Source organism: Colletotrichum truncatum (genome assembly GCF_014235925.2).
Source record: "Colletotrichum truncatum strain CMES1059 chromosome Unknown Contig_0017, whole genome shotgun sequence".
NCBI lineage: Eukaryota > Fungi > Ascomycota > Sordariomycetes > Glomerellales > Glomerellaceae > Colletotrichum > Colletotrichum truncatum.
This window is the reverse complement of record NW_027222414.1, coordinates 1-207,511: the sequence shown is the minus strand read 5'-3', so window position 1 is coordinate 207,511 and position 207,511 is coordinate 1. Positions and strand designations below refer to the sequence as shown.

The window sequence follows — 207,511 nt, the reverse complement described above, 5'->3', positions numbered from 1 at the left end:
GAGTTGCCTTTTGACCTCTGTTCGTCAAACGCAGAAGCTCTCCGTCTTCTAATGGTGGCCCCTAGGACAAACACGGAGCATTTCGTCTATCCCGAGCAGGAAGATCACTTCAGTTTCATTAAGCGGCGTCTTGCAAAGTTCATCATCGCTTGTATCGCTGAAGCAGTGGATGGAGAAACTGTGTATATAGATTTCGAAATTGAGGTGCTGCCTGATGTGGACTTCGCCAAAAGGTATGAAGGTTTAGACGTTGATTGGTAATTTTAATAGATTTTTTATACGGTTCTTTTGACGTATGGACTGCTGTAGCTATAAGCCAGTGCGGAGGAAGGACCAGCCAGGGACCAACCAGGTTTATTTTGGACAATCATGTACAGCCATACCATGAAGTAAATGGAACAGAACATGTGCAACTGTTGTCAATCAGCACTCCATAGGAGTATATTTCCTGCTATCAGAATGCTACTGTACCTCTTTTGGCTTAGGCCGCCAGAGAAAATATATATCTGCGAATATAGACGCGTTTTCAGAAATCGGTATGAGCCGGTGGTCCCTATGAAAAGAGAAGCTGGAACTCGGTTTCGGAGGAATCCAAACTCAGTACGTAACGGTCCAAACGCCCATGCCAGCTCTTGTAATTTCTAGCTAATGCATCTAGGTGCCAAGGCCATGGAAACCAGTGGCTCCTTGATGCTATCGCGGGTGGTGTAGGTGTGACGTTGACAGATGGTCTTCTGATTGGCTGTAGTTGGGCGAAGCTGGGCAGTCGGTGTCGGAGGAATCAAAGTCAATGCTCCGGACGAATGGTCAAAGCGTGATCCGACTCCATTCCGACGCCCATTTCTGCTCTGCAGGCGGTGAGCAACTGGTCCAGCTCAAACGGCTCACATGGTTCCGTATCCACTCTCATGTGGAGACGAACTTGATTGAAACTTCTGGGAAAAGGCGCATTCCAAGACCCAAGCAGGCTTTCTTGGGCGGTCCTGGCGGATGAGTGTCCTCGCTGTGGAACCTTAACCTGCCCGTGTGCGAGCCCCTGTCGTACAGCGCGGTTCCGCCGCCAATTATTAGCAGCAGCCGAAACAAGCTGAGTTGGTACATGGTACATCGACATTGGTGGGCCGCTTGAGTGAGTCTAACACTGCCTTACCCAGACCAGGATTCCATGTGGAGTTTGGATCTCAACCTCCCCGCCACCCAGTCCGGCACCTCACCCACCCAACTGAAAGTCACGCTCTGTTCTCTGCACAACGGAGCTGCCTGCGCCATCCCGGTATGATGTGTACTCTAGCCTGTAGTTGATTGGATTATGTAGCAGTGGTACAGTACGTTCAGCTTCACTGTGGATCTAGTATGTGAGGGGGATAGGCGACAGTTTCTCCGTAGTGTGAACGTCAAACCAGCTAATTTCATACAGCCTTGGCGAATTGCCCTGTCTCGGGGTTGGGCGGCCACGCCTGCAAGCCTCCACTTGCACTATCTCGTGTTTTCGTATACGTAATTAACAAATTGTGCATATCCGCTCTGACAAATCTAGCCAATCATACATGCCTTCAAGCGTGAGCCTGTCTCGGAATAACATACTGCCGATGCCCGCCAGTACCCACTACCCAGCCCCAATAATCTCAACTTCATCTTGTATATCACCTGTTGTATTCGCTCTCCATCCTCACCTCTGTCTAATCTCAACCCCATCTACATCAGCGTCTCGGCTCGCCTCCCTTCCACCCTTTGTCTTGCGCACGCGCCCGCTCATGTCAGACAGATCTGTGTCCAGCGTCCTTTTTGTTCATCTGCTCCTGGCTGCTTGTCCGACTCCTTGCGCGAGTAGGACTGGAATCCCGTCGGAACTCATCCGAACGTCGCCTTCGGGCTAATGTTTGGGTCTGTAACCCGTCGCCCTAGTCATTCTACTGCTCGTTCAAGAGCCTTCAATGCATCTCGAGTAGGGTCAGGATCACGCCGGCACTCGTCTTGTCTATGACCAGCCTGCGACGGACTCTCATCAAAAGGGAGGAAGGGACGACATGATCACGGTAAGTATTAACCCTTCTGGTGCCTGTCTACTACGTTCTCTACGTATACATCCAGGGTTTTGAATAAAAGCGAATACAACATGTCGTCCGACGAGGAGATTTTCCTCAGATGCAAAGAGGTCTTCGTGGTGCGTGAAGATACTACAGGTAGACGACAGCCCGAGTTCATTGACGAGCCCTTCAGATTTTTCGGCAAGTATAAGTCGTCAGGATCGGTCGTCTTTCGTCTTAGCCTCTCCATCACCGACAGCGCCTCGAACGAAACCGTTATTTATCTACAAATTACACCCAACCGTATCGAATCACTGAGATCTATTATCTGCGACACGAACAATCCAAGCAAGGCGCCTTACATTGAAACTATTAATGAAAAACTAAACTGCAATGCAATCCGCCTTCAGTTCCAGCTGCGGGGCGACATGCATGCCCAAGTCATCGTGCCGACGGATTTCAACCTCGATAAGTTCCCCGACAGCCCAACGCGGCGTGTCTTTAGCACTGCCACCTCACTCGCGGCCGTTTCAATGTTTTCCGTGTACGTTCCGCACAACGTTTTGTCGTCAAAGCAGTTGGGAAATCTCGTCCAGGCTATTCCGCAGTTCGCGAGTCTGTCGACAGCCCAACAGCACGAGTATAATCGCATGGTGGATTTGCGCGGGTTATATAATGGCAAGGGTGGCAAAGAGTTTACACCCGAGGACCAACGGACACCAGCCACGATCGAGTCGCAGGATGACACTATTCCCTTTAACACTCAACGTTACCCAGATTTACCCCCGGCATATGAAGAATGCCTGAGTGAGGGACAGCAGTCTAGGGCCAGGTCAGACGTCGCAGCCATCTCTGCCGATAGTCCCGTCGGCGACCGTGCCCTGTCGGATTACGGAGGCACCGAACGGAATGCTTCTAAACACGTGCTCCATCGCGGGAGCGAAGACAGCGACCTACCCTTACCTAAAAGAAACGCCCAACTCTCAGAAAACATGTTGCGATCCCGTCTTGCAAGTCTTGCCCGCCATCAAAGCACGTTGGAGTTGCGGTTTGAGCGCCAGTGCCAAGAATTCAGAAAGCTACAAGAGGGTTTCAAGGAACTTCAGAGGCAGAACAAAAAGCTCGAGGGACAGGGTGATGACGTGGAAGAATACTGCTGTGTCTTGGAGAAGCGCCAGGTCGAGAATGGGGAGGCCATCGAGTCTGTAGCCATCCATGCTGACGAGCTGGCTGGAGAGTTCGAGGAGCTCGGGAAGCAATTGCTTGACGTTTGTGACGAGGTGAAGGACTGGGCGGAGAATAACATGCCAGACATGATGGAAAAGCACGCGGAGAAATGGCTTGAGGAGAACATGGCGGAAAAGTATATGGAGAAATGGTTTGAGGAGAACATGGGCGAAAAGTTCATGGAGAAATGGCTTCAGGAGAACATGGCGGAAAAGTACATGGAGAAATGGTTTGAGAAGAACATGGCGAAAATCATGAAACGTCACATCGATGACCAAGTTGCGGCTAAAATAGCTGAAATGAAGACGAAGATGCGCGAAGCCCTTTTAAACTAGGGACTGCTGCTGCTTGAAAGATTATGTGCAAAGAATCCAGACCCATTACTCGGAAACAGAATTGGAACAGGATGAGTTGTGGGTATATACACTGATAATAGCTCGTCTCTGCTATAATATGGCCATACCAGACGACTGTTTTTATTGCTGTGCTTCATTTGCTGACGTGGCTGGAAGTTCAGTAAACAGGTCGAAAGAGCATGAATACATACTGGACGACTCTCCTTGTCTTACTTCCACGCCTCCATATCCTGTGCACAGCTTTACCAGAATGGATATGTCACCAAGCAACATTCGAAATACAAGCCGCAGCTTTGCTGCTCCAGCATAAGGCAAACCATGTACTCGCGGCTTAGGTGTCGGGCGAATGCAGGGACATCACAGGTGTAAGGACTTGACTGCTACCGATTTTGGAGCTCACAACTACCGTGATGGCTCCAACCTCCAAACTACCGTGCCGCGCCTCGGTCGTGTGACGACTTTCCCCCAGCGACCGAGTTCTAAGCAGTCCATCTGGAAATTGAGAGAATTGTGAATCTGATTTCTTCGATTGCCCTGATAATAACAAGATAGAGCATTTGGACAATTACCGTAATATGAGAAACCTATCTACTGGGTCTGATTCTCTTTCTTCGATTACCATCATACCGTGCCTCATATTTATTTATCTCGAATGCATCATTGTACGCCTTCATGTGAGACCAATCTCCAGAAACCTGCCAACTTGAAAGCCTGGGGCGCAGATATTGGTGTATAGAATCGTTCAAAACGTTTTCCTTATCCGAAGGGGCAACAATACATTTCGATTTGATGTAGTCTTTGAAAAACCTTACCAAGGGTTGATCGCCTCCCTCTTTCACTAGCCATTGATCAGCGGCAGCGATCGTGCGTCTCAAGACAGAGAGGGGATCCTGAACCGGCAAGCCTTGTATGAGGCGGTCAAATTCCCCAAGTAGACGAAAAGGAGCGCCCTGGCCATGGAGCAGAGCCCCCGTGTACCAATGCCAAATATATATTTCGATCAGACCGTAAACTAACCGATAGCCCGGTATGGGTTCCTCCCGGAGCGCGTCAAGGGAATCTTGAAGAGCATTATTCGATTCGAGAAACTTCTTCAAACTCTTGGTGGCTTCTCCTCCGAGGTCTCCGGGATACAACCACATGAGGAACACTACCATGGGAGGCAGCTCAAGCACAGGTCTCTCCGGCTGGTTTTGGTATTGATTTTGGTGTTGTGTACGCTTATTGTAGAGAAATTCGAGGCTATGTTGATCTTCTGGTGTCAGGCGCATTTTAAGGTCGACTGGGATATCGTCGAGCTGTGCTTTTTGTTAGCCATATTTTGTCAACTAAGCGCAGAATCATCAAACAAACCAGTGTTAACTGGGGAGAGGCATGAGTGATATAATGATAGTATTTGTTGAGCTTGTAATAATACTCGTTATCTCCAATCTCCTCATTGTAGAAGGCTCTAGTACGAGATAGAACTCGGCCGATCTCATCAGCCTTGAAGAAGTCGATATCGCTTCGCGGCGAAACGCCCACAATAGATACCAAGTAGGCGCGATTCTGTTGATAGGTATAACTTGGATCAATCTTCCCTTGAGTATTGGAGAAAAAATGACTTATTAAGCTGTACAGTAGTGAAGCTTTCTGTGTTTCGTCCGCATTTTCCTTGATGGTGGTTTTTGTTCGGCAATCAAGCCAATATGTCAGTGCGTCTGTGCAGAAGTCTTTGATTCGGATTTCGTCAACTAGTTCTTTGCAGTTCTCGGTGACAACACAGCACAAAAAGACTATCGACTTGACAACTTTTAATCGATCTTCTGTATTAGCCTTGCGAAGTTAGAAACTAAAAGAATCAAAAAGATAGATGATAGCTACTCACAAGGTTCCAAATATGGAGTACTGACAGCCAAGCACTGCTTGCGTTCGCCCCGGCGAAAGTCGTATAAGAGGACATCGTAATGAAGAGTCAATAACCTCCGATGAAGTTCGACCTGAAAGTGATCAAACTGAGAAATGTAGAAAATATTCGTTTGACTAACTTGCGTCGTATTTATGTACCAGTTCTTTCAGCCCCACTGCGTAATGCAATACAAGGCATGCAATCTCGAAAGGGTCTGAAAGAGTTTTCCCAAGTCTGTATATCGATTGGTTGGGAAGTGCGCGCCCCTGACCGGGGAGCCCAACTTGCTGAAGTGATTTTGCCCTTGCACACTGGCCTCAGCACCTTGCACGATGGCGTTCATCGTAACTCCCAGGTTAGGCCATCCCCGACGAGCGTGGCCTTGATGTCTCAGTGGATCTCTGGTGTGTCGCGTTTGTTTTCCCTACGACCGCACGTCAAGGGATCCCAGTTGGCACGCCGAAAGGCCAACAGATACTCCACTTGTGGACCGCGGAACCATCGGCAACAGTCAACTTGCATCGGAGAAGATTCCCAACAGAGCTGCATATTGCTTGGCTGTAGGTGCAGACGCAGAGGAATAATCCAGCAGTGTGAAATGTGAATAGGCCACCGTCCTCATGGGAGGATCCTGCGTTAGCTGGAACGTTTGGAGACCAAGCGTGAGTCGACGGGTTTGCCGCGATTGGGTAGCTTCGGATTCCACCCTTCCTCTCGGCCCAACCCATTTCAATAATTTTCTGAACCGCATCCAACAAGGTTGAGTCGAAATGCACGGGATAGCTTCCTCAGATCACCCGGGTTTGTCACAACTGATTAATCAAGTGTAAGGAATCTTTTCATCACGCGCCCTAAAGGTAGCAGCAAACACCACTCGGGACCCTATGGTTGAAGTTGCGGGCAAAAATAGACCTGGTCATAAGGCGCTCGTAACAGCCAGAATTGGCTGATACCTGGCTCCTTCGTAAGGTAATCCTTGTAACGCTCCAATCGATCGGGTGGCACCAAAGGCCCATAGTTGCCATTCTCAACGAATTTGAGAGTCTTCGTGACCAACTTTGCGCCTGACCACTTGCTCCGTTTAGCTGCTTTGTGCTAACCAGATACCTAAACATATTTTGAAAGCCTGAATTTACCTTTGACTGGTAAGGGCAAAGCCGGCTTCTAGTCAACTTGTATTACTTCAGGTGCCAACTGTATAAAGACCATTTTTGGCATGTATAACACCTCTGAGACGGCTTTGGTTGTGAATATCGCAACCTTTTCAACTAATAGATAGCTTCCAAAAATGGAAAGCAAGATGATTATACCATCCCATGGTAGAAGTTCCATGCCAGCTCACCAGATTCAACAAATGCTAACACTAGCCATAGACATCGTCATGTTTTTCCGTTTAAGGAGGTTATATCCAACGTTTACTGTCGCGTCTGCGGTCTCCGGGTGCGCTGCCATAGTAATGCTGCTCGGCAAGTCACCAGCCATTCCGTCAGTTTTACATAGTTTGTCGACATGCCTATTGGTTAGCTCAGCAATCACCGCGGCATTCACCGCGACGACGACAATTATGCTCTCACTCAAGTTACAAGAAAACGACAGGCCTACTCGAACGTGCTTAGCAGTAGCGTGGACCCCGATCTTCTTTTTTGACTGTATGATAATACAACTAGTACTGGCTCTCGCGCTTTGGTTTGCAGCGGGACATTCTTGGCAATACGCTATTGGTCTTGGAGTCTTATCTGGATCTACATTCTCAGCAACACTGTTTATTGCGATATTGACAGGGAAAACCATTAATGGGGGCTCTTATGGAAGCCCTATTGACGAAAGGGGGCCCGAGAAGTGAGCAAGTCTGTACGTGAGAGATTGAAGATGCGTTTGAATTGGAAACCATGTGGGGCCAATCTGTACTCCGTTGCATATCTTAGCAACATGTTCCAAGTTCCAAGATATCTAGGCTTCGGGCCCAATGGCTGAGAAGATGGGCTGTCTGTCTCCCACTGAAAATGGCATCCTATGTGAAAACTACAAGCTGACTGCAGATGAAATCGTAAGAACAGCGGCTGTTCACGTTTAACAACACGGTAGGTAGGCCGCCACGAAACAAGTGCGCTTCACCGCTGACGAAAGTCGTGAATCCCAACGAAAGTGTTGGTCGATTTGGCAGCTTCCCATGCGCTGTATTACATGTATATTGGTAGCGTGAAACTCCTCCAATTTATGTACCCTCTCACCTTCTTCATTGCGGCGGAAAAGAATTTGGTTGGCGGAGAATGGCCTTGCAGAGTCAAAGGCTGCCTCGTCTGTGGCCACTCATGCCGCGCACTTCACAGGGATCTTTCCAACCAGGCTGCGAATCAAAGTGCGAGAAGGAGCGAGACACTCTAGCAGGTAAACAGAATACGCAGCGCCGGGTCTATTACATGGCTAGCAGAGAGCAGGCTTTGCTATCTTTTGGGGCTGTGCATCGCAGCTCAACTATAAAGTTCGATGACCCCGTTGGAAATGTCAATTCATTTCTTGTCCTTAATCACTCACTTGAACTCGTATTTCTCCTGATTAAATAAATCTTTTCTCGGCACTATGTCAGAGCGCTTACCACTACTCAGCCAAATTGGCAACCCCCCGAATCCGTTGGTCACTATCGTTTCAATATTTGGTTGCAAAACTTGGCGCAACGTTGGAAATGTTGCGAAGCCCACCATTTTCTGTAGTAAGTTAAGCCTACTTAAGGTTGTCCGGTTCCTAACTCTCGCATCTTAACAGGCCGGCTCAACTTTCTCATCATAATGATACCTATTGGCATTATTAGTGGGCTGTGTAACTGGGGCCCAACGGTCATCTTCATCACCAACTTCCTGGCAATTGTTCCCCTTGCCGTAATGATGTCGTTTGCGACCGAACAAGTTTCGCAGGTGGTGGGGGCAACAACTGCGGCGTTGCTTAATGCAACTTTTGGCAACGCCGTTGAGTTGGTTGTCAGCGCCTTCGCACTCATCAATGGCCATATTGATATCGTTCAGTGGTCCATGCTTGGCTCGATACTCTCCAACTTGTTACTTGTTCCAGGTGCAAGCTTCTTGTGCGGCAATATCGCCAAGATGCGCGTTGCTTCGAACAATGGGGTACAACAAACGTTTAACCCGGAACTTGTGCAAACAGCCTCTTTACTAATGGTTATTTCGGCGGCTATGTTTTTGATCGTTTCTACTGTAAGGACTCTCCGATGCGTGTGTAGGCTCATCATATTAACCCATGCTATGCGGCAGTTCTCTTTAGGTTTTGAGACGGCCGAGCCTGTAGAGAAGTTGCACGACATACTAGTCCTATCTCGCACAATCGCTATTCTCTCTCTAGCTTTGTATATTGCAGTCATTTATTTCCAGCATGTCACCCATCACAATCTTTTCAAAGGAGTTGATGAAGAACATGGAGAAGCCGAACTTGGCGCTGTGGGTGCGACTTTGGTGCTCCTTGTCATTACCGTTTTGGTTACAATCAACGCGCATTACCTCGTTGATAGCATTGATAGCTTCATTACCACAAACGGTATAAGCAAGGGATTCGTCGGAGTTATTCTCATCCCAATCATCGGAAACGCGGTAGAGCATTGGGCAGCGTTGGACGCAGCCGTGAAGGACAACATGGATCTTTCTTTAGCCATTACCACCGGTTCCAGCATTCAGATGGCTTTTCTTATTACGCCACTTCTAGTTCTGTTCGGATGGGTTCTAGGTCAACCTATGAGTCTGGACTTCGGACTGTTCGGAGGCGTCAATCTAGTATGCTCTGTACTGGTTCTTGCATACACAATGCAAGATGGAAAGTCCAATTATCTTGAAGGCGTCGGTCTGATTGTATGGTACATCGTCTTGGCCACAGCCTATTGGTTCTTCAGATAGGTCATGCTCGCGTGATCCTGGGCCCAGCGCAAAGGCAAATCGATCACAAAGTCTTGGACGGCTTCAACAGACGCCAGGTGAGGGAGAGAGTTGAGCGCAGGCAATGGGAACGGAAGGCTGGTTTATGTTGAGAAAGGGGCTTCAGTAATTTAAGCAAACCATGTTTTAATACAATACCTCCACAACTGTTATTGTAGCTGTCTTTCCGCAACTAACAGAATATCCCATGGTGTCATAATGCTGATCCACCGTCTTCCAGAAGTCTTACAGAGTGACCTTTGAGGTCATCGTGTCGAAGTTGCTTGATTATTCTCCCCATTGCGTTCTGGGCTTTTGATATTGGAGAGCATTCCGTCTGAGGTACCACTCTCCAACGATTTCTCGGAGAACATTTTCTCGTATCGCATTAGCTGCGTATTCCCATCGCGGAGAGTTTCGTAGGCACGGTTTCCTATCTACGGCTCGGTTTTAGACTGCAGCAGTCTCGTCTGGGGCGGAGTGGGTTGCGTTGTTGGAGCCTGACTTCGGTCAGTTGACGCGGAACAGGGCGCGAGGTTCGGTGATGGGCGAGAGATGGCGAGATTGGAAACACACCGGCGACGGAGGGCCTATTGTCGCTGGGTGCAGCAACCGGCCGCTTGCCAGCATGTTGGTATGTGGGTGATTCGATTCGAGGTTCGCTGGCAGTAACGGGCACCGAAGCACGATGTAGACCTGGCGGTTCAGCCAGGCAGGCAGTTTTCTACAAGCGCAAACCCATGGCAGCCTCTTGGTTTGGAGAACTATCAGGGGCTAGGGGCAGTGTGTTGTGGGCCATTCTGCCTCTAAATTCAGCTTGACGGGAAATAATTAATTTACCCCAAGTCAACGAATGAGATTAAAATCGTCGAAGAGGGACAGCACTCTAAGAAAACGACAGCAACATGCAACAAGAGCGTCAGAATTTTCCGGAGAAGTATTCCAGGCCATGATCCACTGTGGCAATATGGAGGACTGCACAAAATTGGACGATAGTTATCCGTCACTTTTGCTACAACTAAAGGGAACACGAGTGATACTTTCAATGCCTTCGCGCCGTTATATGGATAGTGTAAATTTGACCGGCACATGAGACAAGTTAAAAATACACAAAACGACCGAAAAATACACAAAACGACCGGGACTCTGCAGCATCAGTTAAGCACTCAAAGTGATTGGCGCGTGGGAAGGAACAAGCCAGGTAGCAGCGACGTAATCGCAACAATTTCACGCTCACTGAAAAGGTGGAGGTGACTCGTGAGGGGTTTCGTGATTTGTAATTTAATCTGGATTCGTCTGTAAATCAGTCCCAGATCAGGTAGGTAAGTTACGGCCTCCTGCAAATTTTCCATGGGTGGCCCCCAATATGTTGGCCGTATCCGCCCTAGAGAGTGCTGATTCAAGCGGCCGGTTGATACCAACCGTCAACAGGGCATCTCTGAGCTTCCCTAAGCACCGCTTAATATGTGTCAGGTCCTGTCGACGCCTGTTGGCTTTGCGAACAGGTGGCCCGTGGAGTTCCCATGCAGGTTATGGATAGGTCCAATGGCAACAGTGACAACAGTGGCAACAGTGAATCTGTCGGCGCCGAACCGGCCGGACAGCGATGACGAGCGAACCATCTTCCATGGTCCGGGTCGAGGAGAATAGACCCAAAAGCTGCTTTGCAATGTAGAAGAAATAGTTGATGCCGAAAGCTGGTGGGTATGATTACGGCTGACTGCTAAGCGTCCAATACCGTGTTGTAAGCTTGGCGAGTACGAACCATTGCTGAGCACATGTAATCAGTTTAGTTGCCTTCGACGCCAGGCAAAATAAGTTGTGCGTCTGTGTGATGAAGCATTCACCTGTAATGCAAAATACTGTAACAGTTTTGTCCTACTCGCTGCTTTCTCGTCCTTCGCCTCTGCCCCGTGACCGTCGTGCCAGAATTCGCTGACTGCGTCGAGGTTGCTCACTTGGCCTTCTTCGACGTGCCCGCCGTTCTGCCGGGCTCGGCGTGTCTGGTAATTCCTGTCCTGACTCGTCATCAGATGATTCTCCTGGCCCCTTCTGTGCCTGTGTGTTCAGGGGCTCCTCTCCAAGACGTCCCCGTCTCTTTTCAAAGGGGAGGCATGGAGATCGATCGACACCCTCATGTGCTTCCAGTCGGTATCCAGGTGAAGTCTTTGGCGCGTCTCGTTCGTCCTCTGGAATCGATCGTAGAGTTGTCTCAAAATCTTCTTCCATGTCTTCAAATAGCTTGGCGGCGCTCGTCCTGCCCACGCAACCGCCGTTCACCCGGTAAACCCAGTGTCATGAGACTGAAGGCCAGATACTGGCCCACGGTGCACAAGTGAAAATGACTAGGATGGGCCAACACTTCGAACTGGGATGGAAACTACTAGTTAGTGACTTGTGCATATGTCTTGGCACGGTTCGTGCTGAGCAGCATTTGCCCGCCGGATCGTTCGATGTGTTTTACAGTCCCCGGCCATCCACGTACCGTCTTTCGCCAGGCCTGCAGGCCTGCATGCCACCAACATCGCGCGAAATGGTGACCAAATACACGCACAGTGGGGGTAGCCTTGGGCTCCTCTGTACTCTGAAGTACCCCTACGCCCTCAGCACCGGTTGGCATGCGTGACACCGAGATGGAGCTAGTAACAAACTGCCAAAAGCGCACAGACGACACGCTATAGGCCCTCATTGACATCAGGGTGTAGTTAGGAAGGCCATTTTTTACAGGGCAGACCAAGCAAGGTGTGGATTACCCACCCCCTACGCAACGCCATGTCATTGAATCCACCAACGACACGGGGGTTTTGGCGTTGCCCCGCAATTGGACGGCTGCCCACGAAATAAGTAGTTAGAGAGCTCCTGGCGGGCACATCCATTTGACGATATCCCGTCAAAAACACCCATGTCTGGACAGACTCAGGCATGGCTCAGGCGGCCACTCTGTACCAAGTTCGGGGTGGTACACGGGCGATATTGCTAAGAACACGATGTTAGGTAGGCTCACGGCGCAGTTAACACACCGCCAATTTGCTTTCTCTTCTGCCGATCAATAGGTTGCTCGCGGTACAGTGCTTCAGCGGACGGAGGTTCTCTTCACCCCGTCCAGCCAACCCAATATGCAGACTGCCAAAAGCCTTGTGCATGGTCCTGGAAGTCAGGGATTGGCATCCCAGGCACCTGTTAATTTTCTGCCTTGCCTTTGAGAAGCGGCGCAGTTGTGAGCCTCTCAGTCCGCCGTAGCATCGCCTCATCACCGCACGACTGTCGCAGACAAAGCCATCGCCTCGCGATCGGACAAATCCAAGTATATCAACACATTCATTCCTCCTTTCTTCCAGAGTCCTTCACACCTAAAACTTGAGTCGACTGTGTATATTCTCTCGCTCATTTCGCCATCAAACTATCGCCACACATCTCCTGCCTTAATTACTGAAGATACGATTCGAAGCACACGATGAAACCGTGTTTAGTCGCACTAGCGCTATTATTGGTTGTCTTCGTCCTTGGTAGGCCAGTTGCACCGAATGCCTCGTTGTGGGCACGTAAAGGCGCCGGCGGAGGAGGAGGAAGAGGAGGAGGAGGAGGAGGAGGAAGAGGAGGAGGAGGAAGAGGTATGTCGAGTGGGCTCTAGTAAAGAGAAAATTATTCCTATTGCGAACTTGACAACTCCATGGGAAGTGGTCTTTCAGTGTGGAATAAGATTGTGACTGCAGTAATGTGATCAGGCTCTCTAACGATCAGGGTTGAAAAGTGAAGCGGCATTTTGCGGGTTGGCTAATAGGTACACATCGTGCAGATCTCTGTACAACAGGCGGCCAGCGCAAGGTGCTTCACATCTCATAGTTGTGCAGCTGGTGGTTCTTGGCCATGTGTTGTAGTCATGAGTGAGTTGCCTATTGGGGCTAGGGAGGTGCAGGCGACCGAACACGCCGAGCAGACATGAGCCATCTTTTCAGGCCGCGAATGAAAACAGTCGAATAACAATAGTAGGGCTACCGAGGAATAGACCCAGTCATGGGCTGCAGACTTGGAGGCCTCGAAGGATCTTAATTGCACTTTCATTGAGAAACAGGGCTGCAATGTAGGCGGCCGGACGGGGTGGAGAACAATGTTTCCTACACATAGTAACTATCTATTTGGAATCGTGGAAGATTATGGCAGGATGATGTTTCTCACCGCCTTAAGTATACAAAACATGGAGCCAAGGGGACAGTCATGTCCCCGACTCCCACAGTGTCGTCCGTTGTGCCCTTCTCCATATCAGAACCACAACTTGTCTTCCGTTCCCGAGCAGGTTCGTGTCAGAAGATGCTGGGCCCCATGTATTGTGAATATGATCACTCCTGTGGAGCCAGTGTGTGCTCTGCCAGTTGAGTTTCCCATGCCCCAAAACGAGTTGCCCTCTAGGTACGGTCATGGGTCATGGGTGCCTGGCGACAGAGCTTGAATTTAACGATAAGGTCAAGGATCTTCCTCTTTCTTGTTTCAACCAGTGAATTTCTTCAAGCAAAGTGGATGGCGGCATGAGAACACATGGGCCCAACAGCGGTGAAAGTTGTCCTTCGTGTGGCTGGTGTGTTGCCCTGGAAAGGATGAGAGAACCATACTTCTAGGCTTGAACTCCGGTGTGACCGAGGCTGGCGGCTACCATTTGAACGTCTGGGTGCAAGAGTGGAAGCGAAATAACGGTAGAGTGGATCTATATTCGTTGTGCCAATCGCGGGAGGCCTGAAGCTCATCTGTACACTCGGCGGCAAGAATTTAAGATACCTGGGTATGAGGGTGTTAACATATCAATTGTAAGGGCGTATGCACCATGCAGCTGGACATTCCCGTCTCTCAGAGATGGACATGAGACGCATTTAAAAGGCAGAAATGAGGGCAGCCTTTGTCCTACATGGTAAAAAAATCCCTGTCCGTGATCCAAGCCATCGCCTGCGTCACGGCGATGCAAGGTTGCTTAAATGACCCGCCCACCTTCCTTCTCGTCAGCGGTGAAGCCTTACTAGCCCGGATGGGGGTGCCGCTGTTGATCGCACATCCAGGCCATACTGAAAGGTGAGCAGACCATCTTTAAACAAGCGTCCTGCTGTCAATGTAGACTCTCATAATCTCCTCCGTAGTGCCACACAACCTAGTAGAAACCGGTCACGATGTTGACAAAAGTCCCCTTATTCTCCTGGGTTTGCCCTGTAAGCTTGTTCATCTCGAGTTTTTGGCAATTTCTAACTTGCTGCTTTACAGCATTGCAACAACACAACCTTTCTGAAACCCCGATATATATCTAAAAGTAACGATAACCATGCGGCATTCATTGGCGATAGTTGCACCAAGTGCGAGGCATTTTATTCGCCTTGCACGAGCATGCTTCGATACGAAGGGCCTCTCTCTACCCCGAATGGTCTTTCTTTAGCTACGCCTGAAGAAAAAGAAATGATATTTGAAATGCAATGTCCAGTCGATGTTATTACAATGTACAAGGCCACCCGAACTTGTAGAATCAAAACTCCAATCATACGCCTGTTCAACGAGTTTATTTTTTCATGTCTTCGGTTTACGTTTCAAGAGCTTTGGTGGAATGTTGTTAAGATTGGGTATATTGTATTTCAAAACCTGAGTTTGAATGCACAGGAATTAAATCCTCTATGGTTAAGATTATCATGACAGTGTTTGTTAGATCTAGGAATGTACATTTGTTTGGCAAGAAAATGAGTAGTCCCTCGGGTATTGTAGGCCGTGTCCAAACTTGGTTTCCTTGTGTTAAACGCTACATCTTCCGATGAGGATCGCATTGTCGTCATAGACCGAGGTAGATCAAACGGTAGAACACCCTCTGTAGCTTTAGCATTAAAGACAATTATCTAGAAATGAATCGCCGTCGCTTCCAAAGCTGCCAAACAACGCAGCTGCTGACTCGACAATCTTGGGAATGACGCCTGGACGGTCAAGCATTACATCGACGTGCGTAATCAGCCTCTACTGGCGTCTCAACTATGATGAAGGCGCGGATTTTTAGCAGCGTGGCATTGAAACCTTCCATGTAGAACTTTGTGGCAGGTCCCATGTATTTGAGAGGCAGGATGTCATCTTTTTTCACAAGCAGAGTGTAGGCTCGACGTTGCTCGAGTAGTAGGTGTCGACTTTTTTGTTCGCCTTGGTAAGGAGGCTCTGTCCTTGACTAGTTGAACGACAAGCTCAAGACATTCCTCTCCTTCGAACTGATCACAGCCGGCCTCGAGGATGCGAGTCACTCTTTGTAGCTCGGTAGTATACTCCAGTCCCCACGCCCGTGCCGGCATGTCTTGTCCGACGATCACGGCGTTAGTAACGAGTCCCCAGGTGATGACAACTATATCGTCGAAGCCGAGTTCTTCTCTCAACAAGCCGGTGACATTTGGTTGGTTGAAAGAAAAGCCAACAGATTCATATTGAATGCCAACAGGGCGCGAGTATCATGACATCATCTGCCTAGCAACAGCAGCGATTGCGGCTCTGAAAGGTATCAGGTGGTCCTCAAAATTGTTTCCGGGGTATGTCTGGTTTTTCCTGTAAGTGAAATGTGAGTCTTCGCCGTTTTCCGTGGGGCCGCCGCCGGGGAAGTACTTTGTAACAGTTGCCCAGTTCGTCGCCTTGGAACCTCGTGACATATGCCGCAACAAGTTCACTGGTAAGCTCCGCATCTTCGCCTTATGTGTTTTGGATGTGAGCCCTCCGAATTTCTACACCAGATACTCCTCTCGTGCGATGCTGGCAAAAGTCTTGGTCCCGCAGTGTTGCAAGACCTTAGGTCTCTGGCCGATGTGAGAAGCCACGGGCTTGAAATCCAACACCTCTATGTTCATTTCTCCTCAATAGTCACGCACCGAATGGGATCCTCGACACGACAGATGCTTTTACCGAGACTTTGGCAGAAGCCCTAGATTATTGGCCAAGAGAGATCTTCCAACGCTGACTATTGTCAGTATCCCTTAAGTATAAACCAAATGATGCGGAACAAAGGGTTTCGAGTTCAACAGTGTTTTATTCAAAACTAAAAATAGACTACCCGGACGACTGCTTACCAGGCTTTGAAATGCACACGTGTTATCACGCAACACCAAAGAGCGGCGCCATTCGATGCACCCTGTTCCACGAATACTGCTTGCCCAACTTCTAAGAGGCACTGTGAAGAGATTTTTGGGGCTTGAATACAGGCCAAATGATCTTAAGAATGGTATGTCTCCTACTAGACTAGACGCCCTCGTCCAGAATGACATACCAGCCGGCTTGGTAGTGTGTTGCTTGCCGTGACGAGTGAACGTAACAAACATTGCAGCTAGCCACCAAACCGAAAAAAAAAGAGAAAAAAAAAAAAAACGTCTGCAGCATCAAAACAAGGTAGCAGCTTAAATGACTGGCCGCTGATGTTAGGTCATAGTCACAGTCTTAGTTTGTACAATCCCGCTTCGGGGCAGGATGGCCGTTTCAGACGAGCTATCGCCCTTATAGGGTTCAGCAGCGATTTCCACCAACATGCCCGGCGCCAAATTATTCATCGATAAGCCATTCTTGTCCGTGTCATGAATAGTGACGCCGACGCCCGCCGCCTGCCTCGTCCCTCGCCCGTATGTGCTTTCGCCTAGGAATTTTGGCGCAATATGGCGAATGAACTTCTTGAGCGTCGGAAAGGCTGCACAGATGACGAGGAGGTTGGCTTCAATAATTCTGTGATACCATGTAAGCGAAGAATGAAAAGAAAACGATAGAGAAGGTGCAGCAGTGCTCACATCCAGACGCCCTGGAGGACAAGCAAGGGAGGGCTTCAGATTCGCCGAAAGTAGGGGATTTGGTAGTGTCCATCTTGATGATGCTAATGGTATGCTATTGATAGCAGTTCGTGAATGTAATGGGGGCAAGCTTGTGTGGAGATTTTGTCAAAAACGAAGATCTGAAAAAACCGTGGAGGACAAAAGTTTGAGATTGTTGTGGGAGCAAGAAAAAGACATTTGCAAAGTGTAGTTGAGTTGAGGCGGGAAGGAGCTCGAAGGTCGGTAAAAGTGGGCCGAGGTGAGAAAGTGTCTGTAGGCAGGTGCGGTCGATGGAAGAGCTTGTCGGTACAGAGAAAGGAAAGTAGTAAACGAGGCTAGTCAAAGATGCCTGCGACTGACATCCTTGAGTGGTGGGAGGCGCGTACCCTAAGGTACGAAATGCAGGAAAAGTGCTTTCGTCATAGGCGCCTGACACCAGCAGCGCAGTATTTCGTGCCGCTATATCTATGTCTTGGGGTTCACTACCTTTCTTGCCGGAGCGAAGAGCGATAGTCTCGTACCAAGCGGGGTACGTCTAACTTGAGGGTAGAAGGCCTGCCATCGTCAATCCCACCTAAGCGGAAGGGCTTGAATTGGCGTGCCAAAGCTTCGAGAAAATGTATTACCAAAGTGCCTCGTTGAATGAAGGAGGGTGTTGAATAAGTATCGAGGAAGGATGTATACCGTGGTTCCATATCACCGCGCGAGGGTGAGATTAGGAGTCGTATTCGGGGCATTTGCCATCCAGGACGCAAGCAGAATGTATCTTAAGGATAATCGTGAGAGGGTGCAGGAGTTGCGCTTTTAATATCTAAAGGGTCGACAGCCTCGTCCACTGTAGGTTTGGCAGCCTTGTCATTGACGACAGTCAAGAAGCTAGGTGCCTTGATTTTGTCCTCCACCTGCGGCACAATATTTTACGGGGAAACTTCATGATCGGAAGAAGTAATGGTGTTGGCTATTGTAGACGCGAAAAGCGAGTTGACGATCGTTAAGCTGGCAACTGCCAAGATGGGGTAAGCCTTCACGCGGCCGCGATAGCAGTGCGTTTGCTGTCTGGAAAGCTTGAGCGGCCAGACGTGCGACAGCTATCGCAGTTGTAGCGACCTCCGTTCGATCCCCAGCTTATCACGAAGGGTTTGGCATGCTTGAGACCAGATAACTTTCGTATGACCATTGTGTCACAAAAGTTCCCCGGTGACTGGAACCAGAAGGAAAAGTGGTACGGCACCGAATATCGCCATGAAAAGATTACCGACGAGTTCATGGCGGAGATCAAGAAGGCGGCTTCAGGCCCTGCTTCAGCACGTCCAACCGAACTCCATCTCCCTCACAAGAACAATTTCATTCCCACAAAGCTTGAGGTTGAGAAGAAGGAGGTCAAGGAGCCGGCACTGTCACCGTGCCTCGTCCGAAATGACAGCCTCGCTCGGACATGGTTCAAGAAGGATGACACGTTCTGGGTGCCCAAAGCCAACCTTATCATCAGCTGCCGGAACCCAAATATCTACTCGACTGCGGAGAATGCTGTCAAGGCCTGGCTATTCACTGAACTCATTACAGATGTTCTCGAGACTGACTTCTATGATGCGGAGCTTGCTGGCCTACAGTATAGTGTCACGCTCGATGCTCGTGGACTATTCCTAGCTCTCAGTGGATACAACGACAAGTTGGCGGTCCTCCTGGAGCAGGTTCTGATGACGATGCGAGATCTCCAGATTAAAGATGAAAGGTTCGAAATTATCAAAGAGAGCCTCAACCGGGGATATAATAACTGGGAGTTGAAGCAACCGCATAGCCAGGTCTCCTATAATACGACTTGGCTCAACTCTGAGCACTACTACGTCGTAGAGGAGTCTCTGGCTGAGTTGCCTAACATTACTGCCGAGGATGTTCGCCAGTTCAAGAAGCAGATGCTTTCACAGATGCACATCGAGACATACTTGCATGGAAACCTCCACAAGGAGAATGCTCTGAAGATGACCGATATGATTGAGACGATTATGAAGCCCCGCGTTCTGCCGCGACCTCAGTGGCCCACTATTCGGTCCTTAGTTATCCCCCCCGGGTCGAATTATGTCTATAAGAAGACGTTGAAGGACCCCGCAAACGTAAATCATTGTGTTGAGGTATGCCTCTATGTTGGTGACAAGGTTGACCGTCTTGTTCGCGCCAAGACCAAGTTGTTCGACCAGATGTCTGATGAGCCAGCTTTCGATCAACTTCGAACCAAGGAGCAGCTCGGATACGTTTTTTTCAGCGGAGTGAGAAGCTTTACCACCATATACGGCTTCAACTTCATCATCCAGAGTGAGCGCACGTACTTGGAGTCGAGAATCGAAGCCTTCCTCAACTTGTTCTCGAATAACTTAGATTCGATGTCAGAGTCTGAATTTAAGGGCCATAAGCGTAGCTTGATCAACGAACTCCTCGAGAAGTTCGAGAACCTAGACGAGGAGAGCGAAAGTCATTGGCATCAGATCGTCAGCGGATATTATGACTTTGAGCAAGGTAAGCAGATGCATATTTAATCCCTTGTAGTAGCATGCTGCCAATTCGCTCTATAGGGCAAAAGGACGCGGAGCACATTAGGGCGCTCACGAAAGCGGACATGATGGAGTTCTTCCAGCGATATATCAAGCCAGGCTCGGCGACACGAGCGAAACTTTCGGTGCATCTGCTTGCGAAAGCAGGCAAGTCGGTCGAGACGGATGCCGAGGTCAATGGAGTTGAGGGGGAGACCAACGCAACCGGCTCGGGGCCCATTCCCACCACGGATGTGCGCAGCTTCAGAGTGAGACTGCAGCCAACACAAGGTGCCCTGCCAATCAAGGATTTGAGCAAATATGAAGTTACGGGCTCCAAATATCATAAACCCCTACGTTCATTAAGGAGGCTTTATGCAAGGAATGCCGAGTCTTAGGCAGTCGATTAGGTGTCAGCTATGCTTTTATTAGCATCAGATGTTATCTCGTCTTTCCATGAAGGAGTGAGCTTTGCCTGGAAGTGAAGGCATTTCTCAAGGAGCTGTCACCCTCGGAGGAGCCGCCAACTTGGAACATCTTGCGCTTCAAGGCAGAGACAGGAATGAGCCGCAAGTTGTGGATGCCTCGACCCTGCTTACTAGAAAAACAATACCCACCAAGGGCAATTATGGACTGCTCATTGTGCGTGATGCACTTGGCTGGCAGCAGACGAGACGATGGTGCGAGAATGGTCATCTGCGCGGCGAATTGGAACTCGGAAATGGGAGGAGCCGCAGACAGCAGTGGTGGATGAAGTAACCTTGGGCGAGAGAGGCTCCTGGGAGTTGTTGAATATGTGCTGTTGTGGAGTGGTGTGTGTGTACACGTGTGTTATGTTATGGTATAGATGGATTACCATCCCTTAGAGTGGTAATCTCCAAAGCCAGTGCCCTTGGAGAAGTACTGCGGAGCGACCGGAGCATCTTCTGTATTATTCATGCAGATCTCTTCGGGGTACTGCTTCAGGTTGGCGACGTCGTGGGAGGTGTGACGTCGCCTGAGAACGGCGTTGGCTGTTGAGGACTTCTGTTGGCGCTCCCAGAGAAGCTTACGTCGGAGAGACTGAGTCAGCTCAGTTGCAAGCATATTACGTCGGGTGGTCCGGGGAGAGAGAGCAGCCTGGAGGTGGCTATGGCTCGCTGTCGTCATGATCGGCTGAGCCGGGACTTGGGAGCCCGGTGCGAGCTCATGAAGCTAGTGATCTTGTATGAGGCTCTGGCTGCTCTAGTGGTTGGTAGGAGGCCTTTCGAGGCGTGGGGAAGCCTGGGTTGCTCTAGATCGCAGGGGAGAGGCTAGGCGATAGGTTTGTGTCGTTGTCCTCGCTATGTCTCTTCTGTTCGGTGGTGGGGGCTGCCGTCTTTAAGGGTGAGGCCGTCTCGAACTGTCTCATGCGGCTGCGCCCGACCTCGTTAGCAACCTGCTGCTGTTCTCGTCTCACGGGGCAAATTCGATCCCAGTCTGAGTGAGGGCCAGAGCAGACTGTGCGCTTTGCCGGGCCTCCTGCCCCTTGGATGGGGCAAGTATTATTGCCCTCATAGGTTCAAATCTTTCGCAATTAAACCATCAGGAATTTGGCATAGTCCGTCTCGTACAATCCTGTGAGCTCTCTTGAGGCGGTCTGCCGCCACGAGTACGGTGCGCAGGGTCTTCCCATCTCCTCTCGGGATGCAGACTTCAGCTACAGCATCACTGTTCTCAGTACGTAATTGCTGTATGAGGGCTCCTTCTTCCGTCTTGTCAGACCTTTTGAGGCCGTGTACCACTTTCTCGGTTTACAGCTTTCCGCTTTGTCATGAAATGCCTCTGAGACCCAGAAGGGTCCTCCTCTGCCTTTCTCTTCTCTCGCTCGCCGGCCATTATTGAGAGCCAATCCCCGCTCGAGATCCCACGACTAACCCTGAGCCTAGAGCCCGGCTTCCGCTCGGATCAAACTACACTACATAGGTATGGGGCGTAGGAAGGTGTTAAGAGTGACTTGATTCTAAAAAGATTGTATGGGTACATAACGCAACTAAATCTATTTCCGGTTTGCTTTGTACACCACCGACTCGGTGTGTTTGGTGAGCTCTAACCAGTTCTTGACAGTTCCTGAGTTCTTGTCTGGCGTCACCAAAGAACCTCATACAAATGAGTGGCTGCATGGAGACCGAAAGACACTAGCTTCTTGTTTAAGCGGCCTGAAATAGCCCGTTTTCTAAATTTTTGCTTATCTCCTTGAACCATGACGCGCATTTTTCCAATGCGACCTGCGGATCGTCGACCATTAATAGGAAGTTTTGCACTTCCGCGGCAGATGCCACTCCTGGAGTAATTTTTTGTGCAAAGCTTGCGGCGGCAAGCCTGTCTTCTTCCCTGTAATTTCCTTTTTCTGTAGCGTCAGGCTTGCCGTAGATGGATAGGAAGAGTTGCTCTGCGCATGATTCGTCTATAAGCTCGAACTGTAACTTCATGTCGACCCGCCCTGGTCTGAGGAGTGCCTCATCGAGCTTGTCGCGATGGTTCGTCGTCATGATGAGAATACGATTTTCTTGAGCAGCGGCACCATCTATGATGTTGAGAAGCCCACTGAGCGTAAGACCTCCTAGGTTTTCACTATTGTTCACTTTACGCTCCTGCGTGACTCCTGACGCATCGATGTCTTCTAGCAGAACGATGCAATCTTTTGGAAGTATTTCGAAAAGCGTTGTAAGAGATTCGTCATCGATCTTAGTAGAACCAGAATTGATGCAATAGATCGGAAGGCAAAAGTGGTTGCTCAATGCTACGCTCAAAGATGTCTTGCCTGTTCCTGGGGGCCCAGAAAATAGATATCCTCTGCGATTGGGAATGCCTCTTTCTTGTCGCCACTTAGCTTGATCGGGGTCCAGAAACCATCCCATATCGCTCAGAAGACTTTTCTTCATTCCCGATTTAATAGCAATGGTTGAAAGATCGCGTTCAGGTTTGGCACGCTTTTTCCAATTGGGGGTGTTTCCTGAAAGGTCGGTTGTATATATCCACGCTTTCGTAGTCTTGTCGAAGTAATCTTCTTTGATTTGTCGTATGAGCTTGTCGAGAGGCTCTGCATCTCGGCCTAAAACATACAACGTGATTGTCTCGATTCGTGCTCCGGGACGTTGGCGGTTGATATTTCGATGAATCCAGAAAGGCCAATTCTCATGCCAGAATAGCGTAGAACCAGCTCTTGGCGTGTAAATCAAACCACTGTTGTGTGACCTTTCGGCGCCATTTGAGGGTGTAAGAAGTCTCAGGAAAACCATCCAGTGTTGGTCATCCCAGCCGACAAGTTGATGCCTTTCCTGGGAGAGCCCACGATGATTGCTGGTCCATATAAGCAGGTCCCGGTAGAAGGAGTCATCATTGTTGAACTCTCGGGAACAGGTCGACTGTTCCCAGAACCAGCGTCGAAGTGGCGCCAAAGAAATCCCATTGAAGATAGAAGGTAATAAAATTAATGGACTTAAATTGTAAAAGTAATCCAAGCTACGTTGGACTGTTACAACAAAGTCTTCCATGAATAAGTGCTGTTGGCTTAGGTCTAGTCAATCCGTAGTGTTCGAAGACGCCTCCTTCCGCTCCTGACTCCTTGGCCTAGGTATTTATACTTTACTGATGCTGAGCCTGCCATAGTCCGACGGCCTTTTTCTCGATTGTAACACACCACTGATACTTTCAGGGGACACCCAAGCCTTTGCAGGCAGGCTCCAATCACATCGAAATTTGACGTAATATACGCGCCAAGAGCGCCTTGCTACTGCCTGCCTTACCTGATTCAGTTCTTTCTCCGGTATTCTCACGGTTGGGTCTTCCCGTTAGGTTGTGTATTGAATTTTGAGGCTGCTTGACAGGCTTTTAGCCGTTAGTGCCTGCTCGCCGGCTGCCTTGTCAGCTAGTTGACCTGCATTTGCGGACTCCAGTTGCAGGGTTAAAACGAGTGCAGTTTCATTCAGGTATAGTGGAAGCGAGAGCGAGGCTCACGCCCCTCCTCAAGACACAACCGGTACTAGAGTCTGGCTAGTGCTATGCCAATTGTCGTCGTTATCTCTATCGACGTGTATCCTCACAGAGTTCAGTCACAGTCGCATTCGATGAGCGAGCTACCTTTCAGCTACGTGGTTTACGCCTTATCTGATGATGAGGTTCAATGATGGCGGTTCTTATGTACCACCTCCGACCCATCCCAGTGGCACCGGGTTCACACAAGCTCTCGATTCATTAATCTAATCGTCTGAAGGGCTACCCCGCGATTTGTGGCTGATTCCTCTGCGTGTTTAGCGTGTGGCTTTGTGGCTTGGATGCCAGGCCTGGCGGAAAATCCATATGGCACATTGATCAAGCCACGACGCAATCGCCCCCGTGATGTCAGGCCAGGTTAACGATGCCATAATCCCTAAATCACCCAATGCCACATGTGGATCCACCGATTTAAAGAGATGTTTGCTAAGGTCCTTACTCGAAAGCACCATAGGTTGTTCGTCTATAGGCATTTCGAGAACTATTTGGCGATGTGCTCAATTGATGGTTCAGAGTCTGTCGCGGTTTAGAGCGAAACATAGGTGTCTCTCGAGCCTTGCGACTTACCGAATTTCTCGGATGGTTTTGCTTGAAGGCGGCTCCCGATTGTCTTCCTCGAGATTGAAACAGTCGATTGACTTAATTAATTGTGTCAAATATATCGGCCAGACTTTCGTGGCATTCTCAAGTCTTTTGTACCCTATTCAGCGGTGCGTTTGTGCCTGCGTTTCACTGGGGTTCAGCGGGTGAGATGCACCAACGGCTTAACTGAGCGACGATCTGCTGCGCAAGAAGATACACCTCCACTGAAATGTTCCATCAGCCAAGCTGAGTTGGACGGCAAATTTAGACAATGTCAGGGTAGGGAGCAACCCGATGTTGTCGTGTGAAAAGACCCGTCTCCCTCTCAAATTAGCGCAGCTTCCAGCCCCCCTCAGCTTTCCCTACCAAGCACATCCCGGGAATCGGCGACCCTCCCTTTATCCATCTTTCAACTGCTTCCTGACAGGGCTGCCCCCGCTTCCGCCCACGTCGATTCCAGCATTAGTGCTCTGCCGCCCTGCCACTAGTTTCATCGGATCTATCAATGTGTGTGGCACCCCAGAATCTTGCTAGGCGCACTCCCGCCACCCAGAAATTGGGAGGAGGAGTGTATGCATCATCCATCCCTCGCCGCACAATTAGGTACTTACGGTCTACTTCGCATCCAAATAACTGTCGGTGTGTTGGCTCCCGTGAAAACCGCCCGCCGACGGCCACATAGACAGCATCATCGTGTGTATGCCATCCAATATTTTCTTTTCCCTTGATTCGATCATGCACACGTTCCGAAACGTGAGTGGCTGGCATCCAACATCAGGCCATCTACAAGGAACCATGACCATGACTCGACATTCCTGGTCGAAGGTTTCTACGCAGGTGCAGCTCGCAATCCCACCAACCCTTCGGAGCTGACATCAACATCGTCTCAAGCTTATGGTGGGACTGCCAACAGGAGCAGAATGGTCTGCATATGCCCCCGCCCTACGAGTGTCATCCCGAGTTCCCATCGGAAAAGGAGGTGGCTGCTTGTCAATTGGTGACGCCTTCCAAGGACGGCATAGTGAATGGAGAGATTACCCACCCACGGGAACACCACGGCTTCTACATCGCAGAGATGCGTTCTTCCATCCAATTGCTTGTGACCCGGAGTCACTAACCAAAAGAAGGACGGTTCTAGCCCTCGTTTTCTATCGGTTGAATGTGAAGGCCTAACCAGGTTCACGCATGCAGTGGTCGGCTACGGGATGCCCAAATCTCGCCCGAGAAACCTCCGTCTCCGGCCCATGGCGGGACTGCCGAGGGTCCGTCTGCGCCCACCAAGATACAGCTGGCCCTTGAATCCCTGAAGTAGCCTGTAAGATTCCGCCGATTCATCGTTGCATACACAGCTTCTTTTCCGTGAGTTAGAAAAGAACGACTAATAAGGTTAGCGCCAGAAAATGTCACACCAGGTGCTTCTTCACAGCAAGCAGTATTGCCCGCCGTCAACCCCTTGATGCAGCCTCTACGAGCTGGGGCCCTGCGAATCTCACGCCTGCGCGGTTTTCATTTGTGATATCGCCAGTATGGTCGATTGCGCCAGCAAATGGAACTCGCATGAGATCCCAAATGCCAGTCAGCAGAAACAGTAGCCAATGCGCATTTGCAGTTCAGCCATTGACCCGAGAACGGAGGCATACAGTCCTTGATTCTCTCGATCACCCACTTATTCATCCATACTCTAATGGAATCGTCTTGACATGGCCTCGGCCTGGCGATCGGGGACAGCAGCTGCCCGACCAAGTCTTCCCTTAGCCCACCCGTAACTGAAATATCGACGAAAACCCCACTGCTTGAATGAGACGTAAGCCCAATCACCGCAAACATGGCTCTCTTTGGCAGACACAGAGAAATCCTCTTTGACAAATATGGAGAAGCACTCTTTTACTTTTTTGCTACCCTTTGTGTCCTGTTGAACTCTCTACCCTTGGTGTTGAGCTTCTTTATTGTTAGCGCTTTGTCAATGCAGGCAACATTAACGCTATCTGAGCAATGCCAAAAAATCTTATTACAGTATTATCCTCTGGTTCTAGACTCTGCTGCCCATGGCGCTATATTGACGGGACTACGGCAGGAAGAAGAAGGCGTGGAGGCACGTGCTATTCGAAAATCCGATTCATTATCTGCTATAACAAAAAACCTTTTGCTGAAGGTTATGCCTATTTGGTTTACAGCTACTGCAATCTTCAAGCAACTTTGTCGTTCCCTTATCGTAGCTATTCTACTCAGCTCCTTTGTTCTGCTCTTGATCGGTGGCAATTGGATGATTTTCCTGTATCAACCTTCTGTCGAGGCTCAGGATGCGAAATCAGCGAGAGATGATTCTTTGTATGTCAAATGTTCTCACAATTTATCGGTGTCTGCAAACTAAATAAACGAACACAGAGAAGCGTTTGGAGCGAACCGAAATGATTATAATGGACTTCCAGTGTCTGAAGATTTCAGGAAGAAAATGCAAGAAATCCGCACCACGGTGCTTGACCTTTACGACACTCGGAAGGAACCCGTTATCAAAGAACACCTGCAAATAATCAAGGATGACGTGGAAAAACTACTTTGCGAATTGGAACAAGACAAGTATTCAATCAAACTATCCTTTCAGAAGCAGTTACTGACAAACCCAATAGCGGATTAGAGTCAAGCACGATTCAACAAAACAACTGGACAGACTTAAACAACATATACCCAAGAATGCTTTCCAACCACAATGAGTATATAAGATCATTTCTAAGGAAGATAACCATCCACAATTGGATATTGTTGGTTCAGATGGTTTTGATGATGGGGTTGTTTTATTTCCTGAGAGGCCAGCATGTGACAACGGTCCAGTTGTGTGGACGGCTTGCTCATCAAGTTTCCTCACTTGATGATGGATTGGAGAAAATAGTTCAAAGCTATCCCAAATCCATGAGAATTATAAAGGTCATGAAGAGGATCAAAGGAGTTCGGTGGCACTTGAAAAGAGCTGTTCAGACCGTGTTTCGCCAACTGTTACATGAAGAGAAAGATGAGAGAGTAAGTTGAACAGTATCAAGTGTTCAAAACCTAGGGCTGACGAAATGAAGCTTGTCGCAACTGAAGGGCGCAGCCTCGATTATGGAACAATCATGGGATCGGCGGCCACTCCCTCCGGTACGATCGGTCGAGCGACCGTGGGGGAGGAGCCATCAATACAACCCCCGGGGGAGTCGGAACAAGGAACTCCTTCCCCAGGGAAACCGATTCCAGAACTTCTTGACAAACTTCTACGGCACCTGTCCCCCTCTGCATTCCGCCGTCTTGGGGACAAATTATTTCACCCCAGGTGTAGGACACGTTGATTTCAAAAAGATAGGCGACAGATTGATTTCTCTGTCTTATCGATCACTCTCTCCCTTCCTTTGATGGCAATCGTGGGAGGGTATCTCAAGTCGCATGGGGTGGAGTATTATTGGCAGCCAGATTCACTTACGCGCTCTTAAGAGACAGAACGAGGCTAAATTTCATGAGAGGTATGCACAGCCGGCAACGGAGAATCAAATGTGACGAAACTCGACCAGCTTGTGAGAGGGCTTCTACATGCATTGCAGAATTTAGCTTACGATATAGGCCGTGATACGCGAAAAGGCGAATTTTCTGTGGTTACATGGCAGTCGGGATACCGCGAGAACCCACGCATTCTGTCGCGGGTCCCGGATCAGACTGAGGAGCTACCAAGCCTTCAACTATTCGAAAGCACTACCTATCCCCGGGCAGTTCACCTCATAATATCGGCGGACTTTCGCTAGGACGTGATTAAACACTACGTGGCATCTCCGGCAAAGGAACCACCACTCCATATGAAAGTGCTCTGACTTCAGACAAGGGTAGCGAAGGAGACTTCAAAGCCGAAAACAACGCCTTTGTCTTTACACCAGAACAGTTGAATAAGCTGTTCAACCCCAAAAGTCTTTCAATCTACTGTGCTTTAGAAGTGTTAGCTGGTATTGGGCAGGGTTTTCGCAGTGACGGAAAGTCGGGGTTGAGCTTGGACGAGGTGCATCCCGACGGCTACGTTTCTTTCAGCGACGTCGCCGTCGGCCTTTACCAGACAGTGGGCTTGCCTCACGCACCTAACGATTACAGTAATGAAAGACAATTCATCAAACTGAACCGCAAGAAGAGGACCGCGATAACAAGGTTATACAATCAGGAAAAGACTGTCGAGATTTTCATCCACAATATTCTGGTCGGAGACGTTATCCATCCTGAGCCTGGTGGAGAGTCCGAGATTATCAAGACGCGGAATGTTCATGACATTCTTAAGGCAATTCAAAACGGCGAAGACCCCAAGAAGCTAGGCCCATTCATCGGGGTTCTGCGAGGTTCCGCATCGGCATAAATGCGTATACACGGACAACAACCAATATATTCACATATCGAACAATGCGACGCCTTAACGCCAAAAGTCTAGATCTTCATCAAGTCTCACAGCCTTACATTCTAGTCAGTAATGTTCAAGATCCTTCCAGCCCAGTCCAACCTTCCTGAATAATGGCAGCCAGCGCTTCAGCGCCTTGTTCTATGTCCCCCAAGCCATTCGACAGCTTTGCCTTAACTTCGTTAACCTCAGCATATGAAAGTGCAGCCACGAACGGATCGATCCCAGAGAGGATGCAGTGTAAACATGTCGTTAAGCTGAAATAATCTCTATTCAAGTCGTTCTTGTAGTCTGGGTGGGAGTTGTTGATAGCCGATCCGAAGTCGAAAATTATCGGAACTCGATGTCTCCACTGTGGTGGCGGGCATTGTAGCGGCAAGTGTCGCGGTTCCTTGTCGAGATCACGAAGATTGAGACAGTGATGACGATGAAGACCGATAGAGGAAGCTCGAGACAGAACTATACCAGCTAATAACTTCCGTGGAAGGGCTGGGCGCCAATCCGATGGAGAGGGACGTCTGGCTTTATGCTTCCAAGTTGTTGGCTCTCACGGCGAGCGTCACAGGAATGAATAGAGGTAAGGATATCCAGAAAAGCGCAAATGACACCAAAAAGGCAGTACGGTTGGCTTCCATGTCAACCCCAAGTAGATATGATTGAAATGTTTATTCCAGTTTTGGACTCAATGTCTATCTTCTCTCGCTCCTAATCGAAGTCCTTGCCAGTCATTTGTGAGTCAACAAACTCAACATTTTGGGCCATCCGTTCGGAGTTGTCGTGGATTGGGGTCACTGTTTCGACTGCCACAGTCGGTGCAGAGGCCAGGCCATGCCATTACATCGTGCTTAGGCTTCGGCCCTTTGCAGCTTTTGCCAATATTCGGACACCAATTGATGTTGTGAAAGCCGTGGTGGCCGCATTCGAATGCTTTGTCGATTTGAGTGCACATTCTTGAGAGGTTGTTTCTTATAAACACAGGTATTTTTTCCTTCTGTCTTTTGACAGGTTTCTTTCTACATTCTATGTTAGCATGTCTTGTTTGTTGTCCATCTTTACTGCTATTATTAGGCGTACCAAATATATTGGGTGCCTGGGCAACCTCAATTTGTTGTTTGCGGCGTTCGACTTGGAACCAAGTTGGGATTACCCTCTTAATCACAGCTCATTGACTTCACAGCAATCCATCCCTTCGTCGACCTGCAGCATGGTGGCATCGCATCTGCTGAAGCACCCATCCGCCCCAATAGGTTATCACGACGAAGTCAGGGACGCTCTGGTTCGGACGACGCACGGATTCGCGTTGCATCAGCGACTTGGGGGCGTTCGCGAGTAAAAGCCCCACCAGGCGGTGGCTTGCGGGTTCTGGAAGGCACATAACATAACCTAGTCACACTCAGGTCTCGCCCACACCCCCAAACGACAGATCACAAACAGCGCGCAAAGAAATCCTGGGCTTGGAGGCTGGTTCAGCGCAGGAAAAACCCCTGCATTAGATGCTTGCCCTGTTTAACGAAGGCTGGTCTCCTGCTCCTAGCGCACGAAAAGCAACTTCACCCCTATCGCGATCCGCGGGGGTTATCTAATGCACCAACAGGGCTGGCATTTAGCAACAAGACGCTGCAAGTAAGTGGGTGCTTAAATCGTTGGAATAAACTTGGGGGGGCCACTGTTGAGAAGCTTGTACCTGAAGGGCTAGCGACCCCGACAACCCATGATAGAAAATCTGGTCATTCCGATAGATGGCGTTCCCATTCATCATGAGTGGTAATATGCTGAAAATCCCAGAAAAAAGACTAACATAGATTGCGATTGATAGCATCGAGCATCAGGTGGGGACTACCCTCTTAACCCCAACTCAACTGACTTCATAGCAAATCATCCCTCCAGACTGTGAGCTGGACATATTTGCTTATTCTTCGTCGACCTGCAGCATGGTGGCATCGCATCTGCTGAAGCTCCCATCCGCCCGAATGGGTTATCACGACGAAGTCAGTGACGCTCTGGTTCGGATGACGCACGGATACAGGCTGCACCAGGCACGTGGGGGCGTTCGTAAATAAAGGCGCCACCAGGCGGTTGCTCGCGGGTTCAGCGCAGGAAGAACCCCTGCATTAGATGCTTGCCCTGTTCGACGAAGGCTGGTCTTCTGCTCCTGGCGCACGAAAAGCAACTTCACCCCTATCGCGATCCGCGGGGGCTATCTAATGCACCGACAGGGCTGGCTTTTAGCAACAAGACGCTGCAAGTACGCCAAGCGCACGCCTCTGTTCGATCGAGTGTCTGCCCAGCATGCAGGTTAACGGAAATGAATTGCGATCTGGCAGCAGGGTTGTCTCTCCGCGGGTTTCCGGGGAAGCAAGTCCCTTCGCCGCCGAGAGACCACGTATTTGACGAGTCGCGCACTGTGATCTGTTGTCGCTCTCGCCGACGAAGCACCTAACTGGCTTGCGTCATCTGCAACCCCAAATTTCGACTCGATTACATCACACTATGGCTGCCGTTGCGGAGAGCATTAGATAGGGTTGATGTAATATATGGTGTTTGCTTATCCTTATTTTCCTATGTTGGTGATGCTATGAGTTTGGAAGGGAAGGCCGCAAATATGGCAAAAAATCTAATGCCTTTGAAAGAGCAGGTTTTGACCGGTCAGAAAAAGATGTGGCTAGTTTCCAAGGATGTGAGGATTTAGCATTCAATTGGTTACGTCCTGAAGGGTTAGCGAAACTTGCGCCGCACCGACAAACCAATTACCTTGACCTGGGTTGAATTCCAGCTCGGTTACGGTCGCTCTTCGCTTGCAGCTCCATCGAGAGCGGGGCTCGGCTAATGGTCGATGCGTACAAATGTTTATCCGTATCACTCCACTCCGTATGGGGTGAGCAGATCTCACGTGACGCTTGCGTGAAGGTGCAATGAGGGATCATGCGCCCGCCAATTTGTCCGTGAAATGGTCTGCCAAATTGTCTGTCACTTTGACTGTCATTTTGACACATAAGTTTTCCCCTTTCTGTTACCTTGCGCATCGTTTTCTCTCCACCTTTCGCGCAATGACTAAATCCGCACCTGGCGACCAAACTTTCTCCCCTGAAGATTATTGGTCACTGTTTGCCCATCGTTTACCCGTCGTTTTGCCAGTGATTAACGTTCAACTGGCTGCTCAACAGTGCTAACAAGCATAGCTGCCAACATAAGGACGGTTGGGTTTCACGTGAAGTTGATTTGAGGCGAACATGCTGATTCTGAATTTTGTCTAGCTCTGCTTGCATTCAGGATCTGCGTCATCTTGGTTCATGTTAGCCTTGTTGGTAAAGCTGCGTAAGTTACTGAGGTCGCGCTTGCTTGAGCGTTGGGTCAGTTATCATGTTGTGGACATGGGCTTCTTGTGCGCGGAAACTGTAGCATTTGAGGATGGATCATGTCCTGAAAAGTGATGGGTGAGTGGAAATGGGAAAGTTACCAAGAAAACATAGAATGCAGATTGACGAGCAAAGCCTAAATCCCATACTGCAGCGCCTATAGGGAGTTGTTCATCCTGGTCTCCTCCAACCCATTGACGCCGACATGCTGGTTTCTAGTCTCCCAATGGCCCACCTAAAACACGCAACGATGATCGCAAGAGTTCGCAAGAGCACCTTTTAGTATGATACTAAACTCGACAAGGCAATCCCATGATCGGACATGCTCGCAACATGCGGGTCCGCGTAACACGATTGCACCCGCCATAGCAGAGTCGCACTGCACCTTGCCAATTGAGAGACCACTGCCTCGCTGTACTCCACACGGTGCCTGTTATCACGTCTTCCGGCAAAGCACCCCGGCTCTACGTCTATTCGAGTCAGTACATGCCCCCTGGCAAGGGCTGATGAGTAGGGATAGGTTTGATGAGAACCTCAGCGATGACAAAGGCACCAGGTAACGCGGGCTAATTGATTGTCCCGATCACATCCAATCTTGACCTGAGAAGTTTCAAGCCAATCAAATTGGTGCTCATCGGCCACGCCTCCTCACATCCTCTTGGCGTCTGTCAGGTCCTAGCCACACCAGATATGGAGACTGATCTCTTGCGAATGGACACTTTGCAGATGTCGTTCCCAAACACATCGTGCGCGCACCATATCCTGTCAACAAACAGATTGCTTTTGCGGATGACTTCAGATTCAGCGAAATATCAATTGATTCTCAGCGAGTTCCAAAAAGTTTTGTCTGCAAAGCGACAAGTCAACAAAGCGCCAGACGGCCTTGGTGATAACCAACCGGTGATTAGCCTGGACGACAAAGTCTCGAAGGCTCTCCGCGCCAAGGGGTTCAACCTTTGGCTCGCAGGTGTCCTTGCTTCTACGAACCCTGACGTAGGGAAGGCCCTTAATGACCTAGAAGTCGATGTACTAGAAAGACTTGTAATCGAGCTGTCTAGCATCACACCTGATGAATCGTTTCAAAAAGTTGTAGATCACACTTTTAAAACTTCGAGACGTGCGTCTAGACGAATATGTGAGTTCATCACTTCTTGATTTTGCCATTAACTAACTTTCAAGCTTGGTTATCTAGCATTGGCATTCGCCCCGATGAACACTTGCAGCCACATCGACGACTCAAACGTCAAAGGATCACAGCCCCGACAACCTACTCATCTGACCACAATAGCGACGATCTTATGAGTGACGAAGATGGCTCTCGAGCCTTTGCACATCAGGGCACCATTCTAGGAGACGATACATTGACTAATTCCAACGGAGACTACGGTTCGGCGATCATTGGTAACGATCAACTACACCAGTGGCACGTATATACATGGCCGAACGCGAAAAATCTTCCGTACGTCTTCCCCGATTACCTGTGTCGCAATATCATCAGGCAGGACAACAAGGCCGCTGTGAGCTTAAAATTCGGCCCCCCGGATCAGTGCCATATTACAGTCGATATCCAGTCAAGTGCAATCCAGCATGTTGCTATGCGCCTCTTTGAAATCCATATTGAGGATATCGACGAGCAACGTATTGTATTCATCAATGAAGGTCAGACTATGGTGCTGGGAGGCCCGTTTATTCTTAGGGGAGTAGGAAATCTGTTTGCAAATGATGTGATGGGCAATATGAGTGTTAACGCTCTAATGGGAAGTATAATCGGTGGCGGGTTTCAAAGAAGCCCAAAACGCAACGAGGAGATCAACAGAGGTGTCTCGCGATCAGAATGCGTGACTTTTGAAGTGGTGGAGTTCGGCAATGCCAACCATCATAGTCGCCTTGACGTCATCGTGGATGTAGAGACGCTGAGTGCGATTCGAGACATGCTCTGGTCACCTGTAAGATAATACTAGCAGTCTCATGCTTTCCTCAATTGACCGCCAGTCAAGTAAACATGCCATCCATCCTTCAACTTCAATTGTCCGCTTCCTCTCATCTCCTTCCATTCTTCGTCTTTAGACACCTTGTAGTATGCCTTAGAATCCTTCCAGTATAGCTTTTCTTGGCCCTTGTAGACGCCTGCCATTATATCAGTGGCGATCTGCCATGCTGTATCGTCAAGGGGTTCGCTTGGGTCCTGAAGAACTGTCAGTGGGAACGCGTGCAATTGGGATAAGGGATGCTTACTGTGGACATGACGTTTGAATTCAAGACTCAACAGTGTCGTATAGTGGCCGGCCATCAGCGTGTCATTGTTAGAAAAGTAAAAGTGGTGGCTGTAGACAAGACACCCACGCGTGGCAGCAACGGCGATGTCTCGTTTGAGCCCAATATGTCCAAAGTCTAGGGGAGTTGCCCCGCGTCACTGACTGTGAGGGTGGTACTGACAGCCGAACACGTGGCGGCGTCTGTCATGTTTCTGAGAGGTGTGGAGGCCTCTAGCAAATCATTTTGCTCGCACAGACAGGCTGCCGCGGACAAACCAAAGCCCCGCTCTGGGTCCACGGGCATGTTTACGACTCTGTTCGTGTCCTAAGCGAATCCTTCCCTGTCTTCGGCGCATTCGGCGCTACCAAGGTCTGCTCACATATCATTCATCTATCCGTGCTGCTTTGCCCCGGACATGTACCATATCTGGTGTGCAGATAATCCTAGCACTCATTTATCCGTGCCAACTTGCCCCGGACACATTTGAGGACAACGCCAGCATTCATCTGTCCGTGCTGCGTTGCCCCGGACATACACCATATCTAGTGTGCAGATTAATCCTAGCACTCATTTATCCGTGCCAACTTGCCCCGGACACATTTGAGGATAACGCTAGCATTCATCTATCCATGCACTACTTTGTGGTACTGGGCTTAGTTTGTAGGCACCATCCATTCCTGTCTCTGAATAATTGGTGCCTGTATTCCAGCTTAGGTCTGAGGACACATCCCGCAGATGAGGGTCCGAGCAGATGATCGTAGCTGATTGTGCGTCGGTTATGCACTTATCCGCGTAACTGACGGTGTTTCGTTTCAAACTAAGCACCAAGCGACCCGCCCTAGCTATGTAGGCGTTTTCTTCGTCCGACAGTCGACGTTGGCAATGTCAGCAAACTGTATCGCAATTTTCGTTTGCTCACAGACAGTCTATGTAGCCAAGATCACAGAAGGATCGGTAGCTGAAATGGACTCATTGACAAGGTCTTGGGACGCTTCCATAGCCGTAGTTAGGTTCATGTGGCTGTAGGCAGCAAGCACTATCACTCAATTTGACATGGAAACTCACTCGGTTATCCAGATGTCTATCTTCCCCTGATGATCCTTGACGGTTCTTCTGTTCTTCCCTTCTGGTCACCCTGACTTGCAAGGTGAACACCATGGCTGACATGGTCGCATAATGGGCCTGTCCGGAGGCTGTCTTCCCTTGAGATGCTAGCCAACCTCCGGACATCAGCGGTCAGCAATCCCAACTAGAACAACTTCATGGGCGATGCTGCCAGTCTTTGTTTGTTCTGGACTCCTACGTCCAGGCTGCATGTCCAAATTTACAACTGTACGAAGGCCCCGGATGTGAAGCTTTGCTCCGGTTGGGACGCGAAGCTGGTTGCTGCATAAGCCCTTCATAAGTTCAGTCAATCCGCAACAACTCAGGTCATTGGTACTGCCGAGAAGAGCATGTTGAGGTGCACTAGGTCCCAAGAAGTCATCATGAGAGGCTGGCCCGCGATAACGGGTCTCTTCGACAAGGGCTCAAAGAATTGTATGGGAAAGAACACCGCCATCTGATCCGACTTGATATCCCCGTCTTTTCGGCCTTGATGTCACGCCTTGCTTGGATATTGATGCATACGCCTTGCTTGGATATTGATGCATGCGCCAGACGTCTTGCATTGCCACAGCCCAGTCGACCAAGACGGTGGCCGCAATATGTGCCTCTGAGATCAATCTATATTTATTTAGAGTCTGTTACCCAAAACAGAGTACGATTAACTCGTGGATTGCCAGTAGAATTCTTAAAGAAATTCTGTTCCAACACAATATTGATTTAAAGATTCCTCAAGTGGTCACTGAGAGCTCTTCTGCACTGGAAGACAGCTTCAACTTACCTAGACCACAAGTTTTCAATTAAAACACGTCTTTGTGTAGTTAATCCCAGAACCTCGTTCCTGATGGCCGCATAACTGGCCACCTGCAATAGCGCATGAGAACCATGAAGATGATCAACTTGAGAATGCCCGCGGACGCAACAATCCGGGCGTCCAACAGCCGAGAAACCTTCCTGGCGATGCCATTGTGACCCCTTTTCGGCCAACTCCACGGCTGAGCACGTCAACTTCAGACCTCCTCTGCCTCTAACTGCATGCATAAGGCGATGAACGCACGAACGACTGGGGTAGGAACTTCTGCCCTCCTGGAAGGTGGACTACTTGATGCATATGCCCCTGACGTGTTCAAGGCTTGCCAATGATGAACAGAAAGCTGCAGTTGTGGGCGTCGATATGGGTAAGAAAGACAAGTTGGTGTGTATCAGCTGGGCGTGAAGCCGTTTACATGGAGAGCTAACCTGCGATGACGGTCACTCTGTACGTAGAGAGCAAGGATATGTCAATACATGTGAACGAACGCCGCCATCTGATCCGACTTGAAGTGACGACGCCTTGCTCGGGATGTTGATGCATGTGCCAGAGGTCCTGCATTGTCATGGCCGAATGGGCCGTGACAATGGCCGCAATATGTTCCTCTCTGGTCTTCAACGACCCAGCTCGACTTGATAGATTATGAAGGGAGTCTGCTGAATTTCAAGTGAGAAGGAAATACTATATATATGGGTTTTTTTCGTCGTCTTTCAGCTGACATGGAGGTCTTGAGATCATACTCAGCGCAAATCGTCTTTCTCTAAAATCAGATTCCGTTCCAAAAGAAATATCAGTGACTTGTCGTTACAAAGCTCCGAATCAATCAGCATCATGCCGGATAGCTCAAGCCACCCAGCAACTTCTGACGGGGCGGATACATCCAATGACCCGTACAAGCGAGACATGCCCAAGCAAGAATATGACGCCATGTGTATGGGCAGTATAACAGTACGGTGTCTCTTTTGCTGTGGTCGTCCTTTATTGACTTGTCTGTAGTCTACGAACCCACCATCCGCAGAAAATGCGCCAGAAAAATGATCCCACACAATTCTCATGATACTCGAAATAGTTCGGAAGCGGTACGGTTGCTCAACTGGTATGAAGGAGGCCTTAAGAAATTGAAAGAATCTGAACGCAAATTGGCCTTAGTCATCCCGTCTTGTTACATTAATCTCATTGAATAAACGTATACAACAACTTTTACAGGAAACAAGACCGGTGCGTGGCTGGTCTCTTTGAACTTGCCGGATAAATAGATTATTGATTGATCATTCCTATATGCGGTTTTAGCCACCACTTTAAGAAGCAATCATGCATAATTAGCGGGGTATCGCAGATAACCCAGGTAGGTTTAGTGAAGATATCAGGAGAGTGGTTCGGGTAGGGTATAGTATTATCCGATCATTGACCATGGCCCACTTCTTCTGCCAATGCGGTCTTTTACACCCATAACACAGCAATGACTTCTTACTTCGCCTGATATCTCGAGCTTGTACTATCTCCATCAGCCATTACATTTCTCTCCTCTACCGCGCTGCGAGCTGTCCTCTTCGGCACTGCCTGCCGACCACCTTCATCCGGCATGCCCGCCCTTGGGCTCCCCGAGAAGTCGACCCCTCAGCGATGCTCAGAGCGTTTGCGAACCGAAGTAATCTCGATGGGTCATCATGCCATACGGTGCACCGCACACACATGATGTCGTATACTCCAGTACTGGCTTGCAGAACCGAGCCGCTCGCGTTTGTTGGAAACTTGTGCGGGAGGACAACATAATGGAAGTGGACGGGGCCCCACAACTATACAAGTACATGGATAGGGAAGAGCACGTGGAGCTGGTGCGGGATATCCTTAGTTTCAAGGACATCAATGAAATCGACTCTGTCCTCTTAAACAACGACAACTCAGGTCCCTATACGGATAGTGCCGATAGTTCGGACCCCGACGATTCGGGCTTGCCAAGAGGTACCATCTCCCATCGCATCAGGAAGTTAATACAGCGGGCTGGCTGGTACGTGCCCCGAGATACTAGCCAGAACAAACCTTTCTTGCTCTTCCTTGAGTCTGGGATACAGTGGTTTCCAGAAAAACAGATGGCCATAATAGTATTACTTGAGGTGAAAGACAAAGCGGAGACAGTTATCGAAATTCTTGCCCGGAATGAACAAGTCATGCATAGAATCACTCTCTACGTCGGGTGTATCTTCATAATTTATGGACCCTATGGGTGGCGTTCACAGAGTGACGAGGTCTCATTTCTCTTGTTATACTATGACATTATAAGAAGGACAACGGCAGAGGCAAACCCTTCTACTAGAGAGCTATAATGGAGATCAAAGAGATTTATAGTACACATCTCATTCTCATGTGCTTGTACTCCAACGACTCGCAATCGCGTTTGTAGGGATCATTGTGTGGAACACAAAGCCGAGAAGAGTGTTGGAACGGTTCGGTTCCGATCAGCATGATGTCGGAAGATGGCATCATGTCTGAGTGCCCTCGCCAGGGCGGCGAACCCATCTGATCAGGATAGACCATGCCTGTCGACGTGGCCAGCTCGTACTGCTCAAAAGATGGCATCCACCAGCATGCCTTGGATTGCTGCTCATGGTAGCTTCCAGGAACGATGTTGACGCCGGTGTTGATGCCCGCCTGGGGTGCATGAGAGCCAACCTGGTGGTTGTGATTTGAAGGAAGTGCGCCGCTGCAAGCTGGCTGTACGAACTGTGAGGTTGTGTTCTCTCTGTTCGCTTCCCAATGCCTTGTCACCATGGGTTGCTGCTCATGGATAGAAGTGGCTTGGCTTGTGCCGTTGGGCGAAAGGTTGCCAGAAAACGAAGCATTCACTTGATATGCCTCAACAGGATCCGGTTCGCCTCCAAATCCGTCGTCAATGGTTTGGGATGGAGGGTGACTATAACAGATGTCACTTGAGGACAAGCAAGTTCCAGTTACTAGGTTGTCCATTATTTGTTGGTCACTGAGTTGCACAGCGGAAGAGGAAGTTGCTGGTTTCGATCCTGTGGTTGGTAACGGCGCTTGCTGATCGTGTTGATTCAGGAACGGTAGGTGCAACAAACGCGTCCTGGAGCCCCCCGCAGCAGCACCTTCCTCCCCCCCATCGATGTTCATCGGGGTTAATCGTGAGAATCGAAGCCATCCGTGGAAGTCGGCTTTGGTAAAGTTTTCCACCTGAAAGACTTCGTTGACTTCATCGAAAGTGTCTTTACCATGCTGAAGAAATATACGAGCCCATATGACAAAGGGCAAATAGAAAGGAAGAGAGGCGTGAAGCTCATGCACAGGCGCGTCGAGCTCAGTGTCAGACGTTATTATTGACTTGATTTTCGCAAGCAAGTCAGCGGGATCAGCTCTTGACAATTTATCGTAGTTTGATACGCTCATCTTAGCTAAAAGGCTTATTAGCGACCGAAGGCAACACGTGTACGTTGAAGGGGTTTTACCATGGAGAAATAACTCAAATGCTCGGTGTTTATTATTTGGATACAGGTGCTCATATAGGTGGCCCATTTGCTTTGTAATCCTCGCCGGCACTTGGCGGTATTTCTGCAGTGTTTGGGGTTCGATCGTCTGAGAAAAGTAGACCTGTCGCATGACATTGTTGACATGCTCCGTTGTGGCACCACGTTTGAGCGCAACGCAGCACTCCCCCACGAATACCAGTGTTCTAAACTCAGAAAAGGTATTAAGTTGCTCGTTGTTATCATCCCTATCTCGCGTTGCTGTACCTACGGGACTTCGAAATAGGTGCGACCGCAGTGATGGCCGAGGCTCATAATATTCCGCTTGAAAACTAGTCGACATGATGTCGCTGAAGGCATTCCGTATGCCCTCTGCGTCCATCAGACCCGTGCGCTTCCTTATCTTCTGCCATTCTTGTTCGTCTCGGGGAAGTTCACCCAGAAACTTTTGGACTTGTGTACATGGCTTTCTTGCGGTCGGCGGCGGGATCGGTATGGGCGCAGCGTAGTTTGCTACTGTCACTACTTCGATATTGATCGATGATGGAGACCCGCTAATCGGAGGAGACGTTAGTGCGAGACCAGTACGACGGGAGACACCGTGTCGTGAGCGGGACGAGTTCGGGGAGAGCGGTTGCAGTTCGGTACAATAGGAACTGCGATTGCTTGGCTGATTTGGACGTGATGCGGTAGCCGCTTGCAATGCGCAGGACAGGCCTTTGATACGTGCCTCTAATTGTTCTATGCGTGTAATACACCACTTGTTGGTGCAAGGCTCCGGTTGATACAGGTTCATGGTGACGGAGTGGTGTGGGAAGTTGAGTTTGTGCCAGAATCACATCCCGCACGTCTATGAAGCGGTGTGTAAACAGAGAGCGGGAATCCGCCCATGGCATGGAGTCTCGCGCCTCGTCGCACCCCTGCTCTCGAGACCTTGCCCGCTCAAATTCCTTCTGGAAATGCAGGGAGTGTGGTTCGCCTCATTCGTTTTCGTTGGGTAGAAGGCCTTAGGTGAAATTGACTAAGCTATTTTCAGTGAGCGGATTTTCCGCTCCCTGAAAGTAGTCTAGCACTTGGTGCGGGTGAATGGTTGGCATACTAGTAGAGTGGACACAACGCTTAGACATTTATGGAGAGCGGATTTTCCGCTCTCCACAAATGGAATAGCCGCCTGGCATAGGACTGCAACTCCGAGGTGTGGTGAGAAACGTGCCGAATTGATTTCACCCTGCGGACAAGCAGCCAGCAGTGTGAAACAAATAATCTTTCACTGTGACCAGCGCGCCATCCGCGTTGCGCGATGACTTGCCGCTCTATGGATGACGCTTTCAAGTACCATCGGGCAACGAACGGCGTCGCAAAAGTTCTCATTCTCGCTGTGGCCTGGTACCTCGTCTGTCTTTTCGGGCCTAGCTCTAGCGTACATGTCCTGGCCGATATGTCTCACAGGTTTGGATCGCCCAGATGCGCATGCGTCTCTCGTCGGTGGACTCATCTTTTAAATTCGCCTACGAGGTTGCACCATGCATATACTTCGGGTCACCAATAAACATCCAGCTTGCAAGCTGCGAGGAGTTAAGCGTTGTATTAACTAGAGACACATGACAGCGGTATGATCTCTCTGCCGGTTCATAAATAGGCGAACCTCTACAACCGGGACGCTTTCACTGCAATTGAATTACAGTCATCGGCGTTTCTTCAGTGACTCGATGTGCAATTATACCCATCAAGAATTCCGCTGCACTCATAAGCGGTACATAGTGTCTAAGTGGTGTATCACCTATATCAAAACCCAACAAAGATGCCAACCATGCGTCACACATTTTGACTATCGCGGGAAGGAGGATTGCAGTGAATGCAAAACGCAACCGTCGGTTCCATGGGAGCACATGATCAGACGGTGAGTAACCCTTGAAGAATATCTGTGCCTGCCGGAGACTAACGAGAAATGCAGTTAAAACCCAGGGGGATTGTGGACATAGAGAGACTCAAATGTTGCGACTTTGTGAGAGGGATAACGCGGTGGGGTAGCGGAAGAGGTTATCGGCACCAACCTCTATTCCCCCTATAGTGTCTTCTTTAATTATAACCAACCGTACTGTGGGCTCGCTGCCAACTGAAGCTTTCTTCCAATAGCAGAGCGCCTAGGTATTGGTCGTTTAAAATTGCAACGGACATGGCCATTGTCAGTCTCCTGCCAAGAGACACGGTCACCTGCAGACTTTCGCAGCCACTATGTCGCCCCCCTGTGCTTATGAGGTACCTACCCTGATCTACATAGTAGGCAGCACAATTAGTGTCAGTCAGTCGGGCGAAGGTGCGCTTCGTCTAAATTAAGACGCAAGAACCCTCAGGAAGGCTCGTTCAGCGTCACCAGGTTGTGTTGGATGGGCTGCGCCAAGTGTTGAGGCCATCCCTGTTTTGTGGTTCAGTGAAATCCAAAGTCGATGTGACCTCAGAGAGCTTCCTAGGGATGCGGCACCCCAAATATCGTCGTAAGCTTGAGAATTATCGCATGCAGGACCCTATGCCCCTATGCCAACTCTCGATCGCTAATCTAAATCGGCGAAAATTACTGACGATCGGAAAACTCTGTCGGATTGAATTGAAGACATCACCTCCACTGGGTGTTTCCTTCGTTTATTCAGCTGTTTCAGCAGGGGAAAGGGTAGCCAACCTGGTCCTCTGTCAATTTATTCCATCATTCAGATCGATAGAATGACAACGCTCTTTTCTTCTTCAACTATTAGCAATCGAAGCAGCGCCTCAACTTTGGAGAAACCTCGGGGTGTAGGGTCTAAGACTAATGTCTGCTTCACCGGTGTGGATACATGTCGGTGTTTTGGTCGCTTCTCTATTGCTCTACGGGGGAGTGATACCTCTGGTTCATGATGACAATGTCTTTCAGCCCAAGACGTAACTCGCCAGGGATGCGATATGCAAACAGTATGTTTGACGACCTTATCCCAAAAGAAGCCGATTTTAGCTGTGATCGTAATTAGGAATACTTCGCAAAGCTCAAGGTAGGAGCGACTTACAGACTGATTGTACCCATATTGACTAGATGCAAGCAGTCGACCTCCAAGTACCCTAAAATGTGCGAATGGTGCCGACGGAACTACGCCTGTGGGCATCATTTTACTGGCGCTTAGGAGTGGTGTTACCGATACAGCCAAACCCAGAAACGTTGCAAGGTTGTGGTCACGCAAGTGGATTACGACTCATCGGCGTGCAAGACCTGTGTGAAGAAAGGAGTTAAGACCGAGGTTCCTTGGGAACACATGATCGATCGAACCAAATTTGATCCTAACAAAGACGAATAAATTCAAACTTTCGATACTAGATCACTTTCCAATTGCGCAAACACTGCTATATGTCCCCGCACGCCTGCTGAAACAGGCTTCGTTTGCCCCTGAGCCATTATAAAGTGCTTTTCACCAGCCGTACCTCGAATCTGAACCGGTCTGCTATATCATCCTCTGTTGAACTTCAGAGGCTATGCACAATGCTTTAAGTCGTGACTACGTTGGACTGCCGCGTGAGAACGAAGCTATCACTCTGACTTCGACAGGACGAAGATCCTCAGAATTTTCCTTAATAGCATACAGTTGCATAAATCGAATGAGTTCGGGCTGCTTGGAACGTCTGAGAAGACAGGACTAGCAGCTGTGGCCTGACCTAGTCGAAGGCTGTACGTTGCGTTCACGCCCCAACCGCACGCAATCTGCCCCTTTTCCCTGCCAAGGTAATCCAATCATTCTGGGGTTGCCGCACCAACTGAACCGTCAGAAAAGTAAGAACATCGTTCCGTCATTTGGCACAGGCAGCCAACCGCTCCGAAATCGCTAGTCGACTGGATTCCGATGCGACTCAAAGCGGAAGGGTTTCCTGCTGCAGCTCAACCTTGCAGAATTACCTGCAGGCATACCTCCTCACATGACTCTGGTGGATGCCCCTGGGAGCTAATCCGAACGCATGTGGGTAGAGTGTCCCGTGTCCGCCATGATAAAGCGAAAGCATTACGTGGCCATTTGATGTATCAACGGACAAAACTTCCTTTAGTGAAGCTAAACCCTATATTCCTGGTTCTGTGCAGACTGTCAAGGATGCAGGACGGGTTGGAGTAGAAGTGGTTGGAAATTGCCGCCGTAAAGGGAGTGTCGTAGAAATGGAAGACGCGACACATGTCTCTGGACACTTCGGGTCGACCGCGAGTGAGCCTACACAGGGTGTTTCCATCCAGTAACCTGGGGTTTAAAACTTCGAAGCACTGGATTATTGTTTGATTCAAACACACATAAGAGTTGCCCTTTTTCGACCACCAAAGACGATGCGCATTTGGGCTTGTCTGGCAGATTGGCCCACAACATATGGCCGCTTCCCCTGGCGATGCTCGTATTCAGGAAGCGACGATATGCCTGTGCCGAGTGAAAAAGCAGAGACGACTGACTCGCCTTGAAATATGCAGCTCGTCTAGTGTGAACAACACCAACACCCACGCGGGGCCCGATTGGCGTCTTGAAGTCCTAACTTTCCACCACGAGGCTCGCCACCTCCCCGTTCTGGATAGACAGAGGCAATATGAGCCGATTCACTTTGTCGGGGGCACCCAGTGAGGATGGTTCAGAATAACATGCACATCAGTGAGGGAGAAACCATAATGTAGCCCCTTTTCCGATAACCCCTGCCCAAAGCTTGCGAGACACAAGGCAACGTACCAGTGTCCTCCCAGTTTCCCCTCCCTGGAGGCGACGCGCCGAGAGCCATCCCTATCCGATGTCCAGCCGGAACGGTCGGAGAACCAACAGAGGACGCGAGCGGTTTCGGTGTTACGCAAGGCTAACTAACTGCGAGTGCAGAATCCATCTGCCCGCTAGCACACTTGAGGTGGGGTTTGTGGTGTGAAAATTTTCAACCCCTTTTTCCTGGCATGGAGATGAAGTACGACGACTTTAGATCATAAGACTAAATGTATCCAGGAACCCTTGGCTACACCGAACATGCCACAATGTCTCTTTGGTTATCTTGCCGCGGGGGACAGTGAAAACCCAGCGCACCAAGTGAGGACGACCGGTTCTGTGGCTCCTACGTTTCCTCCACTGAGCGATTAATCATGCCTACAGCCGATTGAAGCCATCCCCTGGCCGCAACTGCAGGGTCAAACATCAGGGGAAGGTAAGCTGTAGCTGGCTGTACTGAATCAACCACGGGCAGACTTCTATAGCTACGGAGCACTTACGTCAAGGTAATGTTACGGGCGAACGACCACATACCCCGCATCCTAGTGAGGTAATTACGCTGGGCCACTGTTGGATTGCTGCTCTGGTTCACTCAGTCTCATTCCTTAGCTTCAGCGTGGTAGGTATTTTCATTGCCGATTACACGTCCACAGCAGCTCGTTCGTGACTGCTATGAACTACAAATCGTAGTAGACCTAAGCATGTTCCATGTGTTCACAAGCCTTATGTTCTCAACCTAACGGTGATGAACGCAGCGCAGAATGATCACATGATGCAATTCGGCTGCAGAATGGTTGCTGTTAGGTGGCGTAACGATGCAGGCCCACTTCCATCTCCCTCTGCGTTGGTTCCTCGGACAGAAGTTCTCAAGGATACGCTGGTCATATGAAATAACACAACTTCGGAGAGCCTTCAATGAGCGGGATCAGTGAAAATTTGAGAGCGACACGAGGTTTAAAACCCTGCGGGTAGACTAATCATCTGGAGTGGCCGGCCGGTATTCTTCCACCTCTGACGCCCAATTGCGCTGCTTGTCAATACGCCCACATTAAAGTCGTTTCCCGTAACCGTCGAGGGCGTCATGGCTCAGAACGGGCATTTGACCACGGGAGAGGGCCATGAACCGTGTATCCTAGATAACGTATTTTACCATTCGTGTGTCATTTGCACCATACTGAAGCCCCCGTAGAAAACACAGGTGGAAGCCTACAAAGATTTACAGGACATGTTCCACCACATCATAACGGTTCTAGCTCTACAAGGGCGCCTTGTCGAGGAACCTTTGTCACTAATGGGGAGGATTTTGGATTATGGAACTGCGACAGGCATCTGGGCAATCAACGCTGCCGAGTGAGTGATGCACTATACTTGCGAGCCTGAGATGACCAAAGCTGAGCTTTTTCAATAGTGCGAAATTTGGCAGTGGTGGCGAGGTTGTCGGCGTTGATGAGGCTAATGTGCAACCAGAATTGTATGCCTTTGAGGTAACGTGGCGCATTTTGTGGCTAACGCTCACTGGTCTATAGCATACCCGTGAATAGCAAATTCCTGATTCAAGGCCAGTAGCCATGGGAACAAGAGAGACTGTTTGATTTAATTCACACACGGATAATATTTGATGACTTGGGAGATTGGCCAGCGTTTTATAAGCTATCGTACGAGAACCTGGCCTCAGGCGGCGGGTACCAGCAAGAGGCGTTAGACTTGAAGCCTCACAGCGACAGCGACGACAAGCCGTTGCCAAACTTGGCCAGCTGGGCTGACAAGTGGTATGAAACCACCTCTACAGACGGCAAGACGCACTTGGATATTCTGAATACCACCGACCATCTGAAACAAGCAGGTTTTGTGGGTGTCAACTTAGGGTGCCGACAAAGAGAAATAGGGCGATTGGCTTGGAACTGCCCTTCGGTATACATTCAAGAGACGGTGTTTTGCGCCACCACCTCACAACCAGCAGTGGCCTCTTGTTGACGACGAAATGCTGGATGGGATCAAAGAGGAAACTATTCCCACAAACAATACTGCGTACTACAATCTGTAAGTTAATCCCCCCCGTGATCGCTAGCTAGCGTTACAAGTTCTTATGTTCGGCATAGTTATGTCTGGACCGCGCGGAAGCCGAGCGATGCTACGCCCGACCTAGTGCTCACCAGTTGCAAGTAGCAGTAGGGGCGAAGTAAGAAAGGGCTGTAATGTCCGGTTGACGAAGGGTATAAAATGGCCTCTCCGATCAACGAGATTGGGAAGATCAAATGAAAATGCAACAGCTACCTGTGTTGCACGTGCGCCAGGTGCCAGGGATGTTTGGAATCCTGTGCATCTACTGATGAAGAGGGGTACCCACTGTTGGAACCAAAATTCGCTGGTGCAGGAGGGTCGACCTCTGGTGTGCGAACGACTCCAAGCACTGCCACTTGTCCTCTTGCAGTGGAAATCTCAGGTCATGGTGAACGCCGAAATTACAGACACTGCCCTTGGCCCAACAAAGAGAGCTTATGCAGCCAGGCTTGGTTGGCCTTCTCACCTCCCCAAAAGCCCCGTCGCACTTGCGCGATTTCCACCCTCTTCGGAAGGCCATCGGGTGTTCAACCAGGTTGGATTGTGGAAAATAAAAGCAAAATGCGTCGGCGTTGTGTCTAGACTGGTCGCCGTATTTGGTCAGCGCATCTCTCAGCCAAAATTGGCGATGGTGACTGTGCGCGTAGATAGTTTGTACTGTAGGCTACAAGATTCATGACGCTATGCGCCAGAGGTGCGGCTGGCGTCTTCTCGGCTAATTCTTGATCTGAAGAGCATTTCCAGGTGGGGCAGCCAACGGCTATTATCCCCAAAGTCACCGGTACGTACCTGGTGGTGCTGCATCGGTTGTGTTCATCCGATGAGCGGCCCCCTGGTCAAAGATGTACGGAGAAGGGGGAGGGTGTGCTCATAAGAAGCGTGCACCTTTGTGGGCCACCTGCAGAAGTCTGATCTGCCAAGACAAACAAGGTGTGACCCCCATGTCCGAATTTGAAGGTAATCTGGACCACCCCAGACCGCTTTGACCTCTTAATTTGGGCCAATCACGTCACGCTTCATCGACGACACATCTTTCCAACAGCAGACATTCACCAATTCGGACATTAAGCTGGATAAGACAGAGCTATTGTGGCAGGTAAAACCCACATTACGCCCGCTTGCCGCGCCAATGGTGGCCAGGAAGCGACTGCAAAACGTTGGGGCTAATCACTTGCTCCTGCCATCCTTTCCGACCATCATGTCTATTGTTAGGAGCCACACACGTTGAGCCTGTCGTTTGACGTGAACCAATCGCGGAATGTCCGGGATCCCCTACTTCGGCTGTATGAGGGACTTGACCAGCTGAAGATGTGGAATGCCACAGCTAAACGAGGCGTAAGCACCCCATTCAACAAGACAGATATGGAAGCCGAGAGTAGCCAGAAAATCCGGGTTTTACCAAAAGAATATTTCGCCAGTTGACCATCAGTCCCGGAAGGAAAGCGAACATATATGTTCTCTGGTTTCCCGTTGCGTCAAAATAGCAACACCGTCAGCTCATCTCATTGAAATTGTTGTCCTAAGGTCTCCGACAGAACACTTGCAGCCAATCGCTTCTGCACTATGGACAAGTACCCCTGCATCAACAGACAAAAGCATGGTGTGGATTGCCCTGAGTGGCACTACATTTTTGGAGCCAGATGCGTAGATTGTGTGACGGTGAGCAGCCCCTGGAGGAGGAAAGACTCTCGTTAACCCTAGGTAGGATAACCGGTGAACTCAGCTAAGGTTACGTGTTGGACGCCAAGAGGGAAAGCAATATTATTGGACATACGATGGGAATTATGGGTCCGACAGATGTTGAAATTTGGTAGCCTTATGAAACATCATAATTAAACAAGCTTGCGATGGTTATGCGCTGTGAAACTTGAAGCATAAGGGCCTCGTGATTTACGGGTGCATAGGTAGCCTGCGGTTGCCTGGCCAAGGCGAACCAGAAAATTGCCTTAGCCACCCCAGTTCCGGGGCACAAAAGGCACACCGACACGCTGTTTTCAGATTCTCTGGTTGTTCCGTACCTCTGCCTCTTCATCGGAATCTTCAAAAGGTGAGCTTGCAACGCCCAGGTTCGAACCGCTATCCAAAAAGAAACGGGAGAACTCGCAACTGACAGCTCATAATGACGCATTTCTTCTGTTGAGCTCCAAAATGATACCTGATCAAGCGGAGCAATCGCCTGCAGCGCTGGCGCCGCTAGGGTGAGTTGAGGTGGCAGCCCTGACAGAGCGCAGTAAGTTTTCTGGCAATTGCACAGAGTTAACACATGCCCAGCCGGGGAAACAATTCAACAAAATCTACCTCCCGATTGCAATCAACGACATTGACCACAGACCCACGAACAACTTCGAGACGAGACACTCTGACAACCCACCCAGCTCCGCCTCCGCGGACTTCATACTCTTTAACAAGTTGCCTGGGGTCAGTTGGCTACGTTCGACCATTCGCTCGCGCCTAGGATGCTTGGAGATACTGCCTGCTTCCTCTTCTCGCCCGCCGCAGCCCGCATGAACCCCTCATTCGTCGCCATTCGGGACTCCCCCGAGATTTCTGACCGATTCCATACCCATGTGCAGCGGCCCACGCTTTGTTCTGCCGTCGCAACATATTCCAGTTCGGGAACGAAGACGTTCCGAGACGACTCAAATCCACCGGTTAGGTTCTAGTAAATCTCTCTTGTGTCTGTGTTCCCATAGCACGAGATGATGGGGGCATGTGGTCGGACATGGCCGTCAGGGATGTGAAGGGGGAGGGGGCGTGGGCGTGACGAGCATGGGGGCAGTTGCAGCACGGATTGACCTCGAATATGCTTATGCCTCTCTACGAGAAGGACAAAAACATTGTGTCGTGATGGCCATATAGCCCACAGTAACCATCTGGTAACTGTGGGTCCACTTTTATCACCACACATTGCTTTTTCAGTCGCGAAATCGCGGGGGCGAATTGTCAGAAACATGTGTTCTGTTGATCGGTTCATTACGGTTTCCGTCTGGCGCCGTCAGAGTGTATGGAACCCCCCTGCGTAATATCTTGTCGACTTGTACTGACGAATACCCCGACGGTGGATACGCCGGTTGGTTTCTTTTGAAAATTGCAAATGTCTTATCTCAGCCAAGCCTCATGAGCCATCATGGGCTTCGAAGAGTTGTGTGACCCACACCAGCTTTTGCTCAAGCTGTGTGCCTGCATCTCGGCTGCAACTGCTTCTCCGCCTCTCTTGCATTTCATCCTTGTCAATCCTTACATATATGTCAGTAAAAGGTTCTCTTCCTGACTCTGAATTTACCTGTTTCACCAAATTTCCTCTCGCCAACTTTCGCCAAGGACAAACAATCTCCCTGCGAATTCAATTCAATCCCAAAGTCATGGACTCTCTACGATTTTCGTTGAAGGATTGTGTATTCAGAAGCCTTTTTTTTACAATTCAGTACCGGAACATCCTATTAAAACTTGAAATCATCAGACACTCTGACTTAGACCTTGAGACTCGCATGTAGGTTAGACTTCCAGATGAACGAATTGAAAATATTGACGATCGCTAGCGTCAGAAATGAAGAATGTGTCAAGGCGATCGAGAGATTATTGTACGATATGGAGGCGACGAAGATACGTTACCTATGGCTCCTGTACTTGTACTACATTTGGGCCTCTCTATTTCAGTTCTTCCGTATTCGCATTGGTCCACAGTTTCCCGATCACCATACCCGCCACCCCAAAGGCCTTGTCACTGGTGCTCAACATGTTAATCAACCTCATGGCAGGCATGACATAAGAATGCGAGTAAAATCTGTCTTCATTTTAGCTAGTACTAACAAGCGGCAGCCGAATCCAGTGCAAGTGTAATCCTCCCCGTTGCCGCTGCCGCCGAATCCGGAAGTTAGTGAGGTATAGAACAGGCACGAATGGCGGAGGTCGGCACATGTCTGAATATTAATCAAGTTAGGATATTTTGGACGGCCGAAGATCAATCATGCCAGCAGATAGTACTAGACACTTGTCGTCATTCTGTCAATCGAATTCAGAAGAAATTGCTGCAATTCTTCCGGCTTAAGTGCAACGAAGGTCCGTTCAATGGGAGGTTAATGTGACGTGGTGTTGTAGTGGCCCAATGTAGCTGCTCTGGCCACTCGCGACACTGCCTTCAACTGACTGACAACAGCTGACTGGGGCTGGACGACAGCTCTGGTACATCTCCACAGCGCAGCCACCGACCCACCTATGCACCGATTCATCAGTGTTCCTCCATCTCCAGCCTCTCAAACCCGTCGGAACACCAAGCGGCGTTTCGCAGCGATTGTCAACTGCTAGTCTCACCCAAGTGCTCGCTAGTAGCGACAACGTCCGACATAACTTTTCTCAAATGCATTGCTGTTAATAGAAACTTGAGCCGGACCGTTAATCTTGTGACCACTTCAGCAATTGATTCCTGGCGAACGTGATTGTTCGCACCGCTACATTACTTCTCGACGGGATTGAGATCGGCTGTTACTCATAGGCGTGTACACGAACCGCAGACAAAAAAAGGGTAACTATTCATCTGCCAGAAATTGAGATTCTCCTCCTATCTCCATCGCTGCAGCTGACAGAAAGCTTTCTCAGTATCGACGCGGATGGGATTCCCGCAGACCCTTGAACCCAGCACTTGCCGACCGAAGCCAACCGACGTACATTCGACCTGACCTCACGACACGCGATGATATTGCTGTTGCCCTTGCGTCGACACCATTTTGACACCGAAAACTCCGAGACATTCGATCGAACCTCCGAGCATTGCTGAAGCAAATGAATCAGAAGTCTTCAGTCTATGTCGACGTGGCCATCCTCAAATAAGATCGAGCCGCGAATGGCTTTACGGTTGCGATCCGGACGGTCGAGAACAAGAATGGGACATCGTACCCGAGAACAACATGCAGATGACAAAAGCAGTCGCGGACTGATTGATACACACCCCGAGCTCGCTTCATACCTAAAGCGACAAGAAAGATATGAAAACGGGATTGCCTTGAAATGAAGCAGTTTTCAAGTGGCATCTTTCCTCTGTTTCGTGGACGCCAAAAGAGACCGCAATGGTGCTTTGGGAAAATGAAATTTTACTCTGAATGGAACTCAGGTCAAGAACTTTTAAATTTCTGCGAACAACTGTGTCTGAGAAAGTGGATGTCATGTCTGCCTGGCTTGTTGAGCGCCAGCCTCCCGTGCTACAACAAGAGGCAGCATTGCGTTCCTAAGTCCACCTTGGCAGATGGAAATCGCGGTAGCTACTCCTCTCCCCTCACTTTGCAACCATTGTCCTTCTCGTCGTTCTCTCCAGTGGCCCCTATATCCTCATCGGGGGCAGTAGCGCAGAGAATGTTGCCTAATCTCATGGCGGCTTTCGTTTTTGGTCGTTCGGACGCAGAATCATTACCGTCATCGCGAACCTTTCTCTTGTTGGATGATTTTTTGCTTGCATCCTCCTGGTCGTTCTCTTTCACAGATCGCTTTCTCTTTCGATCAATCGCAGCCCCTCCCATACCACTGCTTTCTTGCTGCTTGGTTCCGACAGTTTGATGTGATGAATGGCCCGTTGGTGTTTTGCGTGGCCGGAGCACGCGATCACTCATGGGTGTTGACGGACATTTCCTGGCCCTGTTATGGTTAGTAGATTCCAAGTAGTCCTGAAAAGGGGCTTTTACATGATGGAACGCTTTCTACAGCGAAGTAAAAGGGTGGGTGAGGGTTGTGGGCGATGGTAATCAGGAATGAGTACGGCAAAAGGGATGGTTGCGTAAATGGATAGTGAAGAACGGTGGGTGCTGCGGCTGTCTTATACTTTGATACGCTCTTGCAAATCACCCCCTTAGAAGTACCCCAGCCACCAGATGAACCAATTGGGGTTAGGGGTCTTTGGGCAGTGGAGGTGGACTGATTGGCATCAAAAAATTCTTTCGCTGTTGGCGATGATCAAGCCCCTGACCTCACCACGATGCCGGTACCGATCAAGCCGCCTGTTGGCATAATCGAGTACAACATTCAATATGTTCACTGCGGTCAGTATACCCAGGCCATTGTTACTCGAAGTGACTATCAAACATACTACAAAGCCCAGGCTTTAAGAGCTCATAACCGAGCTTTCACAAGTCTCTGAGAGTACCGGCGAGTTCCGAGCTAGTTCCTGAATACTGACTTGGTGTAAAGAGATATATTTACGATGTGAATAAGCTTAAACTTAACAAAACTTACACACGTTAATATTCATAGTGTATTTATTTACCTATCGAATGAGGCTTAAGGAATTTCGTCCTTTTTGGCCGTGTTGCGAGAAGCTACTGTCGCTCTAGGCTTTGACCGTTTCGGCGATGCTACTTGTAGCTACACATGTTGGCTTCACCCTGGCAGACAGTGCTTCCGAAAAAGACATGCTTGTAATGATATATGGTTGAATATTTCCAATATTTGGGCTTGAATTCCAATGATTTCCCAGTTCATCTGCGTTGCAGTATTTTACTGTCCTTGGTCGCTGGTTTAGAAGACTAAACTCACACCTCAATATCACCTGTGAGGTTTAAATAGCGTAATATGCCTTTTAGCAAGTCTCGGGGAAAAGTTTCGAGCTCGCGGAACGTGTAAGACAACATCCAGTTGGGGGAATACACATGAAAGGCTTCATCTCGGAGCCCCGCACTACCGTGATGTGTCAGCGTATCAGATGATGCGTGCCCCTGTCTGGTAAGTGCCTGAATTCTTTGCATAAGGAGCTATCCGGAGACGCTTTAAACGTGCCATACGGCTTCTGCTCGTCTGTAACTCGGTTTCCATTGCGATTGCTTAGTCCTTGGGAAGAATTGAGACTCGCGACTTTGAGTGCTGTCACAAAGCGCTTCGCCGTGTAGAAAATCCATCTTGCTTTGGTAGTCCATCCACGGTCTTGGCCCACGTGCTGGCTTGTGGTACCAGGATCCTGCGCCATCTCTATATCTGGAAGCTCTCCATCTTGTGTTGTGATGGTCTGTAACCACACTTGGATTATCTTCCTGGCGCCGTTGCTACTCCGTATGCATTTAAGCAACGTAGCCTCAAGAGACACAACCTTGTGGAGTGCCCGGTTCAGTAATGTTACGTCAAGCCCTGGCTTCAATCGGACGAGCAGAGCGAGGCATATGATGCGAGCACAACTCCAAGCGAACTTGTTATTGGTCAATTGCCACGTTGACCTACGGCGGACTTGCTGCGTCTCGTCTCTCTCAGGACTTTGTTCGACACTACTACGAGTCAGTACAAGCAGGTTAGTCGTTAGAAAGCCATCGTACACTGCGTTGTCTCTCTTCCCCTTGTTTTCCTGCGCCGCCTTTGCTCTAAATGGAATGGCGTAACACCATGCCATGGCTGTAGCCATACAAACGAATAACGACAAAAGCGACTTTGGCAGAACTAGAGCCAGAGTTACTGCCGTTGACGGTAGCTTAACGGCACACACTTTCACAACAGTCGTTAGAGAATCAGCCTTCGTAATCAGTCGTCTCTCTCTTTGCTCTTTGTTAGACAGAGTATTAAACGCAAAGTCATCGAAAAGCGGTTGGATAAAGTTGACAAGATACTCCTGGGCATCGTCTATCGCCTGCAGCAGCACCGGTTTGGCCGTGACTGAGTATTCGCCTAGTGGCCAGGTGTCAAGCCATTGGTCCACCAAGAAGGGCATTACATTGAGGAAAACAAGGAGTATGGTCGCAAAGATGCCAAATATGAACATCCAAGGCGTCTGCTTAGTAAAATTGACTGTCTGAGTCATTTTCAGTATAGAGATAACGATGTCATTACTTGACGCAAAGGCAGAGTATGAGATGACTGAAACTCATGGCAAGACGGTTTATTTAAGCAGATTATGCCCAACCGTCAGGAATGAAATGAAGACAACCGAATGGCGGTTTTCCGAGTCGCCAGGTCTGGACCTCTCAGTGATGATTAGGAGGGTGTACGCCACAGCAGTATTGATTAGAATGACATGATGCCATGTTGTGCCATGTTGTTACACTAATGCAGCCAACAACGGTGATGGACACATGATGGTGGGGGCGTCCATAGTAGCGGATGCTTTGCCATTTTCAAAATCATGGAAACAAGTTTGGGCCGTGATGGCAGCTGCACTTGTTGGCGTATCAGGTGAACGGTTGGGAAAGTTCTTGGCGACCGTGAGCTAACTCTATATGCTGGGGGAGCATTCACAGACCTGTTCGCTTCCGTCGGCAGGCGCACTTTACCCGCTGTAGGCTGGAAGCAGGGTCTTTCCGGCCGATGTTGAGGTGCAGGCGCCAGCGCTGGATTGTGAACGGGATTGCGGACTGCATCTGATTCGAGGCAACGGTCGGCTTAGCCATCGTCGGGCGGTAGATGTTGGGATGAGGGCCATGTTTACTGCCGTTGTCTGATTCGCATGAATCGCATCGCGGCCAATCACAGCTCAGAAGCTACGCAGGGCAGCGCTGAAAGAAAAAGAAAATTATACGTTGTAGCAGCGCGGTGATTAATGGTCAGCGGCTTTTTCAGAAGCCAACGTTGCGGACGAATACGACTCCGCAATGTAGTGTGCAAGTAACTCGGAGAATTAGGATTCGTGACGCATCCATACCCCTCCACCTCTAGCTGCGGAGTGGACCTAGTCAATCCGTGGGCGTCCTGAATCACTGAGGAACCATCAACATCTGCATAGCCAGATGCTGGGTGAAGGGGCAGGCGCTAGCTGAGTTGTATAAGGGATGAACCGGCTCTCGTCAAGTCAGAGTCTGGATTGCCATGGGTGTCAGCGAGATTGCCTTGGATGGAACACGATGAGGGGAACAGAGTGAGGTGGGGGCGGGGTAGCAAACTGGACCACAACATCCCTGCCGCTAGAATCATGGCAGCATGTAATTACAGTGAGCAAAACATGGGGATCAGGCCGAGGGTTGGGGCATCTTGTCATAGGGCCCTCTTCAGTGGGCCTGTCGCTGCCCTTTGGCGGGCTGGACTCGGTCCCGTGGGTGCCCTGCTGCCTTGTCTTTCTCTCAAGGACGTTCGCAGCAATGCCCAAATGGTGGCAGTGACAACCGCTGGACGGGTTCGTCGTCTCGTGTAGGAAGCCCACAACTATGAAAGCAAAATATGGTGCTGCCGGGGCCTGGGCGCACAAGTCTGCCGCTACAAGCACTTGGTTATGGCTTGCTGTGAGGCAAGCGACGGTTGTCACCTGCTAGAGCTATCAGCCCGCCCTCTGCAAATATATCTGGGAGGGAGGATTCTGTCTGCTAGAACTACTGGTAATAAGGACATATGGGGAGGCCATGAGGTCACGATAGCAAATGACTTCAATTCGAATAACTGTCTAATAGTTGGAGAAGCAATTTAATCATCCGGGTGTCTCACTCTCTAACCTACGAATCCGAACTACTAAGGTCTACTCCTACGCGATGCCGTCCGTGATGTCTGTGTTGTCATCGCTAGCTCCGTTAATCTTACCAACGATGACCCAATCCGTCATATACATATCTTTTGCTGCCTCGGCGAACATCTTTTTGCTCTTGTCATAGACCAGCCCCATTTTTGAAGCTGCCAGACGATAGCCGAGCCACAAGCATTTGTTCGAACGCACCTTTGCCTTCTCAGGCTCGTCACACGCGCTTTGAGTCCCAAACCAGTCTTTGGGATAGTACTCGCTAACCCACAGCAACCCTCGCTGGTCAAGATCCTCGGGAAGTAGTGTATGATTCCGTGGGAAGTCATCCGACTCAATCTCGTTGAATGATTTGGTTCCTTCGGCGAGCTTGTTCAACCAATCAGCCAACAACATCCAAGGAATGTCGTTCACCAGATAGCCCATAGTTCGAGGAAACCGTGACATGTATAGGAGAAATACGAGTGTGACATGGATGTAGGGCATGGTAGAGAGATTGTCAGGACACTTTAGAACGATTTCGTGAGTCCGCTTTGCTAGACTGAGGGTGGTGAGAAACCTGTCTCCGGCCTTGGTCTTGGTACCGTTATCCTTGCCATTGTTCTTGATAGCTTGAACAAGTATGTTCGACTCGCTTCCAAATTCAAGGAGAGTGCAACATAAAATGATGGCAGTTAGATGCCCTTTTTCCTCCCAATTCGCCGTTCGGATGTGCCGATCGAGGCCGTCTAGAAATTTGCTAGCAAAACTAGCGTGCGAAAAACGAGACTTTTCCGAGAAGAGAGCCTCACAGGCGCGAACAAACTGAGAATCGACAGAGCAATGAAGAGAGGAGACTCTATCAAAAGATCCAGCCAGCCCATGTAACTCCTCCCAGACAGATATGTGAGGTTGGGGTACGCAAAGTGACTTCGCAGTATAGAAAGTGCGCCGCAGGCAGTCGCCAGCTTCGAGAAGCGCGAGATAATAGTAGAAGCGGCCAGTCGTAGGCGACTGACGGCAAGCCTCTAGGTGCCATTTTCGGCTTTCAGACCGCCAGTCTTCAGCAAGATGAAGGGAAGGGTCCGTGAATTCCCATCTTCGAAGGTTAGACGCCTTTAGAAACATGTATGGAAAAGGGCACACTTACAGAAAGCGTGCCAAATTCCCTAAGTACTCGTTCTAGTCTTCTTTGAACAATTCTGTTATTTCAGGCTTGTGTATTGCTTCCATCTCTTCGTACGCTGTGCGGAGATATTTAGACAACACGTCGCGTGACGCTAGTAGATAGTTCCGTAGGTGTTCAACAAAATTGTTGATTCCATTGAGCCACATCCTCGATGGTATGTCGTAGTTGGCTAGCATTTGGTGAACTAGCGATTCTGCTGACAGATGCTCTGACGACCTCAGGAAGGAAAAGCAAGAACGAAGGAATTCGACGTGTCGTTTTGCTAAATCTTCCCATTCCTCCTTTTTGAGCACTTTATTCGCCGTAGACTCGGTGCATCTCTCCTCTTTCGTGCAAATCTCTCTGTAAAGTTCTGGAAGGCGTTCCTCAGTTATCGAGTCAATAGATTGACTTACGTCCTCTCGAGGTCTTCTGTAATAGGCCAAGTTAGCTATTTCCTTAAAAAGAGAGACAAGACTTATACTGGAGCTGCGTTGTTTCCATTTGGAGATCAGGGTTACTGGCTCTGTCTTAATTGTCGTATGAATCCAAATGGAGGGACAGTCGCTAATAAGCACCGCAATCGTCGATGTTTATAGAAGGAGACGAGTGATATGTGCTGCAGGGACCTCGCATTACTCGCTTAGGTTATAAGGAAAAGCGTTGTTGCCTGCAAGCGTCCTCCCTTCATTTTGGCACAAGCGACGGGCGTTACAAGCAATGGCCTGCGCAGTTTCTTCTCCGCCGGGCGACGAGGGTGGGGGGGGGGTATGAGTATGGCGACCCGTAAGCCCCTGCAACTAAGCAAGGGAGGCCTTTTGCACGAATCTTGTCGCGGTCCGGTCTGGACCAGCCCCCCTGGTCGTCTTGGGCTCGAATTGCAGGGTTTTGCATACTCTCCAGATCGCACGATGGCGGATGTTGCACTATTGATAGGGGCCGATTGCTTGGACTGAGGCGAATCACATTGGAACAGTGGGCGGCACGAGGCATTCGTTGTTGCTCCGTAATTGGCCACCGTTCTGTTCCCGTATCCCTCCTGGAGGCGACAAGCCGTCCAACTCCGGTCCTGCCTTTGTCTCATTAGAGGGCCCAGCTTGCTCAGGAAGCAACAAAAGGCGATGGCGGTAGATGTGGCAGCCATAACGGCTCTAATGGATGGCCAGATGAAGATTACAGAGCGACGTATGGGACTGGCTACTGGCAGACGAAACTGATTTGCACCTGTCACCTAGGCAGCCTGCAATCATAGTAGTCAAAGTGTCTAGACATAGCTTAATGATTTTGTAAATAATCTCGACACTTATCCTGATACCTCACTCTCCAGCTAACGATTCAAAGCTTCTAAGGTCTGCTGCCATGTGTATGTCATCCCATAGCGTTCATGTTACGATTGCTGACACTGGGGTTCCTATCAAAGTTGATCCAGCCCATGATATCTGTCTTCGGTGCCTTATCGTAAAGAAGGACTGTTTTGTCTCAAATGAGCAATGAGACCCGTTCCGGGTACTATTCTCGATTACACTATCCTCTCACAGGACCCAGAGCGCCACTAGGTATCCAATAGAAGAGGTAAGCAATAATAACGTAGAGAAGGAGCAACACGAGGCCTTCCAGATAGTTTGATTTCCCGTCCTGTATAGTGTACGTAATCAGGAGGGTAGATAATCCATATACGATCGCTATTGGGGCATTGAGGTCAAGTGTCATGGGCTGGCTAAGGACAGGCGCGAGGAGCACCAGCAAGGGCATGACGCACAATCCAATTTGGATGCTGGATCCGGTAGCGGTGTCCATGGCAAGTCCCATCTTGTTTTTGATCGCCATAACTACTGCTGTGCCGTGCTCTGCTGCATTCCCAACAATTGGAAGGAGAATCAGACCGACAAATGGCTTGTTGAGGCGAGCGCTCTCACCAAGATTGTCAATGTCTTTGATGATATACTCGGCGCAAACGGTGACCAAAATGGCGGTAATGGAGAGGATGGCGCCGGCAGCAACAGGGCCCAATTTGGCCGGCTCATCTTTGTCAGCCTGCGGAGTTTCCGATTCGAAGAGATTGGGATGGGTGCGGAGCTGGAAAAGTATAAACGCAACGTAGATTATTAGGAGACATATAGCGATGACCCGAGACAACTGTAATAGGGCCAGCTCCCTCTTCGCAGGCTCAATATCAACAAGTGCCCAGCGGAGCTGTCCTGTAGTGTTAGCCAAGGAGCCTGTTTCCTGTGCACAAGCCAGTGAACGCTCACCATGGTAGGTAAATTGAACATTAGTGCTGAGAGTGCCAACAAAGTGCAAGTGGTTTGGGCGGCAGCCTGGGTGAAACTCTGCTCAATCCCCCTACCCGTGGCCCTATCCCGCATGTTGAAAATGCCACCAAAGAAGAAGGACATGCCCGTTACAAGGAGATTGTTGGAGATGATTGAGCCGACCATGGAACAAGTTACAAGATCGACCTGGCCATTTATCAAGGAGACAATGCCGATGATCAGTTCGGGGGCGTTGCCGCAGGTAGCGTTAAGTAACCCCCCGATGGTATCGCCTTTTGTCTTTGAGATTTCTTCGGTCGCAAACGACATGACGGCGGAGAGAGGAATAATAGCGAAGAAGTTGATAAAAAAAACGGCGCTTGGATTCCAATTTAACAGCCCGGCAATAATACCAACAGGCACCATTGGAAGAAGCAGGTTGGTCCAATCTGTTGAGAGTTAGCAATCTGAGCACGGCAGCGGTACGAATTGATTCGGCACACAACTTACTGCATCGAAGAGTGATATTGACAACATGCCAAGCATTCGAAAGCATCATGCTGGATACCGAAACAGACCTTGGATCAGCTAGGGGGTCTTGAGCCATGGTGCTGCCGTTGCCACAATTTTCAGTCTGCGGGAGGAGAGGGGAGGCCTCAATACCGGTTTGTTCGATCGGCATCTTGTTAGCTTTAAAGAGGACGATAACGTGTTTTGGTTTGAGAATGCAAGGTTAAGAATCATAGGAACTAATCATGGATGCAAAAAGTAAACAGAAGTATCGGCGGACAGGCCAAGCTTTATATTGTTGTATGTGTCGGGCACTGCCTGCGCAGCCTCACTGTAGCCATTCAGTGAATCTAACCAGCTGCCAAGGGCTGAAACCCCCAGTCCTGCACCAGACCAACCGTCATGCCCTCAACAGCCTTGTGGCTATGCGTCGCCCATACCCTATCGACTCGCATGCTCATCACTCTGGGCTAGATCAATCATGAATCCTTGTACTTGTCGGCCGTCGGACAGGGTCGTAGAGACCTCAATGCTGGTGTGCGGATAGGCAGGCTAGCTTGCGATGACTGGTGTTGTTCGAGCTGGTTGGCGACCCTACCTGTGGCCACATAGTCATCGCCAAGTTCCACCCCCTGTGCAGTAGCGCACAGAGTGACCGCCTGCAAGCGACCGCCTGCAGTACATCTTAACAAAAAAGGCCCCCGACTTCCTTGCAGCCCGCCCCTTGCTAACTGCCGTCGACGTTTCTCGCGAGATCGTCATCGAGCTCCCGCAGAGCCTTGCGAGCGTCGTGCTAGTTGCCGACCTGCCGGAATTGGATACCGATCTGGCGTAAAGGAGCGTCCATTCTATCAAGCTTCTTGGTCATGGAATGCCCAAAGCCTTCGGCGTGAGACGTTCTTCACCACCTAGCACGCCATGGAGGCTGGTAGTCGGTAAAGCTGATCCCTACACGCTGGAAGAAACTCGCCATACCTAGCCCTCTGGTTTAGGAGCTGTGGTTTAGAAGGTGTGTAATGGGAGGCATACGATAGTTTTGGTGGTGATAATGCGTGGAATCCTGTCGCGCTTGATGGCCCAGTTGATTGTCGTTATAGGGCAAGCCATCATACACAGGACTGCTTGCTATTGAAGAGTCGGCGTCGCCAAGGCCAGGAAATTGTCCTGGTTGCGTGACAGTGTAGCTCGCAAGACTTGCAGGAGCGATCGCGAAATTGGATATATCGTCTTCGTCGTTGACGCGGTCGTGGTACGCGCTGTGCAGATGGGGCAGATCGCCATATTCGGGACATGTCCCACTCGATAGGAGGTTCATAGTGCGGTGCTGTTTGGCGGGGTATGACGAAGGCGCGGTCCTGGACTTCGAAACACGGCTGAGGTTGCTGGCTCTTCTACCTTTGCCGCGGCCCTTTATGCCTTTGTTGCTGTTCTTGTAAAGGTTGGCAAAGTGCTCGTACATCTCGCGGTCTTCGTCGGAAAGGCTGTCGATATTGGATAGGGATATAATCCAGTCGGTAAGCTCTATCAGAGTCTTCTCGTGGTATTTGTTCTGATGGTTCTGTGGGTGTGTTAGAGAAGCCTAGCGATGAATTGAAGACCCGAACCTTTAGATTCCCCCTTTGGGTGAACCTCTTGTTGCACTTGTCTAGCTTGTAGATAAACGGCTGCGCGTTGGTGTGAGTAGCCTGGTGCGCTTGGAGGTTACCGCGCTGCGGAAACCCCTTGCTACACTTTTCGCATCGGAATGGCTTGTCCCCCGCATGGCGGCGCATGTGAGTCTGATGGTCAGCTAGAGCCTGTCAAGATCTCCCTAGTGATGCTTACCTTTAGATTGCCGGGTTGCGAGAACGTGCGTCCACATTCAGGCCATTTGCATGCCTGTGATACCTAAGATTTACATTTCAGAGGGAAACAGAAGGGAAGGACTTACATATGGCTTGCCTCCCGTGTGGGCGCGCTTGTGGGTATCTAGGTGGGTGCTCTGGTAGAAAGTCTTGCCACAAGCTTCGACGTCACAAATATATTTCTTCCGCTTTCGTGCTATGGCTGGCTCATGGTGGCATCGCATCTGCTGAAGCTCCCATCCGCCCGAATTGGTCATCACGACGAAGTCAGGACGCTCTGGTTAGGATGACGCACGGATTCTCGTTACATCAGCCACGTGGGGGCGTTGCTGGAAGGCACAGAACCGGATGACACTCAGGTCTCGCCCGCACCATAAAACGACAGATCGCAACCAGCGCGGAAAGAAATGCTGGGCTGGATGCTGGTTCATTGTGCAGATATTTCTCCGGCACCGTGCAGACGTCGATACACGAGGCGGAGCATATGGCAATGCTCTTCAGGCTGCATGCTCAAGAGGCCACTACCATATCGCGAAGACTCTCCTCAACGCAGGCGCGGATGTTAACAGAGCAGGCGGCTTCTATTATAACGCTCTCAATAGCGCGTGTTTCATAGGCAGTGAAGAGACTGTGAGGCTGCTTCTTCAGCATGGTGCGCTAGTAAACGCACAGGATGATAGATATGGGAACGCGCTCCAGGCAGCTTCTTCAAGAGGGCAGCATGGTATTATAAAAATTCTCTTGCAACATGGCGCAAATGCTAACGCAAAAGGCGGTCATTATGGCAACGCCCTTCGAGCTGCAATCTCGGAAGGCCACACAGCAATCGTGTGGACGCTCCTTAGACATGGAGCAGATGTCAACGCAAAAGGCGGTCATTGTGGTAACGCTCTTCAGACCGCATCCTCAAAAGGTCTTGTAATGATCGTATGGATGCTGCTCCACTATGGCGCAGACGTCAACACACGAGGCGGGTATTATGGCAACGCTCTTCAGGCTGCAAGCTCAGAAGGCCACGCAACAATGGTGTGGACGCTTCTTCGCTTTGGAGCGAAAGTCAACGAGCCACGCGGTCATTATGGCAACGCTCTTCAAGCCGCATCTTCGAAAGGTCTTGTGATGATCGTACGGATGCTTCTCCACGACGGTGCGGACGTTAACATACGAGGCGGTCCTTATGGTAACTCCCTTCGAGCCGCAATTTCGGAACGGCACACAGCAGTTGCATGGATCCTTCGCCTCAATGGCGCAGCTGTCAACGCTTAATGCTGACCATTCCTCGGCGGTAACTGAGGCTGTCACATAATTGTTCTCTGTAGAAGATAGACATTATGCAACCTCTTGAACCTCTCCTCTCGGTGTGCTAGGTTAAATGCTGCGCGATACAACCAAAAAGCGTAATTTTGATCCTCTGTAGCTGCTTTGAACTTTTGTTTGCCCCTCCAGCGCCATTGGAGCAGATCAGTCATAACGCCTCACCGGTAATGTTAGACAGAGTGTGACGACGGCAAGGTCGGCCAGAATGTTGTTAGTCCATAGGCCGTCGCTAGAATCTGCATGTCGATGTTGGCTTTGACGTCCGTTGGTGGCTCCATTCAACTGGCTCGGTTTGATAGTGGTTTCAGGAGCAATGTAGGCACGATGGAACAGTGAGGTCGCTAATGGGAGCGAGATGCTTCGTCAGCCCAGCCGCATTCGGGTAAAGCCACAATCGCGGGGTAGATGCACGCCACCCCTACTACTAAACTTTGCTGGAATTGTCACGAAGGTCGAGTAACGTATTGCTGAAAAGTGACTGCGACCATGCTAAAAGGCCATTTGAATTAAGAGGCCGCTATTGCAATGGCTTTTGTATCTAAAAAAAACCACAAAGTAGGACTATAAGAATGCGAAAGTGATAAAAGTGTTCGCAAATCATACAAAAGGAAATTAATCACTGTTGGTGAGATCTATGAATACGCTGGCCTTCGTGCCTGTAGAGTCGGGGCCCTGCCCTTTTATGCTTTCTGATGCCCGCCGTTTGTATGTTTCCCTTGCTTCTATGTGCAAACTTCGAACAACCAATATCCTTGGGTAAGTGAAGTCACCAGCAACAGGAAAGGGTTCCTCAATCCGCACCCAGCCGTGAAATGGCAGAACGGGATATGTTTCGACAGGACCAGTAAGCTCGAAGAAAGGCAAGCTTGTCATCGACTTGTAAAACTGAAGTAGGTCGTCTGAAGTGAGAGGTTGAGCCGGGCCAACCACCGTGATCTCAATATCATCCACTTTCGGAAAGCTCGTGAGGCTCATTAGCGTTAGAGTCTGGTGCGGAGGTTCGGGTTTCATTTCGATCCGCAGTTCGATGACTTTCAGATTCGGTAAGTTCATTCGTTCGAAACTGACCAGCTGTTCATTACAGAGGTGGAGACTTAGGTGTTCCACAATAGCGGCGCATGCCATATTCTCGCAGACTGGAACTTCGCTGTCCGACCGTCGATGCAAAGCTTACTGAATTTTGGGTAGCCCACCACGAAATCCAACAGACTGGACGGCCATGCCGACCCACGCCAGTAGATTTCAAGGGAGACAAGGTGTTCTGGGTAAGCGATCCAGGTGGATTCAGGAGTTTGACTAGAAACCTCAGAGTGAACCTCAAAGTAAAAATGTGTTAATTTAGAACACTTTTTGAGAGTCGCTTGAAAGACCTTGAGGGGACACTGAGATGATTCGAGGATTATCGCGACGTGCGTCCAACTGCCGGCGTCGGGGTGGTCCAGCAGCGGACCTGGGTCCGTGCCCTTGAACACGATGATGTTGACATCCTTCAAGCAGCGTTCATGTGATCGATTCCGTAACCTCCAAAGGCTTATTTAGATTAAGAGAAGCTTGAACTAGATGTTCATCAGCGATAACCTTTAAAGGCTGCAGCTTATCAAGAGATGTGAAGTCAAAAAACATGGCGTTGAAACAAAAGGCAGCAGTGGCCGTAAATTTACGGAGTTGATGAAGCTACCGCACAAGGGCTACCCGAATTTTATAGACCAAGGCTTCATTCGCAGCGAGAATCACGAGCCATGCGAGCCGACAAAACAGAAGCCCGGAAGGCCATCCGCGATTCAAGGAACATATGGCGAATCGCTCCAAGACTACAGCTTGTTAGCAGGACCTAGTTTAGCAACCCACTTGACTTATGCGCTGTGTGGATGAGCTGTGCCCTCAAGTCCTCAATATGTTGTCCATTGTGCTCAGCTTGCCAGTGGAGCGCAGTGGAGCGCTGGTGTCGCTTTTCTTCTCCTCACGCAAAATTAACCCTGCTAGACGACAAGGGTACCCTAAGAGTCATCAACGTCTAGCACCAACAGATCAAAGCCAAACTAGTCGATCGTGGAGGAACGACAGAGGACTTAACGCATCGGACAGGAGTCTGAAAAGGGAAGGCTGCATGAACAGCCTCGCCATGCGCCTAACCCTACTGGCGTTATAACAAGGGGGTTTGAAATGTTCTCCGGAAAGAATGATCCTTGTTCTCATGCGCTCCTTAACACCCCTCTTGTGACCTTGCAGACCGGAAAATCCTTCACCAACCGAAGGTAACGGTGTTCGCCGATTGCCAAGCTGATGACGAGAGCATAGATAGCAGCCGACAGATGAGATCTTGTTTGAGCGGGGCAGCTTGGAATTACCGGGTATGCCGCGATTGGACAGCCGCGGCGAGAAGCACCTAGTTGATGGTCTTGAGCTGGAGCGATCTCACCCTACTAAATACACGCCATATCCTTTAACAGCCAAGCTGGCGCCTGGCAAGAGCGTTTTGAGGGTTAGTGCTGCCCTCTCTCGAGCTCTAAACCGAGGCTGGTCGTTGCTCGAAGATGCCTGCCGCGAGCTGACATCCCGCCACTCGTCTTCCAAATCGTTTCTGACCGATGTGGTGTGCAGTTTTCCAAGCACCCTTGGCTGTAATTTCAACTGACGCAAGGAACCGGAGATCGGACCGCTTGGTCCAGTCAAGTCATCGTTCACGAGCATATCGGACCGGCCTAACCCAAAACAAACCTGGTAAAAGGTGGAGCAGTCAATAAATCTGTGCGATTTTGATGGGAAGCAGCGATGAAAATAGACTAGTAGCGCGCTTGGAAAGCCAGCGTGGTGGTTCTTTTGTGATTGGTATTTGCTCTTGTCAATAATTACCGGGCAGTGTGCTCCTTTCAAGTCATAGATAGTACGGCTATGATTAGCAACCGCTCACTTTCCCTGCGTCCTTCAAATCAAGTTCCCAACTCACTTTGAACTTCAACTCCCACAACATGGCCGAAAATAACGAGTCATCTACTTTTACTAATAAGGAGATGGCAGACCTTCTAGGGAAATCTGCGGACATTTCTAAGTTCGCAGGTGACGTATCTGTGACTGTGACAGATTCCCAATTTGAGATATTCCGTAAGACCGCTGCGCTATTCGATGAGGAGCTCTCACTAACACGCACCAGGATTCATGAACTACTTGTCAGAGGAGCAAGTGAAGAGTTTGAAGGAAAAGTACCCTGGGAAGGATGGCGAGTACTCTATACCGTTAGACAGCTCTTGGCGTTAGAGTCATCATGGTAGAGAGAGTTGAAGGTTGCACTTAGTGCCGCTTGAAATGAGAATTACTGGGACTATGGGCTTTTGGTGCACTATGCCTTTATTACCTTAGCTTACCCCGATGAGCATTATGGGTATAAGGGAGACCAGGAAGCTGTTAATTGTGACTTGACACTGTCAGCATTGCCTAATTCTAACGGCCTCTTGCTATGACTGCCACATAAAACCTCCCGTGCCGCCTTTTTCAATCAAATTGACGGCGCCCACGGTACTAGTGGAACTCAGGTCACTGATTTCTCATTTCCTAGATAAGAACTTTTGAAAACTATGGGACGAAAAGGTGGCCGTTCTGTTCTGTCTGGCTTGTTGAACCGCCAGCCGCCCGTGCTACAACGATAGGCAACGTTACGTCCCTTCGCATAACCTGGCTACTCCCCGTCTTTCCCTTTGTCACCATTGTCCTTCATGTCATTCTCTGAGGCGGTCTCTGCCGTTGCATCGGTGGCATTGTTGCAGACAATGCTGTCTCCTTTCCCATCAAGCCGTGTTTTCTTTACTGATCGTCTGTAATCGTTGGAGGAGCTGCCAGCTTCTCCATTGCATGGTTTACCATCGTCCGAGGACTGCTTCCTCTTGGTAGCGATACCCTTTGCTACAAATTGGTCTCCATCTCCATCTTGTGGCTTTCTTTTTCGTGAGGACCTACGTAAAGTCCCTGTATTTATCCCTCCCTTCTGATTTTCTCTTTTTCGGGCCGGAGCTGGTTTACGCGGTGGGTTGCCTCCTGTGCTTGCCATCGCTGTTTGGCGAATCCTAGGGCCGCTATTGGTCGTGATGGTTGTTGACGAAGGTGGTTTACTCCTGTATTATGGTGAGTATGTTCTCAATATTCTTGATAAAAGAGCATTTACATGATAAGACGCTTTCTGCGGCGATGCAATAGCAGTCGGGAGGTGTTGACAGTAGCAATTAGAGATGAAGATGGGTAGCGAGGATGATCGAAAAACCAGCTGGTGAAGGACGGAAGTTGCAAAAGGAACTCGTTTTATACTTGTTATTCTCCTGCGAATCACTTTCTCAAAGTACCCCACAGCCATCATGTATCAGTTTCAGGCTGCACTTGTAATAAGTGATTGGTCCCTGCCATGCATCTGAGGTATGCGTTGCTCCTTATCAGTAAAACCGCGACGCGCGCGCTTCATGCAGCTAGCGCAGAAAGAAAACATGGACTTAAGGTAGCATCGTCAATGCGGCGCACAGCTCATGAGCCAGGTGGTACAAAGTAATTGCTTTTATTATGCTCTGTCTCTAATATTCTATGTATAACTCTGGATAACTAGATCTTTCAGTTACATATTCCACCGTCCTGCACCGATATACATGCCCGTCGGAATTCTTGATAAGGACATCACCCTTGATTTTAAGGGAAAAGAGGCCTTTCCTCGAGTTTAATCGAAATAGGTCGTCTGAAGCGAGGGGTTGAGCCGGGCCGTCAACCGTGATCTCAACTTCGTCTAGTTGTGGAAAGCTTTCAAGGCGTTTAAGATTTAGACTTTGATGCTCGATTGTGGGATCTATGCGAATTCGGAGCAGGAGCATTTTCAGATTCAGGAACTCCTTTAGACCGGGATTTTCAAGCCCGTTGTTGTTGAGGACGAGTCCGAGATACTCCACTGTGGAGATGCATGCCATAGCCTGGAAGTTTTCTAGTGGATGGTCGATTGAAAGGCAGGAGAATCTCGGATAGCATAGCACGAAATTCGACAGACTTGATGGAAATAGGGACGAAGTCCAGCGGATTTCGAGAACCTCAAGAGCTTTGGGATGCTTGATGTCTATGGACTGAAAAAGTCCCAGCTCGCCAGTAACCTCAAAATGAAACTCTTTTAAGCTGGAACACTTTTCCAGAGTAAGTTGGAAATCTTCGAGGGGAGACTGGGGCGATTCGAGGATGAGCACGACGCGCTCCCAACTGCCCGCGTTGTGGTGATTCAGAAGAGGACGTAGGTTCGCGCCCTTGAACGCGACGATGTCAACATTGCGCAGGGGAAATTGAAATAAATCATCTCCGAAATCGTCATCCGTGATCCAAACTTGAAGTGATTTGACATTCTCATAGCTAGATTTGGTTTGGTTTCCTGGGGCCCTCAAGGCTTTGAAAGACACGAAGTCTGGAAGAAAGGCGGCATGACATAGCATGGCGCTAATAGAAAAAGAAAGGCGACGAGTGTTGCAATTTCAACCAACCAGCCGATGAAGTCACGGCTCCCCAGCGACTAAATACTCCCAGATCTGGGCTTTATTCGCAATTTTTGCTGCGGAGGCCCGGAAGGCTATCCGCGATTCAAGGATCCCATGGCGAATCGCTCGCCCGGTCAACCCTGTAGTCAAATTTGGCCCCAAGTCATGAGCCCCGTATTCTAGTTCCCCGTTGTATACCTAGTCACTGCGATGCTGGACGAGCGTGGTCCTCTTGTATGAAGAGATGTGGTTCTGACAGGCATCGCTTGAATGGAGGACTCCACAGAACGAAGCTAGGCAATCGCGGGGCAACTGCAAACGCCTCCGGTGTTGTTAGGAGACTTACATGATTGGTTAATCTTGAGGCACGTACCACTATCAGTGCGTTTTTGGTTTACACGCCATTCTGCGAAAGCATGGTGGGGTATACTTAAGGGTACATTGAGCCCAGGACAATCCACAATATACATGCGTTTGGTGTCCATAGCGGGCAATCTGAGCAGCACGCAAGGACATGCAACCCTTGCCAGAGATGCCACTTAAGGGTCTGGGGCCGACATCAGACGATTTGGGCCTCGGGCTGGGCCAGCACGAATACTGACAACTATATGCGAAGGCATCTGTGGGCATCCTAGGCATTTTGCAGAGCTTACAAGTCCCTATTTCTCCGTTGGTCTGTGGCTGGCATTGAGCGACGTTTCCCTGTCAGTGACCGGCCCTTTCCTTGACTCAGTCCAACGCGCCATCTCAGCGGCTTATTCTGCCGATTTGGAGAACCTGGGTAGGAGTGCGTATGACCGCTCCGCTTTCACAATCAGAACGTAGCTCGAAATTATCCTTGGTTTAAACCACGCGTCGTGGGTTTCTCCCTAGAAAATACAAAAGTGGCTATTACTTAATATTGAGATCAAACACGCAGATATTCTCTACAGCCTTCACCCTCATTCACCCGCCCTACCTAGCGCTGGTCTTTATAATGTATGCCGCCATCATCAAGAAGTTCACCTGCGTCATGTTAGTAACTGTTCTATAAAGTTAACTTCCCCTTATGGTACCTTCAGTCGGGGACGGAGTTTGCTCATTCTGATCTGAAGTCTGACAAGCCCCCCTGGAACCGATGTTGAGACCATCGTCTGATACGGTATCGAAAGATTGTTCTCTGTCCTCGATCACAGTAAAGGGACTAGCCTTAACTCCGTCGCCCTTTTGGTGAGTTTGGAGTCCGTTTTCAACATCTTCAAGCCTCTGTATCAGAGCTTGGAGTTTCTGCTCTAGCAGTTGGTGATCTTGTTTTAGCTGGTGAACGTCTTTCGTCACGAAAAATTCGAGAGCAAGCCACAAAGTACAACACGTCAATGACAACACCATCGCCACCACCGCGGTTGAGTTACGGGCTATCACGCGAGCACAACGACCGCGCCCAAACAAACATCAACACCACAGCCACCGATAGGTTATGGGTCGCCTATCACCCCCGACAAAGTTTGCAACGTCCCGCGACAACAACGACGACGAGCCCGACAGAACGGTATCACCTCCTGCATAGAGAAAGCACCAGACACCAGGCATGCTACGATCGATGCCACAAAATACTACAGTTTACAGACAGATTGGTCCCCTGTCGCCCCCTCTGCGAAGAAGGATTGTCGCCCCTTCAACGTATGATAATGTCTGCGGAATCTGTGTACGAGCTCTCATACTCAGTAATCGGACGAGTCGAAGCGGTTGGAGCATTGTGTTTTGCGGATCGAGTCCGACTCCAGGCGGTGGAAGGACGTGGTGGTCGAAAGATGGAAACATAGAGCCACATAGGAACCCAGCATGAGGCAACAAAAAGATTTACAGAGTCAACTCAGATATAGCACATACGAGTCTGAGAGGATGCGGACAAGACAAAGAGACGAAGCTGAGCGCTGGGGGGAGACTATAGGTATACAGAACCAGACATGGTGCCTAGCGCCAACAGAACCGAAGTAGGAGGACGCGAAAGAAGGATTCTAGAAGGCAACACAAAGCGAGAGAGCACGCAGGAGGACAACAATCTTTAACAGAGGGCATAAACACACAAGAATAGATAGCATAGTGGGGAGCTTGGGGACAGCTGGTCCTGATCCAACAACAGGGCGAAGTGGGGCGTCGCGGTTCATCGTCGACGCTTCGGCTGTCTGCCAAACCCCGCTTCCCGGGCATAGCTGCTGGCATAAGAGCGGCTTCATAACCGAGTAGGAATAAATCAATCAATCAATCATTAGAGCTATTACGGCAACCTGTTAGTCTGTTAGAGATTATTGTCTTCCTCTGCTAGAGATATTTAAGCCACGGGTCACTATCTGATACTTGCATACTAATGATTCTCATTTGTTTACGTTATTTTTATATAGGCGGGAATTCCGCTAAAACATGAATTTGTTATTCTGGATACTTGGTGAAAGATATGTGTCATGTCACGCAGCCAATTTGCCCACCAATGTATCCAGAAGAGTCTGTTTAGAAGTAGATGGGTTGATTGTGTAACCGTCTATTCGGTAATTACCGATTTAAAGGTTTTCACGCATGAAATGACAACCCCATTAGTTTTGTATGGGAAATAATAGCCTAGTGCATGGGTTGAACGCATGCACCCGACTATTGTTTCCTATATAAAACTAACGGGGTAGGCACCTTATTCATGTTGTCATGTAAACCGGCGATCTCCGAAGTAGTGGTCTCCGATTCTATGGTTATATAATTGCCCAGTTTAGCAGCAGGGGCAGGAGAAATAGATTCAGCCTTCCCTCGAATGTTTTTAGGTTCCAGGCGCACCGATGTCACCGGAGGCAGCGTGATCGGGTGCCGGCGGTTCGCGTAGTGATCAGATCCGTACCAAGGCTTCATTAAACTCAGTTGATGTGAATGGTGGAGAGCTTTGAAATAAGTGCACACGCTACGCATGTCAAGTTTTGCGTTGCTTTTGTTCGTTTTGAAAAGCGAGGACGTTACGGATATATCAATTGAAGACGGACAAGATGAAGGGGGCGTTGTTCCATCGCTGGTACTTATGTACCGATAGTCGCGCCTTCGTGTCCACCTATCCCTGAATCATTAGGGCGAGCGGTCACAGATTTACCAAACCGTCGCTATGTGCCGTGGCAGAATGAATTCAACTCTGTCACCCTACTCCGCGCCCTACTAATTAAAAAAGGCGAGCGAATCGGGTTATCAAATGATGAGCATTATGTTATTATTGGAGAAAATTGGATTTAAAACTGTACTTGTTGCCAACTAACCTTGATCGACATTACACTCAGTCCGGGGTGGTTGACTTCTCTTTCAACTCGCCTCACTGGCAGTACGCTCCAACCTATGCCTGCTTCGCGTTCAATTGATTTATTCTGCTTACTCTAGCTCCAAAGCTCACTTTTTGTCGAGTCTTATTTCATTTCAAGGTTCGAAAGCGTAATTGAGAAAGACATGAGTAAAAGTGCTTTTGATCTCTGTTGTCCCTGCGCTCCTGGCTTCTATTTATCCTCTACAATATCCTAGCATACTTTACTTTACTTCTCTTTCGACCCCTTCTCGTTCCGAGTGTCATACATGTTGCCATCCTCGGGTGTATAAGGAGGCGGAGCGACGGAAGACCCCTTCGACTGATGAACCTGTGACCACATCTCACAGAGTTTGCAACAAAAGAGGAGACATACATCATACTTTGAGATCCTCGGTTAGGGGAAACACCGATCTTTTTTGGACTAGGTCCTTCAGGTCCCTCGCCGTTGCGCAATTTTTTACTTCTTCATGTGAAACTCTCACCCCAATGCCAAATGTGAAGGCATTATATAGTGTAGATTTCGTTGCGTCTGAAACCATTTATCTCCGTTTATTAGCGTATGTGATATGTTTGTTAATAAACCATAGGCAGGATTCTAAGAAGAGATCAGTATTACCCCAATACGGAGAATAGATATCTGCTATTTATAATTAGTTCCGCCCTGCCTCGTTCGATACTCATAGAAAAGCCACGTTGCCGACCTCTGCCCGCAGACTGGACTGGCCAGATGTAAAGCCTTCGTACCACCCTGATCGATACTACGCTTGTTTCGCCGTATAGTCGCAGGTTGTCCAGTACCATGGTCCTCTGAGAGGGGTGTCCATGACATCCAACCATCCAACCATCCAACCATCCAACCATCCAACCATCCAACCATCCAACCATCCAACCATCCAACCATCCAACCATCCAACCATCCAACCATCCAACCCCACAAAGCTGACTGGTGGCCAACCGAGTGACAAAAAGAAGGGCACAGTTTTTGGCCTACCTTTACCTTTTCGGCCACGCTCAGATAGAAAGATATTAGTAAACTAAAGTCACTTACATAATTTGTCTCTCTTTGTTTACCTACAATCATCCAGCCACATTTGTGTCGTCCTATGCGTGTATGTTGATGATCCTTCATGTATTAAGAGGCTCCCCATCCCCCATTTAGCCTTGGATTAAAACTCCTGGGAAAACCTGATCCATCCGCCAATGCCATTGCTGGACTGTATCAGAGCACTGCCTCTTGAGGCCTTATACGAATACCGCCATGGCTCAAGAGCACGGGCGGCTCTTAAGACACTTGCGTTACTCTTATGCATAGTTTTCCCTTTCTCAGTTGTCTATGCTGAAATTTTCATTTTCAGATTTATTTACTTTATTCTTACTCTCTGGAAACGCCGCTATGGAGAACGTGGTGCAGCCTCTCCGCTTCATGACGGGATTCTTTTCTCTTTACATATCGTTATAACCGTCATTGTACTTCGAATTACGTTTCGTATACTCTCATTTATTTTGGAGCTTCTAAGGAGTTCTCTCGACAATCGATGAATGACAGATTTTTGACCATGTAAGTCTTTTCTCAAGCTGCTGTTACGCTTCTAATCACCCTTTCATTATGAATAACTGAGCATACGCTGATGGCACTAGTCCTCTACGATCAAGGGATCAATCCAGAGAGCTTTAGTGATGGTGTTACCATCTAATTGGGTGCTGGCCGCTATGTGCAGAACAGGGGATAATGATGAGTGGGTTGCCCCAACTCTAGGCGTGACAGATCGTATGATTGGGTTTTGGTCAAGTTCTGGTATGTTAGGAACTTAGTTTGACAAATACACGGTGTACTTCGTGGTAAAAATCCTAGATTAAGCGTGGCCTGGATACGGCAGCAAGAAGGAATGGGTCAAAATTCCAGTTTTCATTCTACACCTAAGCCCTTCCACCCTTCTGAACGGTCCTTTACAGCCTCATTTACATCAGCCCTGATCTATGGCCAGTCCAATCCGATCTGTTCAAGAATGTACACACGCCACACAGCGCGCACACATTAGTTGTCCTCCTTGAATCTGGCAAATACTAAGCGAACATGCTCATTTGATTTTCATATTCGGTGGCTTAGCTATGATCGCACTTTGTGCAATAAAAGAAGATTGTTGAGCCTTCATCGGCGCTGCGGAGCTGGAGCTCAGGAGCGCTTACAAGAATGACAGGAGCATCGTGATCAACCCCGACGTTTTGCAGTCGCTCCCTGGTCAACATTAGCGCGGCAAGCGGACATCATGTGGGCTTGACCTGCCACGACAGCTGTGTCTTATCCCGCTCACGTCCGCATCGGTAAATGTCCGCCGTTGGGAAGATGCGTCGTTGCTCAACGACAACATGATTGGCCCACAATTTGAGGTCAATGCGGTCTGGGGTGGTCCAGATTACCTTCCAACTTGGACAAGGGGGCCTCACCTTGTTTGTCTTGGCCGATCACACTTCTGCAGGGGCCCACATAAGAGCACTCTTGCAGGGGGCCACTCATCGGATGATGAACACAGACATTGCAGCACCACCCACCAGGTACGTGCCGGTGACTTTGGGGCCGGCCGTTGGTCGTTCCCCCCATAAACCCTCTTCAGATCAGGAATTGGCTGACGAGTCCCCAGCCGCACCCCCTGACGCTTGGCGCAGCAAATTTCTTCCCATCCAGTGCAGCTGTCCAGGCGCACAGGTCACCATCGCCATTTTTTGCCGGCGAATTGCGAGTAACCAAACACAGCGCCTGGAGGCTGGATGACAGTCTCGACGCAACGCCAACGCATTTGGCTTCTGTTATCCACAAGCCAAAAAAAAAAAAAAAAAAAACGGTCTGACCTTTTGATGACCTTCCATATGGAGTGGAAAGCGCACCAGTGAGACAGGGCCTTTGGGGTGTGAGAAGGCCAACCAAGCCTGCATGAGCTCTTCTTGTTGGGCCAAGGGCAGCGACTGAAAATTCGGTCTTCACATGGACCTATGGTTCCTAGCAAGTAGCAGGGCTTAGAGCCGTTCGCATACCAAATGACACACCACCTGCACCAGTAAAACGCCCTGTAGACCTCTGCAGGGTGCAATTTTGGTTCCAACAGTGGGTATCGCCCTCTTAATCAGTAATGCACAAGATTCCAACCGTCCATGGCACCTGGCGCACGTGTGACACAGGCCGCTGTTATGTTTTCATTTGGTTGTGTGCATCTTGTTGATCGGAGATACCGTTTTGAACCCTTGCCCATTCTAACGTCACGGCCCTTGCCTTGTTGGCCTCTGCTGCTATTTGCAACTGGTGAACGCTGTGTCTGGCGCAATGTTGTTCGGTTTCTGTGCGGTCCAGACATAACTGCGCCCAACGTCATAACTTGTGCTGGGCGGAGGAGGCTGGCTAAGACCAGTGATGGCGGCCGTCAGCCCACGTGACGGGCCGGCAAGGCCTGCCACCTACATTACTTGATAGGCGTCGCTAGTTCTGGTCATGACCGATGAGGCGCCGCGGAGTGGGATACATGCCGGCCAGGGCCCCCCTGTGAACCAGCCTATTCCTTTCAGTCTAGCCAGACGGTTTAGCACGGTGTTAATTAAACCGAATGATGACTAAGGGAGGCACTGGCCAATGCCTCCCTTAGTCATCATTTGCTATCCTTAATTAGGAAGGTGTCAAAGCATTTTTGCCTCCCCGCGTAACATCACGCTACGTATAAGCATTAGCCACTTTGTTAGGTTTTTTATCACACAGATCGGTCATCCAAAGTAGACAGTTTAAAGAGGCTTATTCGCATTTCTCTGATATGCAAAAATCGGTTAGAATGAGTAATGCGCCCCGATATATGCAATGGTCATAGCCCCAATCCACAATTCTGACACTTTGACGCAGCCTTAAGCCACAGTCCGTCCTGCACCCCCGTGTCCCCATCCAAAGGCATCAACAGTCGAGCAAATTCATTATGGAGACACGTGCAACAGGCGATACGATACTTGTCAAATTGGCAGATGTTAAAAACGCGTCTTTCGAGGTGAAATTATTTTTTGCGAATCTGGAATGTCAAAGCGAAGCCCGCAAAGCTAGACTCCAGCAGCTTCTCAGACGCGACGTAACTTTCCCCACTTCTGGGTTGCCTCCTGATGATAATTCGCAACTTGAATTACTGGTTGAACTGGCCACCACTGTACTGGATGCTATTCACAAGAGGCTTATCATTCTCTCTAATGAGACACCCCTGTGGGTACCAACCCTATTCCCCGAGTTTGTGAAAGTGACTGCCGCGCTCGAGGCGGTAATTAAACGATCGGCCGTATCTTCGGATGAAGATGAGCGTGCCATCTGTGAGGGCCCCGTCGAAAAGCCGTCAGGAGACTCGACTGAGATAGAGGGATTGGCCTTGGAAGAAGGTTTCAAGCGGGTACCTGCCTTACTCAATAGTGATGGTCCTGATTCACCACATACCCAAAACCTGCCGCTGCCGCCAACCGCAGAAATACAGCAATTAGCCGAGGCTAATAACCGTCAGAGGTCTCATCAAAGAAAATATGGAGCTTCAAAGATACTTCCAAACGACCCCTCCAAAAACGACCGACCAGACCAAGCTGTTAGAACTGCAGCTAGACCGGTTGATGTTGAAAAGCTTGAGTCGTTAACAACTCGGACATTTCCGGTATTCCCTGAACTTACCGGGCCCATTCATGCTCAGCTGGGTCGTTTGGTCACGTTCAGCAAAACACACTGGCCGGAGAGGGATCTTGACCAGTTCCTACCAAACAAGAAAATGCAACGCTGGGTGTTGGATGAGATCTTGAGACAGGGCCTCGGGAGTGATTACGCTCTAGACGTTTCTCCTGTCAACTCTACCAATTTGCGGCGCAAAGGCATCGTTGTGCCCTACCACGTCAATAGTGAAAATCAGCTTTCCGAGGTTGAGGAGAGAAAGGATCACTTCGTCATTGCTATTGTGGATCTGGAGAAGAAAGCATTCACGGCTTGGGGGATGTCTAAGGAAATGTTCCACAAATCGAAATCTGAATATGAGGGCTTCTTGGGCTCTCTGTCTGGTCAGTCGAATAACGTAAGAAACCCGAAAATATCTGTCGAACTTTCGGCTAAGTTTACCAGCTTGAAGATTATAGTGGCAATTGCTGTCTGCTTCGATGTGTAGAGGCCGTCCGATCCTACTTTAAGATTGGCTCAATTATACAAGACCATCTTCAACTGCGACTTTTCTTCCTCAAAGAGCTTGTGGAATCCTGGATTAATACTAATAACCAGGGCGCTTCTCAGCGTCTAGAATCAAAAAACCTCGATTTCGCGAAAAACCCGTCAGAGGCGTCAGTTGACTCAGTAATGGCAGACGGATATGTTCCCAATAATCCGTTAAATCCCGTCCAGCCGGTTGATCGTACGCCCTCCGCAAGCGACTCGTTAACAACGGGCAAGGGTGATATGAACGAGGCTAACTCGCCGTGTCACAGTATGACCTTGTCATGCTTTCCATGCCGGCCTCCGAATGCCCCTCGAAGGGCGTCGAAGAGACCCGCCACAAATGAACTGTTTCAGCGGCCGATAAAAGCACACAAACAAGACGTAAACCCTGAAGGTCTTGCAAACCAGCTCCTAGATGAGAAGGCTTATTTAAAATTCATGGGCCACGTGTCGACTTACAGTCGCATCTTTGGTTCAAAGAACGAGGCGGAAAACCTCGTAAATGGCTTTAAAATCACCAGGTGTGATGATTCACTGGAGAGTCGCGCTGCCGAGGTGGCTCAGTACATCAAAGTCGGTTCCGATCTGGATGGAAATGCCCACTTCTATATGTGGCTTTCTCGGGTCGCTCTTATTATATCCGTTCGGAAACTGGATGAAGCAGTGGCGGCGTTAGGTTATCAAACCCTGCCAGCAAACTACATGGACGATTTAGAGAGGTTATTGGGGTGCTTTGGTTCAACTATCGCTAAAGGCACTCTTAAAAACAAGCTTGGAAAGTCCCGACTTTGGATAAAAACTCTTGGGGAATTCCAAGGCCTTTTGGCTTTCGTTAACATATTCGCTCCATACGAGAAACTCAGTCAAGATGATGCCAAACAAGTGGCTTGTTGTCTCCGAAGAAAAAAAATGATGGCCAGCTACCTACATACACAAGGCCAGCAGCTTTTTGACTGCATTGTTAACGGTAGAGAATATCGGCCAACAGATGCCGGCGTCCCGAGACCCCAGCTCCAACTCGTAACGCAAATCACGGTTCCGGATACGGCTTTGTCGATTACGTATGCGATGGAGGGGAATATAGACGGCCTTCAAGAGCTGTTCGGAAAAGGTCTTGCGACACCATACGATGTGAGCATTTCACGAAGGTACAGTTTGATTAGAGTATGTCCCGCTTTCGTCCCCCTACTCAAGCCTGGAAAGCCGCTTACAGCATTTTCAGTGGGCGCTATACGGGGGGATGCACCAATATGAGACTGTTCGGTTCTTGATAAATGCGAAGGCGCCTGTAGATGAAGAGTAAGTGCGAAGACGACATTAGCAACAGATAATGCGATTAATAACCCATATACGTCTAGATCGTACAAGCATGTATGGGACTTTTCATTTCGCAAAAAATGTACCGACGAGGAGTTCACTCATTTGAGCTGCATCAGAACATATTCGGATCGGGACTGGATCGAAGACCAAAAGTTCCCACTGATTCACAAGATAATATTTGGCTTAGATTCAAAGTCACTCATGGCCGAGCTTTTGGAAAATCCGGAGGCCGTCGAGCTGAAGGACAACGAGGGGCGCACCGCTCTCGACTGGGCCACGGCCCGGGCCCAGCTGGATGATATGCGGCTCCTGATCCAATTTGGCTCTAGTTTGAACACGATGGATATCAAAGGCCGCACTACAGTTCAACATGCAGTCGATAGCCACAGCGACATGGCCCTCGAAATGGTCCTGAAGGCCGGCGCAAACCCGAACCCTCCCGATAGCATGTACCGCAGCAGTCCGCTGACGTCGGCTAGCTTTGGCGGTCTGGAGAACATGGCCCGTTTGCTCCTTGAATTCGGTGCCAAGGTCGGCAGCTGTAACCCGGAAGGTCGGACGGCGCTGCACACGGTAGCCAAGTCCCAACATTTGGGGTGTGCGGTAGTCTTGCTACGCCACGGCGCCAAGTTGGATGACTGTTCGAGCATAGGGCATACACCACTAGCAACGTCAATCATCCACAATAAGCACAACATCCTGAGACTTTTCGTCGAGGAATGCAAAAAGTACAGCTGCTTCCAGGGTCCTCCGCTGCTACCTATAATAGCCAAATATGCGGACGAGGAAACCATATCGATCCTTGCGTCATCTGAACCGTTTCTAAAACTTCTCAGCCTGAGTTGCAACGAATTTAAGCGAGAGATCTTATGGGCAAGAGAGACATAAGACGTCAAGTGAATGGTCCTCAGGTTCAATCTTTTGTCAATCGAAAGGGTACAAGTTCCTCTAGGAAATAGATCAAGTATTTATCAAGTAATAGTCGAATGACAAAGCATTAATAGGTTCCATCTTCTAAAATCACACCTATACAACCTCCTATGCATGCGGCGCAGATGGTAGGGCCAGACCGAGGTGAAAGACTGGTTGATTAACGTCCTCTTTGCGATAACTATGAGGTATGAATTAGCGTTAATCCAATGGTATCTTGTGTTAATCGAATCAACACACCTCATGACGGCAACTGCCCCCGGGGAAAAAGTCATCGGGAGGGGATTTTCGATTTCATAACCAATCCAGCGTTTCATAAAGCATCTTAGAATGAGACCGTGTGCCACCTATTGTATTTATTTTTAGCCCTGGTAAAGAAGACCGGACGAAGAGAGAACAGGCATGTAAATAGATCCTCAAAGGTTGGGGGACATACAATTAGAACATCGGCGGCCTTCCCACCATGCATGCAAGGACTTTGAAGGTCTCGAATCTGCGTGATGATTCTGTCCACTCGTTCGGTTACCTCCTGATTCGACCTATAGATGAAGATAGATTTGTTAGCGGCTGCACGCCAGGTCGACAAGTGATGATATACTCTCCGCCCTCACATCCATCTTCCCAGATATTCCATTCCCTAATTTTGTCCAGTCCCCTTGACTTCCTCAATTTTCTAATGTCAACATCCGTCATGCCTTCATAATCGCCATAATCCCACTCCCTCATATCCTCGGTACAGACGATTACCGCATGAAACTCAGACGGCGACAGCGCAAGCAAATCCAAAGTTCTCTGCGTCCTCTTCCTCGGGCTGACTATAATATGCGCGAGGCGGGACGGTTCAAGGAGCTTGCCGGCGCCTACAATAAGCGATGCGGTTGATTCGACCTGCTTGACACCATTTGGGGTAAGATCGATCTCGGTTTTCCCGGTGAAGTAGCCCTTTGCGGCCCACTCCGTCTCTCCTATGGCAGACTTGTTACTCGAAAGCAGTCGACTATCAAAATCAGAACTTACCGTGCCGCATAACAACTACACGGGGTGTTTTAGCGTCTCGGTCGGACATGGCGCTAAATGTGTACGTTGTTGAGTTTGAATATGTAATCTGGCAAGTTGATTGATCGATTGATTTAATCATACTAGGTTGTGGAGCCACGCTTTGTCAGCAGCGATGCCCGGATAGCGGGGTCCCGCAGAGAGCCTAAGCGTCTAAACATTATCCGAGCCGCTCCACTTTTCAACGCTGTCCCCAGATTCCGTCTTTGAGAAGCGGCCCACCAGCAGATAAGCACCCCACCAAACAGCACAGCAGCCTGGTGGAAGCCCAACAAAGCTACCTGATCGCCGCGCCGTTTCTCGGCACCAAACCCGCGGTTCGGCGCCTTATTGACGCATTACTGATCTGGAGCATTACCATCAGAGGAAGCTTTCCTTGACGAAATGCTCATAGGAACTAGCGCCCGACTGGGAACCATATTCCATCAGAAAGGTGTGCCATAGTGCTGCCTCACGAATTCGCCGAGACGGGAATATGGCACCTGAGACCTTGACGGAAAGCTGGCCTTTAACTGACCCCGGGCTTCTTCGCCTCAGCTACTGCCGGGGCTGTCCAGCAGTTCGATACCCGCCATTATGGGATGGATGCCTGATGATGTACTATGCTGGGCAGCTGTATGGGTGGGTTTATACTGGTCGTCAGCTCAGCCAGCGGAAGGGCTTGGATCAGCGTCAAACCAGGGCCGCCCGGCGGTCCGATGCCCGCTAATGTTATGGTCTCTTTCAGATCCGGGCATAGTGGGGCCTTCCTGTTATGCGTGCATAGCTTCTGCGGCACGCCAGGGGACTGCCATCTCCTCCCCTACTTTTGCCCACATCTCCTGCTTAAACCTGAATGGCTTTGTTAGCTTCTCTTCATCGCAATTCGCGGGTAAAGAAGACTATAGTTTCCTCCCTAGTGACGGTATACCAGATCGCACCTCTCATAAAGCCGCGCGAACTTGTTCTTGCGCCCCTCGTCCCATTCGCTCCGTTTCTCGAGACAGTTCTGGTATTGAAGTCGGCAATGGTACTCCGCCCCGGTAGGCGATGTGCAATTATCCAACACCGCCCGTAATCTGGACTTCTGCGGCGGCATCCACGCTGACATCATCTTCAGCTGGTAGGCCCAAGACAGCTTCGGTATACCACGGCCAAAAGTGATCACGGGAATACTTTACAAGTATGTTATGGTCCGTGCCCGGTAGCGGGCCCCTCAGACAGCAACATTATCCGAGCCTAACATTAACCAGCTGTCCCCAGATTCCGTTTTTGAGAAGCGGCCCCGCCCAGATAAGCACCCCACCAGACAGCATGGCCATTTGGCGACTGGATGCGATCTCCGAAAGTGCCACGATGCAAGGGGTCTGAAGCACAGGGGCAAACCCCCCAATCTCAAAAGGGACAGCTTCTGCTCCCCTAGCGGAGGTGATAGATCGCCCGGTGTGGTTTCTTCTTCAGGCAAGCTGGACAACAGCGACTGGCGAGCCCTTGCAACATCCTTAACCACGCTAGAGACGAGGTGGTTTGGGAACTAATGCTGTAAACGACTTTCATCTATGGCGCACGGACGGCGTGTTCACTGCCTGAATTCAGGCCACTGATGATGCTGTGTCCACCGACGACGGGGTGTTTGGCGTCGGCCCTGCCTGGCCAGCCGCCTGAACGGGCCCTAATACACTATGGGCGCATCCATCTGACGATGTCCCGTCAGAAACACGTTGCCGCACATAGACAGACCCAAGCATCGCGCAACCGGCAACCCTGTATAGTGCTCAGATTGTTGTCGCGCGTCGAGGACGGATCGATGTATAATCTTATGTGCCGACCTCTTGCGGTATTGGCGCCCTAGAGGCTGTTGACGCTGCCTTAGTTAGTCATTATGGCATTGAGGTTGGTTCGCCTTGAAGAGAGCGCGGTCCATCCCCGCTGTCTAACGGTGAAGCCTATGAAGGTGCTGAGTGCCAACCACTGAGCGACTGCGCAAGATCGCCCCAGCAGCCGGTGTCCACCTCGCCATCGGAGTAGGTGAGGCCAATGGAGGGCTGGCTCATCCTGCCAGAAGGTTGGACTCGTTGCTGTAAATACATCGTCGCACGGCTGGTGTCATTCCGCTACGCCAGCAGCATTGAGCAAAATGCGCCCAGATAGAATGTTAGTGGCGGTGGCGGTGCTTTCCCCGCGAGTTGTGGCAAGTTTGCAATTAAGCCAATCAGAATAGCCTGTGAACTTGAAGGACTGACCTGAGGCTTTTCTCGTGCGCCGTAGCCCAATCCAGCTTTGGTTCTGTATTTGAATCTGAGGTGGTGCTAGGTTGAGGCGGTGGTGAAACTGGCAAGCCATCGCAGAGCTACTTTACATGAAATTTGGCATTCCTGGTTTTGTGCTAACTTCATTCGGGCTGGCTGTTCACTTTGCTAGAGCTCTGAACTAGAAATCTCGGCCTTGAGGCGCCGCTCGGCGGCCGGGGATTCAGCTGAGTTAGAATCATCAAGAACCGCAATGGGTAATGGACATACGAAACTTGGTTCTCCCCCGGTCTTAAGGAACACAGCTAGCCGTTTCCTATTTAACAATACTAATTAGTTTATTTATACGGTTGATAATAATACTTCCCAGGCCCTTATCGTAGTGGTAGAAGTGTGAAGTAGAAAAGCCTATCTCAAGTTGCCTGCAGTTGCTCAAATGCGTCAGGACTCGGGTCTAGATCTTCCCTAGCAACTAGACGCTCAAATTCCAAGATGACTCTCGTCGACACACAAATGGCCTCCCCTTCTGCTCTGTCCAACTCTTCGCTAGCGTCGACTACTTGATTACCGCTTTAATTTCTCAGGGGTTTGTCCATACATCATGCTTTCTTTATAATTCCGCTCTCGATCGACTCTTGAGAATGAAATATTATCGCGGCGAGCTCACCGAAAGTGGGCGTGGTGATTAGGTAATAACCACGCCTGGGTCCCGTATTTAATGGGATAGTGGAACTGTTAGAAAAGCAATTTCAGCAAGCAACTTTCCCACACACAAGTCAACCCCAAGGTTACGGTTTCGCCTGTTTGAGATAGTGTGTTCCCGCATACACTTCATCCTTCGCCTTATAACATTACCTGCCAACCCTCCAACCTGCTGATACTTTGCGATTATATATGAGTTGAATAACATTCTTCGGTGAGACCGGTAGATATCGAGTCGGAGGAAACGCTGATTGGAGGACTTTGAAATGTGAGTCATCGCCATCACTCTAAGGGATATCGAAGTTGTAGGTTCTCATGCGCTGATGTTTCCGCTGGGCGTTTCCTAGAGGAACGAGACGTTTCAGTTCTTTTATTGGGACATATCTCACTACCGTCCGTATGATTTGGTCCAGGTGAACCGGCTTATTCTAGAATTCTTCGGCTCTACAATCGGCGTACTTACCCCACCCACCCATCATAGATCATCGAATCTTGTGCCCTGATTGAGACACAGCTCAACTGCAAACTTGCCCAAAGTTTGGTTCGATTCTGAATCAATCGGCCTATCTCGCTCTACGACTTCTATCGTCATTTGCCATGTAACTGGAAGTGGTGCCGCCGCTGCCCGGCTCATGCCTGCAAAGCCCTCCGCGCCCTGGGCACGTGGTGTCAATTTGGACCAACCTTTCATGAGCCATGGTTGCTCAGTCAATGTCTTGAATTGCCTGAACTAAACATGATGCAATAAGAGGATACATAATATCACTGTCGGGGTCCATGAATCAACTTTCGTTGCGTCACTAGCTTTGTCATCAGCTTTGGTTCACGGCGACGCGAAGGACTTGCAAACGCATCACAAACACGCGCACTTCAATGGTGTCTTTAGATTTGCCGCTTGTCTGCTACTGCTAGCTCTGTCAACATTGAATGTTTTGGAGCCGATTACCGTTCACGACGAACCTGAAAATGCTTTTCCAACGTTCCACGCAACCGAAATCAAATTGAACTATTGTAAGGCTCTCAAATAATCAGAAATCCTCGACCGCTTGAGTCGGCCCAAACTTCTCTTGCACCTTCTGCCGAATAAGACTTTCGAGATGAGCCCCAACGGCGTTGGCTGGTTCGTACCATGACAAAAACGTATCACCTTTACTCCCAGCCCAGTCAACCAAATCAAAGGCATTGTGAAAACGACCGTCCCCAAACGCAAGCTTGAATAGACGTCTACGGTAGGCAGGACAACGGCGCTCGTCTGCGTTGTATTGCCGTAGTATCTTGACCACATCCCCCGTATCATCCGCCGTATGCGGAACTTCAATTGCCTGCCACAGAGCTGTCTGTCCCGTATCAGGGTTCACAACATCCCATGCCGTAGGCTGAGCCTCCAGTAATTCTCGGGTTGCTGCGGCTGAATTGTGCAATATGGGCCAAAAGATACTTTGGCCAATTTTTGCTCCCGCTTGAATAAGCTGTGTTGCTACACGCCATTGCTGGTTTGCTTCGGCGAGGAACAGCGGCGTATAACTCCACGATAAACGCTCCCCCATGCCATAACGTGAGTAGTAGAGGATCTCGCTGTCTTTCTCTGCACCGCTTTTAAGTAAGAGTCGAACCATATCATCAAGGCCGAAAGATGCAGCTAGATGGAGGAGTGAATAGCTGGCCTGAATAGATTCTTTGCTAGGCTTGCCGCTATAGTCGACGGGTATTGTTGGTATTGTAATTTTATGCTGGAATTGTCGATTTGTTTGGGCTTTGGAGAGTGGTACTTGTTCAATAAACAATAGGGCCTTCTGCAGTTCTACCATGTTCACTTCGCTTGAGAAAGCATCGTCTCGCCAGGCGGAGTGAATCCATTCAACAGCGTAAAACATGCGTAAATGGTATAATGCGAGTTTATAGAATGGTTTGCATTTGACCACAAGTAAATGAAGATCCCTCTTCTCGAGGTACTCAAAGATCATTGCACGGATCTCAGAAGGCAATTTCCAGAAAGACTCTACAGTCAGCTGAGGCTTGGTCCATTATTATTAATGTGACGATGTCTTCAAGCGATTCTGATGCTTCTAACGCCTCTGGTGCCTCTAAGGCTTCCGTAAAAAGTACAATATACGTTGAGATCCTTCCGGAAGACCTTGATACTGCTTGCAACGCCGGCTGTACGCCGGAGCGGTGTGACAGCAGGTCGGTCCGGCCCCGTGAGGCCCCGGCTGTTGAGCGTGGCCCGCCGGGCTCGTTCATTCCCTTTGACGTACCGGCCCGGCCCCGGGAGATACGGGGCTTACCAGCTGCCCCGTTAGACATCTACTTCCGCTATGTCCCCCGGGACCTTGTTGAGAAGTGAGTTAGCTGGACGAACGCAGCCCCGATATGGGGTCCCCAGCCTGAACGGTCACGAATATATACGTGGAAGAAGACTTCTATAGAACAGATTTACCTCTTCTTAGGAATTTTGATTTATATGGGAATTCATAGTGAATCTGAATTAGAGGGATATTGGGAGGCTGGATATAAGAAGCAACGTCCCATCCATATATTTACCCGGTTCATGCCCCGGGACCGCTTCGAACTTCTACTCCAACGTATCCGGATTTTCAACACTTCGGAGTTCCAGCCTCGCCGCCAGTCCCGGGCTCCGCGTGGCAGCCAGTCCCGGGAAGACCAGATGCCGGATATCTATCGGAAGGTTAATGAGTGGTGGGTCTATATACAGGAAACCGGAGATTCTATACGCCCGGGTCGGAACTAACGGTTGATGAGGCTATGGTCCGGTTTACGGGCCGGTCTCTTGAGACAACAACTATACCAACAAAGCCGACCCCAACCGGCTTCAAGGTCTGGATACTTGCCTAATCGGGCTACTGCCTCCGGTGGCTATGGCACGTACACGGGCAGGGCCCGTACGGACTAGTTCCGCAAGCCCAGCCGGCGCCGGGTAATAAAGCCGGAAATCTAACACCAACACAGCGGGTTGTAACAACACTAGTTGCCTTACTTCCGGCTTCCGTATACCATATATTTCTTGATAACCTCTTCGCTTCGTTACGGCTTTTCGGGGCTCTTCGGAAGCAACAGATCGGTGCCTCCGACACCTGCCGGAGGGATAGCGGGATCGATAAGATCCTAGTTACGGAAAAAGCCAGCGAAGGCCGGGATATCCCATGGGGCCAAGTACATAGTATCCCCTCGTCAGATGGCATGGTATCTTATTATAATCTTCTAGCTATAGAATTCCCTATACTAATCTGTTTATAGGTTAACCAGTTTAATGGAAAGATAACGCTCTTGTACTCTTCTTAACGACCGTCTTCCGAGACGGCGAAGAAGTTGTACGAAGCCGGCGCCGGCCAGCCGGGGATACTGCAGCTAAACGGGCCGCCCGGGAGGTCTTCGGACCCGACGTTCGGAAGGACCTCCGAGTGCCTACGGCGATTGACGCTTATAACCACCATATGAACGGCGTTGATATAAGTGACCAAATGAGGTCTTATTATCAATACGGGCGTCCTATTCGTCGAGGGGGGCTGGCAGTCGATTGCTTGGAATTATGTGATCACTAAATTGAAGCAATTACCTGCAGATGATGCAGAAGCAGAGAGCTTCAGGTTATGGGTCGGAAACCTATCTTTACTGGCAGCTTCAGATGCCGGTCTAGACCTTGAACATCTCATCATATACGTGAAATGGGCATCACGCGGCAGATGGACCTATTCAGAACAGCTTGAAGAAGCCTTTGGGTCAGAAGATGGATCCCTGCCTTTGTGGTTGAAGCACGTCTATAAGCTCGGGCGATACTATGCTGCAACGAAAGCGATGCTGAAACTGGCTGTAAAACAACCAGGCGTATTCACTGGCATACATATCAAGGCCGTCGAGGCGCCTAGGCAGGAGAATTTCGCGCTGGGCAACCGGAGAGAGCCTCTCCTGATGGTTCTGCGGAATATTACCAAAACTGACCCGATCGAATTGAGAGAGAAACTGGGCCAAATCTGGCTAACAAGTGATCCCGAGAACAAATTTCTGCGAGCTTGTACTTTGAAACTCACAGTTCATGCCGAAATGCAGCTTCTCAATTTCTATGACCGAAATCCTAACCTTACGCCGAGGCTCTTGTTTATGGGGACAAGCAAGAAATCTTGTTATCTGTGCTACGAGTTCATTTTTGTCAGAGGGTTCGTGGCACAGAGTGAAGAGGTCAGAATGTAGGGTTCTCAATGGCGACTGCATTCATCTCTGGCCTTTCAACCCTTTGTTGGGTTGAAAGCCGCCCTTTATAGCTCTGGTGGACCACCGGTTGGGTAGTGGTTCCCCCTTCCCTTTATCCCTATAGTGCTCCCTTACCTCCACGTCCCTCATAGTGCCGTACATGGCACCATCCTGACCATCCCTCAATTCCATAGTGCCGCCCGTGGTACCATCCTAACTACCCCTTACTTTCGTACGTGACAATTTTACGTCATCCCTTGAGCATCGGCGTATCGGCTTGCCACCAAAAGGTCTACCCAAGCTGGGCTCCTGCTCCATGCCGTTCTGCTGTCCGAAAGAAGCAGAAGGTTCTACTTTGGAATCTCGGTAAACACCTTGAAGAAACGGCCGCCCGTGATCTTGAAACGAGGTTCGGAATCCGGCGATTGCCTACCATGGATTCGACTGCTGGGCCTTCGCTCACAACCACAGGGACCCTTTCAATAGGGTTCTGGACTCAAAAGTCAATTATGAGTGCAAGCACAGCAGAAGATCAAGACACCGGGACTTTGGGCAGAATGAATGACTGCTGCCCTCCGTTATCACTGCCAGGTAGTAGCTAAGTAGCAGGCTGTTGGGAACAATTGGCAGTAGACTAACCCAGCCCCAAGCAATTGTGGGGCAGGCTAAATATGATCAAAGGTTGAATGATAACCTCATTAGTTTGAATACAGTATGTATAACTCTGGATTCGAAGTAATAATGTACAGTAGACCAACTTGACTGCATGGCGCGCCACAGGGGCTGATGGCGGCACGCCTTTGAACATGCATCGATCACTGTTGTCAAAGGCTGTGCGGGACATAGTGAAAAGGTCGTTCAGGTGGCCCAAGGTGAGCCGCATTCATCTCTGGCATTCCTACTGTAGCCTCTAATGGATTAGGGGCGCTTACCTATCTGGGGGGCATCACTTTTTGGGCAGTGGTGCCTGGACTATTACCCCCTTTCCACCGTCCTCTCCTTTTATCTTACTTGCAAGCTGACTTCCCGCTGTGCTAGCCCGCCGACTCTTCCTGCCTCGTGACAACTGTGCTTGGGCTAAGGTTGTTGAAGCCTGATGCCACAACAGATTGAATCATCTCAGGCCCACCCCTGGGGCTGGATGAGAACCTAAGGCAGCCGACGTCAACATAACCTCTATGTGATGTCCTGTTTCCGCCCTCCAGGTCATCCGTAGTTGGGCGTCTACCGCGTCTATGTTGCACCCAGAAGACCTGGACAAGATTGCGACTCTGCGATATCGACATAAGCCGTCATCACCAACATGTACTGCGTTGTCTAGGGCAACCTTACATAACTGTTCAGCGGCTGCAAATATGCCTGTTCCCCGTGAAGGTCCGGAACTTCGGAAGGCTACTAGGCAATGGTAATCAACTGGAGAGCAATGCTCCACGCCAGGTGGAGAACAACGCCGTCGACTTAGAGCTGCAGCACAACTTTTTCACCACTATCTGGTACTTTTAAAACGCAAAAAGTAGCATCGTAACCGTAAAAACCAGCTCACAGTACTACTTTTGGAACCAGGAACCTTTGCCTGCAACCTGCATCCTTTGTTGCGGTGCCTGCCAGTGATTCACTCTGGGAAGTCTCCCTTTATGTCGATCTTCCTAGCTTCCTTAGTGGCTGTCAATTCCAGCCGTCCCTCCTTCCCCATTCGCAATGCTCCACTACGCTTCTTAACGGCTCTGGAGCTACGGAGTAGCTGGGTTGTTGCAGCGTACTGGGGCAAGTACAGTGTGCTCTGACTATCACTACGGAAACCCGGAAGTTTGCCGTTTGCCCTGTTGGTGCTCCGACTTGCGTGTGGCTTCTGTGCGGCTTGGCATGTGCGCTCATTCATCTCAGATTCCCTCGCTGGGCCTGCAATTCAGCAACTAGACGAGGCATGTCCTGCAACTCCTCATCCATACTACGCAGCTTCATGGAATTGTCGTTCCCTAAAAAATAACTCGATAGCCTATTGGACTTCGTTTTGGGCTTTTGGCTGGATGGCGTCTCAGAGGGCGCGCTCAGGTTGCTGTCGGTTGGCAAACGTGGAAGAAATGGGGAAAGCAGACGTGCTTGTGGCCAGGATTGGGGTCCCAGCCAAAGCCTCCTTCTCCAGTTTCGGACCTACATTTCTCCGGGTTAAAGGGTGAAAGGGAATGGGATCACAGCGGAGATGCCCAACCAGACAATGAAACATCAACAACAGCGAGAACGAAATTTTTGAAAATCGGAGCAAAAACGGCCCCAAATACGCGTGCTCGCGGCCACAGAGCCCCCTTCGATGCAATGCCATCCTCGGCCTTGATTCTACGTCCCAAAGGGGCCCAAGATGGCCGCAGAGCACGCCCCGACTACAATGAAAAACTTAGAGCAAGCCGCCAAATACGACATGTCAATAGACAACACTGTTACCACCACCACAGGCGAGCCACAAGCCGCTACACGAAGCACAAAGACTGCGCCCAAACAATCAACTTCAACACAACAGCCGCCGACAGGTTTTGGTCACCTGTCACCCCCGACAAAGTTTGCAACGTCCCACAACGACGAAGATGAGTCCGACAGAACAGTATCACCTTCCGCACGGAGAAAGCACCAGGCATTAGGCATGCTACGATCGATGCCACACAATACTACAGACCACAGACAGACTGGTCCCCTGTCGCCCCTTTTGCGAAGAAGGATTGGTGTCCCTTCAACGCGCGACAATGTCTGCGGAATCTGTGCGGGAGCTCTCATACCCAGTAATCGAACATGTCGGAGTCAGTGGAGCATTTTGCTTCGTGGAAGACCCATGGGCCAATGTGGTGGAGGGCAATAGTGGTCAACAGGCCAGAAACAAGAGGCCACATAGGAACCCGGCAGGAGGCAACAAAGAATTTACAGATGCCACTGAGAAAACGGCACATACAAGTCCGGGAGGATACGGACAAAACAAAGAGACAAAGCTGAGCGCTGGGGGGAGACTGTAGGTACAAAGAACCAGATACGGTGCTACCAGCACCAACTGAACCGAAGCAGGAGGACGCAAAACAAGCATTCTAGAGAGCAACACAAAAGCAAGAAAGCAGGCAGGAGAGCAACACACTTCTTCAACAGAGGGCACAAACACACAGAATAGAGAACATAGTGGGGAGCTTGGGGATAGCTGGCCCTGATGCAACATCAGGGCGAAGTGGGGCGTCGCTGTTCATTGTCGACGCTTCGGCTACCTGCCAAACCCCGCTCTCCGGGCATAGCTGCTGGCATAAGAGCGGCTTCATAACCGAGTAGGAATAAATCAATCAATCAATCACCCAACCAGACAATGCGATGAAGCTTGGCACACCATCGCGTGGAAAAAATGCTCAATGGCTTAAGACGTCAAAATTTACTTCAAAACTATGTACAGTATACCTCTTGCACTATCGAAGAATGTCGCTAAACAGAGCAAGATACTCTTGAGTGTGATTAGTTGCCTATGCCTCAACTATCCGTACTTACATCGTCGGCCTCCTCATCATGGCTTTCGTGATGACCCGCCTCTTCCAGCCTCGTCAACGTCGTTAATTCCCAAGGACCCGTCGTCTTGGCTCCAGTAACGGTGCCAAGATAACTTCGGCCTTCCCCCAGAGCAGTTGCCTTTCATGCGTATATGCGTGGTTACTTCTGACCGTCTAAGCTAAGGGGTAGTCCTCCAGCTACTCTCAAGCAGTCCTCTAACGCCTCTTGTAAGAGCTTCTCGGTCTTCTTCCACTGCTCTTGCTTTATGTACGTCATTGCCAGGTCGGCCATGATCGCTACGGTCGGTAGATGGTCACGTCCTTAGATCTTCGATCCCATTTCTATCACGCGTGCCTGTAACGCCTTCACTGTTGAACAAGTCCAGCAGATCATCATCCCCAAGTGGGCTGCAGTGGAGGCAGACGGCCTTAAAGCTTATGTTTTCTTTATTTGCCTATGTGCAAGTCTATTCTAAGCAAGCGTTGTAGTGTATGGAGGATATTGCGGTAAGGATGTTTTCCTATTATCCTCTATAGAAATTCCTGCCCTGGTCCTCCAAACCAAAAGAGGATTTTCTGCAAAGCAGATTTGTGCCTATTATCAAGGCTGTCGGCGAATTTTGTTTTTGGCTATAGCGTGTAGCTTGTCTCTCAAGGCACGTTCTGTCCCGGTGTTTCTTGCACTAGACGACCAGTTCTTGATGCTGTCAAGAGCAAGTCGCAACTGAATCTCAGAGGTAAACTTCGGGCAATGGGTTGAGAGATATTGAAAGCTGCATTTGGCACAGGTAGCTGCATTAGCATTTATCAGGGATAAACCAGATGAGGATCTGCGAGCTCTATCGGGCATATTGATAGTCGATAGTGGTTGGTATGGTTCTGAACTTGCGGTTGGCTGATGGTGTTTGCGACTATTACCCCCTTGTGTATTTTTTTCTTGTTGCATCACCAAGTCCTTCCTTTCATTATTATTCCAACCCATATCGTAGTTTACTAGAGGATCAGCTCTCTTTACTTGGAAATCTTGTCCGGCGTTGGCAGAGGAGTAGAGTCGCTTATTGAGCTCTGTCGAGGAGAAGTGGGAGGTGGGGTGAACAGAGGAGATTTCTGGTCCGGCTTCTCTTCCGTTCTGGTTAGGTCTAGAGTTTGCTGTGGTATGAAGTTGCCACTTAAGCTGGACCCCTTGGCTTGCGAAGACTTGGGCGTCCTTTTGGGGTTTTGCTTTCGAGGAGTTGACTTGGCTGGTTTGTTTTGACTTGCCTTGGTAACTCTGTAGGTTGTCGCAGTGCTAATCTTAAATGACTTACGTAAGAGCGTCTTCTTCTATGAGGTCGACGAGTTAACCTGCTGTTTCTTGTTGCTAGATGCTTTTTTAGGAGTCGAATAAGAAGAAGCAAAAATTTTAGCTTTACCATTAGTTATCTTCACTATAGCGCTGTTCTCCGCGTCAGTATCTTGCTCCTCATCCTCACTAACAAAGTCCTCGTCATTATCGGAACTAGCGCTACGATCACCAGGGAGACCAGCCGCGAGGTCCATAGGAGCGTTTTTTTGTAGTTTACAGCCTGGGTACCACTTGTTAGTATTTGACGACTGTAATGAACCTGACTAGCCTGGGCTTACCTGACGTCGACGACCGCCACGACCGAGGACTTCTTTGTTTAGCTCTGCAATTCGCTTTGCTTCAGCTTCGTGTTCTGCAAGAATTTCCTCCCAGACGTTCGGGTTCACAATCGGCTCGTTTTCCTCGGCTAGGTTATCTTCAAACCCGCCCTTATCGTTAGCCCACACGCAGGCAAACGAGAACGTCGATTCAGCTGACTCGTCTTGTCCCATCTCTACCTGTTCTATTTGAGATCGATCAAGGAGCTTTTTGATGCTGGCTTCGTCATAGCGTATGATATCTTTCTTGTCTTGATCTTCGCTAAACAATGCAGAAGCTCCAAACTTGAGGATTGACTCTAGATCGTCTGGCTCACCCTCTTCGTCCATAGCCTTAATCAGGACATGATCAAGAGCCATCTTCTTCCGGCCAATCTGCATAATCTTTTCTTCAGCTGAATTCTTCGTCATGAGCTGGAAGCAGAGAATTTTGTGTTTTTGACCGATTCGATGTGCGCGGGATATGGTTTGGATATCTTGATGGGGGTTGAAGTTCGGGTCTAGGATTATAACGGTATCTGCTATAGCGAGATTGATACCTACTCCTCCAGCTCTCGTCGATAGAAGAAAGGCAAAAACAGGCGAGTCTGTGGCATTGAAAGTATCAATATGCTTTTGTTTTTCATGGCTATTGATCTTGCCATCAAGACGTCTGTGTTGGAAGCCAAGGCCATTAAGGAAATCTTCAATGATGTCCAATTGGTTCAGGAACTGACTGAAGATTAAGACGCGATGGCCAAGCTCCTTGAGCTTGGGTAGCATGATGTTAAGCAACATCAGTTTTCCGGACGCGGATACTAGGTTCTCTTGCATCTTGATTTGATCCGCCGTCCTCTCTTCGATCGCCTCGCTACACATGAACGGATAGCAAAGACACTTTCTGAGCTGTATGAGAATATTGTTCAGACTTCCACGCTCCTTCTTGTTTATTTTATCGTCAGCAAAGATTGCTTTGATAAGGTCAGGACTTTTCGACATAATCGATTTGCATAGCTTCTCCTGCAGAATCGACATGGAGACCGGTACAATAATCTGCGCTATGGGGGGTAAAAACTTAAGAACTTGGGCTTTGGTTCTTCGGAGGAAATACTGTTTGATCCGACCGTGAAGCTCAGGCAGATTCTGCGCGTTCAATTCTTGATACTCTTAATCTAACTTCTCAGCGTTTTGAGTTGGATCAATGAACTACAGAAGGTTGAAAAGCTCTCGTTTGTTGTTTTGCAGCGGTGTTCCAGTAAGAAGGACTCAAAAGGGGAATTTCATTGCCCGCAAAGCCAAATAAAACAGGCTCTTGTCGTTCTTTAACCGCTGACCCTCGTCAACTACCAACCCAGCCCACTGAACCGAGCGGAAGAGACTCCTTGTCCGGTCATCCTGGGCAGAGTCGTAAGACATGACCACAACGTGGGCTTTAATATCTGACGAGCCATTCGGGAAAAGCTCGTAGTTGTAGGCTAGCTCCTGAGGTTGCTTTCCGCCATGGTAAGTTACGACCCGAAGATCTGGTGCCCACTGCTTTATTTCACGACGCCAGTTCGGACAGGTGGAGTTCGGAACAACGACCAGAAAGGGCCAGCACTTAACAAGTTCGCTGTTGATAGTCCCGTAATATAGTAAGGGAATACATACCTTTAGCTCACCGTGAACCAGAGCCGAAATCAAGCTAACTACTTGGACTGTCTTTCCTAGTCCCATCTCGTCTGCTAGATTAACATTCTTGTCCTCGTGATAGTTATATAATAACTAGTTGACGCCTTCAAGTTGTTACGCAGCAAGTAAGGAAGACGAACTACTTAAGCAAGTGTGGTGACCGACGTCAGGCACGGGCGGCATCAACTAGGAACAAAACGGCTTGTCTTCTCTAAGTGAGCGAGCGGAGCGAAGGACGCTTAAGAATACGGTCGCTGGAGCGAGGTCACGTGACCTCGCGGCCGAGACGCGGCAGAGTGGGTCCGGAGGCCCGGAGCCAGCACGACACACCCCCCCAGACGGCGCGTAGTCGTCTGGAAAACCGCGCCTCGAGGCCATATCGCTACTATCGCCTAGATACAAGATTATGAGGCTATTCAGAGCCTCTTGTGAATATATATATAACAAAAGAGAGGTGTTGTTGTATTCGCCTCGGTCTTTGTGCTCGAAGTGATGTGAATATGGCGAAATTCGCCCTTGCGCGCCGCCTGGCGCAATAATCGCACTTTCCTTTATTCAACCGTCGTACTTGCCTCTTATTATTGCCAGTTGAATTTTCTGAAAATCCTGCCTTCTGATTGGCCCACAACGTGGGTTGCCCATCAGTTATTATTTCCTCTGCCCGTTGACTCTTCTGCAGCGGTTCCGGCCGTGGCCGAAGCGGCTGGTCTCCGTGCTGCCATTGACAGCCTTGTTGGAGGACACTTGCCGGCGGCTGTTCTCCCCGCGTACAACGTCCTGATGGACACGTACGCGGCCTCCCTCCGAGGTCGTTAAAAGAGCCCGCCCTACGGGGCGTAAGTACGCTTGCTTTTGCTCCTTTGGGAGCGTATCATGCTTCCTGGCCAGGGGCCAAGTCAAAATTTAACTTTCGGCCTCCGGGCCAGCATTGCTCGCGCGCACCTGTTTCTCTTCGCTTCTTGTGACTTGTGCCCGAATGTCTTGTAGGTTTAGAAGTGCCCTGAAGTGTTCGAACTTCGCTCGGGAGAGTGCTTTTGTGAGACCGTCTGCTGGCATCTCGTCGGTAGGCATATATACCACGTCGAACGTCTTCTTGGCATACTCTTGGCGTAGCCACATGTTCTGTATATCAACGTGGCGAAGGCGCGTTGAGATGCGTTCCTTGTCGCCTACTACCAGGCGAATCGTTTGGCGATTGTCACAATGGATCTTCCATACGTCTCCGAGGTCTAGTTCAATATCCCGAAATAAGCGTTTGAGAGCGATGGTCTCCTTAGCAGTGTTTTCGAGGCTAAGGAGTTCCGCTTCTGTAGTAGAAGTGGTAACGGTATTCTGTCTCGCGGCTTTCCACTGAATGGGACCGCCGAACAGTGAGATGATGTACCCTTGAGATGAACGCCGCGTCTCTTCGTCGTCTGCGAACGAGGCGTCGCCCGCAATTAGGAGAACTTGGGCACCTGCACCCCCCGAGCTACCGAAGCAGAGCGAAAGGTAGCGAGTGTGATAAAGATATCTAATGACTTGGTTCGCGGCCTTCTGATGTTCGAGAGACGGGTTCGTTAGGAACCTCGAGAGTGTAGCGCAAGCGAAGGCGACGTCGGGGCGAATCATGATCGCAGTGTACAGAATTGAGCCGACCTTCTCTTGGTATTGCTTTACCTGGTCAGGGGTCGCTTCAGCGGTGTTCTTCTGGAGCGGGACGAATGGCAATGGTGTATGCGGCACGATCGAGTCGATAAGGTTGAATTTCTTCGCTACGCGTTCGATATATTGGTCGTGTGCGAGGTTAATTGTTCGCTTCTCACGGTCACGTATCACGCGAATGCCTAGATACCACTCGACAGGGCCTTGGTCCTTGAGTTCATACTCGGCTTTCACCCCGTTTATAACGTTTTGAGCAGCTTCGCGGTGGTCCCTATGGTATAAGACGAGGATATCGTCTACGTAGAAGAGTACCATCTCTTTCTTGTCGTTTGAAGTGAAGAGACAGGGGTCTTCGCTTGCAGGCTTGAGTCCCAGGCGCCGCAGCGTTGATGAGAACTCCTTATACCAAAGGAGGGGAGCGTCTCGTAGCCCGTATAAGGCACGGCGGAGCTCGACGTACTTCCCGTTCTGTTTGAAGCCGTCTGGTAGGTAGCAGACGACAGGCGGGTCGTTCGGTCCTCTTGTTGCGTTTAGAAACGCATTGACTACGTCGAATTGGTCTACTTCAAGGTCGAATTCCGCCGCGAGCGCCATCGCTACTCTAAACGTCCTTGCTGCGAGGGTCGCTGCGTAGGTCTGTTCGAGAGGATGCTTCGCCTGGAGGTCGCCGCGGACGCAAATTCGTGCCTTGCAGCGGTCGAGGTAGCCGTCTTGATCAAGCTTGTAAGTGAACACCCACTTTAGAGGAATAGGTTTCGTAGACGCTTCGTGTTCGTCAATGATTTTCCAAGCGTCCATCTCCTCTAATTTACTTATCTCGGCTTGGGCCGCTTCGTAAAACAGGTTTCGGAGGTGGGTCGGCATTTTTTCAACACTTTTCCACGTTCGTGGGGGCTTTATAAGCTCATCTGTGTGTATTTTCACTCGCTGTGGAGTGACCGCTCTGGAGTGCTTCGCTTGGTGTATTGACGCGAAGACGAAGCAATGGAGCGTATAGTGGGCTTGGTTCGCTTCCTCCACAGCCTTCTGCTGATCAGGCATATAGGTATGGAAGAAAGTTTCCCAATTACGTTCCGTTTGTAGGAATGCGAAGTGTTGGGCGAAGCGAGGTGATCGTCTCGGTTTGCCCTGTTGTTGGCCGTAGTCCTTGCGGTTGTACACCCGCTTGGTCTTTATCTCGGGTTCGCGCCCGTTCCCATTATCCGAGTGTGGCCGCACCGGGTGAGTTGGGGAGTCACCCCCGAGATCATTACTCGAGTCGGCCTCCACGGCCGGTTCTCGTGGAGGTTCGTTGTTGGTCTTGACGTATATCACGTCTTCGACCGCCTCAGAGAGGGCTTCGTGCCCCGGGTCGGGAACGCCGGCGTCCATCGCTTCGGAGCTTTGTTGGCCGGTCGTTTGCCCGTCCGTCCCCTCCGGCGCTGCGGCCGGCTCAGGGGTCGGTTCCGGGGTGAGCAGGCCCTCTTCGCGTCGGCTGTTAACCGCGGAGCGTTTTACCGTTGTCTCTTCTGAGATTACGGTCGACGGCGCGAAGGCAGGTGGCAGGGGCTGCTCTTCAAGTGAAAATACGAGTTCGCTTGGTTTTGCGAGTCCGAGGAATTGGAGTCCTGGGTTCGCCGTAGCCGGAGGTTCCGAGATCTCCGTGGAGACTGTCTCGGCCACCTCCGCTTGTAAACTAGCTTTTGCATCGTCCTTCGAGTAGAACTTCGTCTCGTCAAAGGTAACGTTTCGCGTGATAATCACTTGATCAAGCGAGGGTATCCAGACTCTGTATAGGTTGTGAGCGTCCATAACGTAGCCCACCAGATATCCAATATGTCCTCGCGGTTCCACCTTGAAGTTACGTCTGTTCCTATCCGCTTCGCGGTCCTTTTTCAGGGGATAAGCCCTACACCCATACGCGTACGTCCAGCCCCAGTGGGGGCGAAGGTCGCGGGCGAGGCTCGCGCTGTATTGTGGTTGCCACCAGCGAAAATACTGTCGGAACCAGCTCTCTTCGACTTGAATTGGTGAGAGCCAAGCTCTTCGCTTCCGTGGTGACATATTGTACAGGTAGGCGGCTGCCATGACTGCTTCCACCCAGAGAGTAGTTGGCAGGCCCGCTGCGCTGAGCATCTTTATCGCTCGGGTTATTAATTCCTGGCCCGCTCGTTCGCCTCCGCCATTGGGTTCCTTGGTGTAGGGGGGTGTCTCTTCGATTTCAATCCCGTTATGCTGGGCCCAAAGTTGATACTCAGTCATTCCGTTTATCGCAATTACCGCGCGTTCTACGTCTTGTCTCAGCTTGCACAGGGTGACGCCTCGTTGGCGAGCGACCCATCGTTCGAAGTGCCTGAGAGCGTCGAAGACGAAGGTGTGCGATTTACTTACGCGCGGAAACGCGAAAAGACGACCGGTATATTCGTCTTTGATCACTAAGAGCCAGCGGTTCTTGTCAAAGCTTGTCGGGTAGTCGAAGAGATCCCATGAGACCCTATAGTACGGTCGAATTGCTTTCCGTTCAGAGGTTCGCCTCGAAATTAACTGTTTCGCGTGCGCTGTCGCGCAGTATTCGCATTCCAGACGCGTGGGTCCTTTTATCTTTACTCCTCTCACGTTTGACACCATTCGTTCTAGTGCGTCTGGTGCGAGGTGACCCGAACGAAGGTGCCATAACCAGGCGTCATCATACCTATCAGGTGGTTTACGAAGCGAGAGTCGAGCGGGATCCTGTACTGCAAGCACCAAATGGTTCACGATTCCTGCGTTACTCGAGGTAATTCGCTTCTGAGCAATATACTGGGAACCGGTCTTATATTCGAAGAAAGTAATGTTCATCTTCCTAACAAGATGCTTGACTACCACGCTGTTTTTGTACGTTCCCTGGCGAAGTGTGTTATCCAATCCGGAGTACCAGATGCCTGTCTTTCGGAGGAGTGCTTCCGAAACGATGTTAACGTGAAAGTTCTCTACGTATCCAACGTTATGGAGCGTAAGGTCTGCTGTGAGGTCTCCATCAGGGCCATTTAGTGCTTTTGGCAAGATCCACGTTCCCTTTGCTAGGATTGGGTACGAAGCAGTTCCTGAGTCGACTCTCTCGTCGCCGATGCACGTTTTAATAGAAGACGATTCAAGCAAGTCAAGGTTGTTAACAAGGTGCGTAGCTCCGCAGTTGTCGAGAACCGTGCTTCGTGACAGAACATGGGGTCCCGTCAGTGGGGTTGCAAATACGCTTGGTTGGTCGTAGTCCGAGTCGAAGTCGTCCGAAATTTCCCGGAGAAGTTCACGGCTGATCGTTACTGCGTGGATATTTCTCTTCAGTGTCACCTCTGACTCATTCTCCTCTTGCTGCGATTTCGCTTTAGAGCCGGTATTTCCTGACGACCTATTGCGAGGCGGCGCTGGGTTTCGGAAGCTGGGAGGTTCCGTCGCCCAGATCCAGCCTTTCCGAGCTAATTCGGCTCGGAGATCTTAGTTCTCGGACTGATTGATACGCTTTCGAATCTCCTTGCACTCGTCCCTCGATAGTTTGTCCTGGGAAGGCTTGATTCGCCCGGTAAGGGCGTACTCCACGCGGGTGCACTCCAGGGGGTTTGCGTTGTGGGGTTTGTTGCAGGGGCACGCTTCGGATTTGCCTTTTCCTTTCGAACCGCTTTTTCCATCTGAGATTGCTTCGCTCGGGCGACCGGCAAGGGTAGCGTACACACCGCTTGTTTTACCCCGATTTTTGTCGTATAGGGTGTCCTCATACAGCAAGTCCTCCAGCATATCCCTGTATTCACTTACAGTAGGGATGCGGTCCCCCTTGCGCTCCATTTTGACAATTTCAGTGAGCTCGGAGGTCGCCCAGGAGGGGGCAAAACGGTGTCCCACCGCTCGAAGAAAAGTTTTCGAAGCGAGCGTTCCCTGGCTTTCCGGTATTCTGAATCGAAGCGCGCGGAGCAGTACTCAATGGAAGTCTCTTAGCCAGGTCTGGGGGTTTACGCTTGTGTTGGCCTTTTCCAGGAGGAGAAGGTACTCTTCGCGAACTGTAGTTTGACTGCTTGATTCGCTTGGAGCGTAGCGTTTCCGAAGGTACTGAATAAGAGCACGGAGTGAACGTTGGTTGTTCGCTAGGATCTCCGATCTCGCAGCGTAGAGGATGTCCTTGTCGACCGTTTCCTTAACCTAACGCTGAATAGAGTCGAAGTCCCGCTCCCGACGAGTTTTGAGGACGTCGCGGCCTGATTTTGAAGCGAGGTAGTTCGTATATCTTTCAAAGGTCCCGGGCGTGTTTTGCGTGAGAGTTGGTTGTGCTACAGGCTCCTGGAGTTCTTCCCCTGTATCGTCACTCGCTTCTGCCCTATGCTGGAGAATCGAATCGTAGGCTTTCCGCTTCCGATCATAGGTTCTACGCTGCTTTTCGTTCTGCTGCGTGATCCATGATTCGATCGAGAGTTCTTCATCGTCCTCTCTTGGGTCTGACGGAGACGTAGTGTCGTCTGGGTCTATGAGATCCCAGACGTCTGCTGCGTCGGCTTCGGCGTAGAGAGCGTCGTACCAAACGGGGAAGTCCCGGCGGCAGGTTAGCCTTGTCGTGCTCGTGAGAACAGATATCTGCGACGACATCTTCGTTGTAGAAGTTGCTGTTTGAAGCGAAATTTGTGAAGACCGTAAGGAGTTGATGGTGTTCCGCCACGAACCCTTCGTCTGGTTAACAGTAGAAAGGGGTGATGTGGTAAGCTGGGCTCATAACTGTGGTGACCGACGTCAGGCACGGGCGGCATCAACTAGGAACAAAACGGCTTGTCTTCTCTAAGTGAGCGAGCGGAGCGAAGGACGCTTAAGAATACGGTCGCTGGAGCGAGGTCACGTGACCTCGCGGCCGAGACGCGGCAGAGTGGGTCCGGAGGCCCGGAGCCAGCACGACAGCAAGCAAAGACACAAGCGCGCGATGCGATTAAAGACGGCGCTACAGTACGCCGCAGGTAAAGTTTTTAATGATGAAGTCAGCAACGCTTAATGTAGTACGGTCAAAAGTGTCACATAAGCGCGTGCTGCCTGAAATGATCGGGCGATTCTCTAAGAGAGTCGACGCAACGCTGCTAGGAAAGCATACGCGTCAGTTGTATAACGAGCTTATTTAGAAAGAAGCGACCACTGTTATACAGCTACATAAGAACCTGAATGGCAAGACTGAACTACTATTTGCATCGAATTGACGTAGTTCCTTAAAACGTATGCGTCTGCGGCCAGGCAGCAGACACGGTTGAACACTTCCTCTTCCGGTGCACAAAATGGACGAGACATCGGACAGAGATGCTCGAATGCACGGAAACGCGGAGAAGTAACATATCCTTCTACTTGTGGGGCAAGAGCCCGTCGGATGACAATAAATGGACGCCAAACATATGTACAAGCGGTCCGAGGAACGATACGCTTCGCGCTGGCAACAGGTCGGCTAGATGAAAGATGAGAAGCGGAGGAGGAGAGTCACCTTAACCAATCAAAGCCGGCATAATCTCAATCAACCATCAACCTGCGATAGACAGCACGTACCGCTTCAGCCGCTGTAGATAGGACGTTGAACACTTGGAGAATACTGTAGGCTTCAAGATTGCATGCTGATCCATAATAAATGACCATAATACACTAAAACGCGGGAATCCGTTGCGAAAAGGGCAGAAAATGGACGAGTTAGCAAGAAATGGAGACTGTACCGGCTTCAAGGAAACCAGGGCACAAAGTCAGAAATGTACATGTAATCAGCTTTAGCTGCCCTTTCAGCTTTGCCGCCGGGCGTCCACATCTGTTGATTACATCTGTTGATTACATCTGTTGATTACATCTGTTGATTACATCTGTTGATTACATCTGTTGATTACATCTGTTGATTACATCTGTTGATTACATCTGTTGATTACATCTGTTGAACGAAACGAACATGTAATCTACAGCGACCAAGACAAGACACCTTTTGTCGTTGCCATCCGTCCACACTCAGGTGGATGAAGCCTCAAAGTGGAACTTGATCAGCACCGTAACTCCCCATGTCTCCTGTGGAATTCCACAATAACTTTTCTGAGAGGGCTGCCATGTGTAAGCACGTGATCTGTTATGAGAGGGATAAAACTATTAGCTACTGCATGCAAAACTCCCTTCTGACATACAGTAGCTAACGTGCATATAGCGCTCATCCATCTTCACAGGAATTCTTAATCAAAATGAACATCTTTGCCATCATTCCCTGCGTAACTACCATCGCTATGGCAGCTCTTTTGCACCACCGAGATCCAGGTCGCTCAGGATACAATCAAGTCCACAAACCAAAACATTCGACAGCCAATCAGAGTAACCAACGCACGGAGATGTAATACGTCTCAAATGCATCTTTAACGCGAATACCCCAAGCTACCTAGGACAGTGAAGGACAAATAGACCAAATTGTTGTGGGAAGGGACAAGGACACTCGCCACTTATATGTATGTTTCAATGTGTTCTTAATTCAGATTTATAGTACACTTAATATCAATTTCTGGAGTCTCGGAATAGATCCATGAAGTTGATTAGCAAAGTTACTACATATCCTTGGAGCCGTATACCTCGATATCACCTGAATGTTTCCTCGTCAGCTACACCATCTACAGTACGCCGCCCCTATGGACTATCTTAAGCCGTCAGTATCTTAATGTGGAACCATTGATATAATATTCATCACTGACATGGTAATGCCTGCTACCTTGATTACTATGTAGGTAGTAGCCGAAATCGCAGTAAATGTATGGCCGAAGCAGCACTTCGGTGTGTAGAATACTCACGAAGGAAAATAATTACGCTCTGTTACTAACTCTGAGTTCAACATGTTGGGATACAGTACAGTATCAATACCTTATCTGCTCTATACTGTAGTTTGCTCTCAAGGATTCAGGTGGTTATGGCGTTTATAGTAGCTACAGCTAGAAAAAGACTACTGCTGATGACGAGGACGTGCAAGCAAAAAAGAAAGAGAAGCATGAGGATTCCGCATTCACTAAAGAATATTTGAAGGCCCTTAGACCTGACGATTTCTTGGTTGTTATAGCGTTTCTACTTTACTGATTATATGGTGATATCCTACTTTCAACAATCCTTTCCTCCAAGACCCTTTTTTCACCCATACGTAATGGCCGACTATCAGATCGGAAGTGAGCACCCCCAATCGCTCATCAGCGACTTCGTCATTGTCGGTACTGGGTTTAGCGGCTGTTACGCTCTTCACAAAATCAGGGAGCTCGGGTATTCTGCAAAGATCCTGGAGGCTGGTAGCGACTTTGGAGGCGTCTGGCACGTCAACAAATACCCTGGAGCAGCACTCCGTCATATCAGTTTAGCCTGCCCAAAGTCTGGGAAACGTTCAACTTCGAGGAGAGATACCCTGGGCATGAAGAGATTCGGCGGTACTTCGCACATGTCGACATAACTCTCGGACTACGGAAGGATACTATTTTCAATTCTCGTGTAGACGAGGTAAAGTACGACTCGAAAAGTAAGAGGTGGCTTTTTCGCACAGAAAAAGGCCGGCGTATCGAATCGAGGTTCGCTATTTTCGCCTGCGGATCTTTCAATAAGCCTTACATTCCTGCTTTTCCCAACCTAAATGCCTTTCGCGGCCTACTTATCCACCCATCGGCTTGGCCCGAAGGTGTCAAACTGGACGGCAAGAAAATTGGTATCATCGGCCAGGGGGCATCAGGGCTGCAACTCGTTCAAGAACTCGCGAAGCAGGATATTCTGTTGACTGTTTTCATACGAGAACCATGCCACACCCTTCCGATGCAACAGAGGCGACTATCATATCGAGAATCCGAGGAGCTGAAAAACTACTATGATGGCATATTTTCCAAGGCTAAGTTCGGCTCTTCGTCAGCTATAGGGTATAATCAGAACTCCGATTTCTATCACCAGGCAAGCGGCAGCGACAGGGTTACGCTTTACCAACGCCTGTGGGATAGAGGGGGCTTTGGGTTGACGCTATCGAACTATCGAGATATTATGTACGACAAGACGGCAAATTCAAGCCTATACGAGTTTTGGATGCGTAAGACTAGGGCTCGAATGTCTAATCCTGAGAAGATGGATATCGTTGCACCATTGAAACAGTCTCAGTGGTTTGGCGCCAAACGAGTCAATCTCGAGATGGACTACTACGAAATGCTAGACCGCCCGAACGTTAAGCTTGTTGATCTCAAAAAAACACCGCTTAAATCATTCTCTCGAAATGGCGTTGTGACTGAGGGCCACGACAGTACCTTGGACCATCACGAACTGGACGTCATGATTTTGGCTACGGGCTATGACTCCGTGACGGGAAGCTTATTGGGTATGAATATCCACGATAGGCATGGACTGCGCCTAGAAGAGAAGTGGAAAGACGGAATAAGCACCGACCTCGGCATGCTAGTACCTGAAATGCCGAATGCGTTTCTCCTGTACGGGCCTCAAGGGCCTATAACTCAGACAAACGCCCCATCTTTTATCGAGTTGTAAGTGGACTGGATAGCCAATCTTCTTAAGAGGATGCGAGACGAGAGTATCGACTATGTAGAGCCCTCCCAGGAATCTTGTCGGTTATGGACAAAGCAGGTTAACAATGCCTTTGAGCCAACGTTGTTTCGAGAAAGCACGGCATGGTGGACTGGTGCGAATATAGAGGGGAAGAAGGTTGAGCCACTTGTGTTTTTCGGCGGTGTTCAACGGTGGTGGCAAGAGTGTCAAAGTTCTCTGAAAGACTGGTCTAACTTTTGTATCTCTGGGATATAAAACAGTCATATAAAGATATTTGCATATGCTTAGTCTTTCTGCGAATTCATTTCTCGAAGCAGAATGCGCTGGAAGGCTCAAGGCTGTATCGGCCTGAGCTGCGATAATTGACCTGCAACTTGAAGTGCATGGATGGTTTAGTTTTTAATGTGAGAAGTATAAGCACATCCAGCAAACTCACTCGAACTGTTGTTATTGCATAGTTTAATCAACATACGTGAGCGTCTCAAACACATGTTATTCGACCGAGCTGCTTCGACCTCCTACGAGTAAATTAACTACGAAAGCGCCAGTGTCCTCGCCTGAACTCTGCAGGGTGTGGCTCATGATGGACATTTTTCAGGCAGATAATAAGGATTATACGGTTTAACGAATGCCAACGGAGCCACACTTGAACATCGTCTGGGATACTAGCACGGAAATGGTTGTTGTTGTCAAAGGCTTCGTAACTTATGCCGTGCCCAACAAAATCCTTAGTGACACAATCTGCTGTTTCTGTCCTCTCCAGCATACCACCAATCCATAAATCTCTTTGAGGTTCGTCATTTGGAGCCCTAAAGAAAAGGTAAGCCCTGGTCTGTTCGTGCCTTTCAGCCTACAATACCAGTGGGTTGACTTGAACCGACTGCTATGGTAAGTCCTATTGAATTAATGTACAAATTCCTAGACCGAAAGTGATACCGATTTCGTCTCGACCAAGGTGTTCTCACTGGTTTCATCGTCATCCAGCCCTGAGTCGGTTTCGTCAGAAGTTCCGCCAGATTCTTGCAGAGGTGGTATGTGGATAGCTACAACTCACCCAATGGGCAATTTCGAGTGAAAAATCGGGTTTCATGGTCAAGGCCTCACTTCATTCATTTGGTGCGTCAGGTTCGTGTTGAAGGGATCCCAGATCTGGAAAAAGGGAAGACTTGATGTCCCGAGGTAACTGTCGGCCTTGTTGCAAGTCCAACTAACCCAATCACGTCGCTGCTCGCCGTTGACATGTGGCTTGAATCATGCCTGTTATATGCACCGACTCTGCGTGTCTTCATCTATGGCATGCCTTGCCGTTGGTCGTAATCCTTGTTCTTTCCTCGAATAGGTGACTTTATGAGTAGTTGACTTTAAGCAGGTAGAGTGAGTGGTTGACGGCCATCTGTTGTGGTCCTTCGATAGTGATCTCTCTGCTGTTCAGCCAGAACTGGACGCCTGCTCGCTCTAAAGTTCTTAAAGCGCGATGGCCCCTAGTATAATTCAATACCTTTTCACAACTTACAGTACTGCCAACCGCCATGTTTCAAATCGGCTGGGTAATACTTGCTTTCATCTACGCTCAAGCCGTGGGTATATGCGCAAGCGCCAATTGCCGTTCAGGATATCGCAATGCTGTTTATTTTACAAACTGGTAAATTTATAATCGCTAGGATAGGAATCAAATACTTATGGATAGAAGGTCTATATACGCTCGGGGATACCATCCTCACGATCTTCCCGCAGAGCAGATCAGCGTTCTCCTCTATGCATTTGCTAACGTGCAGAGCGACGGTTTGGTATTAGTACGGCGAGCCATATTGATCAAAGCCTTCTTACTAGCGTTACAAGCAGGGTCTCTTCTGATTCTTTTGCGGACCTTGAGACGCCATATGACGGCGATTGTAATTAGTAAACCACCCAGATTATCTTTTCGGACTACTTACGGCTCCTAGCTAGGAAAAAGTGCGAGAACGACGTCTGCGGATGCGTGAAACAGCCATATCTCCTCAAAAAAACCTACCGCAAGCTTAAAGTGCTCCTTAGCATCGGCGGGGCGACATATTCAAGCAACATTGCTGCGGCCGCTGCTACTAAAGCAAAGAGAGCCCTCTTTTCACAAAGTGCGATCGCCCTGATGAAAGACTGGGGGTTTTACGGGCTTGATATTGATTGGGAGTATCCCGTTAATGAAAAGGAGGCGCAAGACTTCGTCCTACTATTGGGCAAAATACGGTCGGAGATGGATTCATACGCAAGCCAGTATGCGCCTGGCTACCATTTTCTCTTAACGATATCGTCACCCGCTGGGCCTTCGAATTACGACATATTGCCGCTCAGTAAGATATCAGATATTATTGATAATTTCAACCTGATGGCCTACGACTATTCCGGTCCATGGAGCTCTATGACGGGACACCAAGCCAATTTGCACTCAAGTCCCATCAAGCCTAACTCGACACCGTTTTCTACAGATGCCGTCGTCGAAGACTATATATCCAAGGGCGTGCTGCCTACCAAGATTATTCTTGGTATGCCCGTGTACGGCAGAGCATTTCAGCAGACTGGTGGGCTCGGCCAGGCCTACTATGGCGCGGGCAACGGGTCGTGGGAGCAAGGCGTGTGGGACGCCAAGGCCCTGCCACGACCTGGGGCGATGGAGTATCACGACACGGCAGTTGGTGCTAGTTACAGCTACGACACAGATACCTAGGAGCTCATATCCTATGACAGCCCGTCAGTGACCAGACAGAAGGTTGCGTATATTATTGAGAGCGGGTTAGGTGGGAGTATGTTCTGGGAGGCGTCTGCCGACCGAGGTGACGAGACAGGACTTATCCACGCTAGCTTCAACGCTTTAGGAGGGGCCGCCAATGTAGACTGTTCTGAAAACCTGCTGCGTTATCCTAACAGTCGATATGCAACTATCCGCAATGGATGAGATACCTCCAAGTCGTCAATATTGGATTTGCATTGTTTTTGGAAGTCGATGGATATCATCATTGGGTAGTACGCCCTCTAGTTAAACAATGACTTTGTACCAAAGAACGCAAATCTCATCTAGTTCTCTATTTCTCGACCGCCTTTGTTTTCGAATCTAGCATTGCCGCATGGAGCTTAAATAACACTTAATACTTCATTACAGCAATAATAGTGCCCTGCAATAACCAAATACACCACAGGCTTGTGGGATGTATCGCAAGGGAGCATGCAAGTTCTGGCTACAGCATGGTCGTTTTGACTTATCCGGTCGAGTACACGTTTGAGATTCGGGCTTTAACTTCTGCAATGGAGACGAGGGGGTCGAATAATCTTGCGGGTCCTCCAGAGGTAAGGTGCAATAATAATGCTGCACGGCTTGTAAGTAAATGAAGGGAAATTATGTACTATACAGTAAGTAACGCCTGAAGCTACTTTGTAAAAGTCAATCGTATACAGAAAACAATCCCTAAATGCCTGGTCTCGATGTATAAGCCATTTATACTCGTTTTGTGCCAGGTTTGAAGCTGGCTAATCCTGTAGGGATTCACACAGTCGTGTGGCACTAGACGAACGGGGTGAGAAAATCATGCACACGTTGCGAATTAGGCCTTTTTAATCTATTTTGTCTCTTTACTGTGCAAATCACAGCTGATGAGCGTTCCACGCTACATCAGCCTTCTCCTCCCCATCTCGTCGGGCGCTTGAAACTCCTAATGCGAGGAATGTTCTTCATATTGCAAGCTATGAACGGATATTTATTCTATTTTCTGTTTTCTGTTTCCTAAGTATAGGAACCGGCACGAAGTCACATGATATACCTACTATAGCAAATCTGTCCGTCAGATGGTTGAGCTGCATGTCATTGGCGAATGGTGGTTGCTGGAACGGCACATCTTCGATTCGCTTTGATATCTTGCCGAAATCTCCGCAGTAGACCTTTGCCTGCTTAGACGAATGACGGCCGTCTCTTCTAGTTTGCTTGAAATCGTTGTTTTCACAGTCTGACAGCTTGATATCAAGGAGCCTAGAACTAGATATAGGATGTTAGTGTTGGTGTCATTGGGTGTGTGGTCGCATTGTAACTCGACAAGTTCCGCGTGCCTAATGTTATTTTGCAACAGCCTTGGTGTTTGGTCGAGGTTTTGGTCTTCCACCTCGCTAAACAGACCTTTTTGTTACAGCCCGCATCGCATAGAATCCGCACACTGCTGCTGCACGGTTGTTTAAGAAGTGGAGCTGGTAGAAACATTGCTAATAGGACCCGATCGATAGAGGCAAACTTGTCTGTTGTGCATTTCGGTACCCCGGCGGTATGTCGTGATATGAGAATCCACCGCACCATACTCTACCAGGCTGTGCGCGCCAACATGCACGCGTCCGCGGGAACGAACTCCTGAGATGTGATTCACCAAACGAACACAAGACTCAGACGACTTCCAAAGCGGACTTACCGTTCTGCCTCCAGGATCTTGTTCACCACGGCTGTGTGGGTCCATTCGCCGTCCATGTATGATGCATGCCCCTGCGCTGCACAGGATTGTTGGCCAACGTTGCGACGCATCGCACAGCGCCTGCTTCCCCCGCACATCCGCGCGGCTCGATGGCTTGTTCATGAAGCGAACCCAGCCAAGCAATAGGGGGATATGGAATTGGTGCGATACAGCGACGCAGAAGCCGCAGCCGAGCTCGCCGACGGCTGGCGCATCTTTCCGCTACCCGTCGGCGAGGATATTCGCAGATGCGAAGAAGTACAGTCATTCTTGTCAGAGAGGGTGATATATGGAAGGCTAACATGCCCTGATCTGAGGCAATCGTCGGTCAGGAGCCGCTTATATGGGAGCGGAACAACGCAACCCTGCAGAGGACGAGTGATGCGACGTTCAGAAAGCGGAGTCCAGGATTCTAGATGATGCCGAAAGCCAGAGCGCATTAGAGGAAACATTTCCAGCAGAAATCCGTTCCGCATAGGCCACGACGGCGACAAGTTTGCCAGTTCAGTCACTCATCGGCGAGTGCGCTGAGGTCTTGAGGCAGAGACTGGTAGACTGGCTTTGACGATGGCCAAACCGTTATCTAATGAATACGACAAATCATGATACCCCATCTCTAGATATGAGGTTTCTGGAGGGGTTCTGAATCGCGATGTGAGACTGCGGGCATGCTGATTCGCCTCGGTCCTTGGAACGCAGTGTTTTCTCTTATTATACAGTAGCGTTTCTCGCAAAATCATCTTTTAGCAAACTGATCTATCCGCAACATAAGCGACAGACAATGTCATGATTCTTTCTTGTTCAATTTGTATGTCCGCATCGCGGTCCATAGCTCTTTGTCGTCGGAGTTATATTCAGCCTTCCTATCAGCAACGTCAAGAAATTTCTCGAGAGGAAGTGTTTCGCCGGTCCTGGGCGTGCCATCTGCCCAATGTAGCTGGCCAACATACAGCATCTTAGCCTGTTGAAGAATATTGTGGTCGATAACAAGGAGTTCCTCGCGCAACCGAGAAAAAGATGTGATTCTGACGTTTGTCACCCTTTGGTCTTGTGGAGAATGAGTGAACAACAGGCCAAGGCGAGACTGTACCGCACGGATGTCGAGTCCGTTGTCTTCCTTCAATTGTATTTCGCTGTCGCAGAAGTTTGGCCCTTTGGCAAGCCCTTGGGCAGTCATGTGAAGATTGACAGGTGTATGAAGACGTACGCCCTAGCTAGGCAAGTCGTAGGGACCGAAGCCTCCCTTCCACACGTGACGGGCTGGGAGACCATATCTCCCACTTTCACTTCTAAACCACCACTTTACTTCTACTTCTACACATCACGATTAATTAGGAATTTACTGTTTATTTGCTTTTACGGTACCCACGAAACGTTCCGTACGGACCTGTTACAGACCCTGTGAAACCTACAAAAACTGTTCTTTTCCACAGCCTACCACCCGCAGACTGACGGTCAGAGCGAGAGAACGAACCAAACAGCGGAAATTGCCATCCGGTTCCAACTCTCGTAGCACCCGGAAATCCCGTGGCCAGAGATTCTCCCGGCGCTGCATCACAACCTCAACAACTCGTACTCCGCAACAATTGGGAGATCTCCCAACGAGGTCGTGTACGGATTTAAACCCCGTAGTAGTCTTGACGCAATCGTAGAAAAGGACGCTCCAACCGAGTCAATCGACATAATAAAGAGGATTTACCAGGACGAGGCGGCGGCTCTGATCGACATAGCCAACTCGCTGAGAAAGGAGCGCTACGACAGTAGCCACCCAAGCCATCTCCACTTTACCTTGTAGCCCACTTTCTCAAGGAAATGGATTTGAAAGGCGGGGGAAATCTTCAAATGCTTTCCATGAATTGATCTTTTCATTAACACATCGCAGAGGACCCATAGCCGTACTTCCTGCAGACAAGGGTGACGCAAAGAAATGACGAAAGAAGTTTGCTCCCAGGACAAGGAACGGTTGCGCTACTTGTCGACGACGCAAAGTAAAGTGTGACGAAACTCGGCCGACTTGTAAGAGAGAACTCCTATGTGTATTGTAGCAGTGACCTAACCGTACAGGCGGAAACTTCCAGCGAGGGCGATATAAGAGCGACAAAAGCTACGTCTGAAAATCTATCAAGATAACCCTCGACACAATTTGGTTAAGGTCAGGTCAAAAGATAACATGCTCGTTGACACAAAAAACTTTCAGATGAACTCAAATGACGGCCAGAAATCACTATCATGGACCGCCATGAATGGGTACGAGGCGATCGTCAAGGTATTCCTTGAGACCGGCAAAGTTGAAACCGACTCGAAGGAATTGCTCGTGTTGCATAGAGAGACGGGGAGCGCTTGAAAAATGGAAACTCGAGTCGAGATGCACAAGGTCCCCCAGATGGAACGACATTTGGAACGAGCCACTTCGTCAGAACTTAAAATTCTCAGTCAAAAACATGCCAATTCCGTCATACAAGACTGTTGGCGGACTCATAATCTCAGCTCCTGGACTGTACGTTGCACTATACCGACTCTCAACCATGAAGTAAGCCACTGGACAAGGAATGGGTCTCTTCTTAGGGAAGATGAAGCCATGATAATCGGGAATCCGACTGCACTATTTTGCGACCATCCAACGTGCCGATAGAGTCATTCCCTAATATATCACACAATCCGCCCATCGCCAGGCATACCACCGAGTGACAACTTGATCACACACCCAATGACACCAACACTAACATCCTATATCTAGTTCTATGCACCGCCAAAAACCAAGAGACTTTGGACATTAACTTTACCAAAGCCGCGTTGACGCAACAATGCTCGGCCGCGATGAACAGGCAATTCGGCTACAGTCATGATGCTGACATGATCAGCACAGATACCGACTTCACACAGCAGCTGGATCACTGCACAAAGAGTCTCTCCCGTTGCGAGCACATCGTCCACCACCACCACTGTCCCGCCTCTTGGCACCACATCTCGACCCATTTCGATTTCCTTCCCTCTTGATTCGTTCAAAGCCGAAGATGAAATGTGGGACGGAGGTTTGATGACAGAAGCAGTGGGTGAGGGGAGCTTACCGGCCTCGCGAATCAGCGCTAATGGCACGTCGACCCGTGAAGCCAGCGCCGACGCAAAGACGAAGCCACCGGCCTCGCAACACACCACCGCATCGACTTCAAGCCAATTACCGGTGAAGTGGGTGTGCAGCAGAGAAGAGCACAGGGCCAGCCCACCCGGCTGCTCAGATATGCCGAGCACGTGACGAAATTCAATGCCTGGGCGCGGGAAGTCGGGTGACGTGTGAACCATATCGGCCAGTCGATGTAGGTCCTCGTGTAGGAAGGGGAGCAGATATTGTTCGGCAAACGTCTTCGCCATCTCGTCACCAGCTGTGTCATTCTTGAAGATGAAGCTGGGGCGGTACTGCACGGCCCCTGAATTCAACCCTTCAGCGTCGCTGTTGTTATTGTCCTCATCGTCAACAACGTCGTTGCCGTTACGCCATCCTCCACAGGCCCGCAGTGTCTCTCTGCTAGCTTCAACGCGCATATCGAGCATCTTCCTGTCTGCTACCAGATGTGATAAGGATACTACTGGCGCTTCATCCCTCATACCAGTTATAAGTAGCACGTCAACGTTCGCGGCGTTATATACGACATTCACAAAATGTTCCTCTGGAAGCCGAGGGTTTTCTTGTACCTTTAGTTGGAAAAATCTTATCAGCGCTGACCGGTGTTGCTCCTTGTATCTTCGGTCGTAAAGCAGGCCGCCGAGGTCAGCACCACTCTCTTTCGCGTATTCTTCCTTCATGGCACTGCTGATGCTGACGACTCGTACCGTTAGACTGTTGCCAGCGCATCTGATGAGCAAAGAGGCCCAGGCGTCAGCGCAATAGTTTTTACCGGCGCCGCTGTCGCCCGTAACAAATAAAATGAGCTTCTGTACCATCGGCGCTTTCGGGAGAGGGCAAGCGTAAGAAAGGACACTGTAAGGGTCTGAGGCGTGTTTCAAATGAACCAAGCGCGGCTGGTTCGGTCCGAAGGCCTTACTCGCTAGTGCGGCGTCCCTGGGGTCCGGCCCTAGGTCGGCGCCGTAAGTTCCGCTGCTCAAGGGCAACAAGTCCCTGGCGACGTCGTAAACCCACTGCTCGGCGGCTCTGGCATCTTCACTGCGATCTTGTTCACGGGGCCAGACACCTGTGACAACGCAGGCAAAGTCCTAGTCTCGATTGCCGAACGCAGTTGCATCCTCCAGTGTCTCCAGCCCAAAGGCGCGGAGCAGCGCCGCCGGTCGATCAACGCCTTCCGCCAGCGGCGGTACGTCGCACTGTCCTACACGTGGGGCAGATAGACACCCAACCCTCGCCGGTCCGGAAATGTATCCTCGACCGCGTCCGCCACTACATGCACCACACAAAATTCGCTTCCTCTGGATTGATGCTCACTGTATCCGTCAAGACACATGCGGCGTCGACGATTGCGCCCGCCATTCCCGCTGCGTCGAGTAACGCAACGCCATGCAAGCCATGGACCTCGTCTACCAGCTCAGCGAGCACCCGGTAGCCCTACTGGGCCGGCCGCTGAAGACCATATCCGAGTTGCGCCTCCTTGTCCGAATTCTCTCGGGGGAGCTTGTCGATAGCGATCGCGAGTTTAAGCACTGTTGCTTCTCAGCGAAATCACCCAGGACAGCTGGTGGTGTCGTGCATGGGCATTCCAGGAGAACAACCGCGGCGGAATGCAGATGCAGCTATTGATCCGCCACGATCCGTCCCTAGAGCCGCAGAAATGGCGGTACAGACCATTCGGAGAGATACCGGGCGAGCTGTGCATACTGTCCGTCATGTTTTCCGTGCAGGCGACGCGGCTATGCCTAGCGCTCCGCGAGGTGGCAGGGCTGCCGCCACTGGACGTGAAGCGAATCGACGGCGTGCTTAGAGCGGCTGGGAGATATGCGCTTATGGTACACAGCTCCAGCTCCATGACCGCAACCGTGATCGCCGACATCGAGGCGCGTGGGTTGTCGAAGCCATGGGACCGGCTTGCTATCGTAGCCAACTGCTGTCAATACCCAGTGCGGTTGGACGGCGGAGCACTCAGCCGTCGAGGTCGGAGCCCAAGTTTGTCAGTGCTGGCCGTGTGTCTACTCAACGGCGAGATCCTAGATAACGGAAACAATGACATGGCATCGGCAGCCGGGCTGACGATGTCGGAATTTCTCGGCAGATTCATGCTTCGGCGATTCAAAGCGCCCGAAGACGAAGCGCGGCAATTGACATTTAACAAAGGCTGCCGGCTGATCGACGTAGAGTTGGCAGCGGGCGGGATTGTAACAAGGGGCCACCTGTGGAAACTGGCCCCGTCATCGATACCGCAAGGTGGAGGCGGAAGTAACCGCGGATCAACGAACTACGAGGCCGTTTGACACTGTATGAGCGGAGGGGTCTGCTGCAGCTCGTGTTTTACTTATAAGATTTGGACTGCCGCTGGCTCGCCGACCGGATCGACGAGTACCTCGCCGCTGACGCCCGCGCTGGGGGAGAGTACCGCTCCTTTGCCGAGATGTATTTTCACCGCATGGCTGCCGAGCTAGCAGAGGCGATCCTGGCCCATCGGAAGCTGAGGCTAGGTCGACGGGGCGTACCCGCCTGTGGCTTTCGCCTTCACGTCGGCGTGGCAGGGCGATTCTGGCTCGCAAACACACGACGCTAACGACATCGACTGCCACGTCTCTCTCGAGGCCGAAAAGAGTTCTCTAGGTAGAGGCGGTGTGCCGCAACTACGCGTCCGAAGGTGGCTGCTGGGTATGTGTTTCTTCTATGGTTGTCCGCTCACCAAGGTAGTGTTTTCCTGGCCGCGAGCGCTGCAGGAAGTAATAGTAATAGTTAGCGAGATGAATGGATATAGCCTCTGCATTGAATCTTGTTGTAGTATTTTTGATATGTGCCATGGGTGTAGTGGATGACGTAGATCAATTATAAGAATGTTCCTTCGGTCCGGCCCGGTGCACGGGACGCTACGGCCGTTGTTTTTGCAGAGCGGAGCTCTCCGGGTTCCATGCCGTCTAGTGCAGTTTAACTTGAAGCCAGGCTAGATCGTCTTCATACAGGGGGCGATCAATTGAAGGACGCATAATTATGCATCTATGTTTTATCCAGTCGATTGGACGTAAGCAAGTGTAATAGAGTGAGTGGGCGTTTTCCAGCGATGTGGATGGAAGTCTTGGAGCTCCGGTCAACCTTGGACAAGCCGCGGGGCCCCTTGCTCTTCTCTCGCCTTGCCGGAAGGTAGGCTAGTTCGATATGTTGCAGCCTGACGTCGTCGGTTTGCATGACAGGCGTCGCTCAGCTAGCCACCCAGTTATTGAAGTTCGTCCCATACCTTTCACACATTGCAGCCTGCGACGCTACCTGGGCCTGCGGCCGAGGCGGTCTAGCAACCTACACTGCTTAGATGTTTACGCCCTGGAACGGTGAGGGTTGAGGTGTCGTGCCAAGTTTCTCTCCTGGTCTCTCATTCCGGGGAGGCAAATTAGGCATCAGACCTTGTAACAAGGCGTCTTCGCTCCTGCGGGACAGGGATTCAGAACGAGTAAGAAGAAAGGTCGAACCGATCCCCAGAAATATGCGAGGTTCAAAGAGCCACCACAATCATGCAGTCGGTGCCTAATATCTTTACGGCATAAAATCACAACAACCGACACCTCTTTCTTCCAACTTTCTCGCACAAACTACAACGCATACCTGGGCTTAACTGAACTAAATACCACCAAACCAAAAAGTTGGCAGAAAATTTCTAGAGTGACAGCATGCAATCTCTCGGGCTGGCTCTTACTATTCTTCTTTTACTTTTCTCTCTTTTCAGGCCTCAAGGTTTTCGGATCCCGGCGGCTTGTGCCTTGAGCGGTACTCTGCTGCTTTTTGTTGAAGTTGGGTGGCGTCAAAAGCTTCCGAATGTTCTACCTGCCTGCTGGCTGGGCCTTTTTACCATTCTCATTTATTACAAGCGGAAAAGTAAATCCGTGCGTCAGAACAGTAATTATCAGCCTCAGTGCCCTTCCGAGAAGGCTCCAACTACCCTTAACGATACCTCGCCGGAAACCCTTTTTCGCCGGACCATACATGAGGACATACGTAACGCAGGAGGATTGATAATGTGGATCAAAAAGTACAGTGTTTTCTGGCACGTTGTATGGCCGGTTGGAAATTATACACAGCAATGTTATTTCATTCTGTCGTTCATCTTTTCGATAATCGATGGGCAGCTTGCAGGCTTGTTGGAAAGGACTACCCGTTGTCTCATCCAAGGAACCAACAAATCCGCCGAAAACTCCATCATGTGGGACCAACCGGATGTATTGGCCCTCGTTGCGTATTCGGCGTTACAATCAGCATCGGTTACAAAACGTCTCCGAAGCCGTCTGTGGACTAATTGTTTAACTTATCGCAAACAAAGAGTACAGGAGCTAATCCACAAAAAGCTTATGACTCTTGATTCATCTTACCACTGTGGGCCCACTTTTACCACACAGCTTGATTACCCACGCAGATAAGATCGGTCACAGCACAACATACATGCAATTTGACTTATGTTATTCCGCTCTAGCATCAATCAAGCTATAAATCCCTCTTGATATTGTTGCATTTGAGCCTGAATTCCGGGTCGTCATCCACGGGATCACGCGAGTCCCGAAGCCCCTCGGAGCCCCGGATTTCCGGTGCCGAAAAGTGGGTTGCATGACGATGCCGGCACCTGCGCTGTCCAGCCGCTGGTCATCCGGTCTGAAAAGAAATCTGTAAAACGGAATCGCAATTATAACAATACAGTACATATCAACCAGCCGTCCTTGTACGCCGTATACGATGTCATTCAGTGCCATCAAGCTAACAACTCTTCGGGCTGTTCTGAAATCAAAGTAAGACATTCCACTCCTATCCGCGAAATCAAATTCCTTCACCAATAGCGTTCAATAGGCCTAATATCGTATTTCTGGGAACTCCCATCTCCGCCATACGCTTTGTGAGGATACAGATGCTTGTCCCTTCGCTCCCACAAGAGGCTGCGTCTGAGAGACTCAGTCAGCTCAGTTGCGAGCATGTTTCGTCGGGTCGCTTGGGGAGAGAGGATCGCCGGACGATGCCTTCGATTATCAGTCACTATTTTGATGGGTCGAGCGGCAGACTGAGGCAATCCATGGATGGATTGTCTCGTACGCGAATCATGAGAGCGGCGTGAACAGACGGATACGCGGGTCTTAGCCTCCCTAAGACAAGGTGATGGATCACTCTAGAACCACACACTTGATTCATACGGCCTTGATTGATGTAGCGGGCGCCGGTGGAGCGTTTAATCCTTTTCACATAGACTGTCGTAGGAGAATGCTATTATACTCACACTCTGCTCATAAATTCTCTGCCTTGCCGCTGGAACCGTTGATGTGAAGCTTGATGGTGGTAATCTTTATCGTGCGTACGATATCTTCTCCATACGAAAGACTCATTATCAGTTTGCATCGACCCATAATCCGGCTTACGAACTTTGACTTGCGAATTTCTCTGTGGAAGGTTATTGCAATAACACCTTTACGGATCTCCCACGGGTATTGGCCTACCTTCACCGAGTCCTAGGGGTTTCCGCGATGAAATAGAGTTGGAAAAAAGCCATTGATCAGAGGCAATGTGTGTTAACAAGGGGCTAAAGGCAAAGCAACAGGGTGTGAGTGAATGATTTTCTTAGAGTGTGAACAGGAAAGTTTCTGGTCCAGTACATACAGAGGCGGAGACACCCAAAAACTTGGAGGACGTTTGCGGAAAACAAGCGACAGCCGAGAATAGTGGCCCTACGACAAGTTTATGGGAGTGGAGCTGCTCAAGGCTTTGGTGGTCCTCAATATGTATCCCCGTGAGTGGGAGCGACCGCAGTTCAGCCTCATACCAAGAGCAAGTAGCCCTTCAAACGAAGGAATTGCTGAGAAGGGACATGTACGGAAAGGAAAAATCTTAACATTCCTTTGCCAGCGGTTCTATCTACTTTGGACGAGTCCAGTGTACCAATGCCTTGTTTCCTCAACTAGATGTAGCCTGCCTGCCAAAACAACGCCAAAGCACTCAATCTGCAGACCCCGCAAAAGATTATGTCTCGCATTTGTCGATGTCGAATGACGCTATCGCATGGAGAGGTTTACTGCTTGAGCTCGTGCCAGACTGGCTGCCTACGTTTCATGTGTTAGTTATGTGGTTCCAAAAGAAACACTTGGAGATCTGAAGGAACACATACTCAGAAGTACCTTGGTTGACCAGGACACGAACGGTAATTTTGATAGGCATTCCCTGAATGGTAGGAAGGCCGAATGCCGACGGGTTGGTAGACTGTCCGACAAACAGGTGGCGATTGCCGAGGTCGATCTTGAAAGGCGTGGTAGATACGACAATGCTTTTGTCACTGCCATCAAGCTGCGTGGTGTAGGCAGCCACCGAGCCATACGCATTGCTGCTCTGGTAATAATAGACGTGAATTCCCATCTCGTTCGGTCGGTTGCGCAGGGGCTTCTACTCCGCAGCGGCAAAACCAACTTGGCCACGAAATGGGAATGAAAGGCCATTCAGACCGGCGAGGAATACGCAACCGCTGCGATTGACACCTTGGGGCCCAGGGTTGCCAATGTTAATCGAGAGCTCAGAGGGAATGCCAGCGAGGTTGCGGTCGAGAGGGCAGAGCTGGTTCTCGGGACCATCGGGGCCATCGAAGGTAAACTTGAACAGTACTACGAGTCGCAAGCAGGTTAGCTATCCATCAAATTCATTGGAATATGATAAATGAAAATCCATAAGGAGTAAATGAGCTTCAGTAATTATTACTTACTACCGTTCGGCTTGACTACAGGCAATTGTCCATCGGCGTGGAAGGCATCAAGGAACGCCTTGCTGCAGGGCTGGGCATTGATCTCAACAGCTCCAGACATCTTGCGTATGACGAGAACTTATGAGAAATGATGCTGAGTGAATCGAAGAAAGGATGCCTGCAGTTGTGGTGAGACGCAGCGAGACTGTCGAGTGATTGAAAAGGAAGGCGAAAACGAAGAAAAAGTGATGGTGGTGAGGAAGAAAAGAGTGTGGGAAGAAAAAAAAAACATTACAGCGGCATGAGAAAAGTTTAACTGTGGGTAGTGAATTAAAAGAGAAAAATAGGAAGGCGTTAATGTGAGGTGCCTGCCGTTAAGTTGATGAAGGCTCCTGCCCCTTCCAAAGAGCAGTGTGGTAGGAAAGAACAGATAGAAAAGCGGGAATCCCAACATACATTCCAGCCATCAATCCCTTCACCAGATACCTGTGTCCCCCTCTGTTTCGTACCCCACAGCATCGACCTGTTCCTCTTCCTCGTCTTGCGAATCCTTATGGCCGTCATCTTCTTCGCCGATCACCTGTCTGGCGGGTGCTCGAATTCCGGTTGTGATATGAGGCTGAGCGGCGAGCATTTCGTAGTCAGCGTCGAAAGCTTTGAGAGCTTGTCTGGCCTCAATGATCTTTCTGCGATACGCGGCACTGTCAGGGCCTTCGACCTGCGTAGAGCTAGGGGCAGTCCAAGGCTTGTTAGTAATGATAGCTTCGCGGGGACGGGCTGATCCTGTGGCGACGGCGATAGTCACTGGCATGGTGTCTTTGTCGACCTGCTGGGTTTTGGTATCGGCAACGGTGGCGCGGAGTCGCCCAGCTGAGTAGTGTGGTGAGGTCGGGAAGGGAAGCTTGCAGAAGCGTGGATGGTGGGACTCATGACAGAGACGGCACGGTTTAGCTTTGTCCTTGGTGCATGCGTCTTCGTAGTGATCAGGGCCTCCGCATTTGTGGCAGACCAAATGCCAGCCTTTCTTTCCGCCCATGGTGTCGGCAACTGTGTCTTGCTCAATGTGCCAGTTGTACCAAGAAACCACGGTAACAAATTTGCCGGTGTTCGCGATCTTTGGCTTGCCCTTTCCGCCCTTTGTCCATCCGTTTGTGCGGAGAAGGGTAATCATAGCTCCGCGGGCACGTGTGGTTGCGACAGCCATACGGTGCTTGTCGGGAATGAAACCAAGGGAGTCGGTGCGGGTAGTTTCATAGATAACGATATCTGCTTCGGCGCTCATGCTATCGTCGACGGTCTTGAACGTGACATTATTTTTCATGAAGTCGTTGGCGGTGTATGTATCCCAGTCCTGTAGATATTCCGCTAGTTGAGCCGAGTAGGGAACTATCACCATGAGGTTGCCTTGCATGCTCTGGTCAACCGTAGAAGGGAACCCATGGGCAAATAAGCGGAATATGAGATAAAGGCAGTAGTTTCTGTTCGCAAAGTTACTGAAACTATTGCCGGCAGGTGCCTCTTGTCCTTCGCCGATGTTGATCATAAACGAATCGGATTTGCCATGGCGGATCCGAAGGATATGGCCGACTTCCTTGCGGTAGAGGTTAGAGAGGTCCGAGTGACGAAATGCGAGGTTCATAAAGCCGTTGTAGAGGTTCTTCGATGTCCAAGTCGCGATGCTGCCATAGTTGCGAGTGTTTTCGATGAGAATATCTTCAGCGGCGTTAACGTAAGCTGCGCGGGAAAGGATTGACTGCTTGCGTTGGAGTCCGAAGGTAGTCTTCCATCCTTCACGTCCTTGTTCATCAAAACTCTTGCTCATGGGGCTGAACTGGTGTGGGTCGCCCGTGGTGATGTAGATGGAAAGTGATGACCTTACGGTATATAAGCTTCTGCCTAGAAAATGATGGCGGCAAATGCGGGGGAATTCATTGCCTGAGGCTCTCGAGAAACAGTCTTTGAGCGTAGCAGACCATTGCTCTGTCCCCGCGTTCGTCATTATTGGTGCCCTCAAGGCATCTACATAGCTAGTACTGGGCGGTACCCTATGCGCGACTGCGTGCGCGCTGGGTTGGCCGCCACTTGCTAACTGTATGGCAGGCGCCGGCCTGGGAAAACACAAACCAACATGACTTCCACTCGCTTCGATCACGTTCTTCGAATGCACTCTGCCTGCGAGCCATAGCTAGCTTATTCACACTAATCTGGCCGAAAAGCTCTCAGGCATTTGCTCAGCTTGCTTCAATCCACAGCTATTTTTATACAGTATCAGTAAATGATGATATCTCGTTGAAACTTCGGCAGAAGCAGTAGTAAAATGATGATCGCTAGTCCCACGACTACTCTGGGGAGCCGTTCTTACGTAATTGGAGCGCAAAGACTGTTGACGAAATGGCTTGGATTAGCCGCAACAATACTTATCCGTGATTAAAACCACTATTCCGCTTCGGATTGACATGCAAATTGATCCTAACGTGATCTCCACAACTCGAAAACGTGGTGGCTGCTTCGAATATTCTAGAATCTCAGCCTACATAGTAAATGAAATACAATCTCAAGCTTTCCCCCCACTACTCATTTAGCCGTGGGACATCTTCTTACTCCAGTCCACCATGGCACCCAACCTCGCAGTCTCGCAGCATGTTCTTATCTGCGACAGCGCAGATGGCCCGTATTGTCGGCTGCAGCATCCGTTCCATCAGCCACATCAGATCAAACCTACGATGCTTCGGAACGACCAATGCCCCCCGAAACGCCGCAGGTCGATCGCGGACCGTGACACAACCAATGCTCGAAGCGCTACTGGCGAAACCACGGTGCTACGGGCTACCGGAAACCCTGGGCGTAATGGGCCATATGCATCTTAAACATCGCTCCGGGCATGAGAACGGAATCATGGGGACGGAAAGGAGTATGGTAATCAAAGAATAATAGAAGAAAGTGGATTCTACATATACAGTTGGATCCGAAATCGGTTTCCGGCATTATTGTTCTGGCGTTTCCAACCAAGAGACAATAATGGACCTGTTTGCTGACATGGTACTTGCTAGAGAGAAAAGGATACAGAAAGTGGCAGCTGTTGTGGGCGCTCAACCCTATGTTTGCAAGGTAAAGAGCTGATCATGGATTACCTACAGGGGTATCATCATCTTCTGTCAGCAAGTGGATACCAAAATGTCCAGGAAAGAAATGTTTCTTGTGTGAAAAGCATGAAACCGATTTCGAACACGACTGTAAATGATTTTGGCATCAATCCGACGACAATGCGGAGGGCGAGGCGTAGAAGCTTCCGGGACGAAAGATGAGATTCCTGTGTTGTGTCTTGTGTCTTGAAAACTGCGCATTCGCGATCCTCCTGAAACAGTCGACTGGTTCAGGTGTGATTTTCTCTCCGGAGTCGTCTCATATACAGGCTTAGATCAGTACTGTTCACACCGACCCGAATGCCTTTACTGCTACTGCTACAGCTAGGTGCGAAAACAGTGTCCTGTTGAGTTGAACTCTTTGAGGTCTTTGAACGCACGGACGCTTGATTATACCGTATGAAATGCATCGCGTTCACACATAGTACTCGAACGACCACGTGACTGATGACTCCAAAAATGGATTATGCTGGGACTTGTCGAACACCGTGGCTTCGATATGAGTCACAGTCCGAACGCCAGAACATGCTACTCCCTCTTTTCATCAGCAACATTACCAAAAGTCAGCAGAATCAGCAAAAGGCTTTACCACAATGGCGCCGTTTCTCGCCCGTTCTACCCATGACTTCCTCAGGAATATAATCTATAGTAAGTTGCAGGGCGAAGTGATTGCTTCTGATGACAGCATAGCCGAGATGGTCGGTTGTAATCCTCGGTCGATATGCCGAATTCGCTCGAAGTTGCTCGCGTTTGGGACAATAGAGATTCCGACAAATACACCCGGTCGCCCCAAATCCATCACCCCTCCCATGCTAAGCGCTTTGCACAGCGAGCTTGGTGTCGATCCATGCCTTACCCTTGATAAACTAGCCACCTTCCTTTACGAGCATTACGATACCGACGTATCCCGCTTCACCATCAGTAGGACCTTAAGAGAAGACAAGTGGTCCCAGAAAGCCACACAGAATGTCGCGCAAGAGCGTAATCTTGACCTGCGAGACGAGTTTATGCACCAGATATCACAGTTACGATCTGATCAGTTGGTGTTTGTGGACGAATCCGGCGTAGATAAGAGTATTGGTACACGGCGTAGAGGCTGGGCTCCCCGAGGAAAGCGACCACGTCAAATCAAGCGATTTCACCGCGGTCGCAGGTACCAGATCTTACCGGCCTATACCCAAGATGGAGTGATACACTTTCGGGTTTTCGAAGGATCGACGGATGCTAAGGTTTTCGAAAGTTTCATTGAAACTCTCCTGCTATACTGTGGTCGTTGGCCCGAGCCCCGATCAGTATTGATCATGGATAATGCATCATTTCATCACTCGGAGCGCATTCAGGAAATGTGCAGCGAAGCCGGAGTGGTGCTGATATATTCAGCTCCCTACAGCCCGGATATCATCCCGATTGAGCACTTTTTCGGGGAGCTGAAGAACTTTACTCGGAAGGTCTGGGATGAGCATCAAGGGTTCATCAGGGCTGATTTCCAAGGTTTTCTGGAAGAATGTGTCATGGTTGTCGGCCAGCGAAAGAAGAGCGCTAGAGGTCATTTCCGTAGCTGTTCGATCTCGATTGACGAACCTTAAGACTAAGGCAGATGGGAATATCAGAGTATTATGCGATTCAGATGACTTGTTCTTGGTCTACATAGATCTTTACATCCCGCACCCAACGACGCCCTACGCCTTCCAATACGCCATGATCGATGAAAAATTAAGCATCGTTATCCTCATATAGAAGTTCAAGGTCTAGTCCTCTTGCCATTGTGAGGTTATAAGCCAGTTCGAAATGTTCTCTTTGGATCTCGCTCCCCACTCTGGAGCAATGCCAGTCACGATACACCGCGACAGCATCATCCCTCAGTCCAAGCACGCATAGGGGAGGCAGACGACTGCAAGAACAGCTTCCCGGGTCTGGGGAATGCGCGTTCTGCGCTGGTACATAGTCAGAGATGTGGTTATGAATAATTACGGGGGCATGGCTAGGAGAATCCGGTCCTAAGCTTTGTCGCTTGCGCTTGCGGTCGCGACCTTGTTGATCTTCGGCGTATATCTTCGTTCGGAACTCCTCGGGAATATCGTCATGCGTGTCTAACTTGTTGCCTCGCTGAACCCATCGGACAAGTTCTCTCAAATGATGGTCCATGAGTTTGAAATGCTTTCCCTGTTGTTGTCGGTCCTGCCAGCACCATTCCCCATTGTCGCACGGGGCTCCCGGGCATCTCATAAGCTGGTAGACCCGCCGCCATGGATCAAGCTCGCCAGTAGCCTCCAGCTCTGCATCCATCCAGGCGCTCCGCTCTGCAAGGCCTATAGCTGTGGCACCTCGCCCAGCGGGCCGACCCGTAGTGGCAAGTTTTTTGTAGTCCTGCTGAATCTGGAGCTTCAGCCTCTTCCCAGCGCGGAGAAGCTGGCTCCATCCTTGCAGTTGCTCCTCAATACTTAGCCAATCGATTTGCTGTCTTTTAGTATAATGCTTTGAAACTTTGTCTTCGGACCGGTCATTAGGGACCGATAAAACAATAGTTGTATCACCAATCTCATAGGGCTTGCTTTTCGTATTGATGATCTCGACGAACTTAGCCGAGAGTACTTGATTCCAAAATTCGCTCGGTGCTACGGGTAGATTCTTCTCGGTTTGTTCAACAGCCTTTCTATTATCCAGGGTTAACTTCCATTGCATAGTATAGAGCATCAACCGAAGGGGCTTTTCGTCGTATGACCGGCCTGGAACCCAGTCTGCATATTTCAGGAACGGCAGTGGCTTTGGAACGAGGGGAAGCTGGCTGTGCGGGGAACTAGCGCCATGGTTGAGTTCACTGGTGGCAGAATCGGTGATGTCTGAGTGTTGGCCATCAGCTTCATCGTCGCTAGTAAGCTCGTACACCCAGTCGTCTGCAGCCATGATCGCGGTCATTGGCCAACGCAGACAGAGAGATAGAATGAAACACGGCAATTATCCAGTAAAGGCAAAATAGCACTTTAAGTGAGGTCAACAGGTTGCATGGGATTGTGGTCTGGCTTAATCAATGGGTGGGTCTACAGCTATCATAGAAGTTTCTAGAAAGTACCCAGACTATTACACCCAATCATAAGGCATCAAATGCGCTATGCTGGGCGTACTTTCTGCATACTTGCCAGAATGAAATATTTGTCAAGATGACAGGTCCCAGCTTGCATCCACCCTTGATCGCCTTTTTCGACAGTCCTGAAAACTCGTGATTCATTTCTCAGCCTGTCGCGCTGCCGTCCATTGGATACTCGCTATCTCCTTAAAGAGGCCGTCGCAAGTTGGCGATATCCTCTCGTTTTTGTGTTACCAAGCTTGTTCGCCTCATCCAGTGCTTCGTCGGGCGAGGAAACCGCGTGTTTGGCTCCAGGTGGCAAGATGCCTTTTTCTCTTCTGTGGCTAAGTAGCGTGGCTTCCAGCACGAATCAGCCGCAGAACGTTTCTGCCTGCTGCAGCCTGCGACATACGGCTGTTAAGGACCATGTCACGTAGCCAGAGCCTGATCTAAGATTGGTAAAAATAAAAAGCGCATCCTACTCTACCTTCTTACCTACCAAATTCCTTGGTTATTTACTATCATATGACGTTTTACCTAGGTGCTAGTATCATTCTTAACTGAACCGATTGCGCACCAGCGGCACCTTTTATCACTTTAACTCGCAACCTAACGTCAGTCATGTTGGACACTTCGAAATATACGGTCGGCTGGATTTGCGCTCTCTCTACTGAGTTTACTGCGGCGAAGGTGTTCCTCGAAGAACCGCACGAAGACTTCTACGATGTCGCAGAACATGATAGCAATAGCTATGCGCTAGGCAGGATTGGCCGCCATAATGTGGTGATCGCCGTCCTGCCTAACGGGGAGTATGGCGTAAGCTTGGCCGCAGCAGTGGCTCGAGACATGCTGCACAGCTTTCCCAACGTACGCATTGGCCTTATGGTCGGCATCGGCGGCGGCGCGCCGAGCTTGAAGCACGATGTGCGGCTTGGTGATGTTGTGGTCAGCAGTCGCGACGGAAGTAAAGGCGGCGTCTTTCAGTACGATTATGGCAAGATTGTCCAAAACCAGGATGTCTCCTTCGAGCACACGGATTTCTTAGACCAGCCACCGATTGCGTTGCGAACAGCCGTCAATACACTCAAGAGTCGCTACGAGATAGAAGGGCATCAGCTCAATGAGAATATCGAACAGGTATTAGCAAAGTGGCCTCGACTGCGGAAAAAGTATACACGGCCGCCTTCGCATAGCGACAGGCTCTATCGATCCGATATTCTTCATCCTATCTCAGCGGACGGATGTAACAGCGTATGCAGCGATGATCCGATACACTTGGTGCATCGGGTTCAACGAGACGAGGATGATGACGACCCCGCGATTCACCATGGGTTAATTGCTAGCTCGAATCAACTAATGAAAAACGCCGCAATTAGGGATAAGCTGGCCGAAGAAATGGGCGTCCTTTGCTTCGAAATGGAAGCCGCTGGTCTGATGAACCATTTTCCATGTCTGGTGATCCGCGGAATATGTGACTATTCCGACTCGCATAAGAACAAACAATGGCAAGGCTTTGCAGCGATGACGGCAGCAGCATACGCGACGGATCTCTTGCGCCAGATCCCACCCAACAAGGTTGAGGCTGAACGGAGGATCGCCGATGTTTTTAGTCTACGTTAGTATCTTAACCTAATTCAACTATTTCACCTAACATTAGATAGTTCAGGAAGATGTCGATCGCATGCAGCGGGATGTGAGTGAAACCAAGGCTGTTGCGATAACCACCAGAAATAATCAGCATCTCGACAAAGTACGTCGGTGGCTATCGCCATCAGACCCATCAAGCAACGCCTCAATGGCGAGAGAACGTAGGCACGCCGGCACCGGAACCTGGCTTTTGGAAAGCACTACCTTCAATGAATGGGAGGCCGGAAAGCGTCGGCATCTGTGGCTCTATGGCCTAGCAGGATGTGGCAAAACAGTCCTGAGCACAACAATATTGGATCATCTCCAGCAAACAGCTAATACTCCCACGATCATGTTCTTCTTTGATTTCAGCGACGCCAGAAAGCAGACGCTAGACAGCCTTGTTCGCTCGCTAGCTTTTCAGCTTTACCATACGGGGGATGAGGCTTTAAGGATACTAGACAGCCTTCATCATTCCCACGATGATGGTCGGAGACAGCCTGATGCTAGTACCTTATCAGCCTGTATTGAGTTGATGATGCAAAAACTACAGAAGGTTACTATTGTTTTAGACGCTCTCGATGAGTGTACGACAAGGAGCGATCTTCTATTATGGATTCGAAGGCTTACTTTAGGTTCGGCTAATAACAACGTCAAAATCATTGTAACTGGGCGACCTGAAGCCGAGTTTCAGCGTGAGATTCCTCAGCTGTTTAAAGACGATAATTGTATGTTGCTCGACAAGAAGGCTGTTGATGCCGATATACGCTCCTACGTGGCCCACGAACTTGAACAGAGGCATGGTTTTACCGAGAAGAAGCTCCCTCAAGATCTTCTCGAACAGATGCGGATCAAAGTCGGAGATGGGGCCGACGGGATGTATGTATACATTATATCTATTTATAGAATTTACCATATTAAGAACATATTGATTCGTACAGGTTCAGATGGGCAGCATGTCAGCTAGACAGCCTTCTGAAATGCCTCCATGTCCAGGCTATTGAAGAAGCTCTCGAACGCTTGCCTCGCGATCTAAATGAAACATACCAGCGTATGCTTGAGAATATTCCGGAAGAGCTTAAGAGCGATGCGTTACGCCTCTTACAGTTCCTCATCTATTCTAAACGACCCTTGACATTAAAAGAAGCAATCGATATCACAGCAACACAGATTGAAAGTGTGGGACAGCGAAGCTTTAACGTCAAGCGTCGACTTCTTCGTGCTGACGACATATTACAATACTGTCCAAGTTTGACATCAATTGCTGAGTTTTCACGCGATGGTAAGGTTACGAAAGCAATTCAGCTCGCCCACTTCTCAGTTAAAGAGTACTTGGTGGGGAAAGACCAATTTCAACTCCCAACTGCCAGCATTACTATTACGTGGACCTGCTTGACATACCTCAAGGATGTTATCAAGATCACTGGAACGGTTGAGAGGATTAAGGCTGAATTTCCACTAGCTAGACATGCGGCGGAAGTGTGGATGGAGCATGCAAAAGAAGGAGAGATTTCCGAAAGCATTGTCCAAGAATCAACGAACTTCTTACGAGATGATAAAACATTCCAGTGTTGGGGTCGTTTATACCAGCCTGATAGGGAATGGTACGAGGATCCAGGACGCCCAACTGGATCGAGACTTTACTATTCCTGCCACGAGGGGCTTCAGAAAGTGACAAGGAGCCTATTAGAACAAGCCGCAGACGTCAACGCACAGGGTGGCTTGTTTGGCAACGCTCTCCAAGCTGCCTCATCCCAAGGCCACCAAGAGATTATACAGCTTCTTCTCGAGAAAGGAGCCGACGTCAACGCACAGGGTGGCGAGTATGGCAACGCTCTCCAAGCTGCCTCATTCCAAGGCCACCAAGATATCGTACAGCGTCTTCTCGAGAAAGGAGCCGACGTCAACGCACAGGGTGGCTACTTTGGCAACGCTCTACAAGCTGCCTCATCCCAAGGCCACCAAGACATCGTACAGCGTCTTCTCGAGAAAGGAGCCGACGTCAACGCACAGGGTGGCTTGTTTGGCAACGCTCTCCGAGCTGCCTCATTCCAAGGCCACCAAGAGATTATACAGCTTCTTCTCGAGAAAGGAGCCGACGTCAACGCACAGGGTGGCAGGTATGGCAACGCTCTCCAAGCTGCCTCATCCCAAGGCCACCAAGATATCGTACAGCGTCTTCTCGAGAAAGGAGCCGACGTCAACGCACAGGGTGGCTACTATAGCAACGCTCTCCAAGCTGCCTCATCTGGAGGCCAACAAGAGATCGTACAGCTTCTTCTCAAGAAAGGAGCCGATGTTAACACACAGGGTGGCGAGTACGGCAACGCTCTCCAAGCTGCCTCATCTGGAGGCCAACAAGAGATCGTACAGCTTCTTCTCAAGAAAGGAGCCGATGTTAACACACAGGGTGGCGAGTACGGCAACGCTCTCCAAGCTGCCTCATCTGGAGGCCAACAAGAGATCGTACAGCTTCTTCTCAAGAAAGGAGCCGATGTTAACACACAGGGTGGCGAGTACGGCAACGCTCTCCAAGCTGCCTCATCTGAAGGCCACCAAGAGATCGTACAGCTTCTTCTCGAGAAAGGAGCCGATGTTAATACACAGGGTGGCAGGTATGGCAACGCTCTCCAAGCTGCCTCATATAGAGGCCACCAAGAGATCGTACAGCTTCTTCTCGAGAAAGGAGCAGACGTCAACGCACAGGGTGGCTTGTTTGGCAACGCTCTCCAAGCTGCCTCATCCCAAGGCCACCAAGACATCGTACAGCTTCTTCTCGAGAAAGGAGCCGACATCAACACACAGGGTGGCTACTTGTTGTGAGATCGCTCTTATCTACCGGCTCTATCGATATCAATTCCCCCGATAACTTTGGACGGACCCCCTTACGGTCGGCTAGAAGATATGGACACGCTGATGTATTCCAGTTGTTAGTCGAAGCTGGAGCACAAGGCGTGTTCTCGGATGGTTGTCAGACGGCTATAGAGGTCATCACAAGCCCTATGAATATTCAGTCCGTTATTGCGACATTTGCACCTTCAGCATTTCTGAGAACAGCAAGTATAATCATTGTTCAATTCGCAATGGGGGCAATCGAGAAATTTGCTTGGATTCTTTCCATCTCGGCGGCCGCTGTTTAGAGGCATCGCACAATCCAGCTTTGAGGGAAAGCTGAATAAAAAAAAAAAAAAAAAAAACGTTGGATGACTCTAAAGCACCCAGGAAGATTTAAGCTAAGTATTACTTATTAAGGATGGATACCTCTCGTGGATAAGCGACCTTGCAAAGTGGAGCTATGCTGAAATAAGCAGGATTTGTATTCTCACAGTCAGGCATACTGTGGCAACCTTAATCATAGATCTAATAAAGGTATCCATTTTTCCTACTACTTAGCGAGACTTGAGTCGACCTAAAACACGGTGCATAGAGAGAGGTATTAGACATTCTCGCAGCTACTTTTGGCTGACACATGTATCTCTAGGTTCTCTTAAGTACTTATGGCCCGTGCGACCAGCCATCAATAAGTGCAAAGAGGACATCTTTTTCGCACCTAGCTGTACCTCTTGGGGAGGGAAAATGGGCACTGGACAAGCTGTATTATCATCGAGGAATCATTATCTTTTGTTGTTGCTGTTGAGGGTTATTTGGGTGTTTTGCGAAGGGGCGGTACCGAAACGCGTGGCGCGGCGCTAGTGGACCCACTTTCGGTGCGTTCCGTCGTGAAACATGCAGGCGGATTCGGATACGATCAACGTCGCGTCCGACTCGGGAGAGGCCAGCGGAACGGCGCGACCACTTCGACGGATACGGAAACCGACAACCAAGGCCCTACTAAACGAAGGAAACCGAGACACTCTCGACGATGGGGCCGCAGAGCCGAGCGAGCAGGGAGGAAATGGGGTGCGGAGGGCGACCACTAGGGGCGCGCCAGCCGCCAGAGGAAGGATCAAGGCGATCGAGGACGACGACAGAACACTGCTCCTGGCCATGGGAAAGCAGATGAAGGAACTCCACGCATCCCTCCAGGTGGTTTTCAATGCCTGGAAGAAATCTGAACTGCGCAACAGGGACATCCAGGCCGAGCTTCGACAAACCACGGACGAACTTCGGACGGCGAGCGAGGAACTCCGGTCAATCAAGGACGAGCTGGAGACAGTCCGCAGCGACCTGCAAGCGTTGAAGCAGCAAGTTGAAGACGATAACACGAAGACATGGGAAAAACTTGAGGCATGTACGGCTCTGGCTCCGGCGCGAAGCGACTCCAGCCCATCCTATGCCGCTGTCGCCCGAACCGCCTCGACGAACCAATACAGCGACGCACGGGCCCGCACGCCCGGCGCAACACCGACCAACACGACCGACACTCTGTACTGCACGATCGACACCTTCAGCGCTGAAGAGGAAGATGGAAGCAAGCCCAGCGCGGGCACAATCAGGGCGGCAGTGGAAAAGGAAATGCGTGCGGACGGGCATGCGGGATGGCGGTGCCTGGCCGTGACTGTGAACCCAAGGAGTGAGAATCTCATCAGAGTTGTCTGCCGAGATGATGCGGAACACCAAATGGTCAAGCAAATCGCGGAGACAAAGATCGCCCCGGGTATACGTGTCCGAGACGACGACCTGCACCCAATCAAGGTAGACTTTGTGCGATGGACATCCGTGTGGGAGGAGAAAGGAAAGTACAGAAGTAAAGCAGCGGAGGAATTTAGCAAGGAAAACCACGCTACTGTCGCCAAAATCGTATGGCTAAGCGATCAGGAAAACCCGAAAGCATACGGATCGATGGCGGTCTACTTGACCAAAGCCAGCGACGCCAGAAGACTTATTTCAGAGGGCTACTTCCACGCAAGCGGAGAATCAGGAACCACAGGGGTGTTCAAACCCCAATCCCGACCACAACAGTGCTTCAAATGTCAGCAGATCGCTCCGCACAAGGCAGTCCGATGCCCGAACCGCTTGGTGTGTGGAAGGTGCGCCAAGGAGGACCATCACCACAAGGATTGCCGTGAAACGGCACTGAAGTGTGTTCCTTGCGGTGGTGCGCATGAGTCTTTCAGCAAGAAGTGTCCGAAGCTCTACCCATCTCTCCATGAGTAGAAACTTTCAGGTTCTTCAACTGAATGTGAGGAAACAGGATGCAGTGCACGAGAGCCTGATGAACGACGAGAGACTGCAGGATTTCACGGTTATAGCCGTGCAGGAACCGTGGGTGTGGAAGAGAGAGGGGAAGATCTTGACGGTGCCGATGCGGCACAGTAGGTGGACTAGGATGGTTCCGACGGCGTGGAGGGAGGAAGGACGGTGGGGCATTAGGAGTATGCTGTGGGTGAACAAGGAAATCGAAGCGGAGCAAGTGCCGATACCGTCACCGGACATAACAGGAGCCGTTCTTCGACTCCCGGGTCGTCGGGTGCTGATTGTGTCTGTGTACGTGCCGGCACAAGAGCCCGAGATGCTTCGCCGCACATGTTCAATGTTACGGCAGGCAATCGCGGGAGTCAGGAGTAGCGCAGGCGAGGTGGTGGACGTGGTCTTTGTTGGTGACTTTAACCGGCATGACCAACTATGGGGAGGAGATGACGTCTCGGCGACCAGGCAGGGAGAAGCCGACCCGATCATCGAGTTGATGAGCGACTTGTCACTCAGGAGCCTCCTGCCACGGGGGACGAAAACGTGGCACAAGAACGACGCGGCAACGACGATCGATCTGTCAATCGCATCTGAGGACCTGGCAAGGATGATGACAAGATGCGCCTTGCACGAGACAGACCACGGATCGGACCACCAAGCGATTGAGACAACGTTTGAGATTGCGACTCCTGACACGGACAGCAAACCTCGACTTTTGTTCAAGAACGCGCCATGGAAGGCGATTAATGCCAGGATCGAGGCCGCGCTGCAATGTATTCCTACGGGAGGCACAGTGCAGCAGCAGACAGACCGGCTCATGTCTACTGTAACGGTAGCAGTAGAGGCGTTGACGCCTACAGCCAAGCCGTCTCGGTATGCGAAGAGGTGGTGGACGGAGGACCTCACTCAGCTGCGCCGGATCCACACATTCTGGAGGAACCGAGCGAGGGCGGAGAGACGGGCCGGCCACTGCCCGCCGGACCTAGAAGAGCAAGCGCAGGCAGCGGCGAAACAGTATCATGACGCAATCCGACAACAGAAGAAGAATCACTGGCAAGGGTTTCTGGCCGATGACACGAACATCTGGAAGGCAGTCAAGTACTTAGGCGCCGACAAAGGCGCCTCATTCGACAAGATCCCCCAGCTTATTAGGGCGGACGGCTCCAAGACGGCGGAAAAAGGAGAGCAGGCGGAGGAACTGCTGTCTACCTTCTTCCCTCCGCTCCCGAACAACATCGAAGATGAGGGACAGCGTCCGCAGCGGCCACCTGTGCCATTCCCCGATATTACGTTGGAAGAAGTGGAAAGGCAACTGTTCGCAGCCAAATCGTGGAAAGCACCCGGAGAAGATGGGTTGCCGGTGGCCGTGTGGAAGCAGACATGGCCGATAGTGAAACACCGGGTACATGCGCTGTTCCAAACGTCGGTGAACGAGGGAGAACTACCGAGGCAGTGGAGGCATGCAAAGATCATCCCGCTGAAGAAACCGAACAAGGATGACTACACCGTTGCAAAGGCTTGGCGACCGATCTCGCTGTTGTCAACACTGGGGAAGGTTTTAGAGTCGGTGATGGCTGAGAGGATATCTCATGCGGTCGAGACACACGGGCTCCTGCCTACCAGCCATTTCGGTGCTCGGAAGCAGAGGTCGGCAGAACAAGCCTTGGTGTTACTTCAGGAATACATCTACAGAGCGTGGAGGAAGAGAAAGGTCCTCAGCCTGGTCAGCTTCGACGTCAAAGGCGCATATAACGGAGTGTATAAAGAAAGACTGCTCCAGAGACTCAAGGCGAGAGGAATACCAGAAAAGCTGGTGGAATGGGTTGATGCATTCTGCTCGCAACGAACGGCAAGCATCCAGATCAACGGGCAGGACTCGGAGGTCCGCTCCCTGCCTCAACCTGGGCTGCCTCAGGGCTCGCCGCTGTCGCCTGTTCTGTTCCTTTTCTTCAACGCGGATTTGGTCCAGCACCAAACCGATGAGAATGGAGGATCACTAGCATTTGTTGACGACTATACGGCGTGGGTCACCGGACCGTCGCGACAGGCGAACCGGCAAGGGATCCAGGCCATCATTGACCGAGCGCTCGATTGGGAACGACGAAGCGGGGCGACATTTGAGGCAGACAAGACGGCTATCATACACTTCACGCGGAACTGGCGACATCCGGAAGATTACGCAACCTTCAACATCAAGGGTGATACAGTTCGGCCCAAAGACCGCGTGAAGGTCCTGGGCGTGATCATGGACACCAAACTCTATTTTCAGCAACACATCGCAGAAGCGGCGACGAAAGGTCTCGAAGCTGTGTTGGAACTCAGACGACTGAAAGGCCTATCTCCGTCAACGGCAAGGCAACTCTTCGTGGCGGCGGTAGCGCCGACAATAGATTATGCGTCGAACGTCTGGAGACACAGGTGCAGGACAGCCCAGATGAGGGTCATCAACAGGGTACAGAGAATTGGAGCCCAAGCCATCATTGGAACATTCAACACGGTGGCCACAGCGGTTGCCGAAGCAGAAGCAAGCATACAGTCGGCCCAGGAACGATTTGACAGGAAAGCGATCAAGTTCTGGGTGCGTCTCCATACATTGCCTACGAGTCATCCACTGCGACGTATCAGACCTCAGGGCTTCAAGAGGCACATCTCGCCTTTCCAGAAGATGGCCGCAACATACCGAAATCTGCCGGTGGACAGGCTGGAAACCATCGAAGCGTTCCCACAGGCACCATGGGAAAGCCAAATGCTTACGGTAGTGGAAGAAGACGGCGACAAAGCGACCAAGGCGATCCAGACTGGCTGGGCCGTGAGAGCTGTCACAGGTAGCTCGGCAAGAAACGGAATCGTAGGATACGGAACAGCAATACTGCTCCCCCTGTCTCACAGGAGAGGCGGCTCCACGACGACAATATCAAACACAACTGGCTCTAGGGAAGAGCAGAATCCATATACAGCAGAGCTCACGGCGATAGCAAAGACGCTGGAGACCCTCTCGAAAGGGATCCGTTATCGTGCCATCTACGTGTTTTCCACCAACAAAGCGGCCGTCTTAGCAGCAGGGAAGCCTCGACAACAATCAGGCCAACAAGAGATCCGTCGCATATGCAAGGCAGTCAACACTCTCATAAATAAAGGCAACAAGATTACACTCTTCTGGCTTCCGGCAGGCGTAGACTCTGACATCAAACTGGAGGCCAAGGCAGCGGCGAAAGAGAGCACGCAACAAGGAAAGACGCCGAAGAAGAAGCCAACCAGGGCATACTCAACCACAATCAGAAAGGCATTGAGGGGACTACAGAAGTACTGCAGGTTACCGGAAGGGGTAGGAAATTTCTCGAACAGAGTCGACGCCGCCCTGCCGGGAAAGCATACACGGCAACTATACGACTCGTTTTCATGGAAGGAGGCCAGCATACTGGCCCAGTTACGGACGGGGATGGCCAGGCTCAACTGGTACCTGCACCAGATTGGAGTGGCCCCCTCGGACCAATGCGCATGCGGACAAGCAGCAGAGACGGTCGGGCATTTCCTCTTCCGTTGCACCCAGTGGACAGAACAACGCGCACCGATGATTCAACGAACTGATACACACAGAGGCAATCTGTCATTTTACTTAGGCGGGAAGACCGCATCCGACCCTGACGATTGGTCGCCGTACATGGACGTTGTAAGAGAAACAGTGAAGTTTGCCATGGCAACGGGACGACTCGATATGCAGATCAATCAAACTTAGGACAGCAACAGCACAACACCACATTTCCAACACCAACCACCGACTAACCCCTTACGCACCCTCGTGCCACCGACAGCAGGACTCGCTTCAGCCGCCGAGGATAGGGACCTGAACACTTGGAGGAATGGGCTCCAAGATCACCTGCTACTAACCCTCACGAGAAACCGCAAAGATTGGAAGGAGTAACCAATGACACAGACGGGAGTGGATCTTGCTTATGGGTTTATATGAGATCAGGGTAAAAACTCAACAAGGAGAGCATGTAAGATAGACGTAAGAGCCCTTTATGGCTTAGCCAGGGCGTAATTGACTCTGTGTGTGTGTACCTCTTGGGCATTCCCAGAGCACTGTCAACGGAATATCAGCGATGGAATGGGACTGGAAGCCCAGCCCGACATGAAGATTCCCGTACAGTATTGAGCATAAGTCGCTTCCTCTCTCGCAAACATTCTCAAATTTTTGAGAAGCCGAAAATTGCTGTGATGGACCTCCGCAGACCTATGATATTGACTGTAGCGGCTGGTTTGCAAACCAAAATGTGGGGTCGGGATGGTGTACGACAGTGCGAGTGCTAGGGCGTAATCAAGAGCTACTTCAAAGTATCCATAACCGGCTTCAACAGCAGCCATTCTCGCGCTGCTAATCGTGGTGGCATATGCACAGTAAGAATGACTCTGAGCCCAGTCTGTGTGGGTGAAGTTCAGAAAGATGAAAGGGTATTGCCAAGAGGAAGCAACATATGATCAATACTGTACCCAAGCCTGAAGAGACCTTTCTGCTGATACTGTACGTACATCGATCGCCCTTCTCTTCTGTTGCAAGCCACCCAAAAGAAGAGTCGGGTCGCCCCCTGGAGCAGTGATGTCACAAACCCCCCTAAGCCTTGGGAAACAAACATTCTTGCATTTGGATCAATCACAGGATAAGCGCTGTTGTGGGGCTTGGTAGAAAACATTAAACTTGCGGGCTCCGAATGAGTAAACAAACAGCTGTAGTTGACTTCCGGCGGGCGGGGTCTAGAACAGATCTAGAATGGGCGACGAGTTGGAAGGAGAGTAAGGGTTGCAAAGCCATGCAGGAGACGAAGCTAGCTCCCGGCCCAAGTGGTTTCTGGGAAGCGCCTGGCGCATCGGAGGGATCCCTGCTTGTCTTCGGTGCAGCCACATCTGGTGCTTGCATCTGGTGGGAGCGTCTGGCGGGAGCGTCCGGCAGGAGCATTTTTTAGATGCGACTCTCCTACAAAAGGCAAACGATCCAGCTTTGAAGGCGTTACGTATCTGTGTGATTAGCTGATCCAAAAGTGGATGTTGGTGCAGAATAGCGAAGTGTCCCTTCGTGTAAGCGAAGTCAGCTCCCTACTCTAGTTTCTGCACTAGAGGGCGTCATACACGATGCGCCTGAACCGGATCTGAATGTAGACCCACTTGCATTACCACAAGGGCACCACTTTTGCAGAGACACGCCTGACCAAAAGCCGTAGAGAAGGAGGGTGTGGATGAATTGCTCGAATCGATCGGCATCCGCCAGTATGTATGTTCGTCAATCGGGTGGAGACGGCTGGTTGGCAATGGTCGATGACGGCCTACGACGGCCTGGACATCATCCCTCGGCAGCTGAGATTGATACAGTACTGTAAGATAACCTCGAAGAGCGATGCATCTGCACTTCTGCCAGCACAATGGCCGTTAGATGCTTGCGATCGGATCGTGAAGATTTCTGGTTCTCGGCAGTTGCGACTAATCCTACTTAAATTCGTTGAGCTGAAATAGGACGCCTCGAGATACTTAAACGGACCGGAATCAGACTAGAAAAGTGATGCAGCAATGATGGAACCTCGTCGCACATCGAGTGTTTATTCCGACACGTTCGAGCTCGAAGACCTGCTGCTACGGCTTACGAAGCAGGCTGATGAACAGCACGATACGGCCATCGCCGTCTTACGGCAAGAGAACCTGGCGCTCTATCGCGAGCTCAGGGAGGTGCGGCAGCTGTGCAGGGTCATAAGCGGCCGCGTACGTGAGCTTTTTGATTTGACCGATCAGCTGCAAGAACTGCTCAGAGCAACACGGTCGCGATTGGAGCAGGAAAGAGCTAGCTATCTTGCAAATTGTACCGCATTTTAGGTTGTCAAAATAAGGCTCTTCAACGGTCTAATCCGTACCCATCAGGCGACGGTGTACCGGCTACTGCTAGATTTAATAGCGGACAATTATGGAGTAGAGACTCGAGCTGAAAAAAAAAAAGCTGAAGGACGTGATTATGAGGCGAAGGCTGGTGGAACAGGCTAGATGGTGATATGTTTTGTTCCTCAACCCTCTCAGGGCATTACACGTCGCAGGTGGTGATTATGAAAGACGACGACGACGACTCCCTCCCTCCCAGGTACGACACCAATGAGCAGGTCAAAATCTATACAGTCTCGAGATATGACCAGATGGTGCTGGAAAACGACAAAGCGATAGACTGGTGGTGGTCTCTCCTGGCAAAGATCTTCTCGTGGCTGTTGTTGGCGGGCTATATCGTATTCCCGTCCACATTCGCGTCACTGAGGCGGTCGCAAGTCCTCGAAAGCATGGGCAGAGTCGGGCAGGCAGTCTCGGACTGGGCCAACGACTGTCTGATCGCTCTTGCGTCTGTGCTTTCGGGCGTCGCATCCATCGGTCTGGCCTGGCTATGGTTCAAGTGGCGTACGAACTACGTCTGGGTGTATCAGCACATTGCCGTGTACGAGGCCGTGTTTGATCGACTTTTGTAAGTCCCTTCACTGACAAAGCCGCAGTCCCACGCTGGCAAACTCACTGATTGGATTCCTATCCACCATCCTGAACATTTACACGGTTCACGGAGGCCAATGGTCGGCGACATCGATTGCCACAACAACAGGGTCAGCGCGGCTATTACTCTGCCCAGAATGCATGTGTGTCTTTTCGAATTGGAACGACTCAGGCGTATGGGTGCCTACATCACAGTTATGCTTTGCAAGGATCAGTTATAGTAAGCGAAAAATGAATGTAGACAGCATGTGGAATCAAGTACTGTATAGCATCTTTTTGTAGTAAAATTGCTGCTACGAAACACACACACACAAACACAATTTATTACGCCCGGCGGCGGAGCCGAAAGGGCCACTGAAGCTGACTACATGTACATTGCTGAGCTTATGCCTTTGTCTCCTTAAAGCCCATAAGTGATGTCTCCATTTCCTGTTTGCACCTCCATATCTGCCTTCTCACTGCGGATTCCCGTGGTTTTAGTTGTATTATTAGCATGCCATCTTGAAGTTACTTCTCCAAGTATTCAACGTCCTATATACGGCGGCTGAAGCGGTGCCTGCTGTCCATGGCGCGGGTTGTTATGTAGTTGGGTTTATGTCGATTTTGATGTGTTGGGGGTTGATCTCCACTTCCGTCTCTCATTACCTTGTGTCCAGCCGGCCTATTGCCAGCGCAAATCGTATCGTCGCTCGAACCGCTTGCTTATTTGGCATCCATTTGTCGTCGTCCGACGGGCTCTTACCGCCAAGGTAGAACGATATGTTGCTTCTCTATGTTTCTGTGCACTATAACATCTCTGCACGATGTATCGTCCATTTTGTACAGCGGAAAAGGAAATGCTCAACCGTCTCCGCCGCCTGCCCGCAATCACAGCTCTGTGAAGGCGCTACGTCGATCCGATGCAGATAACCATTCAGTCGTGCCATCCCTGTTCTCAGCTGCGCTAGTGTGGTCGCCTCTTTCCACGTGAGCTTGTCGTAAAGTTGACGGGTATGCTTCCCTAGTAGTGCCTTGTCAACCCTTTTAGAGAATCTCCCGACCCTTTCCGGCAGTTCTCGTTCCGGTAGACATTTCGATCGTGCTACGTTGAGCGTTGTTGACTTCATCGTTGGAAACTGGGTCTGCGGGATGGCCCCCTCTTTGGTCGCTTCGCGCGCTTGTGCCTTTGCTTCCTTGAGCAATTCGTCTTCCTCGCCTGTGGGCGTCCGTTGGACTGTCAGAGTGTTGTCGTCTCGTCGAAGGTCCTTTACCGAGTCGTAGATACACCGTAAAAACTCTTGTCCGGACTGTTGGTGTGGCCGCTTAAGCGTAGGACCGCCGCTTTGTTACTTGTCACTAGCGTAACTCTTTCGCCTGTAACGCCTGACAACGGTCTGCGCAACGCGTATGCCATTGCTGCCAGTTGTCCACTGTATGGGTTCTGTTCCGACCTTGGGCCAAGCGTAAAGAAGAACGGCTCACGCTCCGGCTCGTCTCCAGTCGTAGAGAGTTTCTGGACAACACCACCTACTCCCACTACGCCGTGGCAAGAGTGCGTCCAGAGTCCCCGCCTCGTTAACGGCGTGTGGGACCCGAACACCGAATCCGTCGTCGCATGCTACAAGACGGACAACGGCTATCTCTACTAATGGCGTGAAATGAGCGAGTTACGAGGGTCCCACGTGGGAGTCTGAAGGTGATCTCTACTTTTACAACAACCAACTCGCAGTATCACCTAGGAGCATACTATTTATATGCCAATTAGATTAGTAAAGGGGCCGTTAATACTATACTAACTTTGGATAACGATACTTACTAAGTATAATCAATGTTCAAGGCTAACTACATTACTATCCCTTTCAACTTGGTGGGTGACATAGAAGTTTTTTTTGTGCCGTCTCTAGATAGAATAATCTGCCAAATCTTCCGCGGAATAATGCTTTCCTTGTTCGGCTTTACCCAGTCTGGTCGGGCTAGGCTGTCACCCAGAATGATGTGCTTCGTTATGCACCGATCATTGTTTAGCTGTGGAATGTTGCTGCGGAGGGACAAAGTATTATAAAGCCAAAGAACGGAGAGCAAAATGAACAGGGATTTTGTTAGGTCTCGGAGCCTATATCGCAGCCATGGCAGAGTACGCTGTTGCAATAAGGCCATAGAGCTCACACCATCTTCAAACGTGGCTGCCATCGTTGTCTAGGAAATGTGTCTTCACCGAAAATTGTTGTAAGAGTTTTTCGTGTACACACACACACACAATTTATTACGCCCGGCGGCAGAGCCGAAAGGGCAACTAAAGCTGATTACACGTACATACATTTCTGACTTTGTACCATGGTCTCTTTACAGCCCATACTGTCTCCACTTATCCTTACTCCTCCATTTTCTGCTCTTCTCGCTACGGATTCCCGCGGTTTAGTGTATCGTGTACTGTATTAGCATGCCATCTTGAGGCCTATTCCCCAAGTGTTCAACGTCCTATCTACGGCGGTTAAAGCAGTGCCTGCTGTCTGTCACGGGTTGATGGTTGGTTAGGGTTTTGTCGGGTTGAATGTGTTAGGTGTCCTCCACTTCCGTCTGTCATCTCTCGTCCAGCCGGCCTGTCGCCAGCGCGAAGCGTATAGTCGCTCGAACTGCTTGCATGTTTGGCGTCCATTTATCGTCATCCGTTGCACTTTTGCCTCCAAGGTAAAAGGATATGTTACTTCTCTGTGTTTCTGTGCATTGGAGCATCTCTGCCCGATGTGTCGTCCACTTTGTGCAGCGGAAGAGGAAGTGCTCAACTGTCTCTGTCGCTCGGCCGCAGACACAGACGTGTGAGGGCACTACGTCTATTCGATGCAAATAGTAGTTCAGTCTCGCCGGTCCGGTTCTAAGCTGTGCAAGAGTGGAGGCTTCTTTCCAGGTGAGCTCGTCATATAACTGGCGCGTATGCTTTCCTGGCAGCGCCTTGTCGACTCTTTTGGAGAATCGTCCGACCTTTTCCGGCAACGCACGTTCTTGTGGCATTTTTGGCCTTGCCGCGTTGAGCGTTGTTGACTTCATCATAGGAAACTGTACCTGCGGGGTGGCGCCGTCTTTGGTCGCTTCGCGTGCTTGTGCCTTCGCTTGCTTAAGCAGTTCGTCTTCGTTACTTGCTGCCAACCACTGTACGTATAGCCGCGTCACCTGTACGGAGAACATAACGGACAGTATGCACAGCTCGCCCGGTATCTCGCCGATTGGTCTGCACGTTCAGCGGCTCTACGGACGGATTGTGGCGGATCAATAGCTGCATCTGCGTTCCGCCGCGGTAGTTCTCTGGAATGTCCATGCTTGACACCAACAGCTGTCCTGCGTGATTCGCTGAGAGCAACAGTGTATTTATCGCTGTATGAAGCTTAAACTCGCGATCGCTGTCGACGAGCTCCCCGAGAGAATTCGGACAAGGAGGCACAACTCGGATCTGGTCTTCAGCGGCCGGCCCAGTAGGGCTACCGGGTGCTCGCTGAGCTGGTACACGAGGTCTATGGCTTGTATGGTGTCGCGTTTCTGGACGCAGCGGGAATGACGGGCGCAATCGTCGACGCCGCATGTGTCTTGACGAATACAGTGAGCATCATTCTAAAGGAAGCGAATGTTCGTGTGGTGCGTGTAGTGGAGGACGCGATCGAGGATACAGTTCCGGATTGGCGACAGTTAGGTGTCTTCATCGTCCCAGTTTTCGACGGGGTACTGCCCGATTTTCGGGTCTTCATGCTTCGACGGAGTCCAGGTGCAGGACAGCGCGACGTACCGCTGCTGGCGGAAGGCGTTGATCGACCGGCGGGGCAGCTCGAGCCTTTGGCTGGAGACACTGGAAGCTGCTGATGGAAGAGAGAGACTTAACATGCTCTTGCTGGTTGCACTCATTACCTATTTCGACGAACTACGAGACGATGGATGCGTGATAGCGCCGGCTAAGCTAAAGAAGTGACTAGTCCTTGTCGTCGTCGCTCATCTTTTTGGTTTGGCTGACTCAAGAACAGATACGGCCCCGCAGACGCTTTGCAAACCCTTGGGGACGGATCTGCTCGAAAGGCGAAATTGTTTTTCCATCTCACCGTGGTTACCGGTCCGCCCACGTTGCGGTCCATACACATGCGTGTGTCCCGTTACAGCTTGCCCTGCATGGCGGACCAAGATATGTAGCTCCGTGACCCTAAGCCTGTCGAGCAATGTCGAACGTCAAAGTGGGGTAAGTAGGTTGGCAGGTTCTCCCTGGTGCCAGCATGACCCTGTGAAATATCATTCTAGCCCAGAAGCAGACGTGCAATCCGCTGATGACTCAACAAACATTATTTCACACCACACCAGCATCCTAAGTTTGGCCAGTCTTGCCGAAGTGACCGACATGTTAAAAAGCGAGGGCCTTACTGACTTAGGGCCTGCCTGCTCTCGCCACTTCCACTGCGTTCTTTTAGTCCCTTGGGGCACCGGGCATTAGTTCAAGACCTCATGAGCGGCGTCTTCGTAACAATTATGACAGTCTTTGAAATTACTGGCAACGTACAGAAGCGGTTTATCGAGGATGCCGCGCTCCTCCACATGCTTGACCCAGTGCGGGGCAACCCCACCTCTCATAGCCTCGATCGTCATCCCCACGATACAGATGTGTCCCGGGAAGTTTTCCTTATACGGAAGTTTCTCGATTCTATGGCCCTCCTGGCCTCGACACACAGAGATGGCGATAGAGTGTCGGCCGCAACCATGGAATTGGGAGCGCCAGAGGGAACGATCGTTCGCATTGCCAGCAATGCCGGGGTGTGCAACTCAACGCTACTTCGTCTTCGAGACTTGATGGCGGATCTAAACGTCGCTTCCACTATGGGTGAAATGGCTTCTTCTCCTAAAAAAAAGGCAATTGCTGATATATTCGGTAGTTCTGACACTAGAACGAAAGGCAGATATCTTGATAAAAATTATTAGCCTCGATATAGAGAAAATCCGTCACTACTTTGCAGAGCTTCGGAAGGTTCAGTCACAAATCTCTGCGATAGAGAAGGTCTTGCCGCAACTGGATTCGGAGTTTGAACCTGCTGGAGTCCAGCAATTCTCGTCGTGGCTGAGAAACCTCGTTGCTGTCACGGCCGTTCCAGCGAACGCTTCTCCTTTACGCTTGCTGCCTCACGTCCAGTGGGCCGAGAAAGCAAAATGGGAGTACTCTAATTACCTTGAAGCGGTCTTCTCTGTCCAAGGTTCCCAACTGCCGCGGTGGATATACAACATATATAAACTGGGTAGATACGCAGTTGCATCGAGAGCGCTATGTCAGCTTGCGGCGGAATACCCTGATTTGTTCTGTCCAATGCGGGTTGAGACTGTCCAATCCTCCCCGAAACTCATTTTTTCGATTCCGGATACCGAACAGCCATTAAGCCAAGTCCTCCGCAGATTAGTTGGAGATCGTGAGGACGATGAGACTGGCCAAGGTTTGGAGCGTTCCTAATCCCGAAGTCCGCTTCCGTCGCGCCTGTCATCTCCGCCTTGCTGTGCATGCCGAGATGCAGCTCGTTGGCTTCTACGATCATCATCAGGAGCTGGCACCCTCCTTTCGTCTTATGGGAGTGAGTAAGAAAAGTTGTTTTTTGTGTCAAAGGTTTCTACTGAGCCATCCGTCCTCCTTCATCGTCTCTTCCTGTCACCACAAATTATATCTCGCATGGAGGCCGCCACCATCAACCAAGCCGAAAGCATACAAGCTATACAAGTCTATAGTCACCGATCTGTGTGAAACGATGGAGACAATAGCGCGACAGGATTTGCAAAATCGACTGGGTTGTCACAGGTCTATCCCATTGGATTCTACGGCTGGAGTGTCGCTATCGGGCTTGATGGACTACCCTCTTCCTAATCCCGAGGATGATTCTATTGTCGTATGCGGATCTTCTCCAACGAATCCTTCTGGGTTCGAGGAATACGAAGACACAGGAGCTTTTCTGAGGAACGCTGATACGAGTTCTTCTGAGAATTTAGTGCCGATATCAACCGAATCAGCTGGTGCCAACAGGAATCCATTTTCATCGCTTGTTTTCAACATTGTGCGCGCTGATAATTCCGACAGGCGGGACCTTGTTTCCGCAGAAGACATCACGGATACCTCACAGAAGCCTTGTTGGCGGATGTTAGTTGAAATTATAAGCGTTGGGGATCTTTTTGGTGTTTGCTTCGACGAGGACAAGGAGTTCATGCTTGTGCAAGACTGCCTGCGGGTTGGAAACGAGCGTCAATTTCATGCGTGTCTGCAATTTTTACGCAATTCGCAAATTCACAACGTGGATGTCACTATTTGGACCTATGCGTCACTCAAATCAAGTGGAGTAATTTCTACATAGTGTGTATTTACTGGCATTGAGCAATCCACCTGCAAGGAGCTGCGGAATACGTATAGCTCTAGTGACCAGCTCAACAACTTTCAAGGAGAATCCCGATGATCTTCGTTTCACTTCTCTAAATGCTTCCCAGTTGGAATCTTTGCCATGGATGATAAGTTTCTCGATCTCGAAATTCGATCACGCTAACTGTATGTTAAAACATACTATCACATCTTATTATGTTAAGAACTACGTTGTCTGTAGAATATCAACGAGGTATTCCGGATCAGGGGCCGTTCCAAATATAAGAGGGGGGAGGGGGGATTGGCTAAGAGCCGACCAAGCCGTTTAACAATTCTTTTTCAACAAGAGCCATTGTTATGGTCATGTCCAGTCGCTTGACGAAGCAAAGAGGAAGATCGTGATACACGGGCTGCCGGGGAAATCACGCCGTGAAAAAGTGGTGAAATCCATGTAATTCTATTGCAAAGAAATAGCAGATGGACATTTCGCTGCTGGCCACTTCTGCACCGCGTACCCCCTGGGTTCCGACGGGTTATTCCAACAATTATCTTTCACAAGAACTGCATTCTTTACCGGAAATCAAGGTGTGAACAGATTTAAGAACTCGTGTATGAGTATTATATGATAGAAAGTTTGCTTAGAAGAGATATCATGGCCTCGTCAACCACACACACCTGCCGCTCTTTCTCATCAACGTGAGGCAAGTAGAAGTCACAAGTTCCCCGCTGACAAACATAGTGAAGCCCACCGGATGGATTCCGTTCATGACCGGCAACTTGCATCCTACCGGGGTGTCCACAGTAGCAAACAGGATTGCTTGGGTGGCAACCTCGGCGGTCCGCGAAACAGGAGAACTTCTTGCAGGGGCAGCATATGTAGTACGGTCTCCCGGCATTGCCTTTGCGGTTGGACGACCTAGTGACACGCAAACTAGTAGGCGCTCCACACAACCGACAGACAGGTGTAGGGTTATCATCCCCTTCAAGGAGTGGAACTTGTCTACTCCTGGTCATATTGAATTTCGACTGGTAGAAGTGCCCGCATCGTTAGCTTGGGGGGGCAAAATGACAGAAGTCTGACCGTACATTAATATGAGATCCTAACTCTGATAACTGGGAAGGCGGATGAGGCGAGTAAGATACGATACGAAAGCAACCTGGTAGATGTGAGGGGAAGGAGGGGCGGGGGCTGTTCTTAAGTACTCTGTGGAACTATGAAATTCTGACTCAACATATCATGATTTCGATTGGATCTCACCAGTAGACTTTACTTTTCAAGTTAATTGAAACTTCGAGGCCATGCTTTCACATTTTGTTTCACCAACAGAGTCTACGTCTCCAAGTGATTCAAGTTTCGAAGCCAAATTTCAAAACTTAAGTAAGAACGAGGTCCTTACTAATATATTACAAGGATCCGCCCGGGTTTTCTACGGAAACCTGCGCTTACCACCAACCGATAATTCTCAGTTGTGAGTCTGAACAACGTCGTCTTGCGCGTAAGCAGGCGGGAGCGACCTGAATCGGTGTTACACCAAAGAGGACCATCAGCTCCGACGAAACCCAGCACGTTTATTGTAACCTTACTCATCCCCAAAGACTAGGTGATAGGAATGGAAAGCTGACAAGACATGGTGAGAGACGTGTTGCAAATCTTCGTTTGGCTCTTGGAATACGCGACGAGTCACTTGTTCGGTCCAACCCGCGGAAGTCAAAGCACAACTGTTACTCGAGGCCGTCACCGGAGTGTAACACAGCCAAAGAAACACAATCGCCTCGTTTCTGTAAAGATCGGGCTTGTAAATCCATCGGCGCTGTGATTGCCAACTTTAAGCTGGCTACCAAAACCGAAGATCGGGCAGGTACCCCCTGGTACATCCCGCCCGATCTTCTTACAACACGACCGCACCCCTGGGGGCGTCTGGGCTACGTACAGGCAACCGAGGGCTGGCTCATCCGTGATGTAACGAATCCAAACGGAGATGCTCGTGGGAATACGATGGCCTGGCTCGATGATGTGGCTCACGCTAGGGCACAGTTAAACCTTGCGAATACTGTGGCATGCCTCATTTTCAGAATGCTAGAGCTGAAAAGCAAGTCCAGAATCCAAGGAAAACAAATTGCTGCATCACTCAAGTTTGTGTTTGAAGTAGCTACGCAGCCCTCTGTCATAATGAAGCCGCAGGCAGTGAAGGACCAGGTTATGGGGCTTTTGAAGCGAACGAAGTCCACGACAGCAATGTTTGCAAATGCCCACGTGAGACCCCAAATGTCTCCGAACCCCACCCAGCGCTTCTCCCAAGGGAACTTGTTCATCTGTATGTTCCAAAGCCTTAAATATTTTGGCGACATGATGACAACGTCGAGCTCGTCAATCTCGAAATTATCAAAGAGAGCCTCAACCGGGGATATAATAACTGGGAGTTGAAGCAACCGCATAGCCAGGTCTCCTATAATACGACTTGGCTCAACTCTGAGCACTACTACGTCGTGGAGGAGTCTCTAGCTGAGTTGCCTAACATTACTGCCGAGGATGTTCGCCAGTTCAAGAAGCAGATGCTTTCACAGATGCACATCGAGACATTTGTGCATGGAAACCTCCACAAGGAGGATGCTCTGAAGATGACCGATATGATTGAGACGATTCTGAAGCGCCGCGTTCTGCCGCGACCTCATTGGCCCATTATTCGGTCCTTAGTTATCCCCCCCGGGTCGAATTATGTCTATAAGAAGACGTTGAAGGACCCCGCAAACGTAAATCATTGTGTTGAGGTATGCCTCTATGTTGGTGACAAGGTTGACCGTCTTGTTCGCGCCAAGACCAAGTTGTTCGACCAGATGTCTGATGAGCCAGCTTTCGATCAACTCCGAAACAAGGAGCAGCTCGGATACGTTGTTTTCAGCGGAGTGAGAGGCTTTACCACCATATACGGCTTCAACTTCATCATCCAGAGTGAGCGCACGTACTTGGAGTCGAGAATCGAAGCCTTCCTCAACTTGTTCTCGAATAACTTAGATTCGATGTCAGAGTCTGAATTTAAGGGCCATAAGCGTAGCTTGATCAACGAACTCCTCGAGAAGTTCGAGAACCTGGACGAGGAGAGCGAAAGTCATTGGCATCAGATCGTCAGCGGATATTATGACTTTGAGCAAGGTAAGCAGATGCATATTTAATCCCTTGTAGTAGCATGCTGACAATTCGCTCTATAGTGCAAAAGGACGCGGAGCACATTAGGGCGCTCACTAGGTATGCCTGGCTACTAGCAATTGAACAGCTGTGATTCAGGCACCTTCGGTGCACAGTCACAATCACGAGAGAAGCTGAGCCACTTACAAAATCCGCTTCAACAGATCACATTAGTTGAGTGATTTCATGTCTTTCGGCGAAGGCTTTTGCACTACATAAATTAGATTGCGCTACTAGAGAACAGTTAACTAATAATCAGTGAGGTCAATAACCTGGCGCCCGTCGGCCCTCTTGATTATCTTCCAACATTGACCATGTTCCGGTGAGTTGCCGCCATCATCATCGTATCTACGCTTTTCCCCATGTTTAGTCTCCTCAAGGCAGAGCATTGGAGACTGAATGGTGCCCTGTTCATCTTCCTCGTTCGTTAAGTCTATAATGTCCTTTTCTGAGGCAGTACCTTCGGGTGTTTGAGATATGCGGTAAAATAGTTGGCTTTCTGGAGGTTGAAGTTCCGGGTGACGACTCCACAGATCCTCCACCCAGGAGTCACACTCCCATTCAACCCAGAAGTCCGTTACACCAGTCCATTCCTTGTTGGGCCTTTTGTTATTCACAAATAAAACCTTTCCACTTTGGCTGTGAACAACTTTCGCAAAATCCTGTACAAGACGCTTGACTCCGGATGGAGTAAGACTCGTACCCATAATGAGAAGTATATCGAGGCGGCGGCCGAGATCTTCCTTGATACGTTCCACTTTTGGCTCAGGCAATGGGTCGCCTTCATCATAGAGAAGAATGTCAGGCCGAAGGAATCCGGGTTTACTGGTTCGGGTACGCGGTTCACGTCCGTTGAAAACCGTTCTGTTTTTACTCCTTGAAATGCATTTGGGACAGTCCAGGTCGATGCCCTCCATAGTTTTTAAATTTTCGACCATACTTGTCCCAATCCTGTAGGCGAAGGAGTAACTATCTCCTTCTTCATGCTTCAACCCCTGACAATATGAGTCACTCAATCACCTTGTCCGTCTCGCATTGAGCGAGGCTGACCATAGCCCGCAGATCCCTCCGGAAGCCCAAACCTTGCCAGATTGTCTTACCGATGTGGGATGCAACTTATTAAGCGTCAGAAAGAGTGAATCATGATGTTGGCGAAGGCGAAGGGCGCCCCAGACGCCCACCATTCATTATATCTTTCACACACCTCGTTACTTCACTTCCTCCATCTCCCAGCTTCCTGCCTTCTACCCATTGCCTATAGTACAAGCAACAAACAACATAGAAGCAAAAGCAGTCCAATATGGATCCAAACTGCTTCGATTTTAGGTCCAAGACGGTAAGATACCCTTTTAGTGAAATACCTTGTCCAATATCGCTTAACCTGGGTCAGGGACGCCGAATCTTCCCCATGTTGTGTCTGCCAGGGCACGAACATCGATTTAGCCATTCTGGTCTGGATATTACCAACAAATATGAGGGCAATTTTCCGGGTTCCGCAACAGAGATCGAAGACAACGTCACTATAAAGTATCGTTGGGATGACCCAAAATTCGCCGATGTAGAGTATATATTGAATCTACCTCTCTCTTGGTTTGACTTCTTTTTGGGGTTTTTTGTTGGTATGGGTGGGTATATTGTATATTGTTAGATGATATTTCGAGGATGAGGCTGGTTACTTAGACTGTATAGTCATGCTTGTCCATGCTACGGCTTTCATAATATATCAAAATACGAGAAAGAGGGATGCTCTTACAATTTCAACAGAAATTTAGGCCTATAACTAAAAGTCAGTAATCGTCTCATGTTAACTTCTCTTGGTCGAAAGTATACACAACTTAGCCTCTTTCCATCTGCTCATTATTCTCCCGACTCACCGACACCCAAGATCACAATTGCTATATAACTATGCCGGGCCATTCAGAGTATCCATCCAGTCCAGAGACGTTTGGGTCTCTGAAGAACACCTTAACGAGCTAGGTGAGACCATGCGCAAGATGATCCATAAGTTTCACCGAACTGATACATAGCAGTCAAAGGCGAATCTTCGACGGCAAATGCGTGTGACGTGATTAGGAGTTTCTATAAGAGGACCGGACACGGCCAGTACAAACTGTGGCTCCACAGCAAGGATTTGGAGAATATGTCCACTTCTTGAGCTGCGAACTTGATTATATTCTTTTGCAGATGTCTTCTGTAATATGAGGGATTCAACGACCACTAGGTAGCGTATACACGGGGGAGGTTATTCAAGGCAGAACAAATCAGGCTTACGGACGAGAATGGTCGATTTACCATATGTCCTACTATGATTCAACCTGTATGTCAATGTCTATGAAATGGATCACAACGTATTGGAATAAAAGATGTGGAACTTGCTGGAGGCCAGTGTAAACTTTTATTGTTTATGATTTTGGGGCAGAAAACGTGATGGCGAATTATAAGAAACAAACATACCGAAACTCGGCGCAAATCCCGAGGCAGACCCGCTTGTTTCGGCATCAATGTTTCGGCATCAATGTTTCGGCATCAATGTTTCGGCATCAATGTTTCGGCATCAATGTTTCGGCATCAATGTTTCGGCATCCGGGGCTGGGTTCGCCGTGCGGGGACCGGCGTGGCTTTTGTTTAAGTTGGGATCAGAAGGGGTACCCGAAAATAGGGTTTCACTAACGTTATTGCGGGAGACTGTCTACATGACTTCTACCTGGTTAAGTCGTTGCAGAAGAGTATGGGTTGAAGTCGTTGAAGATATATCCCATCTGGTTGCCCGTCACGTGGGCAGCCGGGGGCAGAACGGCCGCGGAAACACCTGAACACGGGATTCCGACAATGCTTGTTGATTGATCTTTGATGAAAAACATCTATTGAACTCAAGTAAGATTGAAATCGCAGCTGTGAAAATAAATACATCCCGTTCCATACCGTTACAATAGCTGGAGGGCGAAGTAAAACTTAGCCGACCAGTCACCCCACCTTCGCATGTGAAAGCACCTCAACCGCCATACATGATCTACCACCGGGCGGTTATCTTCCATATCATAAGCTTCACTTCTACTGTTCAGGCTAGTTATTGCACACAGTGATAGAGTCCGTACGTGAGGGCTTAATTAGACTAACTTTCGAATCCATGCCTCCTTTCCTCCCGTTCCTGCGGATGCCTATGAGCCCCTCGTGCCCTGATCTTGAGACATCCTTATACACCGTCAACACTTTGTTAGCTTGATGAACCCCTCAAACTTTGGGCCATATAGCCTACTGAGTTCAATTTCAGTTAGACGAGACCATTCTAATACCTTTTCCGATGCCAACTTCAGACACTCGTTACTTCCTAACCCACTGCGGTCAGTATTGTACAAAACAGTCAACTGTTTTCTACTGCCTCTAATCGTTTTCCACAGGTTTTTCTGCAACCCAAAGAGAACATCTGTGATGCGAGAGTTGACTGTAGTCTTTACAGGGTCATTGTCGCTGATAACAAGATATTTCCCCTGACCTTTACCAGGTGAAACAACGATAGCTGCACAGCAGTGCCAGTCGTCATCGTCCCACTGGCTCCCTCTGCCGACCCAGTTACTTGCCGGACTGCTACAAAAAACTACCCAGCAATGCTTCCCGTCGTGTGTCGCCTTTTCGAACATAGTCAAGACGGGAGACCAAACACGTCGGGAAGCAATGAATGAAGCCTTCCGTGCTTGTGTCGCGGACACCGATACGACATATTTTTTAGCCGGCACACCAACTGGACCCTTCCCCATACCTCTCATTGTGCGTACCTTTCAATCAGTCATGGGGAAAGAAGCAAAAAGACAGTGTCTAGAGAAAATAGGGAAGCTGCCAGATGCAGTTGTCACGTGTGTCGGCACTGGGGCAAACGCCGCGGGACTTTTCCCCCCGTTCCTGAACGACACCGCAGTCAGGCTTGTTGGTGTCGAGGCAGGCGGAAAGAGTCTCCAAAGCTCTTGTCACAGCGCCACCTTCTCAATGGGAAGTCGAGGCGTCTTCCAGGGTGCCATGACTTATGTGCTGCAAGACAAGCATGGTCAAATCGAACGAAGCCATTCCGTCGCGGCCGGTCTGGATCATCCGGCAGTCGGTCCTGAACTGAGTTCTTGGAAGGATTCTGGGCGCGTTGAAATCATTACTGCAACAGATGAGGAGGCAATAGATAGCTTCCGTTTATTAAGTCGACTTGAAGGCATTATTCCGGCATTAGAGTCTGCACACGCCATTCATGGTGCAGTGCAATTGACCAAGTCGATGGGAGGTAATAAGCATGTGGTGGTCTGCATTGGAGGAAACGGCGACAAAGATATCCCTCTCTTCGGTAGTTTTATTGTCTAGTAATGAAGAATACCCCGAACGTCAATAGTAACCCTCGTTTATTCGCGACTTGAGAATACGTTGTGCAATCTTTCAATGACTTGAGCTTCCCCTTCAAAGAACTGTGTAGTCTTCTGTTACGGAATCAGGCCCTACTCTCTTGCTTAGCATACTAAATACATGCACTAGCTCTCGATACCACTATGTCTTGCTAGAGACAAGCGTGTTGATCTGAAGTTAATGCCACCTTGGTGCGTGTGATTAGTGACTGATCGGAGATGTTTCGTCACCAACCGATGCACCTTATGATACGCCTCGAGAGACTTTGATGACTTTAATATGAACCCGCTGTACTGCAGCTTAGCCCTTTTTAATATATAGCTAACACAAGGTCCAGCATATCATTCTCCATATAAGGTAGAGTGCAAGTCAAACGTGTAATACTTATAGACATACTGTACAGGAGTTCAAAAGATCGAAGACTTATTGCTATGAGATATGTAGTAGAATGTATTCTATGCGTACAACAAGTGCCTATTTGACAGGCCTTTCGCGGCGGCGGATGAAAATCCTGGCTTCCGAGTTGACACAAGCGACGCTGGAGGCGTCGGCTTCTCTACTCATGTGTCTCTAATAAAGGGTTTTACAGCTTGCGGCCCCAAACGCTCTTCAGTCGAAAAAAGGGGTGCGTTCGCATCGAATCCATTTCTTTTTGTAGCCTGGAGCTATAATCCTTGATTTGGCTATACGTCCAACCATTCGAAGTGCATGGCCATAGCAAACAGCCCAACATGTCCGTTTGCATCATTGTTTCTGCGTACTTACCTAACTTCTTTTTCTCTTCGGTTTGCGGCCACGCGCCAATTGGTATCTGGGCACAATCTTAGAGCTGCTTCCGCCAAATATCGTATCGGACTGCTTACCTCGCATTCGAACACCTCTAAGTTTTGGAAACCTGCCTGGTTCATAGCATTTACTTGGACATTCTGCGGCACAACAGAAAATGTTTGGCCAGATGTTGAGCCGTATCTCTCGAATATATTGTACCAGCCGGACCAGGCGCTCTCTTCATTAACTGTACCGTCGCTGCTCTCGACCAAGAACGATGGCTCTGAGCTCTCAAGAATACCGCCTGGTTTCAGGCAATCAAAGGCTTGCTTCATGATGTATTCCCAATCTTTAATAGACCCTGTGAGAAACCTCATGTGGATGTAGTCGAAAGAATTTGGCTGGAATGTCCATGGTTCGTTGAAGTCGTCAATCTCGCTGGGAGGCTAGTCAGCTTGCAACGTACGTTAAACAAGGGCTGTCGGTCCAGCTTACAAAAGTACGTTCGGCGGTACTTCTTCCGGCATAATCGGAGACATATCGATTCCAGTCACGACAGAACTGCGGTACGCCTCGCTGACGTCTCTTAGGTATTTCATTAGCAGAGCGGCAGCATTAATGATTAACAGAAACGTCCTTACACAACCCAAGCGCCACTGCCTGTTCCGACATCCAATATCGCCTGCGATTGGATCAGCTCTGAAGCGTTAGCCTGGATTGGAAACGAACATACCTGGGCATCGTCTCGGATATGAGCACGGAAATGTTTTTGGTCAAAGGCTTCGTAGCATATGCCGTGCCTAGCAAAATGCTTAGTGACACAATCTGCTGCTTCTGTTCTCTCCAGCATACCACCAACTCATAAAATCTCTTTGAGGTTCGTCGTTTGGAGCCCTAAAGAAAGAATAAGCCTACGCCTGTTTGTACCTTCCAGCCCACAAATACCAGTATTTAGACTTGAACCGATCGCTATGGTAACGTCTATCGAACACATATGCAAATTCTTTGACGGAAGGCGACAGGGATTTCGTTTCGGACAGGGTGTTTTCATCCTCATCCAACCCTGAGTCGATTTCGTCATGCTGTGGTTCTGCCTGATTAGAAGTTCCGTCAGATTGCTGCGGAGGTGTGACATATTGATGGCTAACGTCAAGAATTGCCTCATGGGCAAGTTCGGGTGCAAAATCGGTGTTCATAGTTTCTAGGCCCTCTACGTTCATTGGGTGAGTCGGGTTCGTGTTGAAGGGATGCCGAATCTACAGAAAAGAAGGGAAGATGCGATGGCCCGAGGTGAATGTCGGCCACCTCGAAACAAGCTGATCTTTTATACACAACCAGCTGTGGCGCAGAGGCCGACCTGATTTCCCGCTGAACCTTACTTTTTATGGATACCAAAGTAATAATAGTATTCGTCTGGTTGTATTGCATCGAGTGACGGAAGAGAGCACCAGGGCACCTTGTTGCAAGTCCAACCAGCCCAATCATGTCGTTGTTCGCCGTTGACATGTAGCTTGAGTCATGCCTGTTCTAGACACCGACCCTGGGTATTTTTTATCTATGGTGTGCCATTATCGTAGTCCTTGTTGTCTACCCGACTAGGTATCCTTACGAGTGGTGGAATTTGAGCGGGTAGAGTGGTTGACGGTTCTTCGAAGTACTCTCCCTGCTGTTCAGCCAGAACTGGACGCCTGGTCGCTCCAAAGTTCTTGCCCCTCCTAGAGTTCATTAGCTTTCCACAACTTACGATATTGCCAACCGCCATGTTCAAAGCCGGCTGGGCAATTCTTGCTTTCATTTCCGCTCAAGCCGTCAGCATATCCGCGAACGCCCAGTGTCGTTCAGGATATCGCAATGCTGTTTATTTTACAAACTGGTACATCTATAATTGCTGCGACAGAAAATAACTACTCACGGATAGAAGGTCTATATACGCTCGGGACTACCATCCTCAGGATCTTCCTGTAGAGAAGACCAGTCTTCTCCTCTATGCATTTGCTAACGTGCAGAGCGACGGCTTGGTGTTAGTACGGAGAACCATTTTAGTCAAAGGCTTCTTACTATCGTTACAAACAGGCTCCCTTCTGATTCTTTTGCGGACCTTGGGGCGCTATATGACGGCGATTGTAACTATTCAACCACCCAGACGATCTTTGCGGACCACTAATGGCTCCTAGCAAGGGAAAAATGCGAGAACGACGTTTGCGGATGCGTGAAACAGCTATACCTCCTTAAAAAAGCCAATCGAAAGCTTAAGGTGCTTCTCAGCATCGGCGGGGCGACGTATTCAAGCAACTTTTCTGCGGCAGCTGCTACCGAATCAAAGAGAGCCCTCTTTGCACGAAGTGCCGTCGCCCTGATGAAAGACTGGGGGTTTGACGGACTTGACATTGATTGGGAATATCCTGTTAACGAAAAGGAGGCGCAAGACTTCGTTCTATTGTTGGAAAAAGTACGGTCCGAGATGGATTCATACGCAAGCCAGTATGCGCCTGGCTACCATTTTCTCCTAACGATATCGTCACCTGCTGGGCCGTCGAATTACAATATTTTGCCACTCAGTACGATATCAGATACTGTTGACAATTTCAACCTGATGGCCTACGACTATTCCGGTCCATGGAGCACGATGACGGGACATCAAGCCAATTTGCACTCAAGTCCCATCAAGCCTAACTCGACAACCTTCTCTACAGATGTCGCCGTCAAGGACTATATATCCATAGGAGTGCTGTCTACCAAGATTACTCTCGGCATGCCCCTGTACGGCAGAGCATTTCAGCAGACTGGTGGGCTTTGCCAGGCCTACTATGGCGTGGGCACCGGGTCGTGGGGGCAAGGCGTGTGGGACGTCAAGGTCCTGCCACGACCCGGGGCGATGGAACATCACGACACAGCAGTTGGTGCCAGCTACAGCTACAACACCGAAGCTCAGGAGTTGGTATCGCATGATAGCCCGTCAGTGACCAGACAGAAGGTTGCGTATATTGTTGAGAACGTTTTGGGTGGGAGTATGTTCTGGGAGGCGTCCGCCGACCGAGGAGACGAGGCAGGACTTATCCACGCCAGCTTCAACGCTTTGGGAGGGGCCGCGAACGTAGACTGTTCTGAAAACCTGCTGTATTATCCCGACAGTCGATATGCGACTATCCGCAATGGATGAGATACAACCAAGTCAATGTTCTTGGATTTCAGTGTTTTTGAAAGTCGGCGAACATCACCATGGGGTAGTATGCAGGCTAGTCTAACCATTACTTTTGTACCAGAGAAGTCAAAGCTCATCTACCTCTCTATTTCTCTACCGTCTTTACTGTCGAATCTAGCAATGCCGCATGAAACATGAATAAGACTAAAAACTTCATTATAGCAGTAATGATGCTATGCAATGACCAAATACACCAAAGCTTGTGGGACGTATCGCCGGGGAGCATGCAAGTTCTGGCTGCAGCATAGTCTTCTTCACTTATCCGCTCGAGCACCCATTTGAGATTCGGGCTTTAACTACTGCAACGGAGATAGGGGGAGCGACTGGTTTTGCGGTCCTTCAGAGGCAAGGTCCAGCACTGTACAGCATGTAAGTAAATGAACGGCATTCATGCACTGTAGGTAGTGCCAGGAGCTGCTGTGCCAAAGCCAATCGGATATTAAAATTATCCCCAGGTGCTTCGAATCTCAGTGTATGGTGACTTCCTTTACCATAACATGAAGTCAACAAGCACTCAGCCACGCTTTGTGTCTGGATATGGATTGGGTACTTATGCAACGCCTCTCAACGGCGGTTAACCCGTTTTAAAACTGCAATTAAAATCATCTTATCCTAACCCCGACCCTTTTTTCTCCGAATATTCTGCCATCTGTGATGAAATCTCGCCGTAGCATCAATAGGCAAGACCCAAGGGGGGTTGAGTTGGTTAAAGTTGATTTGTGGACACCAAAAAATAGCTGAAGATGGTATGTAACTGCCCTCTGCGATATGCGCCTTTATTTCTCTGGGCAGACAGCCAGTAGAGGTGCAACCTCAACATCGTGTGACACTCTGGCCCTATCAAGGCTGGGCCACCAACACAGGGTAATGCAATAGACAACATCATCTCTTCTTCTGGCATGGCATTTGCCCACCCATTAACTCTTCTTACTACGACATGGCAGAACAACAGGCAGCTTGTTGTTACGTACCTTTTGCCGACTTACACATGGTTAGAAAAACCCCTCCAGTGTCAAGCCAGAGTCGCTACCACTGCTTCACCACGACAGCTGCTAGTCCTCAATATATCTGTCGACCAAGTCAATCTCTCGCGAAACGCCTTTGCCGTTTATCCAAAGAGAGGATGATACTAGGACCTGCCCACATCAAATTTTTCCACCAAATATTGGTCTGGCAGTTGTGATGCTATATTTACTCCAATTCATTCTAAGCTCGGAAACTGGACGAAAGGAGAAAGCTTAGTCATCGTCTCTGGATAGAAGGCGTCTGCAATAAGTTAGCTGGTTTCGTTTTGAGAAGGTGATACGCCTTACACAGTGTTGCTATCGCTGGAATGGTTAATAAGATGAAGACTAGTATATTTAGTCTGTTCTGTTCATACCCAAGGGAGTTACAACCTACCAACCTAAGAAATACTTCCATCCTATTGTAGCGATAGCGGTGGCGCCTGGTGTCACGAATGCCTAAAACATGGTCAGCTTATTGTTCTGGTACGGAGTTGCGCTGCAACTACTTTGCTTTCTGACCAGTAAGCCATAGAATAAACTCACCATGCAGGCAATGGAATATCTGCAAGTAGCCAGAGCGACCCCTCGAAAATGAATATTTCCGCGCTGTAGACAAAGGAAGCGGCGTCAATGAAAGCCCCATAAAAGAAGACAACGCTGGGAACTGTTTGTTAGGGATAGCAAGTTGTTTCCTAGCAACATGGCATTCTTGGCTAAAGCTACTGACCGAACGAGTGGCGGATGATCGAACAGCCTACGAGGGCAATAAACATGATTAGGCACTAGGAGTAATGGAAGCTGCTAGCAGCCTGCTGAAGCCTGCAGGAGGCTGTAAAAAGGTAGTTACCATGCCAGTACCTGCACACCTACTTACGTAAGGCACGCAGGGGTAATCGGTTTAAGGAAGCGACGGCATAGAAATGATGGCCCTCTTCGATCAACCCCAGCCTTGTCGGTCTCGGGCCAAAAAATGGAAGGTTAATTTCACTGTCATTTTCAATAACAAGTTGCGACCCTACGACTGCTGGAGCCTATAGCCAGCGACGGCCACACCCAATTCGCAAATGACCTCTCCAAAGCCTGCAGACCACAAGGTCACCGGTCGCTCAACTCCCTTGGCCTCCAACAAAGACCCTAAGACCCGCCGCCGGCCGTGCTACCTCGCCATCCTCACGTTCGCAATCACCGCCATGAGCTTTGTGCTCCTCGCCCAGGGCCTGTTTACTGGTCTTTCTTTATTGGGTCACTTGTCGGCGCCGGTTACAGTCCCGCTTGAGCATCACCAAGATGAGGTCTGGGATCATGTTGCCCCCTTCATCTTCGACTCAGTCCAGGGCCTTCTCAAGCAGTGGCCGAATTCATACGCCCCAAACGGCCACTCCGTCGTTGCCGGTACGTTGGAGCCGGCAACGGTCCTGTACCACGCCGAGCATGGCGACGGCCTTTTGAAGAAACCTACCTTTTTCGCTTTTGATGCGTGGGTTTCTGTCTTCTGCTTCCTCCACCGATGCTGATTTACTAACCGAGTGGAAGCGAAATGTCGGTTGGCATTTATGGAGCATTTGGCGAATCTCGTTTGCACGTCTACGGCACAACCCGCACCCTTAACATTATCTACTTCGATGGCCAGTCGGCGACTTTATCTCCCGTCGGAACTCTCGATTCGCAGATGGCGCTTCTGCAGGGAAATGTACCCAAGTCCCCATCTTATGGCCTTACATACGACGATGATCAGAGGGCACTTGAACTATGCGAGCTCGTTGCTGAACTCGGAATTGATGGTGTAGTCCGCATGAACGCTGGATTTGAGGTACTCGTCTGTGACTATGAGGCCGCCAAGGTTGAGGAGATATTCGTCACCAATATTACAGTGCCCGGAAACAAGGAGAATGAGAACGATGATTCACTTCCTCAGGATCCCAACCGGCAGCCTCCTCGCGGTTTCGGCAATATCTTCTCGGAGCAAGGCTCATATGAGTGGCTTCGAAGTGCCACTTGGCACTACGGAACCTACGGTGGGGGAGGTCCCTCAGAGAGGAGAGTCAAGCTCGACGTCTGCCGCCTAATATCCTTTTATGACCCTGATCTCTCCAGTCTAGCTCACTCCCACCATTCAGGTATCGTCGGGAATCAGACCTACCAGAATGGATGGGGCCTACGTCGAGGCCATCGATTGACTGAAATTGACACCCACGATGTTGAACTCGCTCGATCGTGGTTAAGGGAGATAACTCTGCCTAATCCTAGAAACACAGAATGTTCCGGTGTAGACTGGAACTCACTCTTCACAGTTGTTCGCGCTGAACATGGGACGCGTGCCAAAGAGATCGGGGCATCATTCCTCTGGGACCACAGCTCTGAAAGGGTTGCGGTGGAGATAGTTACCAAGGTTCATGAACTGACTCACGCGATTCTTGCTCCATACCTGGAGTATCAAGTTTCCGACCAGACTACCACGACGAAGGAGCAGACTATTTCTCGGTGCACATCAGTATACACGAAGTTGATTAAACCAAAAAGTCTGGCAAGGTCTGAGAAGTTATTGTTTAAGTCATTTGAGGTTGTCATGAAGAAGCTGTGTCAATGGGAGTGGTCCCTTTTCGAATGGAGTGAAAGACGCACAACAAACTTCCTTAGTAGCCAACAAGACTTTGGCGCCGATTCTCTTCATGATGAGATTCTTCAGCAAAGAAAATCCGCACAAGATTTACTCGGGTGGATTGGATGGGACACGTGGACTCAATGCGATCGTCAGTGCGCATTAAATGTGAGTTACAAACGGCCAGCCTGTGCGCGAATTCGCTCTAATCAATATTTCAGGAGCTCTGTACGATTCCAACCTGGCCTGTTGTATATGCGCCAGGTCTCCCACAGGGAGGTATCTACGCAGGAAATAGTTCCAAGCTGAGCGAAGAGGAAACGCGCGAGTTTTGGCGGCCAAAGTGCATTAACAGGACCGAATTCGACCGTGGTGGAGGTCGCGGGAGAGAGCCTGAATATCAGTTTCCTGATCTACCACCCTACATCTAAGTGGGTAGAGTACACCTTTGGTGAATACTGTATTAACATGGCAAACCGGTTTTCCTAAAGAACCTCTTGTCATACTGTAATGCCCTGGTTAAGAAATAAGCGAAGACGATAATGGCCCATCCAGCCAGTCCATTAAGAAACAGTTCTTCTGCACCTTATCCTTCTAACTGCTTTTCACAAGTTAGGATTACTAACTTCAGTTCTCCTTTGAAAGTCCATTACAGAAGGAAGCGGTGAGTCTCTAGGTTGTCGGGCCATATTACAACTCAATCAATCGCTCACAATATGTCACAGGGCATCTCATGGTCTGGATCGCATAGCTACAGTATGCCAGGAGTAAGTTTTAAGATATCCCCCTCCTTTACTTCCGCCACATCTTCCACTGCTCCATTATTTCCCCTACTTGTCTCCGTGAAACTTCCGGCCCTGACATAGATTCCATCGCTCTAGACAAGTTTTGGCTAAATAGCCATGAGTACGGTATACACACACAGAATTCGCCACGCCTGGCGGCGAAGCCAAAAATGCAACTATAGCTGATTACATGCACATTTCTGACCCTTGCGTCCTTGAAGCCCATACTGTCTCCACATCCCGTTTAGTCTTCCATATTTGCTTTTCAAGTTACATATTTCTCTTCGCTTTTGACTAATATATTCTGATTTTACAGTACACGAAAACTCATACAACAATCGACGAAGACACATTTACTAGACAACGATGGCAGCCATGTTTAGAGATGGTGTGAGCTCTATGACTTTATTGCAACAGCGTACTTATCGTTTTCTGCAATGGCTACGATGTAGGCTCCGAGGCTTAACAAAATCCCTGTCCATTTTGCTCTCCGTTCTTTGGCTTCATAATACTTTGTCCATCCGCAGCAACATTCCACAGCTAAAGAATGATCGTTGCATAATGAAGCACAGCATTCTGGGTGACAACCCAGCCCAATCAGACTGGGTAAAGCCGAACAAGGGAAACATTATCCCGCGGAAGATTTGGCAGATTATTCTATCTAGAGACGGCACGAAAAACACTCCTGTGTCATCTACCAAGTTGAAAGGGACAGCAATGTGGTTAGCCTTAAACGTTGATTATACGTAGTAAGTGTCGTAATCCAAAGTTGGTATAGTATTAACGGTCCCATTACTATTTCTAATTCGCACATAAATAGTATGCTCCTAGGCGATACTGGAAGCGAGTATTTTATTGAGCGCTGCTTTACGTATGACCCAATAGTTCAATCCACATACAACTCCCTCCCGAACGTCGCAATGAAGTCCGATTTCCTCCGCTACTTACTTCTCTCTGTAGAAGGCGGAATTTACGCAGATACTGATACCGTTGCCCTTAAATCTATTGATCAGTGGGTGCCGTACCGTTTTCGTGGCCTCGCTAGGCTTGTTGTCGGTATCGAGTTTGATCAGGGTGAAGGGACCATCTGGTCCGACATGCTGCATCCTCTACAGTTTTGTCAGTGGACAATTGCTGCTGCTCCCGGCCACCCTGTTTTCCAGAAAATGACAGCGCGTATAGCTCGCTCGACAGCTGAAATAGCAGAAGAAAATAAGGTAAAAGGAATCAAGTCAACTTGGAAACCTACCAGCTTAGAGGTCATGAACTCAACGGGTCCGGCAGCATGGACAGATGTAGTCTGGGAATATCTACAAGAAGTTGACAAAGACTTAACAGATATAAGAAATCTATCTCACTTAGAGACACCAAGGCTGTATGGAGACGTTTTAATTCTGCCAATTGATGGATTTGGAATGGGCCAGCTACATTCCGGCAGTACTAATGATGGTAGCATTCCCGATAGTGCGCTGGTGAAACATCTATTCGAAGGTTCTTGGAGAGAAGATACCGCTAGATTTAAGATCTAATATCTACTACTACTACCATTCCCTTTTGTAGTCTCAGAAGCCTCTGGCGTTCTCGTCTCTGCGCTTGTTGTCGCAGCAACCTATCTGACCGATAGCCCTAGCAAAAAAGCGAAACTTCACCGTAAACGTAGATATCAGATCACGATGCGTATTATTTAACACGCTTGTATGAACAATGGCAGTGCCATACGAGCGTATTTCTTTACGGTTGCAGAACCATTCGAGTTGTAAGCTTTTCCCAAATGGAGTCTCATCAGGCGTGGGTTCTCTTGATTGTGCAAAAGGGCTCCAAACATGAGGCACAGTGTAAAAGCGGTTTCTGGCTTCGGATGCAATAGTCGTCAGGGAATGCACTGACTGGGATCGGAAGTGGAATCCATAAATGTATGTGCGCAGCGGATTTTCAGTCTACAGACCTGAAAGGAGATGTCGATTCCTACTGTGTCCTAATAAAACATAATCCAAATTAGATGCAAACCAAGTCTGAACGGCGGAAATCAGCTTGTTGTCATCTTTTGATGTTGCTGTTGAGGAAATAGGGTGTTTTGCGAAAGAGGCTATGCCAGACGCGTGGCGCGACACTAGCGTACCCACTTTCGGGGCGTCCCGTCAAGAGCATACGGGCAGAGTCAGACACGATCAACGTCGCCTCCGACTCAGGCACGCACGCGAGTCTGGAAGACGACGTTTACCTGATCAAGGTAGTCTTTGTGCGTTGGACGGTTGTTTGGGAAGAGAAAGGCAGGTATAGAAGTGGAGGAATTCAGCAAAGAAAACGAAACCACCGTTGCCAGAAACTTCTAAAGGTAATCCTTCGAACTAAGCAAACAGACTCAAGCATCACGTCTTCGGTTTCTCCAACTTATCACCTAGCTGGTATTTCTTGTTCAGGGAGCAGATGTCTCACCTATTGCCTCAAAGCGAGTGTATTGACTGGGTCATAAACGCACCGAGGGTATCAATGAGTTGAAGAAAAAAAGGGATGACGAATTAAGCCTGGGAGAAAAGAATGGATGCGTTGGTGAAGCCTGCGGTTGAAGCAGCCATACGGCCCTCTGCTATGATGAAGCAGCAGGCAGCGTAGCCCCAAGGCTTGATAAGAGCTCAAGCCACTAAAGTATCCACTGTCCAGTATAAATCGTTTCTTTCCAGGTGTGTTTTCTCAGTAATGGGCTCCTCAGAAATAGTAATTCAACTCCATAACTCATCAACAGCCCAAATTGGCTCTAGGAGTACCAGTGGTCAGCTTGGGAAGTGCCCGCGCTCTGTTGGCATAAAGGTACAATTCACGGCCACCGATAAAAATTGGATGACCAAATGGTCCCCCGTCTACTCCGTCCTAAACGCAATGGCAGACGTCCTTGCCCACCGCCTTGCCAAAGACACCGACATGGCCCAACGTGAGATATATAATTTGATAAGTGGAGAGTTTAATGAGGAGGTCCTGTACAGTATAGTATCTGTCACTGTATTAATCGTGAACCAGTTTGGCCGGCTTAGAAAAGCCTACTAAGTACGACTAACTATCAGTAATTGTAGGTTTCACCGGTGTGAAACGGGGGGTCCCGTACGGGTAGACCGTTAAAACAAACAAACGGTAAAGTCCTAATAATCGTAATATGTAGCTTCTAAGAGTAGAATGGCCAACCTGGTCTTTGGTAGTCGCGGTACAGTATTGAGTCGCTTCAGACATGGCTCAGCAAACGCCCCTTACTCACGTCGTCGGTGGACTCATTGCTAAGAGAGCCTGAGAGACATAATACAAATGGAAATAGTAAATCATCCGTAAGCCATTTATAGAGTTTTGATCTCTTCTGGAATAGTGGCTGCTTTTTCAGTTCAGTCATTCTAAACTTAGGCCCTGAGCTCTAACATTCTGCTGCTGATTACGTCGCCCGTGAATTCGTGAATATCCTGCAACACAGCCTCTAGTCGCTTGCTCTGATACTCACTGACGTACGACTCAATGCTGGTGACGTCAGCACTGCTGATACCAAGGCAAAAACTGGTTTGAGACGAAACGATGGTCGAAGACAACGTGGATGCCTCGCTTGTTCTTCTTCCGTCGTCTAGTTCATTAGCGCCAAGATAGGAATATTTTAGACCCGTAGATGAGCTCCGTGAGAAAGTGCGAGTCAAGTCGTCGGGGGTATTATGGCTAGTACGCCGTCCCTCTGCTTCGAGGATCTCCATGGCCTTGTTTCTCGTCGCCCCAAGTTCGCTGTCTGTTAAGTTTACCCGTGTAATTAACGCTTCCTCGCTCCTTGGCCTTCTGCATCGTTGCATGTAATCGGAATTGACCTTCGTAAAATACTGATCCACATTCTTGGAGTACCTCACGTAGTTAGAGGCTATGCCAAAACAAGGGGCGACTTTCTGCAACGCGTCGAAGGCAATGCCAGTACTACCCGTCCTTGTAAAATCAGACGATAGTCCCGCGGCCCGCTCCTGGATATCTGCCTCTCCAATCATATGGTTTTCGGCATCCATCTGTGGATAGTGCCGCGCATATAATCCTACAAACGCTGCTTGCCAGGTAGCAAATATTGCAAGTGGTGATTGCGGAAGCTTATGACGGCATATTTTAATTAAATCAATAACCTCCCTGCCGGCCATGAAAACCTGCTCAGCACTTCGGTACCAAAAGTCGCCGGGGACGGTGGCGGATTGGGCGACCGTCTCGTCCAGCGGCCCCACGGGCTTCTCCAGATTGATTGCAAGGAAAGGGATATATTCCCGATGTAGCACGATCCTACAAATTGCGCCAAGCATGTGTAGTAACACGTACGTGCTGTTGTTGTTTTTCCAGTAGTTTGCGCTGGACAAGACGAACTCCTCTGGTAAAGAAGAATAGATCGCCTCGACCCTGACGTTCAACTGATAAAAGCTCGAGTGCTTGTTCCAGGGTGGGTATGTTTCTGTTAGGCGACCACCAGCGACGCTGTACTTCGCTATATCTCCCCATAAGTCAACAAACTGTATAAAGCGACTGAGAACGCTGTTGTCTATATGACGTCCTATTTGTGGTTCGGGCTGTTGCAAGAATCCGGTGCAGACGACACGGCTGAGATCAAAGGCGGGCTCTTCGCAGGGAAGCTGTATTTGTAACTCGTCGGATCGCATCATTGAAGCTCGCCCAGCTCCGCATGACAACAGGCAATCCATGATAAGACAACTGAACATAGTGCGCCGCTTAATCTCCTGCGCTTTCCACGACTCTGAATGTCCTTTGTAAGACTTGTTGAAATCTGACAACTGGGAAGTTGCCTCGATACCCAGCTTCAGACCTTGAGCCATTCTGATAGCCACACCGACAAACACCCACGCGGCTAAGCCGCCGTCGGGCTGGCTCCATTTGTGCAAGCCCAGCATCAGGAAGGCTTGAACCCGGACTACGGAGGCCGAGGTCAGTGCTAATTCCAGAGGCCCCAGGGCTGTTGTGAGAGCATTCGCGAAATATTCGGAGGCAGCCGAAGGGTTGGGCTTCGGATAGCCGCCGCGGGATCTAGCTCTAGTGGCGTTGTTGTGTATTTGGCAGGTAACGTATTTAACAAGCTCTGGTTGGAATTTTACTGTGAGGGCTAAGGCGCCTAGTAGGATCAGATTGTCGTCCGCCGTTGGCGGCTCGGTCTCCTTCTTATGAATAACGTCTTTCAGCGTCGGGATATGCAGAAAAGGCAGTTCAGTACTAATGTGAAGCTTGTAGATGTCGAAAAGCTGATGCCACATAGACTCAGACAGACATGGCATCGACAGCACGTCTTCGGCTTTCGCTGTCACGTAAAACGGAGTGGCATTTTGAATCTTTTTGACACGCTTCCGATCATGGCCTGCTTCCACATCAAGCAATGGTTGCTTAATTGGCAGAGGCGTGAAAGCTGGGAGTTCACAGTTTTGCCCCGCCTTGGCACACGCATCGCATGGTGGTCTTAAGTTGTTATCGCATTTGATCTTAGACTTCCGACAACTCAAGCAAGCTATACTGGACCTCATCGGAGGCCGTGCAGCTCTAGACGGCCTCCTGGCCTTTGGAGCGGCTGGTAACAACTGCCTCGGCTCGTCGTCGTAAGACGTAGCAGGGAGTAGCCTGTGTGGAGGATCCGCTCCGGCGCGTGGCACCGGTATCCGCTCCGGCGGCGTAAGGATCTCCTTGGGTTTCTTCGTTTGAACTGCCTGGGTGGCGACGACTGTCTGAATGTGACCTGGACATTCAGGGGAGAGGATAGATTCGATGCGATACATACTGTAACTGAGAAGGAATTAGGCTTGTTATGCACCTGCAAGACCACTCTGGGTAGCTGACAATGGGCGTAATCCCTGACGAAGGTCTGCCATATGCCAGGCAATCCCTTCCAATGGTGCTTAGCCAGGCGCGAGCATCAAGACCTGATCATGTGATTGAGCGAATCAAATAAAGCCTGCAGACAAAACATCAGAATTAAAAAATTGTCTTCAATGACCAATCAGAAGCTAGTTTTACCAACTCCTGAGAAGCGCTATGTGCTTGATCCGTTCGCGACGTGGATCTTGTAAGTCACCTTTACTGCAGGTCTTCGTCGTGCCTGCCCCCCACCCCCCACTTTAATAGGATTTCGCATTCGGCTCACACACTAAAGTGGGTGCTGATGCGAAATCCTATTAAAGTGGGGGGGCGGGCACGAGTACGTATGCTGTGTTGTCTGCTTGTTGGGTAGCAGGTAGTCACTCAGCCAATACCACCTGCCTTACGGGCTAGTACTGTAAACCTTGACAGAATGAAACGACAAACAAACCATGTGCGGTGAAGTCTTATTTGAACTGTATACATCTACCAAACGGGACGACAGATATCTAGATACCTTTGGATACTTTGTCGCAGTATCGTGCTCCCCATTCAAAGCTAGCTCTGGGCCTATTTTGAAGTCATTTTGGGCTCTTTTTTCGACTGAGTCAGGTGGTTACAAGTAGTTATAGGTTACTACCCCTAAAAACCAAACCAATGTTAATGCTGAGGGTATTCTACAGTGTGCTGCTGTGGGTCAGGTTCAGGGTTACATGTTCCAGAAGGTTCCAAGAACGCCTTGCCAGGGGCATGTAACGTGCTTTGACCAAGGCTTGCAGGTTTGAACGGTACGAAGCCTGTCCAAGGGAAACGTCTGGGCGCAGCAATGGGCTGTCCTCAATGATTGGTGCAGTACACACCAGCTGGATACAGTAGAAAAGCAGAGAGCTGTGCAGTTTACAGAGACAGCGAAGTGACATTAGGGATGCACATCATGCGTCTGAGTTTCACTTCGATTAATACTTACAAAAGCGAAGTTTCCTCGCCTAAGAAAGCCGGTGGACAGGTGAAGACCAGTGTTCGATTTGGCGAAAGATCGGAGACCTGTAAACTTGGGGATATTTGGCAATGGTTTTGCTCTCTTGTGTCCCATGCAACCATGCTTGGGAAGTCACTTCCCCTCCCCGAAGTCTGTTTCGCAATGGAACGGCCATGAAGCCCATGTCTTGGCTATCTACAAATCTTTTCTGATGGGTTAGGAGCTACACATATGAAGGAACTTCTCGCTGTTTGGGACCTAAAACAATCAGTTGACGTCTCGCGCTCTCCCATATGACCTGGCAAACGCCCCGCTTGCAGCCCTCCCTGTGTCTACGGGCGCGTCTGCAATGTCGTTTGGATCCAGACTTCTCATGAACTCTCTCACCACGCTATCTAGCCGAAAGATGGATCTCAAACTGGATGCGTTGACTCCTTTCACCTTCAAACCGCGCAGGCTCCGCGCTCGGCTAAGCGCTACGTACGCCTGCCCGTGCTCAAAGATGTTTGAAAGATCAACAACGACACGATCAAGGCTCAGACTCTGACTTTTGTGAATAGTGATAGCCCATCCCTGCGCGAGAGGGATCTGTGTTCGCGATAGATAGCTATAGGGTGACTGATCACTTTAACAGGCGTGACTTCATCTTCAGGCCAAGTCTGTGGGGATACCTCCGACCACTGAACCCGGCCTCGAACATATTTCAGTGAGGCAAGCGCTGTGCACACGCGAACCTGCTCTTCAGGTTGTGTTGAACTATATTCATAATGTATGATAGAAAGGTCTTGAATACCTAACGACCGATCTGTAACGTGTTTCAGTTCATGAGGGCCTCCAACGCCGAGCCCGAAAAAGACCGTAAACTCGGCAGCGCAAAGACCGCAGGGCAATGAGAAAAACCTTGATTGTAGATCTCTCGGTCGTTGGACGGTTCACAAAAGTGGTTTTGTAGATGTGGTATCATGACATCTTTTGAGTGATATTGCTCATTTCTGTATGATGATTTGGAGATATACTAACTCTTCGGGATGGCCTCAAAGAAGGCACACAGCCATACACACGGCTGAAGTTGATTTTCAACATAAAGTGTCTCGGCTGCTCTACAGGCAATCAGTAATAGAGCCATGTGGGAAGTGCTAAAGTCGTCCTCAAGATCGTCAAGCCATTGTTCATACACAAGCTGCCCAAAAGTGCTATTGGGCATCAGGTCAAGAACGCCTGATTGAATAAACAGATTCTTGAAGGTCTCGATTTCATCGTGTGTAGGAGGCAAAGACTGATGCCCCGACTTGAAAAAGTCATGACAGTAGCTGATAGGCCTAATTATGACACATCGGACGTGTTGAGTGAGCTCCGGCTCGACGATAGTGATTTAAGCAGGAAATCAAGGTTGTTACTGCGCCTTCTAGATCCTTCGGACTGTCGGGTGCCGATGAAGTCCCGGTACGTATGAACCGAGAAAGGTGGGAGCGGCGTTATAAAGTCGTTTCGATACCGAAAGAAGTGACTGCACGTCGGCTCCGCTAACTGGCTGTAAGGATTCGAGGCATGACGGCACGGGGACGAGATAAGAAGTGATCTCTCTGAGTATTTTCAGCGGCAATCCAAGGAGTCCCTGAGATGTGAATCTACCGGGTTCCGAAGACATCCCGATTGCGCCTACTTTGGGCTTGAAACGGGCAGGATGGATGACTTATCGATAATACAGTGTTACACATTTGTGGATGAAGTGGGGAGAATTATCACCTGCCTCGCAAGGGCGTTTGTCAGACCCCTTACTCCCACAAATGTTCAGCAAATATGAAATCGATCTAGCCACAAGTAGCAAGATACCTACTTGAACGTATGAGATTTGGACCCGGCTCATTACCACAGACCGACGTGGGTGGAGGAGTTTACCTCGAGAGATTGAGCCGAGAAACAATGACATTGCACGTCGCGTTTTGCCTGGTTTCAACCTGATGATAATGTAGCGGATATTGTTGTATTTCTAAGATGGTTACGGATGAAATTTGCTGAACTAACTACCGTGGAAATGCACGTTAAAGAGTCAAAGATACGAAAAAAGATTGGAATGATTATTCTTATTCCTTTGTTGCTACCTAATTTTTTTGTATAAGCGATGCAATGATTATTATGATAGAGTAAAAAAAAAAATGCGTATTTTGATTAAAAAAATCAGTTGAGATGCTGACTGAAGTTATTTGCTTCGTAGCTGCCTGCATCCTACCGCTTCTCCTCAGCCTTGAAATGAGAGTGTGGTACAATCCCAGGGGATATATTCTTTTCCCTGCGCAAAGCTTCTGTAAATTTCATGAGTTTGTCTGCACCTAAAAGTCTTACGAGTTTTCAACTCACAGTAAACTGCCTTTAGGCAAAATATAACTCGAATCATAACAGCATCCAACGGCATGGTCTAGTTTTCTTGTCCATTGGGTGGTGTAAGACGAGTTGCATCGCGTTGGCTGGATGTGTTCCTGAACTCGCCTGCTTGTTCACCTATTATCTTCGTGATTTCTGCGTTGATTCTCGCCCGCTTTACTTTAGTTGATTGAAGGTTGTCCTCCTCGCGGCTGTGTTTGATCAATATAGGTGTCAATTTCGATCGATGAGGGGCACTGTATCTCAGACGACCGTCTTGTGAGTTTAGTTCCAGAATAGCAGATTGACATGAACTCTTCAGTTGTTCATATGACTCTTTTAGCCGGCGAAGGATAGTGTTCTCCTGTTGTTCAAGCACAACAACTTGGTCGTGAAACAACCGCAGGGATCGGGTCTCCTCGTCTCTGGCTGTGATAATTCTGGCAAGATACTGGGAACTTACGTTCCCATCTCCGCCTCTCGTCTGTGGAAGCGATTCTTGCTCCAGTTCCCGCCCATCTTGGTCTTGGATGGCTCGCTTCGTAACAGATCTCGACGCATCTTCAATGCCGCTTGTGGCATTTAAGGTGGTAGTCGGTAAAGTTCGCGCAGGTTGTGAAAGTATGGTCGCGACCCGCGAAGGCATATCATCTACTGGAGCGTCTTCGACTGAGTTTCTCGATGGTTGTGTTAAACTGAAGACATTGAGGGCATTCTGAGAGACAGTGTCGGGGATCTCATCATCATCGCCATCTGAGGTTCTTCCATCGTCGCTCTCAAGGATGTGATAAAAGTCATCTTCAACGGTGTTCCCACCGTTTTTCACACCGTTGTTCGCGCCATTGTGCACGCCGTTGCTGTCGCAGTCACTGTCTTGGCTTCTCACGTGAATAGTTTCTTCGTGGCTGGTCTCGTCGTGGTTGTCTTCCGGGTCGTTTTCGCATTCAGTGTCAGAGTCGACCTTAGATGTAATATGTTGTTTATAATCGGAATGATTTCCCTCGTCCATGAGGGTTCCGTGGCACAGAGTGAAGAGGTCAGAATGTAGGGTTCTCAATGGCGACTGCATTCATCTCTTGGCCTCTCAATCCCTTATGGGATCGAGAGCCCTCTTTATAGCTCTGGTTGGGCTACTAGTGGGCTAGTAGTTCCCTTCCCCTTTATCCCCTTAATCTCCACATCCCTCATAGCGCCATCCCTAATTCCGCACGTGACATCAGATCGCTTGGATCGCCGGTCTCAATATTTTGACGGCGTACGGTCTTTTAGGCGTTCATTGCGGATCTGCTTGACTTTGCGGTAAAATGTGTCAAATGAAATACTTTCCGCTTTCTCCCTAGCGATCGGAACCATCTTTTTCGCCATATGTTGAGATATTCCTCCAAAGAAGAGGACAAGTTTCCATTCATCTACGTCAAAACTCGACATTATGACAGGACCTTGGGAGATTGAATATCGGACACCGTGTATAACTTTGTATACTCAAGTGACACGGTATACCAACGCGACGCGTTCCCTTTCGAGCAGAGGAACGTGACGCGCTGGTGTCATGTTTTGTATTCACAACAAAGTTTTGCGAAAAAAGAAAGTACACACACAGAGTCAATTACGCCCTGGCTAAGCCATAAAGGGCTCTTACGTCTATCTTACATGCTCTCCTTGTTGAGTTTTTACCCTGATCTCATATAAACCCATAAGCAAGATCCACTCCCGTCTGTGTCATTGGTTACTCCTTCCAATCTTTGCGGTTTCTCGTGAGGGTTAGTAGCAGGTGATCTTGGAGCCCATTCCTCCAAGTGTTCAGGTCCCTATCCTCGGCGGCTGAAGCGAGTCCTGCTGTCGGTGGCACGAGGGTGCGTAAGGGGTTAGTCGGTGGTTGGTGTTGGAAATGTGGTGTTGTGCTGTTGCTGTCCTAAGTTTGATTGATCTGCATATCGAGTCGTCCCGTTGCCATGGCAAACTTCACTGTTTCTCTTACAACGTCCATGTACGGCGACCAATCGTCAGGGTCGGATGCGGTCTTCCCGCCTAAGTAAAATGACAGATTGCCTCTGTGTGTATCAGTTCGTTGAATCATCGGTGCGCGTTGTTCTGTCCACTGGGTGCAACGGAAGAGGAAATGCCCGACCGTCTCTGCTGCTTGTCCGCATGCGCATTGGTCCGAGGGGGCCACTCCAATCTGGTGCAGGTACCAGTTGAGCCTGGCCATCCCCGTCCGTAACTGGGCCAGTATGCTGGCCTCCTTCCATGAAAACGAGTCGTATAGTTGCCGTGTATGCTTTCCCGGCAGGGCGGCGTCGACTCTGTTCGAGAAATTTCCTACCCCTTCCGGTAACCTGCAGTACTTCTGTAGTCCCCTCAATGCCTTTCTGATTGTGGTTGAGTATGCCCTGGTTGGCTTCTTCTTCGGCGTCTTTCCTTGTTGCGTGCTCTCTTTCGCCGCTGCCTTGGCCTCCAGTTTGATGTCAGAGTCTACGCCTGCCGGAAGCCAGAAGAGTGTAATCTTGTTGCCTTTATTTATGAGAGTGTTGACTGCCTTGCATATGCGACGGATCTCTTGTTGGCCTGATTGTTGTCGAGGCTTCCCTGCTGCTAAGACGGCCGCTTTGTTGGTGGAAAACACGTAGATGGCACGATAACGGATCCCTTTCGAGAGGGTCTCCAGCGTCTTTGCTATCGCCGTGAGCTCTGCTGTATATGGATTCTGCTCTTCCCTAGAGCCAGTTGTGTTTGATATTGTCGTCGTGGAGCCGCCTCTCCTGTGAGACAGGGGGAGCAGTATTGCTGTTCCGTATCCTACGATTCCGTTTCTTGCCGAGCTACCTGTGACAGCTCTCACGGCCCAGCCAGTCTGGATCGCCTTGGTCGCTTTGTCGCCGTCTTCTTCCACTACCGTAAGCATTTGGCTTTCCCATGGTGCCTGTGGGAACGCTTCGATGGTTTCCAGCCTGTCCACCGGCAGATTTCGGTATGTTGCGGCCATCTTCTGGAAAGGCGAGATGTGCCTCTTGAAGCCCTGAGGTCTGATACGTCGCAGTGGATGACTCGTAGGCAATGTATGGAGACGCACCCAGAACTTGATCGCTTTCCTGTCAAATCGTTCCTGGGCCGACTGTATGCTTGCTTCTGCTTCGGCAACCGCTGTGGCCACCGTGTTGAATGTTCCAATGATGGCTTGGGCTCCAATTCTCTGTACCCTGTTGATGACCCTCATCTGGGCTGTCCTGCACCTGTGTCTCCAGACGTTCGACGCATAATCTATTGTCGGCGCTACCGCCGCCACGAAGAGTTGCCTTGCCGTTGACGGAGATAGGCCTTTCAGTCGTCTGAGTTCCAACACAGCTTCGAGACCTTTCGTCGCCGCTTCTGCGATGTGTTGCTGAAAATAGAGTTTGGTGTCCATGATCACGCCCAGGACCTTCACGCGGTCTTTGGGCCGAACTGTATCACCCTTGATGTTGAAGGTTGCGTAATCTTCCGGATGTCGCCAGTTCCGCGTGAAGTGTATGATAGCCGTCTTGTCTGCCTCAAATGTCGCCCCGCTTCGTCGTTCCCAATCGAGCGCTCGGTCAATGATGGCCTGGATCCCTTGCCGGTTCGCCTGTCGCGACGGTCCGGTGACCCACGCCGTATAGTCGTCAACAAATGCTAGTGATCCTCCATTCTCATCGGTTTGGTGCTGGACCAAATCCGCGTTGAAGAAAAGGAACAGAACAGGCGACAGCGGCGAGCCCTGAGGCAGCCCAGGTTGAGGCAGGGAGCGGACCTCCGAGTCCTGCCCGTTGATCTGGATGCTTGCCGTTCGTTGCGAGCAGAATGCATCAACCCATTCCACCAGCTTTTCTGGTATTCCTCTCGCCTTGAGTCTCTGGAGCAGTCTTTCTTTATACACTCCGTTATATGCGCCTTTGACGTCGAAGCTGACCAGGCTGAGGACCTTTCTCTTCCTCCACGCTCTGTAGATGTATTCCTGAAGTAACACCAAGGCTTGTTCTGCCGACCTCTGCTTCCGAGCACCGAAATGGCTGGTAGGCAGGAGCCCGTGTGTCTCGACCGCATGAGATATCCTCTCAGCCATCACCGACTCTAAAACCTTCCCCAGTGTTGACAACAGCGAGATCGGTCGCCAAGCCTTTGCAACGGTGTAGTCATCCTTGTTCGGTTTCTTCAGCGGGATGATCTTTGCATGCCTCCACTGCCTCGGTAGTTCTCCCTCGTTCACCGACGTTTGGAACAGCGCATGTACCCGGTGTTTCACTATCGGCCATGTCTGCTTCCACACGGCCACCGGCAACCCATCTTCTCCGGGTGCTTTCCACGATTTGGCTGCGAACAGTTGCCTTTCCACTTCTTCCAACGTAATATCGGGGAATGGCACAGGTGGCCGCTGCGGACGCTGTCCCTCATCTTCGATGTTGTTCGGGAGCGGAGGGAAGAAGGTAGACAGCAGTTCCTCCGCCTGCTCTCCTTTTTCCGCCGTCTTGGAGCCGTCCGCCCTAATAAGCTGGGGGATCTTGTCGAATGAGGCGCCTTTGTCGGCGCCTAAGTACTTGACTGCCTTCCAGATGTTCGTGTCATCGGCCAGAAACCCTTGCCAGTGATTCTTCTTCTGTTGTCGGATTGCGTCATGATACTGTTTCGCCGCTGCCTGCGCTTGCTCTTCTAGGTCCGGCGGGCAGTGGCCGGCCCGTCTCTCCGCCCTCGCTCGGTTCCTCCAGAATGTGTGGATCCGGCGCAGCTGAGTGAGGTCCTCCGTCCACCACCTCTTCGCATACCGAGACGGCTTGGCTGTAGGCGTCAACGCCTCTACTGCTACCGTTACAGTAGACATGAGCCGGTCTGTCTGCTGCTGCACTGTGCCTCCCGTAGGAATACATTGCAGCGCGGCCTCGATCCTGGCATTAATCGCCTTCCATGGCGCGTTCTTGAACAAAAGTCGAGGTTTGCTGTCCGTGTCAGGAGTCGCAATCTCAAACGTTGTCTCAATCGCTTGGTGGTCCGATCCGTGGTCTGTCTCGTGCAAGGCGCATCTTGTCATCATCCTTGCCAGGTCCTCAGATGCGATTGACAGATCGATCGTCGTTGCCGCGTCGTTCTTGTGCCACGTTTTCGTCCCCCGTGGCAGGAGGCTCCTGAGTGACAAGTCGCTCATCAACTCGATGATCGGGTCGGCTTCTCCCTGCCTGGTCGCCGAGACGTCATCTCCTCCCCATAGTTGGTCATGCCGGTTAAAGTCACCAACAAAGACCACGTCCACCACCTCGCCTGCGCTACTCCTGACTCCCGCGATTGCCTGCCGTAACATTGAACATGTGCGGCGAAGCATCTCGGGCTCTTGTGCCGGCACGTACACAGACACAATCAGCACCCGACGACCGGGAGTCGAAGAACGGCTCCTGTTATGTCCGGTGACGGTATCGGCACTTGCTCCGCTTCGATTTCCTTGTTCACCCACAGCATACTCCTAATGCCCCACCGTCCTTCCTCCCTCCACGCCGTCGGAACCATCCTAGTCCACCTACTGTGCCGCATCGGCACCGTCAAGATCTTCCCCTCTCTCTTCCACACCCACGGTTCCTGCACGGCTATAACCGTGAAATCCTGCAGTCTCTCGTCGTTCATCAGGCTCTCGTGCACTGCATCCTGTTTCCTCACATTCAGTTGAAGAACCTGAAAGTTTCTACTCATGGAGAGATGGGTAGAGCTTCGGACACTTCTTGCTGAAAGACTCATGCGCACCACCGCAAGGAACACACTTCAGTGCCGTTTCACGGCAATCCTTGTGGTGATGGTCCTCCTTGGCGCACCTTCCACACACCAAGCGGTTCGGGCATCGGACTGCCTTGTGCGGAGCGATCTGCTGACATTTGAAGCACTGTTGTGGTCGGGATTGGGGTTTGAACACCCCTGTGGTTCCTGATTCTCCGCTTGCGTGGAAGTAGCCCTCTGAAATAAGTCTTCTGGCGTCGCTGGCTTTGGTCAAGTAGACCGCCATCGATCCGTATGCTTTCGGGTTTTCCTGATCGCTTAGCCATACGATTTTGGCGACAGTAGCGTGGTTTTCCTTGCTAAATTCCTCCGCTGCTTTACTTCTGTACTTTCCTTTCTCCTCCCACACGGATGTCCATCGCACAAAGTCTACCTTGATTGGGTGCAGGTCGTCGTCTCGGACACGTATACCCGGGGCGATCTTTGTCTCCGCGATTTGCTTGACCATTTGGTGTTCCGCATCATCTCGGCAGACAACTCTGATGAGATTCTCACTCCTTGGGTTCACAGTCACGGCCAGGCACCGCCATCCCGCATGCCCGTCCGCACGCATTTCCTTTTCCACTGCCGCCCTGATTGTGCCCGCGCTGGGCTTGCTTCCATCTTCCTCTTCAGCGCTGAAGGTGTCGATCGTGCAGTACAGAGTGTCGGTCGTGTTGGTCGGTGTTGCGCCGGGCGTGCGGGCCCGTGCGTCGCTGTATTGGTTCGTCGAGGCGGTTCGGGCGACAGCGGCATAGGATGGGCTGGAGTCGCTTCGCGCCGGAGCCAGAGCCGTACATGCCTCAAGTTTTTCCCATGTCTTCGTGTTATCGTCTTCAACTTGCTGCTTCAACGCTTGCAGGTCGCTGCGGACTGTCTCCAGCTCGTCCTTGATTGACCGGAGTTCCTCGCTCGCCGTCCGAAGTTCGTCCGTGGTTTGTCGAAGCTCGGCCTGGATGTCCCTGTTGCGCAGTTCAGATTTCTTCCAGGCATTGAAAACCACCTGGAGGGATGCGTGGAGTTCCTTCATCTGCTTTCCCATGGCCAGGAGCAGTGTTCTGTCGTCGTCCTCGATCGCCTTGATCCTTCCTCTGGCGGCTGGCGCGCCCCTAGTGGTCGCCCTCCGCACCCCATTTCCTCCCTGCTCGCTCGGCTCTGCGGCCCCATCGTCGAGAGTGTCTCGGTTTCCTTCGTTTAGTAGGGCCTTGGTTGTCGGTTTCCGTATCCGTCGAAGTGGTCGCGCCGTTCCGCTGGCCTCTCCCGAGTCGGACGCGACGTTGATCGTATCCGAATCCGCCTGCATGTTTCACGACGGAACGCACCGAAAGTGGGTCCACTAGCGCCGCGCCACGCGTTTCGGTACCGCCCCTTCGCAAAACACCCAAATAACCCTCAACAGCAACAACAAAAGATAATGATTCCTCGATGATAATACAGCTTGTCCAGTGCCACATCTGGAAGGCATTACAGAGAAATTCGAAATCGGTTTCCAGCTTCTCAGACGGAAAACTTTCTGTGCACAGACATTTGTGGAGCCGCTTGCTGACAGGGTACATCTTCAGAATCCCTCGGTACATTCTAAAATGACTTCGACAGAAGAGCCAGAAATCGCCCTCACACTGTTTTGGCAATTCAAGCCCACCTTGAAAGATCAAAGACCCACATAAACCTAGCACAAGCTATATAAACATGGTCCTCAGCCTTATGCATCTTGCTTATGCTTATTCAGTCATATGCATAAATTGTTCCTTTGAATCTACACAGACAAGTCCCATCATTAGGGCCCTGGGCACGTTTGCAAAAGTCCTGTTCGTGGCGCCTAAGTATGTAAGAGGCTTTCAAGATATTACAGGAGTACTGCCGCTTCTCCCTCGGGTATGGTACTGTGAGCCATTGTGACAGAGAAATGGAAAGTTGATTAGTATATGCTATAGCAGATTTAGTCTGCTGAAGTCGTGGAACTAGAGTCTGCGTCCACTTCAATGTGATTAGCAGCATTACGGTCTGCCCTACGGCTAAAAGGATACGCCACCCAGCACCTTATTCCTAAGCTCATTTACTGATGTGTGTGGGAAGCCGGAGAGTGTATGTACGACACATAATCTTCAGGTGGCCCGTACTGGTTCGCGCTGCCACTGCCGTGGAATGCATCTCTTTGTCCCACCCTTAGCGCCAGTGACTTCCGACATAATTGATCTGCCTCTTCATACTTCCCCTGGCTTTCAAGCACAAGTGCCAGGTTATTTTTGCTGATGAGTGTGTCTGGATTCTCGAGTCCCAGCACTTTCTGCCTCATCTCCAGTGTCTGCCGATGCATCTGCTCTGCCTCTTCGTACTTCCCCTGGCTTTCAAGCACAAGTGCCAGGTTGTTCATGCTGGTGAGTGTGTCTGTATTCTCGGGTCCCAGCACTTTCTTATATAGTTCCAATGCCTGCCGATTCATCTGCTCAGCCTCTTCATACTTCCCCTGGCTTTCAAGCACAAGTGCCAGGTTGTTCATGCTGCTGAGTGTGGAGGGATTCTCGGGTCCCAGCACCTTCTGACTTAACTCTAGTTCTTGCCGATGCATCTGCTCTGCCTCTTCATACTTCCCCTGGCTTTCAAGCACGCCTGCCAGGTTGTTCATGCTGGTGAGTGTGGAGGGATTCTCGGGTCCCAGCACCTTCTTATATAGTTTCAATGCCTGCCGATTCATCTGCTCTGCCTCTTCATACTTCCCCTGGCTTTCAAGCACAAGTGCCAGGTTGTTCATGCTGGTGAGTGTGGAGGGATTCTCGAGTCCCAGCACCTTCTGCCTCAACTCCAGTGTCTGCCGGTGCATCTGCTCTGCCTCTTCGTACTTCCCCTGGCTTTCAAGCACAAGTGCCAGGTTGTTCATGCTGGTGAGTGTGGAAGGATTCTCGAGTCCTAGCACCTCCTGCATCAACTCCAGTGTCTGCCGATGCATCTGCTCCGCCTCTTCATACTTCCCCTGGCTTTTAAGCATGCCTGCTAGGTTGTTCATGCTGGTGAGTGTGGAGGGATTTTCGGGTCTTAGCACCTTCTTACTTAATTCTAGTTCTTGCCGATGCATCTGCTCTGCCTCTTCATACTTTCCCTGGCTTTCAAGCACAAGTGCCAGGTTGTTCATGCTGGTGAGTGTGGAGGGATTCTCGAGTCTCAGCACCTTCTGCCTCAACTCCAGTGTCTGCCGGTGCATCTGCTCTGCCTCTTCATACTTCCCCTGGCTTTTAAGCACGCCTGCTAGGTTGTTCATGCTGGTGAGTGTGGAGGGATTATCGAGTCCTACCACCTTCTGACTCAACTCCAGTGTCTGACGATGCATCTGCTCTGCCTCTTCATACTTCCCCTGGCTTTTAAGCACGCCTGCTAGGTTGCTCATGCTGGTGAGTGTGGAGGGATTTTCAGGTCCCAGCACCTTCTGCATTAACTCCAGTGTCTGTCGATGCATCTGCTCCGCCTCACCATACTTTCCAAGTAGCTCATTGCTTCGCCCTGTAGTAGCCAACAGATCCCATAATGCTTCCTCGTCTGTGCACCAATCCTGGAATCGAAGTGCCGCTTGCGCATGCGGCAAGTACGTCATCCACACTGCCCTATTCTCGTGATCCGGCCATGGAAACCTCTCGCTAAGCCAGTAAATCGTCTCTGTCACTTGCTCCTCTTCCTCTCCTTTCTCCCTTACCCAGTTGCGCATCACCAAGCGCACTAGTCGATGAATATCAATCCTTCCCTTAGTGTCCCGCTCCTGGATGAACGCGTAGGCCATTAGCATGCTTATTGCTTCTTCCGCCGCCATATCGTTATCGGTGTCTATCCCATCCTCACTAGGCGGCAAAAGAGCTAGGGGGATGTCCTTCTCCGCGAGGTAGCATAGAAAGCCGAGGTACTCTGCTGCTAGCCGGTTGTCCCTTGAGATATGCTCAAACGAGATTAGCCATGTCTTGGCCACTGGGTTCTGGATATTGTCGTATCGATCTTCGTCTTCAAAGTCCTTGCTGAGCAATCCCACTAGTTTCTCATCACTATCCTTACAATACCTGAGATATTTAGACACCGTCACACTCTTGTTCGAAGCCATATATGCTGATGCTTGTCGGATAGCTAAAGGTAGATAAGCGAGATGCCCTAGCAGCTCTGTAGTGATCCGAGTGTCGCTGATCTGGCTTTCGTCTAGTCCACTATGTAGGAGTTGAGTGGCGTCTATGCTGCCCATCTCCCGTAAGTATAGAGGGCGACCACGGCTAAATCTTGTTGCCGCCTGCTCGTTACGAGTCGTAAGCAGAATAGAGCCCTTTCTGCTAGAGGGAAAATACTTTGCTAACTTGGAGTTGGTAAAGAGCAACTCCATGTCGTCGGCGTTATCGATAACGAGAAGCCAACTCCTATTACCATCCCGTTCTAGGGCGGCTTTAACCAACCCTTTGACATCCGCTTCGTCATCTTCGATGCCGTGGATGCTAAGCGCTCGACCGATATCGCGATATGCGTTCTCAAACATCACCGTGTCGACAGCCGGCACCCAGAACACAGAACAGTCGGGGTGTGCGTCGCGAACGCGATAGGCGGCTTCAATAGCAACCTGTGTCTTGCCAACCCCTCCGAGGCCGACGATGGCTGTCTTTTGGCAGGTGTCTTTATAAGCACTCGGGGGAATCCTTTCGAGAAGTTGTACTAAGATGGCATCTCTGCCAACAAAGTTTTCATTCCGACCAAATGGGACGATAAAGTAAGCTTTTAGACGAGCTAATAGGCATCAGTAGTTATATTGAATATATATAATATACCCCACAAGGCTTTACTTACAATCTTGTTTCTCATCTAGCTTACTCGAAACCAGCGCCGGGATGGTAGTTAGCAGTTCTTTGCCGTATGCTGCTGCCGTTGCCGCTGCATACGGCTGCCATCGCTTGTTCTTATGTGCGTCCGCATAATCGCAGATGCCACGAATGACAATGCAAGGGAAGTTGTTCATCAACCCAGCTGCTTCCATCTCAAAGCATAACACACCTCCAAGCTCCCGACTATGCCTATCGCGCGTTAGTCCGTCCTTCATCACCTGGTTCCCCGATGCGATGTTGCCGAAGAAGAGGACCGGCTTGGTTGTCGCACGTGGTTCCCTGCTTACTACGTCTTCTGGACGGCATTTTGCGCATGTAGCTCCAGTGGCATGAAGCGATGATGCATGGTATAGGGTGTCGTTGCCGGGGCCAGGCGATGCAAACTCTGGCTTACTAGACACCTGAGAAAGGTACGCGTGGACTTGCGTCTTGCCTCGGACGTCGCTCGCTCGCAGTTTAGCTAGGGCATTGAGAAGGATCGTCGGTGGCGCGTTGAGGCTGCCGGCGCGAGCGATGCGACCGTCAGCCCCAGTCTTCCCGAAATCGTACTGGATCACTCCACCATGCTGTCCTGTCGGCTGGCTAATAGCGACGTCGCCGAGCCGAATGTCGACGTCGTTCTCGAGATTTGGGACGCCACCGCCGATACCAACGAGGAGGCTGAACCGCAACGACGGGAAGCTGACTTTCATTTGGCTTGCGACGATGGCCGCTTGGTTTGTGCCCATCTGGCCGGCGGGCAGACAGGCAGCCACGACATTGTGGACGCCGATGCGGCCAAAGGAATAGATGTTCGAGTCGGACAGCTGGGACGGGAGGTCAGCATACTCCTCATCCATCATTTCTGCCGCGGCTGCCAGCTCGATGGGCAGCGCGCAGACCCAGCCGACAGTGAAGTCGCGAGCAGGAATAGACCTCGGCATAGTGCATCAACTCTGTAGCAGAGACCAGCGAAGAAACGTCGATGCGGAAACCCATGTAAGATAGCAAGACGCGTTGATGTTGCAGAGTTGTTGGTTTGAACAATTGCCCGACGGGACCGTATGACGAGTTGTTCTTATCGTCCTCAGCCTGATCGGGAGGGGTCATATGCGAGAAGTTGAGATGCCGTCAGACCAACCACGGTTGGAGGTCGCCGGTGTGATTGGCTGCTTGTCTATGATGCGCTAATTACAGGCGTCTACCTTACATAGTAGCTAAAAGGACTTTGCCTTTATAACAGCTACGTAGGATAACCTCTAAGAGCACGTAGAATACTGAGAGGCGCAAGACTCTCTCAAGTTCAACTGTGAATTTAATTGAGATACTTGAATACTGCGATGAGCGTTAAACCTTTCGCTTTGCAGATTAGGCGGCAGAGAAATTGATGGCTCAGGGTCACCGCAATCGAAGCTTGTGATTACTAAGCAAGTGGCTTGTAGTAGGCGCAAAAGCAATAAGCAAGGTATCAGGGAGCCTAGATGTTGCCGGTGACTAGGTCGGGCCGTTCCAATCTAGTTAGGAATGCCAGGATATTAGACGGCCAAGTTGAGTGAGATAAAATGACGTCGCTGCACACTGTTCCATTCTAGTCTTTATTAGATGATGGCTGCTATCAGGGCAAAGTGCCCGCTCAAGATCTTTAACCCACGACGCATGGGCCCAAGGTATCACTAAACCCACTTCACCCACAAACGGAGTCTGTCATCAAAGCCAAAAGTACTACAGTAGAGTGGCTGGCCAAGTTGTAGTCCAGCCTAAACCAGGATGACTGCGGTTCCTACATAGACCACTTACCTTGATTTTTCTTACGCTAAAGTAGGAACACGATCGCACCGAGGGGAGTCGAGAGCGGGGAAAGGGATATGCCTTTTTGATTGGAATCTATGCCCTCCACGTTGGACACGAAATAGATCTCCACTGTTTAGAGTGAGAACTACTCAGGCACAAGCTAACCTAGTCCTGGCCGGGCACTGACGGACGTAGGGAGACCCCATGGCCGAGTTGGCGTCAAGGCCCAGCACCCCACAAATCTAGATTTAACAGGATGCAACCCAGTTCAAGCCGGTCTGATTTGATCTCATCGAAAGACCCTTGTCAGATTGGAAGAAGCAAAAGATTACATTTTGAGTTACGAAGATCGATCTACGTACGGCAGTCCGCAGGGCGCACTGGGTCAAAATTCAAACATTGCCTAATTAGGATGCATAAACGAGATAAGCATACACCACCCGTATAGATAGTTAAGCTTCTTATCTTTACTATGTAATTATCACAAATTTAAGCGAATTCTATGTTTCGTATACGTGCATGTACAGAGTTTTACGGGGCCGCACAGGAGTGTATTCTCAATTCTCAACAATAATATTTACCATATTTTGTACGAATATGTCTTTAAGGTGCCCCAAGCGGGCTAACCTGGACCACTTCTCAGCAAAACTGCTATGGAAGTGGAAGACGTGTGCATTTTGTTCAATCGATTTATCCCAAGTACAAGAACCGGACGAAATCGACCTTACCAATACTGACGACTTCGAAACTCCAACGGCTACGATTTCATCACGTACACGACTTTCCAATACTACAACCAACCCGATCGAACAAGCACTTTATATACCAGATACACAGCCAGACAATAGTCTCCTTACTGCTCTTATTAAGGGCTCAGAGGAGCGTACAGCTAGTATCCAGCAAACCCAGAAGAAACCAGTTCCGAACCCAACTGTGGATATTATTATTCACCTATGGCTTGCATCTTTCTATGTTACGGATATAGATGGAATCTCTATTCGAACATACACTCGGGTTCAGTCTGTTAAAAAGTTTATTAGGAAGTCACAGTTCTTGTTAACTTCTAAGTTTACTTCACATACAGATATGATAAGTAAGGTCTTAGTAAAGTTTACGTCTGAGAAGCAATTCCTTGACCGAAACTGGAAGGCAATGCCCGTTACTCCAAAGAATCCTACGGATATGCATGAGTTTCGTGGGGTAGCGTACGAGGCTGAAGACCTTTTTACCTTTCTTCGCGAAGCCTCAATTACCCCTGACAAAGACGTTTACACTATCGCACTTGTTTCCGAAAGTCAAGTAGATCCGCTTGTTACTGAACCACAAGTATCAAAGAAGTTACGACTGAAACAACATACGCTTGACATGGTAACAACTAGTACAACACCTTTACCTACTGTCAATATGTTTACGAAAGCGCCTACGCCTAAACCTCCAACTCGAATTCAAACTCGAACTGAACGAAAGCCTTCTCTTAAGGCACAAGAAGTAATAAAGCAGGAGAGAGAAGGAATAAAGTCACGCAAGCGTACGCACTCGCAAGTTGAGCAGCAGGGCCATACAGACGTTATTCAGGAGGATATAACTCTTAAGGGGGGTAGCCAGGAAGATAAGGAAGAGGACGAAATAGTAGTACGACAAGAGGAAACAATCGTTTAGGTATACTCTATATACTCAAGTTTCATCTATTTCTGAACTACTATCACTTCCTGATAGTGATGTATAAAGTTCATCTATACTAATCCCGCGGCTACGGAACTGTTCTTTTACCCATTCAATACCTCCATTTTGTTTTGGTAGTAAGTGAAGTTCTGGTTGAATCCTAGCCTCAATATATTCTTTAAGACGTTGCCGTAGGAAGTTATATGCTTCAATACGTGGATATTGTGTACCGCAGAAGTTTGTAACTGGTGGAAAGGTTTGTATAGGCTCCATAATACCTTTACAAACTTGAAAGACTTCGTGCGGAAGGAATTGATCCAAATTAAGTTCTTCACTTCCAAGTAAGTTTTGAAGTTTTTGAATCTTTACGTGATCGATTGGCTAAGCAAAGTCTTGTGCGGTTTGATGATCTGGATGATGATAAAGTTTCCATGGTTGACCAGAAACAACATGTGGGCGACTTTTTTGTGAGCGAATGCGATGGTTATTCCAGAGTTGAACAAAAGAGGTAAAGTCTTTACGGATAAGTGGCATAAAGATAAATAATAAGGCAACACGGTCAGAAAGCGATTGGTTATAAAATAAACCTAACGCTTGTAATCGATAGAAATATGCCTAATACTATTAGTAAATAAATAGATATAAAGGTAAATAATACGTACTCTCCAAGTTGCAGACTGTGCTTGACAAAGTTGGTTCCACCAGCTTTCAATCTTAACATTATGGATACTTTTACTAAAGATCCAACAGTCACGGAACTGAATAGGAACGTCTTGGCCTGGCTGTAAAGGGGCCTTCTTTGTACGGTCCTGTGATAGATACCAATGACTACCAGCAGTTAAGATAGTTTCTGTACCACGGTCTGAACGAATAGTTTGTGGCATAATACCCCGTGATAGAAGTGTAGATAGATATTGGGCTAATACAGAACGGGCCGTATGTGCAGAAAACCCAACGTAAAACCACACAATATAACGGGAGTATGCATCGATGCTAGCATATATCTCAAACCCAAACGGAAGTAGTTTATCATATGCATCGAGTGACCATATAAAGTTTGGACCTGGCGTAGTCCAACCTTTCCGCCGGTATCGGATCTCTTTCAGTCGGTTTGCAACTTCCTCGGGAAAAACTGTACGATATGCTTCATATAAGACCGAGCGGCTAATAATATGGCCACGTTGGCGCATATATGTAAAGAGGAATTCTCGGCCAAAGTCTCGTGTAACGCGTGCTTCATCACTTGTTGTAGAGGCAAGGAAGTTTACAGCTTGGTGAAATGCTGCTTGAAGCTGCTCGGGGGTTTGACGGCGCCATAGTTTGTAGCATTTTCGAATATCTTCTAAGCCACGTTGTGAGACTGTGAAGCCTTCCGTCCGTAAGCATAAAAGAATATCTAAATCGGATAGCCTATGATCAAAGAAGAGCTGGAAGATACGTTGTAGTAAGGCGCTGGAAAATTCTGTACGGACTTCGCGGCGGAGGTTTAAGCTTTGTAGGAAACGTTTAAATGTTGACGGAGAGACCTGAATTTGGAATGATTCGGAAAGATATGTAATTATATTAGAATAAGTCCAGCCATTCTGGAACTTTTCAGTAATAATAGATTGAAAAGGGGTAAGGTCGATACGTGGCCGGCCAGCCATGGTAAGGTGCTGCAATAGTCCATACGGAGATTCACGAGGGAGAACGGGAAAATACAGATGTTGGCAAAGAAATACGAATTGGGTATCTTAAAAAAAACCTAAAAACGCAAGGGTACGGACAGTCCCACGCTTCTGTACAGGGGTGCCAAACCCTGTACAGAAGTGCCCGACCCGCAAACCAAAGTTACCAACCGTAAACGCCTGTATCCATCCTCCCATTCCTGTAAGTATACCTATCGTTTCTGTACGCCGGATTCCCGATTCCATACGCCTTGGTAGGCATCTGTGGCATTGTGTAAATGCATGTTCACGTCATCTCCAGTTGTTATACGGTCGTGTAGGATTTTGTAAGGTCCTGCTTAGTCGTGACAAAGCTCGATCTCGATGTTTTCGTTCTCATCTATACATAACTATAGTTAGCAAAGATATACAGACGGCACCAGACATGTACGATAACGTACCGTACTTAACATCAGCGAGCTTGTCTGCGACAGAAACTAACGCATTTCTAATGAGTCGTATGTGCTTGGGCTTAACGCCACGGACCGCGTTGAGAAAGTCATACTCCGCACGGGAGACGCACAACTTCTTACTGCTCGGGGCGGAAGTGTAAATCTCTGCGGCAGGTCGCTTCGAGGGGGACGGGGCTGTATAGAATAGATCAGATTCATGTTTAGTTGTATACAGGTTGGGACGAAACTTACCGAAGCTGCAGTTGGAGGCGCCGGAATTGTATGTACAGTTGGCGCAGCTAGCATAGCCGTCCAGAACAACACAGGTGTTGTACGGACCATTGCCCTTGATGCAGTTCTTGCACTGGTCCTTACCCTCGCGCGCATTTCCGTACACGTGCATAAGGAAAGAGTTGGCATTCTGCGCACGCTTGTACTCAAGCGCTTTTTTCTGACGTCTTCCGTTCTTGACCGCAGAGCGAACATCGATCAAGTTACGGGCCTATACAATATGTAAGCAAAAGAGTAAGGTACGTACGGGGGTGTAAGGAGACTATACCTCCGCTTCCTCATTGTCCAGAATGTTATTAATGAGAGTGTTGCTGGCATGAGGAATACCATCTGTAACAAGTTAGTACAATATTGTAGGGGAATTACAGAAGTGTACATACGGGTGAGGTAGTAGCCGGTTCCGAGAGCATGAGTGTACATAGAGGGTAGCTCGGCGGGCAACTCCGTAGGAATCTTTATGTCTCCGATCTTATCCGGCACGAGCTCGGCAGCCAGCTCCATGTCCTGAGCCATGATGTACGGTAGTGTAAAGTGATGTCGAGTGTCGTTCGGGATTGTAAGGATGTTGTAGGATGTTGTAGGATGTTGTAGGATGTTGTGAAGCTTTGCTGGAAAACTGTACGTAATGTGACGGGGGCGACGCCTGGCGCCCGGGGATGTGCGAATCTGTACAAAAGCTAACAGTTAGCAAATGATTGTACAGAAATGTACAAAAGCTCAAAAAATCGGAAAAAAAAATCAAAAATAGAGAAGACAAAAGAAAACGGAAGTGTAACAAAGGATAAAAACTGAATCTCTGTAAAACAGTGTAGAGAGCGCTGTAAATTTCTGTACAGTAGGGGTCACATACCTAAACTCTGCTTGGCGTGGGGAAAAGGAAGAAGTTCTGGGCCCCACTGAATTCCTATTTATTTGTCGATTTGGGCGCACAGACCATGCACCTAATCAACCGGAACCGGAAGATCTAACCTCCGACGGATTATTGTAGAGCCTCGTAGGGGGCTGTGGTTCTATGTAGTAAACCCTTATTTCCTAAAAGGGCAAATACCCACCTAGAAATGTACAAAAACAAAAATCGTTTTACGCGAGATTACATATGTTTACGCTTATGGGGTGTTCCTATCACTACCTTGAATTTTGACCCAGTGCGCCCTGCGGACTGCCGTATCTACGGAGTATAGGCTACAGACTTTGGCCCCACCAATCATCATCATCACAACATCGGAATACCACTCCATTATGACGTCAAGGTAACTTGCACCCGGATACCCCTGTCGTGTCGAGCGAACATGGAACCTTCTAGAAGCTCACCACACCCAATCATGAGACTTTGGACTTCTGCTTCGAACCCGGATCGTGCCTTCTCAAAGCTGAAGCTCCTACACAGCCTGCTTCACCTACGGCAAAGATGTCTTTCCCTGCATCGGCATTCGACTCCTCGTACGACGATTACGACTGGTCAGCCTTTGATCCGACCGATGCGCTTCAGCATGCGACCAGTCTTCAAAGCGCTCAACACGCACCCGCCAGCCCTGTGGTGGTTGACGTGGAAGATGTTCAGACAGTCTCTTCATGTCTAAGCCCCAGCCCTAGCCTATGTCTCACCCAGGCATCCGTCTCGAGTAACAGTCTTCCCTTGCTGCAGCTGGCTGACTGGGATGAAAACGGGGCCTACGATGAGCAACCGCCAACGTGTATCCATTATTCTATCGAGTGGAAGTTGACAGCAAACAGAATAGTGTCCAAAGACAGCGAACCGGACCTTGTTCTTGCACCGAGCGCATACTGGGAACGAACACTGCGCCAGAAGCTTGACAAGCTGGTAAGGAAGAAACTGCCATCCAACAAATCATTTAGGATAGATGATACCAACATTACCGTGTCTGTGCGAGATCGCTCTCAACGTGACCTTATCAAACGATTCGACGACCTTGATATTGACTGGCAAGTGGTGGAGAAACAGCTTAAGGCCTGGGGCCACCTTTTCCGCGCTGGAAGGGAACTCAGAGTCCAGATGTCTTTCAACTACGTGGAATCAGGGCCCCCAACTGCCGTACAACGAGGAACTAAGCGTGCCTTCTCCTCCGTTACGCAGGATAGACTACACGAACGCGCGGCGCAGCTCGACGCTGAAGAAAGCTCGACGGGGCAGCCATCTGTTTGGCGGCGGGTCTACGCCTTATTGAGATGCCCTGGGCCGCCATGTAATCTGGGACCGCACTGCTGGATTGATAATTATGGCAAGAAGCATTACAAGCTGAAATCGCATCACTTTAGGTCTATTATTCGACACGTGGAGCAGGGCGGTGTGTTGGACAGTCATAGTGACATGCCCGAAGACATTCGCGACCAGCTGTATGCTGAGGAACAGCAACACGTAGAACGACAACGCAAAGCTAGTGCCTCTTCGTCAAGCAATTGCCCACCCATCAATATCACCAACGTCCTGCCGGCCTCTTCACCTCTCGCGTCAACCGTAGGTGCTGCAACTCCTGTTGCAGTCTCATCTCCTGTCTGTTGCAATGTTGCGTTGGCCTTGGAGATTCCAGGGCTGAGAGATGTGGCCGTGCGAAAGTATTGCGAATGGCAGTGCTCCCAGGTGGAGAGTGAAACGCTCAAGTTGGAGTTCTGGAAGGCGTATAAGGCTGCGCTCGATTGCGGCCTTGATCTCGAGCAGGTGCACGAAGATCAGAAACCCGATTTCTTCATCGAACAAGGCGTTAAGGTTGGCGTAGCGCGGCGGTTTGTCCGCGATATTGGAAAGTGGGTTGAAAAGTATAGTGGAGTAATGATGGCTTGCGCATAAGGCAGTTAGATGAAGTTTAGTATTTCGTTACTTCAAGGCTCCTCAATAAAGATACCGGCGTTTCGAAAATGACCTCTAGCGCTTGACTTTCTGGCGCCAACCGTTCGCACGCACCATTTTAGGAACCCTGGGAAGTCTTCGGCAGGGAGGCCATCATGTTGTTGATAGTGTCGCTTGATGAAGCCTTTGAGCTCTGCAAAGCTCTCTTCGATGGGGTTGAGGTCGGGAGAGTATGGCGGGAGGAAGTGAATTTTGACACCTGCTCTTGCACAGAGCTCTTGGATCTTGTCAGAGTGATGAAAAGAGGCATTATCCATGATGATGACGGATTTCGGCTCGGGCCACCTTCCGCAGTAGGGTAGTAGCTCCTCGATGAAGCTTTCAAAAATCGTGCTGTCAGTAGTACCTTGGAAGATATGTGAGTATATAACACCGTCTTGGGTGTAGGCTGGCAGGATCTGGTATCGTCGGTCACGATGGAAGCGAGCGACCTGGATAGGGGTCACTCCCAGGGGAGACCATCCAGTTCTCCGGAAGCCAGCACGCTTGTCGCATCCGGATTCGTCCACGAATACTAGGTGGTAAGAGCGGAAGGCTGATAGTCCATGAAGGTAAAAGTCTCGGAGATCTGCGTTCCTCTCTTGGGCAACACGGCGGGCCACTTTCTTGCTCCAACCAGCCGATGCCAGAGTACGACTGATGCTTGATGCAGTCACCCAAGTTGCGAACTCGTCCCAAAGAAACACAATCATCTCATCTCGATAGAGATCTGGCTTTTCGATTAGTCTGTCGCATAGGGCGCTCAGCATTGGCGGCGTAATGCTCCTAGGCCGTCCAACCCCGTTAGGGGGAGCTCTTGTATCCCCAAAACATTCCAGATTTGCTCGTATGTTGTATACCGTCCGTGCACTACATCCTGCAGCAGTAGCTATGCTGGCATTCGTGAACTGTCCGTTCGAGATCATATCTCGGATCAGCTCGTGTTGCGATGCAGCGAGGTTGGGTGCCATTGCGAGGCGGTTGTCTGGACATGCATTGTCCCCTGTCAAAACGTAAGCCTAGCATACTATACATATAGAGCTATGAAAGGCTAAGCTACTACATATACTGTAAGTAGCAGAGCCGGAATAGCTGATAGAGATATCGTGAAGCTGATTTCCGATATGATTTGGATTATAGCTAGGTTGCCAACCACGCTGGCTTTGGAGAGAAGAGGATTAAAAAACGGATGAATAGTCAAGTAGACATAAGCTAGTTTATAAAATCGAAGCTTGCATTAACTACACATATTTCAGCTGATTGTGGATTCTTGATTATGCAACATAAAGCGTGAGCGCGAAACCATTGCAGAAGCCAAAAGGTGCTCTTTCAGTCTCCAAGGCCCGACCGATGTTGCATAAGCGTGAAACAAATAAGCGTAATCTCTCTTTTATGAAAATGAGTTGTGTCCATCTGGCTTTGTGCACCAGCTGGCGCCACCTGCTGTCTGCATCCATTTCATGATCACAACTCTCTTCAAAGTGAACAAACCTTCGAGTTGGCGTCAAGTCTGGCGGCCGTACATCTACATGCAAGTCTGTCTTCCTCTCTGAACTCGAACACTTTCTCTTTAAATCAGAGTGGAGTCACAACAGGCTTCAGTACAGTACAGAACACAACGGCTTGAGTACATCAACTCAAATGTGGGAGCTTCTTAGCCATTTATTTTGAGCATAGAAAACGGATAGTGTGACTAGTTAATGACGTTAAGGAAGTCTATGGAAGGTTATGTAACACTATTGAGTGCTGTGGGCGTTTGGCCAAAACTTTAATGCCAGAAGAGAGAAAGACATGGTTTCGTAGTCGTTGCACGTTATCCCCTCGGAAGACTTGGTTACGTTCCTTTGCAGCAATCTAGGGAACTTTCTCCCGCTCAGACGTTTCGCTTCACCACATCAAAATCTGGGTGTTCTAAGAGGTAGGGGTGGGATAGTTGCAGGCATCAACCAGACCAGCTTCTCTCCTATCAACCCCTTGGAATCTTCGCCGTTCGTCTTGATTAAGGTCAGGAATGATTGCCCTTTCCAAAGAATCTCCATTTTACAAGCGGTGTACAGGTTGAGTAAAAACCTGAGTTGATCGGGGCCTCCCTGATTCTCCCTCGAATGATTGTGAGTGTACCGCAGTAGCGGCACAATGAAAACCAGCTTCCTTTCGTTGCGGTTCCGTGTCCTCATCTGTATCGATGGTGGCGTCCCAAACCTCAAGGACAATATTGACATTCAGCTTGTCGACGTCGTTGCTGGCCAGCCAACAGGACAGCATGCTGGAGTAACCCGGTACGTATGATAGTCAGGAAAGTTGCAAGCTGACTAGGGCTGACTAGGGCTATGTGACGGTTTTAGGCCCTCTCTTTATGGCAGTGAGGCAGTAGCATAGAAGCAGTACTGATGGCTCGTACGCTCAGACCTGTTACATGGGGAAACTGTTATACGGAGGCCCGCAGATTCACTGCATTTTCAACTCCACCAGAGACGTGAAAGTCGGCAAACGATGAAATTGGTCTGTGTGTCGTCTTACTAGTAGTCTCCCGTTATGGCGGAACCAGTGGAGGCGAAGATTGTGGTGGAACCGGATAACGGCCCCTCTTCAGCGCCAAACCGCTCGATCTGAGTAGCGAAGTCAACCATCAAAATTCGTACCACATCGGCAGGAAGAGACAGCGCAGGCAGTAAGGCAACGACCCAACAGGCGACGCCATCAGCCCCAATCGACGGGGCTACGGGGCGAACAAGCGACTTAGAAAGAACAGCAGCGGCGGCGGCGGAAACAGCGGAAGCAACGATGGCAGAGCGATGCTTCAAAGGCGTTGGAGTTGCTTGCGAACCTCGCAAGGAGTCCCATTGGCTGAAGGAAGCGTTCATGCAGCAGATGGAAGTAGTACGAAGCCAAAGAGACATGATACGCGATGAGCTTGAAGCTGAACGATGCCACGACGTAAATGAACGAAGAACTGGTCCGTGAACAACCCGAGCCCCTTGCGCCGACTGCGACAGACTCTCCTCAGTTGCACATAGTAGTAGTGATCGACGCTATTCTCGACCGCGTCGAAATCAACTTGACCGGCATGCTAATCTTCATGACGGCTCTTCGCCTTATTGAAAATAGCAGTGTCTGAAGAGCTGATGTTCGTTGCCATGCGATTGAGCTGCATTGTCTTAATATTCTCGATTCTGCGGCTGTGCAGAATACTCATATCGTTATGTAGGATTTCAGTGGTTCGAAGTAATTCTTTGCTTTGCTCAAGAACGTCGTCGAGATCATCTTGAGGACCCTTGGACAAAAGGAGCGCTTTCAGGGACTGAAATTGTTGCAACTGCTCCTGACTAGTCGATACGATTCTGCTGCCTAGATTAGGAGAGTGCGTCGCGCATGGAACATGATATGGGTTTTCTCCCTTTGCATCAGCCGATGCTCTCTGCATAATGAATGTAGTGATGTTGACAAGGAACGCAATGAGGTTAATAGCGTGGCATGTGGGCGAACCGGCACAGAACTGCTCAGAAAGGTGATGTGTATGTGTGAAAACTAAGATTGACTAGCGGTGGTGGAGGAGGCTGGCAATAGCCGGTGGCCGGCTGGCTGCGGGTGGTGTGCCACCACGTGCCACCTCGCAGAATGCCGCCACGGCGTGCGCTCTCGAAAAAAAAAAATTGCTCACAGTTGAAGTGGCGTTGCTTAGTCTTTCAATTTGCCATTGGCCGTGGGGTGGACCTGCTGAGTTAACCCACCTTAGCCGCACCTAGATTGGTTCGTACTCCTGCCGCTATTTTCAAACTCGCTTATCGCACTATTCATGGTCAAGCATTCCCAATGCTGCGGAGCGTAGTTCAGTCCAAGTCTAAGTCTGCCCTGCGGCCATCCGCCTGGCAGGACGGAGCTTGACACAAGGGCTATAGACAGATGGCTCGGTTCGGCCCGGTCTAATCGCGTTTGATGGGTCTTTGTCAGACGACCCTGGCACATAAAGCGGAATGAAACGGGATGAAGCATGGGTCTGCCAGTGTTTGAAACCCCAGGGTGGCTTTGTGATTATGACTAAGCGGCACGTGCTGGTAGGCAATCCTACTATCTACATTAGCCTCAGACTTGAAGGCCGTTGCGTGAGCCTCTGTTACCTAGCATGTCTGCATTCCTGTATACCACGTCTGGCACCATTTTAGGCACATTGGCAGCCAATATCAGAAATTGCCGTCCACAACTACTTCTAATAGTATGATACCTCTCAACTCTTCCTCAGACTATACCCGAGATGGAGAGGTTTGCATGAGCCACTAAAAATGGATACTGTATGATGTGTAGGCTTTTGATAAAATGTGCAATAAATTGGGCTTTGTTTGCATGTGATGCGCTTTGGCTTGTCCACACGTAGGACGGCTTTGGTTGATATAGCCTGTGTTAGAATTAGTAGGGTTAGATGCGGGAATTGGTGAACGAGTATTAACCTCCCACAAAGTTTGGAAACCAATGGCCTTCTAGAATGTTTCGCTGCTTAGCAAAGACAGGGTTTGACGGATAGGTGACGTTATAGACATCGCAGAGTATACCTCGTGAAGAAGTTGAATCTCACTTACATACAACCTCAATCGCTCATTCAATTATGCGTTACGGTGACTAAGTCTTGGTCTTTAGCTAGCTAGTTTTACACCTGTTGCCTCGAGACCGTCGCTATCTTCGGAAGTGAGTGGCGGCTTCCATGGGCTGTTTGTATACTACCAGGACCTGTTTGATGAGCACATGTGGCCTGTGCGTCACACGTGGCAACTTCCCCATTATTAGTCATTATCTGCTAGCTAACCGAACTTGGAGCTGGCCCCTCTGCTTGGCTTCAGGTGTCCTCACCGTCTGAAGTCCTAGCTCTGAATTTCAGTTCAACCGGGATCAATCTACGAGATCCGGCCGGGGCGAACCGAGGAGATCCGCAGAATAAGTCTCAACCTTATTTGGCAGCAATGCCTACGGCCTCATCTGCCACAGGCACTACGGAGTCATGCGACTCTTAATACATTGAGCTGTTCTCAGCTATCGTCTTGGGCAGCAATTGAGCAGGCTATTGGTTCGCTTCACCCTGGTGGACAGCCCTGTATGTATTCGGTGCACAGAAGAAGAGCAGCCAATCACACCGGCGACCTCCAACCGTGGTTGGTCTGACGGCATCTCAACTTCTCGCATATGACCCCTCCCGATCAGGCTGAGGACGATAAGAACAACTCGTCATACGGTCCCGTCGGGCAATTGTTCAAACCAACAACTCTGCAACATCAACGCGTCTTGCTATCTTACATGGGTTTCCGCATCGACGTTTCTTCGCTGGTCTCTGCTACAGAGTTGATGCACTATGCCGAGGTCTATTCCTGCTCGCGACTTCACTGTCGGCTGGGTCTGCGCGCTGCCCATCGAGCTGGCAGCCGCGGCAGAAATGATGGATGAGGAGTATGCTGACCTCCCGTCCCAGCTGTCCGACTCGAACATCTATTCCTTTGGCCGCATCGGCGTCCACAATGTCGTGGCTGCCTGTCTGCCCGCCGGCCAGATGGGCACAAACCAAGCGGCCATCGTCGCAAGCCAAATGAAAGTCAGCTTCCCGTCGTTGCGGTTCAGCCTCCTCGTTGGTATCGGCGGTGGCGTCCCAAATCTCGAGAACGACGTCGACATTCGGCTCGGCGACGTCGCTATTAGCCAGCCGACAGGACAGCATGGTGGAGTGATCCAGTACGATTTCGGGAAGACTGGGGCTGACGGTCGCATCGCTCGCGCCGGCAGCCTCAACGCGCCACCGACGATCCTTCTCAATGCCCTAGCTAAACTGCGAGCGAGCGACGTCCGAGGCAAGACGCAAGTCCACGCGTACCTTTCTCAGGTGTCTAGTAAGCCAGAGTTTGCATCGCCTGGCCCCGGCAACGACACCCTATACCATGCATCATCGCTTCATGCCACTGGAGCTACATGCGCAAAATGCCGTCCAGAAGACGTAGTAAGCAGGGAACCACGTGCGACAACCAAGCCGGTCCTCTTCTTCGGCAACATCGCATCGGGGAACCAGGTGATGAAGGACGGACTAACGCGCGATAGGCATAGTCGGGAGCTTGGAGGTGTGTTATGCTTTGAGATGGAAGCAGCTGGGTTGATGAACAACTTCCCTTGCATTGTCATTCGTGGCATCTGCGATTATGCGGACGCACATAAGAACAAGCGATGGCAGCCGTATGCAGCGGCAACGGCAGCAGCATACGGCAAAGAACTGCTAACTACCATCCCGGCGCTGGTTTCGAGTAAGCTAGATGAGAAACAAGATTGTAAGTAAAGCCTTGTGGGGTATATTATATATATTCAATATAACTACTGATGCCTATTAGCTCGTCTAAAAGCTTACTTTATCGTCCCATTTGGTCGGAATGAAAACTTTGTTGGCAGAGATGCCATCTTAGTACAACTTCTCGAAAGGATTCCCCCGAGTGCTTATAAAGACACCTGCCAAAAGACAGCCATCGTCGGCCTCGGAGGGGTTGGCAAGACACAGGTTGCTATTGAAGCCGCCTATCGCGTTCGCGACGCACACCCCGACTGTTCTGTGTTCTGGGTGCCGGCTGTCGACACGGTGATGTTTGAGAACGCATATCGCGATATCGGTCGAGCGCTTAGCATCCACGGCATCGAAGATGACGAAGCGGATGTCAAAGGGTTGGTTAAAGCCGCCCTAGAACGGGATGGTAATAGGAGTTGGCTTCTCGTTATCGATAACGCCGACGACATGGAGTTGCTCTTTACCAACTCCAAGTTAGCAAAGTATTTTCCCTCTAGCAGAAAGGGCTCTATTCTGCTTACGACTCGTAACGAGCAGGCGGCAACAAGATTTAGCCGTGGTCGCCCTCTATACTTACGGGAGATGGGCAGCATAGACGCCACTCAACTCCTACATAGTGGACTAGACGAAAGCCAGATCAGCGACACTCGGATCACTACAGAGCTGCTAGGGCATCTCGCTTATCTACCTTTAGCTATCCGACAAGCATCAGCATATATGGCTTCGAACAAGAGTGTGACGGTGTCTAAATATCTCAGGTATTGTAAGGATAGTGATGAGAAACTAGTGGGATTGCTCAGCAAGGACTTTGAAGACGAAGATCGATACGACAATATCCAGAACCCAGTGGCCAAGACATGGCTAATCTCGTTTGAGCATATCTCAAGGGACAACCGGCTAGCAGCAGAGTACCTCGGCTTTCTATGCTACCTCGCGGAGAAGGACATCCCCCTAGCTCTTTTGCCGCCTAGTGAGGATGGGATAGACACCGATAACGATATGGCGGCGGAAGAAGCAATAAGCATGCTAATGGCCTACGCGTTCATCCAGGAGCGGGACACTAAGGGAAGGATTGATATTCATCGACTAGTGCGCTTGGTGATGCGCAACTGGGTAAGGGAGAAAGGAGAGGAAGAGGAGCAAGTGACAGAGACGATTTACTGGCTTAGCGAGAGGTTTCCATGGCCGGATCACGAGAATAGGGCAGTGTGGATGACGTACTTGCCGCATGCGCAAGCGGCACTTCGATTCCAGGATTGGTGCACAGACGAGGAAGCATTATGGGATCTGTTGGCTACTACAGGGCGAAGCAATGAGCTACTTGGAAAGTATGGTGAGGCGGAGCAGATGCATCGACAGACACTGGAGTTAATGCAGAAGGTGCTGGGACCTGAAAATCCCTCCACACTCACCAGCATGAGCAACCTAGCAGGCGTGCTTAAAAGCCAGGGGAAGTATGAAGAGGCAGAGCAGATGCATCGTCAGACACTGGAGTTGAGTCAGAAGGTGGTAGGACTCGATAATCCCTCCACACTCACCAGCATGAACAACCTAGCAGGCGTGCTTAAAAGCCAGGGGAAGTATGAAGAGGCAGAGCAGATGCACCGGCAGACACTGGAGTTGAGGCAGAAGGTGCTGAGACTCGAGAATCCCTCCACACTCACCAGCATGAACAACCTGGCACTTGTGCTTGAAAGCCAGGGAAAGTATGAAGAGGCAGAGCAGATGCATCGGCAAGAACTAGAATTAAGTAAGAAGGTGCTAAGACCCGAAAATCCCTCCACACTCACCAGCATGAACAACCTAGCAGGCATGCTTAAAAGCCAGGGGAAGTATGAAGAGGCGGAGCAGATGCATCGGCAGACACTGGAGTTGATGCAGGAGGTGCTAGGACTCGAGAATCCTTCCACACTCACCAGCATGAACAACCTGGCACTTGTGCTTGAAAGCCAGGGGAAGTACGAAGAGGCAGAGCAGATGCACCGGCAGACACTGGAGTTGAGGCAGAAGGTGCTGGGACTCGAGAATCCCTCCACACTCACCAGCATGAACAACCTGGCACTTGTGCTTGAAAGCCAGGGGAAGTATGAAGAGGCAGAGCAGATGAATCGGCAGGCATTGAAACTATATAAGAAGGTGCTGGGACCCGAGAATCCCTCCACACTCACCAGCATGAACAACCTGGCAGGCGTGCTTGAAAGCCAGGGGAAGTATGAAGAGGCAGAGCAGATGCATCGGCAAGAACTAGAGTTAAGTCAGAAGGTGCTGGGACCCGAGAATCCCTCCACACTCAGCAGCATGAACAACCTGGCACTTGTGCTTGAAAGCCAGGGAAGTATGAAGAGGCTGAGCAGATGAATCGGCAGGCATTGGAACTATATAAGAAAGTGCTGGGACCCGAGAATACAGACACACTCACCAGCATGAACAACCTGGCACTTGTGCTTGAAAGCCAGGGGAAGTACGAAGAGGCAGAGCAGATGCATCGGCAGACACTGGAGATGAGGCAGAAAGTGCTGGGACTCGAGAATCCAGACACACTCATCAGCAAAAATAACCTGGCACTTGTGCTTGAAAGCCAGGGGAAGTATGAAGAGGCAGATCAATTATGTCGGAAGTCACTGGCGCTAAGGGTGGGACAAAGAGATGCATTCCACGGCAGTGGCAGCGCGAACCAGTACGGGCCACCTGAAGATTATGTGTCGTACATACACTCTCCGGCTTCCCACACACATCAGTAAATGAGCTTAGGAATAAGGTGCTGGGTGGCGTATCCTTTTAGCCGTAGGGCAGACCGTAATGCTGCTAATCACATTGAAGTGGACGCAGACTCTAGTTCCACGACTTCAGCAGACTAAATCTGCTATAGCATATACTAATCAACTTTCCATTTCTCTGTCACAATGGCTCACAGTACCATACCCGAGGGAGAAGCGGCAGTACTCCTGTAATATCTTGAAAGCCTCTTACATACTTAGGCGCCACGAACAGGACTTTTGCAAACGTGCCCAGGGCCCTAATGATGGGACTTGTCTGTGTAGATTCAAAGGAACAATTTATGCATATGACTGAATAAGCATAAGCAAGATGCATAAGGCTGAGGACCATGTTTATATAGCTTGTGCTAGGTTTATGTGGGTCTTTGATCTTTCAAGGTGGGCTTGAATTGCCAAAACAGTGTGAGGGCGATTTCTGGCTCTTCTGTCGAAGTCATTTTAGAATGTACCGAGGGATTCTGAAGATGTACCCTGTCAGCAAGCGGCTCCACAAATGTCTGTGCACAGAAAGTTTTCCGTCTGAGAAGCTGGAAACCGATTTCGAATTTCTCTGTAATGCCTTCCAGATGTGGCACTGGACAAGCTGTATTATCATCGAGGAATCATTATCTTTTGTTGTTGCTGTTGAGGGTTATTTGGGTGTTTTGCGAAGGGGCGGTACCGAAACGCGTGGCGCGGCGCTAGTGGACCCACTTTCGGTGCGTTCCGTCGTGAAACATGCAGGCGGATTCGGATACGATCAACGTCGCGTCCGACTCGGGAGAGGCCAGCGGAACGGCGCGACCACTTCGACGGATACGGAAACCGACAACCAAGGCCCTACTAAACGAAGGAAACCGAGACACTCTCGACGATGGGGCCGCAGAGCCGAGCGAGCAGGGAGGAAATGGGGTGCGGAGGGCGACCACTAGGGGCGCGCCAGCCGCCAGAGGAAGGATCAAGGCGATCGAGGACGACGACAGAACACTGCTCCTGGCCATGGGAAAGCAGATGAAGGAACTCCACGCATCCCTCCAGGTGGTTTTCAATGCCTGGAAGAAATCTGAACTGCGCAACAGGGACATCCAGGCCGAGCTTCGACAAACCACGGACGAACTTCGGACGGCGAGCGAGGAACTCCGGTCAATCAAGGACGAGCTGGAGACAGTCCGCAGCGACCTGCAAGCGTTGAAGCAGCAAGTTGAAGACGATAACACGAAGACATGGGAAAAACTTGAGGCATGTACGGCTCTGGCTCCGGCGCGAAGCGACTCCAGCCCATCCTATGCCGCTGTCGCCCGAACCGCCTCGACGAACCAATACAGCGACGCACGGGCCCGCACGCCCGGCGCAACACCGACCAACACGACCGACACTCTGTACTGCACGATCGACACCTTCAGCGCTGAAGAGGAAGATGGAAGCAAGCCCAGCGCGGGCACAATCAGGGCGGCAGTGGAAAAGGAAATGCGTGCGGACGGGCATGCGGGATGGCGGTGCCTGGCCGTGACTGTGAACCCAAGGAGTGAGAATCTCATCAGAGTTGTCTGCCGAGATGATGCGGAACACCAAATGGTCAAGCAAATCGCGGAGACAAAGATCGCCCCGGGTATACGTGTCCGAGACGACGACCTGCACCCAATCAAGGTAGACTTTGTGCGATGGACATCCGTGTGGGAGGAGAAAGGAAAGTACAGAAGTAAAGCAGCGGAGGAATTTAGCAAGGAAAACCACGCTACTGTCGCCAAAATCGTATGGCTAAGCGATCAGGAAAACCCGAAAGCATACGGATCGATGGCGGTCTACTTGACCAAAGCCAGCGACGCCAGAAGACTTATTTCAGAGGGCTACTTCCACGCAAGCGGAGAATCAGGAACCACAGGGGTGTTCAAACCCCAATCCCGACCACAACAGTGCTTCAAATGTCAGCAGATCGCTCCGCACAAGGCAGTCCGATGCCCGAACCGCTTGGTGTGTGGAAGGTGCGCCAAGGAGGACCATCACCACAAGGATTGCCGTGAAACGGCACTGAAGTGTGTTCCTTGCGGTGGTGCGCATGAGTCTTTCAGCAAGAAGTGTCCGAAGCTCTACCCATCTCTCCATGAGTAGAAACTTTCAGGTTCTTCAACTGAATGTGAGGAAACAGGATGCAGTGCACGAGAGCCTGATGAACGACGAGAGACTGCAGGATTTCACGGTTATAGCCGTGCAGGAACCGTGGGTGTGGAAGAGAGAGGGGAAGATCTTGACGGTGCCGATGCGGCACAGTAGGTGGACTAGGATGGTTCCGACGGCGTGGAGGGAGGAAGGACGGTGGGGCATTAGGAGTATGCTGTGGGTGAACAAGGAAATCGAAGCGGAGCAAGTGCCGATACCGTCACCGGACATAACAGGAGCCGTTCTTCGACTCCCGGGTCGTCGGGTGCTGATTGTGTCTGTGTACGTGCCGGCACAAGAGCCCGAGATGCTTCGCCGCACATGTTCAATGTTACGGCAGGCAATCGCGGGAGTCAGGAGTAGCGCAGGCGAGGTGGTGGACGTGGTCTTTGTTGGTGACTTTAACCGGCATGACCAACTATGGGGAGGAGATGACGTCTCGGCGACCAGGCAGGGAGAAGCCGACCCGATCATCGAGTTGATGAGCGACTTGTCACTCAGGAGCCTCCTGCCACGGGGGACGAAAACGTGGCACAAGAACGACGCGGCAACGACGATCGATCTGTCAATCGCATCTGAGGACCTGGCAAGGATGATGACAAGATGCGCCTTGCACGAGACAGACCACGGATCGGACCACCAAGCGATTGAGACAACGTTTGAGATTGCGACTCCTGACACGGACAGCAAACCTCGACTTTTGTTCAAGAACGCGCCATGGAAGGCGATTAATGCCAGGATCGAGGCCGCGCTGCAATGTATTCCTACGGGAGGCACAGTGCAGCAGCAGACAGACCGGCTCATGTCTACTGTAACGGTAGCAGTAGAGGCGTTGACGCCTACAGCCAAGCCGTCTCGGTATGCGAAGAGGTGGTGGACGGAGGACCTCACTCAGCTGCGCCGGATCCACACATTCTGGAGGAACCGAGCGAGGGCGGAGAGACGGGCCGGCCACTGCCCGCCGGACCTAGAAGAGCAAGCGCAGGCAGCGGCGAAACAGTATCATGACGCAATCCGACAACAGAAGAAGAATCACTGGCAAGGGTTTCTGGCCGATGACACGAACATCTGGAAGGCAGTCAAGTACTTAGGCGCCGACAAAGGCGCCTCATTCGACAAGATCCCCCAGCTTATTAGGGCGGACGGCTCCAAGACGGCGGAAAAAGGAGAGCAGGCGGAGGAACTGCTGTCTACCTTCTTCCCTCCGCTCCCGAACAACATCGAAGATGAGGGACAGCGTCCGCAGCGGCCACCTGTGCCATTCCCCGATATTACGTTGGAAGAAGTGGAAAGGCAACTGTTCGCAGCCAAATCGTGGAAAGCACCCGGAGAAGATGGGTTGCCGGTGGCCGTGTGGAAGCAGACATGGCCGATAGTGAAACACCGGGTACATGCGCTGTTCCAAACGTCGGTGAACGAGGGAGAACTACCGAGGCAGTGGAGGCATGCAAAGATCATCCCGCTGAAGAAACCGAACAAGGATGACTACACCGTTGCAAAGGCTTGGCGACCGATCTCGCTGTTGTCAACACTGGGGAAGGTTTTAGAGTCGGTGATGGCTGAGAGGATATCTCATGCGGTCGAGACACACGGGCTCCTGCCTACCAGCCATTTCGGTGCTCGGAAGCAGAGGTCGGCAGAACAAGCCTTGGTGTTACTTCAGGAATACATCTACAGAGCGTGGAGGAAGAGAAAGGTCCTCAGCCTGGTCAGCTTCGACGTCAAAGGCGCATATAACGGAGTGTATAAAGAAAGACTGCTCCAGAGACTCAAGGCGAGAGGAATACCAGAAAAGCTGGTGGAATGGGTTGATGCATTCTGCTCGCAACGAACGGCAAGCATCCAGATCAACGGGCAGGACTCGGAGGTCCGCTCCCTGCCTCAACCTGGGCTGCCTCAGGGCTCGCCGCTGTCGCCTGTTCTGTTCCTTTTCTTCAACGCGGATTTGGTCCAGCACCAAACCGATGAGAATGGAGGATCACTAGCATTTGTTGACGACTATACGGCGTGGGTCACCGGACCGTCGCGACAGGCGAACCGGCAAGGGATCCAGGCCATCATTGACCGAGCGCTCGATTGGGAACGACGAAGCGGGGCGACATTTGAGGCAGACAAGACGGCTATCATACACTTCACGCGGAACTGGCGACATCCGGAAGATTACGCAACCTTCAACATCAAGGGTGATACAGTTCGGCCCAAAGACCGCGTGAAGGTCCTGGGCGTGATCATGGACACCAAACTCTATTTTCAGCAACACATCGCAGAAGCGGCGACGAAAGGTCTCGAAGCTGTGTTGGAACTCAGACGACTGAAAGGCCTATCTCCGTCAACGGCAAGGCAACTCTTCGTGGCGGCGGTAGCGCCGACAATAGATTATGCGTCGAACGTCTGGAGACACAGGTGCAGGACAGCCCAGATGAGGGTCATCAACAGGGTACAGAGAATTGGAGCCCAAGCCATCATTGGAACATTCAACACGGTGGCCACAGCGGTTGCCGAAGCAGAAGCAAGCATACAGTCGGCCCAGGAACGATTTGACAGGAAAGCGATCAAGTTCTGGGTGCGTCTCCATACATTGCCTACGAGTCATCCACTGCGACGTATCAGACCTCAGGGCTTCAAGAGGCACATCTCGCCTTTCCAGAAGATGGCCGCAACATACCGAAATCTGCCGGTGGACAGGCTGGAAACCATCGAAGCGTTCCCACAGGCACCATGGGAAAGCCAAATGCTTACGGTAGTGGAAGAAGACGGCGACAAAGCGACCAAGGCGATCCAGACTGGCTGGGCCGTGAGAGCTGTCACAGGTAGCTCGGCAAGAAACGGAATCGTAGGATACGGAACAGCAATACTGCTCCCCCTGTCTCACAGGAGAGGCGGCTCCACGACGACAATATCAAACACAACTGGCTCTAGGGAAGAGCAGAATCCATATACAGCAGAGCTCACGGCGATAGCAAAGACGCTGGAGACCCTCTCGAAAGGGATCCGTTATCGTGCCATCTACGTGTTTTCCACCAACAAAGCGGCCGTCTTAGCAGCAGGGAAGCCTCGACAACAATCAGGCCAACAAGAGATCCGTCGCATATGCAAGGCAGTCAACACTCTCATAAATAAAGGCAACAAGATTACACTCTTCTGGCTTCCGGCAGGCGTAGACTCTGACATCAAACTGGAGGCCAAGGCAGCGGCGAAAGAGAGCACGCAACAAGGAAAGACGCCGAAGAAGAAGCCAACCAGGGCATACTCAACCACAATCAGAAAGGCATTGAGGGGACTACAGAAGTACTGCAGGTTACCGGAAGGGGTAGGAAATTTCTCGAACAGAGTCGACGCCGCCCTGCCGGGAAAGCATACACGGCAACTATACGACTCGTTTTCATGGAAGGAGGCCAGCATACTGGCCCAGTTACGGACGGGATGGCCAGGCTCAACTGGTACCTGCACCAGATTGGAGTGGCCCCCTCGGACCAATGCGCATGCGGACAAGCAGCAGAGACGGTCGGGCATTTCCTCTTCCGTTGCACCCAGTGGACAGAACAACGCGCACCGATGATTCAACGAACTGATACACACAGAGGCAATCTGTCATTTTACTTAGGCGGGAAGACCGCATCCGACCCTGACGATTGGTCGCCGTACATGGACGTTGTAAGAGAAACAGTGAAGTTTGCCATGGCAACGGGACGACTCGATATGCAGATCAATCAAACTTAGGACAGCAACAGCACAACACCACATTTCCAACACCAACCACCGACTAACCCCTTACGCACCCTCGTGCCACCGACAGCAGGACTCGCTTCAGCCGCCGAGGATAGGGACCTGAACACTTGGAGGAATGGGCTCCAAGATCACCTGCTACTAACCCTCACGAGAAACCGCAAAGATTGGAAGGAGTAACCAATGACACAGACGGGAGTGGATCTTGCTTATGGGTTTATATGAGATCAGGGTAAAACTCAACAAGGAGAGCATGTAAGATAGACGTAAGAGCCCTTTATGGCTTAGCCAGGGCGTAATTGACTCTGTGTGTTACTTTCTTTTTTCGCAAAACTTTGTTGTGAATACAAAACATGACACCAGCGCGTCACGTTCCTCTGCTCGAAAGGGAACGCGTCGCGTTGGTATACCGTGTCACTTGAGTATACAAAGTTATACACGTGTCCGATATTCAATCTCCCAGGTCCTGTCATAATGTCGAGTTTTGACGTAGATGAATGAAACTTGTCCTCTTCTTTGGAGGAATATCTCAACATATGGCGAAAAAGATGGTTCCGATCGCTAGGGAGAACGGAAAGTATTTCATTTGACACATTTTACCGCAAAGTCAAGCAGATCCGCAATGAACGCCTAAAAGACCGTACGCCGTCAAAATATTGAGACCGGCGATCCAAGCGATCTGATGTCACGTGCGGAATTAGGGATGGCGCTATGAGGGATGTGGAGATTAAGGGGATAAAGGGGAAGGGAACTACTAGCCCACTAGTAGCCCAACCAGAGCTATAAAGAGGGCTCTCGATCCCATAAGGGATTGAGAGGCCAAGAGATGATGCAGTCGCCATTGAGAACCCTACATTCTGACCTCTTCACTCTGTGCCACGGAACCCTCATGGACGAGGGAAATCATTCCGATTATAAACAACATATTACATCTAAGGTCGACTCTGACACTGAATGCGAAAACGACCCGAAGACAACCACGACGAGACCAGCCACGAAGAAACTATTCACGTGAGAAGCCAAGACAGTGACTGCGACAGCAACGGCGTGCACAATGGCGCGAACAACGGTGTGAAAAACGGTGGGAACACCGTTGAAGATGACTTTTATCACATCCTTGAGAGCGACGATGGAAGAACCTCAGATGGCGATGATGATGAGATCCCCGACACTGTCTCTCAGAATGCCCTCAATGTCTTCAGTTTAACACAACCATCGAGAAACTCAGTCGAAGACGCTCCAGTAGATGATATGCCTTCGCGGGTCGCGACCATACTTTCACAACCTGCGCGAACTTTACCGACTACCACCTTAATGCCACAAGCGGCATTGAAGATGCGTCGAGATCTGTTACGAAGCGAGCCATCCAAGACCAAGATGGGCGGGAACTGGAGCAAGAATCGCTTCCACAGACGAGAGGCGGAGATGGGAACGTAAGTTCCCAGTATCTTGCCAGAATTATCACAGCCAGAGACGAGGAGACCCGATCCCTGCGGTTGTTTCACGACCAAGTTGTTGTGCTTGAACAACAGGAGAACACTATCCTTCGCCGGCTAAAAGAGTCATATGAACAACTGAAGAGTTCATGTCAATCTGCTATTCTGGAACTAAACTCACAAGACGGTCGTCTGAGATACAGTGCCCCTCATCGATCGAAATTGACACCTATATTGATCAACACAGCCGCGAGGAGGACAACCTTCAATCAACTAAAGTAAAGCGGGCGAGAATCAACGCAGAAATCACGAAGATAATAGGTGAACAAGCAGGCGAGTTCAGGAACACATCCAGCCAACGCGATGCAACTCGTCTTACACCACCCAATGGACAAGAAAACTAGACCATGCCGTTGGATGCTGTTATGATTCGAGTTATATTTTGCCTAAAGGCAGTTTACTGTGAGTTGAAAACTCGTAAGACTTTTAGGTGCAGACAAACTCATGAAATTTACAGAAGCTTTGCGCAGGGAAAAGAATATATCCCCTGGGATTGTACCACACTCTCATTTCAAGGCTGAGGAGAAGCGGTAGGATGCAGGCAGCTACGAAGCAAATAACTTCAGTCAGCATCTCAACTGATTTTTTTAATCAAAATACGCATTTTTTTTTTTACTCTATCATAATAATCATTGCATCGCTTATACAAAAAAATTAGGTAGCAACAAAGGAATAAGAATAATCATTCCAATCTTTTTTCGTATCTTTGACTCTTTAACGTGCATTTCCACGGTAGTTAGTTCAGCAAATTTCATCCGTAACCATCTTATAAATACCAATATCCGCTACATTATCATCAGGTTGAAACCAGGCAAAACGCGACGTGCAATGTCATTGTTTCTCGGCTCAATCTCTCGAGGTAAACTCCTCCACCCACGTCGGTCTGTGGTAATGAGCCGGGTCCAAATCTCATACGTTCAAGTAGGTATCTTGCTACTTGTGGCTAGATCGATTTCATATTTGCTGAACATTTTGTGGAGTAAGGGGTCTGACAAACGCCCTTGCGAGGCAGGTGATAATTCTCCCCACTTCATCCACAAATGTGTAACACTGTATTATCGATAAGTCATCCATCCTGCCCGTTTCAAGCCCAAAGTAGGCGCAATCGGGATGTCTTCGGAACCCGGTAGATTCACATCTCAGGGACTCCTTGGATTGCCGCTGAAAATACTCAGAGAGATCACTTCTTATCTCGTCCCCGTGCCGTCATGCCTCGAATCCTTACAGCCAGTTAGCGGAGCCGACGTGCAGTCACTTCTTTCGGTATCGAAACGACTTTATAACGCCGCTCCCACCTTTCTCGGTTCATACGTACCGGGACTTCATCGGCACCCCGACAGTCCGAAGGATCTAGAAGGCGCAGTAACAACCTTGATTTCCTGCTTAAATCACTATCGTCGAGCCGGAGCTCACTCAACACGTCCGATGTGTCATAATTAGGCCTATCAGCTACTGTCATGACTTTTTCAAGTCGGGGCATCAGTCTTTGCCTCCTACACACGATGAAATCGAGACCTTCAAGAATCTGTTTATTCAATCAGGCGTTCTTGACCTGATGCCCAATAGCACTTTGGGCCTTGTGTATGAACAATGGCTTGACGATCTTGAGGACGACTTTAGCACTTCCCACATGGCTCTATTACTGATTGCCTGTAGAGCAGCCGAGACACTTTATGTTGAAAATCAACTTCAGCCGTGTGTATGGCTGTGTGCCTTCTTTGAGGCCATCCCGAAGAGTTAGTATATCTCCAAATCATCATACAGAAATGAGCAATATCACTCAAAAGATGTCATGATACCACATCTACAAAACCACTTTTGTGAACCGTCCAACGACCGAGAGATCTACAATCAAGGTTTTTCTCATTGCCCTGCGGTCTTTGCGCTGCCGAGTTTACGGTCTTTTTTCGGGCTCGGCGTTGAGGCCCTCATGAACTGAACACGTTACAGATCGGTCGTTAGGTATTCAAGACCTTTCTATCATACATTATAATATAGTTCAACACAACCTGAAGAGCAGTTCGCGTGTGCACAGCGCTTGCCTCACTGAAATAGTTCGAGGCCGGGTTCAGTGGTCGGAGGTATCCCACAGACTTGGCCTGAAGATGAAGTCACGCCTGTTAAAGTGATCAGTCACCCTATAGCTATCTATCGCGAACACAGATCCCTCTCGCGCAGGGATGGGCTATCACTATTCACAAA

General features: G+C 49.9%; 57 protein-coding genes across 57 annotated transcripts, besides 2 other annotated features; 29 read left to right on the top strand and 28 right to left on the bottom strand.

Moving 5' to 3' along the window:
* Positions 1-2,455: 2,455 nt before the first annotated feature.
* On the top strand, positions 2,456-3,589 carry CTRU02_215601 (uncharacterized protein; the record flags this gene model as incomplete). Its single annotated transcript, XM_036723704.1, has 1 exon — positions 2,456-3,589. The coding sequence occupies one exon, from the start codon at positions 2,456-2,458 to the stop codon at positions 3,587-3,589; it is 1,134 nt and encodes a 377-aa protein (XP_036584387.1).
* An 870-nt stretch (positions 3,590-4,459) lies between these two features.
* On the bottom strand, positions 4,460-5,552 carry CTRU02_215600 (uncharacterized protein; the record flags this gene model as incomplete). The annotated part of the gene is made up of 4 exons (XM_036723705.1): positions 4,460-4,514; positions 4,628-4,908; positions 4,964-5,158; positions 5,478-5,552. The coding sequence occupies 4 exons, from the start codon at positions 5,550-5,552 to the stop codon at positions 4,460-4,462; spliced, it is 606 nt and encodes a 201-aa protein (XP_036584388.1).
* Positions 5,553-8,284: 2,732 nt separating this feature from the next.
* On the top strand, positions 8,285-9,397 carry CTRU02_215599 (Vacuolar calcium ion transporter 2; the record flags this gene model as incomplete). Its single annotated transcript, XM_036723706.2, has 2 exons — positions 8,285-8,707; positions 8,765-9,397. The coding sequence occupies 2 exons, from the start codon at positions 8,285-8,287 to the stop codon at positions 9,395-9,397; spliced, it is 1,056 nt and encodes a 351-aa protein (XP_036584389.2).
* An 8,974-nt stretch (positions 9,398-18,371) lies between these two features.
* CTRU02_215598 (a-pheromone processing metallopeptidase ste23) lies at positions 18,372-20,125 on the top strand (the record flags this gene model as incomplete). The annotated part of the gene is made up of 2 exons (XM_036723707.1): positions 18,372-19,713; positions 19,770-20,125. The coding sequence occupies 2 exons, from the start codon at positions 18,372-18,374 to the stop codon at positions 20,123-20,125; spliced, it is 1,698 nt and encodes a 565-aa protein (XP_036584390.1).
* Positions 20,126-20,579: 454 nt separating this feature from the next.
* CTRU02_215597 (uncharacterized protein) lies at positions 20,580-20,876 on the bottom strand (the record flags this gene model as incomplete). Its single annotated transcript, XM_036723708.2, has 1 exon — positions 20,580-20,876. One exon carries the CDS (start codon positions 20,874-20,876, stop codon positions 20,580-20,582), a length of 297 nt encoding a protein of 98 aa, XP_036584391.2.
* A 1,019-nt stretch (positions 20,877-21,895) lies between these two features.
* CTRU02_215596 (uncharacterized protein) lies at positions 21,896-23,242 on the bottom strand (the record flags this gene model as incomplete). Its single annotated transcript, XM_036723709.1, has 1 exon — positions 21,896-23,242. One exon carries the CDS (start codon positions 23,240-23,242, stop codon positions 21,896-21,898), a length of 1,347 nt encoding a protein of 448 aa, XP_036584392.1.
* Positions 23,243-27,382: 4,140 nt separating this feature from the next.
* On the top strand, positions 27,383-28,683 carry CTRU02_215595 (plasma membrane calcium-transporting atpase 2; the record flags this gene model as incomplete). The annotated part of the gene is made up of 2 exons (XM_070206508.1): positions 27,383-27,455; positions 28,163-28,683. 2 exons carry the CDS (start codon positions 27,383-27,385, stop codon positions 28,681-28,683), a joined length of 594 nt encoding a protein of 197 aa, XP_070059808.1.
* Positions 28,684-41,583: 12,900 nt separating this feature from the next.
* On the top strand, positions 41,584-41,799 carry CTRU02_215594 (uncharacterized protein; the record flags this gene model as incomplete). Its single annotated transcript, XM_036723714.1, has 2 exons — positions 41,584-41,628; positions 41,683-41,799. 2 exons carry the CDS (start codon positions 41,584-41,586, stop codon positions 41,797-41,799), a joined length of 162 nt encoding a protein of 53 aa, XP_036584397.1.
* Positions 41,800-42,831: 1,032 nt separating this feature from the next.
* On the top strand, positions 42,832-42,987 carry CTRU02_215593 (uncharacterized protein; the record flags this gene model as incomplete). Its single annotated transcript, XM_036723715.1, has 1 exon — positions 42,832-42,987. One exon carries the CDS (start codon positions 42,832-42,834, stop codon positions 42,985-42,987), a length of 156 nt encoding a protein of 51 aa, XP_036584398.1.
* A 5,104-nt stretch (positions 42,988-48,091) lies between these two features.
* On the top strand, positions 48,092-48,223 carry CTRU02_215592 (uncharacterized protein; the record flags this gene model as incomplete). The annotated part of the gene is made up of 1 exon (XM_036723717.1): positions 48,092-48,223. One exon carries the CDS (start codon positions 48,092-48,094, stop codon positions 48,221-48,223), a length of 132 nt encoding a protein of 43 aa, XP_036584400.1.
* Positions 48,224-51,783: 3,560 nt separating this feature from the next.
* CTRU02_215591 (uncharacterized protein) lies at positions 51,784-54,293 on the bottom strand (the record flags this gene model as incomplete). The annotated part of the gene is made up of 3 exons (XM_070206507.1): positions 51,784-52,153; positions 53,293-53,766; positions 53,815-54,293. 3 exons carry the CDS (start codon positions 54,291-54,293, stop codon positions 51,784-51,786), a joined length of 1,323 nt encoding a protein of 440 aa, XP_070059807.1.
* A 2,479-nt stretch (positions 54,294-56,772) lies between these two features.
* CTRU02_215590 (uncharacterized protein) lies at positions 56,773-56,949 on the bottom strand (the record flags this gene model as incomplete). The annotated part of the gene is made up of 1 exon (XM_036723720.1): positions 56,773-56,949. One exon carries the CDS (start codon positions 56,947-56,949, stop codon positions 56,773-56,775), a length of 177 nt encoding a protein of 58 aa, XP_036584403.1.
* A 1,653-nt stretch (positions 56,950-58,602) lies between these two features.
* On the bottom strand, positions 58,603-59,756 carry CTRU02_215589 (Vacuolar calcium ion transporter 2; the record flags this gene model as incomplete). The annotated part of the gene is made up of 2 exons (XM_036723721.1): positions 58,603-59,271; positions 59,331-59,756. The coding sequence occupies 2 exons, from the start codon at positions 59,754-59,756 to the stop codon at positions 58,603-58,605; spliced, it is 1,095 nt and encodes a 364-aa protein (XP_036584404.1).
* Positions 59,757-60,828: 1,072 nt separating this feature from the next.
* CTRU02_215588 (C2H2 transcription factor) lies at positions 60,829-61,941 on the bottom strand (the record flags this gene model as incomplete). Its single annotated transcript, XM_036723722.2, has 4 exons — positions 60,829-61,398; positions 61,445-61,618; positions 61,665-61,718; positions 61,771-61,941. 4 exons carry the CDS (start codon positions 61,939-61,941, stop codon positions 60,829-60,831), a joined length of 969 nt encoding a protein of 322 aa, XP_036584405.2.
* Positions 61,942-62,032: 91 nt separating this feature from the next.
* Positions 62,033-62,950, top strand: CTRU02_215587 (ankyrin repeat protein; the record flags this gene model as incomplete). The annotated part of the gene is made up of 1 exon (XM_036723723.1): positions 62,033-62,950. One exon carries the CDS (start codon positions 62,033-62,035, stop codon positions 62,948-62,950), a length of 918 nt encoding a protein of 305 aa, XP_036584406.1.
* A 12,794-nt stretch (positions 62,951-75,744) lies between these two features.
* Positions 75,745-79,202, top strand: CTRU02_215586 (ankyrin repeat containing protein; the record flags this gene model as incomplete). Its single annotated transcript, XM_070206506.1, has 4 exons — positions 75,745-76,860; positions 76,908-78,158; positions 78,217-78,293; positions 78,353-79,202. The coding sequence occupies 4 exons, from the start codon at positions 75,745-75,747 to the stop codon at positions 79,200-79,202; spliced, it is 3,294 nt and encodes a 1,097-aa protein (XP_070059806.1).
* A 150-nt stretch (positions 79,203-79,352) lies between these two features.
* CTRU02_215585 (phosphoglycerate mutase) lies at positions 79,353-80,310 on the bottom strand (the record flags this gene model as incomplete). The annotated part of the gene is made up of 5 exons (XM_036723725.1): positions 79,353-79,425; positions 79,485-79,591; positions 79,681-79,783; positions 79,843-80,209; positions 80,262-80,310. The coding sequence occupies 5 exons, from the start codon at positions 80,308-80,310 to the stop codon at positions 79,353-79,355; spliced, it is 699 nt and encodes a 232-aa protein (XP_036584408.1).
* A 3,948-nt stretch (positions 80,311-84,258) lies between these two features.
* CTRU02_215584 (ankyrin repeat domain protein) lies at positions 84,259-85,194 on the bottom strand (the record flags this gene model as incomplete). Its single annotated transcript, XM_036723726.1, has 1 exon — positions 84,259-85,194. One exon carries the CDS (start codon positions 85,192-85,194, stop codon positions 84,259-84,261), a length of 936 nt encoding a protein of 311 aa, XP_036584409.1.
* A 77-nt stretch (positions 85,195-85,271) lies between these two features.
* Positions 85,272-85,574, top strand: CTRU02_215583 (AC transposable element-derived protein 4; the record flags this gene model as incomplete). The annotated part of the gene is made up of 1 exon (XM_036723727.1): positions 85,272-85,574. The coding sequence occupies one exon, from the start codon at positions 85,272-85,274 to the stop codon at positions 85,572-85,574; it is 303 nt and encodes a 100-aa protein (XP_036584410.1).
* Positions 85,575-89,792: 4,218 nt separating this feature from the next.
* Positions 89,793-90,284, top strand: CTRU02_215582 (uncharacterized protein; the record flags this gene model as incomplete). Its single annotated transcript, XM_070206505.1, has 1 exon — positions 89,793-90,284. One exon carries the CDS (start codon positions 89,793-89,795, stop codon positions 90,282-90,284), a length of 492 nt encoding a protein of 163 aa, XP_070059805.1.
* Positions 90,285-91,956: 1,672 nt separating this feature from the next.
* CTRU02_215581 (chromatin remodeling complex subunit) lies at positions 91,957-93,621 on the bottom strand (the record flags this gene model as incomplete). Its single annotated transcript, XM_070206504.1, has 3 exons — positions 91,957-92,268; positions 92,374-92,510; positions 92,574-93,621. The coding sequence occupies 3 exons, from the start codon at positions 93,619-93,621 to the stop codon at positions 91,957-91,959; spliced, it is 1,497 nt and encodes a 498-aa protein (XP_070059804.1).
* A 5,730-nt stretch (positions 93,622-99,351) lies between these two features.
* Positions 99,352-99,696, bottom strand: CTRU02_215580 (reverse transcriptase domain protein; the record flags this gene model as incomplete). Its single annotated transcript, XM_036723729.2, has 1 exon — positions 99,352-99,696. One exon carries the CDS (start codon positions 99,694-99,696, stop codon positions 99,352-99,354), a length of 345 nt encoding a protein of 114 aa, XP_036584412.2.
* Positions 99,697-100,047: 351 nt separating this feature from the next.
* Positions 100,048-100,488, bottom strand: CTRU02_215579 (reverse transcriptase domain protein; the record flags this gene model as incomplete). Its single annotated transcript, XM_036723730.1, has 1 exon — positions 100,048-100,488. One exon carries the CDS (start codon positions 100,486-100,488, stop codon positions 100,048-100,050), a length of 441 nt encoding a protein of 146 aa, XP_036584413.1.
* Positions 100,489-103,021: 2,533 nt separating this feature from the next.
* CTRU02_215578 (cyclopentanone monooxygenase) lies at positions 103,022-104,385 on the top strand (the record flags this gene model as incomplete). The annotated part of the gene is made up of 2 exons (XM_070206503.1): positions 103,022-103,186; positions 103,225-104,385. The coding sequence occupies 2 exons, from the start codon at positions 103,022-103,024 to the stop codon at positions 104,383-104,385; spliced, it is 1,326 nt and encodes a 441-aa protein (XP_070059803.1).
* Positions 104,386-105,932: 1,547 nt separating this feature from the next.
* Positions 105,933-107,104, top strand: CTRU02_215577 (endochitinase; the record flags this gene model as incomplete). The annotated part of the gene is made up of 3 exons (XM_036723732.1): positions 105,933-106,045; positions 106,094-106,246; positions 106,351-107,104. 3 exons carry the CDS (start codon positions 105,933-105,935, stop codon positions 107,102-107,104), a joined length of 1,020 nt encoding a protein of 339 aa, XP_036584415.1.
* Positions 107,105-111,602: 4,498 nt separating this feature from the next.
* Positions 111,603-112,802, bottom strand: CTRU02_215576 (phosphoribosyl transferase domain protein; the record flags this gene model as incomplete). Its single annotated transcript, XM_036723733.1, has 2 exons — positions 111,603-112,277; positions 112,305-112,802. 2 exons carry the CDS (start codon positions 112,800-112,802, stop codon positions 111,603-111,605), a joined length of 1,173 nt encoding a protein of 390 aa, XP_036584416.1.
* A 568-nt stretch (positions 112,803-113,370) lies between these two features.
* CTRU02_215575 (uncharacterized protein) lies at positions 113,371-114,278 on the top strand (the record flags this gene model as incomplete). Its single annotated transcript, XM_070206502.1, has 2 exons — positions 113,371-113,504; positions 113,528-114,278. The coding sequence occupies 2 exons, from the start codon at positions 113,371-113,373 to the stop codon at positions 114,276-114,278; spliced, it is 885 nt and encodes a 294-aa protein (XP_070059802.1).
* A 3,755-nt stretch (positions 114,279-118,033) lies between these two features.
* On the bottom strand, positions 118,034-118,374 carry CTRU02_215574 (uncharacterized protein; the record flags this gene model as incomplete). Its single annotated transcript, XM_036723735.1, has 2 exons — positions 118,034-118,064; positions 118,130-118,374. 2 exons carry the CDS (start codon positions 118,372-118,374, stop codon positions 118,034-118,036), a joined length of 276 nt encoding a protein of 91 aa, XP_036584418.1.
* Positions 118,375-118,401: 27 nt separating this feature from the next.
* Positions 118,402-118,814, bottom strand: CTRU02_215573 (uncharacterized protein; the record flags this gene model as incomplete). Its single annotated transcript, XM_036723736.1, has 2 exons — positions 118,402-118,616; positions 118,715-118,814. The coding sequence occupies 2 exons, from the start codon at positions 118,812-118,814 to the stop codon at positions 118,402-118,404; spliced, it is 315 nt and encodes a 104-aa protein (XP_036584419.1).
* Positions 118,815-122,429: 3,615 nt separating this feature from the next.
* On the top strand, positions 122,430-123,422 carry CTRU02_215572 (uncharacterized protein; the record flags this gene model as incomplete). Its single annotated transcript, XM_070206501.1, has 1 exon — positions 122,430-123,422. One exon carries the CDS (start codon positions 122,430-122,432, stop codon positions 123,420-123,422), a length of 993 nt encoding a protein of 330 aa, XP_070059801.1.
* A 127-nt stretch (positions 123,423-123,549) lies between these two features.
* Positions 123,550-124,752, bottom strand: CTRU02_215571 (uncharacterized protein; the record flags this gene model as incomplete). The annotated part of the gene is made up of 1 exon (XM_036723737.2): positions 123,550-124,752. The coding sequence occupies one exon, from the start codon at positions 124,750-124,752 to the stop codon at positions 123,550-123,552; it is 1,203 nt and encodes a 400-aa protein (XP_036584420.2).
* Positions 124,753-125,521: 769 nt separating this feature from the next.
* CTRU02_215570 (uncharacterized protein) lies at positions 125,522-129,666 on the top strand (the record flags this gene model as incomplete). Its single annotated transcript, XM_036723738.2, has 4 exons — positions 125,522-126,515; positions 126,562-127,405; positions 127,468-129,311; positions 129,368-129,666. The coding sequence occupies 4 exons, from the start codon at positions 125,522-125,524 to the stop codon at positions 129,664-129,666; spliced, it is 3,981 nt and encodes a 1,326-aa protein (XP_036584421.2).
* A 722-nt stretch (positions 129,667-130,388) lies between these two features.
* CTRU02_215569 (uncharacterized protein) lies at positions 130,389-130,529 on the top strand (the record flags this gene model as incomplete). Its single annotated transcript, XM_070206500.1, has 1 exon — positions 130,389-130,529. One exon carries the CDS (start codon positions 130,389-130,391, stop codon positions 130,527-130,529), a length of 141 nt encoding a protein of 46 aa, XP_070059800.1.
* A 1,041-nt stretch (positions 130,530-131,570) lies between these two features.
* Positions 131,571-135,392, top strand: CTRU02_215568 (uncharacterized protein; the record flags this gene model as incomplete). Its single annotated transcript, XM_070206499.1, has 1 exon — positions 131,571-135,392. One exon carries the CDS (start codon positions 131,571-131,573, stop codon positions 135,390-135,392), a length of 3,822 nt encoding a protein of 1,273 aa, XP_070059799.1.
* Positions 135,393-137,215: 1,823 nt separating this feature from the next.
* CTRU02_215567 (PHO85 cyclin-1) lies at positions 137,216-138,147 on the top strand (the record flags this gene model as incomplete). Its single annotated transcript, XM_036723741.2, has 2 exons — positions 137,216-137,408; positions 137,714-138,147. The coding sequence occupies 2 exons, from the start codon at positions 137,216-137,218 to the stop codon at positions 138,145-138,147; spliced, it is 627 nt and encodes a 208-aa protein (XP_036584424.2).
* A 757-nt stretch (positions 138,148-138,904) lies between these two features.
* Positions 138,905-138,982: a sequence feature (Short protein (CTRU02_215566, KAL0929400.1) was converted to a misc_feature.).
* Positions 138,983-139,987: 1,005 nt separating this feature from the next.
* On the bottom strand, positions 139,988-140,335 carry CTRU02_215565 (alpha-mannosyltransferase och1; the record flags this gene model as incomplete). The annotated part of the gene is made up of 1 exon (XM_036723742.1): positions 139,988-140,335. The coding sequence occupies one exon, from the start codon at positions 140,333-140,335 to the stop codon at positions 139,988-139,990; it is 348 nt and encodes a 115-aa protein (XP_036584425.1).
* Positions 140,336-140,725: 390 nt separating this feature from the next.
* On the bottom strand, positions 140,726-141,193 carry CTRU02_215564 (uncharacterized protein; the record flags this gene model as incomplete). Its single annotated transcript, XM_070206498.1, has 1 exon — positions 140,726-141,193. One exon carries the CDS (start codon positions 141,191-141,193, stop codon positions 140,726-140,728), a length of 468 nt encoding a protein of 155 aa, XP_070059798.1.
* Positions 141,194-142,621: 1,428 nt separating this feature from the next.
* On the top strand, positions 142,622-143,612 carry CTRU02_215563 (uncharacterized protein; the record flags this gene model as incomplete). Its single annotated transcript, XM_036723745.1, has 2 exons — positions 142,622-142,994; positions 143,047-143,612. The coding sequence occupies 2 exons, from the start codon at positions 142,622-142,624 to the stop codon at positions 143,610-143,612; spliced, it is 939 nt and encodes a 312-aa protein (XP_036584428.1).
* A 2,610-nt stretch (positions 143,613-146,222) lies between these two features.
* Positions 146,223-146,306: a sequence feature (Short protein (CTRU02_215562, KAL0929396.1) was converted to a misc_feature.).
* Positions 146,307-146,670: 364 nt separating this feature from the next.
* CTRU02_215561 (a-pheromone processing metallopeptidase ste23) lies at positions 146,671-148,115 on the top strand (the record flags this gene model as incomplete). The annotated part of the gene is made up of 5 exons (XM_070206497.1): positions 146,671-146,754; positions 146,943-147,651; positions 147,708-147,744; positions 147,944-148,006; positions 148,055-148,115. The coding sequence occupies 5 exons, from the start codon at positions 146,671-146,673 to the stop codon at positions 148,113-148,115; spliced, it is 954 nt and encodes a 317-aa protein (XP_070059797.1).
* Positions 148,116-150,887: 2,772 nt separating this feature from the next.
* CTRU02_215560 (uncharacterized protein) lies at positions 150,888-151,322 on the bottom strand (the record flags this gene model as incomplete). Its single annotated transcript, XM_036723747.1, has 1 exon — positions 150,888-151,322. The coding sequence occupies one exon, from the start codon at positions 151,320-151,322 to the stop codon at positions 150,888-150,890; it is 435 nt and encodes a 144-aa protein (XP_036584430.1).
* Positions 151,323-152,519: 1,197 nt separating this feature from the next.
* CTRU02_215559 (uncharacterized protein) lies at positions 152,520-154,028 on the bottom strand (the record flags this gene model as incomplete). Its single annotated transcript, XM_070206496.1, has 8 exons — positions 152,520-152,620; positions 152,830-152,875; positions 152,928-153,270; positions 153,328-153,417; positions 153,474-153,514; positions 153,566-153,632; positions 153,685-153,726; positions 153,778-154,028. 8 exons carry the CDS (start codon positions 154,026-154,028, stop codon positions 152,520-152,522), a joined length of 981 nt encoding a protein of 326 aa, XP_070059796.1.
* A 564-nt stretch (positions 154,029-154,592) lies between these two features.
* Positions 154,593-155,992, top strand: CTRU02_215558 (endochitinase; the record flags this gene model as incomplete). The annotated part of the gene is made up of 4 exons (XM_036723750.1): positions 154,593-154,705; positions 154,754-154,852; positions 154,906-154,955; positions 155,007-155,992. 4 exons carry the CDS (start codon positions 154,593-154,595, stop codon positions 155,990-155,992), a joined length of 1,248 nt encoding a protein of 415 aa, XP_036584433.1.
* A 2,113-nt stretch (positions 155,993-158,105) lies between these two features.
* CTRU02_215557 (uncharacterized protein) lies at positions 158,106-160,071 on the top strand (the record flags this gene model as incomplete). Its single annotated transcript, XM_036723751.2, has 3 exons — positions 158,106-158,518; positions 158,575-159,808; positions 159,862-160,071. The coding sequence occupies 3 exons, from the start codon at positions 158,106-158,108 to the stop codon at positions 160,069-160,071; spliced, it is 1,857 nt and encodes a 618-aa protein (XP_036584434.2).
* A 720-nt stretch (positions 160,072-160,791) lies between these two features.
* Positions 160,792-161,954, top strand: CTRU02_215556 (initiation-specific alpha-1,6-mannosyltransferase; the record flags this gene model as incomplete). The annotated part of the gene is made up of 2 exons (XM_036723752.1): positions 160,792-161,174; positions 161,246-161,954. The coding sequence occupies 2 exons, from the start codon at positions 160,792-160,794 to the stop codon at positions 161,952-161,954; spliced, it is 1,092 nt and encodes a 363-aa protein (XP_036584435.1).
* Positions 161,955-163,808: 1,854 nt separating this feature from the next.
* On the bottom strand, positions 163,809-166,196 carry CTRU02_215555 (C6 transcription factor; the record flags this gene model as incomplete). The annotated part of the gene is made up of 1 exon (XM_036723753.1): positions 163,809-166,196. The coding sequence occupies one exon, from the start codon at positions 166,194-166,196 to the stop codon at positions 163,809-163,811; it is 2,388 nt and encodes a 795-aa protein (XP_036584436.1).
* A 3,474-nt stretch (positions 166,197-169,670) lies between these two features.
* CTRU02_215554 (uncharacterized protein) lies at positions 169,671-170,684 on the bottom strand (the record flags this gene model as incomplete). The annotated part of the gene is made up of 1 exon (XM_036723754.1): positions 169,671-170,684. The coding sequence occupies one exon, from the start codon at positions 170,682-170,684 to the stop codon at positions 169,671-169,673; it is 1,014 nt and encodes a 337-aa protein (XP_036584437.1).
* An 843-nt stretch (positions 170,685-171,527) lies between these two features.
* Positions 171,528-176,666, bottom strand: CTRU02_215553 (uncharacterized protein; the record flags this gene model as incomplete). Its single annotated transcript, XM_070206495.1, has 2 exons — positions 171,528-175,011; positions 175,423-176,666. 2 exons carry the CDS (start codon positions 176,664-176,666, stop codon positions 171,528-171,530), a joined length of 4,728 nt encoding a protein of 1,575 aa, XP_070059795.1.
* Positions 176,667-177,419: 753 nt separating this feature from the next.
* Positions 177,420-181,127, bottom strand: CTRU02_215552 (uncharacterized protein; the record flags this gene model as incomplete). Its single annotated transcript, XM_070206494.1, has 2 exons — positions 177,420-180,109; positions 180,170-181,127. The coding sequence occupies 2 exons, from the start codon at positions 181,125-181,127 to the stop codon at positions 177,420-177,422; spliced, it is 3,648 nt and encodes a 1,215-aa protein (XP_070059794.1).
* Positions 181,128-182,571: 1,444 nt separating this feature from the next.
* CTRU02_215551 (uncharacterized protein) lies at positions 182,572-183,633 on the top strand (the record flags this gene model as incomplete). The annotated part of the gene is made up of 1 exon (XM_036723757.1): positions 182,572-183,633. One exon carries the CDS (start codon positions 182,572-182,574, stop codon positions 183,631-183,633), a length of 1,062 nt encoding a protein of 353 aa, XP_036584439.1.
* A 2,008-nt stretch (positions 183,634-185,641) lies between these two features.
* CTRU02_215550 (uncharacterized protein) lies at positions 185,642-186,538 on the bottom strand (the record flags this gene model as incomplete). Its single annotated transcript, XM_036723758.1, has 5 exons — positions 185,642-185,682; positions 185,744-185,929; positions 185,987-186,236; positions 186,294-186,355; positions 186,406-186,538. The coding sequence occupies 5 exons, from the start codon at positions 186,536-186,538 to the stop codon at positions 185,642-185,644; spliced, it is 672 nt and encodes a 223-aa protein (XP_036584441.1).
* An 895-nt stretch (positions 186,539-187,433) lies between these two features.
* Positions 187,434-188,831, top strand: CTRU02_215548 (uncharacterized protein; the record flags this gene model as incomplete). Its single annotated transcript, XM_070206492.1, has 1 exon — positions 187,434-188,831. One exon carries the CDS (start codon positions 187,434-187,436, stop codon positions 188,829-188,831), a length of 1,398 nt encoding a protein of 465 aa, XP_070059793.1.
* Positions 188,832-188,863: 32 nt separating this feature from the next.
* On the bottom strand, positions 188,864-189,841 carry CTRU02_215549 (uncharacterized protein; the record flags this gene model as incomplete). The annotated part of the gene is made up of 1 exon (XM_070206493.1): positions 188,864-189,841. One exon carries the CDS (start codon positions 189,839-189,841, stop codon positions 188,864-188,866), a length of 978 nt encoding a protein of 325 aa, XP_070059792.1.
* A 1,548-nt stretch (positions 189,842-191,389) lies between these two features.
* On the bottom strand, positions 191,390-191,770 carry CTRU02_215547 (uncharacterized protein; the record flags this gene model as incomplete). Its single annotated transcript, XM_070206491.1, has 1 exon — positions 191,390-191,770. One exon carries the CDS (start codon positions 191,768-191,770, stop codon positions 191,390-191,392), a length of 381 nt encoding a protein of 126 aa, XP_070059791.1.
* A 170-nt stretch (positions 191,771-191,940) lies between these two features.
* CTRU02_215546 (uncharacterized protein) lies at positions 191,941-192,294 on the bottom strand (the record flags this gene model as incomplete). Its single annotated transcript, XM_070206490.1, has 1 exon — positions 191,941-192,294. One exon carries the CDS (start codon positions 192,292-192,294, stop codon positions 191,941-191,943), a length of 354 nt encoding a protein of 117 aa, XP_070059790.1.
* Positions 192,295-194,208: 1,914 nt separating this feature from the next.
* CTRU02_215545 (uncharacterized protein) lies at positions 194,209-197,915 on the top strand (the record flags this gene model as incomplete). Its single annotated transcript, XM_070206489.1, has 3 exons — positions 194,209-195,166; positions 195,227-197,509; positions 197,563-197,915. 3 exons carry the CDS (start codon positions 194,209-194,211, stop codon positions 197,913-197,915), a joined length of 3,594 nt encoding a protein of 1,197 aa, XP_070059789.1.
* Positions 197,916-198,668: 753 nt separating this feature from the next.
* On the top strand, positions 198,669-203,646 carry CTRU02_215544 (uncharacterized protein; the record flags this gene model as incomplete). Its single annotated transcript, XM_070206488.1, has 2 exons — positions 198,669-199,901; positions 200,077-203,646. 2 exons carry the CDS (start codon positions 198,669-198,671, stop codon positions 203,644-203,646), a joined length of 4,803 nt encoding a protein of 1,600 aa, XP_070059788.1.
* Positions 203,647-204,767: 1,121 nt separating this feature from the next.
* Positions 204,768-205,250, top strand: CTRU02_215543 (uncharacterized protein; the record flags this gene model as incomplete). Its single annotated transcript, XM_070206487.1, has 1 exon — positions 204,768-205,250. One exon carries the CDS (start codon positions 204,768-204,770, stop codon positions 205,248-205,250), a length of 483 nt encoding a protein of 160 aa, XP_070059787.1.
* Positions 205,251-207,511: the final 2,261 nt, after the last annotated feature.